General features: G+C 43.0%; 1 pseudogene across 1 annotated transcript; it reads right to left on the bottom strand.

Moving 5' to 3' along the window:
• Positions 1–52,513: 52,513 nt before the first annotated feature.
• Positions 52,514–228,912, bottom strand: LOC148508281 (putative cation-transporting ATPase 13A4; annotated as a pseudogene). Its single transcript, XR_015869602.1, has 30 exons — positions 228,837–228,912; positions 211,467–211,640; positions 204,829–204,963; positions 202,705–202,775; positions 202,541–202,621; positions 198,885–198,954; positions 181,593–181,727; positions 181,428–181,500; positions 176,900–177,031; positions 170,764–170,934; positions 167,685–167,842; positions 161,437–161,625; positions 136,997–137,058; positions 131,365–131,515; positions 129,139–129,225; positions 118,061–118,217; positions 111,463–111,580; positions 109,158–109,282; positions 106,665–106,834; positions 105,197–105,322; positions 101,772–101,851; positions 101,485–101,527; positions 91,630–91,739; positions 82,284–82,380; positions 79,951–80,023; positions 79,632–79,806; positions 72,918–73,087; positions 67,980–68,068; positions 58,428–58,508; positions 52,514–54,091 (listed from the first exon to the last, which is right to left on the bottom strand). The product of XR_015869602.1 is annotated as a putative cation-transporting ATPase 13A4 (transcript).
• Positions 228,913–288,358: the final 59,446 nt, after the last annotated feature.

A 288,358-nucleotide genomic window follows, 5' to 3' on the forward strand; every position in this document is an offset into this window, starting at 1 on the left:
GGCCGGCTGGTTCATCTGTTGAAGGGTGGTGTAACCCCCAAAGAGCCTGAAAAAAGAAAAAATATATTTTTTTTCTGTGTTTGTGATTTATGCGTGCTGTAGCAGCACGTGCATCAACAAAGTAGTGCCAAGCGTGCACCTGTGTCATAAGTAAAGGCCCGGCTGGCTCGTCTGTTGAAGGGTAACCCCTAAAGGGCTCTCCAAAAAAAAAAAAATTTTCTGTGTTTGTGTGCACCTTAGCTGCACGTGCATCAATATCACATAAATGCAGGACAAAAATTTGTCCAATAAAAATAAAATGGGGAAAGGTCAAGAACCACTTCCTCCTAGTGCTGAAGCTGCTGCCACTAGTTATGACATAGACGATGAAATGCCATCAACGTTGTCTGCCAAGGCCGATGCCCAATGTCAAAGTAGAGGGCATCCCAAATGACAAAGTTCACTAAAATGACCTTAAAAAATAAATTAAAATTGCCTGTGGAAAAATGTAAACTTGCCAATATGCCATTTACGAGACGGAGTGGCAAGGAACGGCTAAGGTCCTCCCCTATGTTCATGACTGGTGTTTCAGCTTCACATGACGATGGAAGCCCTCCTCCCGCTACAAAAATCAAATGAGTTAAGCTGGCAAAAGCACAGTAAAGAACTGCTTTCTAATTCTAAGGAGATATCACAAAGCCCCATGGAGAGTCCAAGTGTGGCGACGGTTGCGATGCATGACCTTCCCAACACTGGGCGGGAAGAGGTGGCTCTTTCCACCATTTGCACGCCCTCTGCAAGTGGAAGGAACACCCACAGTCCACTTGCTGATATTCAAATTTAAGATGTCACTGTTGAAGTACAACAGGATGAGGATATTGGTGTAGCTGGCGCTGAGAAGGAAGTTGACGAGGAGGAATCTGATGGTGAGGTGGTTTGTTTAAATCAGGCACCAGGGGAGACAGTTGTTGTCCGTGGGATGAAAAAGCCCATCACGGTCATGCCTGGGCAGAAGACCAAACATTCCACCTCTTTGGTCTGGAAATATTTCTATCCAAATCCGGACAACAGCTGTCTTGCCATATGTACCATATGTAAAGGTGGAATAAGTAGGGGTAGGGACGTTAACCACCTAGGAACATCCTCCCTTATATGTCACCTGCAGCACGTTCATAAAAAGTTACTGTCAAGTTCAGAAACTGTGGATAAGACCGTAAGCAGTCCAGGGACACCTAAATCCCTTTGTCCTCTTGTATCCAAGGGCACTGTCAACTCCCTCCTCGTCAATTTCCTCCACAGTCAGAATCGGAAGTAGTCCTGCAGGCCATGTCACTGGCATGACTGACTCTCCTATCCGGGATTCCTCGGGAGGATCCATCATTGCTATTCCTACTGCTGCCCCTGCTGCTGTTGCTGCTGGGAGTCGTTCATCATCCCAGAAAGGAAGTAGGAAGACTTACTAAGCAATTGACCCTCCAACAGTCCTTAGCGAGGAGGATGAAGTACGACAGCAGTCATCCTGAAGCAAAGCGGATAACTGAGGCCTTGACAGCTATGTTGGTGTTAGACGTGCATCCGGTATCCACTATTAGTGCAATGGGATTTAGACAATTGATGGAGGTAGTGTGTTCCTGGTACCAAATCCCATCTAGATTCCACTTCACTAGGCAGACGATACCGAGAATGTACAGAGACGTCAGAAAAAGTGTCATCAGTGTCCTAAAAAATGCAGCTGTATCCAATGTCCACTTAACCACGGACAAGTGGAACAGGGCAGACTAAAGACTATATGACTGTGACAGCCCACTGGGTAGATGTATCACCTTATGCAGCAACAACAGCAAGGTTACCAGTAGCAACATCTCAGAAACGCCAGCTCGTTCCAAGGCCGGCTACGCTGTGTATCACCGGTTTTGGTAAGAGGCACACCGCCGACAACCTCTTAGAGAAACTGAGGGAAATCATCGCCCAATGGCTTACCCCACTTAGACTCTCCTGGGGATTTGTGATATCTGACAACGCCACCAATATTGTACGGACATTACATCTTTTTCAAATTCCAGCATGTCCCATGTTTTGCTCACACAATAAATTTGGTGGTGCAGAATTTTCTGAAAAATGACAGGGGCGTGCAGGAGACACTTTGGGTGGCCCAAAAAATTTCTTGCCACTTTTGCCAATCAGCGACTGCGTGCCGAAGACTGTAGCACCAGCAAACACTCTTGAACCTGCCCTGTCAGCAAGAGGTTGAAGCAAGAGGTTGTGACGTGGTGGAACTCATCCCTCTATATGCTTCAGAGGATGCAGGAGCAACAAAATGCCATTCAAGCCTATACATCCACCTATGATATAGGCAAAGGATGGGATATGCACCTGACTCAAGCACAGTGGAGAATGATTTCCGTGTTGTGTAAGGTTCTCCAGCCTTTCGAACTTGCCACACGTGAAATCAGTTCAGACACTGCCAGCTTGAGTCAGGTTTAAAGCCTACTGTATGTGGTGTCTCTCTTTCCGGCCGACACAAGCCAACAGCGCCTTCTTCATTTTCTCCTGCAACTGGGGTTGCCAGAAAACAACTTAGGTATCCTAAGCAACCTGCTGGCGGTGATCCAGGGCAGACAGAACCAAGTTTGGACATCTGGTCCGGACTGAAGGACCTGGCAATAATTTCTGACATGTCTACTGTCACAGCATATGATACTGTCACCATTGACAGAATGGTGGAGGATTACATCGGTGACAGCATCCAAGTAGGCATGTCAGACAGTCTGTACCTTTACTGGCAGGAAAAAGAGGCAATTTGGAGGCCCCCTGTACAAACTGACTCTATTTTACCTAAGTTGCCCCCCCTCCAGTGTGTACTCCAAAAGAGTGTTTAGTGAAGCCGGGAACCTTGTCAGCGAAAGGCATAGGAGGTTGCTTCCACAAACTGTGGAGAAGATGATGTTCATCAAAATGTTAATTATCAATTCTTCCAGGTAGACCAGCCTCCAGAAAGTACAGAGGGTACTGATGGGTACAGAAAGTACAGAGGGTGTGATGGTGGATTCCAGCGGGGACGAATTAATACTCTGTGAAGATGAGGATGTACACAACACTGAAGAGGGTGAGGAATCAGTGGATGAGGAGGATGAGGGCGACATCTTGCCTCCGTAGAGCGAGTTTGTGCAGGGACAGATTAATTGCCAGCTTGTTTTGTGGGGGCCCAAACGAACCAATCATTTCAGCCACAGTCATGTGGCAGACCCTGGCGCTGAAATGATTGGTTTGTTAAAGTGTACATGTCCTGTTTATACAACATAAGGGTGGATGGGAGGGCCCAAGGACAATTCCATCTAGCACCTCTTTTTTTTCTTTGCATTATGTACAGTTTGGGGCCTAGTTTTTCAAACTACCATCCTGTCTGCCACTGCAGTTTCACGCCTAGCTGGGTCACGTGTTTGTGCCGCCCACTCGTGTCGCTTAGCATAGTCATCCAGCTACCTTGGTGCAACCTTTTGGCCTAAAAACAATATTGTGAGGTGTGAGGTGTTCAGAATAAACTGGAAATTAGTGGAAATTAATGTTATTGAGGTTAATAGCATAGGAACAAAAAAAAAAATTTTTTTGATTTTAGCTGTTTTTATGCTTTTTTCCAAAATAATATAGATCAAAACACAAAACCCAGAACCAAAAACACAGAAGGGTTTTTTTGGCAAAACCAATCCAGATCCAAAACACAAAGAAAGATCCAGATTCAAAACCAAAACACAAAACACGAAAAGTGGCCATTACACACCCCTAATAATTATATATATATATCCTGATGATGGAGATACTATCACCAAAATGTTGATGCTGAGTAAACATAATTTTTGCACCTGTAGAGAAGTCTCTGAGTGCCGCCTATTTCTGAACATTATATATGGGGACAGAAGTGACCTAAGTAGGGCACTGTGAGCAAGTATGATCTGGTGTATTACATACATACATACAGACACTTCTGGAAATTTAAATAATAAGGCACTGTCAGGAGTAGTTTGACCAAGCAGCTGCTCAAAAGGAGATAGTAAGTCTCCTGGATAGGACAATATAAAACAACTAAAGCAGCGCTCCAATTAAAATTGACAATACATATATTAATAAAACAAAATACATTTAAAAAATCATTGTTAACTCGCAAACAATGTATATAGATGAATGAAAGCACAAATGATAGTCAATAACTGACATGTATGTCTGAATGTAAGCTCTTAAAATAGAAAAACACCCTTAAATGCACAGTCTGTTATAAACTAAGCAGAGTTAAATGTGCAATTAGAACTTCAGTGTGAGAATTTTAAGGTATTACCAGCTCGTCGTATTCTCCAGTGTAAAATTATAATGATGATGGTCTAATTACTGTCAAAGAGCCATACATCCGGAGTAGTTCTTCTGTGATGCTGGAGCCAATTAAAACAACAATCAAGTCCCACATGGACGTGCACGTCTCAAAGCGGTCACTGGTGGCGTTATTCTCAATATTTACTCCTAGATAATCCAATCATGGACTGGGTCCCTTATTTGAGATTCCACAGGTCCCAGGCTGATAAAATAAGCTCTTAATTTAAGAACCAATAAAGGTCTCCACACTCTGGTAGTTCCAACCGCAGTGGTCAATGTAGATACAGTACTGCAAAAAGTGAGGTGCTGATGCCTATAATAGGGTGTCACACCGAGACGCTTCCCTGCCAAATTGGCAGCTTTTTCAAGGTAACTGAGTTAAACCCAATATAGCTCTTAGGTAGTGCTAATCATTCAAATGAAAATGAATCCAACTGTGTTTAATTATCAATTAAATAAGCTACAACCCAATATAGATAAACATTTGTTATCAATCCTCAATGAATTCTAAAACAGTGTACACTAGGAGGCAAACCCACATTCCCTCAAAAAAAAAAAAATATAAGAAAACAGGTTACTTACTTAGCAATGATTAGTGCATCGCTTAATTAAGTCCAATAACATAAAGATTTCCGTCTCCTCACAAATTACATCTTTGTCACATGATACTGACAAGACGGAATTCAATTGTTGAACGGGGCTTCACAACCCCTGTCACTGTGCTCCAAGACTCAATTTCAATTCAGGAGCTAATCATGTGATGTGTCCATGCGACGCAAGCCCCGGAGAGAACTTCCATCTCCCTTCATCCAGTAACCAGGGAATCAAGTGATGTCCTGTGTTAAAGGGTGTCAGATGACCCCAGAGGTTGATTGCGTGGTGCATCCATGGAGTGCGGCGTCTGGTGACGCTGCGTACCATAGGGAGACATCCTGTCTCCCTTCATCTTAATCCCCATAAAACCCATAGCATCCTGAATTGGGACGCATCATAACACTCACTGATCCAGTGAAGTCAACCCAAAAGTCTGGTATAACCTTATTCATTGTAAGGCTCCCATATAGGCAACGGCCACTATAGGCAGGACAAAGGAAAGCAAAGCCCATAACAAATGTTGTCTAGGACAGCACCTTGGTTCAAAAAACATTCTTTAGGATAACAACATCGCAGAGTGAGGTATTAATAAGGATGACAAATATATACAGAGTAATAAACCAAAACAGATAAAAAAAGGCTTCTAATGATTATAACCATATTAGGGGTGTGCACCAGCCACTTTTCGTGTTTTGGTTTTGGATCTGCATCTTTATTCGTGTTTTGGATCTGGATTGGTTTTGCCAAAACCACCCTTCCGTGTTTTGGGTTCTGGATTTTGTGTTTTGGATCTGTATTTTTTTTTTAAAAAAGCATAAAAATTGCTAAAATCACAGAATTTGTGGGTTTTTCTGCTCCTATGCTATTATTAACCTCAATAACCTTAATTTCCACTCATTTCCAGTCTATTCTGAACACCTCACACCTCACAATAGTGTTTTTATGTCCAAAAGGTTGCACCGAGGTAGCTGGATGACTATGCTAAGCGACACGAGTGGGCGGCACAAACACGTGGCCAATCTAGGAGTGACACTGCAGTGGCAGATAGGATGGCAGTTTGAAAAACTAGGCCACAAACAGTACATAATGCAAAGAAAAAAAAGAGGTGCAAGATGGAAATGTTCTTGGGCTCTCCCACCCACCCTTATGTTGTATAAACAGGACATTCACACTTTAACAAACCAATCATTTCAGCGCCAGGGTCTGCCACACGACTGGCTGAAATGATTGGTTCGTTTGGGGCCCACAAAACAAGCTGGCAATTAATCTTTCCCTGCACAAACTGGCTCTACGGAGGCAAGATATCGTTCTAATCCTCCTCATCCACCGATTCCTCACCCTCTTCAGTGTTGTGTACATCCTCATCCTCACAGAGTATTAATTCGTCCCCGCTGGAATCCACCACCACAGGTCCCTCTGTACGTTCTGGAGGCTGGTCTCCCTGGGAGAGTTGATAATTCATTTTGATGAACATCATCTTCTCCACATTTTGTGGAAGCAACCTCCTAAGCCTTTCGCTGACAAGGTTCCCGGCTGCACTAAACACTCTTTCGGAGTACACACTGGAGGGGGGCAACTCAGGTAAAATAGAGCCAGTTTGTACAGGGGCCTCCAAATTGCCTTTTTCCTGCCAGTACAGGTACGGACTATCTGACATGCCTACTTGGATGCTGTCACCGATGTAATCTTCCACCATTCTGCAAATGGTGACAGTATCATATGCAGTGACAGTAGACTTGTCAGAAATTGTTGACACGTCCTTCAGTCCGGGCCAGATATCCAAACCGGCCCTTGACTTATGACACAGGTGCATGCTTGGCGCTGCTGCTGTGTTGATGCATGTGCGGCTACTGCGCAAACCTTTCGCACAGAAACACAGAAAAGAAAAGAATTGTTTATTTTTTGTGGAGTACACTTTGGGGGTTACACCACCCTTTAACAGACTTATGGGACACAGGCGTACGCTTGGCGCTACTCCTTTGTTGATGCACGTACCGTGCACACAATTCACAAACACAGAAGAAAATGTTTTATTTTTGTTGGAGTGCACTTTGGGGGTTACACCACCCTTTAACAGACAGACGCACGCTTGTCGCTGCTGCTTTGAGGATACAGGTGCGGCTACTGCACATACATTTCACACACAAACACAGAGAAAAAGATTATATTATTTTTGTTGGACCGCACTTTGGGGGTTACACCACCCTTTAACAGACAGACGCACGCTTGTCGCTGCTGCTTTGAGGATGCAGGTGTGGCTACTGTGCATACATTTCACACACAAACACAGAAAAAAGAAGATGATTTTTTTTTTGTGGAGCGCACTTTGGGGGTTACACCACCCTTTAACAGACAGACACACACTTGTTGCTGCTGCTTTGAGGATGCAGGTGCGGCTACTGCGCATACACAGAAAAAAAGAAGATTATTTTATTTTGGTTGGAGTACTCTTTGGGGTTACACCACTGCTGCTTTGAGGATGCAGGTGTGGCTACAGCCCACACAATTCACAAAGACAGAAAGAAAAGAAGAATTTTTTATTTTTTGTGGAGTGCACTTTGGGGATTACACCACCCTAAAACAGACAGACGCATGCTTGGCGCTGCTGCTTTGAGAATGCAGGTGCGGCTACAGCCCACACAATTCACAAAGACAGAAAAAAAAGAAGAATTTTTTTATTTTTTTGGAGTGCACTTTGGGGGTTACAGCACCCTTTAAAGGACAAGCCAGCCGGCCCTTTACTTATGACACAGGCATACGCTTGGCGCTGCTCCTTTGTTGATGCACGTGCAGCCACAGTGCACACAATTCACAAACACAGAAAATAATTCCTCCACCATTCTGTCAGTGGTGACAGTATCATATGCAGTGACAGTAGACATGTCAGAAATTGTTGGCATGTCCTTCAGTCCGAACCAGATTTCCAACCCGGCCCTTGACTTATAACACAGGCGCACGCTTGGCGCTGCTGCTGTGTTGATGCACGTGTGGCTACTGCGCATACATTTTGCACACAAACACAAAAAAAAATAACTGTTTATTTTTTGTGGAGTGCACTTTGGGGGTTACACCACCCTTTAACAGACTTATGGGACACAGGCGCACGCTTGGCACTGCTCCTTTGTTGATGCATGTGCAGCCACAGTGCACACAATTCACAAACACAGAAAATATTTTTTAATTTGTTTGGAGTGCACTTTGGGGGTTACACCACCGTTTAACGGACAAGCCAGCCGGCCCTTTACTTATGGAACACAGGCGCACGCTTGGTGCTGCTCCTTTGTTGATGCACGTGCAGCCACAGTGCACACAATTTACAAATGCAGAAAATTATTTTTTATTTTATTTGGAGTGCACTTTGGGGGTTACAGCACCCTTTAAAAGACGAGCCATCCGGCCCTTTACTTATGACACAGGTGCACGATTGGCGCTACTTTGTTGATGCACGTGCGGCCACAGTGCACACAATTTACAAACACAGAAAATTATTTTTTATTTTGTTTGGAGTTCACTTTGGGGGTTACAGCACCCCTTAACGGACAAGCCAGCCGGCCCTTTACTTATGGGACACAGGCGCATGCTTGGCGCTGCTCCTTTGTTGATGCACGTGCAGCCACTGTGCACACAATTCACAAACACAGAAAATAATTTTTTATTATATTTGGAGTGCACTTTGGGTGTTACACCACCCTTTAAAAGATGAGCCAGCCGGCCCTTTGCTTATGACACAGGCGCATGCTTGGCGCTACTTTGTTGATGCATGTGCTGCTACTGTGCACACAATTCACAAACACAGAAAAAAAATTTTTTTTTTTTGGAGTGCACTTTGGGGGAGCACCCCTGATGCACAGATCACCCCCTGGACAACACTACAGCACCCCTCTAGGACTACAGCCTTTATGGGACACTGCACAACACTGTCCAGCCAGCCCCTATAGACTTTGGAGTGGACACAGCCCCTATGGACAACTGACTGCACAACACAGCCCAGCCAGCCCCTATGACAGCAGCACAACACAGCCCAGCCAGCCCCTGTGGACAACAGCAGCACAACACATCCCAGTCAGCCCCTATGGACATAGTGGTCACAGCCCCTATGGACAACAGCAGCACAACACAGCCCAGCCTGCCCTAGCTCCCACCCTCCCTCTTCACTGTCCACAGCTGGAGTGAGAAATGGCGCCGACACGGGGACCTTTTATAGAATCCAAAACCCGCGAGATCCGGAAGGCGGGATGATGACGTTTTGCCTCGATTTCAGATCCGAGTCAGGCGGGAAAAGTCGAGCCTGACTCGGATACGACTCGGATCGGGGGGGGCTCGGGGGGGTTCGAATTTCAGAAATCCGAACCCGCTCATCCCTAAGCCATATATATATTACATGAAGAAATAAATATATGTGTATACTGTATATTAATCTATCCTTAATTGTATACATAACAGTTTGAAGATTAATGAGTCAGGCACTAACCATCATCACTTCTGCCTCAAGGAAAAACAAAAACAGGTCCATTGATTCTACTGATTCCTCAGAAGATGGAAATGACAGTTCCTCTGTGCGTTATACTTATCGAGAGTCACAGGGTCAATTGAATTTGGCATTTAATGAAGGGGGACAGTGGAGTTTATACAACTAAAATGAGAGCCAAAGTAAATGTTATCGTAGAAAGTGAAGAACCTGGTGCTCGGGTTAATCCTACATTTGAAGACGGTCATGTGAATCAAGCAAATAAGTACATTTTAAATATAAATACAAATTGTTAAGACTTCCCATTTATTTTTTCATTATGATTCTATATGCTTTAATATATGTTACTAAAGCCACTTAAAAGACATTGCTTTGTCCTTCAATACTCTGATTACACTGCACAACAATGAAAATGTTTCCAGTGTGAAAATAGTTACTTCTATTTGATTTCAGCATGCAAAGAATGAATATGACATTTGAAACTCTGTTAGCTCTGAGTTCCGAGATACAGCCCATTTATGACGATGTAGGGGTATTCCTAGTGAAGTGGGCAGAATGGAGAGAATCTTACCAGCAATCTGCGTTCCGCTCAGAGCGGGCAGGGCCTAATGACCCAATTAAATGAATCAGTTATTTGTCCCCTCCCCTATTCAAATATATGCGATTCACGGGATTACCCACACAAGATAACTGGTGCACTGAGTGACAAGCATAGTGAGCGATTCCACCAAGACATTTCAGCAATGGAACAAAGATATCTGAGTAAGTGAATCACTACTGTTGGACAGTGACAAGAGATGCCCCAGAAGAGGAGTACAAGCGACAAGCAAAGAGAAAGCACCCCCATGAATAGGCCACTATATTAGATAGTACTTTCGTATGCTGTATGTTTGTTTCGTATGCTGTATGTTTGTTTCGTTTTGTGTTCTCATTTGTGATTGATTGAATTAAAACAACTGTTATTTATTTTCTATCAAGAAAATATCAGATTATTTGAAAATAACTTTTCACTATGACTATATTACTAATGTACATACAGTATAGTGCAAGTAGTGTAGCTCAAACAATAGAGCTAGTAAAAACATTCTGAAATTATTTTAGTTTTTCTTGACCTCAAATTAGTAATGTATGACTATTTTTAGAAAGGAAACAAATTAAAAGTATTAATTTGTTGTACAGTGTTATTTTACAGGGTTTATTTGGACTCCTCTTGAATGTGCACATGTTACATGAATGTATTTTTGCACCTTTTTCAACTATATATTATAAACTGCTTTTGGAATTGTAATGTAATATTTGTAAAAAAAATGTAACATGGTGACTTCCTTTTTGGACTAGCACAAATAAAATTATACTTATCTATATAACTGTTTGGTATGAGTGCTGAATGAATCATTTTGTTTAAAGGTAACATTTGTCTGAACTAACATTGCCCAAAGGTGCTGCCTGTATATAAACTATACAGAGACTGCCTGTAATGAGGCTACATAAGGTGGGTGCAGTTAAAAAGTAGGCATGCAGAATGTTGACATTGAGAATCCCACAGTCGGCATGTCAACCATGCGGTTTCCCACAGAGATCTTACCTAACCTTAACATCAGCCTAAACCTAACCCGAACCTCTAAAATCAGCTAAAATCAGGTATTTTGAAAGTCGGCATGTTGAATGCTGACCTCCCGTCCATGTCGACATTCAGACTACATCAACATTCTGGTGTCGACATTCTGAATGTCAATATTCTAAATTTCTGCCTTCTGAATGTATACCCCTGAGGCAGCTGTCAGGGGCAGCTACAAGTCATACTACACATAATGCGGGAGATCCGCGTGACTCGGTAGCGCTGAGTGTCTTTTCGTGCAACTTTACCTCTACAGCCACTGACACTGTAACGTAGCATTTCGCATGCAGATACACCCGCAGTCGCTTACAGAACATAGACATGCTGCATATCATTTTATTCAGTAGAAGCTGCTTGTGGTACATATTCGCATCGCTGAGCGAATAACATGCATTTGAAGGTAAAAAGTTGCATGAATAGACGCTCTGCATTATAGAGTCATGCCACGGCATGGTGAGACTAGAAGGACTGTTTAACGTGCAAGGAGGCTACATGTATGAAGACACATCTGTAACTGTAGGGCAGCATAGGCAGAGTTGCAGGGTCAGAGTTTTAAATGTATGGTCAATTATGCAGCTTATTATTTGCTGAGGAAAGCAGCAGAAGTGATTGTCTGTTCTGGTGAAACAGCAGCTTCTATGGACAGTGGGCCTGATTCAGAGCCGAACGCTCTGACCAGAGCGCTCGCTCTGAATCAGGGCCCTCCTCCCTAAAAATGGAGCGGCCTCTTGGACGTTCGCATAGCTGTGGGTTAACACCCACAGCTTGTGCGAGCGTCCATGATGATGCTCGTGAGCGGGTCTGAATCTGGCCCAGAGAGCCTGATTCATCACGGATCGGCCAATGGTGCGTATTGTGCATGCATCGCAGTGCGCGGGTTAGCATTACAGTTGCACTGTAGCTACTTTATATTATGGTCCGGATGCAGAACTGGATGGAACTGAAGCATTTAATCAATTACCCCCAGTGTGTCCATTACTAATTATACTGTAGTTACATACAAATGGCTGAACAGCAAAGCAGATGAAACCCCTTTGAGTTCTTCTTTCTCCTAAATAGAGTAAGGTGCCCAAAACTACCATATATTACAGATGTGGTCTAACTAGTGTCTTACATAATGATAATACTATATTTGCATCAGAAGAATGTGAAATCAAACTTCCCACAGCCAACATGGGGGAACGCAGGAGACATAGGAAGCAGAACTTGGAACAGATGTTTGGGAGAAGACATGTAGAGAAGATAAGTGGGAGCAGCATGTGGAACAGATGTCGAAGAACAGACACATGGAGCAGGTGAGGGAGTGCAGATATGTGGAACAGATGAGGAAGCGCAGATGTGGAGCAGATGCGGTAGATCAGACATATGGAGCAGATGAGGGGGAGCAGACATGGAACAGATGAGGGGAGCAGACGGAGCAGATGAGGGGGAGCAGACATATGGAGCAGATGAGGGGGAGCAGACATATGGAGAAGATGAGGGGAGCAAACATATGGAGCAGATGAGGGGGAGCAGACATGGAGCAGATGAGGGGAGCAGACGGAGCAGATGAGGGGGAGCAGACATAGTGGATGAGGAGGAGCAGACATATGGAGCAGGTGAGGGGGAGCAGACATATGAAGCAGATGAGGGGGAGAAGACATATGGAGCAGATGAGGGGGAGCAAACATGGAGCAGATGAGGGGGAGCAGACATGAAGCAGATGAGGGGGAGCAGACATGGAGCAGATGAGGGAGCAGTTGAGGGAGAGCAGACATATGGAGCAGATGAGGCGGAGCAGATGTGGTAGCAGTTAAGGGAGAGCAGACATATGGAGCAGATGAGGGGGAACAGATGTGGAGCAGATGAGGGAGAGCAGACATATGGAGCAGATGAGGGGGAACAGACGTGGAGCAGATGAGGGAGAGCAGACATATGGAGCAGATGAGAGTGAGCAGATGTGGAGCAGATGAGGGAGGGCAGACATATGGAGCAGATGAGGGGGAGCAAATGTGGAGCAGATTAGGGAGAGCAGACATATGGAGCAGATGAGGGAGAGCAGATGAGGGAGAGCAGACATATGGAGCAGCTGAGGAGGAGCAGATGTGGAGCAGATGATGGAGAGCAGACATATAGAGCAGATGAGGGGAAGCAGACATGGAGCAGATGATGGAGAGCAGACATATGAAGCAGATGAGGGGGATCAGATGTGGAGCAGATGATGGAGAGCAGACATATAGAGCAAATGAGGGGGAGCAGACATGGAGCAGATGAGGAGGAGCATATATGTGGAGCAGATAAATTGGAGCTGACGTGGAGCTAATGAGGGAGAGAGATTAATACTGGCAGTCTTGACATCCCCTCACTCTCATAATAAGTTAAAAGGACATTATGAAGGTAATTGCTACAGTGTTAGGTTTTTGGACACTATTTATGTGAAACTAGCTGGGATACCTGGCGGTGCCTGGATAGAAGACTGGGCCATGAAGTACACCTGCACCCTTTATTTGTTTACATTGTCCTTGCATAGAAGCCCATCCTGAAAAGGACCCCACTGTATGCTAACATGCATGCAATCAGTGCCGTAACTACCATGGGTGCAAGGGGTGCGGTTGCTATGGTGCACAAGCTTACTCTATGGCCTGACGCTCCCTATGCACCCAGTCACACATACAAGTTGGGCCGGTCCAGTCAGGGCCGCCAAACAGCAGCCGGGTCTTAGCTGTGTTAATTTGGTGCCAGCTGGTGCACTGACAGGCAGACATGGAGAGACAATGCTGACAGTCGTGAGGCAACCAGAGCTCATGGAGCGGCAGCCAATCAACAGAGACAGCTCCTGACGAACTGCCGTTCTGCAAACTGTGACTGGATCGTGACCGTCACCAGATTCAAATTGAGCCGACGCTGTCTGTCCATGTCTGCCACTGTACTTAGCGCCAGCTGTACTTAGCTGGCAGCCCAGCCTCAAACCCACACCTGCTGGCTGTTGATGGCTCACAGGGGGAGGTGAAAGGCTGCTGATTGGACATGGGGAGGTGAGTTGCTGGGGGAGCCATAATGTGTATGGGGCATTACTGTGTGGCACAATGTTATAAGGGACAATACTGTGTGGTATAATGTGTAAGGAGCACCAGTATTGTGTGGAGTAATGTGTTATATAGGGCACTACTACTATGTGGCATAATCTGTAAAGGGCATTACTGTGAGGTATAATGTGTAAGGGGCATTACTGTGTAGCATAATGTATAAGGGGCACTACTACTGCATGGCATAATGTGTATAAGTGCTACTACTGTGTAGCTTAACCTGAATGGGCTCTGTGTGGCATAACATGAATGGGCTCTGTGTGGGGGCAAATGTATGTGTTTACCTCTGGTGGGGACCTTTTAAGATCTTGCTATGTGGCCCACAAATATTTAGTTACGCCCTTGCATGCAAACATAGAGGGCTGACTAATATATATGGTCACTGTAAAAAGGACTAACTCTGCATTTAAAATGAACTTGCATGAGACATAAAGATTGACACTTGCTCAGACTATAAAAGGATACACAGGTTTTTGGCAGACTGCCAATTTCCACTTTCCACTGCCAATTAGCCAGCCCTGTAACCTGTGTAATTTAAGCATGTCCCTATTTTTAGGGATTGTGTTACAGTGAGTGGCCATTACAGAGTTCAAACCAAGGCAAAAACCTAATCTTGGTCAAACTACACAACCCTGCCAAATTTGGTGGAGCTAGGCCCAAAACTCTGGCCGTGCATAAAGAACAAACAAACAGACAGACACGCTTTTCTCGCTTATTATATAGATGTACTCTTTTGAACAGTGTGCATCTTTAGCACCTCCCTACAAACTTAAGCACAGTTCTAGTTTGCAGAGATGTTTCCCAAATGTGTAGAGCTATTTCACAGTGCGCACTTAGGACCTCATTCTGAGTTGGATAAAACTTTGTCTGCTCTTCCATATGGCTCTGGCAGCCTTCCTACTATCTTATGCTAATTCAATTATCCTCCAGCCTAGGCGAAGTATCTGCTGGCTTCATGTAGATGACCGAAGGGCCCACATTTTTTTCTAGCCACAACAGTCATCACTGGTATCAGCACTTACACTCACGCCATGCTGGGATTTACTTTTAAAACATAATGCAACCTCCACCCAGTAAAGGAACATGTTCCATTAAAGTTATGGAGTGGTACTTTTCACAACAAATATTAGTATCCTAAATACAATTTAAGTATCAGGCATTTTCTTTATTGCTGTACACATGGCAAAAATGGTATAGAAGACCAATGGTATAGAATGGTATAGAATTTTCAAATTGAAAAGAGCTGTCAAAATAAGTTGATGTACATATCTGCACAGCTTCATTGTTGTTCATAGCGCAGCGAATCGCATTATGCGTGGTGATTGACACCCACCCACGATCGTGGTCGTGCAATAGCTTCTCCTTTCAATCCTATGGAGATGCACTCCCGCGATCGGGGATGCACCATAGTGTAGCACTCCCGTGATCGGCAACAATGAACCGTGATTATGCTGATTTGTTTTCTAAAAAACTTGCGGATGTCCTTCCTCCACATAGTCCCTATGACTGTGCCATCAACCTGATTCCAGGTGCTAACTTAGACAAAGAATGGTTGTATTCCCTTTCAGTACCGGAGGAAAAAGCTATGAGAGAGTACATCGAGGATGCCTTGGCAAAAGGGTTCATCCATCCTTCTAAGTCACCAATAGGAGCTGGCTTTTTCTTCGTGGGAAAGAAGGATGGATCCCTTCGTCCCTGTACTGACTATAGCGGACTTAATAACATCACGGTCAAAAATTCATATCCCTTACCTCTCATTCCGGTACTGTTCGATCAGCTGCGCCAGGCTAATGTCTTCTCCAAGATTGACCTTTGAGGGGCATACAACTTGATTCAAATTAGAAGTGGGGATGAGTGGAATAAGGCCTCCAGTACTCACTTGGGGCATTACGAATATCTGGTCATGCTATTCGGCTTATCCAACGCCCCAGCAGTTTTTCAGGACCTGATCAATGACATCCTTCGGGAGTTTTTGGTGGCATTCATTGTCATATACCTGGACGACATTCTAATTTTCTCTCAATTGCTGGATCAACACCATCAGCACATATGTCAGGTTCTTTAAAAACTACAGGAGAACCACCTGTACGCCAAGTTGGAGAAATGTGATTTCGATGTCTGGGATACAGAAAAAAATAAAAAAAGTATTGACTCTTTGTTGACGCACGTATGGAGAAGATTTGATGACAATGAAAATGGAACTTTTATTATGATAATATTAAGAAAAATTAAATATTTCACCTTCTTAGTGAAATATTCCATGAAAAAAAGACCTAAAAAAACCACAAATGTTAGTGAAACGTACGTCGACGTGTGCAGTTTAGGCGTGTGTTTCCTTGCCGCTGATTATGTCTATGTTGTGATAATGCTAGAATGAATTACCTCCATTACCCAGAACCATGAGATTAGGATCTTGCATAGTGGGAACAATGATATGAACCAACACAGCTCTCTCATCTGCACCATGATTGTGGCATTCTTTAATCTGAGCATTAAGTGCAATGTGCACAAAGTAGCTAAGCATTGCAAGTCAGCAAAAACTTTGCAGCCCTACAGGGGGAGCTATAAGAATATTACTAAACTGTACCAAATTCAATGTACTCCTATAGGGGGCGCTATGACAAATTGTTATTAACTAAACTGACTGTGCAATAAACCATATGTAATGTGTGATATACAATTTGATGGGAGTGATTAGTAGAATGCACAGTAATTAAAGCCCTGTATAGGGAAACTATTAATAAGAACCTATATACTTATAAGGGATGTGTTACAACCAACGCCCAGAGTTGTGATTTGCGGTGCAACCGTGCAGCGCTGTTTGCAGTTAATACACAATTTTGCAACCTATGATGCAACCATGCAAATTGTATACCCCATAAATATCCCATAAACTGGATAGCGTTTAGTGATAATTGTACATATTAGCCAGCTTGGCCGTAAAACTGTTTCCTTTTTCTAACACATTAACAATTCTATAACCCTATAGGGGGAGCTACAATATTATTACTAAACTGCATTTATGTTTGATGTACTCCTATAAGGGGCACTATAACAAACAAAAAAATCTTATCAAACTAAGCTGACTGTACAATAGACCATATATTATGTGTAATATAAGATTTGATGGGAGTGATTAGTGGAATGCACATTAATCACAACCTTATTCAGGGGAACTATTAATAAGAACCTATATACTCCTATAGAAGGTGTTACAACTAACACGCAAAATTGCGATTTATGGTGAAACCGTGCAGCGCTGATTGCAGCTCATGCACAATTCTGCGACCTATGATGCAACTGTGCAATTTATAGAACCCAGAAATATTCTACCAATTGGATAGCATTTAGTGATAACTATACTGGCATATGCGGCCTTACCATTGATTGTGTTTAGCCCTATATGGGGGAACTACAAATAAGAACGTATATACTATTGTAGGAAGTATTACAACCAATGCACAAATTTGTGCTTTACATTGCAACTGTACGGCGTTGGTTATAAATTAACGTGCAATTTTGTGATTTATGGCGCAATTGTGCAATTTATATATTCCATAAATATGCCATCATTTGGACAATACTTAGTGATAATTATATTTATTAGCCAGCTGGACCGCAACAATAGGCTACTCTCAACATATTAACAACCCTATAAGGGGCACTGAAATAATAGTACCTACAATATCTATATATCCCTATAGGGGGGTGCTGTAATAAAGTATAGTAAATCATATTTACAATATACACAGCCCTTGCTTCTTTATGTCTGAATACAATTTACTTCCAATAGGGGGCATACAAAATTGGATACATGTTCCCATGTGACAATTATTAAAGACAATTCACTCATATAGAGGGCGCTGTGAATATTGCATTATCAAACAGTTGGAATTGCTTTCAATACATGAGAATGATATAGTGTAATTGCATAGTATATCCAATAGATGGCAATATAACATCTTTAATCAAGAGTTCATTCCTAATCAAATACATATGGTGCATTTAAGATTATAATTGTACAGGGTAAATGTGAGGAATAAAGGAACACAACTTAACAAGGACATAAAGAGAAATGTAATACTAATAAATTAATACCAATAATAATTAACAATACACATTTGTTTCAACATCATTTTTAAATCTTTTTTCATGGAATATTTCACTAAGAAGGCAAAATATTTAATTTTTCTTAATATTTTCATAATAAAAGTTACATTTTAATTGTTAACAAATCTCCATATGTGCGCCAACAAAAAGACAATACTTTCTTTTTTTCTGCAAGCTTAGCTTTATTGTCCTTGGCAGCACCCCCATAGAATGACTTCATATGTGTTGTAGACTGTCTAATTGGGGCTAACATTTAACTATTTCATTTGACTTAAGCCTAGTGCAGAGGTGTCTCCCAGGATCCTTATCCCCAGTTCAATATTATTTTCTGGGATATACTGTCACGAATCCTGCGGATCGACCCTCCAGATACGCCAGTCTGAGAATTGCCACCTGTGACTTTTAGAGCTTACCTCAGCATGTGTGGTTAAATAAACCGGGTAACTGCCACCAGCAGAAGAAAACTATAATGCTAAAGCATAAGGCGGGCTTCTGCTCCCATCTGCACACACAACTGTTAGTATTGTCTGTTTGTGATTTCTGTTTTGTTTGCTTTTTCACCAGTAGGGGTCACCAGATCTTTCAGACATGTTCTGGTCCTGACCTGAGGTGCTGCTGTCTGGTGAATCTGTGATAATTACATCATGAGTCACACCGGTCTGCCAGCCTTATTGGCAGCCTGCAACCAGCTGCGAGTGCTGGTCATTGTTTGTCTGTTTGTGTGTTAGCCTTGTATTTCATTTGGTCTGTGGTCCAGTTCAGTCTGTCTTTTTCATTGGAATCTTCCTGCCTGCAATACCAGGGTATTACCCATACAAGCTCTGTGTCTTCAGCCTATGGAAGTTTATGGACTTTTTGCATATCTGAACCATTTATCTCTGTCACAATTTTGAAAACTGTGTTTACTTACCAGTCTGCAGTCATTTATTAATGCTAGCTCTATATTTCCAGCACGGTTCCTGTGTACCCTGCTTATTGACTTTTTTCAAGTTCATCTGCATTACCCTGCCATCATTTCCAACCCTCAATAAATATTTTTGTGTTTTAGATTTCATGTCCTTGTGATTTTGCATTACTCCAGAGGGGTTCCCATAACAACAACTATCAATACTTAGAAAAATAGGTAACATGAGCCATATGAGGCCTTGGGTCATAAACACACAGATCCAGAATGATTAATGTTTAATTCAAGAATACTTCAAAGCTTAGTTACAAATAGTTACAAGAATATAATAAGGTTTAAAAGGAATCACACATTTACAATTTCCGGAAATAAAATAAAAGAACAAATCAGTAGAACCAACTACTCAATTGGACTGAATGGTTTTGGGATGAGGCCGCCCCAATTATGATTTCTGGATCATCTGTATCTTTCGATAGCCTCATGCAAAATGAACAACAAACTAGGGGCCTGATTCAGACCCACTCGCTAAGCTGGGAATGCACGCTATGACCGATATTCGCACGAGTGCGCATGCGTATGCACCAAAATATGCATGCACAAGTCACTCACTGCATTCGGGAATCCTGCTCTTGTAGCACACAGACTGGATGCTAATTTGAGTGACAGTGCCATTTGTGTGTGTTAATAGGGGAAAGTGCTTGTGAACGGGGGAGTGGTGGTGCGAACACAGGCGTGTCTGGGTGTCTAAATGGCAGTTAATGGGTGTGCATAATTAGCACAGAAGCGTCATTGTACACGTCACTTGGTTATATTTCAACCTGCAGTGATCGCAGTGCTTGCGGTGGGGTAGGGGCTACCTCAAGCGCTGCATGTAGCTCCGATGGCTCTCGATGTATCCGATTAATCACACACTTCCTGGAGATGACGTGTGTTAATAGAGAAAGGTGGGTGTCTTTATACTGCCGTGTGTTTGCAATGCCATCGCTCTCTAAGGCATAAAGGGCGTCCTTACAGCAGATCGCCGCATTTGCATACCCGGTCCCTATTAGCTGCGTGAGAGCGCAGCTTAGCGAACGGTTCTGAATGAGCTCCTAGGGTCAAATCACATATTTATTCTTGCTTTCTCCAGGCATTCCCCCGACCCCATCCCTGCTGTGAGTTTAACCCTTGTCAGCTCAGAGAGGTTTGTCCAGCTGGCTAAAGGTTTTGGATTTCCTGACCACCTGAGCAGGGGTTCTTTCACTTTGGGAACATAGGCTTATGTCAACAAACATACCCACTGATTAGGTGAGGGAATACACACATCTGTAGACTGAATGTCTCTGGTATAAGCAACCATTCCTTGATCTCTGGGCCTGATTCAGAGCCGGACGATCTGAAAGAGCGCTAGCTCTGAATCAGGGCGTTTTTTGGGGGGTTTTTTGTGCGGCCTCCTGGCCACTCGCTTAGCTGTGGGTGACCACCCACAGCTATTGCGAGCGGCCAGGTGATGGTCGAGATGGTCTCGACCATCGCGACCATCGGGGCTTGCAACGAGTCACTTGTGGATGGGTCTCATTCCCGCAAGCCCCAGTGAGCTTTCGGCTCTATTAGAGCCAGAAGCTCACCCACTGACATCACTCGTGTTGTCAGTGGGGCCGCCCCCAAATGGCAGGTGTTCCTTCGGGAATGCCTCCGTTTGGCCAGCCACCCCCCCAGCCTGCCTCCAAAACGGGGCAAGCTGTCAATCAAAACTGACAGCTGCCCCGCTTTGGAGCGAGACCGGTAGCAACGGAGCGCCCGTCGCTAGCCGGGTCTCGCGTATGCGCACGTCGGACCCGGCTCTGGGTGCGCATGTGCAGTGGCCAAATATCAATCCACTCACGAGCGCATAGCGCTCGTGAGTGGGGCTGAATCAGGCCCTCTGTCCCTAAACTGAACACAGAGTTCTTAATGATGGCTTATCAAGGGCCTGGCCAGATGTCCTGGTTTTGGATCTGGATATTTTCTTTAAAAAAATCATAAAAACAGCCCAAATCACATAAAATAGGCCTTTTTTTGTTCCTGCAGTATTATTAACCTCAGTAACATTTATTTCCACTAGTTTCCAGTCAATTTTAACCAACTCACAGCTCACAATATTGATTTTTTTTGCATCCAGCTAGCTGGCTCAAAACTGAGTGATAAATAGAGTTGAGGACTGTGCAAAGATGATGGTTGGGGTACCCCTTGAGGATTGAAGAATTGATAGTTGATAGCTGGCGCAGCCCCTGGCTGAAGTAAGAAGAGTTGATACTTGATAATTGGTGCAGCCCCTTTCTGAAGAATTGATAATTGGTGCAGCCACTGGCTGAAGTAAGAAGAGTTGATACTTGATAAACTGGCGCAGCCCCTGGCTAAAGAAGTTATTGTTGGAGCAGCCACTTGCTGAAGTAAGAAGAGTTGATATTGATAAATGGTGCAGCCACTGGCTGAAGTAAGAAGAGTTGATATTGATTAATTGGTGCAGCCCCTGGCTGAAGAATTGATCATTGGTGCAGCCCCTGGCTGAAGAATAAATAATTGGTTCAGCCCCTGGCTGAAGAATTGATAATTGGTGTAGCCCCTGACTGAGGAATTGATAATTGGTGCAGTCCCTGGCTGAAGAATTGATAATTGGTGCAGCCACTGGCTGAAGTAAGAAGAGTTGATACTTGATTAATTGGCGCAGCCCCTGGCTGAAGAACTGATAGTTGGCGCAGCCACTGGCTGAAGTAAGAAGAGTTTATAATGATTAACTGGTGCAGCCCCTGGCTGAAGAATTGATAATTGGTGCAGCCCCTGGCTGAAGAATTGATAGTTGATAGTTATTTGTTGATGCAGCCTCCGGGCTGAGTAGTAGTGGAATTCAGAGATATGATTAGTCCTGCAACAGCCTTGAGGCGTGTCGACATTTGGCTTTTGGGCCGTGAAGCAGGATGCGGCCTTTGGGCCATGTAGCAGCCTTAAGGGCTGAAAACCCTTGGCTGAATGTCCTTGTTGTACGACTTGTGCCGTCGGGTTGACACAACAAGCAGCAATTGGTTCAGAATTCTCTTTAAAAAATATGGAGATGCTGTCTGTGGCCATTACAATTTCTGGACATTCATAAACCATAACATTAAAAATTTCAGGCAGCAATGCCCCAACCAGCACATAATGGAAAGGAAAAAGGTGCAAGATGGAATTTTCCATGGGCCCTCCAACCCACCCTTATGTTGTATATATGAAACAGGACATTCCCAGTTTAACAAACCAATCACTTCAGTGACAGGGACTGCCACTTTTGGCTGAAATGATTGGTTTGTTTGGACCCCCCCACAAAAAAAGCTGCCAATGCGCAGTGGACATTGGTGGCAATGATCCCATACACAAACTGGCTTTACAATACATTAGATTAGATGTCGTCAACATCATCATCATCCCCACCAGTGTGTGCATCCTCCTCTTTGTCACACAATATGAATTCATCCCCACTGGAATCCACCATTACAGAGTTAGACACTTCTGTATTTTTTGAACTTAAGTGCTGGTAAAGGTCTTCCTCGTGGAATTTGTAATTCACTTTGATGAACATCATCTTTTCCACATTTTGGGGAAGTAACCTCCTACGACGATCACTGACAAGGTTCCCAGCTGCACTGAAAACTCTTTCAGAGTACACACTGGAGTGTGGGCAACTTAAGTACAGCAAAGCCAGTTTGTGTTGGGGACTCTAAATTGCCTCTTTTTCCTGCCAGTAGTGACACGGACTGTCTGACATGCCTACTGTATTTGGTTGCTATCCCTAAAATAGTCATCCAACATTCTCTGAATGGTGACCATATCAGACAAAGTCATGGTAGACATGTCACTCATTGTAGGCAGTTGTTTCAGACCTAACCAGATGTCATTAGATTTGCTGACTGATCTGCATCACCACCAGCAGTGGGTCTCTTAGGAAAATGTAGTGTTTTCCTGGCAGCTGTAGAAACTGAAGGAGGAGATGCTACCATGTCACGTACCGCTTGAGCTGCCAATTTTTTCACCACCAGCTATTTGCATCTTTTCAGATTTATGTCCATCAGAAAGAAAGACACATGGTATGACAAACCTAGGATCAAGTATGGTCGCCAAAATATAGTGATCTGATTTCAAGAGATTGATGACTGTTGCGAATGAAGGGCTTGATCTACAAGTCCCACATATTTAGCGGAATCACTCTGTTTCAGCTCCTCCTTCAGTTTCTCCAGCTGCTTTTGAAAAAGTCTGATGAGGGGAATGACCTGACTCAAGCTGGCAGTGTGGCAAGTTCAAAGGGTTTGAGAACCTTGCACAACACAGAAATTAATCACCACTGCACTTCACTAACGTGCATTCCCACTCCTTTCCCTATGTAAAAGGCCATAGTGTAGCCTTGGATGGCCTTTTTCTACTCCTACACCCGCTGAAGCATATAGATGGTATAATTCCACCTACAGTAGTTACTACCTCTTGCTTCAGCTGATGGCAGGGCAAATTCAACAGTTCTTGCTGGTGCTGCAATCTCCGCAGTTGCTGAATGTCGAAAATGTCCAGAAATCTTGTCATGTCATTTTAAAAAAAATGTTGCACCACCAGATTAATTGTGTGAGCAAAACATGGGATGTGATCAAATTTGCCCACATGTATGGCTCGCACAATATTGCTGGCATTGTCAGAGATCACAAATCCCGAGGAGAGGCAAACTGGGGTAAGCCATTTTCCAATTATTTCCCTGAGATTTTCTAAGAGGTTCACAGTGGTAAGCCTCTTACTGAAACCGGTGATGCACAGAGTAGCCTGCCACTGAATGAGCTGGCATTTGTTAGATGCTGCTGCTGTTGCTGTTTGCACAGTTTGAGGCAATACAACTACCCAGTGGGTTGTCACAGTCATGTAATCTTTAGTTTGCCCTGTCCCACTTGTCCACATATCTGTGGTTAAGTGGACAGTGGGCACAATGGCAATTCGGAGGACATTAATAAGATTTTTTTTAATGCCCTTGTACAGATTGGGAATTGCTATTCTAGAGAAGTGGAATCTAGAAGGCACAATGTAGTGGGGACACAGGACCTTCATTAACTGGGTAAAACCCACTGCATTAATGGCGGACACTGGACACACATCTAATACCAGCATAGCTGTTACAGCAATGCCCATGACAGGTGTGGCTAACACGCACACAAAAAATATTGTTTCTTTTTTTGGTCAGCAGCCCCTTGACAGACAGCAGCACAGCACCCCTGCGCACCTACGCTGATGACAGGTGTGGCTAACACACACACACAAAATATTGTTTCTTTTTTTGGGCAGCAGCCCCTTGACAGAAAGCAGCACAGCTCCCCTGCGCACCTACGCCAATGACAGGTGTGGCTAACACACACACACATTTTTTTTTTTTTTTTTATTTGAACACTGGGTTGAACCCCTGAAAGAGACAGCAGCCCCTTGACAGACAGCAGCACAGCATCCCTGTGCACCTACGCTGATGACAAGTGTGACTAACACGCACACAGAAAAAAAAATGTTTTTTTTTCACACTGGGGGTGGATGAATAGCACTCCTGAAGGACAGAGCAGCCCCTGGACAACACAGCACTACAACCAGCCAGCCCCTATGGAGAGGGCAACAGCCAGCTCCTATGGACAGGACAACAGACAGCCAGCCCCTATGGGCAGGACAACAGCCAGCCGCTCTATAGACATCAGCCAGCCAGCTAGCCCTTATGGAAAGACAACAGCCAGCCCCTCTATAGACAACAGCCAGCCCTTATGGACAGGACAACAGCCAGCCCCTATATGGACAAGAGTAGCCAACCCCTAGTATGCACAGCGTCAGCATCAGCAACAGCACAGCTCCCAGCTCCCTCCATCTTCACTCTCCACAGCCGCAATTAAAAATGGCGGCAATCACAGGACCTTTATAGAATTCAGAACCCGCGAGAATCCAAAAGCAGGATGATGATGTTTTACCTCATATTCAGATCCAAATCAGGCGGGAAAACCCGAGCCGTATCAGATCTGACTCGTATTCCCTTAGCTCGGGCAGGTTTGGATCTCTGAGATCCAAACCCGCTCATCCTTAGTAATTTCCACAGACATTTTTCTTAAATGCCACATACAACTGAACATATTTATGGCTGAGGCAGAAAGACAGAATTTCCTACAATCTGTCTTGCTCATCTTCAAAAGGGAATTAGTCCAGAGGAGTTTTGTCACCTATGCACATACAAAGAATGCTACACACCAGTTTACAAGGGAATGTTACACATTTATACTAAGAGTGAGCACTGGCCGCTTTTCGTGTTTTGTGTTTTGGTTTTGGATCTGGATCTTTCTTCGTGTTTTGGATCTGGATTGGTTTTGCCAAAACTACGCTTCCTGGTTTTGTGTTTTGATTTTGGATCTGTATTTTTTTGGAAAAAAGCATAAAAACAGCTAAAATCACAGAATGTGTTTTTTTTTCCTACGCTATTATTAACCTCAATAACATTCATTTCCACTCATTTCCAGTCTATTCTTAACACCTCACACCTCACAATATTGTTTTTAGGCCAAAAGGTTGCACTGAGGTAGCTGGATGACTATGCTAAGCGACACAAGTGGGCGGCACACAGGGCACAGGACAGTGTACCACTACACAACACAGGGCAGCCCCTGTAAAAATTATTTTGATGAAGGGCACCGTACACCACACAGGACAGCCCCTGTAAAAATTATTTTGCTGAAGGGCAGTGTACAAACCCCAGGACAGCCCCTGTAAAAATTAGTTTGATGAATGGCAGCGTACACCACACAGGGCACCCCCTGTAAAAATTATTTGTATGAGCGTACACCTACAGCAGACAGGGCACCCCCTTTAAAAATTATTTGTATGAGCGTACACCTACAGCAGACAGAGCCCCCCTTTGAAAATTATTTGTATGAGCGTACCCCTACAGCAGACAGGGCACCCCCTGCAAAAATTATTCATATGAGCGTACCCCTACAGCAGACAGGGCACCTCCTGTTAAAATTATTTATATGAGCGTACCTCTATAGCAGACAGGGCAGCCCCTGTAAAAATTATTTGTATGAGCGTACCCCTACAGCAGACAGGGCCCCCCCCTGTAAAAATTATTCAAATGAGCGTACATCTACAGCAGACAGGGCAGCCCTTGTAAAAATTATCTATATGAGCGTACCCCTATGGCAGACAGGGCACCCCCTGTAAAAAATATTTGTATGAGTGTACCCCTACAGCAGACAGGGCACCCCCTGTAAAAATTATTTGTATGAGCGTACCCCTACAGCAGACAGGGCCCCCCCCTGTAAAAATTATTCAAATGAGCGTACATCTACAGCAGACAGGGCAGCCCTTGTAAAAATTATCTATATGAGCGTACCCCTATGGCAGACAGGGCACCCCCTGGACAACACAGCACTACAGCCAGCCAGCCAGCCAGCCCCTATAGACAGAACAACAGCCAGTCAATATATGGACAAGGACAACAGTAGTCAGCCAGCCCCTATGTATATGGACAACAGTAGCCAGCCAGCCCAGGTTTTCACACTGGGGGTGGGTGAAGAGAGCACCCCTGTAAAACAGAGCACCCCATGGACAACAGCACTACAGCCAGCCAGCCAGTCCCTATGGACAGGACAACAGCCAGCCACTATATGGACAAGGACAACAGTAGCCAGCCAACCCCTATGTATTGTATATGGACAACAGTAGCCAGCCAGCCAGCCTCTATGGTCAACATGAGCAACAGCTCCCAGTTCACTTTCTCCCGATTCACAGTAGCCAGCCAGCAGTACTTTATTTTTTTTTATTTTTATAACAAAGTACAACTAGTACAAACATACAACACTGAGCTCCCAGCTCCCTACTCTGCACACTCCACAACCGGAATGAAAAATGGCGGCGATCACGGAACCTTTATAGAATCCAAAACCAGTGAGAATCCGACAGCAGGATGATGACGTTTTGCCTCATTCTGGGACCCGAGTCTGGTGGGGAAACCCTAGCCGGACTCGGTTCCCGGCTCGGGTAGGGGAGCTCGGGGGGGTTTATATTATATTTCGGAAATCTGAACCCACTCATCCCTAATTTAGACCAACACAGGGTTATGTCACCTATCCATATACAAAGGATGCTACACACCAATTTTTAAGGGAAAGTTATATGTTTTTATTACTACAATACCATGATGTTCAGAAATCAGTTTTTCTGCGACACCTCCCCCTTTAACATCAGTGCGGGAGCAGTGGCACCTCATACCGCAGTCTCCCATGCTGTACTCTGACAGCTGTCATTACCCTGCCTGGTTGGGCTGAGCTATCAGGGGATAGGGCTTTCAGAAGTGCAGGCTGAGACTCTGAAACACCCTTCTTCTTTTCAGAGTCAGCTAAGACATAATCATCTAGCATTACCTTCATGCCCAGTTCTAGCAGCTCCAGGGGGCTGGACAAGTCTCCTCCCTCTGGAACTGTCTCAGCACAAGGCAAAATTTGCCAACCTGCTGTTTTTGATACTCCAGAAATCCTACATGCCCCATTAGACACATATGGGGAACATGGCTTTTTAACCATAGGGTTAGACATTATGTCTTAGGTACCAGACTCCTCCGTCCCTATTTTCAGATTAGCAATCTCCATACCATCCAGAGTAGATTCTAGCACATACCAGGCCTCACATGGTAACCAGTCTAATGAGCTCCGCCCTGGGAGGAAGGGACACTACCTGCCGTGTGTCAGTTGCCACAAATTTTGGTATACCCATGGCTGCTAACAAATCCCTGTTCATGCCTCTAGGGATGGCTGCAACACAGGTGAAAGAAGGTTCAGCATTATCACATACAGTGGGACATACGGAAACCTCCTTTTTACACCCAATCCTATCTTGTCCCAGTGCTGGGTTGGCACTAGAACTTCCCTGGCACAAATAATCTTCCTTCCAGTACATCTTGTCATAAACGGCTGCACTGAGAGGCTGATCAGTTTGTATGCTTAGGAAGTCCAGGGGGGTCATCCCCCTGTTCCATCTGAATAGCTAAGCTTTTCACAGAGGGCTCAGAAGGTGGGCAGAGATCTGCTTTTGTGTGTGTGAGTGAGTTGATGGCAAGAGGGGGGGGGTCAGGGGGGATCTGGAAAGACACACAGGTCTCCCTCACAAACCTTTGGAAACTGGTTTGCAGTTACCACTGACACCACATTTCAGCATCACATCACCTGGCTCGTACTCTGACTACCTGTCTCTGATACATTTTCCCCAGCACAAGCATTACCACTGATACCACAGACGGAGGTGCTCCTGAAGGAATGCCTGCCGTTTGTAGGTGGCCCTACTGATATCACCAGTGATGTCAGTAGGGAGCTTCTCTGCTCTGTTAAAGCAGGAAGCTAACTGGGGCTTGCGGCAAATGAGACACTACCACAAGGGTCTCATCGTAAGCCCTGATGGCCGCGATGGTCTTGACCATCGCGACCATCATCTGCCCGCTCGCTAAAGCTGTGGGTGGTAACCCACAGCTTAGCGAGTGTCCAGGAGGCCGGCTTCAAAAAACAAAGCAGCTGCCCTCATTCAGAGTAAGCGCTCGCTTTTTGTGAGCGGCTCTGAATGAGGTCCTTTATCCGGATCACTTGCCACCTGAGGAGGAAGGATGTTAGTGGGAGAAGCTGGCAACATTGAATTAGGCAGAGGGTTCCTCCCAAAGAGGCGGGAGGAAAAGAAGATTTTGAGCCACTATTTAAAGAAAATATAAGTAAATGTGATAAAATATAACTTTTATTAAAAATGCATTAAGAAGGGGTCAGTAGCTCACTACTAGACCCACGTGTGTCCTTTGGATAAAAAATATGTATAGTAATCTATGAGGTGAAAATATGTATTTAACAGTTTTGCTAAGTTGCTTGTGTCTTAGATAGACACACCCATATAATATTATGTCATGTAGGAAAGAACCTTCTAAACAGTATCCACAGCCTTTCAGGCAAAGCAATGATAAAGTTTTTCACAATTATAAACCTTTAAAGAAAAATGTGCTATTTCTTGAAAACATGGCATGCAAAATTGGTATCAACCAGAAAACATGGTCTGCAGCACAAGAAAACAAGGCATGTTAGTTCCACCATAATCATTATGGTTAATATGCCCTCTGGGCCTGGTAAAGTACATCCCAGTTGAACCTGGCCACACACTAGACCAACTTACATCCAACCATCCAACTAGTTGATTGGCTGGAATGAAAACCTGGTAAGGTATGAAAGCAAAATAACAATCAGCACTTTGCTCCCAAATGCTGGAAAATGGACAAAAACTGTTGTTTGAACAAATTATTTAGATCAAACATTTAAAAAACTTGTCTGACCGACCATTTTCATCTGTTTTCTGGCATTTAGGAGCAAATTGCTGATCATCATTTACGCCCATACATTACCAGATTTTCATTCCAACCAATCAACTAGTTGGATGGTTGGATGAAACTTGGTCTAGTGTGTGGCCAGCTTTAGAGTCCAGCTCTTTCACATACTTAAGAGTCAACTGTAGATATCGATCCAGCTTTGAGGCATATTCCATAGACATCACCTGTTTGATAACAGAGTCCACATCAGAGTCCAACATTACGCTATTACTTTCCGCAGCAATTGAAAATTCAGTACAGGGTACATCCCAGGCTACTGCAGTAGCCCCAGCCAATGCATTCTCTCCTTCAGCTTGGTGTTTTGCAGAACTCCTTTCTGCCATGGAACTCTCTCTCTCTGCCAGGTGCTCCACTCTGGCCAGCTCCACGGACGGATGGATGCAAATTTGAAGCAGCTTCCAAGGGCCTTACATTGACAACAGAGTTCACATCATAGTCCAAATTTACGCTATTACTTTCCGCAGTAAGTAAAAGTCCAGTACAGGGTACATCCCATCCACAATCTCTCTTGCTCATCTTCAACAGGGAATTAGTCCAGAGGAGTTTTGTCACCTATACACATACAAAGAATGCTACACACCAGTTTACAAGGGAATGTTGTACGTTTATACCAACACAGGCTTTTGTCACCTATCCATATACTGTACAAAGGATGCTACACACGGATTTATAAAGTTACAGGTTTCTATTAATGCAATATAATGTGCAGTTATGCCAATGCTGATGCAACATCAGTTTTTCCGTGACATATACCATCTGGTCTCTGGGATTTTTGATGGATCCTGGTAAAGTCAAGGCTATACTGAAGTGGATCCAACCAACTTCCCTTAAGGCTATCCAGCATTTCCTGAGCTTTTCAAATTACTATCGCCGTTTCATTAAATCTTTCTCCAGCATTGTGGCACCCATTGTGAATCTGACCAAGAAAGGAGCAGATACACAAAATTGGTCAGTTAAGGCAATCCAGTCTTTTGAAGCCCTGAAGGTGGCATTCACTCAGGCACTGGTACTCCGACATCCTGATCCTGAACTTCTATTTGTCCTAGAGCTGGATGCCTCTGAAGTAGGAGCTGGAGCCATTTTGTCACAGAAAGAACCTTCTGATGATAAGTTGCACCTGTCTGCATTCTTTTCTCACAAATGCTCTTCTGCTGTATACAACTATGATGTGGGAAATTGGGAGATGCTGGCACTTAAATGGGCTTTCAAGGACTGGAGACACTGGCTGGAAGAGGCCAAACACCGGATTATGGTTTTTACTGACAACAAGAACCTGTCTTACATTCAGTCTGCTAAAAGGGTGAACTCACGTTAAGCATGTTGGGCATTATTTTTGACCCAGTTCAACTTTCTAATCTCCTTCCATCCTGGTTCAAAGAACATCAAGGCTGATGCCCCATCCAGGAGATTTGAACCTATACAACAGGTCTCCAAAGCAGACAAAGCTCTCATTCCGGACTTCTTCTTCCATTGTGCCATCACCCGAAATCTGTCTGATCTTATTCGTGCCTGTTAATTGGAGTCACCTCCTGAGAAGCCTTCTGGTCATTTGTTTGTTGCAGAGAAGTTTGGAAGAGCAGTTCTGCTGGATTTTCATGTTTGTCAAGCTTCTGGTCACCCAGGCATCAGTAAGACCTTAGAGTTACTCTCCCGCTCTGTTTGGTGGCCTTTGTTGAACAAAGATGTGCATGAATTTGTCCTGGCATGTGAGTTCTGTGCCCAAAATAAGACACCTCAGACAGCACCTTCAGGTCTATTACTTCCACTTTCCATAACTACAGTAGGAGACCCTGGACCCACATCACCATGGATTTCATCATCGACCTCCCAATGTCTACTCGATGTTCCATGATCTGGACGGAGATGGACTGCTTTAGCAAAATGGCACACTTCATACTATTACCAAAGCTGCCTTCTGCCAAAGATCTCTCTGGCCTGTTTCTCCAACACATCATTTGGGTACAGTGCTTACTGAGGGATATCATGTCAGATCGAGGAACACAATTTGTGGCACAGTTCTGGAGAGCTTTCTGTACTTCCCTGGGCATTGACCTTAGCCTTTCTTCAGGGTACCATCCGTAGTCCAAACTGAGGGCCTGATTCAGAGCCGGACCCTATTTGCGGACGGTCGTTCCCAAAAAGGGTCCGGCTATTTAAATTGAGCGCGCGCTCTTTGCGGTTTGTTGACGCCTCTATGTCTGAGTGAGCGAACTAAAAATGCGCTCGCTATTTTGTAAAGACGCCCCTTTGCCGTTCGCATCACACGTCATCTGCGGTATTTATTAGATTAATTGGGTACATCGAAAGGCATCTGAACTGCTCGCAGTGCTTGTGGTAGGTTTTTCTAACCACTATCACTGCGAGCAGTTCAGGCTAAAAGACAACCAAGTGACGTGGTCGATGACGCTCCTTTACTAATTATGCACTCCCATTAAACGCCCTTTTGACCATTAGGCACGCCTGCGTTCGGATCTCCACTCTTCCGTTTTCAAACACCTTCCCCTGTTACCACCCACAAATGGTACATTCTGTCAATCAAATTAGCAGCCCCTCGCTGTTTTGCGAGCGCACGATTTCCGATCGTTTTGCGCATGTGCATTACGACCCATATGCATGTGCAGTTGTGCGAACATCGCTAAGAGCGAACGAGCTCTGAATCAGGCCCTGAGTGCGTTAACCAGTGTCTGGAACAATATCTACGCTGCTATGTTTCCAAGTGCCATAATGACTGGATATCCCATCTACTGCTTGCTGAGTTTGCTTTTAACAAATTCATGCCATTCTGCATATTCGGTATCCCCATTCTTCTGTGTTACAGGACAACATCCAAGGGTAAATGCTTTCGACTCCAGTTTATTAGCCAAATCTTCTGTCTCTCGGCTCCGTCATATTTGGAGTAAGGTTCATCAAAGCCTTCAAAAGGTATCTCTCCGCTCCAAATATTCTGCTGCTAAACATCAGAGGTCATGTGGATTTAAGAAGGGTGATTTGGTTTTGCTCTCCAACAAAAACTTCAAGCTCCGCCAACCTACGCAGATGTTGGGTCCCAGGTTTATTGGTCCATTTCGTATAATTTCACAGGTGAACCTGCTAGCCTTCAAACTTCAATTACCCAACTCTCTCTGTATCAATAATACCTTCCACTGTTCCTTGCTGAAGCTGGTCTTCTCTTCAGCCAAGTTCAAACCTAGGTTCTCATCCAGGCCTGTTTCAGTTGTGAACCATGGCCAACATGAGTTTGTAGTTGAGAAGAACTTGTACTCTAGAATTTCCAGGGGTAATCTGCAGTTCATAGTCCACTGGAAGGGCTATGGTCCAGAGGAACGTTCCAGGGTTCCTGAGACTGCTTTACATGCTCCCAGGCAGACAAAACAATTCTTTCAGGATTTTCCAGACAAAACAGGTTCTGGAGGTTCTTGAACCCCACGTCAAGCAGGGGGTACTGTTGCAAGTCGTGGTCACAACTTGTCTCCTTTGAGCAGTTTACACAGTCAGGATGGGGTTACTCCAGTTTCTCCTGTTAGTAGGTGATCAGCACTCCTCAGGAAGTGACATGTCATCCACAGTGCAGCGTGATTGGATATTCCTTCTATTTGTACACACTGGACTTTTGCTGCTTTGCCAACTATATGTATCTGTGGGTTCCATCAGCTTGGCTACATGGTTAGCTTTCTGTTCCTCCTCATGGAGCAGATTGTTGGCCTCCCCAAAGTGGCTTCTGTGCTACCTCTGGCTCTCCAGCTTTTCTACGACTTCCTAGCTGCAACTACACCACCATGCTGCCATATTCTCCCCAAGCCGCAGCACCGACTACTTACTCTCACATTCGGCTCTTGCCATACCAACAGCTTCCATGCTATTCCCGGGTTCTCCAACTTCTTCTATGGCTTCCAAGCTGCATCTATACCACCGTGTTGCCATTATCTCCCCAATTCACAGTACCGACTACTTACTCCTATCATCGGCTCTTGCTGCACCTTTGGTACTATTGCCGCACCAACAGCTTCCGTGCTGTTCCCGGCTTCCAAGCTGCACCTACACCTCCATGCACCATCGGCACACAAGCTACACCATCGGCACATTTTTTGCATCATCAGCACATTTGCCACACCATCGGATCTCAAAGCCACAACATTACCATTTACTGTCTGCCAACAGTTATTGCCGCACCATTGGCACACAAGTCGCACCATCAGCACATTTGCCACATCATCGGCACATTTGCCATATCATCGGCAGGCAAAGCCACAGCTTTTATCATTGACTGTCTACTAACGGCTATTTCCACATCATCGGCTCACAAGCTGCACCATCGGCACATTTGCCACATCATCGGCACATTTGCCGCACCATCGGCTCTCAAAGCCACAGCATATCCCTTGACTGTCTACTAATGACTATTACCACACCATCAGCACACAAGCCGCACCATTGGCACATTTGCTGCACCATTGGCTCCCAAAGCCACAGCTTTACCATTGACTGTCTATCTACAGCTATTGCCACACCATCGGCACGTTTGCCGCACTATCGGCAAGTAGCCACACCATAGGCACAGTACCCGCACCATTGGCACACTTCATACCATCGGTTCCCAAGCTGTATCTCTCCGTCTGAATTATCTGCTCTTCCTATACTAGATTCCTTCTTATCATCTCAGGGTTCAAGTTCCTGTAAGCTGTTACTACTCCGAGCAGTAAGTCCAGACGGCCGCTTAAGTACCGGTGAGTGATTTATCTCAACGAACGGTTGTTAGTGGCGGAAGACCTCATAGCCTGGGTTCTAGACTGCTTGCTTGGAGTGGTCACTGGTCAATCAAAGGAGAAATATTTGGGACATGTCTGACCCAGGGGACAAGACACTGGACACTTAGCGTGATCTAATGTTATATGCACACTATGCAGTATCTGCTCATTCTAAATTTAACACAAACGAGCACAAGATGGAAATTGTCCCTTATGACATCATCAAATAATAACCATCAAAGATGTAATATGCTAAATCCTGTAATTTATTTACCATGTGTATCTCATAAGTTACAAAGGGTGGAGAGTGACAAGGATTTAACAGTTACACTGATACACATGAATGCATGGAATATTTATATCAGATTGACTTTACATGTGACAACCCTTTAGAATGTTTAGACTTTAATATCATGTTTTTTTTTCCTCTTTTAAAGATGGGAGTTGTTATTATACACTATGAAGGTATGAACTGAGGGCCTGATTCAGAGCCGCTCGTAAGCGGCCACTCGCTCGTTCCAAGCGATGGTCGCACATCTGCGCATGCGTATGGCTCGTAATACGCATGCGCCAACCAGTCAGTGCGGTCGGAAATCGTGCACTCGCAAAATAGGGAGGGGCTTGTAATTTGAGTGACAGAATGAGGCGTTTGTGGGTGGTAACAGGAGAAGGTGTTTGAAAATGGGGAGTGGAGATCCGAATACAGACGTGCCAAACGGTCAAAACGGGCGTTTTAAGGGTGTGCATAATTAACAAAGCAGCGTCATCGACCACATCACTTGGTTGTCTTTTAGCCTGAACTGCTCGCATGATTGCAGTAGGAAAATGCTACCACTAGAATTGCGAGCAGTTCATACGCCTTTCGAAGTACTCGATTAATCTAATAAATAGCGGAGATGATGTATGATGTGAGCGGCCAAGGGGCATCTTTACAAAATAGCGAGCGCATGTTTCGGACGCTCGCTCAGACATAGAGGCGTCAACAGACCGCAAAGAGCGAGCGCTCAATTTAAATAGCCAGCCCCTTTTTCTGAATGAGCGAGCGTAAATAGCGTCCGGCTCTGAATGAGGTCCTGATAGCACTATTATAGATGATGTGGGTTGGCAGAAGACAATACTAATGGCAACTAAAAGATAAGCTTTGAGGTCATATATGAAGTTGGGGTCCTATGACAAATTAGAATCTTGTTTTATTTTTATGACAAACAACTAGAACACCACACAATGGACTACGGACGACCATACAACTGCCACTGGTAGTGACAGATATAAAATGTCTAAGTACTTGTATATACAGTACTGTATAGGGGTTACATTAATTAAGGCAAGGAGAGCTGATGAGGTTGCAAAGAGAGCGGCAGCCTCATCTAGCTCAGTTGCCAAGAATCCAGGCAACCAATTTAATGTTTATTTTTAGACTCTCAGCGTACAGATACTGATTAATATGCAAGATTTGTGTTATCACAGGAGGCTCATTCCGGCCCAGGTAAAACAAATCAACTTCATTGAAGTAGTATAATGTGTAAATTTGAAATGTGTGTTTATTTTTATGAACTTGTTTTAATTGGGTTATAGAAAATTAAGTTGAGTGAGGTGATGACTGAGACAGGGTAAGTATGGCAAGAAGCATTGCCACTAGTATTACAAAAGTATCAAAACCACCCCTAGGCCAACAGCTAACCTGCCACTATTGGATATATTTTATTTTTGTTGGACAGACAACCTTGAACTGTGATAATGAAATGACTGTCAGGTACACCATGGGTGTGAGAAAGCAAACAATATGATAATAGATGAGTTTAAAGCTTCTGGCTCTGATCATGTTGGGCACTAACTGTCATGTCAGTGTTCCTGGAAAAGAATGTAATGGTTAAGAAATTTATTGAGTTCTGGTTGCTGAACAGATCATTAAGAAGGACCATAACAGGTGTTGATGACCACTACTACTACATTGAGAATTGCTGAAAGAGACACCTGGAACCATTCCATTTATTAGTAAACAAAGTGTACAACAAGTTTGGTTTTGGGAGAGTGGGACATAGGTTACAACAGAGGATACCAGAGGAACAGGTATATTCTAAGTACTGATGCAGAAGGGAACATGCTGTCAGCAGATGAGGGTGCTAGCAACCAATAGGTATATTGTGTACAATTTTTGCATAATCAAGGTCTTATATTTGCCTGAAGTATATTATGAGTGGTTATGCCTTTCCCCAAACTCTGAAGGCGTGTGATTAAAGAGAAGGTATCACTGAATGCGATGACATACAGTATGTCTCATAAAAGGTACATTAATACTGATAATTAATTTAAAGCTAATTCAACACTGAATGGTACTGAATAACCTAACATCAGTGACTGGTGGATATTGTATTACCTTAGAGACAAAATTTGGGACAAAAAGTTGTACATACATCACAAATTAAATTTAATTTTAGGAGAGCTCATAATGCTTCATTGGCCCAGGTGGGAGAAGACATAGTAGGCTGGTTCTCTTGGTTGAATCCTGCAAAATGGTTTTCAGGAATTAGCATGTTGGTAAAAGGCGTAATGTCTACATTGGGAAGACTTCTGTTGTTAATATTGATTATATACTGTATATATATTTTTTCAAAACTATATCTCTCATTATAAGGTGTGTTAGAAATATGTTCAAGGGCAGAAACAACCAAACTAATCACCCTGGTAAGGAAATGGATATTAGGGTATTACAACACAGAACGGGACAATCTACAATATGATCCTACATTGGAATTATGAAAAGAGTGCTAGTTTATTGACTATCAAAAGGTGGACTGTCAAAGCTAATATATTGAGACTGAATGAAGTACAATAAAATACAACACTTTCTGTATGTTATTATAAATATTATATATATTATAAGTGTAATGACCTATTTTCTACTCAATTTGTTTAACTGTATATTGATGTTTAGTCTTATTTTAATCAGCAATTGATATGTATTGTTTCATAGATAAATATTGCATCTCTGCTGTAAATATATATGCAATATTATTGATGTAATGTTCTAAGATCCCTTTATTTGCAGTTAAGCATTGTAATGTGCTGCCCCTGAAACTCTATATTTCCCCTGATCCATGATACTGTAGAACTAAGGAAATCCAACATGGGATAGTCATTGACGGGGCCCTCAGACTTTATAAAGATCCGGCTGCACATATAAAGGAGAAAGTTCTGACCTATCTAACGTCAAGTATACACAGATCCCTGCCTATACCCAATGATTTTATTTCCCAAGGACTATTTGAATGTGAACATATAAATTGCACTGCAATGACCTTTGGAAGTCAGTGCATTCAGGATTGAAGCCTTGTGTTGGTGCCAACCGCGCATGCGCATTGTAAGGCGCGGTACTCTTTTTATTTCTATGGGCAAATAAATCTTTTGGACTTTGGAACTCCAAGTAAGCTGAGCGGACTTCACAATTATTTTACTTTGAGCGGAATTCACAATTATTTTACTTTAATACCCCCTATTTTCCAAAAACCAACACCAGGTTGATAATGCAGTGGGGTCCCCCTGCCATACTGTTAACCAGACACAAACTGGTTAGCACAGAGCTGCAATCAATAGAAAAGTCTGGACCCTCACCACCCATAACATGGGGTTCCCCTCCCAAGGAACCCCTGGTGGCGGGTGTGTGGTTACAGGTAACTTACAAGTCCCAGCAAGCCTGACCTGGCATGATGACATGGTGCCATCATGCCTAGATATTAAGAGCCTACTGGCATCTATAGTCCTCCTGTAAAGCTAATATTAAAATGAAGACAAGACACAGACACTGAGAATTGCCTCTCTGCCACATATCCCTCGATCTTCAATTTCATACTTATAAATTCCTGGGATGAGGTGCCATCATGTGGGGACAGGCTTGCTGAGACTTGTAGTCCCCTTTAAAAAAAAATGTTTTTAAAACTTTAATCACTATTACCCAAACTCATCTGCAACAATCAGATCTATTGTATAGCTTCTATTCCACAGTGATTTCAATAGACACTGTTACCAAATAGAATACGCCAAGGCGCATTTTCATTTAGGATCCACCAGGGATCAACGGCAGATTTAGTTTAGACATAAAAACTGCCACTTAATAAATACTCCCAAATGCACATGGAACCGCCATCAATCCACGGAGGTTTCCGGTGGTTTCTAAATGACACAGAATCTGCCACTTAGTAAATTTAGACCCATTTCTATGACATAATGGTTTAACATTCAGCAAGTTAGGTAGGTTGAAGAATAAATAAATATTATATTTGGAGACAAGTATATTGGATCGGTTTCAGCAAAGAGTAATGCAGATATTATTACAATGAATAAAAGTATAAAACTATGTTACAGACTAAAATAATCACAATCTCATAAATGTTGCAGCATAAATTCACTTTAAACCGAACAGGTTTTTTGTCAACTTTGCTTACACCTCTTGACCACTTAACTGACGATTTAATTCTCAAAAAAACGCTCAGAAATGGTCATTTCTTTTCAAATTATTTAATAAAGTTTAAAAATGATATTAAATAATATATTTAAATATTTTACTTAAAGAAATACTGTATATATCAAGGGGGTGTTTTGCAACCCCCCATCCCTCCGTGTCCATAGGTCCCCACCCTCTATAGGCAATTGACCCCCCAGGAGTCATAAATCCTAATAATAAAACCCAGGACTGGTGCTACCATTAGGGGCACCAGCCACTGGAGGGAGCTGCCGAGTCCACAAAAAAAAGGATGTCTCTTTCAGTACCACATAGCTTGGTTTAGTGTATGGTTTTAGTGAGTGCTGACAGGGTTAGTGTATGTGTGTGTGGGTTTAATAACTGCTGGCAGGGTGAGTGTATGTGGGTGGTAATGGGTACTAACATATATTGGAGCACAAATGTGTGGCATAAATATACTGGTGCATGGATGTTTGGCATAATGAATTGGGAGCACAGCTGTATGGCATATAAAGAATTTGGGACACGTGTGGCATATGTACTAGGGGCATTGTTTGACATAAATCATGGCTATGTAGCATACAATAACTTTGGTGCACAGCTGTGTGGCATGAGTATTGGAGGCACAAATGTGTGGCATATTATGTATTAAGGGCACAAATGTGGCATATTATGTATTAGGGGCACAAATGTGTGGCATATTATGTATTGGGGCATAAATATGTGGTATATTATGTATTGGAGGCATTGATGTAGCATAATTATGAATTGGGGATACAGTTGTATGGCATATAATGAATTGTGGAACATAACATATGAATTGGGTGCAGTGTTATGAGGAACAGTATGATTTTGGGTCTCTGCTTTTTGGCATACTATAAATTAGCGTCACTAATATGTGGCATAGTATGAATTGGAGGGAGCAGGGGTGGTGGGTTAAATGTTGCCTAGGATGCCCAGACACCTTGAAACTGCCCTGATAATAACCCCCACACCCCATTAATAGTAAAAAAATCCCTGTTTTCTAAAACAACCCCCACCCCTCCTCCTCCCCTATGACCAGTATAATTTATTTTTTATTATTCCCCCCCCCTCCAGAGTCGTATTACTCTGTATTATTCCTCCCCACACTGATGTCAGATCTCCCCCCCCCCCCCCGATTACCAGTGCCAGATTAAGGTTGACGTGGGCCTGGAGCTGAAATTTATTAAGGGCCTATTGTGTGCCGCTGCAGGGTGTGTGTCCATTACTTCAGGGTTGTGACTAGTGATGTGGGAGTTTGGCCTGTGTCATGGCGTTTGTCTAGCACCATGGAGGACACATCTACCACCTACCTACAATCATTTCAATATGCAGGGCTGCCATCAGACATTGTGGGACCCGGCTCTGTCAAAATAGCAGGACCCACCCCCCTGCCCATACATTACAAAAAACGTGAGGCAGAGCCCTTCTGCAGCCGACGGCAGGTACGGTTAGTACACCCTCCTTACACACTGTATATAGAAATGCAGCATGTTCCTGGTTTGCCGCTGCTAGATGCAGATGTTATGTCTCCAAACAGATAAATAAAAACACATTTTATTTTATATATATATATATATATATATATATATACACACACACACATATACAGTATACACACATATATGTACATATATATGAGCTCACACACATATCTATATATATATATATACAGTCAGGTCCATAATTATAGGGACATTGGGCCTGATTCAGACCCACTCGCGAGCGGCTGTCCGCTCGCAAGTGGGTCGATGTTATGGACTGAGCATGCGCACGACGGAGGGAGCTCCGTCGTGCGCATGCCCCAGACGCGACGAGCGAAGGAAAGTCCTTCGCTCGTTGTGTCCGATCAAAGGGGGCGTGCTGTCAATGTTGATTGACAGCACGCCCCCTTTGGTGGGCGTGCCGGGGGCGTGCCTCCCTGACGGGGCGTTCCTAAGGGAACGCCTCCCGTCAGAAGCCGGCCCACTGACATCACTAGTGATGTCAGTGGGAGTGATTTTGGCTCTGATAGAGCCAAAATCACTCCGGAGCTTGCGGTTGAAAACCTCAACCGCAGGCTCCGGCTCGCAAATTCGATGGTCGCGATGGTCTCGACCATCGCGACCATCACAATGCACGCTCGTATAGCCTGTGGGTGGTGACCCACAGCTATACGAGCGTCCAGGAGGACGCTCCATGAAAATGGAGCCCGGCCCTCATTCAGAGCGTGCGCTCTGCTCAGAACGTACGGCTCTGAATGAGGGCCATTGACAGAATTTTCAGATTTTGGCCTCTATTCACCACCACAATGGTTTTGAAGTGAAACAAACAAGATGTGCTTTAACTGCAGACTTTCAGATTTCATTTGAGGGTAATTACATCCAAATCGGGTGAACGGTGTAGGAATTGCAACAGTTTCAATATGTGCCTCCCACTTTTTAAAGGGCCAAAAGTAATGGGACTATCAACTCAAAATCTATTTCATGGACAGGTGTGGGGTATTCCCTCTTTATTTCATTATCAATTAAGCAGGTAAAAGGTCTGGAGTTGATTCTAGGTGTGACATTTGCATTTGGAAACAGTTGCTGTCGACTCTCAATATGAGATCCAAAGAGCTGTCACTATCAGTGAAGCAAGCCATCATTAGGCTGAAAAATCAAAACAAACCCATCAGAGAGATAGCAAAAACATTAGGTGTGGCCAAATCAACTCTTTGGAAAATTCTTAAAAAGAAAGAACGCACCGGAGAGCTCAGCAACACCAAAAGACCCGGAAGACCATGGAAAACAACTGTGGTGGATGACAAAAGAATTATTTCTCTGGTGAAGAAAAACCCCTTCACGACAGTTGGCCAAATCAAGAACACTCTCCAGGAGGTAGATATATATGTGTCAAAGTCAACAATGAAGAGAAGAGTTCACAAGAGTGAATATAGAGGGTTCACCACAAGATGCAAACCATTGGTGAGCCACAAAAACAGGAAGACCTGATTAGAGTTTGCCAAACAACATCTAAAAAAGCCATTACAGTTCTGGAACAACATCCTATGGACAGATGAGACAAAGATCAACTTGCACCAGAGTAATGATAAGAGAATAGTATGGAGAAGGAAAGGAACTGCTCATGATCCAAAACATACCACCTCATCAGTGAAGCATGGTGGTGGTAGTGTCATGGCGTGGGCATGTATGGCTGCCAATGGAACTGGTTCCCTTGTATTTATTGATGATGTGACTGCTGACAAAAGCAGCAGAATGAATTCTGAAGTGTTTTGGGCAATATTATATGCTCATATTCAGTCAAATGCTTCAGAACTCATTGGACGGTGCTTCACAGTGCAGATGGACAATGACCCAAAGCATACTGCAAAAGCAAACAAATAGTTTTTTAAGACTAAAAAGTGGAATGTTATGCAATGGCCAAGTCAATCCCCTGACCTGAATCCGATTGAGCATGCATTTCACTTGATGAAGACAAAACTGAAGGGAAAATGCCCCAAGAACAAGCAGGAACTGAAGACATGTGCAGTAGAGGCCTGGCAGAGCATCACCAGGGATGAAACCCAGCATCTGGTGATGTCTATGCGTTCCAGACTTCAGGCTGTAATTGCCTGCAAAGTATTTGCAACAAAGTATTAGAAAGTGAATGTTAGATTTAGGATTGTTTAGTTTGTCCCATTACTTTTGGCCCCTTGAAAAGTGGGAGGCACATATAGAAACCGTTGTAATTCCTACACCGTTCACCTGATTTGGATGAAATTACCCTCAAATTAAATCTAAAAGTCTGCAGTTAAATCACATCTTGTTTGTTTAATTTCAAAGCCATTGTGGTGGTGAATAGAGGGCAAAATCTGAAAATTCTGTCAATGTCCCAATATTTATGGACCTGACTGTATATATATATATATATATATATATGTATATATATATATATATATATATATATTTATATATATATATATATATTGTATACACATAAACACACTATATATATATATATATATATTTATATATATATATATATATATATAGATATACACATACACATTATATATACATACAGACACTATATATATATATATATATATATATATATATAATATACACACACACTATGTGACTATGTACAGTTTGTCTCTCTAGTCCTGAAATCTGCCGTTTCCAGCCCCCTTCTGCCTCACAGCACACTGGTCCAGCCAGCCCCCTTCTTCCCCAGCCAAGAAGCATATGAATGACCTTACCTTTTGTTCCAGGTTAGGTCCAGGCTTCTACTCTATGGTCGTCAAGGGCGTTGTGGCTCCTTTCTCTCCATTAGTGGCGCGGTGACGTCATGACGTCATACGCGCCAGATAATAAACTTTATTGCTCATGGAAACAGGGAACAGTCACCTCTTACATGCTGGGCGAGGCAGTAGTGGCAGGGGGGCCCCATTCATTTGCGGTGGGTGGGCGGGCAGGCATCAGACAGGAGGCCCCTTTGCCTTGCTCAAACAATAGCGGTGGGTGGTAGGAGCGGGCCGGGCCCCCCTTCTTTGGCGGAGTGCCCGAGCCCAGGACAGCAGTCCCGACAGTCCCAACTGATGGCGGCCCTGTCAATATGCTTACCATTTTCAGTCATATGATGCATGCACCAACTGTTATTTTATGTAAAACAGTGGGGCCGCCCCCAAACGGTAGGTGTTCCCATGGGAACGCCCCCGTTTGGGCTGCCACCCCCTGGTCCACCTTCCAAACGGGGCGAGCTGTCAAACATCGACAGCTCGCCCCCTTTTGATCGAGACCCGCTACGACCGGCGCTGTCGGTCGTAGCGGGTCTCACGCATGCGCACGACGGCCCCGACGTGCGCATGCTCTGTCTGGGCCATCGACCCGGTCCGAGCGCATCGGCACTAATGACCGGGTCTGAATGACCCCCTATATCCTGTTTTAGTAGCCATCTTGGTTGGGGCTACATAATGAAAATTGTGTTGAAAACAGGACGTTCCTGACTCCCTAATTGACATGACTAATTGTTTGTGGTATATTTAGGACTTCAGGAGAAGGTCAGTTTATCCTCCTCCTGGTAATAACAGATGGACGAAATGCATTGAGGCTGTAATTTACTCTGGATCTGGGACCTTTATGGTCAGTGTCTCACACACACAAGCACACACACACACACAAGCACACACACACACACACACACACAAACACACACTAACACTGCCAGCACTCATACATATACACACACTAACCCTGCCAGCACTCATACACACACACTAACACTGCCAGCACACATACATACACACACTAACCCTGCCAGCACTCATACACACACACTAACATTGCCAGCACTCATACACACACACTAACACTGCCAGCACTCATACATACACACACTGACACTGCCAGCACTCATACACACAAACTAACACTGCCAGGACTCATACACACACTAACACTGCCATCACACGTACATACACACACTAACCCTGCCAGCACTCATACACACACTGACACTGCCAGCAAACATACATACACACTAACACTGACAACACTCCTACATACACACACTGACACTGCCAGCACACATACATACACACATACACTAACACTGCCAGCACTCATATATACACACACACTAACACTGCCAGCACTCATACACACACAGTAACACTGCCAGCACTCATACACACACAGTAACACTGCCAGCACTCATACATACACACACTGACACTGCCAGCACTTATACATACACACACTGCCAGCACTTATACATACACACACACTAACACTGCCAGCACTTATATATACACAGTGCACTAACACTGCCAGCACTTATACATACATACACACACACACACACACACACTAACACTGCCAGCACTCATAAATACACACACTAACACTGCCAGCACTAATACATACGCACACTAAGACTGCCAGCACTCATACACTCACACTAACACTGCCAGCAGTCATACACACACTACCACTGCCAGCACACATACAGACACACACTAACACTGCCAGCACTTATACATACACACTAACACTGCCAGCACTTATACATACACACTAACACTGCCAGCACTTATACATGCATACATACACACACACACACACACTGCCAGCACTTACATACACACACTGACCTTGCCAGCACTCATACACACACACTAACACTGGGAGTCATACATGTGACTCCCAGCTGAGGGTGTACGGTACTGAGGGCCTGATTCAGATCCGGTCGCAAGCGCTGAGCACTCGCAACCGGGTCGATGGTGGCCCACAGCGCATGCTCACGATGGAGCCGACTCCGTCGTGCGTATGTGCGAGACCCGGCTAGCGACGGGCAATCCGTCGCTCCGGGTCTTGCACCAAAGGGGGTGAGCTGTCAATGTTGATTGACAGCTCGCCCTGTTTGGTGGGAGAGCCGGGGGGGGGGGGGTGGCTGCCCAAACGGAGGCGTTCCCGAGGGAACGCTTGCCATTTGGGGGCGGCCCCACTGACATCACGAGTGATGTCAGTGGAGAGCTTCCGGCTCTGTTAGAGCCGAAAGCTCTCTGGGGCTTGCGATGAATGAGACCCTACCACAAGGGTCTCGTCACAAGCCCGATGGTCGCGATGGTCTTGACCATCGCGACCAGCATCATGGCCGCTTGCTATAGTTGTGGGTGGTCACCCACAGCTATGCAAGCAGCCAGGAGGCCGGTCCTAAAAAAAAAAAAAAAACGCCCTGATTCAGAGCGAGTGGTCTTTCAGAGCGTCCGGCTCTGCATCAGGCCCTAAGAGTGATGTGTTCTACCCAAGTTTACCAATTTTCTTACTCTTTTGACTGCTTCAGTTCAAGTACAGTAAGAATCAGACACTTAAGTTACCGAGTAGTGTTTGAAGAACAGTGTGAATTTATTAACAATTTTTCAAAAAAAGAGTAATTTTACACATTAAGTAACACATCAACAAAATACATTACAGTACATTACATACATGAGAATACAATAAATACACTCTGGGCCTGATTCAGAGCCGGACGCTCTGACAAGAGCGCTCGCTCAGAATCAGGACCCTCCTACCTAAAATTGGAGCGACATGCTGGCCGCTCGCATAGCTGTGGGTGACCACCCACAGCTTATGCGAGCGGCCAAAAAGATGGTCGCGATGGTCAAGACCATCGCGACCATTGGGCTTGCGACAAGACCCTGCGGTAGGGTCTCGCTGCCGCAAGCCCAGGAGTGCTTTTGGCTCTATCAGAGCCAAAAGCGCTCCCACTGACATCACTAGTGACTCACCATCGACAGCACGCCCCCTTTGGTGCGAGACCCATAGCGACGGCTTGGCCGTCGCTATGTGGATCTCGCGCATGTGCACGACGGAGCTCCCTCCGTTGTGCGCATGCGCTCTAGGGCACCATCGACCCGCTTGCAAGCGCTCAGCGCTCACGAGCGGGTCTGAATCAGGCCCTCTGTTCCTACCGAGATTTTATTAATCTGGAACACTTCTGTCTTTAGGCTGAAAAGAAAGTTATTAGATCATACATGTAGAATATCAACTAACAATCTACAAAACATCGGTGGCCAATGAAACTTCTTATCTCAATCACTGACTCTGAACCCCGTCAGTGACCAAATAATACTGAAAGCAAATAACAGTCTTAGGCATTCTCAGTTCCCTTAAGGTCTGGACAATACCCCTTGCATTGGTGCACGTTAGTGTAGTAGCTACTTTGTCACTTTTTCTCCCTGATTCCTGAAGGTAAGTATGTAGATTACACTAGCTCAGGTGCTGTTACTGATGTTGATGCTTGTACGTGGCAAGCCCGGGCCTGTTAATTCCTTTGGATACTATAGGTGGTTGCGATCCCTGAGGCTGTCTGTCATTTACTATTAATAGACTCCTGCAGTTGACACCAAAGGTGGCTGACAGCCTAGCTTTGGTGTAAAATCCTGACCTGTCTCCCGGCTCTTGTCTTGTACGTTGAAGCCTGTCTAAACCTCAATTATTTATTTGCAACTTTAAATAATTCCATCCCTTCCAATAGCTGCATGAGGTGTTTAGTCTCACTAAGTTGGCTGGGTTTCCTCCCTGTACTGTCCTTAACTCCAAACTGTTCAGTTAATGTCTATCATCTGCTCTCTATTATTCCTGGTAACAATGGGCCTGATTCAGAGCCGCTCGCTCTGAATCAGGGCCGGGCTTTTTTTTTTTTTTGGAGCGGCCTCTTGGCCGCTGGCATAGCTGTGGGTGACCATAGCTAGGGATGGACATCGGAAGCCCACCATCATATGATGGCAGTGCTTCCACCATTGAAACTTTTGATGCGATGGTAACTCGTGATGTCAGTGGGGCCAGCCCCAAACGGAGGCGTTCACATGGGAACGCCTCCGTTTGGGCAGCCACTGCCCCCGGCCCTCCCACCAAAGGGGGCGTGCTGTCACTCAACATCGACAGCACGCCCACTTTGGTATGAGACCCGGAGCGACGGATTGCCCGTCGCTATCCGGGTCTCGCGCATGCACACAACGTAGCCGTCTCCGTCATGCGTATGCGCTCTGGGCCACCATCGACCCGTTGCGACCGGGTCTGAATCAGGCCCCAAGTCTTTATTGGATTACTTGGAATGCGTAGATCAAGCTGCTCTATATGAAGAACACATTTGTTTTGTGCTTCCTTATTTATATACTGCAGCTCCTAATATATGTTGTGCACAGATTCAAGCATGCAAGTTGTGTACCTTACTAGCGGTTCCAAAGCCTGCTTTAGAAGTTTTCTCAAGGCATGCTGGGTCCTGGTGGAGCTGGGCTGGATATGCAGATGAGCAGTATCAGGGGGACCAAGCAGGTGTCTCTTGAGCAGTCAGTAGTAGGAGGCGGAGTCTCACAACTGAGCTGGAAGGGCTTCCTAACTGTGGCTGAGCTGGATCCTCTAACTGACAGGCAGCAATGATTACGTAGTAGCAGGGATGCAATTGGGGGAAGAGTAATCTTATAAAGTAGAGAACTACTTAGGAAAACAAGAGGGACTGGGCTGCTTTTACCTGTCAGCATTCACTACAAAGACTGCAGGACAGACTGGGCTTTATTACTTTTATTAGCCAGTAACAGAAGGCTATACCTAGGGGAAAGACTTGTGGAGCAGTCACTTAACCAACAAGGGCTTTGGGGTTGGGCTGACCGATAGGTGGGCAGAAGGGCAATGCTTCCTCACCCAGCTGTTGTCACTGAGATACACAGGCACAGTCGCCAGCAGCACCACAGCCAGTCCACTCAGCGGGCACCTCAGAACTTCCTGGTGCTTCAGCTCTAACAGCCGACAAGTCACTGCCCGCACTGCCACCCTGACAGGCGGCACTCTGGCAGCACAGCTCCTGCTGCTCAGAAGGTCACCTCAGCTCTCATCTCAGGGTCAGTGAGAGCTGCTCTATATCACCTCTGGCTAGGTGCCAGGATGTTTTCCACCTACAGCACAAGCAGGTTCAAATTCTCTCTCAGCCCAACTGTCAATGGCTCCCTCAGCTAGGGATGGACATCGGAAGCCCACCATCATATGATGGCAGTGCTTCCACCATTTAATCTTTTGATGCGATGGTAACTAACCATTGCATCAAAAACATTTAATGGCGAAAACTATTCATTTGAATAGTAAAGGGGCGGAGTTAGGGATGGGGCTCGGACACAAAGTAAAAAAAAAAAACCCAGGCAAGGCACAGGCAGGCAGAGCTGATTTAGGATGAGGAGGAGAATGGGAAACACTGCCATGCTACTGCTGTGGGCACTTAAACAAGCAACAAGAAAGAGAGGTGTAAAAACATTAATAAATATACTTATAACACACAGAAAACTAACCTCTTACATCACCAGCAGAGATATCACTCCCCATCTCTGCTGTGAAAACGTTTTTAGCTGTCCCTCTGTGTGTGTCTGTGAGTGACAGCAGCTGCAGGGCCAGGGCTGCACACTGATTGGCTCTCACAGTCTCAGAGATAGCCTCCAACGATCCCAACAACATGAGCCAGGAAGGTTATCAGAGGCAGGAGACACAGCACACAGCAGTCAGAGGAGGCAGAGCTTTTAGGGCCTGATTCAGAGCCACTCGCTATTTGCGGTCGTTCGTTCTAAAACAAGGGGTGGCTATTCAAATGAACCGTTCGCTCTTTGCGGTCTGTTCACTCCTCTAGGTCTGAACGAGCGAACAAAACTTGCGGTCATTTTTTTTTAAAATACGCCCCCTGGCCGCTCACATCCTACGTCATGTCCGCTATTTATTAGATTAATCGAGTACATCGACCAGGGTATGAACTGCTCGCTATTCTTGGGGTTGGTTTTTGCTACCACAATTTTGCGAGCAGTTCTGGCTATAAAATAACCCAGTGACGTGGTCAATGACTCTGCTGTTTTAATTATGCACACCCATAAAACGCCCGTTTTGACCTTTAAGCACGCCTGCGTTCGGATCTCCACTCCCCGTTTTCGAGCACCTTCCCCTGTTACCACCCACATACGCCTACTCCTGTCACTCAAATTATCAGGCATTCGCTATTTTGCGAGCACATGAATTTCAACCGCACTGACTGGTTCGCGCATGCGTATAACGATCCGTACGCATGCGCAGTTGGGCAAACATCGCTCGGAATGAACGAGCGGCCGCTTACGAGCAGCTCTGAATCAGGCCCTTAGTTTTTAAAGAAAATAAGCCACCATCGCAACACCATTGAATGATTACCATTCGATGACAGCAAACATCGGAATGCTGCCATCGAATGGCAAAAACACTAACATCGGAAGAAAAACATTGAAGGTTGGCAATCATCGGAGCATGTGTCAGGGAGGACTGATGATCAGTCCTCCTTCCTGAAGCTGATCTATGTATGCCAAAAAGTGCTAAGAGGGGAACTGAGATCCCCACCTCGCACTGCGTTCCCTGGCACATGCACCCCAGAGTGCCGGCATTCTGGGGCACAATTCCGCAAGTGATGTCCACGGTCACTGACCATCGCATCACTTCCGGGGGTTCCGGGGAGTAGTCAGAGAATGGATCTCCTCTGCAAAATCCAAGGGAAGCAGCGTGGCCACATGTGATGTAACGATGCCAGCTGAAGTACTTCTGGCTGCAGTCACATCACATGTGATGCTGCCAGTTAAGTGGTTAAAAAAGGAAATAATTTTATATTACATCTAAATAAATACAATGCAGTAGTTTATGTTTCTCCTGGTATATTGCTAAAGGTTAATTTATTATTTTTTAAAGGAAGTCAATTGGGCATATTCAATTGTGTGAGAGAATAGCACAAAACCCGCACCTGCAAGGTTTTTCCTGCAGGTACAGGTTTTTTGCTATTCAATTAAGTGTTTTTTGGGTTTTTTGGCACGCCGGGAGGTTTTTATTCTCGCACCTCCAGAGCAAGCGTGATTTTTCCTAAAATCGTTACTTTTAGATAAAAATCATTGGGACTTGCTCTGGCACCCCGGCGGCACACCCCTCAGGACAAATTAGGCAATTGGAAGTTTCTAATTAGCTTAATTAGTCCTTAATTACACACCTTCCGAAGTGCTGTCTTCTGCATCCAGTGTCGGGAACCGGCTCTTCTGCAGCAGGGTGAGTATGTACTGTGTGTGGTGCTTAGAAGTGTGTATGAGTGACTGTGTGTGTGCATGAGTGTGTGACTGTGTGTGACCCCCGGTGTATGTGTGGCCCCACCGGAATGAGCGCTGGGAAAACTGCATCTCCCAGCAGACCCTGCTCCTCCCACCAGCTCCTGGAGCCTCCCAGGAGTCCCTGGGACTCCCAGCAGCCCTCTCTCCAGTAAGAAGGGAGAGGGGAAGCCACCGGGAGCTGCGGAGACCATCGGAGACCCACGGCCAGGTAGGTAAAGATTTTTTTATTTTATCAGCAGGGCGGGGTTTTCAGAGTTAAAAACCCAGCGACTACTAATTTTTTTATTGAATACCACGGGTATCAGGAACGCGTATACCTGCGGCATTCTTAAATTGGGCGCGAGGGGCGCAGGGTTTTTTGTATATGCCCCAATGCGGTGTTTGGAGAAGGCATTGGATTGGTCATATTATGTATATATATATATATATATATATATATATATATATATACAGTCAGGTGAATAAATATTGGTGCATCGAGGACTTTTCTTCTTTCCTGCTGTTGACCTGCATCTGTTTAACCTGGGTTCCATCATAAAGTGTGACACACTTTTTGATATATGATATATTCTTAACAATTGTCAGATAGGAAGTGATTTCTGGTTTTTGGCTCTGTTTTTATTGTGAAGCTTTTATGTTACCTGTAAGCAGTTTTTTGTAATAATGATCAGTTTGTTTTCCTGAGTGAATCTGAACACTAGACATGAGGGGAACTCTTTGGAAATTAGAGTTAGGATTTGACTATATGCTTTTTGATGCAGTTTTCCAGCCTACATAAGGATATAAGGTACTGGTGATCTGTATACTGTATGTGCTTGTGGAAGTTCTTTTGAGAGAAACCGCAATTCTCATAGGGGAATCTGGCTATTGCACTTTGGTGCTGGTTCACCCTTCAGAGATGTGTTACATATATACAGTCAGGTGCATAAATATTGGGACATTGATAGAATTTTTATATTTTGGCCTCTATTCACCACCACAATGGCTTTGAAATTAAACAAACAAGATGTGCTTTAACTGCAGACTTCCAGATTTAATTTGAGGGTAATTACATCCAAATCAGGTGAACGGTGTAGGAATTACAACGGTTTCTATATGTGCCTCCCACTTGTTAAGGGGCCAAAAGTAATGGGACAAACTAAACAATCCTAAATCTAACTTTCACTTTTTAATACTTTGTTGCAAATCCTTTGCAGGCAATTACAGCCTGAACGCATAGACATCACCAGACTCTGGGTTTCATCCCTGGTGATGCTCTCCCAGGCCTCTACTGCAAATGTCTTCAGTTCCTGCTTGTTCTTGGGGCATTTTCCCTTCAGTTTTGTCTTCATCAAGTGAAATGCATGCTCAATCAGATTCAGGTAAGGACATTGAATTGGCCATTGTATAACATTCCACTTTTTAGCCATAAAAAACTCTTTGGTTGCTGTTGCAGTATGCTTCGGGTCATTGTCCATCTGCACTGTGAAGTGCCGTCCAATGAGTTCTGAAGCATTTGACTGAATATGAGCATATAATATGCCCAAAACACTTCAGAATTCATTCTGCTGCTTTTGTCAGCAGTCACATCATCAATAAATACAAGGGAACCAGTTTCATTGACAGCCATACATGCCCACGCCATGACACTACCACCACCATGCTTCACTGATGAGGTGGTATGTTTTGGATCATGAGCAGTTCCTTACCTTCTCCATACTCTTCTCTTTTCATCACTCTGGTACAAGTTGATCTTTGTCTCATCTGTCCATAAGATGTTGTTCCAGAACTGTAATGGCTTTTTTAGATGTTGTTTGGCAAACTCTAAAAAGTGGGAGGCACATATAGAAACCGTTGTAATTCCTACAGCATTCACCTGATTTGGATGTAATTACCCTCAAATAAATTCTGAAAGGCTGCAGTTAAAGCACATCTTGTTTGTTTCATTTCAAAGCCATTGTGGTGGTGAATAGAGGCCAAAATATGAAAATTCTGTCAATGTCCCAATATTTATGCACCTGATTGTATTAGTATATAAGTCCAGGTCCCAGCAGCACACTTAGAAAATTTCAATAAAAATATGTGGGAGTGCCAGATATGTAAAGAATAACGTAATGCAAAAAACTAACCAGCACATCCAAAGACAAATGTAGAAAACCAATTTTATAACCGCAACATTATGCAGTTCAAATAGGAAATGCATGCACCATGTCTTTGACAGGAGGCATGACAGAACACATAGAGGAGATACTTAGCAAATGCCAGATTGGTCATAGAAGAAGCCAATCTGTCATCCTCGTGCACACATACAATCTGAGATCCCTCAGGCATATATAGCATAATATCAGGATATATATATCAGGATATGATATAGCACACATTGCAACTTACAATGTTTACAGGTTACAAACAATTGGAGAAAGATGTATTGGGATCATTTCCATTTCCCTATGTTGGACATTTAAAAGCATATATCTTTGTACCCTTAATATGTGTATGTTTAGTGGAAGGTGTAATGGCAGCATTGGTAATCTTTTATGGTAGCATCTTGGAGATATATAATTTATCTGTTTCATGTTCAAAGCCAAGTTTCTTCTTTGGTACTGTGGCAAGATGAAGATAGAAGGTGATAGAAAACCATGGTTTCTGTATGAAGCTGGAGGGATCTACCTACACAGGCAAGAAAAAGGAAGTGGGACTACACCTAAGGGCTGCCTTGTGTACAGAGTGCAGGTGGGCCAGAGGGGGCAGACAAGTCAAGCTGCCTGTGAATACAGTGGCACTGCAGCAACTATTGAACCCATTGTGCCTGGAGGCCAGTGGGAGCCAGGAGGCCAGTGTCCTGACCTGCAAGAGGCAGGGAGCACCACAAATCTCGGACTGTTTTTGTGGCAGCCTAGCAAGGCCAGTGGGCCTTGAAGCTGTAACGACAAGGAGGTCTATATCTGTGAGAAACAGGGTGATAAGAGACTGTGTTACATTTGCAGAGTAGCTGCCCTGTTAGGGTTCAAGAAGTGAGGTAGTGCCCTGAATAGGGGCTAGGTTTTTGTTATTTTTGTTCCTGAATACTGACTGTAAAGTTCAATTTTCTTTATTTAACCTTAAAGCTGTAGGTGGACCCTTATTGTGCACCTAGACACTGCACCACTGACCCCTCTACTAAGCTAATTACCCCAGGTCATCACAGTACCAAGAAAAAACATAATTTTTTCAGCTTCCTGCATGCTGTGACTAGTGACAGTTTCTGTGTCTGTGTCCCCCTGTGACTTTTCCAGGAGCCTACCATAAAATAATAGCTTACATTGAACAAGGTAGGATGTAGAATATATAAATATTATATTTGACTACAAGTATATTGAATGGGCTTCTGCAAAGAGTATTTCAGATATTATTACAATGAATAAATGTATGCAATTATGTAACTGAATAACAGAATTAATCACAAGCACCATAAAGTTTACAGGACAAATTCACATCAAATCCAACAAGTTTTTTTCTGTCAACTTTCCTGCGATCACATTATGGTTACACATGTCTGCTCTGATGGAGCTTCTTTTACATTATGGGGGGGTGTACAGTAAACTGGGTAAACACAACAGCGTCACAGTCCTTTACAGGAACAGGCAGCATTGCATAGTCTGTTCTGTTCTGTGGAGGCCACTCTGGCTCTTTCTGTAATCTCCTTTGCAATTTTCTGTACTGACTTTTTGACTTGTAGTTAAATGTTCTCTTTATCCAGAGCCACAGATTTCTGTTTTCAATGAACCCTTCCTGAATAAAAGATACAGGGATAAATACTGTAGTTAAGAAACATTGCAGAGTAGTATTTTGATTACTGATCATCTTTACCTTTTGGTAGTGGTTTACTTACTAAGCAGTGGATTGTAAATTCTGCTGCATTCCAGTGTGTTTAAGACCAAAATGTAAAAGCGCTTATATTGTACATTGTACATTTTCTGCACACTTAAAAATGACTAAAACAACTAGTCTATTTCTGCATCAACCCAAAAATCTTGTCTTATATAATGAAATCAGGAGGCATCTGTTATGGGTTTCTCTAAGGTATTTATAACAGATACTTTACGTTATTCCCACTTCAAATGTTTATTTTTTTGCAAAGGGCAAAATGACCTACACAACAAAAGGCTGACATTCAACTCATACTTAGCAATGTGCCAGATTTCCAGTTATTTAAATGGAATATGACTGAAATTTTAAAAGAGAATTTGGACAAAATAATTAGTCTTTACACTGCAGGTAAGTCTATATTTCCTAAACAAATGTACAGTAGTCACCTCCTCAACCCTGATACAGCATATAAAGGAGAAACTCAGAGCTCCCTTCTCCTCCTTTAGCCACAAATATCTCTGTCCATTTCCAATTGTTCTCTCCTTTTGGAATGTATGGATACATTCTTAATATAAGTTTGTATATGAGAGTAAAGGAAAAGAAAGACGTGTCTACACAAGCTAGCACTATTTGGGAAATTTAAATGGTATGATACATGAATTTGATATAGGATAGAGAGCTCAAATTATTAAGCACTGCAAGTTAAATCTATGAAATCATTGGCAATACCCCGTATATATGTTCACCAGTCTTCAATCTGTACAGGGTAGAGACATTTTATCAGAGGAGGGAGGTCCGTGCAGGCACCCTCGCACTGGCACATGAACTAAGAAGACTCTGAGTGTAGAGAAGAAAAGATAGAGTTCTTTAATTCGGTGCTCTCTTGATCACTCTTATGTTCCACAGAATATTATGATAATCTATATCTGTTATAATTATTAATCTTTATTTATATAATATTAAAATATGTTTAATAGGTACACCAATAAGGTAAAATATGAATTAAACCAATAGAAACATTCTTAGAAAAGAATTCAAACAAAATTGATGTGAATGATATCAAAATAAAGTGAATTAAAAAAGTTATCCAAGTACCGCTGTCTTTTTTTGTAAGTACATATTAATAGATATTTAATATAGCAGATTCTCTCAATTTTTATATATTTCTCCCAGAACTATATCTCTTTTTGTGATCAGTGACAGTGTTTATTATAGTTAATTATAGTTAATGTGGATCTTAGTCCTTTAACAAATATACTTCCTACTGTAAATATCACTTATTCCAATGAGTCTGTTACTCATAAGCAGCCAGTGTTTTTGATATCTAGGTGTAATCCTCATATATTGTAAAAAGCTACTAATGTAACATAAATTGTAGCAAGATGTATTAATATTTACTTACAAAATAAGACAGTGGTACTTGGAAAACTTTTTTAATTCACTTTATTTCATTTTTTATATCATTCACATCAATTTTGTTTGAATTCTTTTCTAATAATTTTTCTATTGGTTTTATTAATATTTTGCCGTATTGGTGTCCCTATTAATCATATTTTAATCTACTATATAAAAGCAAAAATTTGTCCTTCTGTACTTCTGTCTTTCTATACAAATCCCCACTTTACAAGCCACGATCGTGAAATTTTACATACGAGCGTATTAAAACATGGCGGAGGCAACTAAAAAAATATAAAATCTAAATTAATTACTGTTAATTTTTAATTAATGAAAAAACACAATTTTTGCATAGCATTCGCCCTCTACAGGTCAGGGATGGAATTAAAAGGATTTAGCTTATCTACTATTTTTTCTTTTCTATCTTCTCTACTAAATTGAAATTAATTACTGTTACTTTTTAATTAATTAAAAAACTAAATTTTTGCATAGCATTTGCCCTCTACAGGTCAGGTACAGAATTACAAAAGGATTTAGCTTATCTACTATTTTTTCTATTCTATCTTCTCTACTATATCAAAGCGAAAATTTGTCCTTCTGTCTTTCTATACAAATTTTTGCTGGATGCTCACTGTGGGGCCTCACGGCATATGGGTAGGGCCTCGGAGCAAGCATTTTGTGTTGTCATGTTTTGTCATGATCTTAATGTTTATTATCGAAGAGAGCTTTAGCAGGCTTTGCCAGCATTCTCAGCTCTCTGACTATACCAAATTACGCAACAACATTTACTTCTTTCTTCCAACTGTGTCAAAATGATGACTTTGCAAGTCTCCTGCTGTACTGTGAGCTGCCAAAATATTACACATGGAATGCTTCTCCCAAAGTTTTTCTGTGCAGAAAACAGGGAGTCGCTGTAGATGGTCATCCTGGTATTAGAGCAACAGAAGCTCTTGGCTGTGTTTACACTGTACATCCTACAAATTTTGAATGCTTCTATCTCCGAAGTTTGCTTTACACCATTACAGGTCCTACTTCCTTTGAAGACCTTAGGACTGTTGATGGGGAAGTTTGCCACACTATTCGTGAGGCCTGCCTAAGGAGAAGTTGGTTTGAGGATGATGTATAAACAAACATTCTTAAAATCCCGGGCAATGCCAGGTACTCCAGCTAGTATTATATAAATAAAGATTAATAATTTTAATAGATATAGATTATCATAATATTCTGTGGAACATAAGAGTGATCAAGAGTGCACCAAATTAAAGAACTCTATCCTTTCTTCTCTTTTCTCTGTTTGTAGTTCATGTAACATATAGTGTCATTGGTAGCACCACCCAAGTACGAAACCCTCGGAATTTATTGTTTGAATGTAAGCAATAAGTGGAATATATATATTAATATATATATATATGTTTTGATACTTGGAAGTAACAGATTAAATAATAAATTAAACATATGATAATTGAGCTCACACAATATTGCACAAAATAAATTCTCTGGTGCGGGATCAATTTTTGTTTCAATGTATAAGACTCTGAGTGTGCCAATGACTACTGCACATGCACATATCTCTAGGAAACTGGAACCAGTGCTATTTTCCCAAATGACTTTTGTAATGTCTGCCACATACCGTTTTATTAAGTAGTTCAGCAGGGAAGAGTGCAGACACTATTAAAATGATGCTAAGTGCATGTTTGAAATCTCAGCATGCCGATCTGTGTCACAGTTACCAAAGTCTAGATTGTAAGATCACTTGGGCAGGAAAATGTCTGTACAGTATTTACTGTATATACGATCAATGAAACAAATCAGTGGTACATATAAGTGGTACATATAAGCAAAATATAGCTCCCAGGCAAACACAACAGTTATTCTGGTGATATTATTTGGCTTAGTAATACACATGCTATGACATATATTAATGACTAAGGTGCCTAATCATCAACACTAAAATAACGATTTTAAGGACATTTTCCTTAATTACTATTGTTTTAGTATTCATTAACACACTTAATGCAGAAGATATCACTGATATCTCCTGGTTAGGTCTGTTTGCGTTAATTTCCGCACTCCCCATACATTAGAATTACCGCAGCTGTAATCAGTGCTGCGCATGTGCCGCTTTTGTGAACGTAACGGTGCATGTGCAGCACTGATTACAGCTGTGGTAAGGTAGGAATAGGCAAGGAAAAATATCTATTTTCAGAAAAGCTTTCACAGCAAAAATTACAGTTTTTCAGAATAGATACTTATGGAGAGGAGGAATGATGCAATGATCCATGCAAGTTCTAAACCTAATTACCTCCATCGATTATTTTAGTAATAATGACTAGGCCCCTAAAAGTGTCTCTGCTATCTTGTTAGATGCATTTTCATAATCTTGTCTTTAATTATATTTATTGTGAAACTTAGCAGGTAAAAACATTGGTGTATCTAAGGGTCCACATGCCCACGGCAAAGTAAGGGACTGGTTTAACCTACAGTGTGCTGTGTATTATTATGCCTTTTGAGATATTGTCACAGTATACAGGCATATACAATTAACAGCAGGGTTTAATCTGTGGCTAACTGTCTGTGCTGCCTGGTTCATTTAGCTGTGGGAACCCCACACGCTAAGCCCCAGGAGATGGAATTTTCCTTGTAGCCTCAGGAATCTCTGCATTTTAATGCACGGGGAAACCCTCAGATTCCAAAATCTTGCGCAGAATCTAAGGTTTAGCGAGCGTTAACCCAGGTTTTACCGCGCAGGGAAAATCCAGTTTAATTGAATAGTGGCTGCCTTGATACCCAGAGCTTTTCCCATGCAGCAAAACCCACACCTAATTTAATTCCCCCCTACTTGATGCTGTAAAAAAATATTTACCTCTGTAACGTAAGACACAATGAACAGGACAAGGACCATTATGAAGATATTCACTCTCCAGTAATATGGGGTACACACAAGCTACATGATTAAAACAAAAAAAGGTAAATAAGAATTTATTTCAGAAAATATGTTTAGAAATTAAATTTTTTTAAAATGTAGAATATAGAACATCTTTGGAACATTGCAATAAAACATTACAGAAATTACAGAAATAAGAATAAAACCTTTTAGATGCCAAGTTGCATAACTTCCTATGGAAGGGTAAAACAAGGTATTAATAATCTGAGCGCTTCACGTGTAAGAAGGAAATGCTTCAACAGGTTATAAAGATGTATACCCACAATACAACTAAGTTATAACAGAAAAATACACAGATAAACCTTGCACAGAACCTTCAATAGGGATAATTATTAAATGGTTTGTTATAATTAAACCACCATAGAAAATCACTTTAGAAAAATTTCCCAAAACAAATGTTCTTGTAGCAATATGTTCGATATTAAATATTTTTCATGCTTCTAAATCCTCTTCTTGAGAGTATATCGGTCTGCCCAAAAAGTCACAAATATCACTTGCTGATTTCTTCATATACACTGTGGTGTCTCTTTGTTCCTCAAATAAAAAAATGGGAGACAAAAGAGGACCACAATAGTGTAATACAATTTTTTTATTTGACAGTATGTTTAAAATATATTGAGGCTGCGTACCAGATTATAGGGTGTATAATAACACCATCAAGCGTGTGTAGATAACAACAACAGGATACCTCCTGGGTTCAAGAATCCACCCTCATCGCTTTCCAGTCTGGGATAGCTGGTCCTCAAGATAGTCACCAACGCGTTTCAGCTTACTGAAGAGCCTTTGTCAAGGTGTGTTTGGGCTAGACCACAGATCTTCCTTATATCCCTCCCCATGTGTTGTGATTGGTTAATACCCGTTTCTTACAGTCAATAGGGATATAACTTCATTAACAAGAAATACAACATAAAGGACATTTTATGTGTCCCCCCTTGACTATTTGGATGTCAATAACTACCGCACAATGTGTATAATTTGTTAAAATCCGTATGCGTTCCACCGCGATTTCCGCGTGGAACGCTTACACTTCTGGGGTCCCCTTCTGGGGCTTTGCCTGTTGTGCGTTCCACCGATGCTCATGGGTGGAACGCATCAACTTCCAGCTTCCGCCGGAGGGATTGCTGTAGTGTTCGTCTGCCGGAAGTAGGTGGTGTCCATAGCGTTCCATCTCTTTGCCGCGTGGAACGCAGACACTTCCGCTACCTCCCTGCTAAGTACAGCTATGTAGTCATAGCAATGCGGTATCCATTAGTTCAATTTCAGAACCATCACATACCATACAACTTCAATTAATTGATGGATTTAGTGTGGCCCATACCATCCAATAATCGGGGACACATAATTACAGTTATATAAAGTGCATAAGTGTATATAATTGTATATATAAAAATACATAAATATTTAAAAAAATTCATAAAAAATTCATGCCAATCTGAAGAAATTAAAAATGGGAACAATAAAAGGGATTAATATACATATAAAAGGAAACAATTAAAAATGCATCTTTAAAAATCACCTTTTAAAACAACTATAAAAACCACTTCAGCTCAAAATCCATATTTAATCCTTTAGGGTGTAGCGTTCCCATCTCATAGATCATTTTCATTTCTGTTTTTGCTAAACTGTTTTCTATTTTCTTTTTCCTCCAATGCTTTTCAACTATTTTTATACCCATTATCTTATTAATACCGGAAATAAAGCTATTGTGGTATTCTTTGAAATGGCTGGAAACTGAGTGTTTATCGAACCCTTTTTTAATGTTTCTCACAAGCTCAGACCATCTTTCTTTCAGGGAACGAGTTGTGCGGCCTATGTATTGGAGACCGCACTTGCACTCAATGAGGTATATGCAATTGGTACTGTTGCATGTGATAAATTGAGAAATATCATGTACGATCCCAGTATTTTTTGAACAGTATTGTTCTAATTTGTTCGCTTGTGTTAGATGGTGCTTACACATCTGGCACATACCACAACGGTAAAATCCTTTTGATTTAATCCTATTTGTTCTTTTTAGTGGGATCGCACTCTTTACCAATTTATTCTTTAAATTACCTGCTTTCCTATATATAAAAGTCGGTTTGTCTGGAATAAACGGTTTTAAAACTGGATCTTTTTGTAAAAGGTACCAGTATTTTCTAATCAATTTTTCAATAGTTTTATATTGTCCATTAAAGGTGGTGATGAATGGTATTTTCAACGTCTCTTGGTTTGTATTTTTAGGTTTTGGTACCAGTAAGGATTCTCTGTTGATTTGTTCCATTTCTCTGATCGGGTTCTCTAACTCTTTGTTAGAGTAACCTTTGGCATAAAATTTCTTTTGCATAACTCCTGCTTGTTCCAGGAAAACGTCTTTTTCCGTACAGTTTCGCCTTATTCTTCTAATTTGTCCTTTCGGTATGTTCTTGAGCCAAACTGGATGGTGGTTACTTTTTATGTTTATATATGAATTACTATCAGTGGGTTTCGTATGGTTCTTCATACGTATTTGATTATCCTTAATATAAATATTGAGGTCTAAAAATATAATATCTGTTTTACTATGATTGAATAAAAGACAAATATTAAAAACATTCAGATTCAATTTATCGCAAAAGGTTGTTAGTTCTTCTTCATTTCCTTTCCAGATAAATATAATGTCATCTATGAATCTATACCATAATATTAGATTTTCTATGAATGCATTATTAGTCCATATGTTTTCTTCTTCCCATAATCCAATAAAAAGATTGGCATAAGAGGGGGCAAAACGAGTTCCCATAGCGGTCCCCCTCTTCTGTTCATAAAAAGTCCCATTATGCCAAAATAAATTGTTTGTTAAAATAAAATAAATACTCTCTAGAATAAAATGAAAGTAAAATAAATACTCTCTAGAATAAAACCCAGTTTTAAAACCATTTATTCCAGACAAACCGACTTTTATATATAGGAAAGCAGGTAATTTAAAGAATAAATTGGTAAAGAGTGCGATCCCACTAAAAAGAACAAATAGGATTAAATCAAAAGGATTTTACCATTGTGGTATGTACCAGATGTGTAAGCACCATCTAACACAAGCGAACAAATTAGAACAATACTGTTCCAAAAATACTGGGATCATACATGATATTTCTCAATTTATCACATGCAACAGTACCAATTGCATATACCTCATTGAGTGCAAGTGCGTTCTCCAATACATAGGCCGCACAACTCGTTCCCTGAAAGAAAGATGGTCTGAGCATGTGAGAAACATTAAAAAAGGGTTCGATAAACACTCAGTTTCTAGCCATTTCAAAGAATACCACAATAGCTCTATTTCCGGTATTAATAAGATAATGGGTATAAAAATAGTTGAAAAGCATTGGAGGAAAAAGAAAATAGATAACAGTTTAGCAAAAACAGAAATGAAAATGATCTATGAGATGGGAACGCTACACCCTAAAGGATTAAATATGGATTTTGAGCTGAAGTGGTTTCTATAGTGGTTTTAAAAGGTGAATTTTAAAGATGCATTTTTAATTGTTTCCTTTTATACGTATATTAATCCCTTTTATTGTTCCCATTTTTTAATTTCTTCAGATTGGCATGAATTTTTTATGAATTTTTTTATATATTTATGTATTTTTATATATACATTTATATACACTTATGCACTTTATATAACTGTAATTATGTGTCCCCGATTATTGGATGGTATGGGCCACACTAAATCCATCAATTAATTGAAGTTGTATGGTATGTGATGGTTCTGAAATTGAACTAATGGATACCGCGTTGCTATGACTACATAGCTGTACTTAGCAGGGAGGTAGCGGAAGTGTCTGCGTTCCACGCGGCAAAGAGATGGAACGCTGTGGACACCACCTACTTCCGGCAGACGAACACTACAGCAATCCCTCCGGCGGAAGCCAGAAGTTGATGCGTTCCACCCATGAGCATCGGTGGAACGCACAACAGGCAAAGCCCCAGAAGGGGACCCCGGAAGTGTAAGCGTTCCACGCGGAAATCGCGGTGGAGCGCATACGGATTTTAATAAATTATACACATTGTGCGGTAGTTATTGACATCCAAATAGTCAAGGGGGGACACATAAAATGTCCTTTATGTTGTATTTCTTGTTAATGAAGTTATATCCCTATTGACTGTAAGAAACGGGTATTAACCAATCACAACACATGGGGAGGGATATAAGGAAGATCTGTGGTCTAGCCCAAACACACCTTGACAAAGGCTCTTCAGTAAGCTGAAACGCGTTGGTGACTATCTTGAGGACCAGCTATCCCAGACTGGAAAGCGATGAGGGTGGATTCTTGAACCAAGGAGGTACCCTGTTGTTGTTATCTACACACACGCTTGATGGTGTTATTATACCCCCTATAATCTGGTACGCAGCCTCAATATATTTTAAACATACTGTCAAATGAAAAAAATTGTATTACACTATTGTGGTCCTCTTTTGTCTCCCATTTTTTTATTTGAGGAACAAAGAGACACCACAGTGTATATGAAGAAATCAGCAAGTAATATTTGTGACTTTTTGGGCAGACCGATATACTCTTAAGAAGCATGAAAATTATTTAATATCGAACATATTGCTACAAGAACATTTGTTTTGGGAAATTTTTCTAAAGTGATTTTCTATGGTGGTTTAATTATAACAAACCATTTAATAATTACCCCTATTGAAGGTTCTGCGTAAGGTTTATCTGTGTATTTTCCTATGGAAGGGGGTAGCTGAACCAGATTGATTGAAATAAAGTTAAAATTGAGGTTAACTGTTGTTTATTTAAATTTTAAAGGAGCTGTCCAAAACAATAATGAACAGCGATCCCTATATGACCAATATAGGTGTTTTCTTTATATAACAAATGAATGAAAAGTACCCTTTTCTATTATTGTTATTATTATTATTATTATTATTACCAGTTATTTATATAGCGCACACATATTCCGCAGCGCTTTACAGAGAATATTTGTCCATTCACATCAGTCCCTGCCCCAGTGGAGCTTACAATCTATGTTCCCTATCACATGTACACACACATACACACTAGGGTTAATTTTTGTTGGGAGCCAATTAACCTACCAGTATGTTTTTATAGAGTTTTCTATAAAATAATAAGTAGTGACCCTTTATATAATTAAAAAATATATTGCGTGCCCTTTATATGAATAAAAATATACAATGAGTCCCCTTTATAAAATTAAATCATTAACTTTGACCTTAGATTTTTTTCATAAAGAAAAACGTCAAGTTTCATTCATCATTTAGATAAATGGGACACTACAGTTTATGGGGTCTATTTATCAAGCAGTGAAAAGTGTGGAGAAGTGAACCAGTGGAGAAGTTGCCCATAGCAACCAATCAGCTTTGCAGTAGCATTTATGAAGTACAGTCTATAAAATAATAGGTAGGAGCTGATTGGTTGCTATGGTCAACTTCTCCACTGGTCCACTTCTCCACGCTTTTCACTGCTTGATAAATAGACCCCATAGTCATTTAATAGGAGGCCCTACAAGTTATAGAATGTACTGTGATCCATGTTTATGAGCTGTCAGCGCATGCTGGCACTTGTACTGCCACATATGTTTGCACTATTTCATTTACAAGAAGGAACCAGTGGACTTCATCTCTAGTTGCAGTGGCCTCATCCTAAGGATTATCCATGATACTGAATAGTGCTGAGCTTGTCTAAAAGGTAATGTTATTTTATTTTTCCTCTTGTTCTCAGAGACAAAATAGTTCACACAGTATGTGATTTGAGCTATCTCACTTGTGTGACCCACGCAGGGGCGTAAGTTCATCCCAGATGCCCGGAGGCAAGTGATAACCCCCATTCCCCCCCCCATCACAGCCGCTGACACTGTAATGTAGACACACAGAATATACAGTCAGGTCCATAAATATTGGGACATTGACAGAATTTTCAGATTTTGGCCTCTATTCAACATTACAATGGTTTTGAAATGAAACAAACAAGATGTGCTTTAACTGCAGACTTTCAGATTTAATTTGAGGGTAATTACATCCAAATCGGGTGAACGGTGTAGGAATTACAACGGTTTCAATATGTGCCTTCCACTTTTTAAGGGGCCAAAAGTAATGGGACTATCAACTCAGAAGCTATTTCATGGACAGGTGTGGGCTATTCCCTCGTTATTTCATTATCAATTAAGCAGGTAAAATTTCTGGAGTTGATTCTAGGTGTGACATTTGCATTTGGAATCAGTTGATGTCGACTCTCAATATGAGATCCAAAGAGCTGTCACTATCAGTGAAGCAAGCCATCATTAGGCTAAAAAATCAAAACAAACCCATCAGAGAGATAGCAAAAACATTAGGTGTGGCCAAATCAACTGTTTGGAACATTCTTAAAAAGAAAGAACGCACCGGAGAGCTCAGCAACACCAAAAGACCCGGAAGACCACAGAAAACAACTGCGGTGGATGACAGAAGAATTATTTCCCTGGTGAAGAAAAACCCCTTCACAACAGTTGGCCAAATCAAGAACACTCTCCAGGAGGTAGATGTATATGTGTCAAAGTCAACAATCAAGAGAAGACTTCACAAGAGTGAATATAGAGGGTTCAAACCATTGGTGAGCCAAAAACAGGAAGACCAGATTAGAGTTTGCCAAACAACATCTAAAAAAGCCATTACAGTTCTGGAACAACATCCTATGGACAGATGAGACAAAGATCAACTTGTACCAGAGTGATGGGCAGAGAAGAGTACGGAGAAGGAAAGGAACTGCTCATGATCCAAAACATACCACCTCATCAGTGAAGCATGGTGGTGGTAGTGTCATGGCGTGGGCATGTATGGCTGCCAATGGAACTGGTTCCCTTGTATTTATTGATGATGTGACTGCTGACAAAAGCAGCAGAATGAATTCTGAAGTGTTTCGGGCAATATTATATGCTCATATTCAGTCAAATGCTTCAGAACTCATTGGACGGCGCTTCACAGTGCAGATGGACAATGACCCGAAGCATACTGCAAAAGCAACCAAAGAGTTTTTTAAGACTAAAAAGTGGAATGTTATGCAATGGCTCTGACCTGAATCCGATTGAGCATGCCTTTCACTTGATGAAGACAAAACTGAAGGGAAAATGCCCCAAGAACAAGCAGGAACTGAAGACATTTGCAGTAGAGGCCTGGCAAAGCATCACCAGGGATGAAACCCAGCGTCTGGTGATGTCTATGCGTTCCAGACTTCAGGCTGTAATTGCCTGCAAAGGATTTGCAACAAAGTATTAAAAAGTGACAGTTAGATTTAGGATTGTTTAGTTTGTCCCATTACTTTTGGCCCCTTAAAAAGTGGGAGGCACATATAGAAACCGTTGTAATTCCTATACCGTTCACCTGATTTGGATGTAATTACCCTCAAATTAAATCTGAAAGTCTGCAGTTAAATCACATCTTGTTTGTTTCATTTCAAAGCCATTGTGGTGGTGAATAGAGGCCAAAATATGAAAATTCTGTCAATGTCCCAATATTTATGGACCTGACTGTAGGTATGCAGCATATCATTGTAATCAGCAGTAGCTGCTTGTACATCTGATTTGCATTGCTGCACGAATAAGACACATTTGAAGGGAAACACTTGCACAAAAAGATGCTCAGCGCTACCAAGTCACTCTGCGCTCACACGTTATGTGTAATACGACTTGTAGCACATGGAGGATGGATGTATGTGGACACATCTGTATGCATTAGTCACAGATAAGATAGTGACCTGTATGGTACAATTAGCATAAGGCTCCTGGCGAAAGCTAGCTGATGTGGAGTGGGGAGCCCTCCTGATACCCCTGATGGAGGGAAAAACCACCTGATGTGGGGGCTTGGAGGACTGAGTTAAAGTCAAGATACTGTAAGACTGCCACTGTGGTGGGACTACAAATCACAAAATGCCCACTCTACTGCTGACTGCATCACATGCCAGGAAGTTGCTTCAGCAGACTCAGTCGTTGGTGCCCCAGGTCCCCGCCTCCCATGTCCTCTTATCCGCAGCTCTGTCCGATGCATCATTATTGACATCCAGCTCCTGGAAGAAGATCTGCAGCCGCACTTATGCTGGGACCAGCCACTCAGGACTCTGCTGCACAGCTTGTGGTTAGAGCTGCCGTCAGGGAGGAGTGGGATGGGGAGTTGTGGGTGAGGGGGGGCACTGGGACTGTTGCATGGGTCTGCGGCTAGGGCTGTTGCTAGGGAGTGTTGGTGGCTGGGACGGGGAGTTGTTGGTGAGGAGGACACCAGACATGTCACACTGACATAAGAAGCTGCAAAGAAGCAGCAACACCAATGAGTAGGGACAGGCTATAGATAGACGGAGGAGGCAGCTGATGGTCTGACACAGAGCTCTCCACTAGTGTATGGTGGCTATATAGAGGTGCTGTGTATTGGGCAGCCATGACGGTACAATCCGGGTACATAGTTACAGTCCTAAGTGGGGTGAATACATTGTGGGCAATGGAGGGGGTGCCCCTTCAGTGCTGGCACCCAGCGGCAGGCGCCTCCATTGTCTCCCATAGTTCTGCCCCTGGAACCACATTGTGATAGGTTTAATATTTTAATTTCTACATGTCTCAAGCAGCAAATGTACCATACATGTTTATTTTAGAGAATAATCAACTGTTAGGTCACTAGTTACAGTAGTGAGCTCATTTCTAACAGTTGTTAACAGAAATACCTTATATGGTGTAAGTAAACCACATGCCAGATAGTGTGCTCAGCAGAATAAGAGTATATGAAGAGTGGTGTCCTATGGGGGAGGTAGTGTAGGACGTGTTCTGACGAGGAGGAATGATGGGGCATGTGTGACGGACATGCACGTGTGCTGAGATGCCTGGAAGAGTGGCCAGACCATCCATTGTCGGTATATGAAGCAGACTTCCCATGAATGAATATATGAAGGACATGTGTCACCACTTATAAGTTGAGTATTGCTGCACGAATATACTGTATTTCTACCTCTGTTTTGTACTTGGATAATAAACTGCTGTTTGTTCATATAACCTTAAATCTGGTTATGCGTATCCTTACTCAATTACGTGATATTTCTTCACCGATAACCATGTGTTATAAACATCCCACTGGGAACACACATTTATATTCTTTAATAAACTGACAATTTGCCATGTGGTTTCACAAACCACCATTTCATATATGGGATGGTTTGTATACATCTTACTGTATATGTGAGAATCAGAAATACGTTTTCAGAACTGGCGGTTTGAAATAGTGCAGATCTATGTGTGGTTTTCCCTTTAGTAACAAATCGTACATAAAAACAGCAAAAACTTGCAGGTTTGCAAAACTGCTGCTTAGTATATCTCCTCTAGGATCTATTTTTTCCTTTTCTTTTTTAATTGTTCCACTATTGCAAAATAAACTTGCCTATAAAGTAACTATGAATGTGTGCAACTAAATGAATATTTTACCAACATTGCTTTAAATCGGTAAGTGTGTAAAGTAAAATACTATACCTCCATAATAGTGTACAGAGCTTCAATATCAGCAAAAAGGAGAAACACATAGACTGAGACTTGTGCAACTATCAAAAAGGAGAACAGATCTGAAAAAGAAAAATGTATAATTACTTGCGAAAATACATGATGAGTGATATGAATTTGTCTAGACTAGACTTAACTTTGATAGGTATCCTTTTTTTATCCACTTATCGTCAGATATAACGATAGCTCTCACTATGCTGTCACTTCTAGGAAATACCTTATCCATGCACACACCTGACATATATACTACACATAACACTTGTTCATACAGGAGCTGATGCAGAAGCCTTATAATGTGATTATCCGCCCATCTATGCCGAGTATTTGTTCGTCTTCATGCTGAAGCTGTGCTGCCCATGGGTTTTCCATCTGCAGCCGTGATCATTAGTATTGAGACTTACATCCACCCCATGTTGAGTGCAAGAGATCCATCAGAAACACGGCATCCCATTTCCGTTTGCACACAACCAATAAGCATAGAAGTCAGCCTATACACTCATAACACTCCACTAGATGGATCTGTTCCATGCAATCGCCTGGCCATCGCCCATTGGTCGGCTAGAAATGCCCATTACACTGACAGAGTCATCCATCAATGGATGGGTCTGATCGTCTGCCCTGTCAGTCTCTGCCATGCTTTGTATGCATGGTTCGGCGCATGTGCAGTTTGAAATTGCTTTCTATGGCACATTAGCAGTTTGCAGATATAAGCAGGATATGTCTGCATTTGTACTTGTGTCCAACTCAGAATCAGCCCCAAACTGTGTATAATTTAATTTCTTCAGTCTTAGATTTATCTCTTACTGACATTTAACACAGCACAATTTGTTTCATGCAATGTCCAGTGACTCTAAATAAAAACACTGCGGTTTGCAAAGAGTGTGTTACCAGCGGGCGCCCGGCTCCCTCTTTATCCCTGGCGGTAGCCGGAGGAACGGAGCTCACTCCTGAGCTCCGCTTCCGGGTCCCGCAATGCACTATGGGAGTGACATCATGACGTCAGTCCCATAGTTCTGAGGAGCGGGCGCCGGGGACGGAAGGCAGCAGCACTGGAGCGGGGTTTCAGGTAAGTATTGTTTTTTTTTATTTTGTATGTGTGCACTCACGTGGGGGGGGGGCTCACTACAGGGGGCATTACTGGGGGCTCACTACAGGGGGCATTACTGGGGGCTCAATAGAGAGGGTATTACTGGGGGCTTACTACAGGGGGCATTACTGGGAGCACTACAGGGGGCATTACGGGGCTTATTACAGGGGGCATTACAGTAGCTTACTACAGGGGGCATTACTGGGGGCATTACGGGGGCTTACTACAGGGGGCATTACTGGGGGCTTTCTACAGGGGGATTACTACAGGGGACATTACTGGGGGCTTACTACAGGGGGCATTACTGGGGGCTTTCTACAGGGGGCTTACTACAGGGGGCATTGCTGGGGACTTACTACAGGGGGCATTACTGGGGGCTTACTTCAGGGGGCATTACTGGGGGCTTTCTACAGGGGGCATTGCTGGGGGCTTACTTCAGGGGGCATTACTGGGGGCTTTCTACAGGGGGCATTGCTGGGGGCTTACTTCAGGGGGCATTACTGGGGGCTTTCTACAGGGGGCATTGCTGGGGGCTTACTACAGGGGGCATTACTGGGGGCACTACAGGGAGTTTACTACTGAGGGCTTACTACTGGGAGCACTACAGGGGGCTTACTACTGGGGGCACTACAGGGGCCCTTACTACTGGGGCACTGAAAGGGGGACCACTCTTGGAGGTACTGCATAGGGGGACCATTACTGGGGGGCACTACATAGGCAGCACTAAATAGGGGGACCTCTACAGAGGGCACTGCACAGGGGGACCACTACTGGGGGACCTGCATAGGGGCTGGCAGCTGAGGCTGGCATAGGTGCTGGGGGGTTGGTACATTTTAATTTGGAGGGGGGGCACCAACATTTATCTGGCCTCCGGGCACCTGGGATGAAGTTATGCCACTGGTACCATTGCTGCCCCAGAGGCACCTATATATGGCTTGCATGGGACCTTGAATGGCACCATGTAGCCTGAACAGCCATTTCCCAGCATGTTCTTTGGACACTCCTGATGCTCAGCTTTTCCCTGGTCCTGGCAGCCACACCCCTTCATTGTGATGTCATGATGTCACATGTGCGGGTTGGGACCAGCCCAGAGTGCATTATCACCTTGCTATGGCCCTATCCTTGCAATACATTTTACTGCCACCAGATACTTTGACAAATTTGTAGTACACCTAACAGATGAGTGAAAAATATGCAGCACATGTGTACTATGCTTTGTAACTCAATCCACTCTGCTTACAAATCAGACTAAATAAAATAATTGGCAGCATCTGTGTTCTTAGTAGAACTTCAAAACCAATTCTAACTCCCTTTGAAGTGAACTTCTTAGTTGCCTTCCCAGGCTTTGACCAAGTGCTAGAAAACTAAACAAAGACTAAAGCCTATTTAACAGACTAAATGGCCCCTTAAATAAAGCGGAAACAGCAGTTGGAGTTCAAATTCTCAGCAAACCATTATAGGCTGAAAGCAGGTGATATTGTTCATATTTTCTGCATTCAGCTACATAATACCCGCAGTCCTTATTCGCAAAGGAAACTTTTTGGAGCTTGATCCATTAATATCTAACACCACCTGGATATGGTACTAGCCATTTGTAGTCTATAGACTCCTCTAAACACAGTATTGAATCCTCACCTAATGCTGAAATCCATGCAGTACCATTAATCTGGCTTTCCAAAATCAATTATATTACAAAAACTTGAGGTTATTTATGAGGCTGTCCAGCCTTTGATGAGCAGACTAAAAGGACAAACACAGAGAAGGGGAAAGCGGACAAAGGAAATGAGGAGAAAAAATTAGGAACTATCGAATTTGCCAGTAATTATTTCCCCAATGGCTGTCCTGCTGTGTATAACCATAGTGCTACATTCCAGATTCTGAAAACAGTACAGTGATAATATAATGTAACATATTATTTCCATTCCACTACATACTCCCAACGGGAGGCAGAATTGATGAAGTCTGGTTGCCTTTTTACCATCACTGTAAATATTATCAGTCCTGTAACATGTGTGTCTTTTGGAGAAGGTGGGAGAAGAGCTAATGTGTGATACTCATCTTCAGATGGCGTCAGCTATCGGGACTAAGCTCCGGGAATGCAGTTGGAAATGGAGTGACCCGGCTGCGGTTCCTTCATGGTACATCCAGAGGATATTTAATATTTGCCGGTTACCCTCATAAACAGGTGCCCCCTGAAAATTGATATTTTGCAAATACTAATAAATATGACCCTTAAATAACAAGTATGCCTGTTGTTACTGACCCAGTTAATAATTCTGTCAGATGTCTTCCTATGTACAAGTTTACAAACATAAGTCTTAAAAGAACTGTTTTTATCTATAGCAAACCTGTTCCTAATATAAATTATTTGCATATTTATTATTTATTTATATAGTGCCAGCAAACATCAAACTGAAAGCTGAGCTGACTGAGGGATGGCATGCTGCTCAGAGGCGGGAGCATGCAGCGTGGGGGTGAGACCTAACTCAAGGGGATTCCAGAGATCCCACTCAGGAGGATCATTAGCTGGCATCCTACAGAGGAAGTAAGTTTTGGTTGTGTATGTGATGTAGCTACAGTCTCTCTCCTTCTCTCTCTCTCTCTCTCTCTCTCTCTCGGGGGGGTTTCTACATCTATCTATCTATCTATCTATCTATCTATCTATCTATCTATCTATCTATCTATCTACAGTCTTTCTCTCTCTGGGGGATTTCTACATCTATCTATAGTGTCACTCTCTACTGGGTATCTATCTATCTATCTATCTATCTATCTATCTATCTAAGTATCTCTCTCTCTCTCTCTGGGGATTTCTACATCTATCTATCTACAGTGTCTCACTCTCTGGGGGGTTTCCATATCTTCGCCATTTGAGCCTTAAGGTCCTTGCAAGGGCAGTAAGGCCCTTTGGACCTTGTTGGATGTTGCCCCATTGTTGCTGGTTGCAAAGGGGCCCCCATAACAGTTCAAGCTTCAGGGTCACAGAAATATAGATTTGCCACTGCCTCTGACCCATCCTTCTGCATTGGTGACACATCGCCGCATCCTTCCTCTCCTGGTTATTTGCAGCATCAGACGTTCCCCCGGAGTAACTCAACGCTGTAGAGAACCTAGTGCTACCCCATCCACTGTGCCACCACCGCTTACTATATCAAGCATCCCGCTGTCACCACTGCATATAGCCACATACCCAGAAACCCATACCTGGCACACCACAATCTCCAAAAACCATACAAACACTTTTTACTGCCTTATTACCTGTACAGGCTATTAACCCTGTGTTGTCCTGTTTCTACCTGGTTAATAAACCTTCACCTGGCTAAGTAATCTGTTGTGTGGTCTAACCTCCATTTGCACACCGCTGCCACCTACCACCGTAGTGTCTGCCAAGATAGCTAACCGGTCATTTAAAACAAGGCTGTGCACCGTTCTCTATAATACACAAATATTCATATTGAAACACAGCAAGTTGATCGCATCACATCAAATCCAAGTCCATTTTAAGGGTGCACTCACCAGTCTTCATAAAGAAAATTATTTATTTCATATCAACATTAATTCAAGACAGCATCTGATGAAGTCTTGAATTAACGAAGACTGAATTTATGAAGACTGGTGAGTGCACCCTTGAAAATTAATTTTATTCTTGTAAGGATTTTATCCTAATTGGGTAGCTACCCCAGCACATTGCAGATTGTGACGTGAGTGTGGACGATCTTGGACTATATATATCCTTACATTTTTGAGAATGGGACATAAAAGCAAGGTTTCTTTTAAATGATTCACAAGTTAATGATTTGCATTCTTATTTTAATGCTACTTACAGTTGGTATAAAGACGCTGTCTGAATGGTCTGCCTTTGGAGAACACAAATTCTACAATAATTAGGTGGAATCCTGTGACATAAAACATTGTAGTGGTAATGTAGTTCTCCGAAAATCCATGTTCTCTCATTGTAACATTTTCTGTGCTGAGGTTTAAGGGAAGACATGCACTGCGGATTAAGGAGAACAAGAGTTATATAACTGCTCTAGGAGTTCATGTAGTTTCAGAAACGTCTTATTCATCTGTTTTTATTACAGCATTAGCATTTAGGAATCTTTAGTGATGGTAACTTTTATGACAATAAAAAATAGCAAAGATCATTTGCTAGCTACAAAATATGCAGGCTTGCAGCACTTTTCATTTGCACCTACTTGTCTGTCTGTGGTCCTTAGTGTGTCGTGCAGAATGATTCTTAGATGACAAAAAAAGGTCCGGGTCCCGCATGATGTGCTCCAGCCAATAAGCAGGCCCTAGCAGAGGGGGAAAGGGCTAGGGGCAAAATTTCCCCGGACCTCCGACTGGCATGGGGCCTCAAAATTTTCCGACTTATTGTATTTGTGTTTGTGTGTTTGCTAATTTGCCAATTTCCAAGTAATAAAAGTACAAACCTAGCGCCTAAACATGTGAATTGGTTAAATTGGCATAATGTACAGCAGCGCAGTCACTTGTTGCGCTCTCTGTGCATGATGCATCTATCCACACAGACACGTGAGAAAGTAACTTGTCCTTGAGATTTGCCGGGTAAGTAACTTGCCACTTCTCAAGGGAATACTTTGTATATAATTAGGAAACTGGACTGTTTTGTGTTCAATGTTTACTCGAGGAATTGCAGAATTGGGGTGTTAGGCAAGGTAATTTTATAAAAAAAAATGTATCATTACAATGCTCATTCTTGTATAGATTCAACAGGTTTCGTTTTAATTAATAGATTTGTAAATGTCCATTTGACGGACACCCGCTGCAATGTTTTTAAAAGCAGTCCAACCGGCTTATTCACTGCAGTCTTCTTCTGGCTCCCGCAGTTCTGTTAGAACTTAAGCTGGCCACACATCTAAAGATTATCTGTCCAACCAGCAAACTAGTTGATTGGTTGGAATGAAAATCTGGTAGCATAAGGGAGTAACTGATGATCAGCAATTTGTTCCTAAATGCCAGAAAACAGATGAAAATGGTCATTAGACCTTTGTTAAATGTTTGATCCAAACAATTTGTTCAATCAACAGTTTTTGTCCATTTTCCGGCATTTGAGAGCAAATTGATGATTGTCATTTGCTTTCATACCTTACCAGGCTTTCATTCCAACCAATCAACTAGTTGGCTGGTTGAACAGATAATCTTTAGATGTGTGGCCAGCTTTAGATTGTAAGCTCCTAGGAGCAGGGTCCTCCTCCCTACTGTCTCATAGTCCTCTTCTCAAGCACTTCAATGACAGCCTTCACCTTCCCAGCTGTATTGTGTATAGAGAATTGTGTTGCTAATTGTTACTTGTGCTCTGTTTATAATTTGGTTACTGTATTGTAATGTAATGTTCTGTTTACCCTGTACTGTAGGTACGGCGCTGCAGACCACTTGTGGTGCCCTATAAATAAAATGTAATAATAATAATAACTTCAGGTGAGGAGAGGCAGGGAGAGTGACGTCTGAGCATGGGGGCGGGGCTACATGGACTGAGCAGCAGCTATCAGACTCACAGGAGGAGCTGCAGCCAGAAAAACTCACTGTTTTCTGAAGTAAGTGTGTGTGCGTGTGACTGCTGGGGTAGAATTAGTGTAGGTGTGTGGGAGAAGGGTGGGGGGCACTTGAGGTGCTGGGACAATGTTCAGTGTGCTGAAAAACGTAAAGAACTACCATCACTCATCTATGGGGCAGGAATGATTAAATTGACTGGTCATGCTCAATATTAACTGTGACATGGCATGAAAATTAAATTTTTCCAATTTGAATGCTGCATTTGCAGAAAATAAAGCTAGAAAATAACTTCTAATTTGAAATCTCAAATAATCCAGTACATACTGTCAAAACCGGATAATTGACGAAGACAGAATCTGTTTGCAATCAGACGCACAATGCAATTCAGTGCTGTTTTCCCCGCATACATACATTTAAAAGCAATGGTCCCGTAACGCAAAAAGGATAATTATTACTTGGTTTAAACGCGATGTCAGTATACTGTGTAAAGAGATGTTTTCTGTAACTATGGCTTAGTAAATGATAATTGAACTGTGTTTGGAACCGTTCTGATCTACCTTATTTCCACAGCATTCCGGTGACATCAATATGAAGATCAGAACATGCGGCTATGAAATATGAATGTTAGAGAGAATATCTATTTGAAATGTTGTTTTCCATAGCAGCTTAGATTTGCATGTTGGGGGATACAAAAGGAGATTGGAGACCTTTTGTATCCATTTGGAATTGTCCAATAAATGCCCTGTAACAGAATTCTAACCTTTACCAAAAGACAATAACATGGTGTCGGCCTATTTACATTTTTCTCCAAAGGACTGGTTATTCCAGTCTAATCAATAGAGCTAGCTAGCTGAGAGTAGAATCTAATTAACAGTAGTTTCAGATAACCAAAGGATACTCCCTTTCTGATGACCTCACAGGTAAAAGGGGGCGGGAACATAGCATGCACATCCTGAGAAAACACAGTTTAGCAGGGGCACTTGCAAATTTTAGAAGGAAGAGAGAGGTACACTCCCGGACCAGACAACGGAAGAATATGGATCTCAGCTACAACAACCCAGGGGAACTAAGTATAAATTGTGCAATATTTAGCCTATTTGGGTGTCTGTGGCTTTTTGGTGTTATTCTGTTATTAGCTTAGCATGGTGTGTGGTTTGTAGTTTTCTAAGGATATTCATGGGTCTGTGTTGGCATGCAGTGGATGATGTGTTGTCTGGTCTGTGCTTTTCATCTGCACTGTAGGGTACAGTGGTCTGTTGTCAGCATGCAGGAAAGGGATTGATTGTGGAATTGTTGTGATATTTGTGAATGATTGATGCTGGTTGATTGAGATCCTGCCATGTGTTCTGTGTTTGGGCCCTGCCATGTGTTCTGTGTTTGGGCCCTGCCATGTGTTCTGTGTTTGGGCCCTGCCATGTGTTCTGTGTTTGGGCCCTGCCATGTGTTCTGTGTTTGGACCCTGCCGTGTGCTTGAACGGTATCTCTGCTTGGGAGAGATGGGCTTTGTGTGTGCTGTATACTCATGAATGTGATCATAGGGTGGTGTCACGTGTTGTATCGTGGAGGTTGAATTGATGGCAGCTTTGAATGGTCGTGGGTGGTTGCCGTGTGGTGTTGTGTGAGTCAGATAGGTATATTGTCTTTGTTGTGGTTGTGGTCATTGATGGATGATTTGCGGAGTTGCAGCTTGGTGCAGGATGGAGTTTGCCTAGGGATCATGAGGCTTGCAAACAAAGGAAAAACATGTGCTTCAGCCCTTCCCCCTCCCCACGGTCTAGTGACTACTGGATGAGGTCTGTAGTAGGATGGTATTGTTGTATATTGGAATCAGCTTGTGTGGTACATGTTGGAATATTAAATGGTGCAGTGTTTGCCTGATGTGTTGGCATATGATATTCAGCTTGCATATTTAACTAACTATGGCATTATGGGAGATTTCAATGAGGTAGCTTCATAATGGAGTTTGTTTGTAGACCATGCGGTTTGGACAATAGGGCAGGAAGCATTCCCAACCCCCCCCTCTCACACACACTCCATCACCAGCCATCTTGAACATGTGCTCTCAGCAGACATTGATATATCTCTCATTGTATTTTAATATGTCTCTTTCTCTCTCTCTCTCTCTCTCTCTCTCTCTCTCTCTCTCTCTCTCTCTCATATTGCTCATTGTATTTTGATCTTTAATAACCGTTTCATGTATTTTAACTGTACCTTATGACCTAATGTTTGTACAATTTATTTGCGCTCATTATTAGATCATAGCATTGTAACATCTGTACTTTTACCTGAATAATAATCTTTAGCGCTTCGGACCGCTATTCAACTGTCTTGGTATTTTATTAATGGTATAATCAAAATAGCGACATCTTGTGGTTTTAGAAGGTACAGGCAGGTTTTGTCTTAGAGGTTCTAGGCAGGTGAATCTTAGAGGTTTATAGGAAGGAATATATTAAAAGGTTTATTTTTTAAAATTTTTAACATTTACAAATTTAACTATCAGTATACAGTATTTTATTTGTGAATTTTTATAAAGCATTAAAAAATCACTTTAAAATAAATTTTCAATGCATTATTTTGTTAAGAAAGAGAAGGTGCACGGTGGCATCAGAGAGGAGCCAGGAGCAGACACACAGTTGCAGCAGTGCAGACGTCTGTCATGGAGTAGAGCCAAGAGCAGGCAGCCGCAGACTCAGTAGGATGGGAAACAGAGGAATTCAAGAGGTAAGGAGTCCCAAGGTAAGTAAACTACAATGGTTAAAGAGAATGGGGAGGAAGGGGAGTGTTTGGTATGCAAAGAACCACTGGGCGTGTGTGCTTTGGATGCAAAGAAGTTCATTTACATTTATTTTTATATCTTAAAAATTTTGTGTCACGTATGTGTTTGTCACGTTTCACTGTGTCTTGGCAGAAAAACGTTTGAGAACAAATGACCTAGTGAATCATACATGGGTGTAAGACCCCCCCCTCCCACCTGCCCCACTGTGGAAACAAGGGCCATAGAGATCTGGGCCAGGCCTGGGTACTGTAGGGGACGTGTTCTAATTGGAAAGATGTGGCCACATCCCCTACAAAAAATCTATAAAAAATAGTAATAGTGGCACCGCATAGAGGGACGCTGTGTGCACCTCAGCCAGAGGCAGATCCAGGGTAGAAGAGGGTGATCAGTGAAATCAGTGGACCCCACTGCAAGCAGAGGAGACTGTGATGCTGCTCAGTGTGTATCCACGGAAGCCCAGCACACAGCAGCTGGGCTGGGGAGAAAAGCTGCTACTGCCGATAGGTAGGAAGAGGGCGGGTGGTAGACCCAGGCCTCCGCCGTTCCTCTTCAACAAGCTCAGGCCTGGGTAATTAGTACCTGCTCCCCCCTTTCTCTTGGTGTCCCTGGTGGAAAGGGATCCTACTGTATGCAAATTATATGTGTAATTATGTAAGTGATTGCACTTGTTAGACCACCTCTCTAATTAATGTGACCATTTTTGTCCCAACGTTCCGTTTGGTCAAGTATCATTCATGCCTTAAATCAGGGGTGGGGAATCTTTTTTTTTAATATATATATAACATTACTTGCGGGCCGGTGCAGGATACGCCCCCTTCGTGTGATGTCACATGAGGGCAGGGTCACAATCATCTGTGATTACAGTAATGCCCGGAGCATCCTGAGGATGCTCCCTGGAGCTGTAAGGGCAGCAGTGTGGCTGTCTGCATCCTCCTAAGGATGCTCGGAATTGGTATGAAATACCGTCAGCCGCATGGCCGGCGGTTCGATTCCCATCAGCGGCAGCCCGACAGAAGCAGAGTGCAACGCAGCGGAAGCCCGACAGCGCTGGAAATCCCGATCGTGGATAGGTAAGTATCCACTAACCTAACCCCCCTAACCCTAACCCTCCTTAGGGGTGCCTAACCCTAACTTCCCCCCCAAGTGCCTAACCCTAATCCCCCCTCTAAGTGCCTAACCCTAACCACCCCCTTCCCCGCTGCCTAAACCTAAGTCCCCCGGGGGGGTGCCTAACCCTAAGTCCCCCCCGGGGGTGCCTAACCCTAACCCTCCCTCTCCCTAGCCAAACCCTAACCCTCCCGGGGGGGTGCCTAACCCTAAGTCCCCCCCGGGAGCCCTAAACCTAACCCTCCCCCCCCGCGGCTGTCCGCTCGCGTGATGCGGGGCGCCGGTCTCCCAGCATCGGGGAAATGCGGGCGTCTATATCTAGACGTCCGGCATTTCACCCATGCCGGGATAAGACAGTCGGGAGGCCGGCTGCCGGTATTTAGGCAGTCGGCTTCCCGATTGCCTCCCGGATGCTCTAGGTAGTACTGTTGCATAGATTCTGGCTGCAGGGTGCCATTCTAGGCACCCTGCTAGCCAAATGAGGGTAACAGAAAAAAGCTCTGCGGGCCGAACCATATGATACCGAGGGCCTCATAAGGCCCCCGGGCAGGAGGTTCCCCATCCCTGCCTTAAGTCATTAGATAAACATGTCATTAAGACTGTACTCATATTTTGTGTTTCATTGGTAGCTTTTAAAAACCATTGAAAGTGGGGATGCCCAGTTGCAAACACCTCCAAGGTAGTGTGAATATGAACTTATTTTTGAAGTAGGCTCTGTGGCAACCCACAGCCTGAAATCACAATCCAAAATGTGCACTATCTACCCTCTGAATCTTGTAAAATATATATAGAAAATCTTATATTACGTTTAGGACAATTTTGTTTTTTGCTTATGGGTACTATACATGGCATTCCTGTGTCCTATTAAAAGGAGCCATTTGTTTAGTACCACCGTAACAGTAATACCGAAGAGCTAAACCAATTGAAGTAAAATAAGTGCAAAACCTCCCATAACTGCATCGGCACTGCAAGTCTCCATGTTTGCAGCTTCATAAAAGCCTTTTGTCAGCTATGTAGTGGTGCAGTATGCCAGGCAAATAAGCTTAACCTGCAGGCCTGAAACTACAGTAGGTAGGCAAGCTCCCACAATGCTCATTAGATGGAAAATAAGTCAGTTCTACAGTGGACATAGCTCATTTACCTGAAGACATCGGTTTCACTGAACCATGGCTGCTGCTGAAGCAGAATGAAAGCAATAATTTGTACGACCATGGTGAAGATAAAATGCACTAAAATTGAGAGTAACAAAGGAGGAGAGAGAAGATGTCCAGATGGTCGGTGGCGAGCAAGCTTCGGCGCTGGGCCATTCAGACTCACTAGGGAAAGAACAGAGCAGGGACATTACTACAGCTCACTCATGTGGTATCAGTCTGTTCTCTGCAGTTTAGACACAATCTATAGTTCTCTATATCTGGAGATTAAGAACAAGACACTAAAACAAAAGGAAAAACGAAACTTACAAGTTAAGGTGACTGTAACGATTATAGCCAAATCTTGCATGAGGTACTGATAGTTTCCAAGAAGAGTTTGTTTCTGAGAGAAGGAAATTACAAGTGAGATCATGTACTGTATACACGAATACATCTTAATTATCAAGCAAGTCAGACTAAGTTATATGCATTATAATAAATGACATGCATGATATTCTCTCTGATTAGTTAGGTTATGTTATGTCAGACTACATGCAATACCCAAACATATCAGGCAAAGGAGGGCTAGTAAGGTTTGCCCTGTGTAGCTGGCATAAACATGCAAACAATGATAAGCAGTGCCACACATAAAGTGCAATGCGTCGTTTAATAGTTAAAGGAGTTACCTTATGTAGTGCAAACCTACTATAATGGGGTGCAGCCAACTTTTACAAAGATTAATAGAGGGATAGTGCCCATGGGAAATAAGAACATTCACCCCAACCAAGGTCTTTGCCAGGCTTTCAAGTGTAAGTTGAGTGAGGCCAAGAGAGAAAAGCGCCGCTTTAGTATATGAGGGCAGTCAGCTTTCTATAATTGGTTGGAGGTTGAGGGATTTGCTGATTACAAGGTATTGGAAAGGGAAAAGTTTTTCACATGAAGAAGGCTAAATGCAAAGCCATAGCCAGTGGTTTGGATCATATAATAGACTTAGGTTGCTGTGCCTCATGGAAGTAAAAGCAAGAAGTGCGACTTTATCAGGCTGAGAAAGTGTACAGCAGCAGTTCCTTTGCCAAGAGTATATTTCAATATTTCAACCTCTAAGTTGACATTAGTTCTTAGATTCATTTATTACCAGTTATTTATATAGCGCACACATATTCTGCAGCGCTTTACAAAGTAAATTTGGCCAGTCACATCAGTCCCTGCCCCAGTGGAGCTTACAGTCTATATTCTCTACCACGGGATGCAGTCAGGAAGCCGACGGTCGCAATGCCAACTGCCGGCTTTCCGACTGTGCAATCTCGGCAGGGGACTAATGATATAATTATCTCTATGCCGGGAGCCCGATGCCTGGAATACCGAATGATAAGCCGAAAGGTAAGCCGGGCGGCGGATGTGGACAGCCGCAGGAGGGGAGGGTTAAGGTTCGGGGCTCCTGGGGGGGATTTAGGGTTAGGCACTCCCTCGGAAGGGTTAGGGTTAGGCTAGGGGAAGGGGGGTTAGGGTTAGGCACCCCCCTGGGGAGGGTTAGGGTTAGGCTGCGGGGAGGGGGGCTTAGGTTTAGGTACTTACGGGGGAGTTAGGGTTAGGCACTAGGGGGGAGGTTAGGGTTAAGCACCCCTAAAGGTGGGTTAGGGTTAGGGGGGGGGAAGGTTAGGGACAGTTAGTTACTTACCTTGTCGGGATCTTCACTGCTGCCGGTCTTCCGGCGTCGGCGTCGGGTCATTCATACCGAACCCCCACTACCACATGCTCACACATACATACTAGGGTTAATTTTTTGGTTTGGGCCAATTAACCTACCAGTATATTTTTGGATTGAGGGAGGAAACCAGAGTTCCCAGAGGAAACCCACGCAAGTACAGGGAGAATATACAAACTCCACACAGTAAGGGAAGTAGTGGGAATCGTAACCCACGACCTCAGTGCTGTGACACAGTAATGCTAACCAATACACCAACTGTGCTCTTCTGAAACCCTCATGCACCTTCACCTTAATGCATTTTCCTTTTACTATGACTTTCATAATGTGTCCATTTTAATTCCTGGTGGAAACCTGATTAATAATTGCTTAAGAAATAGGGCGCTGTGTAATATAGGTGCTAATACAATTATATGCTGCTGTTAATCATTTAATGCAGACAATCTATGGGGCTGTAAAATAAGTGAAGCACAGCGAAACAAATTCTAAACATAATGTAAGTATCAAAAATTATTCTAGAAATGATAAACTTTTAATCTTTGGGTACACATCAGAACGTGTATCCCAACTGAACCGCTGCCCGAAAGGATTAATCAGGCGGCTGTACACTCTGCACTATAAGGTGTACAACCACGCGATTTACCCAGCCATCCCGCATTCTTTTACATGCCATCGTCAGTATGGTTGGCCCATCTGACGTGCAGCACATCAGATGGGACGACCTCGCTGACAACGCATGTAAACACAAGATTGAGGGTACACACTGAATGATATGGACGATATATCATTCCAATCCACTTCCAAACGATATATTGTCCAATATATCATCTCATTTCTACAAGTGCCTAATGTGTACCCGGCATTAGTAAGTTTGTAAGAAATAAAATTGTTTTGTTGTGCCTAACAGACAGTAACATCATCTGGCAGTACTTATATGGAGGGTAGAGTGATAACATACCCAAAAAAGAAGCAAAATGGAAGTTATTCCAATCAGGGTGAACATTGTCAAGAATTTAAAGATGGAGAATGATGTGACAAGAGTATTCCGGCCTTCCCTGCCCAAGGAAACAACAATTTGGTTAATAATAGTAGTATATACATTGTATTAAGTTTCATATTATTAACTATAAAAGCTTATTTCAGAATGTCATTATTTGATTACTTTTATGTGGACATGCGGTAATCTATCTAAAATTAATCATTTTCCCAAATGGTGCTGGTCAGAAAGGAAGGATTTGGGGTACACTGTACCTTGTACTCTAACAGCACAACAGCTGTGTATTGTCCAAAATGCAAGATCATAGATTTGTAAATGCAGATATGAGAGAAAACATGTTCTTCAACTACAATGCATGCTTATGTGGCTCTATATATACCTATATGTATATACAGTACCAGCACTGCCCGATTTTAAATCTTCAAGTTATTAAGTTAGGCATCCCAGACCAATTGCCACCCCTCTGTGAAGTTTTCATCCAAATACATCCAGTGGAAGACCCAGAACAGACTCCCCAGGTCAAAGTTCTGCCCAGCGTACACCAACGGGACGTGGGACTTAATCTTCAAGTTTTTAAGTCAGGCATCCCAGACCAATTCCCAGGCATCCCAGACCATTTGCCACCCCTCTGTGAAGTTTTTATCCAAATCTATCCAGTGGAAGGCCCAGAACATGCTCCCGAGCCAAAGTTCTGCCCAGCCTGCCCAGGTCAAAGTTCTGTCCAGCGTACAGCAACAGGAGGTCCGACTGGGACCTCAACCTCCTTGCATATGTTCTGGGATCCAATGTTACCACTCTGTGAAGTTTTTGTCCAAATCCATCCAGTGGAAGGCTCAGAACAGGCTCCCTGGGTCAAAGTTTTGCCCGGCGTGCACCAACGGGCAGTCCAACCGGGACCCTAACCCCCCTAAAACCTGTCCAGGATCCAATTGGACCACCTCACGTTTGTTTCATCCCAATCAGTGCAGGGGTATCTGAATGCATACCCAGACATCACTTCTTACCTCTCCCTCACCCAACCCACCTGCTACTATCAGTGCAAAGATCTTGCTTCCTCTATCAAGCGCAAGAGTGATCACATCTGAAATATACGGTATGCTCTTCCTGTGGCCTGCTCAATTCCTTACCTGAAGCCTCTGGCACATTCTCTTCATTTGACCCCACAAATGAAGATGAAGTATCTACACTCTTATCATCCTCCTACTTCACCATCTCTCCTCTTGATCCTATACCTTCACAAATCAGTAAAGCTCTGTCTCCTGTGCTCATCCCAACCTTAACTAAAATCTGTAATCTCTCTCTCTGTCTCTCTCTCTCTCTACTGGTATCTTTCCATCACTGTTCAAGCATGCAGTGATTACTCCAATTCTGAAAAAAAAAAAATATCTGACCCTAACTCTCTTAAGCTACCTGAGAGACTTGCTTACACTTGCCTCACACACTTTCTTAACTCACACAACTTATTGGACCCACTTCACTCAGGCTTTCATTTCCAATACTCCACAGTAACAGCACTGATTAAGGTAATGTATGATCTGGCCTCTACCAAGTCCGAAGGCCATTACTCACTACTTATTCTTGTAGATCTCTCTGCTGCTTTCAACACTGCTGACCACTCTCTTCTGATATGAACACTACAATCTCTTTCCTGGTTCTCATCCTACTTATCTAATTGCTTTTTCACTGTTCGTTTTTCTGATTCTGCCTCCTCTTTGCTTCCTCTATCAGTTGAAGAACCGCAAGGCTCAGTCTTACGTCCTCTGCTTTTCTCAATCTATACCACCTCTCTTGGCAAACTAATCAGCTCTTTCGGATTTCAGTATCATCTGTAAGCAGATGATACTCAAATCTACCTAACCTCCCCAAATTTCCCACCATCTGTATTGGTTTGTGTCACTGAATGTCTTTCTGTCATTTTATCTTGGATGTCATCTCACCACCTCAAACTTAATATATCCAAAACAGAATTAATTATATTTCCACAAGCCAATAGTAGTTACTAACCTGATACAGTATACTGATACTGATACTATTACTGTTGATAACTTGACAATCAACCCCACCCCACAAGCCTGCTGCCTAGGTATCATCCTTGACTCTGACTTGTCCTTTGTTCCCCAAATTCAATCTGTTTTCAAATCCTGTTACATACAGCTAAAAAATATTTCCAAAATGCAACCATGTCTTACACAAGACACTGCAAAAACTCTAATCCATGCACTCATTATTTCTCTCATTGGCTATTGCAATAGACTTCTTACTGGTCTTCCCAAAAGCAGACTCTTGCCACTAAAATCCATTTTGAATGCAGCTGTGAGGATGATCTTCCCCGCCAAATGTTCATCATTTGCTGATTCGCTCTGGCAGTCTCTCCATTGGTTACTGGTTTTCTATCGTATTCAATATAAAATACTTTTAAGCTATTACCCGAAACACACCAAAACACATCTTTTCACTTATCTCAAAATATCTTCCAACCCAATCTCTCCGCTCTGCACAAGATCTGCATCTCTCATCCACACGTATTACTTGCTCCCATGCATGGTTACAGGACTTTTTTTGGGCTGCACCCTCTCTGTGGGATGTCCTTCCATGCACAAAAAGACTTTCCACTAGTCTCCAAACTTTCAAGCACTCCCTGATATCTCACCTCTTCAGACAAGCTTATCAGATTCCAGAACCGCCCACATAATCTTCATAACTTCCCTATCTAATTACATCCCTTCTTATAGCCCACACATAATCTCACATATTTTCTCTTTTCTTCACTTTCACATCCTGCTAACCCTAGTACAACATTCCTATGTGACTGGATCATACAGCCCACCAAGATAACCTGCAATCTGGATGGACCAATATGCAATATGTAGAACCTATCCTTGTGTATCAATGCCTATTTCCCTATAGATTGTAAACTTGCGAGCAGGGCCTCCTAACTGTATGTCTGTCTGTTAATACCCAGTTTTGTTCTATTACTGTTGTTTCCAATTTAAAAGCTCAACATAATATGCTGCGCTATATAACAAACTGTTAATAAATTAAATATATATATATATATATGCAGCGGGTAAAATATTTATTGAGCACATTAACATTTTTCTCAGTAAATATATTTGTAATGGGGCTATTGTAATGAAATTTTCACCAAGTGTCAGCAACAACCCATGCAATCCACACATGCAAAGAAATCAAACCATAGATGTCCATAAATTAAGTTATGTGTAATAATGTGCAATGACACAGGGAAATTTTCATCATGATGAAAATGCATAGCCATTGAAATGGTGACCACAGGAAGACTTGTGTTATGTGCCCTGAGTGCCGCATATACTCTGCTTCTTTATTATAGCATGTTGATATGCTAATGCTGGCAACGGGGTAAAGTTATTTCTATCATTAGGGAGTGTCGGACTATAGGATTGAGTATGTATGTATGTGTGTATATATATATATATATATATATTTATATATATATATATATATACATGTATATATAACTCCACCAAATGAACGGCACTAGGATACCATAATCTCTGAAAAAATGCTGTATTGACAGATCAACAGTTTCGGAGCTGTCGCTCCTTCGTCAGGACCATACAAACATACAATGAAAAAAAGACAGACATATATACATACCGTACACCCGGAAAACACCTCCCTCACAATGTTAAAAACTCCCAGGTGAAAACCGCTTCCGGCGGCAGAGACCCAGAATGCTGCTGCCATGCCACGCACCTCCTGTTTTCATTGAAACCGCTGCACTTGCGGGCCATCTAGGCAACATCCGGCAACGGCTGGCGGACGTGACCCAGGGGACTCCACCTACCAGCGTCGTCTCCAATGACAACTGATGCTGGAGACGATGCTGGTAGGTGGAGTCCACTGGGAGTTTTTAACATTGTGGGGGAGGTGTTTTCTGGGTGTACGGTATGTATATATGTCTGTCTTTTTTTCATTGTATGTTTGTATGGTCCTGAGGAAGGAGCGACAGCTCCGAAACTGTTGATCTGTCAATACAGCATTTTTTCAGAGATTATGGTGTCCTAGTGCCGTTCATTTGGTGGAGTTATATATATATGTATATATATATAAAGCATCAATTTATTTCAATGCATTACACTATTTATAGCCCCCTGTAAAACCACAGGTTGATAAACTATTTAGAATTAAGCTAAGACGCACTCCTCCTAAATCTAAATTTCTACTTCAGGGTCCATAGGGGGTCCACAGGGTTTACCTTGGAGTATAGCTGGATCTGGATCCACGGGCACCACGCAGTTAAAGCTTTGCTGCTCCCAGGATGCACTTGGGTCCGTCCTCCTCTATACCCCGCCCCCGAGCCACAGCACCTCAGTTTTAGTTGGTGCCCGGCCGGAGTCGGGTCACCCTGGGCAGTGGGGCTTTATTGTTTATTCTTTTTAAAGAACATTTTATTTATTTATTAATATTTACTATCTTCAGAGCGGCAGCATCAGACTGTCAATCGGGACGTCCACGCTGCCGCTCCAACAACCCCGCTGTTGCTGCGACGCCAGTACTGATCTGGGGATCTCAGCGGGACCCCGGAGTCAGTACTAGCGTGGCTACGGGACCTCCCACTGACTGCTGCTGGACGCACGGGGGACAGGTAAGCCGCGTGCAGTGCATTGCTCTGTGCGCAGGGAAACAAATGCAGTCTTCAGCCGCCGGCAGGCTCCCCCTTCAAGGCATACCCTGCTTGACCGCTGGACCACCAGGGAATAATTGCTGGAAGGGAACCAGCGTCCCTGGGGTTAATTGCTAGCCAGGGGAGGCAGCCTTCCCTGGTTTAGCGGCTCCTCCCTTCAGCCCAGCGCGCCTTCTCTTATGCGTGCTGGCATCGCTGAGCTGTTCCTCTTGCGGCCACTCCTCCTCAGAGCTCTCCGGTGGCCATCTTCTCAGTGGCAACGCAGATCTCCCAGGCGGTGCGTGGACTGGTCCCCCTTCGTACCTCTCCCCTGCAAAGGACAGTGTTCGCGGCGCTACAGCCCTCCCAGACACTGAATCTGGGAGGTTGATTGTAGCGAAAGGTGCAGTGAGTATAACTTCCTGCATGGTATGTGACTTTTGCTAGTGCTGCTGTCTGTGCTTATTTCTACTTACTGTTAGCCTATACCTATCCCTTTCCTTCTCCTACGGTCCGCAGGTGCTTTGGGGAGGTGTGTTCTTTCTGTGTACCTCACTTATATAGATCTACGTATTTGTGAGGTTCGTCACATACAGTGGTGTGCTACACAGTACCATATTGTGGGCTGTTTGTGTTGCATACTTGGAGTGCGCAGGTGTTATATGCCTCACCTCTTTTTGGTGCTAGACTTTTATTACAAAGTTATTGTGTCATGTCTGATGAGGAGAATGAGCGCTCCGTGGCTCCTGTGTTGTTTTCCTGCCGGCGCTGTTCGGCAGGGGTTGATGGGGTGGATTTGTCTCAGGACGGTCTGTGCGGGCGGTGCCAGCTGGTACCTGGTCCCTCTAAAGCCCCAGTGGCCAGGATCCTCCTTTGGGTGATGTTTACACAAGTGCTGGCGTCGATCGCGGACCGGCTTCACAGGCGGCGCAGTTCACGGACACGGACGTGTCTTCGGATGATGGAGAGGTGCATGAGGACTCTGACTCGGATGCCGGGGCCCAGGAGGTGGAGACTAAGCCCTCCATTATTGTGCCGGAATTGGGTAGGGCCGTGTGGGCCATCCTTCATATAGAGGAGGATGCGCCGGCTCCCAGGTCGTATTACCCTAATTTTAAAAAGGCCAAAGTAGCTTCGACTGTTTTTCCGCTGTCCGACCAGTTGATGGATCATATGGCGGGGGCCTGGCAGTTGCCCAGAAAGAGATTCCAACCACAGAAACGGTTGGCATCCAACTATCCTTTTTCTGAGGCTCATTGCAGGAAATGGGGAACTCCGCCTGCAGTGGATTCCCATGTCACCCGCTTAATTAAAAGCGCTACATTGCCTTTACCATCTATCTCCTCCCTGAAGGATCCCACGGACAGGAAAGTGGAGACTTGTGTAAAGTTTATCTACTCTCTCTCTGGGGCTGTGGCCCGTCTGTCCATGGCCATCTCTTGGGTGGCTAAGGCTATCGAAAGCTGGGCCAACGCTTTGGAGGATACCTTTCCGGATGATGCTCCGGATATCCAGAGAGCGTTGACAGGACAAATGAGAGATGCGGCTTCCTACATTGGGGAAGCATCGTTGGATGCAAGCCTGCTGACCTCTAGGGTGTTGGCTGCAGCTGTGTCGGTGCATCGGTCCTTGTGGCTGCGGTCCTGGAGAGCTGAAGCTGACTCCAAAAAGGGCCTGGAGGCTTTACCTTTTAATGGAGAGTTGCTTTTTGGACCAGACTTGGACAAAATAGTGGATACTCTGGCTAAGTCTAAATCAGCCTTCCTCCCTTCGGCTTCAGCACCTGCCAAAGTACGGAGCTCCACCTTTCAGTTCTTTAGGGTTCAGGGCAAGGCCAAAGGTCAGTCCTTCCCGAGGCAGTTGGCGACCAAGACCGCCTTTAAGCCCAAGAAGCAGGCCTGGAGTGCCAGGCGCCCTTCTGCCAAGGATTAAGATAAACCTTCTGCCTGATGGGACGGGCCTCCCTCTGGGGGACCCCAGAGTGGGAGGCTGACTTCTTCAATTTGCCCAGTGCTGGCACAATACCACCACGGATGCCTGGGTTCGAGAAGTGGTCTCCCAGGGTTATGCCCTGTCTTTTCGGCGCAGACCGCCCCACCAGTTTTTCTGCATGAGTCCTTCTCAGGACAACAACCAAGGCTTTACAGATTCAGGAGGCTATAGAGTCCTTGCTGAAAGCAGGGGTCATTGTTCCCGTTCCTCAATCACAACGAGGGACGGGGTACTATTCTACTCTGTTTCTGGCGCAGAAACCCAATGGTTCTCATCGCCCTATCCTCAATTTGAAGTCTCTGAACAAATTCCTCAGAGTTCCCAAATTCAGGATGGAAACATTATGTTCCATCATTCTGGCAATGGAACCTGGGGATTACATGGTGTCCCTGGATATCCAGGATGCCTACCTCCATGTTCCGATTGCACCTTCGCACCAACGGTATCTGAGGTTCGCTATCCTTCAGCATCATTATCAGTTCCGGGCGATACCCTTTGGCCTCTCCATGGCACCGAGGGTATTCACAAAGGTTATGGCAGTCATGGCCGCACATCTTCGGAACCAGAATGTACGGCTGCTGCTATATATGGATGACCTCCTGTTGCTGGTGAGCTCCCTGGATGTACTGCTTCAACATTGCCACCTGACGATCGCTTGCCTGCAAGCGCACGGGTGGTTGACAAATTGGAAAAAGTCCTCCCTGATTCCATCACAGCGGATGGTTCAGTTGGGAGCCCTGCTGGATTCTCATCAGCAAAGAATCTTCCTGACTCCTGAGAAGGTCTCCTCCCTACATCTGCGGCTACACAGTTGCCTGAGCAGTTGCCGTCTGTCAGTCCATTCGGCTATGAGAGTTCTGGGGTCCATGGTGTCGACATTCGACATGGTGGAATTTGCCCAGTTCCATTCATGGCCCCTGCAGGGGCTGATTCTATCGGAATGGAACGGGTTACCTCACTGGATCCGCTCTCAGATGCTGGTGTTGTCCCCGGCGGTTCGGCAGTCTTTGGCTTGGTGGCTTTAGACAGCTCAGCTTGAGGGGTGCCCCTTTTGGATCCCGGACTGGGTCCTGATCACGACGGATGCCCATCTCCAGGGTTGGGGGGCAGTGACCGGCTTGTTGTCACTTCAGGGTCGTTGGTCTGTGGAAGAAGCACTTCTCCCCATAAACATCCTGGAACTGCGGGCGGTATACAGGGCCCTGCAATCGTCCGGCCATGCTCTTCATGGAAGGGCGGTTCAGGTGCAGTCCGACAACGCCACCACGGTGGCATATATCAACCACCAAGGAGGAACTCGCAGTCGGGCTGCGATGTCGGAGGTGTCTCGCATCCTTGCTTGGGTGGAGTGCCACATTCCAGCGATCTCGGCGGTCTTCATCCCCGGAGTCCTCAATTGGGAGGCGGACTTCCTCAGCCATCACGACGTGCATCCCGGGGAATGGTCGCTTCACCCAGAGGTGTTTCAGCTACTCATGGATAGATGGGGGCTGCCGGAGCTGGACTTGATGGCCTCCCGTCAGAATCACAAGTTGCCCGTTTACGGGTCAAGGACAAGAGACGCAGGCGCATGTCTGGTGAAATGGATATTTCACCTAGCATATCTGTTTCCTCCAATATCCCTGCTTCCTCGGGTACTGCGGAAATTCACGCTCGTGCTGGCGGCTCCGGCGAGGCCCAGACGTCCTTGGTACTCCGATCTGAGGAGCCTCTCCATCGACTCTGTACCTTCTTCCTCAGCGTGTGTTCCAATCTTCCTTCTCTCCGTTTAGTCTCCTCCTCCGGCCTTGGCTGCTTACCAACTGAGGTACTGTGGCGCGGGGGCGGGGTATAGAGGAGGATGGACCCAAGTGCATCCTGGGAGCAGCGAAGATTTAACTGCGTGGTGCCCGTGGATCCAGATCCAGCTATACCCCAAGGTCAACCCTGTGGACCCTATGGACTTCGTAGAAACAGAGATAACAAAGGTAAGTTCTTACCATCTCTCTTGTTATGTCTTCACACTTTAAATTTGCACCCACTGTAGTTTTTTTTTTTCTTTAAGTGAGGCTTCCTTTGTCCAGACTTCAATAGAACAGTGTTTCTAGATGGCAATTTACACAATACTTTAAAAGGGGGAAATGTACTAAGCTCTGGAAAGTGATAATTTGGAGTGTTTGAAAAATTACAATCAGGAGCTGATTGGTTGGTAGTTTATCACTCTCCAATTTATCACTTTCCAGAGCTTAGTACATCTGCAGTCATACATGCTTAGCTGTATGATATATTATGAACAAAGTATCTTTTAGACATGGCAGTACCTTTTTCATAAAATCACAAACCGTTTTCCAACCTTTTGGGGGGAGACCAATAAACCCTGTGGCTAATTACCTGCGGCCGGCAATTCAATTATGGGGTTGACCTCATTTGTTATTTCCCCTAGGTGGACTTTTCCTCACAGCTTCAGGAGCTGCAAGGAAAGGCCCGTGAGAAAAAGGCACCATCAGGGGGTTTGCAGTGTGGAAAAACCCATTTATTCTGCAGTTTCCGCACAATCAGTGGGTTTACGTGCGTTAATTCCTGATTTACTGCACAGGGAAATGCTATTTCATTGAATAGCATTTCCTGCATGGTTGGAATCCCCTCTTTTGTGTGGTATACTTGTAGCAGAAGAAGGAAAGGACAACTTACTTGATAAGCATTGGAACACATTCAATATTAGGAATTTTTGAAGTGAACGGAGATGCAACAGATGCTTCTAACTCTGACAAAGAAATTCCAGCATGAGCCATTTTAAGCGCCTATAACAGACAAATTAATAAAGTATCATGAGTTTGCATAAGCAAAATGATTCATTCTACATCCATATCATTGCATACCCACAGTGGGCCTTATTCAGAGGCGGTCGTAGGATGCAAGCGGTCGCTCAGAAACAGGGCGGCCGCCTCCATGTTGGTCGTTAGGCTGTGGGTTAACACCCACAGCTCTAACGACCGCTAAGGGAGATGGTCGCGATGGTCAAGACCATTGCGACCATCGGGGCTTACGACGAGACCCTAGGGTAGGGTCTTGTCAACCTTAAGCCCCAGGGAGCTTCCTGCTCTGTTTGAGCAGGAAGCTCCCCACTGACATCACTGATGATGTCAGTGGGTACGCCCACAAAACGGCAAGCGTTCCGAAAGGAACGTCTCCGTTTGGCTGTGCACGCCCCCTGCCCGCCCAGGAAACGGAGCAAGCTGTCAATCAACATCGACAGCTCACTCTGTCTGCTTTGAGCCCACTAACGACGGGTGATCCGTCGTTAGCGGGGGCTCGCGCATGCGCACGACGGAGCCATCTCCGTCGTGCGAATGCCCTGTGGACCAACATCGAGTCGGTTGCGAGCGCTCAGCGCTCGTGACCGACTCTGAATAAGGTCCAGTATGTATGTATCTTGAAAATCCATTATAATACCAATTTATAATTAATTTCAACTGTTCTATTTTTTTCCCCAAATACTACTCAGATTAACCTCAATTATTTTGTAAATTAACCATGAGATTGAGTGAATAGAATTTGACAGAAGCAGTAGCCTTACACTCTAGTTACAGTATATGCATGTAACTAGCCATCACTTCAAAAGAATTAGATGCAAAAAACATGGTGTTGATTCACGTATTTGCGCAAAAAAACATGATTATGCATGAATTCAGTTGCATTTTAACACCAAATTGCCATTAATTCCACACCATTTGATGGCGACTGCCACCATAAAACTGCTGTCAGATGGTGAAAACACAACCATCAGATGAAAAACATTGATGGTGTTAAACCATCAAAATATGATGTCTATCCCTAGATCACTGCAGTGCTGCTGGTTACTTTATCTGCGTTAGAGCTGAGCACTGTCAGAGGGGTTTTCCTCCTCTCAAGGATGAAGGTTTCATACACATGAATGGGGGATTGGAAACCATTCAGAATAATAATCAATAATGCAGGGGAGGAGTGCTTAAGAACTGTGCATCCATTGGAGGGGTAGGGGTCAGAAGCTGTCACTATATGGCAATAGGAATAATGCTGGCAATTATACGGGTCCTAAGGGCAGAGCTCTGCAGAGAGATGCAGACAGAAACTGGCAGAGAAAAGAGGAGACAGTGAGAAGCTGGACAGAGAGAGGAGGAGATAGACAAAACCTGGCAGATAGTATAGAAATTCATAGAAAAAAACTCTCAGAAGAGTAAGAAATATAGCTAGGTACAGTATGAACTGTATAGAAGTGAAAGAGACATGAAGGATGTATTGAGAAGGGGGGGTGGTACATAGGAGCTGTGCAGAGAGGAAAGAGACTTGTAAGAGTTGCAATGAGTCTGGAGAGATGTGCAGGATACATACTAAAGGGGGGAGAGACAGTGGCTGTGCAGAGGGGAAAAGAGCCATGCATCAGATGTACTGATGAGATGAGACAGGTAGTAACTATGTGGAGCTGAAAGAGACATGTAGGAGAGATGAGACAAGTAGGAGCTCTGCAGAGAAGCTGGGATATGTAGGCAGGTAATGTACTGAGTGTAGGGAGTGACCAGTAGGAGTTGTGTACAGAGGCTGGGAGATGTACTGAGAGGGGGTATAAGCAGGATACATGGGCTGGAACTGTAGAGGTATAGGAGATAGACAGGATACCTACACATAGGGGTTGAGCAGAGAGAATTGGGTTCCCCTACATAATTCCACAGGTTAGAGGAGCATGTGCTGAACTCATCCAATCAGTCCTCAATCCAAGCTTCCCTGACCCCTGAAGGTCCTCCCCTGCTGACCTGTGAGAATAGATGTTGGACCACCTGCTGATCCCATTTAAAAGACACAGGAAACATCCTCAATTTGTTGAAAAATGTTAACTGGCAGGAAGGTGATTTATTAGTAATGGCGGACATCAGTTCACTTCATACAATCATTAGACATGAGGATGGCTGGTGGTAGTAGAAAGCTTTCTGGAAAAAAGCACTTTGAGTGAAGAAATGAAACAATTTATCCTGAAAGAGATACACTTTATCTTGGACAATAATTATTTAAATTTTAAGGATACATTTTACCTACAAAGATTTGGCACAGCAATGAGCACTAGGTTCACCCTGAGTTTTGCAAACATTTTTATGGGGTGTTGGGAGAACATGGTGTGGAATAACAACCCCAATGAGGCAAACTAGTGTCCAGGTCACATTTTCTAGATGATATTTGTTCATTTGGAGGGAAGTAGAGAAGAATTACTTTCACAGAGAGGAGGAGGATAAAAATAAATTGTAGCATTACACCTGTATTTTATACATTTCTAAGTAGTAGATGCACCAATGACCAATTGGAAAAAAAAATGAAAAAAATCACATGCATAGATAGAAAATTCCTACTTAAACGAAAGGAGGTAGAGTAGGGGATCACATTTTGAATGGGCTTTTCTCACAGGGTTCAATGTTGAACATAAAAAGTTGAGCAAATAACATAAAGACATCAGTCCATTTTGCACAAAGCTCCCATCCTGAGGTCATCCATCCCTGAAAAACCATGTATAGTCTATAGGAAAGCTCCAAGTGTATATATATATATATATATATATATATACAATTTAATGCATAGTGCATGTTAATCAGTTCCAACTAATAACAATTTTTAACTATGGGTTTTCAAAGAGAGATGTTCTTAAGCAATAATTGGAACGTAAGCTGGGAAATGTGGATAGTGCCCTATGATGACAACTTCCAGTATTAAGGTTGTATGAGCAAGAAAAAAAGGAGTGGCCAAGGTAATAATACAATGCTTGCAAAAGATTCTGGATAGTAGTTTCATCACTTCTGTGATGTATGTTTCTAATTATGTTTTTTCATAATTTTTTTTTTTCATTTATATAAGGATTTATGTGATACATAGATTAGGAGGGGTTGTGTATGTTTAGGGGTCCATGTTTGTTAATAACTGCACTACCTTGAATCATACTATCACCTTGATAAAGACACTATCGGTCAAAACATGAAAGATTGCCTTGATAAAGATCCTATTGGATGAAACGCGTTGGTGTGAAGTTCAAGATGGTATTTTGGAAGCCAAGTGCTGATTTGTTTGTTACTTCTGCCCGAGCATTGATGTTAATCAATGGGGGGATGTAAATATTTGCATAACACTAAAACTCACCTACTGGTTCAATTCGTGGTAAACATCACACATGGGGAGGACAAGGAATAACTAATATGGCTATTTCATATGTGATATCCAACTATTGATAATCATTAACTGAGCGAAAGAGCCATCCAAATGCTGTTATTCGCTGCTGATAAATGGAGGATTGAGGTGTTGTTAAAGAGAAGGAGGACTGTTTATTCTTATTATTTATTTATAGATACAAAAGTCTTTTTTTGTACATGGTATAGAAACCAAAGTACTTATACTGTAGGTAGATAGTGCCTTGGAAAGGATCATCCTATTTGTAAAGTCTTATGTCATATACAAGAGTGTTATGTTATACATAGGAAGCATCTAGCAAATTAGTGTACTATCTATTATAGTATGTTTTCTGGACACTGATACATTTTCCATACCAACTTTATCTGAAAGCTAATAACAATAAATTGAATGGATTGAAAACAACTTTCGCCACTCACTGATCACAAACCAAAGGTTTCTTGTGAATGGCTGAGCAGTGTGACCAGGAAACAAAAAAGTGTAATGAAACAGATGCACAGTAATAAAAATTCAGGCATTTATAATGCGCAGTAAGGAATTCCGAACCGCTGGAAAATCAGTACCATGACTCGGATTTATCCAGATCTCTTAAGTAGATTAGAACTATGCCTCGGATCTGTCCGGATTAACAAAATAAGATTTCTGGAGAACTGAATTGCACATCTCTACTATAGCCCCAGCGCTCACCTTATCTATGTCCTGGACCTGAGTTTCCCAACAGGACGTCAATTTCCAGGTGCCAAAAGGCAGCTTGGTATCCACCATCACTGGGGCTGGGAAAGACCACAGCGGGTACCAGGCAATACCACATGGGTGCTGCATCGGGCTGTGTGACAGGGGGAAGAGTGCAGGGAGGCCCCAGGCTGGGGGCTATGTGACAGGGTGTGGAGATGGAGAGAACATGGGCCGTGGCACCAGGCAGCGTGACAGGGGGGCAGAGTACAAGAAGGCGCTAGGTTGGGGGCTGTGTGGTAGGGTGTGGAGGTAGAGAGTACAGGGGTCAGGGCACCAGGCTGCGTGACAGAGTGGTGCCGTGAATGGGCGGAGCAATGACATTTTAAATTTGACCTCGGCCAATCAGGAATGATTGGCTGCTGATCCACAAGCTGCAATTGGCTCATGGCCAGCGCTAAATTCAAGATGCCACCGCTTTCTCTCTCAATGGCTGCAGTTCAACAACACCCTCCTCTGTGTGGCACTCTAAGCAGTCATGTACCCTTCATAATGGTAGGGCCAACCCTGCAGCACCAGGAGAGGAGGAGGACAGTTCCCCACATGCCGCTGGGAGATGTAGTTTGGTATAGGTTTAGGTGCTTATCTCTACGGTGCAATGAGCCTCACTCTAGTACTACAGAGACTATAATGCTGCTTCCCAAACATTATTAACCCAGACAAGTCAATGAAAGGCAGCCTAATAATAAATCCTTTGTGTCATATCCATCCCTGCAGCAGAGCCAATATAAGGCTCCATGGGGCCCTACGCGAGATTCTGGTTTGGGGCTCCATCAATACCACCAGTTGCAAATGGAGAAACAAGGATGAAAATGGGAATAAGATATTCGATATTCCAGGGAGAAATTCAGAGCTTCAATAGTCAGTCTCTGATGTGTGTTAACACATATATATTTCCCCACAAAAATGCTACAGTATGTCTTGCAATTTGCTTATATTATAGCCAGCTCCAAATACAGTCCCATAACAGGACTTTTCTGCGCCCTTTGCCGGCCATGCATTCACAAAAGTATGATGTCATGTGGAGGTGTTGGGGTCGGCAGTCCCGGTAATAACAGCTCTGAGCGGAGCATCCTCAGGATGCTCTGGGGCAGCTGTTAGAGCTGTAGGGTGTCTGCCTAGAGCGTCCAGAGGATGCTACAGTGGCACTGAAGCAGCAATTCTGACTGCAGGGTGCTGTTCCAGGCACACTACTAGCCAGATGTAGGGGCTGTGGTTGAGCAGCGGTGCCTCCCACAAGGCTCTGCACTCTGTGTGGTGGCACCGCTCGCACACCCCTAGTTACGGCACTGTGCAAATATAATCCAATAACCTAAAATGTATGATCTTCTTTGAATATTGAATTTAAACAACATGGATTTGTAAAAAAAAAAAACAATACAGAATGATCAGTATAGTAGATACTGTTGTCCTGAATACAGATGTGACAGTCATCATCCTCACCTTCCACTTAATTTGAAACTTGGTTTGAACATAATGGAGATGGATAAGACTTGGCAGCTCAGCCAATCATTAGTAGTCTGCATGTAATTAGTTAAGTGGGGAAGGCTTGTCTGACTCCATTAAGTTCAATGTCATTTAGCTATCAGATAATGTAATATGGAAAATGTTTCAGATGCAGAACAGAAAAATAATTACAGTAGTTAATACTTTATTAGATTGTATTGTAATGTTACACATATCATCACACTTAGGTAAATAAAATATTTCAAATACATCCATAGAACAGTAATTGGATCGTATATTTTTTTACATAAATCAATTTGCTATTTCCCATGTAAATGGCATAGGGGGAGATTGATGAAATGATGGAGAGAGAGAAAGCAGAGAAGCTAAAGTACCAACTAATCAGCTCCTATCTGTCATTTTTTTCAAACACAGGCTGTAAAATGGGAAGCACTCAGCGGTTCTAAATTAATACACTAAAGGGTGGTGTATTAAAAGTAAATTTCAATTTATTACATTATAACTAATACTCATTAAATTAAATCACACAGAAACAAAGTGCTGTGAATATCCGATCCTTCTGAAGAAACTGCCAGTTCAATAGGCAGAGAAACGCGTCAATGCACCGGTCCCATGACTACCACTGACAGAGGTACCCTGTCCTATATTCCTCAGTGGATACATTGGAAACAGAAAATCCCTCTCTGTGTCCGCAGAAAACAGTGTGTTTTCCCACAGTGCTGCCACAACTGCACTTGAAAACAGCCCAGTGTGTTATATTGAAGTGAACCCTATATTCAACCAGCCGCTACAAGGATCCCTCAGGCGATGCTGATTAGGTTTCGTATATCCACCAGTACATGTGCCGGACATACTTAGCCACACACCGACGTATGTCACTCCTTTCATCACCTAATAGGAGTGTGGACCCTCGCTGAGAAGTCTCACAAAAACCTCCCACCCCCACCCCCCATGCCACCCTGAGCCCAGAACTTCGCAGCGGAGGTAGGGAGAGCAACTCTCGTGGACTCTTCTTGGAGTTTACAACAGCGGTGAGACCTAATACATTTATTTTAATAAGGGTACAGTGCACTGAACCCAATATTTTAAACGTTTCAATGTTTGTACAGTACATTGGGGATTTTGTCCAGTGAGAAAATACAATAAGTCGGGAAACTTTACTGCATTCTGGCAGAAACAAAACTGCTCCTTAAGAAATCTGATACTAACTTACATAATGAATAAATCAATATTGATCTTAGATTTCAGCTGATACTAAATGTTCATTATTCTATATCTGCAACAAATGTTTCTTTTCTGTAATCTTCTATAAGGCTGTGTGTCAGATTGCATTTTCCATCTACTGCATGGTGCTTTGAATGCTGAACAAAATTCACTAATTGTAAGATATGTGCCCGCTTTGAGATTTGTGTTTTTTATTCACAGCACTTTGTCTCTGTTTTTATTTCATGAGTATTAGTTATCGTGTAATAAATTGTCATTTATTTTTAATACACCACCCTTCCGTGCTGTGGTCTCCAACCTTAATTGAGCTAATTGAGAAAAATGAGACGTCTTGAAGAGCCACATTTTATTTTTGAAAGCTAAAATCTGGCTAATAACCAAATTTGTCATAGAAAAACAACAATGCATTTACTGTATTAATACAGTGATAAAGCTACTAAGCTTTGGATGGAGATAAAGTGAATGGAGACAAAGTACCAGCTAATCAGCTCCTAACTGCGATTTTTCAAACACAGCCTGTGACATGGCAGTTGGGAGCTGAGTGGCTGGAGCTTTATGTCCATTCACTTTATGGTCCCACACCCCCTTTTCAAAGTGCCCAATCTGTACCTCTGATGCCTGTTGTAAGCTGTCAGAGGGGGGGGGGGGGCAGGGTGCTGCTGGATATATTATGCAGGCAGGACAGTGGATGGCCTGGTCCCACACACCCTTCTCAAAGTGCCCAATCTGTACCTCTGATAACTGATAACTGTTGAGAGCTGTCGGGGGGGGGGGGGGGGGGAGTGCTGCTGGATATACCATGCAGGTAGGACAGTGGATGGCATGGTCCCACACACTGTTTTCAAAGTGCCCAATCTGTACCTCTGATGCCTGTTGTAAGCTGACATGGGGGGGGCAGGGTGCTGCTAGATATATTATGCTGGTAGGACAGTGGATGGCCTGGTCCCACACACTCTTTTCAAAGTGTCCAATCTGTACCTCTGATACCTGTTGAGATCTGTCAGCGGGGAGCAGGGTTCTGCTGGATGTATTATGCTGGTGGAACAGTGGATGGCCTGGTCCCACACTCCTACCAAACAGTGCCCGGTCAGCGCTTCTCTTAACACACTGTAAGGTTAGAGCCATAAGGTGAGCTATCCTGCATGCTACCGCCGTCGCAGTAAGGCGAGCTACCCTTATTGCGGCCACGGGTTGATGATTGCGGCTTTAGTGTATTAATTTAGAACCACTGAACGCTTCCCTTTTTTCCTCTTTTTTTCTGTACATTTACATATAGAGAGCCCACATATCTCTTAAAATGACAGCTGCTGTGTGTTTCTCTAACTTATACAGCTGGATATTATTAGCGCCTAGCACTGTACATTTCTGTGCAAAGCTCTTCACAGCCTGTAAAATGACAGTTAGAAGCTGATTGGTTGGTACTTCATCTCTTTCCAAGTTATCTCTCTCCAACATTTGATAAATCTCACCTCTTACTGTTTGTTGCATACACACGGTACGATCTATACCACCAACGAATTGAAATATATCTTTCAGTGAAGTCATCCTGCCTCATCTCTGAACAGGCAAAGTTGACGATATCGTCCAAGTTGGCCTGCATGTATGTACGATGAAAGATATCTTTATCTTCCATGCGGGAATGAGCATCGTAGGACGTTGTTAGGTTGGTGACTGCAAAAAAGTGAACGATATGAATGACAACAATATGAACAATATCATTATCGTTCATATCGTTCATGAAAGTCGTACCGTGTGTACGCACCATAATTCATCAGAAAAGTGGTATTTGCATGACGATGTGCTACATCTATACATCTATAGTTGGCATAGTACCATGTGATCTTACCTTCTATTACCATTTTGTTCTATTACTTTGAATTATCTACCACCATGTAGTTTTTCAAATCTTATTGCTGCTTTTATTCTGAGTGCTGGGGGATTACTTTTTGTTGTTTCTTGTATAGACTAACCCCTCCCTTACATGCACCTGAGTGATATTACGGAAGTTATTGAGCAGCTACCAATATGTATTGCTGTATTGAGAGGCATAGATGGGACCAGCGTTTGGAGGGCATGCTGGTTCTTGTAGTGCCATGAGGAGGACTTAGGGGTGACTCCAAGGTAAGCTGGCTCTCAGTTCAGGTATATTTGTATGTGCCATTATCATGTGGCCTTATTTTGGCCAATTATATGACCAAAATTGGATATAGTTATCAGTTTTGGGGATGAGTTTGGGGTGCAGTGCCCTCTGGAGTTGGTATGGCTGGGCTGCTCTGGGGTGGCACACACTTTATTTAGCACTTTAACACCTTCAAATTATTTTTTCTTCTTTTATTGTATATATATTTATTTTTATTTTTTTTCTTAGCATTTTAATTACACCTTTCACCTATGTATCACCCATTAACACATAGTTTTTGCTTTATTCCTATTAACACATACTAACACTTTAGTCCCTCACTGGTGTGCTTCACTGGGGTTTCTGGCCTTCGCCAGCTTTATTGGGGTTCTGCACCCCAGACTCTGACCAAGTGATAGGGCCTTCCGATATCACAGACGCTGTGACATGGCCTGAAGGCTTAGCCATATTTTTGCAAATAGATGCAACTGAGATCTCTGAATCTTATTGCTGGTTTCATTCTGAGTGCTGGGGGATTACTTTTTGTTGTTCTATTACTTTGTTTTAACATGAGTCAACAGGGATGATATGTCATTAGAGAAACAGAGATCTATATAAATTAACTATGTACAGTAGGTAGTTTTGATTTCCAAAGATAGATACATTTTCAAATTTAGGCCATTATATTAATTTTAAAATGTATCTAGATTGTTACTGCACAAAAAACACAATTTCAACAATTAGTGTCATGAAAACATAACAAATTAATGTGTGTTATCTTATCTATAACATTTGCTTACCCCACAGTCATTGGCTCCATCTCCACACATCCCAACAAAGTATCTGAAGCAATGAATTGAACTTAATTAGAAGCTTGTGCAAATTGTATTTAGAGACATTTTACTTGTTTACTTACAGTAATCTAGTAGCTATTGCATAAAGGGTTATTTTTTTTATAGAAAATGTTAGTGAATAGCCTTTTATCTGTTGAATAATAGGAAAGTGAATCAATTACAATAGTCAGTAACGTGTAGATGTATAAAAAATAACTAGAATGCTTAGTTGCAACTTTTATATTAATACTTACTCTAACTTTTGAAGTTCTTCAATAAGATTAGATTTTTGCCTCGGAGTCATCCTGGCAAAAATGGTCCCATTTAACAGTAACTTCAAGACAGGAAAAGTGTCAAAAAGGATGAGAAAAACATCTTATGTTACAATACATTTCTTCTAACATACTGTATGCATTGCACATATCATTCAGTTTATTATGAAGCACGTTACGGAAGCAATACTTTTGATGTCTAACAAGAACTAGGTAACTCATTTCCTTGCAAATTATATTTTTAATGCAAATAACAGCAATGTACCAACCTGGGCTGATTTACAGTAATTCTGTTTACCGTATATACTGGAGTATAAGCCGAGTTTTTCAGCACAAAAAATGTGCTGAAAAAGTACCCCCTCGGCTTATACTCGAGTCAAGTGTAGCGCTGACCGGATGGAGTTCGGTCAGCGCTACACACTGCCAAACACACAGCCGCCGGAGCTGGCAGCTGCGTGTTTGGTGTAATCAGCAGCCGCTGAGAGTCTGTCAGACTCTCAGCGGCTGCTGCTGCTCCCACTGCGGGAGCCATCTTCCGGCTCCCGCAGTGGGTGATGGGAGACACGTCGTCATGACGACGTCTCTCCCATGCAAAGCGGCCGGAGGAGCGGACAGCGGCGGGACCAGGAGCGGGAATTCAGGTAAGTGATTTTCTTTTAAAATCTTTTCACGTCTCTCTCTACTGGGGGGGGGGGACTACAGGGGGCACTACCAGGGGGGATTACTACAGGGGGGATTACTACAGGGGGCACTAAAAGGGGGGATTACTACAGGGGGCACTAAAAGGGGGGATTACCACTGGGGGAACTACCAGGGGAGGATTACTACAGGGGGCACTACCAGTGGGGGATTACTACAGGGGGCACTAAAAGGGGGGATTACTACTGGGGGTACTACCAGGGGGGGATTACTACTGGAGGCACTGAAAGGGGGGATTACCACTGGGGGCACTACCAGGAGGGATTACTACTGGGGGCACAACCAGGCGGAATTACTACTGGGGGCACTACCAGCTGCTGCCATTTCCCACACTAGGCTTATACTCGAGTCAGTAAGTTTTCCCAGTTTTTTGGGGTAAAAGTAGGTACCTCGGCTTATATTCGGGTCGACTTATACTCGAGTATATACGGTATTTCAATTAGCTGATGAATACTGCATTCCATACAACTCCTTTCACAGTGGGCTGTCCTGAGGCACCAGGGAGAGATATGTCAAACCTAAAGAGTACTAGAGGGGAAGTTGAACAACCAATCAGCTTCTAGCTGTCATTTAACAAGTACATTCTATAAAATGATAGCTAGAATCTGAATGGTTGCTATGGGAAACTTCTCCAAATTTCCTTTTTAGAAGCTTTGGTACATTCCCCCAAGTCTCAGTTTGGGGGTAACTGTTTATATCAATGTCTTCAACAATATGGGTTGTGGTACACTGTGACCTATTTCTACAGGGTCATTATTGACATATTTATATTTATATTTAGCTGTCTGTATACTTCAATAACTCTCTATTCAGAGGCTGATTTTACCTGCAGCCCTCCAGTAAATTCCATCACCTTCAGTGAGCCAGTCGGAGTCTGTGCACTGGCTTCACTAACAGTGGCTTCCCTAAGGAAGCGCTATTTGCTAATCACATGCTGTTCTATAAATACATAAGTACCAAAGCTCTACTTTGACAAGTTTGTTGTCTTGTACAACTTGATTCTGTTTTCTGGTTCTCAATACTGCTAAAAGATGTCCTGAGCACCATTATCACTAATTTGTAACACTGTTTTAATACACAAAAGGTGCAATTTGCCTTGACCCATCAAGAATAAAGGACTCACAACTTATCTTCCTAGTAATGCAGCCAAAATAGGAGAAACCATAAAAGGTGATCCTAAAACAGGGAATAAGTTGTACCAGAGGAAATATCAAGAAAAAATAAACAGTAAGTGCATTTTATAGGGTACAATTGCAGTTACTACTATATATTACTGAAACCATGTGGGCCCACTACTGAGATACAGTATTTGCTAAGGGCTGACTCATCTATAAAAGAGACCCTGGATATACTATAATACTTTATATCCTGTGCCACTATAGAATGTATATAGATATATATAAACTCTATATACATATGTGTCCTCATACATCTAGCCTCAATACGCCACGCAGCGCAACTTGCCTGGCGTGAGTGAGCCTCCACGTGCTACTCTGAGAGCGTGGGCGTTTTCTTTTGCTGAAAATGCGCCTAAGTCAAAAATGAGATGTGACTAGGACGCACCTGAGCTCGTGTGCTCCTAAGTCTGTATATGAACCACAACGGAACTTGGACTCAAAAAAGCAGAGTCTCACAGGAACTGGTGCACCGAGAGGGGCTTTTTAGTGCAACTGTAGCAAAGATGTTTCAGGTCACATCTGTATGTATTATTATCATGTCCTACAATAAATAACCAATTTGTATTTCTCAAATACAGTATATACATATATATAATCTTTTGAATTATATGAAGCGTATAAGGTATTTGCCTCATTTTAACAGATTTTGGGCCTGATTCAGCACGGATCGCAATTGCAACTACGTACGCAGATCAAGTGATTGTTAGCCATTGTGATTATGCGATTATGCATTCAGACAGAAATCTATCGCAGAGTGAGTGACAGGCTGTGAGAGTTTGCGGGTGGTGACTGGGGAGTGGCTGCAGAAACGCAGGCGTGCCTGTCTGTTTGAACGCCGTTGAATGGGCGTGCATAAATTAGCCACTGAAATTGCATACGCAGTTTCAGAGCCTTCAGCGTGTGACGAGACTTGCAATTTCTGCGACGTGTCAGAGCTGCTGTAATTGTGTGTGACGGGCCGATGTGCTTCGATGTTACCAATGTATACGCACATCTGCCCTTGTCTGATGTAAATATTAAGGGAGGAATGTATAAAATATTCTTGTTATAGGCCTTTACCTTTCTGTGATGCTGCTAGTAAATCATCTTGCAGAGCTCACCATTTAGTACAGGTTGTTTTTCCATAATCCATGTATCTTCTCCAAGAGCTCTGCTGACAATCTAATTAAGGTGTGATAATCCTTACAATTACAATACAGCAGCCAATGGTAAGGCATGTGTATGACTTCAGTGGGGGCAGCATATGACATCATCTGGGGGTGTGGTCAGATCCAGGTAGGTCCAAGAGTATGAGAGAGGGCAGGCAAAGAGGTTGCAGGTGTCACACACTATGTTGCCTGAGGGGTTATATTTAAAGGTGTTTATGACTTTGATATATTTGCTCCATAAGATGCACAAGGTGGCATATTTAAAGCCACCTGTATAAAACAAAACATACCTTTTAATAAAAGATTGGGGTCTCAAATAAATTTGATTTAGCAATGTATCAACAGTGTATACCGTCAATCAAAGTTATAGTTCTATACTTACTTTAGGTAACACATTGTAAAAGTGTTGAGTTATAATCTGGTAGGACGTTCCAGTCAATACAAAGTGAAAGTTCCCCAAAATAGTGGAGTTATGTATCCATCCATCACCAACAGCAATATCTGAATCCTGAAAATAATATGTATTATTGTTATTAAGACAAATTAAGGCACTTGGGGGTATATTTACTAAAGTGAGAGTTTTTAGAAGTGGAGATGTTGCCTATAGCAACCAATCAGATTCTAGCTATTATCTTCTAGAAGGTACTAGTTACATTTTAATTAGAATCTGATTGGTTGCTATGGGCAATAGCTCCACTTCTAAAAACTCTCACTTTAGGAAATATACTCCTAGGTATCAACATCCAGAGGCGTCACTGGGTCTGGTGACACCTGGTGCGCACTCTGATTATCCCTGCTCGCTGTAGGCATGTCCAGGTACAAAAAAGGAGGGGGTGGCTCATGGGGGATACTGATGACTTCACTACGGGGGTAGCCCAGCATTGCTGGAGATGCTGGGCTGCCCCCAGAGTCTGGGCTGTCGGCTCCTCTTCTATGATAGGAGCGGGGTGCTGCAGGAGAATGTCATACTGCAACACCCAGCTGCTGTCACTGCAGAGGAGCCGGCATTTTGGTGTCACCCCCTCCGAGGGCGACACTTCAGTGCGGCCTGTACCCCCTCATGATGCCACTGTCAACATCAAGACAATTAGTAGCAATAATGGCACTAAATATAAAACATACACATTCATATATTCTGGGTTGAAAATCTACAGTGCTCTACAATGCATTTGACTAAGATGTTTTAGGGGGAGATATATAAAATCTCAGAGAGAGATAAAGTGAAGTTGCCCATAACAGCCAATCAGCTTCTACAGTACTGTAGCTATGATTTATCTAGCACAGTCTAAGAGATTTCAGACTTCTTTTACGAAGCAGTAGCTTTTGTAAGCTGACGCTTCCCGGCGGGTTGGAGATTAAAATTTAAAACAGCACTCGCAGTCAGTGTACAGTCACTCTGGGCTTTACACTGACTGTGAGTGCTGTTTTAATATTCAACTCCAACCAGCCTGGAAGTGACATCTTACATAAGCCACCGCCTCGTAAATAAAGACCGACAGTTAGAAGCTGATTGGTTGCTATGCACAACTTCCATTTATCTCTCTCTGAGGTTTGATACCTTTCTCCCATGTCTTATAAATCCCAGGAATCGTCCTACCAGACGCAGCTGTTTCATAATGATGATTTGTCCAGGATCGGTTCCTACAGGGTATTCCCCCTATTGCTCTCGCCGTGTTTACTACAGTATAGCATTAAATTCAAGGCAATGAAAATTTGCAGATAATTGGAATTTGGTAATAAAAATCGTATAACATCACAGTAGTAAAGCATAAATTTAATGAAGTCTTTCACTCCATTGAATTATACTGACTGCTGCTTTCATGTTATTTGAGAAAAAGTACAAAATATACTTTTGGCTTTGAAAGTTTTCCATTATTTTGGTTTTCCGTCATGCATTTCCAAGTAAGTGATGCAGGTAAATCATTCTCAGGTTCACAGGCCTCCAACATAATAATGTTACTGTTATCAGGAATCATCCCTGAATTTTTCCCAACTGTCACAGCTGTTTGAAGGTTGTCACCTATAACAAGAAGAGATACATTATGGTGTGTACAAGTAGTGACTCTATTCATTTGTATGAAGAGATTTTTACTTTTAGTAAAATGACATTGGAACTGGTAATAACAGCATGGAAAGGTATGTAACAGTGGGCACATTCGGTGAAATCTAAGGTTTGGTTTTGGAAAATTATTTCTAATGATTTTTAAATGTCATCCTCTGGTATTTTCACAGCAACTGTACCATACACGTATACAAATTAATTATTCCAAACTCACTATTCAATAGATATAGGAAAAATGGTCAAAGCTGCAACCATTTATCCATACTGTCCACTTGCCGATTGACTGCCAGTGATTTTTAGGATTAATCATTTAGCAGTGATCAGCGAAAATTTTCAGGTGAGACATTTTTAATGGGGATTTTTTTCAGGGATATTTATTATTTGTACTATGCGGGCCTGTTTTGTAGTATTTGTTGTTACTTTAAATAGTATAGACTGTGAAATCAGGGCAGATGCTGAAGTTCTTTTACTTTTATTTCCATTTCCGTATCTGCACTAATTTCACCATAAATCACAACTTTTGCCCTGAAATTTGTAATGAACAGAATTTTGGGGATTTCCTGTAACCTTACTATTCAGTGAGACTCTCTTATTCATAGCATTACACTTATAGGCTGACAGGAAAATACTGCAAATAACCAAAGTAATGTATTTACTGGATAAACAATTAGCATTATTTGTATTAATAGATACCTGTGTCCAAAATGTAACTGCCCATAAAATAGTGCAATGCTCTGGACCAAGTGATGACTACCATCCCCCATTGTAAGACAGTTATTTACTGCTCAATGAAACATATTGGGAAATATCAAAGGAAAAAGAGAAAACACTATGTAACAATTTACTCTTTTTATAATTAAATTGATATAACTTAAAATAAACAAATTGACAATGTCCTTAGCTTTGTATAATTGCTGAATGCATTGATTGTCCAAGTGATGTAATACTTTTTCTCATGAATCCTCATTAAAATAACTTGTACTGTTATACAATTGTTCAGATTCAGAACATGAATCTAATTCTAACTCCCACTAGTCCAAAACTACAGTTCATAGGGGCCAATTTATCATTAAATATTTGCGGCATATTCCACAAATGAAATTCAGGTTATCTACCACGCGATCTCTAAGGGGAACTGGAATGGGTTTGAGAGCAGCTATTGCTGGTGAGGTCACCACTCTCTTAGATTAACACAGGAATTAGATTTTGGGACAGCTAGCGCTCACCTTTGGATTTTCAATATATTTATATGTGTCCTAATGATCCATGGTCTTATGGTGAAATGGAAATAATTATAAAGAGGCTCTGTTGATAGTTAAAATTTTGGAATTATACTGTATTCATGGGCTCACATTAAAGACTGACAGACTTACAAAATACTTACAGGGAAAACATGAAGGAATGGGAGGGGATAACAGTGTGGGGGGGTTGTATAAAGGGAGATGTTTGTAAAAAAAAATATATAGAAAATATAAAAAATATAAAAACATTTTTCTTTATATGCAGAAACCTTTAAAGAAAGGTGAATAAAAAGAATAATATTAATGAACAAATTGTTTTTAGGTAGTTAGTATCAAAATAAAAAAAATATATATCCAGGTGAATAAATGAATGAAGTTAAGTACGGGACAGTGTCATAGTTCCTAATGGAAGCTGCTTTATGTAAGTTCCCTTTTGGGGATCCAGAGTACAGTTGCGGATGTTATCGTCCAAGCACATTGCAGGGCAGGGCCGGCTCCAGGAGGAGCCGAGTCCTGTGCAGAGCGGGACTGAGGCACCCGTTACCTACATGCGGCTTTGCCACGCTCGTCTGAAAACGGGTGTGTGGCCTAATTACCATAGGCCACCCCGCTAAATGACATTATTTAGGGGCTTGCACGTATGGCACGCCTCCCGTTTAACATTAGGCTGGGGACGAGCCCAGCACTTCGTCAGTAGCTGACCTGCCCCCAACCTTCATCCTGCACTAAATGGATGCCGTGCACCATTCTCTTCTCCAGGGTCCGGCACCGCTGAAATAGTGGGCAGTGCCCACTGTCCCGCTGAAATCAGGAATGATTGGGAGGGATGCGCCCTCTATGGGGTGACGCCCCTTTTTCGACTGCACTGGTTGAACGTGCCTAAAGCCGGCCCTGTTGCAGGGACAGACTCCTTTCGGAGACCCTATTCCTGCGGGTGCTTTTAAAGACATCGTGTCCAGATTGCATTTAGTATGCAATTATTGTTAAATTGGCCCCTTATTATCAATGACAAGAAATACATTAATAAATATATACAGTACCTGTCACCATCACAGTTCTAATGTTGGCTTCATTGAGCTCCTGCATTACTAACTTTGTCTCTGGCTTAAGTCGATTTTCCAGGATCAGTAAGCCTAGAAATGTTAGGTCAGACTCAACTGCTTCCCTTAGAAGTAAAGAAAAATAAAGTTTTACATATAAATAAATGCAAGCTACAAGTAACAATCATACATATAGGATATTTAAATGCTATACTTGATGCAAAGAATGTGGGGCATTATTTAGTTCAGTGTCACATAAACTTGTGTGTATATCCTTACAGTACACACTAGAGGATATGTCGTCCAATCCGGCGGATTGGGTGACATATTGTCCACATCGGGCAGTGTGTACCCGCAATGTCGCTGACGATGTGCACTCCCACACATCGTCAGCAACCATTGACCGTCGGACTTGCATGCAGGTCCGACAGGCGATATCGTCAGCAGGGGCCATGCTGCTGAATGCAGCATGACCCCCGATGTCGCGCCGTCGCTTTCGGCATCGGCAAGTGTGTACGCACTTCTGCCAGGACCCGCCACACAACAGGCGAGCTCAGGGTGGACAGAAACCTCCCGTGGAGCAGAAGGGCATCGTTAAGTGTGTGCCCAGCATTAGGTTACACAGCTGATAGTGCCCTGAGAATCCAGACTGATATACACATGTAATCAATAAAGGTTAAAAAATAGACGAACACCACTCTGGTTTATAAGGGATATAGGGCATGATTCAGACCCGCTCGCGAGCGCATAGCGCTCGCAGGCGGGTCGATGTTTGGCCCCTGCGCATGCGCCGCCTCCGGTGTACGCATACGCGAGCCCCAGCGAGCGACTGAAGTTCAGTTGCTCCGGAGCTCACTACAAGACGGGCTGGCTGTCGATGGTGAGTGACAGCTCACCCCGTTTTGTAGGCGGGGAGGGGGGGGTGGCTGCACAAATGGTGGCGTTCCCTTAGGAACGCCTGGCATTTGTGGGCGGCCCTACTGATATCACTCGTGTTGTCAGTAGTGGACTTCCTGCTCTATTAGAGCAGGAAGTCCACTTGGGCTTGCCAGTTGGAGTGGTTCCCCTATTTGAATTTTGGAAATTTATAATGCTAGTGTTAACATGATTTAAATAACATTGCTACTGTGTCGGCATTGTCCTGCCAGCATTGCGTGATAACATTTTCACTATCGATAGCATAAATGTTGAAAAAACATAAATCCTGTTTAAAAAACATTGTATTAAGGGCCTGATTCAGACCCACTCGCAAGCGGCTGTCCGCTCGCAAGTGGGTCGATGTTGTGCACTGCGCATGCGCACGACGGCGGGAGCTCCGTTGTGCGCATGCGCCAGACACGACGAGCGAAGGACTTTCCTTCGCTCGTTGTGTCTGATCAAAGGGGGCGTGCTGTCGATGTTGATTGACAGCACGCCCCCTTTGGTGGGCGTGCCGGGGGCGTGCCTCCCTGATGGGGGCGTTCCCAAGGGAACGCCTACCATCAGAAGCCGGCCCACTGACATCACTAGTGATGTCAGTGGGAGTGATTTTGGCTCTGACTCAACCGCAGGCTCCGGCTCGCAGTGGCGATGGTCGCGATGGTCAAGACCATCGCGGCCATCAAACTGCACGCTCGTATAGGCTGTGGGTGGTGACCCACAGCTATACGAGCGTCCAGGAGGACGCTCCATAATTATGGAGGATGGCCCTCATTCAGAGCGTGCGCTCTGCTCAGAGCGTACGGCTCTGAATGAGGGCCTAAATCCTTAATTGCCAACCCTTGTCCTAAGAAGTCAATCAGTTAAAAAATAGAGAGATGAAAAGAAAGCCTATATTATTTGGCTAATACAAAGAATAAAGAACAGAAAAAGCAAAAACATTAGGTTTCAACCAATTAGAAATTTAAGGAAAAACTTTTCTTGATGAAAATCCAATTGACCGAAAGGGTCGATTAGATACATTATAATTGATGGATAGTTTAGTGCCACATTTACTGCAGCAGGGCAAGTATTGTGACCCTTTGGACCAGATGGGTAATATTGAGGCCCCCTAACTCTTGTCTGGAGCTAGTGTAGGGCACTTGGATACTGCTAGATTAATGCCACCACACACAGTGGTTGAGCAGGACTCCTGGCATGTAAATTTGCAGTGTGCAGCTTATAGATCTGGAACAGAATATTTCAACACTCTCAGCCACAAAACAGGCAAGTTTTTACATAGAAACCTACTCCCCCCAGTAAACACCAGCAGCTATTGGCTGCTTGGAAAAACATTGCAATAATATGAGTTTCATTGTTCCCTTTTAAAAATGTATATAACTTTTACCTGTCTATGTCTAATGAAGTAGGAAGTCTATCATTTTGCAGTGATCGATATGCCAATCCAATAACTCGAAAACCTTGCATGGTGTAGAAATCAAGCTTCTTGGAGAAACCATGTGGAACTATTTAAGAAACAGGACAGGTTTATAATTTAAGTAAGTGCACAACTATAGAACAGCTAAGTTGGTTGCCAGTGTTGGAAAAGACAAGGGGGTTTATTTACGAAGCATTGAGTTGCAAATCCCGGCGCTTTTGTTCTTGTTTATGCCCAATATTTAAAAGGGCAATGCTTTTACTAGCCGTGTCTTGTTTGTAAAAGCACTGACTTTTTAAATATCACAACTGTACATTACCACCCATTGCTAGTGATCTTGTCCCCATACTGCCGGATTTATTATCCACTGTTTAGGAGAGTCAAGATTGAAATTGCCAGCAATGTACAGTGGGTTTGAATCTTCTAATTCACATACAGTTTAGTGACTTACAGTTCAACTGCATGCGGTTTAGGGGAAACGCTATCATTACTTATTAGTATTACTGCTATCATTCTTTAACATTGTCAACATATTGGCTAAAAATAAAATATGTGTACTTGGTATTTAAAAATGTTTAATATTTATAATGGTCCCCTTTATATATTCAATACTATGCTGTAGCCAGACCTGCTATGCCATGGCCATGCCCCCATCAGGTCATGGCCACAGAATGTAGTTCTATTGCCGGTGGACGGGATGCCGGTCATCAATATACCAACGCCTGTATCCCGAAGGAGAACAGGATACCGGCGTCGGCATTCCAAATCGCAGCAATCCTGATCGCACGGACGGTCCATTTCCCCAGGGATGGGGGTAGGGTTAGGTTTAGGCACCCCAGGGGGAAATTAGGGTTAGGCACCCCCCTGGAGGGTTAGGGATCAGCGGTAAGGAGGGGAGATTAGGGTTAGGCACCTCCCAGGATGGTTAGGTTTAAGATGCGGGAAGGGCCGGTATTTCATACCCATTCCCATACCTCTTGGAGCGTGTGCTGCTGCAACATATACTTTTAAGACATCTAAGAGACGAAGGGGCATAGCCACACCCCTCCTGTGGCCACCTCATTTAATGCAGGTAGGAGATTACAAGTGGTGTTGGGGACTATTTTTAATGCTTAGGTGGTTTGTTGGCTATTTATTAAACATGAATGCTAATTATTTAGTGTCTGAGCTTTATTGGGGTGATCAGGTGTATTTATTATATATGAATGCTAATAATTTAATGTCGGGGGCCTATTTTTTAATTGTGAAAGCTATTAATATACTGTTGGGGCTGGTTGCAGGTAGAGAATGCCTATTTATTAAACATGGGTCACTAACTATTAGTTTAAAATCAGGGTTGATGCATAGAAGGGAGGCTTAGGGCCTGATTCAGAGCTGCACACAATGCCAATATCCACATACATGAGAGATTGCTTGCAAGGTGACCAAATTCCTAAAAACTCGTATGGCACGTGTTACACAGAGTGACGCACAAAGAAGCTGTTGTGAATGAGATGCACATTATCAGCACCACTGTGAAAAAGTGATGGGCGTTCCCGGGTGGTGACTTGGAGGAGGCAAGAACTGTAGGCAACAATGGTCCATTTAATAGGTGTGTTATGGGAGTGTTTCAGGCGTGTCAGTGAAAGAGGTTGCCTAGAAATACGCATGGCCACACACACCAAGCGGTATCACCCCGTGTGCAAATGCTGAAAGAGACCATCTCAGACCTTACACATTTGGCTGCACTGATATTCACAAGGGAATACGTTTATAGCAGCATTTTCATAAAGTCGCAGATAGGTGTCTGCTAATTGATGCTGCTGCGTGCGCTTCTGCATCGTGCTCTATTACTAATGCAGCTCATGAGCCCATAATGCGCACACTTCAAATTGAACAGGAGATAGCACTGGGTCAGAGTCTTTGCTATCTACTGCGCCTGTATCATCTTTCAATAGACATCGGGGAAAGTGGTGCCCCCACCAGCCAACTATGGGGGATGCCAGACACGGAATTGGTATGAAATACCGTCAGCCGCATGGCCGGCGGTTCGATTCCCGTCAGCGGCAGCCCGACAGAAGCAGAGTGCGACGCAGCGGAAGCCCGACAGCGCTGGAAATCCCGATCGTGGATAGGTAAGTATCCACTAACCTAACCTAACCCCCCTAACCCTAACTCTCCTTAGGGGTGCCTAACCCTAACTTCCCCCCCAAGTGCCTAACCCTAATCCCCCCTCTAAGTGCCTAACCCTAACCACCCCCTTCCCCGCTGCCTAAACCTAAGTCCCCCGGGGGGGGTGCCTAACCCTAAGTCCCCCACGGGGGTGCCTAACCCTAACCCTCCCTCCCCCTAAACCTAACCCTCCCCCCCGCGGCTGTCCGCTCGCGGCGCCCGGCATCAGTACGATTGTGATGCCGGGCGCCGGTCTCCCAGAATCGGGGAAATGTGGGCGTCTATATCTAGACGCCCGGCATTTCACCCATGCCGGGATAAGACAGTCGGGAAGCCGGCTGCCGGTATTTAGGCAGTCGGCTTCCCGATTGCCTCCCCTAGACACGAGCCCCCTCTTTGGCTAAAATTCCTCTCAGGTTTACACATTGCTTGACTTTCGATATTTTGTGTACTTATGCCTTATTTCCAAAAAGGGCCCCAGCATTCCAGGATCCGCTTATTCAGGACTTCCTCACAGTGCAAGGACAGTTGGGAGATACAGTACAGTATGTTCCACTGCACATTGCCCTGCCCATGACAGAAGAGCTGCATGAACATAACAGTAGCAGGCGCAGCTTCTGCTGTGTAATTGAAGTAGATGTTCTTGCAATTGCACAAACGTGCCCCTACTCTTCTCTGCCTTAGTGGCAGAATCACATAAACCTGCATTGGGTGTATGTGCGTGTGCCCACTGTGCTGGGTATGTATGTGCAGAGCGTAATTACACAATTTAGACTCGGCAAACTGACATAATACTCATTTCTTTTCACCTCTATCAGGGGTATTCAATATGAAACGTAAACTTCACCATCTATGCGTGTCGAAGTTTTTGCCGCACATCGGAGCTTTTGCCGGCGAAAAAGTATTGTGCGCGCCCCTGATTATACCCGTATTCAATAAGAAATCGGCAAAAACGGCACCCGGCGAATGTGAAATCAGCAGAAACTTCGCTGATTTTTGGGGTAATCACCCTAACACCCCCAAAAAGATGCTCTGACATGGGGGATCAGTCTGTATACCCCCTATTAGCCCTACTGAAGGTTTTTGGGGTCTTTAAACGGGCTAAAAAGCTGCTATTTTGGGGATTTGGGAAGGTGGTGAAGAATAGTATTTTGAAGGGTTTTTTGCAGAAAATAAGTAGTCCCAGCAAATTTTGGGTACTTGAAAATAGGGGTGAGCATATTTAAAAGTTGCTAAAGTGAAGTTTTAAAAAACGTTAAAAATCCACCTGCCGCAAACACCTGCAATGAAAAAACACCTGGGGCACACTTGGGGACCCCCCTAGATTGTAGTTCGCTAGTTTTTAACTTTGTACCCCCTCATTTTTTTTTCGCCCCCGAAATGAAAGTGCTTTTTTTGGGGTCCTCTGAGGTATTTTTCAAAAAAATGTTGACACAGTTTACCTTTGGGGGACTGTCGAAGCTGGATTATTGGCTGAGACAAGATCAGTTTAAAATTGAATCGCAGCGACACCATCTTGCGACTGGCCGCAAGACGCCATTTTGCGAAATGGCCGCCTAAGCGCCATTTTAGATAAACTCACATTTTAGTACATGTGACGATAATACCATTATCATCATGCGAATGCATCTGTGACCATCACCAAAGGTTACGGCGATTCACCAAAAGCCTATTTCATTACTTTACGTATTATAAAGGATATATTCCAGAAATGGCTTTACAGTATTGCATTAGAGCAAGTGGCCAGGTGACAACTGGCTTGTGTAGATAAGGTTTCTGCATAGTGTTTGTCCACTACGGGTGGTCCGGCTAGAATACATTAGCAAGCTTCCTGCAATGACATGATTTCAAAGGCTAGAGTGTCACCTTGGGTCTGTCTCTTGTAGCTGGGATATTTTGCATTTTCACACAAGAGTCTGTAAGAACAAAAGAGGTATCTTTCCTTTGAACACAGGAAAGGTGGGGGGGCCTGCTGACAGGACATGTAGAACTATCTAGCCCAGCATGTCACGCTGCTAAGATGTTAGAGTCAAACGCACCCATCTTCATACACACATTAATACGTCTTTATATCAAACCCCGAATACTCACACATTACATATTCACACATAAGGTTTAATAAGCTTTAAAGTATATGATTTAAGTTGGTTCAGTTAGTTTAAATGCTGAGAAATAAAGATATTTGATAACTAAGGTATTATACATGATAAGCAAGTTGTGTTTGGTTTTGTTCTGATGCGTATATTTTTTTACAGCATTCCGGCGTTATCTGTGGAGAGATCGCATCATGCAAACTCAAGTTATGGATCACAGAACCTACAAGCAACAAAATGTTTTATTTCATTAACAACTGTTAGGATGTTACAGAGGGCATGATTAGAAAGATCCCCAACTATTAGAGGCAGGGAGAGTCTATTTGAACCAGCCTGTTAAATGTGCTGTAACATATGCTTCTCCTCTGGGAACCAATGATATCAGCAACAGACTTCCCTATTGTCTTTTTATTCTGGGGGGGTATAAATATGAGTGCACGAATGCTAGTCTTCAGTCTTGATGCTGAATGCTGTATGACTGGGGGTCTCTTGCTTATGCCTATCTCTGGGTCCGGAAGCGCCTGCATATGTATACTGTACTTGGGGTCTGTATAATTTCCTTTTGCGCCTAAATTGTGTCTCTCTATCTGTCTCTCTCTCTCTGTGTGTGCCTCTCGCTCTGTGTGTGTGTCTCTCTCTCTCTGTGTGTGCCTCTCTCTCTCTGTGTGTGCCTCTCTCTCTCTGTGTGTGTGCCTCTCTCTCTCTCTGTGTGCCTCTCTCTCTCTCTGTGCCTCTCTCTCTCTCTCTGTCTCTCTCTCTCTGTGTGTCTCTCTCTGTCTCTCTCTCTGTCTCTCTCTCTGTCTCTCTCATTGTATTTATTTGTTGCTTATTATACACAGATCATAGCATGTAACTGACTGTACTTTTACTTGAATAATACTTTGTGCTTCGGAACCACATGTTCTGATTCTGGAGTGTCTATTTATTGTATGACTGCATACACAAATTAGCGTCATCCTTAGAGGTTTATAGGAAGGATTTTAGAAGGTACAGGCAGGGGTATATAGAGGTTCATTTTAATATCAACAGGACTGTCTGAAGGTTGGAGGGTGGTTTCCAAAATGTTGCACCCCAAAACCCCAATTCTGCACTTTTTTCTTGCCACCCATTCCTTGGTGATACTTTTTTGCAGGGTCGAATGCAATATACTTTTCGCACCGGCGAAAAGTTTTCAAATTGAATACGGTGTAAAAGTAAAAGCGGCGAAACTGACGTCATCGGAGCGAAAACCTCGCAGATACAGCATTTTCGCTTCATATTGAATACCCCTGTATATGTTATGCCTTATTTCCAAAAAGGGCCCCAGCATTCCAGGATCCGCTTATTCTGGACTTCCTCAACAGTGCAAGGACAGTTGGGAGGTACAGTACAGTATGTTCCACTGCACATTGCCCTGCCCATGACGGAAGAGCTGCATGAACATAACAGTAGCAGGCACAGCTTCGGCTGTGTATGTTGAAGTGGATGTTCTTGCAATTGCACAAACGTGCCCCTACTCTTCTCTGCGTTAGTGGCAGAATCACATATACCTGCATTGGGTGTATATGCGTGTGCCCACTGTGCTGGGTATGTATGTGCAGAGCATAATTACACAATTTAGACTCGGCAAACTGACATAATGCTCATCTCTTTTCACCTCTATATGTTAAAGAGCATGCCCGTCATTGTATTTTTCTATGACATGAAAGGTTTGTGTATGTTTATGGTGTAGCTCATATAATAATAAAATAAAATAAAGCTTGCCCTAGAATGAGATTATTACAAATTGTTTGTTATCTAACATCTTAGGACAACAACATATATAATAAGGGACCTTCAGTTAATTTCCTTTTTTATCTGGTCTCTGTTACTGTAGTGGAGCTTTATCAAAAATTATGTTATTGCCATTTTATACATCCTCAAGAGGTCACCATGTGCCAGTTAGTTATTATAGTTATTATTATAATTTATTTATATGGCGACACAAGTGTTCCGCAGCACCTTACAAAGTACATAAGCAAGTTGTAGACAAGCAACTTACAGTACAATACAATACAGGACCAGGACATGGATAATATATATTGCTACATTAGCGACCATAACACCCAGATAAGCAGCAGAGCATAAGCAACCAAGTGTTAGGTGCCCAAGTGGTGAGTATGAAGTAGATGAAACTAAAGTCGGGAGAAGCACAAGAGGGTAGAGGGCCCTGCTCGTAAGAGCTTACATTCTAAAAGGTTAGTTAGAACTTGAAATATCATGTTTCATTTTTGTACTATATACTGTATGTACATTAGATTTTTTTTTACTTTTACATTCTCTTTTGCTTATGTTGTATTATTTACCTGTTTCAGGCTTACAGTAACGGATGACCATTTCTGGTGCTCCTTTCATGAACAATGTCAGGTTACTATCACCAATAACCTGAGTAATCACAGACATGCGCTGCAGACTGGAGGAGAAGGGGAACTGATGCAGAATGAGGATTCCTTCCACTGGCACCTAAGTGTGAATAAATATATTATTATGACTAATGTGCAACAGAAGAGTCCAGTTAACCACTTCGCTGCTGAGGGTTTACTCACCCTTGTGCTGAGGTAATTTTAACATTTACAGGCCTGTCTCAGTAGGGAACGCAATTGCGATTACGGATGCACATCATGCGTTGATGGTACCTATGTTTACGCAGACGAGCGTCATTGGACGGATATGAGAAAACAACAGTGGTCGTCTTTATGCAGACTGAGCTTTGACAAGCATTACCATATATTTGCAGCTGCGTTCCGTGCGAATTCTGAGTTGTGATCGCAGTAGAGATCGCTGCTGAATCAGGCCTTACATTCTAATATCAATGTCGATGACATTTCTATGCAGTACCCACACAATTTATACTTTGTTTTTTCAGAAGACTTTGTATTTTCATCAAAAAGAATGTAACCCAAATGGCCAAAAAAGTGTTTTCTGTTGACATTTCAAGAATGGGAACCTACAGTAAAGCAAATGTGATTTTTTATTTTTTATTTTATAAATACAATCAAAAACAAATAGAACAGTCAGCGCTCATAGATGAGGAAATGTTGATAAACCACTAGCTGCTCTCTCTGGAAGTATCCCCACTTCCTAAACAGATATAAACAATAGGATAAAGCGCTCTGTGGTAATGGAACCTGATGTATAAGTACCAACAAGGTATTAAACCATAAATTGTCTATAATCCCATATATTAAATATGTAGGTATTGATGACAAACTGGCTAGCAAAAACTTGAGGCTGTGTATTCGGTACCGGAATACTTTTGATAAGGGATGTCGTAGTAATATAAATACCACAAAGACATCCTATGAAAATAGTGAATCTGTAAAAAATGTACTATTGTTCAGTCAGAGAGCAGTAGATTGGCTCACTATGGCAATTAGAATTTAGACATTGTGAGGCAATTTATGCCATCTTGCAACATCATATTCAGTTGATGTGAGCAGCACTAGCAGTTTGGTGCAGAGCCGCCATAGCCAAATTAGCGGCCTAGGCAAGATTGTGGGCAGTGCCCCCCTCCCCTGTGGGATCTTGAAAAGGGTTGAGGCCCCCCGGAATGTGCGTGGTCTCATTGTGCTGTGGCCCCCTCCCCATTGTGCTGTGCTCCCAGCACCCCTCTCCCAGCACAATTCACAGCACAGCAACCATCACAGAACCCCTCACCCAGTACAGCACCCATCTCCCAGCGCAGGTCACAGCATCCAGCATCCCTCTCCCAGCACAGCACAGATCACAGCACCCCTCACCCAGCACAGCACACAGCACCCATCACCCCTCTCTCAGCACAGCGCCCTTCACCCCGCACAGCACCCCTCATCCAACACAGTACCCCTCTCCCAGCACAGCACACAGCTCACAGGGCCGGCGCAACCCGCTCAGCAGATCCTGCACTCCAGGGAGGCGCCAGGCTGGAGAGGCGCTCTCCCTGCAGATTCTGCTGAGCTGATGTTGCTACTGCCGGCTGCCGCTGTGCCTGTCACACTGTGTGACAGGCGCAGCGGCAGCCTGCTACTAAGAAGCGCTGCAGAGCCTGAGTGGCTATTTACACAGTAACATCCCCTTGCCATTCCCCCTCCCGGCCGGGTCCCACCCTGCTGCACTGTGCCTGACCTGCTCAGAGGCGGGCTGGGCTGGCGGGCAGGGTGACATCTGCCCCCTTGGCTGCTACAGTTTTAAACTTAGGGGGCTGTAGCCGCACACTGCATCCAGGACCAAGTGACATCACTTACCCTCTGCCGGGTCGGCTGCCACACTCCGATCGGGCAACCTTTAGAGAAAGCTTCATGCGCAGAAGCTCATTGAAGCAAAAAGAATATGGCCGACAGAGGATCTCCCAGCCGCAGCAGCTCCTCCCATAAACCTTTGCGGAGCCTGTGAGTCACCACTCACAGCTCTGCCTCCAGCCCATCACTCATTCACGGCTCCGCCTCCATATACAAGTGACTGCCATTCTGGCAAGCCAGGCAGGATGCTAACAAAAGCAGCAAGCACACATTAGAATAAGAGCCAGGAGACTGCCAATTCTGACTGCTTGTTACAGTCAGTAAGTAAAGCACACACACACACATATATATATATATATATCTATATATATATAGATATATATATATAGATAGATAGATAGATAGATAGATAGATAGATAGATATAAAATCAGAAAACTCAGCACTCGCCATGTTTAAACACTCACAATAATGTATAAATAAATAATGGGGTTTTGGGTCATGGATTGATCAATGCATTTAAGCCCTTAGCCCACATCATGGGACCCCACTTCTCTGCAGGTCCTACACTATCTGTCACACTGATGGAAACCTGGTAGCTGCTATCACATAGTTTAAACTGAAAAAAATGTTACCTGGTTTAAAGCTCACCTGCCAGCTAATGGCTTTTAAAGGCAAGGCAGTCACCAAACATAGCTTCTATCATACTACCAAAATGGCAGCTGACACAGGTTATTATAAACGAGTTTGCACATGGGGTGAGTGAGAAAGCTATGATCACAAAAGGTTAATTAAAAATTAACCACATAAACAAAATCAAAAATCCACTGCACTCGCCACCCCCAGTGCCTCAACTATATATATATATATATATATATATGCACACAGACATTAAATATAATATATATTATTATAATATATGTATTATATAGAAAAGGTGGATTTATATTATATATATATATATATATATATATATATAGGCACAGAGGTGCCGCACTATGGACTTTACATATGACACAAAACAGTATATTTGGTCATTATGTGTATAAGGGGCACCGCGCTACTATGGGAGTTGTGTATAAGGGGCACCACTATGCGTTGTAACATGAATAAGGGACATTACTATGTGGTGTAATGTGAATTGGGTCACTATGTTCGGTGCAATGTGAATAAGATTGTGCTACTGTGTGGCGTAATTTGAATTGGGGGTACTATTGTGTGACCACGCCCCTTTCTTGTGAGACTACATCTGTTTTGTGGTGTCCCTTTATAGGAATCTGCGAGGGAGGGCACAAATTTATAATTTGCTTGGGGGTACTGAACACCCTAGCACGGGCCCTGACAGCACCCATCACCCCTCTCTCAGCACAGCGCCCTTCACCCCGCACAGCACCTTTCACCCCTCTCCCAGCACAGAGCACAGCACCCAGCACCCCTCTCCCTGCAAAGTATAGATCATAGCACTCATCACCCCTGAGGTGTGACTCACTACTCTGAGCTCTGTAAAGGGCCATGGGTAGGAGCTACTCCAGGTGCAGCAGCCCTCCCACGGCCATTTACTTATAGTTCTGTATGAGCCTCTGCCCATGCACAGAAGCTCATTCTGATCGCGGTAGTGGACGCCACAGGCCACCATCCCAGTACGTGCCACCCCAGATGCCTCAGTCCCGCAAAACGCCGCCAACTGTTCTGCTTCTGCCCATTCACTGTTTGCTGCTGTTGGGCCCGATTGGAACTGTCAGCTTAGCTCCGATAATGGACGTTGAGCGATGGCAGTAGCAGCTGCCAGAGTCTCTGCCCAGCCGGCAGCAGATTCCCCAACCATGCCGGCCCCAAACCTCCGCCCTGTCCTAGGCAGGCTTGGATGCCCCTAGGCATTTGCTTAGTTTGCCTATACTTAGGGCCGTCTCTGGTTTGGTGGTGGAGATTGGAAAAAGATGCAATCCAGAAGAAGAGGAAAGCCACAAGACACCACAGAAGGAAGAAGAGGCAGCAAGATCCAGAAAAAAAAATTCCAGAGACCAAGCTAGAAGCAGCCAGAGAGGCATGAGAGGCACCGGGCTGGGAACAGAGGGCAAAAGCAAAAGATTTTCCCTGTATTGTGCCCTTGGTCTGCCTTTCAAAGTCTGCAGAGCAGCTAATTCTTCTTTTTGTCATTGAGGTACACTAGACCACCAGGGTGGTATACCCAAGAGGCTCAGTCCCAGGTAACTATGAGCCCCTATGCCTGTGTCCCACTGCCATGTAGAGGCACTGCACAGGCCAAAGCCAGATTAAGTTTTATGGGGGCCCTGGGCAACTAACTTGTGGGTCCCCATACCAATAAACTTGTCAATATGATATTCTGGCATTACTAAAAAGCATAATGTGTAAACACTCTCGGCTCCACAAATGTGTTAAACACTCTGTAGTACCCACAGTTCACATTATGCCACAAACAAAAAATATGCCACAGTGCCCCTGCGCTAGTATTGTAACTATGTGCGGGCCCTGATGTGTGCGGGGGCCCCTGTTGTTAATCCACCACTGGCCAGACCCACTGTGACATCAACCATATGAACCTCTGTGCACCTGGTTACCATGTGCATGCAGTTAAGCGTTTTGCCAGCACACAGTAATCTGGCCTTGCAAAGATAGGTTACTCTTATTGATATGATCTGGGTACTTACTGTCCACTGTGTCCCCATTCACTGGAACACCTGCAAGGTGTTTAAATGAAAAGAAGGTTGGATAAAGGCCGTTTTTAGGCCCATTATATATTTTCCTGCTAAAACCTTGTTTCCCTAACAATACCTTGGCTATACCTAGGTACATATTGTTGTTCAAGGAGATACGTGTACAGTTTTACCCCTTTGAAGGCCCCATTAAATGTAGAGTTTTGGTATTTACCTGATTTGGATTGTACTGCTTGTTTCTATACACTGTTTGCATGACTGCAATTTGCAGTTGTACATTTTGTCCTGTATTTTGCTGAGCACTGCTGTAGAGAGTCAGGGTAGTGCATTAGCCAAAGTAAATTAGTTATAAGGCTTGGCTGTCCACATACTTCAAGTTGTAAGGGTCAACATGTCTTGTTAGGCTAGTGTGAGTGACATACAGTATTCACGTATTTAGCATAATAGTTTTGTGGAAGGGCATTGTGTTGTGCTTTCTGCAGGTGACATTGGGTGCAGCAGTAGACAGTAGTCAAAGGATGTGACACATTTATTTCAGTGAGTAGCCTACCTAGCAGTGGCGGCACCAGAGGTGGGGTGGCAGTGCAGTCCAAGATTCAAATAGGGGATCCACACCAACTGCCATTTCAAACACTGCCAAACATAGATGGCTGAGACTCACTGGCAGTTGGTGTGGCTCCCCTATTTGAATTTTGGACTGCGCCGCAGCCCCAGCCCTGGAGCCACCACTGCAACCTAGTGTTGCATTTGCTTCTTGTGGGGCCCTTGCACCTGTGTGACTAAGGTTACTGTGGGGGACTTGTCCTTGCAAAGGCCACTTGTAGTCCCTTGCTCCATGGCTAGAGAAACTGGAGTTATGATCTCAAATAGCACAAGTATATTCCACAGTAGAGAATTGATGACAGGTTTAGAATCCAGGAAGAAGTCTATAGGGTAATGCTGAGCAGAACTCTGGATGTACTTGTGTTATGATCTCAGTAAAGAATTGTTGACAGGTAACAGGTTTTCTGAATGCACAAGTAAATGCATTGTAGAGAAATACTGAACAGTACTGCTAAATAGTACATGTATTTGCCACAGTAGAGAATAGCTAACAGATAATTGATTTCCTGAACAGCACAAATAATTTGCACAGCAGCAAGATATTGAGTAGATCTTCAGAGTACTCCAAATTAATTGTAATGTAATAAAATGTCACTCAGTTCTTGTTAATAGGCACAAATAATTTGCACTGAAGCAAGATACTTAGCAGACATTTTAGAATACTCCAGGTTAGCTTTACCATAGAGAAATAACAGCAGGTAACAGCCTTTTCAAATGATACAGGCAGAAACAGACCCAGCAACATCAATGATCAGCACCAACACTGTGTCAGTAGGACGTTTATAAGTGAAACACAGGTGAATGCAATAATGAGATTAACCCCTCACAGATGAGATCCACAATAGTCCAGGGAGCAGAGTCCAGACAGCAGCCCCTACAGGTGAACCCCAGTACTGCACAATCAAAAAGTACAGAGTCCTAACATAATGCCCCATACAGAAGGCAGATTCCAGATGTCTTAGGGTCTATCTCATCTTCTTCTTTTTCCTTTTCACATCTGACAAGGAATGTACAGAAGCATAGTTTGTAAATGTGTAAAGCCTCTGCAGTTCCAGAATAGGAGACCTGAGGGGATGTGTCACAAGCAGATTATATAAATTGGTAAAACTGGTGCATCAATGCCTGAATTAGTTCCAGATCAAAATCTGAAGGAGAAGTAGCAGATAGACACCCAGATTTGGAAACCTCTGAAATGGTGGCAGAGAGCCCTTGAACACCGGAGTGGACATTAGGCACAGTGGACACTGAAGACTCGGCAGTCATCACAGCAGGCACTGAAGTCACAGCAGTTCTCACAGTGGGCACTGAAGGCAGGACTGGCCACTTCAGCTAGCAGGATCTCATGCCCGAATGCATCAGCAGACAGAACCTCATGCCTGGAGGTGTGTGCATACATAACCTCATGCCCAAAGGCAAGGGCATTAGACACCTCTCGAACCTCTGGCAAGGTGGGCACCTCTTGGACCTCTGGCCAGGCAGGCTCCTCTCTGACCTCTGGCAAAGCAAAGTGGCTACAATGGCACTCCCTGGACCTTGAAATTGGGCAGCACTTACTGGACCTTGAAGCTGTGCAGCAATCACTGGACTGGCAGACAGAAGTCCCTCACTGGGACTGGCAGACAGAAGCTCAACTGGGATCAGCAGACAGAAGTCCCCACCTGGGACCAGAAGACTCAGAGCACTCTCTTGGAGCTAGCAGACAGGAGTCCCTCAGTGGAACAGGCAGACATGAGTTCCCCAGCAGGACTGATAGACAGCAGTTCCCCTAGCTGTAGGACTAGTTGTGGAATGTTCAGCAGATGGGAAAGATTTTTACAGAGGACATTTCAGAAGATAGTGCTCAGAACTGACACAGTAGAAACACAGGAAAGATTTGTATAGGAAAGATTCCTGGACTGCACACCCTGAATATATGTAATGGGAGGTGCTACATGTTGAGACTTTATTGCAGGCACAAAAATGGACAAATCACAAGTGCACAACTCCAAGATACTGATTATATATAAATACATTTTGCAATTAAATTTTGCAATTAATAGAGGTCTTTAGCATAAGCATGGCCAAGGTTATGAGCCTACCCACCATATCCAGGTAACTTCTGTAGGGTAGAAACACAGGACCTCATTCAGACCCAGTCGCAAGCACTGCGCGCTCACAACAGGGTTGATGTTTTGGCCCTGCACACGCACAGTGGCCGCACTGTGCGTGCGCAAGCCCCGGAGCGAAAGAGAAACTCTCTCGCTCCGGAGCTCACTACAAAAGGGCCGGCTGTCGATGTTGATCGACAGCTCGGCCCATTTTGTAGGCTTGGCGGGGGGGTGGTTTCACAAACAGAGGTGTTCCTTAAGGAATGCCTGCTGTTTTGTGGGCGGCCTCACTGACATCAGCAGTGATGTCAGTGGGGAGCTTCCTGCTCGATCAGAGCAGGAAGCTCCCTGGGGCTTGCGGTTGCCAAGACCCAACCTTAGGGTCTCGTCGCAAGCCCCGATGGTCACGATGGTCTTGACCATCACCCTGGTCGGTCGCTAAGCTGTGGGCGGTAACCCACAGCCTAGCTAGCAACCAGGAGGCAGCACTAAAAAATAGAAGCGGCCGCCCTCATTCAGAACGAGCACTCTGAATGAGGGCCACAGTCTGAAGTTCCTTCTGCAATAGTGCTCCTCCACTGTGAAGCGAGGACGCAGCCTGCTGACCAGTTTAGACCTGTACTGTACATGCTTAAGTGCTCAGTCCTCTGAGCAAATTCAGTAGAGGACTAGAACACCCCACAAAAGTTCCTTCACTGGGTACCACTGGCCTTTTCCTCCTACTCGGCAACCTTTTCCTCCTACTTGTCTAGGAATAGACAAACTGGCTATGTCATATGCAGCAGACAAGGGGTTATTATCTGAGGTAGGAGCAGGCCTGCCGAGAGCCGCGGTGGACCCGGGTAAAGGGGGTATGGCCAAATCGCGAGAGACGTGGCCATGCCCCCTTCGAGAATAAAACAAAAACAAAACAAGTTTTGCAGCTGCGTGCTGGTGATGGGGGCCATCTGAGCCTTCTCAGACTGGCTCATAACCAGTGGGGGGTGCGCTCCCCCCCCCCTCTCGGCACCCCTGGGAAGGAGGTGTGAGGTGTTTTACCAGCACCGGTATTAGATTCAGCAATCCAGAAATTGTGATACAGGAGAGTGTAGTAGAACCATTTCCAGCTGCAGGACATGTAATGAAGTTGCCTTCAAATTTAAAGGAGCAGGTCAGAAAAGCCTACTATTTCATGGCTAACAAGAATTAGGAACAAAGTACTCCTCAATAGGCTCCATTTTAATATGGCTGGTCATTGTGTTATGATTTAATTACTGTATGCCAGACATTGTTTTACATACACCTGCATTTGCCATTCAACATATTAAGTGAGCAAACGTCTGTGATACCCACTGAAAGACCGAGCTTGCAATGTTAGTAGACTGTATTTCATAATGTATGCTGAGTTTCTAGGAGTGCAAGAGAGTGTGTGTAGTTGTGTTTATTGTTGTGCATAAGTGATATTAGAAGACAAGGGGGTTTGGACTGATTAGTTGAGAGCACTATTGGTAAAGTAATTACCATCTTACTAGTAGTCTGGTTCTATAGAGGTTACATGAAATCTGTTCCACATCTATAATAATTGTTCTTAATTAATTACGTAACAAACAAACAAAAAATAACACTGAATTAGCTGCAATGCATGCTAGTGGAAAGTTTTCTATTTCTACTTCATCATCATCATCACATCTCTTTATACAACACACATTAGCAGAACTCTTGTTTTATTTGCTCAGCATATATAATTCACAACAGAAATTATAGTGGGAATAACAAGATTCTGTAACATTGGTGTTGATAAACTCTATCAGTACTGTAAGCAACATGTATAGTGTATCAGTGCTTATGATGCAGAATCTCAGTGCTTATAATGCCTGATATAACAGGATACATTAAAGTTGGGTACACGCGTAAAGATTTCTGTCCAACCATCCAACTAGTTGATTGGTTGGAATGAAAATTTGTTAACGTATGGGAGTAACTGATGATCAGCAATTTGCTCCTAAATGTCAGAAAACAGATGAAAATGGTCGTCAGACAAGTTTGTTAAATGTTTGATCTAAACAATTTGTTCAAACAACAGTTTTTGTCCATTTTCCGGCGTTTGGGAGCAAATTGCTGATTGTCATTTGCTTTCATACCTTACCAGATTTTCATTCCAACCAATCAACAAGTTGGATGGTTGGACAGAAAATCTTTACGTGTGTACCCAGCTTAAGAGTTGCGGGGCCTCAAGACAAGCTCAGGTACATAGCCAGATACACATTATGCAGACCCAGTTTAGCGTTTCCAACTCATGTCTGTGCCCCATCCAGCCCATGCGTGCACACGTCAGCCAAACATTACAGACCTGTCCGAGCTTGTCAGCACATCAGGCAAATGGAGTGTGTAATTGCCTCTGTACCACTTGCCTAATAATATACCCTTGAAAACTTGTATCTTTTGACCAGCAAAGTTTAGTTTAGTCATTTATCACAACAATGAATATATTGTATTTATATGTTCATTTGGAGGTAGCTGCAAAAGTACATTTTGGAGATTATTTTCCATGGTCATTTCCATTGTACTTTTGTGTATATCACTAGATAATGTACAATATAATGAAAATATTAATTCAATATAGATATACTTTTCTTAAATCCTATGTGTACTATTTTAATGAATGTGTGCTGCAAGCATAAACATGGTTCTTCAGATTTCTTTGCTTTAAAAAGAAACTATGTCAAAGGTCAATTGTTGACATTGACATATGCAGCGGTAAACAATTTCATGCAACAGTATCTGTTCTACCCTCCAGAGAAAAAACATTTAGGGTGGTGGTGCTTCTCTATTACATTATTCTATAATAGGGTAAAGTCACCAGTCAGAGCTTATGTGAGTTGCTGGCTTGTTGCTAAGATTATAGAAATGTACTATATAGACTGCAGATTTATAGATGATACAAAGGGGAAAGCTAGTGGTAAGACATGAAGCATAACTAACATGCTTGCATATTAACGTTTCTGTACTACATCGTAATTACTAAGGTCTGTATACTAAACTTGGGACTAGATCATAGTTACCGACTTTGAATTTCTCCTCCCTGGGAGAAGCCTGGGGTGGGGAGAGAAGCAGGTGGGCGGAGTTGGAGGCAGGGCCGGATGAAATTCTGTCATTAAACCCCAACCCTCGTAGTAATTGACTGCGGCGGCGCATACATTAATTAGGGGGTGGTGCTAGATTACGCGATTATCATAGAATCGGATCATTATGCCCCGTCCCCAACGCACAGACCCGCCGATCGCCACTAATAGTCTCCCAATTCTGCCTCCTTCACTAGGAAATGGGCAGAATGCGGGAGAAATGTCTCCTTTCCGGGGGCGCGGGGTGTTACCCGAAAAATCGGGAGACTAATTCCGGGAGCGTAGGCATGTATGGTCTAGAGTTTCTCAATTCAATATTTTTTACAGTTGGTTCTTTCTCTAAAAAAGTTTTAAGTATTTAACCTAAAATAATAATATTTGTCTTCATTAAAACCAGTTAATGATTCAGCAAGTTTTCACAACTAAAGATTTTGATCACTAGAGCCTCCCTGAGTATTAAATGAAGGTCAGGCCATTACATATCACAGTACTCTATGGGTTAAATAAAAATTCATGTAGGTCTAATTATTTATTAATTTTAACTCACATGTGCTTGCCAGGCATTTAATAACAATGGCAAATAAAAAGATTATGTTATAAATCCAAATAAAAAATCTGCCGAAAAATGCATGCAGTGTGTGGAAAATAATTAAGCCAAAAAATATTATAAATAATAGGAAAATGAAAATACATTTGACTTGCCTTTTTAGCACTAGGTCCAGGTTTTACCAATGTGCAACTAATCATGTGACCATCCTCATTAATTGTAGCCTCATAATCTTCAAGTTCCTGTTACAAATTTCAAATTAAAAACAAAAGACAAATTGACATTTTTCGTTATAGTTCTTCAACAGGGTTTGTCTTTTGTATTAGCCATTGATGTGCCATTCATAAAGTCTTAAATTCTGATTTGAATGTTTATGTTCTAGATTTTCCAAATCAAATTGTCCAACTTCTTTCTTGTAGTTGTATTTCTAAAGTGCTGCTTAATACTTGTATGCTGCTACTTTTTAAATACATGACTCATCATTAGTTAAAGCATTTATCTGGTAATTGCATGTTTGTCTACTGTTCCAGAGTGTATGGGGGATTCCCAAATGTTGGGAACCTCTCCTAATCTTGCGTTGAAAGCTATGTCTTGCTAATACTCTGTCCGTTTTGTAAAACATATACTAGTAAAAGGTGATTTGGTTAACCTTTAGGACCTGATTCAGACCCACTCGCAAGCGGGCGCTCGCTCGTAATCGGCCGATATTTCCAATCTGCGCATGCATATGCATCCCAATGCGCGTGCGTGAACCACTGCCAGAGGTCAGGAAGGTCTCGCTCGCCCAGCATAAACAGCCTATATTAGTGAGTGACAGGAGAGGCAGTTTGTGGGTGGTAACGGGCAGGGCACTAAAACGGGGGAGTGTAGGTGCAAACGCAGGCGTGCCAGAGTGTTGCAACGCCGTTTCAGAGGCATGCATAAGTAAAAGGCAGCATCATAGTACACGTCACTTTGTGGAATTTCACACTGAAGTGCTCGCAGTGCTTGCGGAAGGGTATAGTCAACCTCAAGCGCTGCGATCGCATTCGATGGTGGTTGATGTACCAATGTTTTCAGGCACTTCCAGGCGATGACGTACACAAGTGGGCGTATTAAGAATGGATGGTGGGCGCCTACATACACGAAGTGCTTGCATGCCAAGACATAGTGGGCGTGCTTATGTCTTGCCTTGCGATTGCTTGCCTTGCTGGATGTGTGCCAGATTTGCATAACTGGGAAGTGAGCGATCGCATCTAGCGAGTGGGTCTGAATCAGGACCTTAGTTCACGTAGGGCAGATATGTCAAACTCAAAATCCCAACTGGTCCGAATATTCAAGGTCTAAGAGTGTGTGGGCCGCAAAAAAGAAGTCTCAATAATATACTCCAAACCCCATCCCCACATGACATAATAAATTAATAATATAATAATATGCTTCAGACTCCCCTTGTAATGATATGCTCCACAAACACCAGCCCCACTCCCCCAGTAATAATATGCTCCAGCCCCCTCCCTCCCAATAATATGCTCCAGACCCCATCCTCACAAAATTATATATATGCTCCAGCCCTCCCTGCTCACCTCCCCACACACATGTGCCCCCACCTTGTGTCTCACCATTTCCCAGCCCCTGTCTCGCAGCCTCACTATTTCCAAACCCATCCTTAAGCTTCCCCATTCCCCAGATTCCCTAGCCGTGTCTTCAGGTCCAAACCCCCCCCTTTACACTAGTCAGGCAGACAGATTTATTAAAGTATAAATTGACTTACTGGCTGTCACACTACTGTGACACAGTCAGAATTGGCGGGACGTCTGTCTATGTGTATTTTGCAGGTCTACAGGCTGCTGCTGTGTGTGCAGGGAAGGCGGCAGATGGGCTGAAGGTGGGAAGCAGATGGGCTGAAGGCGGAAGCATCAGTGGTGACTGACGGCTCTGCAAAAGCTTATGGGAAGAGCTGCTGTGGGTGGGCATGCATAGCAGCTCCCCCATCGGCCATATTTTTTTTAACTGGTAACACTGCTCGATGGCAGCCATCCGGCTGAGCAGAGCAGCAGCAGGGGTGAATGAAGGGCTCCGGTCTGGACCGCACAATATATGTATTTGGGCCCACACTGCCAGGCCATATAAAATGTTTATTTGTGCCGAATGTGGCCCATGTTTGACATGCCTGGTGTACGGCGTTAACATCGGGGGTTGAGCTGGGCAAACTTGTATAGAATTATGTGAAACTAACATTCCTTATTTTTAATTCTGAATTTAAAGCACCTTTATAGCATCAAAATAGTATTAAACAGAAGTGCAAAGAACCAATTTAGGGTTGGTTTGTAATACGTGGTAACACCATTTGAAGAGCCAAAGTAATATTATTTTATTGTCTGAGTTATGAAAAAATCACTTACCCAACCAGTTCCTTCAAACATCTTCAAGTCCAGTGGATCTCCCTGTAATTTTCCATCCAGCTTGATAAGTGAATGACAGGTAGACATTGCTTCAAATATGTGGCACCAGGACAGAGTATGGGAAGAACTGAAGAAAATAACATCCTGAAAACTGAAAAGATATGTGGTAAGTATTGTCAGGCAGTGCTAGTATGAGACTATTAAAGATCTTATCTGGATATATAACAACCTGATTTTGCATAAACCTGAATTGTGATATAAATGACTATGAATCAAAACAGACCCCCATTCTCTCAAAAAGAAAAGTTTCAATTATTCAAGCAAGTAAGGGCATCCACTTATTATTAGAATACTGAAGCAGCTTTCCTACCTTGTCCTGCTCACATAAAAAAAAATGGTATAACAAACTACACATTACTGTATTAACAAAATTTAAGTTAATGATTTTTTTCTATTCCTATTTAATGTCAAATATGGGGGCATAGGAAGAAGGGTCACAATGAAAAACATTAGTCCACTGGCTCCCTCTGCCACTCAGCATCAAGTTCAAACTCTTCTCACTCACAAGGCCCTCAATCACTCCTATCTTCCCTACAGCTCCAGCTTCATTGCTGTACACTCATCTTGCCCACTCCACTTGCAATGACTCCTGCCTCACTTTTTCCTTCATCACCTTCTTCCACATCCATCTCCAGGATCTATCCTGTGCTGCTCCAAATCCCTATCTTTCCCTGCTCTATGTGACACTCATCCAGCTTCCCAGCGATCAAATGTACCCTTCAAAAACTCACCTCCTCTAACAAACTTACCACCTGTCCTCCTATGTCTCCATACAGTATCTACACTCTCCATCTTTGCTCCCCTCTATGTCTTCAACCATAGCTCCTCTAGGATGTAATAGCTATGCAAGCTCCTTTTTGTGGTCTCTAAATATTTGTATAATCTGCATATTGTAATTATGACAATATATATATATATATATAGAACAAAAGGAAAAATTGAACACACTCATATAAAGAACATAGGTGCTGTAGTCACATAAGGGATAAATATAATGCACTCTTGTCCACGTCAGGACAGGAAAGAGACCAGCACACCAATAGCTTGATGAAAAAATGCAAATGTATTGTAAATTCAGACAAATCAATAGCCATGCTCAGCAATGAAGATTGTTAGAATGCTGTGTGTCACAAATCAGGAGCCAGTAGTACTGGAATACTCATCATTCACCTGGTGACCAAAAAATCACAGCCCTGGGCCCGACGGCCATTTTGGTGTGTGTCACCATCTTAATAATGAGCACAAGGAAAGAATACCAGCAGGCTACTAAATAGTGAGAGAGAGGCGCCAAATCAGCTCCTGGAATGAATCTCACCTGTACCTCCGTTCACATGCTGTCGCGCCAAGGCCATCTCTAACAATATTTGTCATACAGGTCCACCTGCAGAATATTTTCTTCTTTTAGTTGATGTGATTCTCCACAAAAACTATTTTCTGTTTTCATTTTACCTTCAACTACAGGGCATGGCTATGGGGTCGAACATGGCCCCTAGCTATGCTAATCTTTACATGTATAATTATGAGATAATGCACATTCTGAACAATAGATTTTTTTCCCCATTTATTAAGTTTTATTCTAAATTTATTGACGATATCTACCTTATTTTGACGGGGGGTACAGTTATTCTTGATAAGTTCATAACAAGCCTTAATGGTTTAAACAGTGCCATCAGGTTCACCTACTCGAGTAGTCCAAAAACATTAAAGTTTTTGGATGTAACCATTTCCATCATTAATCACCACTTTGAGACTAGTATTTACAAAAAACCGACAGACCTTAATACAGTCCTCCTTGCAGATAGTTTTCATCCAAAACCCCTCAAACAAGGCTTGCCATTCTCACAATTGGTGCGAGCAGCAAGGATTACGCTGGATAGAGAGAGCCTTCATCAGACACTTAAAGATATGGGGGATGACTTTAGACAACATGGCTACAATCAAGATGAGGTGGATGAAGCCATTGTTAAATGCCTTTCCCTTGACAGAGAATCTTTACTGAAGCCAAAGGATGAGCCTACTCAGCCGTCTCGGCTTATTTTTCCAACCACGTTCTCCATATCATCAGGCAGGATGAGGGAGTCAGTTGCAAAACATTGGCACATCCTCCAGTCTGAACGAATCCATAAAAACTCATGCCACAGTCTTCCCATGTTTGCTTACAAACGGAGCAGTAATCTCAAAGACCTGGTGACCAATGCAGATATTAGACTAGGGACTGTGAAGCATAATTGGTTGTCGCTAAAGAACGGAGCATTTCGTTGCATGGGGTGTATTAATTGTAGTTTCCTATTGACTGGAGACACCTTTATGCACCCCACAAGTGGAATACAGTTCCGTCTACAACAACGACTAAACTGCTAGAGTAAATTTGTGGTCTATATGATTATATGCCCATGTCACAAAATCTATATCGGCAAAACCACCCGTATGCTGAAAGAAAGATAGCCATGCATCGCTGCTCCATAAAGAAGGCACTCTCTAGTATTGACCAGAGTACACCACTGGTTGCAAAACATTTTGTGGAAACAGGACATAACATCAAAGATTTTCATTTCATGCCGTTGGCTCAGATTAAGCCACCTATGAGAGGGGGAGATCATGGCAAAAGATTGTTGCAGAAAGAATGTGAACTCATTTATAAATTTGGATCATTGAGTCCTGGAGGGCTGCGAAGTATTCAACAGTATTTATAAATAACGTTTTTTTGTGGGCATCTAATACGGGTTTTGTTCTTCTCAATCATATATGTCTATTTGTTTTTGTTTCTTGTAACTAGTTATTGAATTAGTTATTTTACCAGTATGGTATATCAATTATATTAATTATTTCTTTTTTAGGATTTGGTTTCTAGTATTTTTCTTTTTTTCACAAATCTCCTTTGGGTATATTCTTTATATCTTAGTTGTTCACCATCCTGGGTGTTATTATGTTGCTAGATTTATTATGTTTTTTTGTGTGATGTTTAGTTGGTATCGATGGTGTAGAGTATGGTGCCAGTCAGACATAATGGGATTGACTCACTTACTCCGGATATTATCCTGCGAAGTTGTTACTACATTATAGTAGGGCATGCTTCCCCGCTGACGTCCCTTTATTTACATTCCACGTGTGCAGGTATGCACCGGGCAAGGATTGGTCAGCTGTCCCACATCACACCCCGCCAGAGGGACCTGAGTGGACGCTGGATTGAGCGCTTCTCAGAGTCTCTGTTGCCATGGTGCCACGCAGGTGATGTGGAGCCGCATTAACTTTCGGTTATGAAGCAGGATGTTATGATTCTCACACGGATGCGACAGCATGTGAACGGAGGTACAGGTGAGATTCATTCCAGGAGCTGATTTGGCGCCTCTCTCTCACTATTTAGTAGCCTGCTGGTATTCTTTCCTTGTGCTCATGATTAAGGTGGTGACAGACCGAAACGGCCGTCGGGCCCAGGGCTGTGATTTTTTGGTCACTAGGCGAATGATGAGTATTCCAGTACTACTGGCTCCTGTTTTATGACATACAGCATTTTATCAATCTCCATTGCTGAGCATGGCTATTCTGAATTTACAATACATTTGCATTTTTTCATCAAGCTATTGGTGTGCTGGTCTCTTTCCTGTCCTGACGTGGACAAGAGTGCATTATATATATATATATATATATATATACATACTGTATATATATATATATATATACAGTCAAGTGCATACATATTGGGACATTGACAGAATTTTCATTTTTTGGCCTCTGTTCACCACCACAATGGCTTTGAAAAGAAACATACAAGATGTGCTTTAACTGCAGACTTTCATATTTAATTTGAGGGTACTTACATCCAAATCAGGTTAACGGTGTAGGAATTACAATGGTTTCTATATGTGCCTCCCACTTTTTAAGGGGCCAAAAGTAATGGGACTATCAACTCAAAAGCTATTTCATAGACAGGTGTGGGCTATTCCCTCATTATTTCATTATCAATTAAGCAGGTAAAAGGTCTGGAGTTGATTCTAGGTGTGACATTTGCATTTGGAATCAGCTGCTGTCGACTCGTAATATGAGATCCAAAGAGCTGTCACTATCAGTAAAGCAAGCCATCATTGAAAAATCAAAACAAACCCATCAGAGATATAGCAAAAACATTAGGTGTGGCCAAATCAACTGTTTTGGAACATTCTTAAAAAGAAAGAATGCACCGTAGAGCTCAGCAACACCAAAAGACCCGGAAGACCATGGAAAACAACTGTGGTGGATGACAGAAGAATTATTTCCCTGGTGAAGAAAAACCCCTTCACAACAGTTGGCCAAATCAAGAACACTCTCCAGGAGGCAGGTGTATATGTGTCAAAGTCAACAATCAAGAGAAGACTTCACAAGAATGAATATAGAGGGTTCACCACAAGATGTAAACCATTGGTGAGCCACAAAAACAGGAAGACCAGACTAGAGTTTGCCAAACAACATCTAAAAAAGCCATTACAGTTCTGGAACAACATCCTATGGACAGATGAGACAAAGATCAACTTGTACCAGAGTGATGGGAAGAGAAGAGTATGGAGAAGGAAAGGAACTGCTCATGATCCAAAACAAACCCTTCTGCTCCACGGGAGGTTTCTGTCCTCCCTGAGCTCGCCTCATCAGTGAAGCATGGTGGTGGTAGTGTCATGGCGTTGGCATGTATGGCTGCCAATGAAACAGATTCCCTTGTATTTATTGATGATGTGACTGCTGACAAAAGCAGCAGAATGAATTCTGAAGTGCTTCGGGCAATATTATATGCTCGTATTCAGTCAAATGCTTCAGAACTCATTGGACGGCGCTTCAGAGTGCAGATGGACAATGACCGGAAGTATACTGCAAAAGCAACCAAAGAGTTTTTTAAGACTAAAACATGGAGTGTTATGCAATGGCCAAGTCAATCCCCTGACCTGAATCCGATTGAGCATGCATTTCACTTGATGAAGACAAAACTGAAGGGAAAATGCCCCAAGAACAAGCAGGAACTGAAGACATTTGCAGTAGAGGTCTGGCAGAGCATCACCAGGGATGAAACCCAGCGTCTGGTGATGTCTATGAGTTCCAGACTTCAGGCTATAATTGCCTGCAAAGGATTTGCAACAAAGTATTAAAAAGTGAAAGTTAGATTTAGGATTGTTTAGTTTGTCCCATTACTTTTGGCCCCTTAAAAAGTGGGAGGCACATATAGAAACCGTTCACCTGATTTGGATGTAATTACCCTCAAATTAATTCTGAAAGTCTGCAGTTAAAGCACATCTTGTTTGTTTCATTTCAAAGTCATTGTGGTGGTGAATAGAGGCCAAAATATGAAAATTCTGTCAATGTCCCAATATTTATGCACCTAACTGTATATATATATATATATATATATATATATATATATAATAAACTTGTCTATTTCATGTCCTATATGATCTTTCATGTTTTGTAATGTCACTGTATGGCCTACCTATTAGCAGAGTCATTTGGTTGCCACATAAATAAAATATAATAATAGTATTAATAATTATGTGATCATCTGCTATCATCTGCTATGTAATTTTCCTATTGATTAAATTACATGAAAACTTACCGACTGTTATCGCAAGGAAGAATGCCATATACATTTAAGATGTCTTCTGTCAAAGTGCCTGTCTAGGTAAAATAAAGAGAGACATTTTATTTCACAAAAGTTGATGCTATATTGTATGTAAAGTGTTATAGTGTAGTATTTTAACATATGCCCACCATTACTTTGTCATTCTTTAGATCAGGCCTGGCCAGGGGCGTTTCTAGTGAGGAGGGGGCCCGTGTGCAGTCTCCGTCACGGGCACCCTCCCCTCCATTCGGCAGCCAGCAGGGCTCTGAGCTGTGCTCAGCATAGCACCGGACTTATAGACTCTGGGCACTTGAGTGTGCCCAGAGTCTATAGTGCATGCACAGGTAACCAGGAAAATGGCTGCAGCGGACATTTTCCCTGTACTGCGCATGCTCAAATGACAGGAAAATTGGCGTTGCGGCCATTTTTCAGACGTTTTTACAGCGCCGAACCCCGCACCGACGTGGGACTCCGGAAAGGTAAGTATATTATGGGTGCAGGGTGTGCGGTACGGGGCCCCCCTTGACCCAATGGCCCGTGTGTCTTGCACACCCTGCACTCATTATAGATACACCCCTGTGCCTGGCCAACCTGTAGCTCTCCTGCATACTCTCTAACCGTTCAGTTGGTAAAGCATGCTGGGACATGTAGTTTCACAACAGCTGAAGAGTCACAGGTTGGCTAGGCCTGGTTTACATTATTCACATAATAAGATATATTTGTAGTGCTCTGAATGATGGAATGGTTGTGATGCAGTCATTAGGGCGACAATAACATGTTGACATTCATAGTGTCGACAGCACAATGTTGCTAGTTATGATGTCGACATTGTTAAAATGTCGACATGTGAAATCCTAACATTCTCAGAATGGTGACAATAGGGTTAGGCTGTTGGACGAGAGATTTAGGGTTAGGCCCTAGGTGGAGGGTTAGGTTACGAGGCACTGGATGGATAAATAGGGCTAGGTATAAGACCAGCGTACTCACTGGATGCCGCTCCATCAGATGACTCTGCCAGAACTGACAGTCACATGACCACCAGGACTTGGAACATGCCGCTTGAGTCATTTCAACTGTCGGGAGCTAGTAAGTGACCGCTGGGCCAGTAGGGATAGCATGTCGACATTCTATCATGTCAACCTATCATAAGCATAAGCATGTCAACATGCTGCATGTCGACATTATTACAATGCCAACATTATGAATGCCGACATCCGGAAGGGTTTACTAATGTTGTCTGTTGGAAGATTAGTCTGTCTATTTATCATAGGAAGAAAATCCCTATTGCGCATTTATCAAGCTAATTCTGCCCTTAAAACAAGAGCGTATGTGCAGTTGTGCGACCGGGTCCAAACCGAGTAGTAAAGTGATCGCATAAACCCATGTCCTGGTGACTGAAGGACCATACATACCCCTGAGAAAATATTCCTTATTGGCGAGATATGCACATGTGCAGAGGGGACAAGGACTGATCGGAGAAGAAGTATTTTCTTCCTGCTATGGATATCGCTGGGGACCTTAGTAGGGAGGAGATTATCCCTAACTACAAAAGCTATACTATTATCACAAACTAATAGAGACCTAGATAAAGTAAACTGCTAATGTTATTTTGTGCAATCTTACAATCCACAGCGCAGAATGGCTACAATTGTCATTTCCGTTAAAGAGGATGAGTGTTTATAACTAGCTGAAGAAGCGACCACATGATTTGACATTAGTGTTACGTAACAGTGTCATGTCCATTCATGTGTTGCCTTCTTCAGTAGGGATTTCCCGCTGCTGCAGAAATAATGAATGCATTAATATATAGGGCCTGAATCTGAGTCACAGATATTCACACAAATAGTTGATGTTTTTCAAATGCGAATGCGTCTAAGTAGCTGATAAGTCACACTGCCCATGCGTCCCACTGTGTGCACAAATACAGCTGCAGTAGCGATGATACACACAGTCTCTGAATTGTTTTGGAAATGTATTGTGAACTCCTGGGCGGTGACAGGGAGGAGGCTATTCAGATGCACAGAGATGGATGGTCGTATGGGCATGTTACATAACTGGTTACGAATTCAGATGCTTAGTCACTCACACTGGAGGCCATACTCTGACGGAGATTGTGCAGCTAGCATGGGGCTGGTGCAAGAGACAATGGTGCGTTCGATGGTAGCATCTAAAGATGCACAAAACTGGATTGTTGCATCTAAAGAGGCACAAAGTTGGCATCTCAATCCTTGCACAATTAGACGCACACCTGTACACTCAGATGCACACCTGTACTCTCAGACGCACACTTGTACACTCAGACGCACACCTGCACACTCAGACGCACACCTGTACACTCAGACGCACACCTGTACACTAAGATGCACACCTGTACACTCAGATGCACACGGTACACTCAGACGCACACCTGTACACTCAGACGCACACCTGTACACTCAGATGCACACCGGTACACTCAGACACACACCTGTACACTCAGACGTACACCTGTACTCTCAGACGCACACCTGTACACTCAGATGCACACCTGTACACTCAGACGCACACCGGTACACTCAGACGCATACCTGTACACTCAGACGCACACCTGTACACTCAAACGCACACCTGTAGACAATGAGAAGGGCTGATACTAGCATTAGCATAAACTCACACCCTTTGGCAAAAGACGCTAAAGCAGCAGTAGTAGCATGCTACTCTGAATAAGCCCCTTACAGTGATTTTCCCTTCATGCATCCCTGCACCATTTACTACATGACAGAAACCACATATAAGGTGGCGCTGTGAGACAAAAATAGAGTCAGATAAACCTTTACTAGTTGTTTAAAATACACGTTTGTATTTTATAAAGCAATTACATAAACATGCATACAAGAACAAAATACACATAAAAATGAAAACATAAATATCACTATGAGTATATAAGGTACAGGAGTATCAGTCTCTGTGCTTAATGCTTGTCGGTAATATCAGTTCATATGGCCGTCAGAGATAATTGCAGTATAATGAGGGCCGGCGCAATCCACTCAGCAGATCCTGCACTGCAGGGAGGCGCCAGGCTGGAGAGGCGCTCTCCCTGTCAGTTCTTGCTGCTGAGTCAGGTCTTGCTTCTACCGGCTGCCGCTGCACCTGTCAAACTGCATGAAAGGCAGCGGCAGCCTATTGTAGAAGTGCAGCTGAGTCTGAACGGGTCTTTACACAGACCCATCCCCTTGCTGTTCGCGGGCTGGGCCAAGGGCAGGGTCCCCCCACAGGCCAGTACAATGTAGCTTCTGAATCTCCTGTCCCTTCACCTGGAGTTTCTGCCCCCTCCTATTCTCTACCCTGTCTGTCACCTCTGACTATTATATGCAATGTATTCACCTCCTGTCCTAGTCAAGTTCCTGTCCCTCACCCCGAGTCCGCACCCCCTCATCTAACCTATCTGACTTCTAATCTACTCCCTCCTGGCTAAGACCGCGTCCCTCGTCTCAGACCCCACCCTCTCACACACCCTGTTTAACTTCTAATCTACTCTCTCCTGTCCCTTGCCAAGACCCCACCCCCTTGCCCCGAGTCTCCGCCCCTTTCCTAGTCTATCCTGTCGAAGTATGAAAGGTAGCCCCTAACCTAACCCTCCCCTCCTGTGGCTGTCCGCACCCGCTGCCCGGCTTGCCTTCGATCGGTATGCTGGGCGTCGTGCTCCCGGCATAGGTAAAATGACAGGCGTCGGAATTTTGATGCCTGTCATTAGACCCCTGCCAGGATTAGACAGTCGGGAAGCCCGCGATCGGCATTTCGACCGTCGGCTTCCTGACTGCATCCCGCTCTATGCATTATTTGGTGGTCACTGTTACACTCTATGCATTATTTGGTGGTCATTGTTACGCTCTATGCATTATTTGGCAGTCACTGTTACACGCTATGCATTATTTGGTGGTCACTGTTACGCTCTATGCATTATTTGGGGGTCACTGATAAGCTCTATGAATTATTTGGCGGTCACTGATACACTCTATGCATTATTTGATGGTCACACATTACACTCTATGCATTATTTGGTAGTCACTGTTATGCTCTATGCATTATTTGGCAGTCACTGTTATACTCTATGCATTATTTGGCAGTCACTGTTACACTCTATGCATTATTTGGCGGTCAACGTTACACTCTATGCATTATTTGGTGGTCACTGTTACGCTCTATGCATTATTTGGTGGTCACTGATAAGCTCTATGAATTATTTGGCGGTCACTGATACACTCTATGCATTATTTGGCGGTCACTGTTACGCTCTATGCATTATTTGGTAGTCACTGTTATGCTCTATGCATTATCTGGAGGTCACTGCTACATTCTCTACTTTATCTGGCAGTCACTGCGATGTTCCCTGCATTATATGGTGGTCACTGGGATGTTCCCTGTATTATCTTAACGGTCACTTCATTAAAAATGCTACATTATTTGCTAAAAAATGCTAAATGGTTTCTGCCATGTTGGTAGATGGAATAATAATGCAGCTGTCATTATGTTATATTTTGTATGTGTTACTGATACAAATGTTCCTGGTAGTTTGTGTTACTGTAGGTAGCATCCGTCCCACCAGGCGCAGAGTCGATGGAGTTCATGTTTTTATAGAAGATCTGAATGGAAACTATCACCCCATTACCAATTTGTAACCTATTTTACTGATAATGGAAGAAGCTTCATAGGGGTGTAAGTGGAGGTCTATGAGCCCCAGTAAAACTCTACTAGACTGACCACCAAACACCTACTCCCATTTTTATTACCAATGTTACCTAATTGTCCTCCTGTATTGCTTTGACACATTTATTCTAAGTATTTTTATTTGATAATCTAGACACCATGGGCAACAAACATGTAAATGGTAGTAAAGGCTGCAATGCAATAATACAATTAAATCACATGACTGAAAGTGTGTGTCACATGATTTGCTTAAATTCTGCCCTAGGATGATGCTCCATTGACATCCGAGCCCTCTACAATTAATTTTATGCAGCTGGGGGTCTGGTTTCATATCACTACTGTGACGTATAAGGGGCTCTACTACTATGGCATTATGTGTATAAGAGGCACTACTGTGTAGCGTAACATGAATAAGGGGCACTACTGTGTATCATATCGGGAATAAGGGACACTACTATGTGGTGTAATGAGAATTGGGCAATACGTGCGTTGCATTGTGAATAATATTGAGCTACTGTGTGACGTAAGTTGAATTGGGGATCCTTATGTGTTGTCAAGCCGCTTACTTGTAAGACCACACCTCTTCGGGGCACGCTGTCCCTTTATAGGACATGGGTGGGAGGGCGTAAATTTATAGTTTGCAGAGGGGGCGAACACCCTAGCACTGGCCCTGAGTATAATAAAACGTATTTTCTCCCAAAAAGGGGGTTGGGTGTAAAGACTGGAGAGAGTCCACACCACCAACTGATATTAATCTTATGAACTCCAGATCTAATTCATAACAGGATACAGTACAATTTGTAGCTGCAATGTTATTGAAAGCCAATTGTAGATGTCAGTACCTTTAGGATGATATTATGGGTATAGGCATTCATGCAGCTAATGGGCTCTTATCTGTTCATTGAATGAAGGAATCTGCTGTACAGGATATTTACAGGATATTGTTTCACTCTTTGCACAGTAACTGCTGTTTATTCTGTATATACAGCGCTGTGCATCGGCTTCTAAAAGCTCCCGGCTGTACCTGAGTGCCATGTATACAGCTTCCTGTTGGTATGCATCCCACACACTGAAATTGAGCCTTGCAATAAGCTTGATGCCAGATAAATAAGTAGAATAAAAACTCTGGTCAAGGTGATGTGCAGCACAACTATGCAATAATATGTGAAGACTCCTGTACCAGCGTCTATCCTCAACAAATTGACTAGACTGGGCTGCTTTTTCAAGAGGCAGATGAGGTTTTTGTGGGTGATTAACATTACCCCTTTTTAGGTGGCTGCTGGGACTATATAGAGTTAATGATTATATATATTATATACATGGGATGGGTATGGGATGCCGAAGCTCGGGATGCAGGCGGTCAAAATCCCAAACCTAGCAGCCCAACAGGGTTATGATACCGACACCTGTCAGTAGGTGTTATAACCCTCCCTCTCTCCCTACACTAACCCCCCAACCCTCGAGGAACTCATGTGCAATGGTATGCATTTCGCTTGTGCAGGCGTGTCCAATCACTTTTGCCTACATTGTGTATATTTGGGTTTATTATTGATTGGCACCAAAAGATTTATTTTACCATTTACTACATGCATAATTTTATTTTTCTGGATTCCCACCTTGCTGTAGAGCAAGGCCTTTATCATCATCTGGGATACATTAATTTACTGTTGCCCTAGTTTATGAAATGACTATGCTAATTTCTGTACAGTAGACACAATTTAGAAGAGTTCTATATCCAAAAACCCAAATAAAAAGTAGAGATATTTTCCTTGGAAACTGAAAACATCCAAACTTAGGAGTTCCGAGTCAAACCGAGCCCAGACTCGAGTCTTTCTGCCAAGCTCGAATACCAAAATAACGCAAAACGTCATCTTCCCGACGTTGTATATTGTGTGTAATGGGCTGCAAATTAAAGTCCCTCGCTTGTGGTCAGGCACCATTTAACACAGGAGACCGTAGGGAGAGGGTGTGGGACTTGGCTGCTGCACAAAAAAAACTGAGGCAGCAGTGTGTCACTGTGTTAATGCAGCAGTGTGTCATTAAGAAAAATCCATGGAAGCATTGTGGACTGTGGACTGAAGCACTGTTCAGACACTGTATTAAAAACAATAAAATAAAAAAAACTGTGTTGCGTGTTGAGGCACGGGGTGTTAAAAAAGAACATATAAAACACTGTGTTGTATATTCAGAGACTGTGCTAAAAAAATTAAAATCAAACTTTTGTGTGTTCAAGCACTGTGTCATTAGGCTGCCATTACTAGGAGCGCTATGAGGCACTGTGTTGTATGTTCACAGGCACTGTTTTCAAAATTATAACATTTTAAAACTGGTGTGTTAAAAATATAACATCATTAGGGTGCCACAATTATCAGGGGTGTGGTGAGACACTGTGTTGTGTGGTTAGGCACTGTTATCAAAATAATAAAATTATACAACTTGTATGTTAAAAATATAACATGATTAGGGAGCCACCCTTATTCTAGGAGCGCTGTAAGTCAATATGCATCACTCGACAGAAGACCAAGAGCAGCAACCCAGTATTAGTGCTGCAGCTGCTGTCAGCAGTCATGATAGTACTAGAACATCTACTTAAGGAGGTACAGGCAAAATAAAGTTTAAGAAAGGGCACCTGAAATCTAAACAATGTTTTACAATGTTAAAGAAACATCACCTCTAATGATAAAGGGAAAATGTAATGCCACAAAATTTACAATTGCCAATATTCCATACAACACATGCAGTGTCAAGGAAAGGCTCAGGCCTTTGCCTTCCTTTATGAGTGGTGGTCCTGCTACTGATGTTTCATGCACTAGAATGCCTATTGTGGAAGCCGGGTCCAAACACAATCAGGCATCTTCTGAAGCCTCACATCAAACACCTTCTCACTAAGGGCCTGATTCAGAGCTGCTCGCTAGCGCTGTGCGCTCGCAAACGGCCCGATGGTTTGCAAATGCACATGCTTCATTCTGGACATGCGCAAACTACTCTGTGCGATCGCAGCCCACTCTCTCGCCCAGCACAGACAGCCCAGTGAAATGAGTGACAGGAGAGGCCATTTGTGGGTGGTAACAGGGGCAGGACACTAAAAACGGGGGTGTAGAGGTGCGAATGCAGGCATACCTTCATTGTTTCAACGCCATTTTTAAGGCATGTATAATTAACATGCAGCGTAATAGTACACGTCACATGCCTGTTTTTTACACTGAAGTACTCACAGTGCTTGTGGCAGGGTAAGGCAACCACAAGCGCTGCGATCGCTACCGATGGTGCTCGATGTACCAATGTTTTAATACACTTTCCGGAGATGACTTGCGCTAGTGGGCATCTCAACATACGTTAATGGGTGTCTGCATTATCGATTTCTGCCTGTCTATACCTTCTAAAATTGTCGCTATTTAGCATTATGAGTCGCACAAAAAATAAATACTTTCAGACTTTGAGTGTGGTTCCAAAGCACAAAAAGTTATTATTCAATATAAAAACAGATGGTTACATGCTGTGATCTAAATACAGTTAGTGCAAATAAATCATACAGACCCAAGGTACAGTTGTAACATACGCACGTGCTCTGGACCCAGATCCCGGCATCAATATAGAAACCTCTGTCAACAGCAAAGCAAGAAGACTGGCATCCAGGTTTAGAGAGCCCATATATATACTCTCACAGGGATAGGCTATACAATAGAACAGATTGGCATGATTCCATTGGTTCTTCTTCCTGGTTCTTCTGTTACAGTATAGTTCATAGGTCAGTTCGTATGGACACAATTCAGCCTCCAACAGCCCTTTGTGTCCTTTTTCCCGCTGCATAATAAATATAAGCTGGTTACATTACAGAGTACATTTTAATGTTTAACTCTCTATGGTCCATAGTTTGCAAACACATGTTGCGATCTTCTCACCGATGGTACCGGAAATCTGCAAAGACACAGTGGATCAGTACAACACCAAACACGGTCTGCTTGCCATGTACTAAACCTTAGATATCAAATTACATTTATTTCACAACATTAATAATACTGAATAAACCATGAATATTACACTTTAATGCTAGGGAACCTTTTATGTAAGTGTGCAGTGTGTAAGTATTGGGGTTTTGGGGAAAGACACTAGTTAACGTTGTGCGACTTCATGTTTGTGGAGTACACCATGGTACGTGTTTTGCAGGGTTGATCATTTTATATGTTTTAGTGACTGTCTGTATTTATATGATGAGGACTTTTAACTACTTTCTATTGCGTGGGAATCGCACGATGCTAATTAATAGCATCGCCGTATGTACTTATAATGGGCGAGATTCACTAAAATGGCGCTGGGCGGCCACTCGCAAAATGGCATCTCATTGCCATTCACAAAATGGAGTTGTGCAGATTTAATTTTAAACCGATCCTGTCTCAGCCAATTATCCCGCTTCGACAGTCCACCCTTTGATAGCAAACAACATGCTATCATACTCTGATTTTAAAATTAATTTAGGCTTACATTGTGACATATTATTTAATGCTATATTATGGGATGGCACAAGGTGGTTCTTAAACCATCGATAATGTGTCTCTAGGAGGGGACATAAAACTACCCTTATACGAACACCGCGGATCTTGGGAGATCATGGGAAAGATGTGGGGATGCACCAGTCCTATAAAGAAAGTCTTGAGGGGGAATAGGGACTTACATTATTTAAGATGTTTTAAAATAACATTTTAATAACACATTTTATGCATGTCTAAATCTTATACATCATATGATGGTACCTTCTAGTTCAGGGTTGTAATGCAGTCCAACATTTACCTCAGTATTCATATTGTTACTACTGACCACCACCATAATTTCATTCTTTCGGTTTACCTTATCTTTACATTTTCCACATTTCAACACAGTAGGAACACACCTGACACATAAGCCAATTACTATGATGACAACCAGTATGAGGATCAGAAGTTTACCTATGCTCGCAATAATTTCCTGGATCCACTCTCCTAGACCTGAGAACCATTTCACTGGGTTCAACCAAAGAACCCATTCCTCTACCTTGTCCTCTACTTCAGCCACAGAAGCATTATGGTTCCATTTCAGCTGCAGAATTTCATCAATCTTCTGGTCTATCACCTCCTTGGGATCGCTGGTATCATTTGGAATGTAAGTGCAACATTTTACACCAAATTGGGTGGCCAAAGTTACGCAATACCCTCCAGTGACAGCTGTTAAATAATTTAACACTAGTCTATGTTGCACGAGTTCTTTCTTGTAAGCTTGCAACTCCTTACCTGTATACCTAAATGTGTCATCATATATCTCGGTGATATTTTCTATTAATTTAGCAAGATATTGGATATATCTAAAATTTAGTGTACCTCGAGCGATCCTGGTGGTATCCAATGCTACCAAAACTTGAAAGCCAGTTGTCTCACTAATTAACTGTGTGGCTTTATGCACATCACCAGGTATCATATTTCTTTTGTCTCTGTGTTCATACAGTGTGTGAAGATATGGTGATGGTGTGTTTTTATGAATACCAAGCATTTCACCATGTGTAAGGGTCATAACTTCTGGAACTACTCTTCCCAAGTAACACAAACCTTCAGAACTCAGAGAGAGCCACTTATACACTTTACCTCCACATATAAAATATACATAATCGGGGAGAACATAAGGAATAGAATGCATCATGATCATCCAACACATTTCCCTCACAAATGATCCTATTTCAGGTTCTCCCATCTGGCTAATACATGTTTCTGGTTGTATAACCCTAGCACAGTACCCTTCTGGTATTCCGCCAACCATTTCTTTGGTGTTACTTAGTGTATATTTATACCGGAAGTGTCTTCCACCTGACCTAATAGTGCATAACAGTTCATAATTCATAGGCTAACGATCAGCTCTTAGTGAGAAGGTCATAAGGTCATTGTCTGGTTGTTCCCAGTCACCTCCCAACTTCCTGGTTCATTGGAGTTGGTGATGTTTACACATAAAAGTGTTTTATCTACCTGGCACTGGTGGAGTTTAAAATGGGGTGGTTTGGTGTTAAGAAATTTTCCATCGAGTGTCTTCCCTTTTTGTAATTCTAAAATATCAGAGACATTTAATGGGAATGGCACTAATCCTACATTATGCTGTCCTTGAGGCACATGAGAGCACACCCAACAGTCGGTTTGGTTTAAAATTTTGCCCACCATGGTGTGATAACCCTCTAAAGTATACCCACCCCAATACTGGTTATACTTAGGTTGACACCATTGGATGCATCTCTCATCAATTACGGACCCACAGAACTCACACATACAATAATCCTCAGATGATAGACCTTTACACTGTCTCCGAGTATCCAGAATATCAGATCTCTTAACAATTACTGTACTGGGTTTGGTCAGATACTGTCCTTGTGACTGTATTGCTCCTTTTCCTGACTCTACTCCATTGATATCACCATCAGTTCCCCTCTCCATCCTCTGTCCTCCGTCACAGAAACCAGAGATCCCGAAACAACCCAAGATAATGAGGACTCTGGGAGAAAACACAAAGATACCCACAGCAGGCAAATCCATTGCTGTAAACACTGATCTACAAATTTCTTTAGCTCAGGTATCTCACTGTAACCTTTAACCTTCCTGGAACAGACTCGCAATTGACAGGTATATGTTATCTGCCTCGAATCAGCTTTGTTTCTCCACCGGTTGGTTGACCTTCTTACAGTGAGTGGAATGGACCCAGGTATCTCTCTCTGCCACCTTCAATGAAGTTGTGCTCATCAGCAACACTTGATACAGACCTTCCCACTGATCAGTCAAACAACCTGAATGCAAGAAATTGCTGATCATAACAAGTACTCCAGGTTCAACATCATGACAGTTTGTTTAAGGCATATCATGTGACAACAATTTCAGTTTCTGCTGTTGCTGTTTTAACTGTTTACTCATTGTTATAAGATACCTTACAGTTACCTCATTGTTACCTTTCAAATCTTCTTGCGGACTTATAATCAAATAAGGTTGTCTACCAAACAGTATTTCAAAGGGGTACAGATTGAGAGGGGGTCTAGGAGTTGTCCTGATACTATGAAGGACAAGTGGTAGTGCTTCTGGCCAACCCAGTCCAGTTTCCGATATGATTTTACTTAATTTTTTTTTAATAGTCCCATTCATACTCTCCACCTTGGCACTGGTTTGCGGTCGGTAGGGAGTATGAAGTCGATAATTAATACCCATCATCTTACACATATTTTGGAAAATATCACCTGTGAAATGAGTACCCCTATCACTCTCAATAATTCTAGGGATACCGTATCTGCATACAAACTCCTGAACAATTTTCTTAACAGTAAACGCAGCAGTATTAGTGGCAGCTGGGTATGCCTCAACCCAATTAGAAAACAAATCAGTGCACACTAATACATACTTGAGATTCCTGCAGGGTGGTAATTGGATTAAATCAATTTGTATTACCTGAAAAAGTCAGTCGGTCGGAGGAATGTGGAATGGTTCGGTAGGGATCGTTTTCCCAATGTTTTTTCCTCAAGCAGGTCAGACAGGACATTGCTCTCTTGTCCGCTTGAGAAGAAAAACCCGGTGCACAACAGTATGCTCTCACCAATTTGCACATACCTTGCTTTCCCAAGTGAGTCAGACCGTTCACTACCTCAGCCAGGCTTGGGTAGTACACCTTGGGAGCCACTGGCTTACCTTGCCCTTCTCTCCAGAGTCCAGAGGACTCTTGCCCACATCCCTTGGACTTCCAGACTGCCTTTTCCTGAATGGAACACAAATTTTGCATCTCAATTAATTTCTGCATATCAATCGTTTGAAAAGTCATCATTTGTTCAGTTAGTACATTCATTTTTAACCCTGCTGCCCATTTTGCAGCTTCATCTGCCCTGTTGTTGCCCAGTGACACCGGATCATCCTCACATGTATGGGCTTTATACTTAATTACCGCCACTGTCTTAAGCAATTTAATTGCTGTCAATAGTTTTTTATATGTCTGGAATGTGCAATTGGTGTGCCTGCTGCTGTCATAAATTTTCTCAGACGCTATAGAGCGCCAAAATCATGGACTAACCCGAAGGCGTACCTAGAGTCAGTGTAGATATTAGCAGATTTACCTTCCGCTAATTCACACGCCCTCTTTAGTGCCACCAGTTCCGCCACTTGGGCCGAGTGTGGTGGGCCTAAAGGTTCGGCTTCTATAATGACCTCTTCATTTACCACAGCATAACCTGTACATAACTCTCCAGTGTCAGTTTGTCTATGACAACTCCCATCTGTATAAAATGTCACATCTACATTTTCTAAAGGTGTATCCCGTATGTCAGGTCTTGCAGTAAAGGTTTGATTCAGATATTCCATACAATCATGTGGATCAATATACCTGCAGAACTCACCTTTCGCCAGCGACTCACCTCTCCACCCTTTGTGCATCATGTTGCACATATGGTAAATACGTAGCTGGATTTAACGTGCTGCACCTTTTGATGGTGATGTTTGCAGGTGCTATTAAGGCTAGTTCCCATTTTGTGAATCTAGCTGAGGAGACATGTCTGGTTTGGGCAGAGTTTAGCAAAGCAGATACAGCATGGGGAGTATAGACAATCATATAAAGGCCTAATACCACATCCTCACTCTTACTGACCAATAGAGCATTTGCTGCTACACTTCTTAAACACATTGGGAGTGATCTTGCCACAGTGTCCAATTGTGCACTGTAGTATGCTACGGGCCTACTGGCATCACCATATTTTTGTGTGAGGACACCTGCTGCACAACCATCAGCTTCCGTACAATACAAATCAAAAGGTTTTTCATAATCAGGTATTCACAATACAGGTGCTCTTGTCAAACTATCCTTAAGATTAAGGAAAGCCTGCTCTGATTCCTCTGTGTGTATGACACGATCGAGCTTTGAGGAAGAGACTAAGTCCTGTAATGGCAAGGCCAAAATAGAAAAACCTGGCATCCACATTCTGCAGTATCCACACATTCCCAAGAAGGTACAAATTTGCTGTTGGTTCTGCGGCAGTGTCATGGTCTGTATGGCTTGGATTCTGTAATTTATCAGATGTCGTAACCCCTGGGTTAAGCAATGTCCCGGGTATTTAACCCTGGACTGGCATGGATGTAGTTTGTCCTTAGCAACCATGTGTCCTGTTTGCGAGAGATGAAGCAATAAAAGTTTAGTATCATATAAACATGACATAAATGAATTAGAACATAACAATAAATCATCCACATATTGTATTAGAACAGATCCATTGGCAGGTTGAAAAGATTGTAAACTGTCGTGTAAGGCCTGGAAGAAGATACTGGGGCTGTCTATGAAACCCTGGTGAAATCGTGTCCATGTGTATTGTACACCCTTGTATGTAAAAGCGAATAGGTACTGACAGTCAGGATGAAGACGTACAAAGAAGAAAGCAGAACAGAGGTCAATGACAGTGAAATGGGTTGCATTTGGTGGGATCTGCATAAGAATGACAGCTGGATTTGGCACTACGGGAAATTGTCTCTCTACTACCTTATTAACCCCTCTAAGGTCTTGTACCAGCCTATAACCCCTCCCGCCACTCTTCTTCACAGGAAAGATGGGACAGTTGACTACACTTGCTGTACGGACTAAAATTCCCTGCTGAAATAATCGCTCAATTATGGGATAATCCCCTACCTCTACCTCCTGTTTTAATGGGTACTGGGGAATTTTGGGAGCTTGCCTACCGCTTTTCATCCTTGGTCCAAAGTGAATCTGGAATTTGTGATAACATTTGATCTACCTGAGATGGATTTTTACCTGAACCAGTAGAGTGATACATTATCCTTGGGGAGTGTCCAACATATCCCTCACCTCGTTCGCAACTCTCTCTGGGATATCTAGAAATATACCATCAGGGGTACAATATATGACACATCCCATCTTACATAACAAATCCCTTCCCAGTAGTTTAGTAGGAGCCGCTGCTGCCAGGAGGAAAGAATGCCTGGTATGCAATGGCCCGATAGTGCCATCCGTGGATTTGGTTAAAGGATAATGTTGCACTTTACCCGTTACACTCATTGCTGGTACTGTCTCGCTGGTCACCTGTAAATTAGCTGGAGATTTTATCACTGATCTGGTCAACCCTGTGTCTACAAGAAAAGGATATTTAGTACCAGCTACATCAATCATCATTACCGGTTATTCCCTAGTACTTCCCGTTAACCTGACTATCTGTAGACTACAGGTATGACCTGACCCCTAGGGTTGACTCTCACTCTCCAATACAGTATTTAAGGTCACAATTGGAGCTGGTGACTGTTGGAAATTTCCTGTACTCTGTGTATATCCCTTATGAGGATATCCAGGTACTCTCTGGTTAGGGGATCCTACCGTCTTCACCTTACAGTTCCTACTTACATGTCACACTTGATTGCAGTTGAGGCACCTTCGTGAGTGGGGTGGGTGAAAGGGTTGCTGTGTGGGTTGAGCGGCAGGGAAAGATGGTTGGTGTGGATAAGGATTTTGAGGGTAATATGGTGGTTGTGGATAGTATGGGTATTGTGGCTGTGTGTGATAAGTAGGGTAGGGTTGTGTTTGTGGTGGTGCAGGATTGGTGAGGATGTGTAGCTGTGCAGGTGCATGTGTGTCTGGTGGCTGTGATGTTACAGTCATTCCTTCTAGAGCTTGAATACTAACAGCCATTAGCTTCTCGCTTTGGGTCTCTCTCTTTTTGAGGATGTTTTTATCATGTTCAATAGTGGATTCCATGAGTGTGTCTACAGTAACTCCTCTCCAGCCAGGAAGTGAGGTCTGAACTCGGGTCTTTAGATTGTCTTTTAGACCATCCATAAGTACCGTAATGATCATTCCCCTGTGATGAGTGCTATCTTTAATATCCTCTATCCCAGGGTACTGGGTGATAGCCTGCAGAGCTCGGGTACAATAATCCTCTGCAGATTCACTCTCTTTTTGTTTTATGGTGAAAATTTTACTCCAGTTAACTACTACAGGAAAATATACACCCAATTGAGTTATTATGCGGGTAATGTTGCCTTGGTTACTTTCGTCTGTTAAGGGACCATCTCCATCCAATGCGCAGTCCATGATAAACTTTTTCACATCAGTATTGTGTGGAAGACAAGCCCTTAACACCACTCGCCAATCTTTATTGGTTGGCTCGTGAGCACTACCCAAATTTTTCAAAAATCTTTGGCATTTGGCTAATTCCTTTTTAGGATCAGGGAAATCATTCATTATGGAATTTAGCTCTGCTCTTGTCCAAGGACAATGCATTGCTACCTCCCTTGTGGGCACTACACTGTTCGCATCCGCATTCCCATTCGGAACAGTTATTGTCCGGATGGGATGCAGACCGGCCGCACTGCTACTTTTGACCTTGCTACCTGGCTGGGGATTTAGTCTATTACTGCTACATATGTGGTTAATAACTTCATCTACGGGTGCAGTGGATGTTAACACTTCCAGTACTATCACTGATGAAGATGGGGCCACCACTTGTGCTTGTTGTGATGGAGCGTCTAACATGTGTACAGCATGGGAAATGGCAGACATAATGACAGGTTCATCATCCGCACCACAAACATTATTTTTGTGATTTCTCAAGAGAGGGTAAAAGTTACTTGCTACATTTTTATGGGTTTTTTCAACGACTGTACCTTCACCCCCATCTGCATAGGGCGGTGGTGGTGCGCGTGAACAACTGGCAATACCTTCCACAAAGCTACCTTGCTGCACATGCGCGCTATTTCACGATGCGCACGCACCGCAGTTTAGCGCTGCGCATGCACTCTCCTGTAACATGCTGGTGACACTAGTTTGCATCGTGTGCACACCTTTAAGCCACGCATCCCCCTCATACTGCCACAACTTTAAACACTCGTTATAGTTTACCTTTTTCATTCGAGAATGCACCCTACAGATGCTATCTCAGACATTGTTCAATACCTCCTTATCAAAGCTGCCAATTCTGGGGAAATGTCTAACACTCTTCATCATCATTTTAAACCATACATCACAGTAACTAGATGCATAACCACCGTGCCTAGTATGCATAATATGCCGTGTCGACCCAAGCGGTGCTTCCAACAGCAGCACATCATCTAACATCACTACCGTTTGCTTGGCTCCCATTCTGGGAGGACCCTAAGCTTTTCGATAGAGATTTAGACTGGTGAAAGAAAGTCAAGATACTTTCACTTTACCTGTGGACAATATTAACAGGATGTGCCCACACATCTATGGAAGAATAACCAGGCTGCTTCCACGCACCTAATCCCTTTTTGACTACCTTTCAACTGCTAGCATGTAGGCATTCCAATAACACCTACCCTTTTCAGTAATTTCATCCACCCTCTACTCAGTTCACAATCACAATTTAGCCACAACTGTGCGGTTCAATTACAATGCTCAAATAGCCCTAACTGATCATTGAATACTGTAATCACACTGAGAGCCGAAACTACAACAAAGACAACAACTACACCTGCTAATGTGTATAGACTGCGGTATCTACTACCAAGCCACTAGGCCAACACCAGGCGCCTTGCACTTAAGGGTCCTATGATCCCTTAACTAGGGAACATGTTACCCCTACCAACAAATATTCACTGTTACACACCCTTTTCCTACGCAGAAAAATGCACGTTTTCCCAGACTATGGCAACACTGATCAAGGTATTTACAACAATGCTATCTATCAATATCACCATGCACTCTCAATGGCTTTGTTTAAAACATGTGGCAGCAATACAGGAAATACGTATATGCTATTGTGCGACTAGTCGCATACACAATAATGCGACTACTACGCTATTGTGCGACTTCCCCTTTAACATAAAAATCTTTCAATGAAGGAAAACAAACTTTTTCCTCCCTTGTCCCTGGATTCTTAATCAGCGCTCCTTAAGCCACGATAATGGGTAGCAGTCTCTCAGCAACAAAGTGGTAGCACAATGCGTTCTCCTGCTATAATGCCTCAACACTTTTGCTGAGAGATCGCTGACCGAGTGTTACCAAGTGACTGGTAGCGTGATTAACACTGTGAGCCCCCAACTATCGATTCCTGCCTGTCTATACCTTCTAAAATTGTCGCTATTTAGCACTATGAGTCGCACAAGAAATAAATGCTTTCAGACTTTGAGTGTGGTTCCAAAGCACAAAACGTTATTATTCAATATAAAAACAGATAGTTACATGCTGTGATCTAAATACAATTAGCGCAAATAAATCATACAGACCCAAGGTACAGTTGTTACATATGCACGCACTCTGGACCCAGATCCCGGTATCATTATAGAAACCTCCGTCAACAGCAAAGCAAGAAGACTGGCATCCAGGTTTAGAGAGCCCACATATATACTCTCACAGGGATAGGTAATACAATAGAACAGATTGGCATGATTCCATTGGTTCTTCTTCCTGGTTCTTCTGTTACAGTATAGTTCATAGGTCAGTTCGTATGGACACAATTCAGCCTCCAACAGCCCTTTGTGTCCTTTTTCCCGCTGCATTATAAATATAAGCTGGTTATATTACAGAGTACATTTTAATGTTTAACTCTCTATGGTCCATAGTTTGCAGACACATGTTGCGATCTTCTCACGAATGGTACCAGAAACCTGCAAAGACACAGTGGATCAGGACAACACCAAACACGGTCTGCTTACCATGTACTAAACCTTAGATATCAAATTAAATTTATTTCACAACATTAATAATACTGAATAAACCTTTAATATTACACTTTAATGCTAGGGAACCTTTTATGTAAATATGCAGTGTGTAAGTATTGGGGTTTTGGGGAAAGACGCTAGTTAGCGCTGTGCGACTACATGTTTGTGGAGTACACCATGGTACGTGTTTTGCAGGGTTGATCATTTTATATGTTTTAGTGACTGTCAGTATTTATATGATGAGGACTTTTAACTACTTTCTATTGCGTGGGAATCGCACAATGCTAAATAATAGCATCGCTGTATGTACTTATAATGGGCGAGATTCACTAAAATGGTGCTGAGCATCCAGTCGCAAAATAGAGTCTCATTGCCATTCGCAAAATGGCATCTTGCAGATTTCATTTGAAACCGATCCTGTCTCAGCCAGTTATCTGGCTTCGACAGCATACACAGAGCGATTGCTCGCAAAGACAAAGTGGGTGTGCTTATGACATGGCGTGCGATCGCTTCCCATGGCATCACTTTGAAAAATTTGCATATGCTGGATCCGAGCGATCGCATCCAGTGAGCATCTCTGAATGAGGTCCTAAGTCTACATGTGTCCCCTTTAAAACAGGCAAATCAGTTCACCAAAACAAAGCTAAGGCTGAAGAACAAATTGTGTGTTCACAAACTTTACAAATCTTTTCGGAGAATCTAAGTGTGCCCATGAGTGCTATGTGTGAGTCTTCCATTTTTGACACTGTTCTTCTAGAAAAGCCTCCTTCCACCATTTCCACACATTATGCAAATGTCGGGATATGTAGTAAAAGTAAAGATGGGTGCTCATAAATTGAGGAATCTACTGTGGAAGTGCAACAAGATGAGGGGGATATTTGTGCATCTGACACTATTGAGGAAGTTGATGAGGATGTTGTTTGTGTAAAAGTAAGTCAGCCACCAGTGGCAGCTGTTCTTCCCTGTGATAAGAAGGCCATTGTCATACCTCGGCATAAGACCAAAAAAACCACCTCTTTCGTGTGTAATTATTTTTACCCAAACTATGACATTTGTCAAGCACTCTCTACCATTTGTAAAGCTAAACTAAGTAGAGGTAGGGACATCTAAGAACCTCCTCTCTGTTATGTCATTAGCAGCAAGCCCCTACAAATTTGGGAAAATCTAAAAAATCCTGTAAAAAATAACAAGCAGTCCAGCTCAGTTTCCAGCATGTGCAATCTCTACTGCCAACACCTTCATCATCAATATCATAATCAATGATCAGAGGTAGTCTTCCTGCATCCAATTTGCTAAAGCTATATGACTCCTTCCCTATCCAGGATCCCCAGAAGAATCCTTGCATGCTATGGCTGCTGCTGCTGCTGTGGGTGAATATTCATCCCAGAAGATTACCTAGAAGACTATATTCAAACAACATTTGACTGTGAAGCAATCCTTTGCAAGATGCAGCAAGTATGAAAGCTGTTATCCAGTTGCACAGTGTATCACTGAAGCCATAATGGCTATGCGAGCATTAGATCTGCATCCAATAACCGCCATCAATACAAGTGATTTTAGACAGTTAATTGAGGTTCGGTGTCCCTGATACCTAATTAAATTTTACCAGAACAGCAATTCCTCACCTGTAATGGGACACTAAAAAAAACTAGTTCTTTGCCTAGAAAATGCCATTGTACCCACTATCCACTTTACCACAGATATGTGGACAAATGGTACTGGTCAAAGTAAAGTTTACATGACTGTGACAGCCTACTGAGTGGGTGTATCACCTTTAGCAGCAGCTGTATCTAATACACAATACCACCACATGCAGGCTACTTTTTGTATTACCAGCTTCACTAAGAGCCATACCGGTGTCAACCTGTTAGAAAACTCGGGGATGTCATAGCAGAATGGCTTAACCTGCTAGAACTCTCCTCATAATATGTCCTTTTTGATAACACGAGTAACATTGTGAGTGCATTACAACTGGGTTAGTTTAAACATGCCCCATGTTTGGCCACCACAATAAACTTGGTGGTTCAGTATTTTTTTTTAAATGAAAGGGGCATGCAGGAGATGCTGTCTTTGGCCCAAAAAATGTCTGTACATTTTTGGATTTTAGCAACTGCATGTAGAAGATTGCAGTGGCTGCAAGAACAGTTAAATTTCCCATGCCACCAACTGAAGCAAGAGGTAGTGACCATGTAGAATTCCACCCTTTATATGCTTCAGTGACTGGTGAAACAACAACAAGCCATCCACACCTACACAATGTCATGACATAGAAACACACTAGAGAATACTCTGTTTTATGTAAGCTACTGAAACCATTTGAAGTAGTAACTAATGAAGTGAGTTCAGACACTGCCAGCTGGAGTCAGGTGATTCCTTTAATAAAACTACTGGAAGAGCAGCAAGATAAACTGAAGGAGGAAATAAAATAAAGTGATTCTGTTAAGTATGTTGGACTTGTAGATCAACTTCTTTATTTGCTCCGCCAGGAAAAAAGGGTTGTCAAGATCTTGCAATTAGATCACTACATTTTGGCAACCTTGCTTGACCCTTAGTGATGTCTATCTTTGCAACTGACAGAGATCTTAAGAGATGCAAAGAGTTGTCTTGTCAGCCAGGTGTCAGATCAAATTGCACATGAGATGACGGTGTCCCTTGCTTCTTCTGCAAATGCTGCTGCCAGGAAAAAAACTGACCTTTTCCAAGAGACCCTCTGGGGTGTGGTTGATAAGTCAACTCAGCACACCAAAGTGAAACACCATTTTGAAATCTGGTCAGGCTTAAAGAATTGCCCACAATTATTGACAACTCTACAATGATCCAATCTGATAAACTAAGCATCAATAGAATGGTTAAGAAATGTTAATATATAAATTAGCATGTCACACAATCCTTTTGATTACTGGGAGGAAAGAAAGGCAAATTGGAGCCTATTGTACAATCTAGCTTTTGTGTTCTTAAGCTGCCCTCCTGTGTGCAATTTGTTAGAAATTGGCATAGGAGGCTACTTCCTCAAAATGTGAAAAAACTCATGTTTATAAAAATGAACTACAAATACTATGAGGAAGACTTTTTCCACTAAATGCAGCAAAGTACAGAGACTTCTGTAACAGTGTATTCCAGTGGGGTTGAGCTAATATTGTGTGATGATGTTAACACTGATGAAGGTGAGGAGAATGGTAATGAAATCTTCCCAGTGTAGAGATAATTAACAATACTGTTAGCCACCTGAAGCTCATTTGTAGCTTATTTTGTGGGACCAAAAGAAACAAAGTACTTCAGCCACAAAAGTAGCAGTCCCTGTCACTGAAGTGTTTGGTTTGTTAAACTGTGCATGTATTTTTTAATATACAACATAAGGATGATTCCATTTTGTACCACTTTTGTTTTCATTATGGGCTGTAGTTTTCGGGGGCATTGGTGACGGTCTTTTTTTCATAGACAATTTTTTTTGTTTTTTATTGCTCTAATAAATTTATAATTTGTAACACATTTTTTACCAGAAATAATGTGGTGCCTCTTAAAAAATATTTATTTAAAGATTTATGGTGCATATTTAGTATTATTCAGTAATATGAAGTGAAAAAAATAAATTGTATTATACTATGGCCTTTTCTTAGTGCCTGCAAAACAAGACTACATCTCAAAATTAAATTTTCTTAATAAATCAATCAATTAATCAATTGATCAATCAAACCATCAGTTACCTCTCTTCTACTACATACATACTCCACCTTCATTTCCCTATACTGCCCTCGGGCCTCTGATCTAGTTTAATTAATGAAAACATTATTTTTATGGCAACATATAGTTTATTAAACAACCAACCTGTCTGCCACTGCTGTGCCACAATGTTTCACAGATGTGCTATATTCTTTTTATTATTATTAATATATTTTTTTATTGAAGCATGACATAAGATACAAATGTGAAGGACCAGTCATATCAGAATTAGGCATCGGTATAAAGTTGTTGCTACATGTTATATACATTTGCTATCATATAGAGAAAACACATATATATACGGCCATACAATACAGATAAAAATTATACATTAAAAAAAAGTGGTGATTAAAAAGAGCATGGGAGGTTAAATGAACAGAGTGAGCAAATTGTAATAAAATACCAAAATGCCTATTATGCCCCAACCATTTTTCTTACATTTTCTTATCCAAATGAATGTGGCCATTTCTGGAGTGGATACCAGAGAGGGCAAGACATAATATGGAGAAATAGTGAAGAGAAAATTAAAATCTAAGATTACCAATCCAAACTACGGGGAAGAGAGACAAAATTAAATATTACAGCGGAGTTACCTTAATCCAGATATAATATTGGAAATAATAATGTAGAAACACAATATAGGAGCAACTAAATAGAAGTAAAAATAGAGAAGGAATTAATCGGCCACATCACTGCAGACCACTTTTGAAAAATTAATATCATACCAAACAACCAAGGGTAAGAAACCGTTCTGTTATACTAGTCATGCAGAATTTGGAAAGTAGATGATTGCTCTTATCATAGCAAAATAAATATGTAGTATCTCCAGAATAAAGTAAATAGATACAGTATAATCCAGATTTTACTACACTACAAAAACATATAAAAAGTACACAAAAACAAGAGGCCTTAAGGAGAAACATATACTAAGAGAAAACTGACATGTTACATAACTATTTTTTACTAATTTTATTCATCCAAGCTACTGCAGCTCTGCACCAAGAAAGACCAAAAAGCAACATGTAAACAGGATAAATACAAAATTTAGGTTGAACAGTTGATAAAGATAAATAAAATGCATTGCAGAACCAGTAAGGAATTTAGGTATCAATTGCCATAGTCATAATAGTCAGTGTAGATCTAATTCAAACAGAACAATAGAGTAGTAGTAAATAACAATCTATTCAAGTAACAGCACCTAGGGGACCCTGGAATAACGGTGGTACACAATATATACAGTGTGGGTACATTCAGGAACAAGATTGGTATGGAAGGTCAGTACCAAAGAACTAATATTATCCAAAAAAATTGTTGGCTCAAGCCAAGGAATGTTTGCAACTCCTGACCCATCAGAGCTCATGCAAAATATGCTGTCAAATTGGCAACTTGTCTGATAGCTGCTATGTCTAGGGCACCAGATAAATATACTCCCACAGTCTAAGGAAAGGAAGGGATTGAGCACTGAACAATAGGCTGCACACAATTACAATATCCACCATTGAAGGTGAACGTAAGACGTCTGTTAAATAATAAAGCCAAAATTACAGGTTACGATTGATCATGGATGTGTAACCAATCAGGCCAGGAGACAACTACATTGCACCACAGCTAGGAACAAGAACAATAATTATTGTCATGAGATAGTTACTGTATAATGATGCCTAAGAAACCTGGTCCATATGGGTTAGTAGTATCATTCCACAAGCTGTGTGGTATGGAGGTGAGGGTAAAAGCCTCACAGGAGTACACTTAAAGTAATGTACAGGTGCTAAATAAAAAGGCAGTCTTGGGGAGAAATGGTCCCTGAAGAATTAGTACTATAAAAAATGATAAAACACTGGTTGTAAATAATGGGTGTCTTGAAAGAAAGCTAGGTCTATTGGAACGCCATAACCACTAAATAGATGTGCTTAATTCTGTTATGCAGCCGAGTGTTTGTGCTGCTGCTCTGTTGCTTAGTTTAGCCAGCCAGCCTTTCACCAATATGGATGGAAACAATATTGTGAGCTGTGAGGTTGTCAAAATTTACTGGACATGACTGGAAATTTATTTTATTGAGGTTAATAATATTGTAAGGACTAAAACAGGCCCAAATTACATAATTTTAGATGTTTTTATCAATTTAAAAAAATAATCCAGATCCAAAACCAAAACACGTGAGGGTGGTTTTAGCAAAACCAAAACATGATGGTCTGCGCACATCTCTAATAAAAACATATCTGCCCACTTATATAAAAGTCTTTCCAAATGGCAATAACAAGTATAAAAAAGTAAAGGAATACGCTTAGTGAAAGTCTCAGCAGGGCATGTACAAGCTGATGGAAATTATTTATGGAATGTGTTAATTCACAGAACAAGATTTCCTTTACTTACCTTATCAAAACACATGAGATTTAGTTGCCCGGCTAAATTAATCCTTTGAGGACTGATGCAGAAAATGCCCAATTTCTTCAGCCTTGTTTGAGCGTACAGAAGACCCAGCGTAATAGCGGCAGGAATAGCTGCATTAACCGCAATGGTTAGTATCAGAAATGACATCAATACTATGTCATGTATACTGGCCTAAGGATTAAAAAGATGGAAAACATTTTTGTTGGTCTATGACTAACTTTATTTTTAATAATTAAAAATTGCACATTTTCAGGCCATATTTTTTAAACCATAAGAGCAAGTAAAGAATAATATAGCTACTGAATACTTGCCAACTCTCCCTCATTGTCAGGGAGACTCCGTGAAATAGTAGCAATCTCCCTGTCTCCCTGAAGAGTCTAGCAATCTCCCTGATTGGACCTTACTCCCATTATGAAGCTGTTATAATAAAAAAAAAAACCAGAGATATATACATTCAAGTAGGATCATTAGTATAATTTCTCTGCATTGGTTATAAGGCACAATGATCTCTATGGCTACATGCATTTTATGGAAAGGATCAGTGTATTTTCATCAACAAATAGATCTTACTGACTGCTTTTGGGCTTGTTTACATTTGGATGTAAGTAAAGTTTATGACACGCCCAGTGGCGGACTGGGCCGGGGGGCAGGGTGCCATCTGTCCCCCGGGCCGGTACAATTGTGCAGCACTGGGGCCGCCACTGCGCTCTAGAGGCAGTGGCATAATACACAGCTGCCAGCGCTGGCGGCTGTGTGTTTGTTTTAATTAGCAGTCATTGAGAGTCAGACAGACTCTCATTGACTGCTGCGTCCACTGCCAGAGCTGGACTGGAGCTCACTCATGAGCTCCATCCTTCCGGCTCCTGCAGTGGGTAATGGGAGAGACGTCATGGCATCATGACGTCTCTCCCATTACGCAGAGTGGCCCGGTCCGATGTGAGGATTGAGGAACGGATGGCAGTGGCGGGAGCTGGAGCCGAAGCTGGGATTCAAGTATTTTTTTGTTTTTTTTTTACGTTTCTGTGTGTCTGCGGGGGGCACCACTAGTGGAGGGACAGGACTACTATTGGGGGCACTGCATCGGATTGTGGACTACTACTGGGGTCTACTACTGAGGGGAGGACTACTACTGGGGGCACTACATATGGGGGACTACTACTGGGGGCGCTAGATAAAGGGCATTACTGGAGGTACTGCATAGGGGGGATCACTACTGGGGGTCTGCATAAGAAGGGGCACTACTGGGGGCCTGCATAGGGGGACCACTACAGGGGACACTGTATAAGGGGAGTCACTACTGGGTGCCTGCATAAGAAGGGGCACTACTGGCGGCCTGCATAGTGGGGACCACTGCAGGAGGCACTGTATAAGGGGCACTGCTTATGGGGGATCACTACTGGGGGCCTGCATAAGGGGGATTACTACTGGGGGCACTGTATAAGGGGAACTAATGGGGGACCACTACTGGAGGTACTGTATAAGGGGCACTACTGGCGGCGGCATAAGGGGGACCACTACTGGGTGCACTGCATTGGGAGAACTGTACAAGGGGCACTGCATTAAGGTGTATATGGAAATAAATGTTCCCAGAGTGACATGTGTGTGTATATACTGTATATTATATATAAAAATAAAATATTTGTGTGTATCCACAGTCTCCATAAATGTTTTACCTGCTTTATTTCTTCCTTTCCTTCCTCTATGTGTTCCCCAGATCCTATTTTGCTATTTGGAGTTTTGGCCTTTGCTTGCCAATTAGGTGCAGCCAAACAGAGAAAGCAAGGTTGAAATAAATTTAGTGTAAGGATATACATGTGCACTGTGTGCCCTTAACTAAACTGAATCTGGAGATGGCATTACCCTATCGGGCCAAGCTCCTAAATGATGGTAGTAAAGCCGGGGCCACTTGCTTATGTTTGCCCCCTGGCTGAAAGTTGCCAGCCAGCCCCTGGACACGCCTCTCAGATATAGCAGTACATGTCCACTATACCGCCACACTCATAGGTGGTGCTTTCACAATCTCCCTGAAAAGCTTTTGCAAAACTAGGTAAGTATGAGCTAATGTTGAAAATGTTGGCACACAATATGGCATAAAAATAGTAAATAATTTTAATTGTATATCATTAGATGACCATGGGAGCCTCTATCTCAATTACTATTATTATTATTTATTGTTTTTGATGTTGTTTTTTATCAAATGATATATGTATACTACTGAGTGATTCACTACTGAGGGAAACTTAGTACCATTGCTATGTGTAAACTACTGGTGATTCATACAGTAGCACTGATATGAGAACCAAAATAATGTGATTTATATCTACATACTGCATAAGTCTGCATGGTAGGAACAGGTGGAATCAGTATGTTTTACCGCCGGCCGCATGGTTCAAATCCCGACCGCGGAAGCAGGGGTGAAGATCCCAAAGCTACAAAAGGTAAGTACTAACTAACCCTATTCTACCCCCTAATCCTAACCCTCCTTTAGGGGTGCCTAACCCTAACCTCCCCCCCAAGTGCACAACCCTAACTTTCATAAGTGCCTAAACCTAATCCCCCCTTCCCCGAAGTCTCCTGGGGGGGCTGCCTAACCCTAAGTCCCCCCCGGGAGCCCCTAACCTAACCCTTTCCCCTGGCAGCTATCCGCACCCGGCACCAGGGCCGGATTTACCATTTTCCAACATAGGCACCCGCCTAGGGCCCGTCTGGTGTCAAGGGGCCCGTTGCCGGGGCCCCCTACCCTTCGAAATCCGGCCCTGGAGCAAACCTTTGTTTGAAGTTGAACTGCTGCTGCTGGCACACAAAGCAGCATCAGCATCACGGTCCCAGGCCCTGCCCCTAGCCAGCCCCTTCTAACCAATCCCCAAGCAGTCTACACTGCTGTAGCAAGCCTCCTCCCCACCCCCCACCCGCGGAATAGCGAGCAGCCTTCCGCCCCCCACTCCGTAGTATAGGAAGCAGCCTTCCCCCTCCGCACTGCCGCCTCCCCCCCCACCCCGCAACATAGCGAGCAGCCATCCCCCCGACCCTCGCAGTATAGCAAGCAGCTTTCCGCCCCCCTCCACAGTTTAGGAAGCAGCTTTCCCCCCTCCGCACTGCAGCCTTCCACCGCCCCCCTCCCCCCGCAGTATAGCAAGCAGCCTTCTCCTCTGGAGTATGGAATGCAGCCTTCCGCCGCTCCTCCCTGCAGTGAAGCAGACAACCTCCGCCGACATCAATCACCTAGCTGGGTAAGTTTAACTGACATTTTTTGTATGGTGTAAAATAGCCCAGCTCTCTGTACATGTGTGTCAGTATGTGTGTGTGTGTGTGTGTGTGTGTGTGTGTGTGTGTGTGTGTGTGTGTGTGTGTGTGTATATATATTCACACTGCATGTGTATATGTATACTGTATATATTGTATGTGTGCATGTATATACATACATACATATATATATATACATATATATATATATATATATAGTCACTGAGTCTACCTCTGTTCTTTCCCCTTTTCCTTCTCCCTTTGTTTGTCCCCCTTATACTCCTGTCTGCCTGTTTGTCCCCCTTTCCTCCCGTCTACATTTGTTTGACTCCAATTTCTCCCGTCTACCTCTGTTTGACCCCATTTCTCCCGTCTACCTCTGATTGACCCCCATTTCTCCCGTCTACCTCTGTTTGACCCCCATTTCTCCGTCTACCTGTTTGACCCCATTTTTCCCGTCTACCTGTTTGACCGCCATTTCTCCCGTCTACCTCTGTTTGACCCCATTTCTCCTGTCTTCCTCTGTTTGACCCCCAATTCCTCCCATCTACCTCTGTTTGACCTCCATTTCTCCCGTCTACCTCTGTTTGACCCGCATTTCTCCCGTCTACCTCTGTTTGACCCCATTTCTACGGTCTACCTCTGTTTGACCCCCATTTCTCCCGTCTACCTCTGTTTGACCCCATTTCTCCCGTCTACCTCTGTTTGACCCCCATTCCTTCCGTCTACCTCTGTTTGTCCCCCAATTCCTCCCGTCTACCTCTGTTTGCCCCCCCATCTGTGTCATATTTGATATTTTCGCCTTGCTCTCATGTGTATTTGATTACAGAAATAATTGCATATATTACATACAGTAGTGTCACTGGAGCAAGTTAAACACATATATATATATGATATGTATATATAATTTGATGTGTGTATCTTCCTCCAGCGACACCTACTGTAATATATGCACAGAACTGTTTGAGGGTGGGGGGCCCCAAACCGTTAAATTGCCTAGGGCCCCATGAGGTCTAAATCTGGCTCTGCCCGGCACCCAGCTTATCTTCAATCATTATGCCGGGTGTCGGGCTCCCGGCATAGGTCTAATGACAGGCGTCGGGATTTTGACGCCTGTCATTAGTGCCTTGCCGGGATTTGACAGTCGGGAAGCCGGCGGTCGGCATTGTGACCTCATTCCGAACAGGTACTGTACAAATGTAGCAAGCTTGGAGCGGATTGGGCATTACCCTTTTATAAAGTCATATGACAGAAAAAGGCAACATCATGTGACATGTCGGAACAGGAACACAAAAATATGCAGACTAGTATGTTGCAGTGAGATATCTGGACAGATACGTTACAGTCTCAATATATGCTACATACAGCAGTTTGAGTATTTTTGTATGTCTGCATAAAGCATACTTGCCTACTTTTGAAAAAGCTTTTCAGGGAGATTGTGAAAGGAATACCTATGAGCGCAGCGGTAAAGTGGGCGTGTACTGCTACAGTACATCTGTGAGGCGTGTCATAAAATTGATATACATTCAAATAAAAACAATCCCCAAAGCAGTTAGTTAGATCTACTTGTTGATGAAAACACACTGATGCTTTTCAGAAAATGCATGTAGCCATAGGGATCATTGGGGGAGATGTACTATAGCGACACTTAACGTACCGCTATAACACTTCCTGCTTCACCTCTTTACTGAGGTAAAGCAGAAAGCACTAACGATTAGATGTATTAACTTCTCATCGGCCGGAGCCGGGGAGTGACAACTCCCCCCTCCGGCGATCCCCGATAGAGACCACAGCGCATCAGCCTAGTGCTGGCTCCACTGAGCATGCACGGGATCTCTGTCCCTACTGTGTCTATAGGGCATCGCCAGGCTGCAGATGTCGATAGTGACAGCTGCAGCAAGCGGAAAAGTCAGGCGAACTGACCGCTCATACATAGCCCAAGCTATCAGCGCTGCTATCTTGTAGATAGCAACTCCGATAATGACAGGGGCGCGTATCCAACTGCTTCGGTGGTTAATACAATCTCCCCCTTTGTGCCTTATAACAACTGCAGTGAAATGATACTAACGATCTAATTTGAATGTATATGTCTGTTTTTTTGTATATAACAGCTACATAATGGGGGTAAGGTGCAATCAGGGAGACTGCTAGAGTCTTCAGGGAGTCAGGAGATTGCTGTTATTTCAGGGAGTCTCCCTGACAATGAGGGAGAGTTGGCAAGTATTGCATAAAGTTGTTCGTCTTCTAGGCAGAGTGAATATCCCATATACTAACAGGGGGCTACAGAGAAACAGTGAGGCATCATCCCACCATGAGACATCAGCATTCAGCTGAGGCTCCTCACTTTGAATGACCTCATCATCAGATTAGTGTCACAGCATCTGCAGCTGGATAGTTCACACCAATAGTAACTGTAAATATTGCCTAGGCCTAGGGCATTATAGCAGGAAAAGTATTACAGAGAAGGAGTTATATTTTGTGTTAATAACTGTGCATTATAATCTTTTACTCAGGTTGAACTGTTAATGTCCAATGGGTAGATGTAGTAAATCTTGGAGAGAGATAAAGTACCAACCAGTCAGCTCCTGTCATTTTTCAAACGCAGACTGTAAAGTGACAGTTAGGAGCTGATTGGTTGGTACTTTATCTGTCTCCACTTTATCTCTCACCAATGCTTCGCAGATCTCCCCCCAACTCAGATAAGTCAATCTATTTTTTAAAATCTATATTTATTTTGTTCATAGTGTGCAAAAGCCAGTATTCCCAATATATTAACTAATGCAATATTCTGCTAAGCTTCCCAGACCTCTGTAATGTTACTATACAAATGTGGGTGTTGTTTCTAGTTTATATTTGCTGTTACAGTTATTTATGAATGTCATTTCATTAACAAAGTTTAGGGAACAGAGAGAATGATTAGCTTTTCCAGATATAAGTGTTGAATATACAACTATCACTGACTTGTTTGTATGTATAGGAACACTTACCCCATTCTTTGTGTAGACAATCGCTGTATAGATAACTCCAATAACGGCAACCCACACAAGTCCCATGAGGAACCTAAGGGCATCTCTGTGCAGCTTCACATTTACTGGCTTGTTATACAGAATGGCTCTCACCAGGTCTCCTTTTGCTGTATTAAACCCTAATTAAAAATATTTTTATGTTATTGCATTTTTACATTATTGACATCGGTTATCACACCTACGTTTACTAGATTTTGCAAAATAATCACTTCACAGTCATTCAAATGTTGATTTTCTAAAAAAAAAATCTAATGACTTAGTGGTCCATTCATTATGCTAATTATCGGGAGGCGGACGGCCCCTGATAATGAGGTATCCAACTCTCTGCAAGCAGCAGCAGTTGATACAAAGTCATCGGAGCAATTCAACATTGCTCCAGTGCTGAGACAGCTGTTCCGAAAGTCAGCCATATCTGTGTTGTCCTTCACTGCTGCTCCCCGCAGGAGTGAAAATTAGCACTGCTGTGTCAGACTGCGCATGCATGATCGTCGGTTTACACATGCGCAACCTCTGGCAGAAAGAGCCGGACGGGGACAGAGGAAACCTTCAATGCAGTCAAACTTCAAATTATATTATTTTCTGAGCTTGATAAATGTAGGTCTCCGTGCTAGTGTATGGGGACGGGGGCCACATAGGGACTGAAAGGTAAGCAGGAGATATATGTGATATTTCCTGCGTTACCTTTATAATGAATAGCCCAAAAGTAATTGACAATGTTGGACCCTTAAATAATTATATACAGTCAGAAATTCAAAATCAGCTGGTTTGAGATACAAACACTGGGCCTGATTCAGAGCTGCTCGTAAGCGGCCGCTCGCTCGCTATGAGCGATGTTCGCACAACTGCGCATGCGTATGGGTCCTAATGCGCATGTGCAAACCAGTCATTTCGGTCGAAACTCGTGCGCTCGCAAAATAGCGAGGGGCTGCTAATTTGATTGACAGAATGTACCGTTTGTGGGTGGTAACAGGGGAAGGTGCTTGAAAATGGGAGAGTGGAGATCCGAATGCAGGCGTGCCTAACGGTCAAAAGGGCGTTTAATGGGAGTGCATAATTAGTAAAGGAGCGTCATCGACCACGTCACTTGGTTGTCTTTTAGCCTGAACTGCTTGCAGTGATAGCGGTAGGAAAAACCTACCAAAGCACTGCGAGCAGTTCAGATGCCTTTCTTTGTACCCAATTAATCAAATAAATACCGGAGATGACGTGTGATGCGAACGGCAAAGGGGCGTCTTTACAAAATAGCGAGCGCATTTTTCGGTCGCTCGCTCAGACATAGAGGCGTCAACAAACCGCAATGAGCGAGCGTTCAATTTAAATAGCCGGCCCCCTTTTTGGAACGTCCGTCCGCAAATAGCGTCCGGCTCTGAATCAGGCCCACTGTGTGTATTAAATGTGTAGCTGTAACAGCAGCAATGACACACTAGTTATTAATTGGAAGTGCAATAATAAGTCCAGTTCACTATTTTGTAATTACAAAGATGAGTGTAATAATATAGTGATGTAAGATCAATGCGGCTAATGTTTTCAGTCTGTGCATGTCTCCAAACAGCACAAAGACGATGACTGATATTTAGTGTTCCCGCTGGGCTGATTCAGCGAGGCGCTGCGCCCTGCCCTGCCCTATTTTTGAAGGGCAGAAAGCCCGCAGGTCGCAGTGTCCGGCATCCATTCACAGTGACTGCAGCGCTTGAGGGCTGCCCGGCATGTCTGTAAGTGCCGGGCATGCCCCCAGTAGTGACAGAAAGGGGACGCATCATAAAGACTCGCCCCCTATATTGGCCATGCCCCCTTTTCGGCTCATGCGCAGAAGTGCCCTATCTTTAGGTCCGGCACCCCGCCTGCTGCCGGACCTAGAGTGAACACTAGATATTGCACACAGATCTAAGATATTTCGGTGGGTGTATCCGGCAGGTAATGGGGTGGCTAGCCAGACTCAGGTGTGCCGCAAGGGAATCGGTATGAAATACCGACGGCCGCATGGCAATGTCTGTGACATTCCTTACATCAGCTGCTCCCTATTATTAAATGATTGTGACTGTTAAGTACCAGTATTACATGATTATGTTCTTTCTACTGTATATCCCAAAAAATAGGATATTATATTCTGGAATTGGTATGAAATACCGCCAGCGGTTTGATTCCCGGCAGCGCCTGGCTGACAAAAGCAGAGTTCCCGGTATCGGAAGCCCGACAGCGCTGGAAATCCTGATCGTCGCTAAGGTAAGTATAAACTAACCTAACCTAACCCCCTAACCCTACCCCTCCTTAGGGGTGCCTAACCCTAACCTTCCCCCCAAGTGCCTAACCCTAATCCCCCCTCTAAGTGCCTAACCCTAACCCCCCCTTCCCCACTGCAGAAACCTAAGTCCCCCGGGGGGGTGCCTAACCCTAAGTCCCCCCCCAAGGGTGCCTAACATTGACCCTCCTTCCCCCTAGCCTAACCCTAACCCTCCCGGGGGGGTGCCTAACCCTATGTCCCCCCCGGGTGCCCTAAACCTAACCCTCCCCCCCTGTGGCTGTCCGCTCGCGACTCCCGGCATCCCTTCGATCGGGATGCCGGGCGCCGGTCTCCCGGCATTGGGGAAATGTCAGGCGTCTACATCTAGACGCCCGGCATTTCACCCTCGCCGGGATATGACAGTCGGGAAACCGGCTGTCGGTATTAAGGCAGCCGGTTTCCCGATTGTATACCGTCGCAGGCATGTTTCTGTCAGTAACTGCATTCAAAGACGCAGTTGCACTGAGGCTGGCGGCCATGTTCAGACAGGAAAATTGCACCTGGTATAAGATGGGGAAATCTCCGATGGTGCGTCTCATGGTATGACCAATGCATCCTATGGTGTGTCTTAATATGCACAACAGCGGTTTAGCGCCATTGGCAATAGCATTAGCATAAAGATTAAGTTGCGGCTGCATAAAAAGATGCAGCCACGGCAGCAATAGCACCCATCTCCGAATCATGCCCTATATGTGTAGTATTCCAGTATTTGTAAATAGGTCCCTTCATGTGACTAATTGTTCAAATAAGAACACCCACCAGTTTGTAGGACAACAGCTTTCACAAGATCTTGACCACTACCCTTGGTCTGTATGACCTCAGTTCCACAAAAGAGAATATGTCTCTTGTAATCATCACCACTGTGTGTCATCCATGGAATGCAATTGTTGATATTGGGTAGTGGAGTCTTTGTCACTGGAATGCTTTCTCCTTAAATTTGAAAAATGATATTAGTAAATAGAGATAACATTAGATACTCTATGGGCCTAATTCAGTTTCAATATGAGTAAATATGTATGTGTTTTAAGTTTTGAAGTTCAAAAGGGGGCGAGAATACATTTTAATGGCCAATGGCTCAATCAAAAACGCAAATATTAGAGCTTTCCTGTTAAAATCTTGAAGGCAACAGAAGTCACATTATTTGCCAAAGTAGTCACTGATGGTCTGGGTTACTCTAAATGCCAAAACACCATTTGTATATTTACTAGAAAATCCCATTATTGATAGGATATATCTATGGTTAAGCGGATATATATCAGCTAAATTGCCATGGTATAATGTAAGTTGTAAATTTCATGTGCCCTATTTTTAATGACCAAGTTATCCATTGGATGCTATTTTAGTGTAGAGGGCCATAAAAATGGAAGAACATTGTGTATTCCATGGATTATACTGATTGTGCACCTGGAGTTGTCCAAGCAATGACAGCCTGTGACAAAGTCAACTTGATCCGGAGGAACCAAAATGGAAGGAAACAGGTTTAGCTGGGTTGCTAGAAGTTTTGCAAAGATTTTTAAAAACACATTTCGTAGTGAATGCGCCAACACCTCTTACAGACTTCTAGGTTTAGGTATTAACACTACATTGGCCCTTGTCATAGCCAGGTCAAAGTCTGTTCCCTCAGAATGTTGTTGAACAATTCTGTCAGCTTTAGCGCAGGGGTGGGGAACCTTTTTTCTGCCAAGGGCCATTTGAATTTTTCTAAAATCATTCGCAGGCCATACAAAATATCAACTTAAAATTTAGCCTGCTGTATTTGGTCAAAAATGTTATTAACTCTTAATTTGATGGCTGGAACTGCAATACACTGAATACACAGGCAAGTGGGCCACCATTACACATAGGGGTCTATTTTCTAAACAGTGTTAGGAGACAAAGTGAAAAGTGATAAGGTACCAGCCAGTCAGCTCCCAACTGTGATTTTTCAAACAGCCTGTGAGATAGCAGTTAGGAGCTGATTGGCTGGTACCTTATCACTTTTCACTCTGTCTATTAACACTGTTTAGTAAATAGAACCCTTATTTCTTTGTGGGCCAAGAGGAGGGGTAGGCTGCCTGTATGTCACCAGGCAGAGTCCTGAGGGGCAGTCCCTATGATTGTGTGACAGGCACGTTGATAAGGCAGCCCTGGGGTCCTCTCAGTCCAGCGCTGATGTAACCTAACCAGGCCGATGTAACCTAACCAGCCCGATGACATCCCTGAATGTACATACACCCCTGCTGTGCTGCCTGCTGCCGCTGAGAGGGAGAGAGCCCTGCCGCTGCGCTGTCTGCTGCCGGCTGGGCTGATGAAATCGTCCTGCTGGCTGTATACACCCAGCGGACTGGAGGTTCCCTATCCCTGCTTTAGAGCGAGACCATTGGTACATTTCTTAAAGTATTGGAGTGAGGCACAAACAAGGGAAAACAATGGCCCTCATTCAGAGGCGCTCGCAAGAAGCGACTGCTCGTTCTGAATGAGGACGGCCGCTTTATTTTTGAAGTGCGGTTACCACCCACAGCTTAGCGACCGACCAGGTTGATGGTCACGATGGTGAACACCATCTCGACCATCGGGGCTTGCGACGAGACCCTAAGGTTGGATCTCGGCAGCCGCAAGCTCCAGGGAGCTTCCTGCTCTGAAAGAGCAGGAAACTCCCCACTGACATCACTGATGATGTCAGTGCGGCCGCCTACAAAACGGTAGGCGTTCCTTAAGGAACGCCTCCGTTTTGGAAACCACCCCCCCGGCCCGCCTACAAAACGGGGCGAGCTGTCGATCAACATCGACAGCCGCCCCTTTTGTAGAGAGCTCAGGAGCGAGAGAGTTTCTCTCTCACTCCGGGGTTTGTGCACGCGCAGTGCGGCCGCTGTGCGTGCGCAGGGCTAACTATCAACCAGGTTGCGAGCACATTGGTGCTTGCGACCGGGTCTGAATGAGACCCAATGTCCACAGTCCACACAGACACAATATAAATCTCTTTCTTCCACTAATTGAGTTATTCCTAATGTTTATAAATAAAATGTATGGGAAGGTGCACCCAGGAATAAATTTGACCAGTACCTAAGCAAAGAAAAATAATTCCTCTATGAGCACTCACAGACTGACGATATACTGTATTATTAATATTAAATAATTACAATCTCATTTTAGTGAAATCATAATAACAATAAAACATAACTTTTAATATTCTCATATAAGCAACAAAAATTTTGAAACAAGTGTATAAGTGACTAAGGGGCCTATGTATCAAAGCTTGATGACAGATAAACTTGTGAGAGAAAAAGTATTAACCAATCAGCTCCTAACTGCCATTTTTCAAACGCAGCCTATAAAATGTAAGTTAGAAGCTGATTGGTTGGTGATTTATATCTCAATATTTTATCTCTCATCAAGCTTTGATACATCAACCCCTAAAACTGCTGAATCCACTAAGTGTAAGATTATATCATTTTACCTAACGGTATATTGTGATAGATCACACCTCAAATACAAGCAATAATAGTATTGAAATGGATGCTGTGAATTATTGTACAAAATATAATGAATTCAATAATCCCAACAATGCGTACTTCTGGGTTCATATAGGCTTAATTATTTGGTGCTGTAAATAAGATGACAAATGCTAGGTGTCTTCTCGTAAGTCTCTCACTCAGCACCAATATTTCAGATACCACCCTGATCTATTGAGAATATTAGTAATATACACTTATTATATTTCTGTGTTATGCATAGAGTATCATCCCAGTAGTGTGCACCATATGCAAGTCACAGCTATAAACTAGTAATTGCCTATAATTCGGATAATATTGGCACAGTAGCTCAGAACTCTGATATCTGAGCAAAATACACATAAGATCTATTTGTCCCCATTCAGGGTAATTCTCCTTTTTATTTCTAGGTAATATATAGGACAGGATCTGATGTAAAGATATCCTAACCTCTGCTCTCCGTGTGATATAGCCATAAGTAAAAAAAATTCTCCTTGAAGTTAGACAAATTTATTAGTCATTCACACACTATAAGAGGTGGGATCAAATGACCTATGTTCTTAACAGTGTTTATGAGTGCTGTTTACATGATATTGCATGCACAGCGCAGTGTCACAGGGCACCAGCCTGAACCAGCAATGCTTCATTTCATTTACACATCCATAACATTATTCAAACATTTGCAACATATTGGTGTGATATCGTGGAAGCAGCTTTTAAAATACACCAGACATACTAGCCATCGTGTGCCGAGTACAAGTCTGAGGCACGTTTCACTGTAAGCTTAATCATAGGAGCATGTATTGGAGTGAAGCCATCAGGGCCCAGTGCTGAAGCAACAATCTCTTCACAATAACACAATCTCTACATTGAGAGTTGCTAGACATTCTGGAGAGGTTTTGTGTCGGAGATTCGGAGGGAGATATGCATACATAATGATATCCATGTCATTGTTGGTGTATAGGTGTGAGGTTCTGATTTTGTTGTGGACCCGGGGTGGTGATAGGAGCAGACACAGAAGCAGATTTAAATGAAAAAGTGGAGTTTTTAATAAGTGACTTAGAAGACATGGGAATGGCAAATGAAAAAGTCCAGGTATAGCACTAATGTGCACATGATAACTGTAGTGGAGTAAATGGGAGAATGTCCACATAGTGACAGACAGGAACAGTCCAGTATGCAGGTATGGTGAGCTGTAACAGAATGCAGGCAGAAGTAATGAAGTCCAGCTGGGTGTAAGTGGAGGCAAGGTGCAGGGAAACAGCAGGTTCAGGTACTCAGGCAGGGGAAAAGGTAAATGGAGGGTGCATTGTAAGTCCAGCAGGTTGGAGCAGGCAAGGTTCAGGCTAAGTAGCGCTTCCAAGGAGGCAGGTAAGGCACAGGTACTCTCTCTCAGCCGCAGCTGAGAAACACGTTGCACTGGCAAGGAAGGAAGGCTCTGGACCTTCCTAAATACCCAGTGCTGCACTGTGACTGGCTGGAAAGAACACATGACCCACCAGGATTGGACAGCTTGAATCACATGGCCGCAGGCAAAATGGCGGCGCCCATGCCAAACGGAATGGAAGCACCGCCAGACCTCACCAGGCCTAGTGACAATGTGCCTGCACAGAACTACGCGCAGCCAATGCCCCTCGCCAAACACCAGCAACGCTGTCAGACACCCCTCACCACAATGACCTCACAGGTAATACCCAGTGAGCACCATGCCGAGAATCCCTGGCCGTGACAATAGGCAGGGAGAGTATATAATGTGTTATACAAGCTCAGACACTCCTTGTCTATTTTATAGAATGTTTTTTATTTATCAACAGTATGATTGCAATGAATGCTGCTTATTTGCTTTCAACTCCTCCAGGCGCTTTGGCTCGGATCTTCCAGCCAAGTTTGGATCTCAGAATGCGGCAAAAAATCATCTTTCATGGACATGTGTACCAAGATATCTGTGAAAGATGGTATTTTGCCTCCAAACTTGGCGGGAAAATCCGAGCCAAAACCGAACCACTCATCTCTAGTAAAAAGTAAAAAATGATGGACTCCTTTCCACATGATTTAGGAATTTTGTAGAAATTAAGAACGTTTCACCATTCTAGCTGGATCAAAGATGTTGCAATGCAAAGAGGAAAAATCTGCCAGCTGAAAGGATGATTATTCAATGGAAGAAAAGAGTAGGAATTTTTTTTTTAAAGTTTCTTTAGTGTAAATGTCCTCTTATGTTGTTGAAGTGAGCAATGATACATACCATTAATCATTTCTAACCAATTACTACCAAAACAAAAATTCCTATTTACCCAAATATTTAAGAAAACTCAATGAAATTATTTTTTACAATAAACAAGGCGCTCACATTTAGTAACACCATTATGTTTCTAGACTAGGCTACCACACATTTAAGGAGAAACTCAACCCCACCCATTGACTGCAGCCTCATGGATAATTATGGAATTGCAGGAGTTTGATCCTTATCTGTCTATGTATAAGTAAGTGCCTGTTTCCTTAGTACATTCTGACAAGCACTACGAGACCTGGTCCCTGCGCCGGAAGTACTCCATCATTCTAACAGAGCAGCTCAGATTTTTGGATATTATTAGACTGGGTAACTGAACTTTCATTTATTTATTTCACTCTGCTACATACTGTAAGACTGTGGGCCCCATTTACAAACAAAGTGTAACCCCTTTAGCACTCGCTAAAGGGGTTATACCATCTTGCTGTATTTAGTAAACAGCGGTAATCTTAGCTGGACTTCGCGGGACCTCGCCGGCGGGGTAAGTATTACTAAATACCAGTGGAATTTTCGTTTGTATCACAGTGATACTAAACGAAAATTGCTGCTGGTATTTAACTTCGTTTGTAAATGGGGCCCTTTATGAGAAATTAGGCAGTTGGAGATATCTCTGGCAGTTTTGCACATCCAGCAACTTTGTGTTTTTATTGTTCCCTTATGTGTTCATAGTTTAATTCCTTTATGCATCAATTCCATTCATATATCTTTGTTTGTTTAAAAGAATCCTTCCTTCTATATATGAACCAACAAGCATTGTATTGTTTTTATCTTACTTTGAAGTCCTCTCACATATAGTCCTGTCTACATTTTTTTTTCTGTTTCTTGTTCCATATCTAACTGGGCAGCCAGTTTTCCAGGCTTGTAGCTTATGTGAATGACATAGATGTATACTGATATTTACCTAAGCCTCAGGAAGAGCGGTATTCTTTTGAACTACTGCATTACTGTTCAATTTTGTGAGGGACCTTGTATAAAGTTTGACTTTATTCATCATGGAAACAGCCCTTATAAATCTTTACAAGGAAAAACTGAATATCTTAAATAATACTTAAATAATGAATATATATTCAGAAAGAAGAAGGCAACAACATACTATCTATAATAAGATATTTGTTTATAAACTAAGGAATGAAATTACCTGTTAACATTGCTTCGTTCACAGTGCATCCTCCGCTTAGTAAAATAGCATCACATGGTAAAAAAAGCTTAGTTCCACCAACAACAATCACATCTCCGGGCACCAGGGACTGAGATTGTACTTCTTCAAGGTCTGTATAAATGGGAATTATACACACATTTACATCATGATTAATAAACAACTGAAACTACTTTCTGGAAATCTCTTGTCAAGGGCGTCTTTAGAGAGGATGGGGCCCATGCGCATTCCCAGTCACGGGCCCCCTCCTCTCACCTTGGCGGTCGGCAGCCAACTGACGCATCTGGCTGCCACCGCAGAATCAGTAGACTCTGGGCACTACAGTAGAGCGTGCTCAGAGTCAACTGCGCATGCACAGATTGCCAGGGAAAAGGCATGGCTGACATTTTCCCGGAGATTTCCTCACAGCGCATGCGCGAAACGCCGGAAATATGCCTGCAGCGCCCATTTTCTGGCGTTTTGAGCAGTGCTGAGAGTCCTGACGCGGGACCTCGGAGAGGTAAGTTTTAGATAATATGGGTGCACCGTGCACCCTGCACCTATTATAGATACACCCCTGTCTCTGGTAATGGAAACTAATATCTCCTAGGACTGTGTAAAAATTTTCAGCAGTGCTTCTTTGTGATGGTACTCAGGGGTTCGCAGTAGCAGCACTTTGTTGGTCGCATTTTTAATTCTTATAACTAGTTCCAGAAACAGGAATAAATCAGTGAAATGAATTGAAATAACTTGTAAGTATAGGTGAGTACTGGTACCTCTTTTCTGTATACTGGCACCTTTTATTCAAATACAAAAAAACACTTGCTGTGAGGAATTATTGTTTGAAAAGTCCCTCCGCAGTGACTGTGTGCTAAGTGTGTGATAAAATTCAAATAGAAGAGCCACACCAACTGCCAGTGAGTACTGGCCGCTGATGTTTGGCAGCATTTGGGGTGGCAGTTGGTGCGGCTTCCTTATTTGAATTTTGGACTGCAGCTGCCACTGTTTCTCATACACAGCACATAGGGCCTGATTCAGACCCACTCGCGAGCGGCTGTCCGCTCGCAAGTGGGTCGATGTTATGCACTGAGCATGCGCACGACGGAGGGAGCTCCGTCGTGCGCATGCGCCAGACGCGACGAGCGAAGGAAAGTCCTTCGCTCGTTGTGTCCGATCAAAGGGGGCGTGCTGTCAATGTTGATTGACAGCACGCCCCCTTTGGTGGGCGTGCCGGGGGCGTGCCTCCCTGACGGGGGCATTCCCACGGGAACGCCTCCCGTCAGTAGCCGGCCCACTGACATCACTAGTGATGCCAGTGGGAGTGATTTTGGCTCTGATAGAGCCAAAATCACTCCGGAGCTTGCGGTTGAAAACCTCAACCGCAGGCTCCGGCTCGCAATTTCGATGGTCGCGATGGTCTCGACCATCGCGGCCATCACAAAGCACGCTCGTATAGCCTGTGGGTGGTGACCCACAGCTATACGAGCGTCCAGGAGGACGCTCCATGAAAATGGAGCCCGGCCCTCATTCAGAGCGTGCGCTCTGCTCAGAGCGTACGGCTCTGAATGAGGGCCATAGTCACTGCAGTGGGACTTTCCGAACTCCCTGTATATAATTAAATATATATTATAGCCCAAGGCAAATATGTGTCTGTTTCCCCCCTTGTGAGGGAGGGCAGGGCCGTAACTAGGGTTGTGCGAGTGGTGCTGTCACCAGGCTGCAGAATCGTGGTGGCGGCACTGTTGCTGCTCCACATCTACTGCATCTGGCTAGCTGGGTGCCTGGAATGGCACTCTCCAGCCTGTATCGCTGCTGCAGTGCCACCTGCAGCATCTTTTGGATACTGCATGCACACACCCTGCACTGTACAGCCATACAGAGTCATAGCAGTGTTGTACTTCCTAGTGCTGGTGGTCCTGCCCCATTGGTGTACCGACATGATGTCATGTGTTCAAGAGGCGGGCCAGCATAGTGTGCCCTGCCACCCTGTAATGGCACTGAGAGACAGTAAGAAGAAATACTGCAGAGATAAAATAAAATATCTTCGACAGATGGTTGAACTGAGCTCAAAAGGATAAACAAAGGAGGTAATTATTAATGAAAAGTGCTTGGGCTGTGTATTGTGTAGATTTTCATGTGGTGAAGGTATTCCTATATGATGTTAGTGTTTTATGTATTCTGGTATTGGTGACAAAAGTAATACACATTAAAAAAATTTTTGCGGGAGCTGTTGTTTATCTTTTCTTCAAAGTCCTGAGTTCTGCCTCATTAGTGCTCTTTGTTACTTTCAGAGTAAGGGGAAGACAATAGGCAGAGATTGGTTATCAATATGAGAGTGCCATAGCCTATACTATATGTATTTAACTGTTGAAATAAATATTACATTATTTGGTCTGTATACACTAGTGAATAAATATTTTTAACTTTGTTTTTTTTAGAACAAAGAAGTGAATAAAAGAAAAGAAACAGCATATTTGGTTTGAATTAGCTAAGAAGGTCAAAATAAACTATTCCAATTAAAACGGTATTTGTAGCTGATTAACATAACTGGGCCACACACATGCAAGTGTTAGCTACCAGAGACGGGTCCAAAAAACTGTATGTTATATATGGATATTCATTATCAAATTATTCCATCCCATAATTATAAATATTATTGTTATAAAATCAGAACCTGAAAAAAATTAGGTCATCATGTTTGCATGACTATCTACTGTTTGCACTCCAACTCCTACTGCACGGTGCACATTAGGTAGCAATGGTACAAAAGAGGACTGGGTTAAGAATAATGGGATGAGAGGGGGAGGGGGCAGAGCGGCTGAGGAGACCCGGGCATTATCGCGTTCTTCTATTTACTAGTGTTGTATAATGTTGCAATGTATTTTGACACCATGAGATGGAGCTTGTATAGGTATATTTTTTATGTCACTTATGTTTAAGTACATTTTTTGGACTTATCTTTTTGGATGGTTTATGATCCACTTCCTTGAACCAATCCTATTTAAGCTAAATGTTTTTATTAATATAAAATTAGCAAAATTGCTTTCTCTATATATTTGTGTATGTATTATAGGTTGTTATTGTGATTTTATTTGATCGGTCAATTAATTATAATTTATTTTATTAGTTATTAAAACTGTTTATATAGCCAATTTGTGAAGTGTATGAATAATTTCATGCTGCTCCTCTCTCTATATATATTATCAAGCTCAGAGGTCTATTTCTAAATTAAGTACAAATGAGCCTTACATGGTAACAGTTTCAATCTGTGATAATTGACTAGAGACAAGGATACCACATACTTGGTACTAGTATTTGGGAGTAAGTAAATGTACTTTCAGGCTTTGTGATCTTAGAAAGCCATGTGGGAATAACAATAATATTCTTATGTCACATACATCTACCTATCTTCTCATTTATACTTACAGATTTAAAGACTTTATTATTTAAAAGTTACTTGGAGTTTTGGCCCTCATTCAGAGCCGTACGCTCTGAGCAGAGCGCACGCTCTGAATGAGGGCCGTCCTCCATAACTATGGAGCGTCCTCCTGGACGCTCGTATAGCTGTGGGTCACCACCCACAGCCTATATGAGCGTGCAGTTTGATGGCCGCGATGGTCTTGACCATCGCGACCATCGAAACTGCGAGCCGGAGCCTGCGGTTGAGGTTTTCAACCGCAAGGCCCGGAGTGATTTTGGCTCTATCAGAGCCAAAATCACTCCCACTGACATCACTAGTGATGTCAGTGGGCCGGCTTCTGACGGTAGGCGTTCCCTTAGGAACGCCCCCGTCAGGGAGGCACGCCCCCGGCACGCCCACCAAAGGGGGCGTGCTGTCAATTAACATCGACAGCACGCCCCCTTTGATCAGATACAACGAGCGAAGGAAAGTCCTTCGCTTGTCGCGTCTGGCGCATGCGCACGACAGAGCTCCCTCCGTCGTGCGCATGCTCAGTGCAGAACATCGACCCACTTGCGAGCGGACAGCCGCTCGCGAGTGGGTCTGAATCAGGCCCTTTGTCATTTATACTGGGAAAAGAGTAAACCCAGGGACTTAGACTGTGATATTGCAGACTTTAGGCTACAGTGGCAACAATGGCTAATGCCAGCTGAAGGTGATGTTAGCTACAGGTGCCAGCTGCATAGAGCTGCATCTTGCAGCTTGGTAATTGTTCAATGTTCACAGCCCCCATAGAAAGCTATGGAATCTTCTTTTGTGAGTGAAAATAGAGGGATATCTCTGACATCTGCAGTGGTATAGTAAATAAATACTTAAATAAAACGCCAATCCTCCAAAATCCTCTGACTGAACGGAAACGTTGTGTAATAAATAGGCCCCTTTGTGATAACATTACCGTGAGTGAGACAGACAGACAGACAGACAGACAGACAGACAGACAGACAGACAGAGGCAATAATACCTACAGAAAGTTAAAAAGCACATTACATATCTCTATCCCACTATAAAACAGTTTTGCTCACTAGTACTGTATATCAGTAAATGTATATGTCATGTATCTTTCTCTTTTACCTCCATTTGTGTGAAGCACAGTAACCATAATGCTGTTATAGGATGCTGACATTTTGTGTAGTTTCACAGATTGCTAGGGAAAAATAGAAAACAAAAACACCTTAATCATTTTCCGCTTTGTGCAGCAAGTGAATAAAACATGTGTCATCTTATATAGATACATACCACTCTCAGATTGTATACGGTGGCAGCAATAGACACGATGGTCATGAACAAAATAGCTAAGCTAAATTCAAGGTATGATGTAGCTATCCACACGCTTAAAGAGTAAGCTTGAAAAACATAAAATGGATTGAAAACCTGTAAAACAAATGAAACATGAGTAATAACATAAATGTTGTAATCACTTGCATAATACAACCTTAGTAAACAGTCTGGTGGGAAAATAAAGCCTGTGAGCACCAATTCACAGTATATGTCCAAGCTACACAGATACATAGAAACTTTATAGGCCAAATGTAATAGGGTGAGAATTTAGAATATGTGAGGGTTTAGCAGTAACCTCTCACATTGGTCGAGTTTTATCTTCAAAATGGGAAAACATCTTAATGAGAGTTTAAATCGTGAGAGTTTTTTCAGTCTAAAAAACATGCGAGTTTGCATATTCTTCTTGGATTCCATTACATTGGCCGAGTTTAATAAGTGTGAGCGTTTACTGCTAAACTCTCACATTTTCTAATCTCTCACCCTATTACATTTGGCTCTATGACTCTCTTTACAATCTAGGTACAGTTTTTTGACATAATTATATATAAATAGCAATAATGTGTTGCTTGAGTAAGAACTTGCATTGCACCCAGAGAACAATTAAATCTGGCTGATGGCTGGAAGAAAATGAAACAACGAGGTTCAGAATAAGTTCTAACAATGTGTTCTTGTGTAGAATTTTTTTTTCTTTTCAGCAGATTAATATCCATCATCTGTGCAAAGTGTAATAGGATCCAACAAATAATCTATTCTTTACTGTATTACCTTTTTTTAAGGACAAATAGAAGATTTTGGTCAATTTTATTTTGGTAACAATTTGAAACAGTTTAAGGTCTGATCATTTTGTCACTCTGGGGCGTATTTATTAAAAATGCTTAGAAAATAAACACATTTTTTTTGTAGGATACCCACAAAAAATTAAGTATCCCCAGAAGGTAAGAAGGGAAGATCACAGCAGATGTCAAAGGTATTTACTGTGGTCCTTCAGTTTTTATCTGCATAGTCCGGAAGTGATCAGAGTCTGTGTCTTTGCATGTGTCTTTTGATGCATTCCCGCTATATATAATTTCTTAGTGCTGTGATATGCTGCTAGAAGATATGATGATTAGTAGGGATAATATGCAGACTGTAATAAATATGCTCCTCATTATCATTCAAATGGGATACCTAACAAACATCATGTTACCCACAGCCAGACAAAATTAAATCAGTAGCCCTTGTAGTTGTAGTTAATGTTGCCAATATTTTTTAATTGAAATTTCTTTGACATTTCACAATGAAGAAATACCTTTGGGAACTAGACAGTAGTATGCTTATATGATTATTATCCTTTATCATAGTAGACTTCCGGGAGACTCACAATTTAAGGAAGCTCTCCAGGTCCCCCATGACTAAATCAGCCTTCAGAATCTGAATACTTACCCATGGAAGTGAGAGCACTGGGGTTTGATGATATGATTTCAATAATCTTTAACTAACCAGGGCCCAAGGTACCTGAAGCAGTTTCTGATTACTTATTGCCCCACTTGATTACTGCGATCTGTAGATGTAGGAGTATTCGCAGTACCTAGAATCTCCCTGAATTCATGTAGAGGTCGACTTTTTAGCTTTACACCTCCAACTCTATGGAACTCGCTTTCCCGCACGAATTGAGAGGCCTCCACTCTAGAGTCCTACAAACACAGACTCAAGACTCATCTGTTTACTCACACATTTCACATGTCCTTTCACTAATGTTTCTCTTTGCTGTTAAGCTTATTATGTGTTTTAAATGCAAATATAAAGCGCTTTAAATCCTACTGGGAGAATAACATTATTATCATTATCATCATCATCGTTATTATTATTATTTAACTGATACCCGAAGATTCATTTTAACCATAATATAATGAACCCCAACCTTGCTGATATTTTGGCAAGGTGCAGGTCATTGTGGCAGACACGGGGCACGGTGAATTTGATCATCACTGCCCCACCCCGATGCTCTTGCCGCAATATGCGATATTGGGCTGGGAGAGGAAGGGTTTTTTTCTTGTTGCGAACATTGCAGTCACACAGCGTTACAGGATAGTGCAATCACACAGAGTTACAGGATAGTGCAGTCACACAGAGTTACAGGATAGTGCAATCACACAGAGTTACAGGATAGTGCAGTCACACAGAGTTACAGGATAGTGCAATCACACAGAGTTACAGGATAGTGCAATCACACACAGTTACAGGATAGTGCAGTCACACAGAGTTACAGGATAGTGCAGTCACACAGAGTTACAGGATAGTTCAATTACACAGAGTTACAGGATAGTGCAGTCACACAGAGTTACAGGATAGGGCAATCACACACAGTTACAGGATAGTGCAGTCACACAGAGTTACAGGATAGTTCAATCACACAGAGTGCAGGATAGTGCAGTCACACAGAGTAACAGGATAGGGCAATCACACACAGTTACAGGATAGTGCAGTCACACAGAGTTACAGGATAGTTCAATTACACAGAGTTACAGGATAGTGCAGTCACACAGAGTTACAGGATAGGGCAATCACACACAGTTACAGGATAGTGCAGTCACACAGAGTTACAGGATAGTTCAATCACACAGAGTTCAGGATAGTGCAGTCACACAGAGTAACAGGATAGGGCAATCACACACAGTTACAGGATAGCGCAGTCACACAGAGTTACAGGATAGCGCAGTCACACAGAGTTACAGTATAGTGCAGTCACACAGAGTTACAGGATAGTGCAGTCACACAGAGTTACAGGATAGTGCAGTCACACAGAGTTATAGGATAGTGCAGTCACACAGAGTTACAGGATAGTGCAGTCACACAGAGTTACAGGATAGTGCAGTCACATAGAGTTACAGGATAGTGCAGTCACACATAGTTATTATTATTATTATTATTATTACATTTTATTTATAGGGTGCCACAAGTGGTCCGCAGTGCCATACATACAGTAAAGGGTACACAGAACATTACATTACAATACAGTAACCAACTTATAAACAGAACACAAGTAACAATTAGCAACACAATTCTCCATTCACAGTACAGCTCTGAAGGTGATGGCTGTCATAGAAGTGCTAGAGAAAAAGTCTGTGAGACAGTGGGGAGGTGGACCCTGCTCCTAGGAGCTTACAATCTAGGGGAGAGGGGAGACTGATGACATGAGGCATGAGTGTGTATAGGGGGACCTGAGTGCAGGAAGTAAGCGAGGTAGAGATGGCAGAGGCGGGAGGGACAGAGACCTGGTAACATGGTTATGTGGTGGAAGGGCATGCATTGATGAACAGGTGGTTTTCAGTGCACGTTTGAAGCTCTGCAAGGTCAGGGAGAGCCTGATTGAATGAGGGAGCTCATTCCAGTGGAGGGGGCTGCATGGGCAAAATCTTGGATACGAGCATGAGATGAAGTAACCAGGGTGGAGGAGAGGTAACAGTCACTGGCAGACCGGAGTGGGTGGGAGGGCATATGTAAGGAGATGAGGTTGGAGGTGTAGGAAGCAGTAGAGTTAGAGAGTGCCTTGTATGTGAAGGTGAGGAGTTTGAAGAGGATTCTGTAGGGGAATGGGAGCCAGTGCAGGTTTTGGCAGTGGGAAGCAGCAGAAGTAGAACAATGGAAGAGGAAGATAAGTCTAGCTGCAGCATTGAGAACAGACTGGAGGGGGGCAAGATGGTAATGTGGAAGGCCATTAAGAAGAAGGTTGCAGTAGTCAAGCCGAGAAATGATTAGTGAATGAATAATCAGTTTGGTAGCTTTCTGGGAGAGGAAAGGCCTAATGCGAGTGATGTTGTGTAGCTGGAACCGACATAATTGAGCCAGAGATTGAATGTGAGAGGTGAAGGAGAGGGTGGAGTCAAGGTTGGCACCCAAACAGTTAAGTTGGGGGACAGGGGAGATGATGGTGTTGTCAACAGTGATAGCAAGATTGGTTGGAGTGGAGACTCTATTAGGGGGAAAATAGGTAAAGTGTTGGAGGAATAAAAGTCAAATGAAGAGTAGGAAATAATACACTGGTAAGAAGTACATTTAGACACGGTAATCATGTGTATATAAAGCAAAATTACATTGTTTGGGATGTGCATTCAGAGGTTTCTCAAAAACTGGAATTTCAATGCAATAAGTTGCAGGTGAGGAGATAGGTTATGCAGTGTCCAAACCAGGGAGATCAGTGTAGAGTGTGCAGGTTATGCAGACTTCAGGAGTTAGTTTTGATGAAGTTACAGGATAGTGCAGTCACACAGAGTTACAGGATAGTGCAATCACACAGTTACAGGATAGTGCAATCACAGAGTTATAGGATAGTGCAGTCACACAGAGTTACAGGATAGTGCAGTCACACAGAGTTACAGAATAGTGCAGTCACACAGAGTTACAGGATAGTACAATCACACAGAGTTACAGGATAGTGCAGTCACACAGAGTTACAGGATAGTGCAGTCACACAGAGTTACAGAATAGTGCAGTAACACAGTTACAGGATAGTGCAGTCACATAGAGTTACAGGATTGTGCAGTCACACAGAGGGCCTGATTCAGAGCCGGATGCTCTGACAGAGCGCTCGCTCTGAATCAGGGCCGGCCTTCTAGTTTTTTAGAGCGGCCTCCTGGCCGCTCGCATAGCTATGGGTGACCACCCACAGCTATAGCGAGTGGCCAGGAAGATGGTCGCGATGGTCAAGACCATCGCGACCATCGGGCTTGTGATGAGACCCTTGTGGTAGGGTCTTGTTGCAGCAAGCTCACAGAGCCGAAATCTATCCCACTCGTGATGTCAGTGGGGCTACTCCCAAACGGACGTGTTCACATGGGAATGCCTCCATTTGGGCAGCCACTCCCCAGGCCTGCAAACCACAGGGGGCATGCTGTCACTCAACATCGACAGCACGCCCCCTTTGGTGCGAGACCTGGAGCGACGGTTTTCCTGTCGGTATCCGAGTCTCGCGCATGCGCATGACGGAGCCAGCTCTGTCGTGCGCATGCGCACTGGGCCACCGTTGACCCGCTTGCGAGCGCATAGTGCTCGCGAGCGTGTCTGAATCAGGCCCAGATTTACAGGATAGTGAAGTCACACAGAGTTACAGGATAGTGCAGACACACAGCTCCTCGTTCTGGTGTCACTCATCTTTCTGGCTGCCTCAGGTCCTTGTGCTTAGGATACGTTACTGTCATAGTGGCTAAGAATTACTGGAGAAATTATAACTACTTGGACAGTTATTATTGGCATAATGAAATAGGGTACAATAGCAGCCATTATAAAAACAACTAGTGGAAAGGTAAAAGTGGAATTACTCATAACAACCAGTTCTCTGATCAGCACTACAAAAATTGTGGAATCATATTGATTCCAAAGACAGCGCCAACTTTTCCCTTTGCTTTAATTAGGGATGAGCGGGTTCGGTTCCCTGAGAACCGAACCCACCCGAACTTCGGGGATCCGGGGCGATCCGAGCCCAAACTCGGATCTCCCTGTCTGCCCCGGATCCCTCTCCCGAGGAAAAACCTCGAGATCTGCTGTCGGATCTCGAGGTTTTGCCTCAAGCAGCCATTTAAAAAAATTGCCTTTTCCTTTAATGGGCAAAGTGCTGATTGGCTGACAGAGCCGTCTGTCACGGCTCTCAGCCAATCAGCATTATGGTGCTCATTTGCATGTAGCACGGACTCGTGAGATCCGTGCTACATGCATCTGTGTGATTGACAGTGACACAGAGCACAGATGGGTCAGTGAGACCCATCTGTGCTGCTGTGGTAAAAAAAAAAAAAAACCTGTGTAAAAAAAGAAAAAAATGGCGTGCACCCCCCCAAAAAAGAGCAACCAGCCCCGGGCATTAGTGATCCAGTGCTGGGTGTGCTTAAATACAGGGGACAAACGACGTAGGGGTCCCCTGTACTTAAGCACAACCAGCACCGGGCTAGTCAGAACCAGCGCTGGTTGCCAAAATACGTGGGACAAACGACGGAGGGGTCCCCCATATTCTGTGCAACCAGCTCTGGGCTCTGATCCGGTCCTGGTTCTGGAAATACAGGGAAAAAAAAAGAGTAGGGTTCCCCTGTATGTTCCAGAACCAGCACTGGACTTTTTCTAGCGGGGTCCCTTTCACCGGGCCCCTCAGCCGCAGCATCAGCCATGACCGCTAGTCAGCCCAGGCCGGGGATCCCTGGAGAGCTGGGGAGCCCCCCAATAAAGGGGTCACCCTCTCCAGGGCACCCCAGGCCCAGGCTGATAGCCCGGGGCTATCCCCGCCACCCCTTGTAGTTAATGGTGGGAACCGCAGGGTAAACTTTAATAACCTTGCGACTCCCACCATTGACTACAATGGAGGGAGCCGTTCATTGGCTGAGAGACGGGAGATGACCTCTCCCAGCCAATGAACTCTTAGAAGCGGGGTTTCCATAGTGATACCCCGCCGCTAAGCTCTCATTCGGGAAGTACCGTTCTATAGAACGGTACTAAGTTCGTGGATCGGGTTTTCGTTTTTTTTTTTTGCCAAGTCCGGGGATGCCTACTTTGGAACGAAGAGGACAGAACCTCGCATAGGAGATGGTGAGTATGTTTTTTTTCACTGGTCCCCTATGGATACTTTACCGGACAAGTGGACCGATGCTACAGGTTTACATAGGTGAGTATGTGTACATGTGTGTGTGTGTATGTATGTTTAATAAACTTATACTGTCACGGTGTGTGTGTCCTGTGTTTTTTTTAAACATTTTTTACAGGTGAACTACAGGTACTAGTGGGCCCTTAATGCCCTGCATGCTGGTACGTGTGGTTCTCCAAGTACCAGCAATTGGGGCAGGCTTGCTGGGACTTGCAGTTCTACTTGTAAAGACAATGGCCCTCATTCAGAGCCGCTCGCAATTAGCGCTCGCTCGTTCAGAAAAAGGGGGTGGCTATTCAAATGAACCGTTCGCTCCTTGCGGTCTGTTGACGCCTCCATGTCTGAACGAGCGAACAAAACATGCGGTCGTTTATTTGATAAAAACGCCCCCTGGCCGCTCGCATCATACGTCATGTCCGCTATTTATTAGATTAATCGAGTACATCGAACAGCGTATGAACTGCTCGCTAGTCTTGTGGTTGGTTTTTTCTACTGCAATCTTGCGAGCAGTTTTGGCTAAAAGACTCTCAACTGACGTGGTTGATGACGCTGCTGTTTTAATTATGCACACCCATAAAACGCCCGCTTTGACCTTTAAGCGCGCCTGCTTTCTGATCTCCACTCCCCGTTTTCAATCACCTTCCCCTGTTACCACCCACATACGCCTCATTCTGTCACTCAAAATAGCAGGCACTCGCTATCTAGCGAACAAACAATTTTCCACCACACAGACTGGTTCGCGCATGCGTATTACAATCCGTACGCATGCGCAGTTGTGCAAACATCGCTCGGAGCGAACGAGCAGCTGCTAACGAGCAGCTCTGAATCAGGCCCAATGTTTGATATTATTTATTTACACCACACCACACTATTAACCCGACACCCCCCTCCACCAGGGGTGGCGGGGATAGCCCTGGGCTATCAGCCTGGTCCTGGGGTGCCCTGGAGAGGGTGACCCCTTTATTGGCGGGGTCCCTAGCTCTCCAGGGATCCCCGGCCTGGGCTGACTAGCGGTCAGGGCTGATGCTGCGGCTGGGGGGCCCGGTGAAAGGGCTCCCCTGGCTGTGGCATCAGCCCCCCGCTAGAAAAAGTCCAGTGCTGGTTCTGGAACATACAGGGGAACCCTACTAATTTTTTTCCCTGTATTTCCAGAACCAGGACCGGATCAGAGCCCAGAGCTGGTTGCACAGAATACAGGGGACCCCTACGTCGTTTGTCCCCCTTATTTTGGCAACCAGTGCTGGTTCTGACAAGCCTGGTGCTGGTTGTGCTTAAGTACAGGGGACCCCTATGTCGTTTGTCCCCTGTATTTAACCACACCCAGCACTGGGTCACTAATGCCCGGTGCTGGTTGCTCTTTTTTTGGGGGGGGAGGCAAGCCATTTTTTTCTTTTTTTACACAGGTTTTTTTTTTTTTTTTACCACAGCAGCACAGACGGGTCTTACGGACCTGTCATTGTTCTGTGCCAATCACACAGATGCATGTACTGTAGCACGGATCTCCCGGGTCTGTGCTACATGCAAATGGGCACCATAACACTGATTGGCTTCCTGTCTGCCACTGCAGTGCCACTCCTAGATGGGCCACGTGTTTGTGCCGCCCACTTGTGTAGCTTAGCATAGTCATCCAGCTACCTCGGTGCAACCTTTTGGCCTAAAAACAATATTGTGAGGTGTGAGGTGAATAGAGTGGAAATGAGTGGAAATTAATGTTATTGGGGATATTAATAGCGTAGGAACAAAAAAAGGCCCATTTTATGTGATTTTAGTGTTTTTTTTTTTTTTTAAGAAAAAATCCAGATCCAAAACACAAAACACAGAACCCAAAACACGGAAGGGTGGTTTTGGCAAAACCAATCCAGATCCAAATCACGAAGAAAGATCCAGATCCAAAACCAAAACACAAAACACGAGAAGTGGCTGGTGCACACCCCTAGTTTTAATAAATTACCAAAATTACAGAAATTGTCTTGTCAGTAACTATAGCGGACAATACCAGATTAAGGGGCATATTCAATTAGGTGCGAAAAGTCCCGTACTTTCCGTATGCCGGACCTTTCGCCAACATCGCTGGTTTTCCATGCGAAAAAGTATTGCGCTCGTCCCCGCTTATCCCCGTATTCAATTAGAAATCGGCGAAAACGAGACCCGGAAAATTCTGACCTGGCGAAAAGTGCTGTCAGATTTGGGGAAATCAGCCTGACACCCCCCAAAAGATGCACTGACATTGGGGATCACTATAGATACCCCCGAATAGGCCTTCTGAAGGTATTTGGGGTACTTAAATGCTCTCAATAGCTGCTAAATACGGGGAAAAGTTTTTGCATGGCGAAATTACGTCACTGGCGATACTACTTTTCCTCAGAAACTGACTTTTCGCACTTACTGTAATTGAATATGGCCCTAAATGTCACTTTGGTACTCTTCTATGTGCAAAATATTAAAATAAGTTGGTGAGTAGCGGTAAATTTAAGACATTCCCTATTTTGCATTGCAGCATAAGGATTTTGAACAATCAAGTGGTTGTTGTTTAAAGTGCACATGTGCAGGATAAGAAGTCCATCTATCTGACTTTCACCATTTTGACTACAAGGCACAATGGGCACACAAAAGCATCTCCGTAAACACATTTTATTTACATGTTGGGATTTGAACCTGGATTAAACAACACAAAACAAGGTGCACTCATTTGTGATGTACTGCCAGATGACAAATGACCTGTAACAACTGTCAGACACTATTCTTACCAAAACAAATCTCTGATAGTCTCCTATATATCAGAAAACATATACACTGTACTGTTTAACTTTGATCCATATAATCTCCTGTGACCAAGGGACTTCATTTATTTTTCTTTTTTAAAAACTTTATTTTTGAATAGCTGGAATAAAGAAATACAGTTGACATGAGAATAGCAGGTACAAGCATAGGTCATTGCAAAGACAAGTGACACTAACCTGAATTCACATGTATAACATGAGGGAATAAACAGTATGACCATATAAATTGAGCCAAACATTTTTTTAAGTTAGACAGAAAAGTGATGCAGAGAAAAGGGTGAAAAAGAAATAATAGAAGTGGTGTGACCGCAAAGTAAAAAAGAGAAAGGGATGGGGAGGAACCACCAAGTGAAAAGGAAACACCAGGTGTGCTGCCCACTTCCCGATTACACAACTACTGTTATGTTCAACTGTAGATACAGTCTGTAGGATGGAGGGTTAGTCTTGGTAAGACCTGGCGTAAACAGCCTTGAGGGCTGTTTTGCATAGACTGGTTGTAGCCAACAGGCTAAAGGTAAAAGAGACAGCCTTTGGATTGTTGGAGCAGCCTTGAGGGCCGACTTAGATGTTAGTAGTAGCCACCGGTGGATCAAAGGTGTGTTGCAGCCAAGGGGCTGTTAATGCAGCCTTGGGGGCTGGTAGTGGCCTAAAGGCCTGGAGCAAGATGCAGCCTTTGGGCTGGTGAAGCAGCCTTGAGGGCTGGTTGCCTTGGCAAGTTGTGATGCAGTCTTTGGGCTGATAAGCCTTAGATGGTACAGTTCAAAGATGTAGCGCTGCTACCAGTGCCGCCGGGTTGACACTGGCGACGGTGCGCTGGTGTGCACACTGGAGATGCTAAGTTGCTACCAGTGTCGCCGGGATGACACTGGCAACAGTGCGCTGGTTTGCATACTGGAGACACAGAGTAGCTACCAGTGCTGCCGGGATGACACTGGCGACGGTGCGCTTGTTTTGCTCACTGGAGATGCTAAGTTGCTACCAGTGTCGCCGGGATGACACTGGCAACAGTGCGCTGGTTTGCACAATGGAGACACAGAATAGCTACCAGTGCCTCCAAGATGACACTGGTGACGGTGCGCTGGTTTGCGCACTGGAGATGCTGAGTAGCTACCAGTGCCACCGGGATGACACTGGTGATGATACGCTGGTTTGCGCACTGGAGACGCTAAATTGCTACCAGTGCCGCAGGGATGACACTAATGACGACACTCAGGATAGCGCACTTAGACCACTGAGTTGCGGCCTATGTCGCCGGGTTGACACAAGCCACCGGGCTAGACTGGCGCTTCTGAAGGAGGAAGCACACCATGCCGCCTAGATGACACAAGCAAAACAAACAGGTGGAAAGCAAACTGAGCTGCCTGGATGGTACAAATGGCAGCAGACAAACACAGTAAACTGGCACAGGAACTCGACTGAGAATCAGGAGACTGGAACAACCGGAAGTACGAGAAACTCTATCACAAGCATGGAGTGAAGGGCTGGCTGGAATTCAACAGAACAGGGCCCAACCAGAGCAAGCCTCCCTTAATGACAGACTAGTGCACCTGGGCTGTGCACAGACAGGATAATCAATTAGTGTGCACCTGATACTGCACACAGACAGGCAGTAATTAGTGCAGTGCCTCAGTAGCAAAGGCTGGAAACTGAAAACAAAATGATCTGCTTAACTGCAGATCCTAACAACTACATGAAGAATGGTGAGCAAGCATTGAAATATAAGATCCAAGGTTGCCCGGGAGGATGCTGGACGGAGGAGCAGATGACGGAGCGGGGATTAAGGTAAGTGTCTGGCCAGGGGGGGGTGGATGGACTACTACTAGGAGCACTGTTGGGGATACTTCTAGAGGCACTGCTGGGGGTACTACTGGGAGGACTACTACTCTACTACTGGGGGCACTGCACACTGGTGGGACCACTACTGGGGGACACAGCATAGTAGGGGATTACTACTAGGGGTACTCCTGGGGGGGTCTACTGTTGAGGGGGGACTGCTACTGGGGGCACTGCTGGAGCAGACTGCTACTGGGAGCACTGCTGGGGCAGACTGCTACTGGGGGCACGGCTGGGCTTGGCTCTGTGTAGCTTGAAGGGGGCCCCCGCAACTTAGTTGCCCTGGGGCTTCCACAAGCCTTAATCTGGCCCTGGCATTGAGCAATTGTGGATACCCAAACCGCCACCCTGTGATGAATGCTGGAGTGCATGGTGTTGGATACAATTATTTTGCCAGGTATAAAGTGACATCTAGTGCTGCAAATATTTAAACACATGTAAAAGAGATAAGATATTTACCTTAACAGCTGTGATCCAACCCAACCATGAGATGTAAAGGGGCTTCAATTTTTTCTAAATATTAATTTTATATAGGAGTTGGGTGTTGTTAGTTTGGAAAAGTTGGTAACAGTTTTTGGTTATTTAGATCCCTAAGTATTGTATTTTATTTCTGTGCCATTGAAAAGGGAAACTATGATTTAATTCTAGCTTCATGACATTGGTGAGATAAAAATTAAGAATTTTTGTTTTTTGGGGGTTGATTTTATAGCCAGAGCTGCAGCAATATTATCAGACTCTTGAAGCAGGGGAGGGATGGATGCGGTTGGATCAGAGATTGTCAAAAGGACATAATTCGCAAATATGGCTATTTTTCGGGCCAGCCTACATTAATACAAAAAGTGTGAGGGTGGATTCAAATCTTGGCTGCGAAGGGTTTAATTAACAATGCAATTTTAGTTGAGAAAGGGGCAACCTTGATGTCCAATTTGAAATTTTGAAGTCCGATGAGGTAACTCCATTGACCAACACCTTTACATTAGGGGAGTGATGTAAGGCCAACATCCCTGCTAGGAACATCCCATCAAAACCCATATTCCTCATCACTGTGCTTAGGTCAGGGGATATAATCAAAATTTTTATCTTCATAAAACATCATGGCCATCAGGTATCCAGGGTCTGGGCCAGGGAAGAATCCTACTTAGGATGAATCTAATGGGAAAGTAATGTAGAAAAGGCAAAGTAGTGAGTCAAATGTTTAGCAGACATAGGGGTCTATTCATCATCACTTAATTTTCACAAAAGCAGGTGAAACTGCATATTTTACATGCAATTGTAAAAATTAAGTTATTGGGCCATTCATCAAGAAGTTAGAGATATCACAGAAATCTCCTACTAACCTTCCTTTTGCAGAATGGCCTACTGTCCCCATACACTAGTATGGGGACAGAATTCATCAAGCTCCGAAAATATAATATTTTCGGAGCTTGACTGCGGGAGAATTCGCCATCTTCAGATGTCGAATGCTCCTCCTCCGGGCTCGCAACCCACTCCTTCCGTATGGGAAGAAGGTCCAGGTTGCAAAGAGGGATCCTTTAGGATCCCCCCACTTATGTCTGGCTCCATCCGCTGGACGTCGCGGATCTTGTGCGCATGCGTGACCTGTAGGTCGCTCATGCAGAGTCCCATCACTGCTCCGATAGGAAAGATTCACTGCTCCGAAAAGGAGCAGTGAAGCGGCTCACTGGGACAGTTGATTTTGTATCAGCTGTCACCTTGCCAGATCAATGATGATTTGCTCCGGCAGCCGCGGCGACTCAGAATGTTAATTATCGGGGTCCCATAATTAACATTATGAATAGGCCCAACAAAAAATAATAAAAGACAATAGGGAATTCCATGGGATAACATGATATGTTGTTAATCAGTTGAGATGAGAAATGCCCGGTGACATTTCAGCTGTCTTTAACAAGACCGCATGGGCATCAGAAGGGAGAGAGAAACGATAAAAATTAGATTATGGCTAATTTGAATAATCAATTATTAATTATATACACTCATCTAGAGAATGATTTATAATCCTCTCTTGATTGTAATATGTTTACAGATAAATTAATATGTAGTTTTTATGTTATATTAAATAAAAATATATAGAGCAGTATTTACTAAAAAGTGAAAATACTTGGACTTGCTATTAGTACATTTCAAGATCACTTATCTGGAATTGGCAGATAAAATTGTTCTGATGCACTAGAAAGAATGTACTCAATGTAAGATGAAGCTTCCTCTTTCAGTACTGTTTTCAATGAATTTTGCAGTACTGTAGTTGTCCTGATTTCTCTGTCTTCCTGAGCAATCAGTGTGAAATGCGTTGAAAACATAATTGGGATACTTTTATTATGTGAGTCCCCTGGGCTCAAGATATTATATGATCAAAGAAAAAACATCCTTTTACACATATTTGTTTTTTCTTTTTTATGGCGATCCAGTAGCACTTGAATTTTTTTTCAAATCTCTAAAAGCTAATTTAGAAGATTCTCCCTTATCCTGATATGCTTCTGAAAGCTCATTTAGAAGACTCTTCGTAATCCTGCTAGCAAATACAGGGAGTTCGTAAGATCTCGCTTTTCACCTTACACTATTATTTGTTATTATACTGTATTATCAGGAGACACATGAACTCTACTCATCTTTTGGCTTTGGCTTAACTCTCTACTAAACCTGCACTAGCCAGGGTTGCACATGTGACTCTGCGCTAGCAAGATGCACTAGCCTGTAACAAGAATTGAGTATCCTCGTGAAATCACCATAAGTAAATTTGAATTGCTCTTTCATATGTTTTGCAATTTTTACTTTAGTAATTTACTAAAAGTCTAAACTGTATATGCTAACCCTTTCAGGCATGAATTATGATAACCTAATGCAATATTTTTTTTAAATGTTTTTTATTAGTCTTCAGGACTTAAAAACACAAAAAAGTTTTATTTTTAAACTGTAAAACTAAATAAGGTACATGTCTGCATAAGTGGACAATATGAATCTACAACAAAAAAAACTGCCTTATTAATGTGAAACAGTATTTTACCATGAAAGTACTTTTTGTTCAAATAAAAAATTAAATGTCTGGTATAGTTCCAATTTGTTTTTTATAATGTTGCTTATTTTTCTCCGGAAACAAAAAATCCTCTAAGTTGAAAACAATAATTTTTTTATCCTTTTTATGTATATATTCATATAGAAATAAAAATGCCCTCATTGTTTATAACACAAATATATAAATTTATTTCTTAGTTTGTGTCATACCTAACAAGCTATCCTTTTTCACTTTTATGAACTGAATTTAACTGATTTTATTGCATGACATCCACTGAATTGGACATATGAATTAAAAGTACTACATGGATCTTTGTATTGCATGCCATCCACTGAAGAGACATATAATTTTACATTAACCGTGAAAATAAATAAATTGAGTATTTTATCAAAACATCTACCATATTATGCTATTTTACTTTCCATGAATTACTTTTTGTTACCTGTACTGCTTTGTTTAGGTAAAAATGTTTTACAAATATCCCAAAAATGCTCAGAGTTGGTGAACTTTTCTGTCATTCTAATTTGACCTAATTTGTTTTGTAGGAATTAAAAGCTATCACTATGTGGCATACTTTCTACTTTTGGTAGAGGTCCAAAAAAGAAGACACCATGCACTAGTGATGTCAAAAGTAGGTTCCATAGGAAGTAATTACTTAAAAATAGCTGTCCACTGTAGTGGTCACTATGCATTAAAGCAGGGGTAGGGAACCTTTTTTCTGTTGAGGGACATTTTGATATATATAATATTATTTGTGGGCCCGATGCAGGCCCCGCCCCCTTCGTGTGATGTCACATTGGGCGGGGCCACAATCGCCGATGATTACAGCAATAACCGGTGCATCCTGAGGATGCTCCGGGGAGCTGTAAGGGCAGGGATGTGACCGTCTGAAGCACCTAAGGATGCTCCAGGTGGCACTGCTGCATATATTCTGGCTGCAGGGTGCCATTCTAGGCACCCTACTAGCCAGATGAGGCTATCAGAAAAATGCTCCGAGGGCCAGACCAAATGATTTCAGGGGCCTTATACGGCCCCCGGGCCTGAGGTTCCCCATCCCTGCATTAAAGGATTAAACTTTGATAGAGATATTTTTGATGGTTAAAGAATTTAAGACTTATTTATTAAGCTCTATAAACACAATAAAATGTTTATAAATCAAGCAATTATTATTATAGGAGATTGGGATTTATCTGCAATTTCACTGCTGCTCTATTTGGTTATCGCTGGTGTTACCATAAGTTTTACAGCAAAATAAATCTAATCTTTTTTTCAGCTCTGATACACTATACAACACCTGGCGGCGTGCCACCCATATGCAAATCCCCTCTGATGGCACACGTGCCTACTTTTGATGTACAGTAGGAAGTTTTAAACTGCCACCCAAAACTACTACCTTGTCTCTGATACAACACGGTCTACTTGCACATTCTGAAACTCTCCAGCTATAAGATGACTGTTACACATGTCCAGGTGAACCAACATCATCCAATCACAGAGAGCACTTGAATTTCTATGTGTGGTGCAGATATATATTTTTAATGTGTAGGTCTTTGAACTCTTTGAAAAACTGTTTGCTGCTGAGCAGCTTACAGGACTGAGCAGCATAACTATTGCCTCTCCTAGGAGAGGAGGCACTAGGCTGCTATATCCAGGACAGAGACACAGCAGAAAGGAGATGAGGTTTTCGGACTACTCATCAGCCAGTTGTTTACTTTGCATACTTACCTCATACATGCCTACCCTCCCGGTTTTCGCGGGAGGCTCCCGATTTTTCGGGTAACCCCCCGCACCCCCGGAAGGGTAGGCATTTCTCCCGCTTTCTGCCCACTTCCTAGTGAAGTGGGCAGAATGAGGAGAATACCCGCGGCGATCGCGGGTCTCCGTGAAGGGGGCGGGGCTTAAGATGTGATTCTGCATGAATCACAGCATTTGGCCCCACCCCCTATGTAAATTGTACCCAATCGCGGCAGTTTTGCCGCAAGGGGGCGTGGCTTAATGACGCAAATCATTAGGCCCCACCCCCATCGGCCCCCTGCTGCTTCTCTTACCCGGGCTTCTTCCTGGGAAGAGATGATAAAAGGTAGGTAAGTATGACTTACCTCTTGGATCTGGTAAAGCAGCCACCTGGCAAAAGTCATCTATCTATTTATTCATCTAGAGACATTTTACTGTTATATGATTTTTTTATTTAATAATATATTTATTCATCCAGAGATGTTTTGCTACTATTAAATATTTAAGTTATGGATTGCTACCTATTTTTAAATTGTTTATTTTCCTGTCCTTTGACTGATTTAATAAATTGTGCATATTTTACCGTGACAGCATAAATTGGTTTTATAGATTAAAAAAGTTATACAGTATCGTCATAGACAGCAGACACCTATAGGATTTGCATAAGGGTAGCGCTTGAGATCAAATCCTACTGTTGAATTAATTCTTGCATTTAGGTGTGGGTACACCTTTTTTTGGCCTACAATTTTGACAGCGCTTCTAGGTTCCCTCCGTGTATATATTTTACCTATATGAGGCTATTTGCTACATAAAGTTTGTGTACCAGTTATATGACGACACAATTTTTGTAATGATGATACCTTCTAACCCACATTGCGTGCCAGTGGGAGATTTCCCAGGATTTTTGCTTGACCTCCAGGGAGGTCTCCCATTAATCTGTTGAAAACTATTGCAGTATTTTGATGGGTAACTGTGAATGAATGTGATTTAATTAATTCCAAGGCTACTCCCTTAAACTTTTCCCACCACTTACCCTAGTTGTTTATCTTGACTTTGCAATTGACCGACCAGCATCGAGGATTAATCTGTATACCAGTTCTATTATGTAAATATTTTGTGTCCATGTTTATTTTCTGTTATCATCAGAAGTGACAGGTATGATTTTAGGAATATTGAAAATGCAATATGTTGATACATCGCTGCTAAAATGAATTGGTTGTGCGCACATGGAGGTAATTCTATTGCATAAGAACATGTTGTGAGCCTACCTCTTTGAACAGTAGTTTCAAGATTGGAGTAATCTTTACTATAATTGTGTTGAGCCCGCAGATTTGTCGTCTGCACAAACATAATATGAAATATAACTGTAGTACTAAAGATGTGGAAAAACATATATAACAGCAAACCTTATAAAAAAAAGTATGGCCATTATCATTATCCTTTAACTATATTTTTCCAGCCAAATATGTTGATATTACAACCAGAAAGAAATTTAGATACTTAGATACATTGGAGTTTGATATAAAATGTCTTTACCATAGGGAGTAGGACCCAAGAACCTGGAGAAACACACAAGAACATTGGAAGAACATACATTCTCCATGCACATAAAGTATCTCCCTTATAGCAGTGGAACCCCAAGCCCCAGCACTGGCAGACAATGCTAACACAATGAGAGAGATTTACTGAAGTTTCTAAAAATGAAAAGTGGTGGTGTTGTCCATAGGAACCAAACAGATCCTGTATATTTTCTAAAGTGGATTGTTACCTGTACATAGGTGCTACTCAGATACAACCAATAGCGAATTGAAGCTCACATATTCCGTGATGATTAGACATAAAACATAAGCATTTATTAAATATGATTTTATTTTAAATAAAATAAAACGTAGATAAAAAATATATCATTGACAAAAAGCAACAGTACATATATCATGCACTGAGATTTTCAGTTCAGTGATCAATTGATCTCAGAAAAAGGGGGTGGGGGGCGGTTCCTTCTGCATGTGATTCGGGTTTATCAATATGTATATGATGAAGTGCATACAATATAAAAACATGCAAAAAAAACCATATTATGGTCTGTCAGATAATTATTTATGACAATATTCAGGAGATCCTAACCGAAGAGTGATGTGGAGCCGGCAGGTGTTAGGCTGCAGGGTACCCGGTTTGCCCTGCAGTGGCTCCAGTCGCTTAACCCAATAGGGGAGGGACTCCTGTAGAAAAGCTTTTGAAGTCCAGGAGATGACACAGGTGCCGGTGGCTGTTGCGTTTCGAGATGCAAGGTCTCTTCCTCAAGGCTGCTGCTTACTTGTGTTCCTTGTGTCTTTTTATAGCAGTCTGTGAAGTGAAGTGGGCTTGTCAGAAGTTCCTCCTGCCCCACTTCCAGTTTTTGGACTGGCAGTGGGCGGAAGTGACATCACAGGACTTCCGGTTTGTGTCCCAGTTGATTCTGCCGTCTGTACGTATCTTAGACGGTCACATCATGGGATCCTCAAGCTTGTCATATGCGCCTGGCTTCCCAGATGGTACAGACAGACCTTTTGCACTGCCCAAACAGTTTGTATTTTGCCGTGACCGGAAGTACTCCGGCAGCTATCTTGGTGTGGGAATTTTTTTTTTTTTTCAAAAACAGGAAGTGCTTTGGTCGCCATTTTGGGGGGGATTTTTATTCTCTTTCTTAGTCATTTTGACTGTCTGTTAACATAGTAGGTTAGGCAGCCATATTGGTGTAGTCCTGGTTTTAAAAAATTTTGTTTCTCATGTTTTGCAGCATGTATCTATTGCTTTTTTTCATGATGGTTAGTTAAAAGGTTTTTGACCAAAAATGATATTATTAAAAGAGTTTGATTGGCAGATTACCAATGTTTGTAAAATATTGATCTGCCCGGAAGATGGTTTCTGGATTATCTTCCGATGGTGTCTCTGGATTATCTTCCGATGGTGTCTCTCAAAGTGGTCCTGGGTAATGTTTTTAATTTGAAGAAGAGAGGTGTTGTATGATGGAGTCCTGTTGCTATTTTTGGGGTGCCATACCGGATCCTTTGGAAGTTTTATTTTTCTTTATGTGTTGGTACCTCGTGGAGAAAGGGGATAATTAGATTGTTTCACAATTTTCATAAAGGAAAGGAGGGTATGAAAGAAGTAGAAAAAGGTAGTGGATATCTACAGGGACCATTTAATTTCAAAGTCCGCATTGAGACTCTTAGGTACAAGTGTTTGTAAATTAAAAATGGTTTTCATCTCTGTGCGGGCCAGGGTTTTTTCAATATTTCTATTGTGCCAGGTGGATTTGACTTCCAAAGGATCCGGTATGGCACCCCAAAAATAGCAACAGGACTCCATCATACAACACCTCTCTTCTTCAAATTAAAAACATTACCCAGGACCACTTTGAGAGACACCATCGGAAGATAATCCAGAGACACCATCGGAAGATAACCCAGAACCAATCTTCAGGGCAGATCAATATTTTACAAACATTGGTAATCTGCCAATCAATCTCTTTTAAGAATATAATTTTTGGTCAAAACCCTTTTAACTAACCATCATGAAAAAAATATATAGATACATGCTGCAAAACATGAGAAACAACATTTTTTAAAACCGGGACTACACCAATATGGCTGCCTAACCTACTATGTTAACAGACAGTCAAAATGACTAAGAAAGAGAATAAAAATCCCCCCCAATATGGTGACCAAAGCACTTCCTGTTTTTGAAAAAAAAATAATTCCCACACCAAGATGGCCACCGGAGTACTTCCGGTCACGGCAAAATACAAACTGTTTGGGCAGTGCACAAGGTCTGTCTGTACCATCTGGGAAGCCAGGCGCATAGGACAAGCTTGAGGATCCCATGATGTGACCATCTAAGATATGTACAGATGGCAAAATCAACTGGGACACAAACCGGAAGTCCTGTGATGTCACTTTCACCCACTGCCAGTCTGAAAACCGGAAGTGGAGCAGGAGGAACTTCTGACAAGCCCACTTCACTTCACAGACTGCTATAAAAAGACACAAGGAACACAGGTAAGCAGCAGCCTTGATGAAGAGACCTTGCATCTCGAAACGCGTCAGCCACCTGCACCTGTGTCATCTCCTAGACTTCAAAAGCTTTTATACAGGAGTCCCTCCCTGTTTGGGTTAAGTGACTGGAGCCACTGCAGGGCAATCCGGGTACCCTGCAGCCTAACACCCACTGGCTCCACCCCACTCTTCGGGTAGGATCTCCTGAATATTGTCATAAATAATTATCTGACAGACCATAATATGGTTTATTATGCATGTTTTCATATTGCATGCACTTGATCATATACATATTGATAAACTCGAATCATGTGCAGAAGGAACCGCCCCCCACCCCCTTTTTCTAAGATCAATTGATAACTGAACTGAAAATCTTTGACTCAGTGCACGATATATGTACTGTTTCTTTGTTTCTTTTTGTCAATGATTTATTTTTTATCTACGTTATATTTTATTTTAAAACATTTCTTATTTAATAAATGCTTATGTTTTATGTCTAATCATCACGGAATACGTGAGCTTCAATTCGCTATTGGTTATATCTGAGTAGCGCCTATGTACAGGAAACAATCCATTTTAGAAAATATTGCTATTGGTTTCCACTGGGGAAAACTTTTTACCCTACACGGCCTGCTTATACTCAGGAGCGCCCAGTTTCACATATACACCACATTTTTAGATCCTGTATATTATTTTCTAGGATGCAATAAAGAAATGATAGCTAGAATCTAATTGGTTGCTATAGGCAACACCACCACTTTTCATTTTTACAAACTTTGGTAAATCTACCTGATGCGTTTGTGCTCCTCATTATTAATATTCAGAAAATATGGTAAAGTGACTGGATAACAATGCAAAACTATGAAAGCAGTATGTAGAATGTTTCATACCTGATTTCTTGTTCTTCTTTGGTGAGACCAAAACCATATTTTGAATGTATGTCGGAGCAAGACAGGCCATCATCTAGAACCCTGGGGCAAAATACCACATCATAATCCTTATATTGCTTGGATGCATGAAACTCTACATCACTTTTAAAATCCTTTTAACTCACCCAGTTTTCGTAAACTTGCTGTCAGACGGGACCCAAACATAGCGTATTTTTTGTACTTGTATATAGCGCACCTAAAATGTATTAATTTGTTCTCATTAATCGGTTTATTGTAAGAATGAGGCATCTATTGAACGGTATCATTAAAAATAACAATACAAATTGCATATTCAATTGCAAGCAATTTTTTATTTTTCCCACAGTTGCCAATGTTTTCTATACAATAGGGTTTGAGAAAATTAGCCACAGTAATTTCAATAAGAATGAGTGTGGTTTATTTTTACATTTCTAAAAAAAAATAAAAGTGGCCTCATATTGCCCCAAAATTACATTTTCTTCTGGGTTTTTTTAACCTTTTTTATTTAAATTAAGTTTGTTTTATATAATTTTTTTACTTTTAAAAAGAACTGCAGAAATCAGCCATTTTTGATTTTTTTTTAAAGCTTCAAATATTTTACTTCGGGACTGTAATACACTTGTATTATGTTACCCATTTCTTTCTATTTTTGTCTATTTTTCAATTTTTTGGGGGTAGAGGATGATTTTCCCCATTGTTTTTTGAAGTAAAAAATCCACAACCTTTTTTTTTCAAATGGATCGCAGGAATCATGAGCACGCATACCCTAGTTAATGAAAAATATTCGCAATGGCCGCAATAATGTTTACCGAAAAAATGCACACCTAATTGGATATGTACCTAAAGTCTTTCTACCCCTATGTCAGTTTTGTCAAATGTGTTATTTAAATGATTATCATATTGTCAATGACAGCTGTTATATTGCTGAACCTTTTATATGGTATAAAGAAAGGGAATTCCATTTCTAGTTCCCCCTGGGAATCACTGTATGCCAAAACAATATACATACTGCCATTCATACTTAAAATTCTAAACAAGACATTTTCTGTGTATACAATAACTACAGTATCACCATATATTTTATAATCATTTTAAGGGTAAATACTCTAGTAGATCACATATACCAGAGTTTCCCAACCTCCACCATTACAGTTCAGGTTTAAAGGATATCCATGCTTGAGTCCAGATGGTTAAATCAAATTGACTGAGGTACAGTACTAATTAAGTCTGCTGTGCCCAAGCATGGATAGCCTTAAAACATAGACTGTAATGTCGGAGTTTGGAAACCTCTGACATATACATTTCCATTAATACTGGTTTGGTAAGAAAGATCTAATTCAGCCTACAACTCATGTTTTATCTGCATATTTAGAATGTTGCACAGACTCAATAGATTATAGGGATATTCTATAAGAGAATAGTAAAAATGGGGTAAAATCAAACTAATTTTATTTTACTCTTCTGAAAGGCACTTCTATAAATTAATGCTTTCAAAAGTATACCAACTTTTGTTTATAATACTTAACATTTAGAATAGTTTTTACTGATGGGAACAAGCCCATAAAAAAAATTCTAACCATAACAGAAATGCAGTTCTCAAACTTATGTTAGCAGATGAAAAGAGCTTTACAGTTTATAAGTGTTACAGATTCACAGTTAAGGTAACCTGTGAAATATTAAAAACTACATTCATTAGATCAGACACAATTTCCATGAAAAGATTACTATGTTTGTGTAGTATTGTTAGCATATGACGAACCTGATTTCTGATTCAAACATAATCCCAATGTATATGAGCGATTAATTGCAAACGCGCATGGCAACATTTTTTTAAACACCTACGAGTGTTGCGATCTGGACAGACGGTATCAGAAAGGTTGTGGAAAAATTATGGGTGTTCCCGGGCAGTGACTGGGAGTTGGTTAGTAGAGCACCCAAAAATGGGCAGTTAAATGGGCGCAGTATGGGAGTGTCACGGCGGACATGTCAATGCAAGCGACTGCATTTACACACACACATAAGCTTAGGAGGACATGGTCAGACTTAGAAACTACACCTGTCATAAGGCTGGTGTAAGTTTCAACAATGCAACTGATGGTGGCATATAAGGATGCACCAATCTGTATTACAGAGTGTACAGGCGCTAAAAGTGGGTGTCTCAGACCTTGCACATTTAGCTGCACAGATGTACTGTACACAAGAAAAGCCGCTCTTTTGTAAATATAGCCCCTTGAGTAGTGTAATCCTTCAACCTGTGCTAAAATATTTACCTTGCCATCTGTCTTCATAATGGATTTGCTTATAATTGAATTTTCATCATGGACAATTGGATGACCCGGTTTTGCACTGGCTACATTAATATGGATCTCAATCACCAGTTTTTTTATGTACTCCTTACTTTCACCCTGTGCACAGAATGAAGCGTTGTGTTATCATGCATGTCCAATATATTATGTTCAGAAAACAATATGATTTTATTTTACTTTGAACATCCCACATATGTCCTAATAGCATTCTCTTTAAAACGGGTTAAATACATTTTTAGCAAATAAAATAAAAACCTTGCTTTCAAAATATATTTCCTTATACCAAAAAGGCTACAGCATTTTGCTAATTACTAAAAAATAATCTCACACTGGAGGTAATTTACACAGGCAAAATGACTGCTCCGTAGTGAAAATACATCTTTGGGTAGGCTGCATGCCTCAATTTGGGCACATTCTCAGAGGCTTACACAGGGCCACGTAGTTTGCAGAACATAGTGGCAATATTTGAGGACACTCAGGGTGGTTGCACAGGCTGCAGGATGTCTGCCTGAGCACCCCGAGTGACAGCACATGTCATATATTTCTAGTTACGGCCCTGGTGCAGTATACATAATACTACAGACCAGAGGCGTCTTAAGAGAGGAGGGGGCCCGTGTGCACTCCCTGTGCGGGGCCCACTCATCTCTCCGCCGGTGGCCGGCAGCTGACTGACATGGCTAGCCAGTCACCGGAGCCTTAGAAGACTCCGGGCACTAGAGTGTGCCCGGAGTCTACTGCACATGTGCAGAACACCAGAAAAATGGCAGCGGCAGCCATTTTCCGATGTTCTGAGCAGTGCAGACACCCTACGTGGGACCACGGACAGGCAAGTCTTAAATAATATGGGTGCAGTGTGTGCGGTGCGGGGCCACCCATTATAGATACGCCACTGCTACAGACATACACAGGGCCAGTGATCACAGTAAGTTGTAGTTGTGTTCAGGCTTAGACACAGTGTTGGACTGGGACATGAAGGGACCACCAAGGAATGCAGTGATAGGGGCCCAAACATAAGAAGACATGCAAAGAATAAGACCCCTTTATAAAGGGTTGTTTCAGGACCACCCACTTTGATTGGCAGAAGAGTGAACCTTGGTGCAATTTCCACAGATTCAAATGCATGGTCTAGAACCTGACCCCTAGATGAGTATATAGGGTCTTCAGGCAGTGGAGCCCACCAGGGATTTCCCCTGTACCCCTGTGGGCCAGTCCAACCCTGCTTAGACATGTTTTGATGTACAATAAGGTATACAATCGGGAAGCCGGCTACTTAATACCGGCAGCCGGCTTCCCGACTGTCATATCCTGGCGAGGGATGAAATGCTGGGCATCTAGATGCGGCCGGCGGTATTTCATACCGATTCCAGAATATAATATCCTAATTTTTTTTATATACAGTAGGAAGAACATAATCATGTAATACTGGTACTTAATAGTCACAATCATTTAATAATAGGGAGCAGCTGATGTAAGGAATGTCACAGACATGTTTTATGACTAACTCTTTACATCCCCTTCAGACTCTGCACCTCTCTACAATCATTCAAACAAGCTCTTAAGACCCACTACTTCATTAAAGCCTTCTAGCTCTCATCCTAACTTGCTGCTACATCTTCCTTTCTCCCCGCCTACCCCATCTGTGTCACTCCTGTTTGTCTGCCCCTCCCTTAAAAAATGTAAGCTCTTTCGAGCAGGGCCCTCCACATTCTTGTGCTTCTCCCTACTGTAATTTAATTAATTTCTTATCCCCCACTAGGGCAACTAACACCTGGCTGCTTATGTGGGAGTAATGGTTGTTTATATAGCAATGTTTATTATACATGCCCGTGTCCTGCTTTGTATTGTATTGTAAGTAATTGGTTACTTATTTGTTTATGTACTTTGTAAGGCGCTGCGGAACACTTGTGGCGCCATATAAATAAATTCTAATAATAATAATAATAATAATAATTAAAACCCTTAGTTTATGTTTATCTGAGGATAAGTTCTCTCTTTTCTGTGTTAGAGATGTGCCTCTGAGATCAACCCACCTTAACCCTTAGATCAGACCTTATTGTATCTTATACATTTGTCCACTAGTCCATGCATTGCCAGATGCTGACTAATTAAGTTTCTCTGGGGGATGTGACCTGTGTGAGGTCTATGGTGAAGCCCGGGACTCATTACTGGGGAACTGGGTGTAGACTGTTGGCCAATTAGACTCTTCTTCCTGGGTAAGCTAGCATCAACTGTAAGCAGCACAGTGGGTCTACAATCACAATCACCAACATCTTCCACAGTGACAACACATTTTGACCCAATGTCCACTGAACTCTGTAATCCACCAGAAAACATTTACTGTCACTATTATATGTTTTTAGGGTTCACCTCCCCATTGTCTTAACCACTTAACTGACGAATTCTTTTTCCAAAAACCTCTCCAAAATTGTTGGTTTCTTTTATGATTGAATTAGGTCAAGAACATAATTTTAAACTTATCCATCACTATTTTATTTGAAAAAAATATATTTTTTAAAACCAGTATACCATAAAAATAGCAATTTTTATGTTATACTGTAGTGATGGCTGTTGACAGCTGTACCATCGATGGTTCAACCATCGTTAGAAGCCATCAATTGTTTAGCGATTGGGCAAGATCTGTGTAGGCCACATCGAGGGCTACCATCGATGTGGCAAAAACCACTTGTTTTCAGTCAGACCATCGATGTTTGGAAACCATCGATGGTCGGTTGCCATCCCTAATCAGAGGCTCTGCGATACCTATCGATATATATATATATATACACACACATACGTGTGTATATGTGTATATGTATATATATATATATATTCACACATATGTGTGTGTAAGCAGAAGCAGTATATATATATATATATATAATATATATGTTCGATATATATATTAAACATATATATATATATATATACAACAAATGCTTGGCACTCTTCCTCTCATGTATAGGTGGGTGCCCTCTGCAGAAAATCACAAAACAGGCAGCAGTGGCAGCGGCACTCCTCAGTAAAGAATATGACACTGGTTACAAAGAACCTAATTTACTTCTTCAACGTTTCAATCACAATAATGATTTTCATCAGGAAGACAATACTAAACAATAAAACACTTACCTAAATAACATCTAAGGAAACACCACGAGTGCGGCTGGCTCCATCCGTCTACAGGGGGCGTCTGACGTCATCGCATATCACTACGCAGCTAGCGTGGCGTCAGCGAGCCCGTTACTAAGGAAACCAGAAAACAATTGTGACATAATGATACCGGCACCAATAACTAAAAATAACATAAGATCATAGCGGCGATGTAACTTAAGGGGATCAGAAAGCAATAACAGTGACGTAACTAATAATGGCTTGGTATGATTCCAAGTATAGAAGAAAAACAATAAGAAGCTGTCAAATAAAGACTAAATGTGCAGCGTGCCACAATATAAGGGAATAAATGAATATGAGTATCTATATGAGTAAAGGAGAACATAATTAATTAAAGCAAGATAAGGATAAGGTCTCATTCAAACCATTCGGCTGTATGGTATTGAGACGATGTATCCAAAATGCTTCTCTTTGCAGAAGCTTACGGGCCCTATCACCTCCTCTATGATTGTCAGGAACCTGATCAATCATTTTATATCTTAGGGTAGATAGATTGTGTCTGTGCAGACGAAAATGGCGAGCCACCGGCTGATCATTGTCCTTACCACTGAGGGCTAGTCTAATGGCAGACCTATGAAGGGCCATTCTCTCACGGAACTGTCTAGTTGTTTTTGGGCTTCATATAGATACTCATATTCATTTATTCCCTTATATTGTGGCACACTGCACATTTAGTCTTTATTTGACAGCTTCTTATTGTTTTTCTTCTATACTTGGAATCATACCAAGCCATTATTAGTTACGTCACTGTTATTGCTTTCTGATCCCCTTAAGTTACATCGCCGCTATGATCTTAAGTAATTTTTAGTTATTGGTGCCGGTATCATTATGTCACAATTGTTTTCTGGTTTCCTTAGTAACGGGCTCGCTGACGCCGCGCTAGCTGCGTAGTGCTATGCGATGATGTCAGACGCCCCCTGTATTGTCTTCCTGATGAAAATCATTATTGTGATTGAAACGTTGAAGAAGTAAATTAGGTTCTTTGTAACCAGTGTCATATTCTTTACTGAGGAGTGCCGCTGCCACTGCTGCCTATATATATATATATATATATGTTCAATATATATATATATATATATATATGTTCGATATATATATATATATATATGCTCAATATATATATGCTCAATATATATATATATGTTCGATATATATGTATATATGTATATATCGAATATATATATATACTGCTCCTGCTTACACACACATATGTGTGTATATGTGTATATATATACATATACACATGTATGTGTGTGTATATATATATATATATATGCATACATACATATATATACACATACTGTATGTATATATATATATATATATGCATACATACATATATACACATACTGTACATATATATATATATATATATATATACATACGCATACATACATATATATATATGCACATACTGTATATATATATATATATATGCATATATATATATATATATATACAAAACAGAAAAACTTTTGCTATCGGCGCTAACAATAATATACTACAAATCTATATATGTGTGCAGCAAATAAAACAAAGGGGATTTTGTCATGGTTTGATCAAAGCATTTAAGCCTGAAGCCCAGCATCAAGGGACCCCATTTTTCTGCAAGTCCCTAACACTAGCATATATGCCTAGCACATCATTACATTGCAGTTAAATGTACTCACCTCCTAGATTGCTGCACACATATATAGATTTGTAGTATATTATTGTTAGCGCCGATAGCAAAAGTTTTTCTGTTTTGTATACATTTATGGCACTAATATTGCCATGCTGCTGGTACCATGTATGATATGGGTAAAACCGAGCGCAGGCATATTTCTTTTCTGATATATATATATATATATATATATATATATACATATTTTATTGCTATTTTTATATTTTGCCCGATCACTGTGGCCAGCAGTGATTGGGACACTTGGGGAGGTGGAGCTGAGGTCGGAAAGGAGTGGGAGGTGCTGCCGGGGTACATAGCAGCAGCGGCGGCTACCAGAGCCACCACTGCTGCTGACTACACAGTGATCACACTGATCACTGTTATCCGGAGCCGCAGCGGGAGGGTGTCCCGCTAGCGGCCCGGCTACATAGCAGCAGCGCCGGCTACCAGACCCGCCGCTGCTGCTTCTCTCACACAGTGATCACACTGATCACTGTGATCTGGAGCCGCAGCGGGAGGGTGTCCCGCTAGCGGCCTGGCTACATAGCAGCAGCGGCGGCTACCAGAGCCGCCGCTACTGCCTATTACTGAAATGGCTGCCCGATCACTGCTGGCCACGGTGATCGGGTCACAGCAGCAGCGGCTACATGAGCCGTGGCTGCTGCTTCTAGGGGGGTGCCGCCGGGGCCCGATCACTGTGGCCAGCAGTGATCGGGACACAAAGGAGGAGGAGGCGCAGGTGTAGAGGGACCGGCAGGTCCCTCTGAGATGGGCGGCTGCTGGAAGTTAACTTCCAGCATGCCGCCCACTGTGTTTCTCTGACTGGTCATATCAGATACGACCATGTCAGGGAAAGCCCAGTCTGGTATGGTCATATCTGATACGACTGTGCCAGGCAAGTGGTTAAAGTATATTTGTAGAACTAGTCAACATGTAAGTACCAGTTCTCTTACAGGAGCTATTTAATTATTGAGTACTCTATCACTGAAATAAGCCTGTTTTTTTTTTCCTGTTTGCCAGCTCACACATGCACAGTAGAACATATATCCACTTCTGGGCTTCAGTACAACTAATGAAAAAATAAAAAGCCTAAATATAAATTAAAAATAAAATAAAATTCTTTACAAAACCTGTGTTGAATCTGCATGCTCATCTCTAGATAGGATTAGTATGAAATAAAACTGTCAGCTTGTAGGTAGAACAGCTTCAATATAGTCACATTGCTATTTAGCAAAATGTTACAACTTGCTGAAATCTTACATATTCTCTTTCCTGGTCCGAAATATTATTATTATTATTATTATTATTATTATTATTATTATTATTATTATTATCATCATCATCTAGCATAGTCCATTGATCTCTCCAATTGAGAACAAAACTGTAATAAAACAGTAATAAAACAAGACTGGGTAATAATAGACAGACAAAAAAGTAAAAGGGCCCTGCTCGCAAGCTTACAAATTACATTTTGTATGATGTCTAGTACTAAATTCTATTAATCAACTAAATGTTTCATAAATATCAAAGCAGAGCACTAACAGAAGCAAATATACTGAATGTTAAATAAAGCATGTTTTGTAAGAAATAATAAGTAAAAAAAAATAACATTATAAAATGGGCTGTTTAAAAAAAAAAACCTACATTTTTGTTTACTTATCTTATCTGATTTAAAATGTGTTTTATTAATAAAGAAAACATGCTCACATATTGTATGAATAAACAGAACACACTCTGCTTTGTTTGATAAGTGAACAATAAACATACTCACTGTGGTTCTGAGCAAGATAACATTAGCTTCTGCCAAACTGCACGGGACACAGTGACACCAAACATCCATCTCTGGCTTCCAATAGAAAAGGAGTCTTAGAAACCCCAGAGAGAAAATGTAACCAAGAATACACAGAACATTGCGCCACCTCTCTATCCTAAATCCAAATAGCTCCTGCAAAAGAGGTACAGAAATATAGTTGAACAAAAGTGACCAGATTTATAGGCCATCACTTTTACATAGACAAGTTAGTACTGCAATACTATTTGCTTTCTGACAGTTGAAAATTGTCAATGACACACAAGGTTATCATAATTACTATATGCAGCCCAATTGTACTATCAAACTAACTGTGCTGTATTAAGTTTATCCACTTCACACCCCGCTCTATCAGAATCAACCACTCTGCTGGGTATACAATCGGGAAACCGGCTGCCTTAATACCGGCAGCCTGCTTCCCGGCTGTCATATCCAGGTGGGGGTGAAATGCCGGGCGTCTAGATGTAGACGCCTGACATTTCCCCGATGCCGGGAGACCGGCGCTTGGCATCCCGATTGAAGGGATGCCGGACGCCGCGAGCGGACAGCCGCGGGGGGGGGGAGGGTTAGGTTTAGGGCACCCGGGGGGGACTTAGGGTTAGGCACCCTCTCGGGAGGGTTAGGGTTAGGCTAGGGGGAGGGAGGGATAAGGCTTAGGCACCCCCGGTGGGGACGTAGGGTTAGGCACCCCCTGGGGGACTTAGGTTTAGGCAGTAGGGAAGGGGGGGGATAGGGTTAGGCACTTAGAGGGGGAGGTTAGGGTTAGGCACCCCTAAGGAGGGTTAGGGTTAGGGGGTTAGGTTAGGTCAATTATTACTTACCTTAGCGATGATCGGGATTTCCAGCGCTGTCGGGCTTCTGCTGCTGGGCTCTGCTCATCTGTCGACCAGGCGCTGCCGGGAATCGAACCGCTGGCCATGCGGCCGGCGGTATTTCATACCGATTCCCTCTACTGTTATCTACAGTATTCACAACATGGAGAATTTCACAAACACAATAGAATTAGGTTATCATCTTTTAATCCCTACAATAGAACAAATATATGTAGTTGTAATCCAAACCGTATAATAATAATATAGAATGCAGCTATCAAAACGTAATCCTATAGATTAGCATTATTAAATGTTGATGTTAACCTTGTACCATTTAGCTACGGGGTTGCAGCAGGTTTTTTAACATGCTCAGTTCTGTACTCAGTTATGGATTCCTGAATTCTAATTTTACAACAGTGGGGCTGTAAAATTGCAGAAATATCATCACTTTCTAAATCTGGACCTATTACATTTGGCTCCTGATATTAATGAAATGATAATGAATGTGTATTTGCTCCTGTACTATTTTACTGTATTTGGAGTGCAAATCAAATACAATGGGAGCTTCTACTGGCTGATCAGCCCTCATGGTAAACTTATGTTTCAATCTTTGATTTAGCAATTTATGAAAATCCTGGTGCCTACTGTATTCCTTTTCTTTAGAATATATTTCAAAATGATTATATATTTAAAAAGACATATTACTCAGTGCTTTGTATTGAGTGAATCATGAAACGCAAATTAAAAACAATGTCATGAAACAAAAGATAAAGTTTGCCCTTCTCAAATGAAATTATAATGAGAGATTTGGGGAATAATTGATACATAAGATAAATAAAAAACAATTGTATATGTTGGTAAGGAAAATGCACATGGTTACTGTAAGAAAGGTGTGTTATCAATATATATATATATATATATATATATATATATATATATATACACATACATAAACACAGTGGCTGATCTTACCTAGGGGCTGCGAGGCTGCAGCCCCTCCCAGTAAAATCCACCACTTCAGTGAGCCAGTGCAGTCCGTGACTGCATTGGCTTCACTGTGACTGGAGGTGGCTTCCCATTGGAAGTCTGGTTTGTGATCAGCAGAGAGCAGCTGCCAGTGGAAGCCATTGCTCTGCCTTTTCAGCAGCCCTACAAGGCTTCTCAGGGCTGCAACCAATGCAGCCCTGAGAAGCTGGTGTTAAGCGTGTGCATGCGCCGGTCCCGACGCCTTCCATATTCATTAAGCAGGCACCGGGACCCAAGCCAGCAGCAGCGGCAGTCCCCGCAGGGAAGAGGGCAGGAGCCGCTGCTGTATGTATGTATATATATATATATATATATATCGATATATATAGATATAGATAGATATTGTAAATCAGGGTATTGTAATGAGGGAATCGGTATGAAATACCTGGTGCCTACGATTCCCGGCAGCTCCTTGCCGACAAAAGCAGAGTTCCCGGCAGCGGAAGCCTGACAGCGCTGGAAATTCCGATCGTCGCTAAGGTAAGTATAAACTAACCTAAGCTAACCCCCTAACTCTAACCCTCCTTAGGGATGCCTTTCCCTAACCACCCCCCCAAGTGCCTAACCTTAACCCCCCCTTCCCCACTGCCTAAACTTAAGTCCCCCGGGGGGGTGCCTAACCGTAAGTCCCCCCGGGTGCCCTAAATCTAACCCTCCCCCCCGCGGCTGTCCGCTTGCGGTGCCCGGCATCCCTTTGATCAGGATGCCGGGCACCGGTCTCCCGGCATCGGGAAAATGACAGGTGTCTAGATATAGACGGCGGTCATTTATCCCATGCCGGGATAAAGCATTCGGGAAGCCGGCTGTCGGGATTCCGGCAGCCGGCTTCCCGATTGTATACTGTAATGAGGACTCCAGTCTGTCAGGTACTTGGTAAAGCAGTGTCTTTTTAATGGTATCAGACACTGCACCTTAGCATATGTGAGGTTAGGCCTGGACACACCACACAGTCACAGAACGGAAAATAAGCAAACAACACAAAAGTAAATGTCTCAGCACTTCTTGTGCTAATGTCTGTGGACACTCCAGGTCCTGGCACCCTAATGCTAATCCCCCCCACCCCCACTTCCCCGAGCCTATCGCTTGGCCAGTTTTTCCGACATCAGGAGTCATGAGCAACAGGTGTGTGAGAGTTTTAAACCCTTCCTGTGCTGCTGACTTCCTTCTGGCTCTGGGTGACCTGGAAAACCCAGAATTCTATATTTCCAGTATGAGCTGTGCAGCCTAGAAATTCCAAACTTTTGCTGTATCTGCAGAATGTGCTGGTCTTGTTTTCCTCTTGAAGGGAGTTGATCCCACCAGAATGTGGGGCAATTCAGATGAGAGACCATCCCTCTCACCACCCCTCCCCCCCTTTCGCTTTTCCATGATTGGGGAAGTGCACTTTTCCTATTGCAATAGCTGAGACCATTCTCTCTTCTGAACCACCTTTCCAGGCGTGTCTTCTTCATACCCCCTTGGCCATTCAGCAACACAGTTTCCCACATTAACAGGGGTCTGGGATCCAGGGGTACCATCATGCAGAAAGTGGGGTATGTAGCACCCATACTAGCAACCCCACACTCCATAGGTTCTGTTTTCTTTTGGAACAGTCCTGCCTTATATGACCTGGCTCGCTGCACTCATAGCAAACTACCCTGGCATCTCCAGTGGTGTTTCCTTGAGGAGGGGTGACAGTCAGGGTCAAGGGCCAATGGGGTGCCATATTAATGGATCGCTCATTCCCTGGTGTCTTTTTTGGCATTTTTGGCATATTTCTTGCGGTCTCATACCTGTCCAACACTGTACTTAATTACTCTAGATTTTGTGGATCAGCGTGTATGACCCAGTTCTGCATATTCCACCCTAGGGTTCTTATACACTGGTTAATAACCACAGTCAATACAAACTGAGTAGCAGTGCGGTCTTCTGACTGGAGCTAACTCCGCCCCTGTCTGGTGAGTTCTGCAACCTGCTTCTGATTAGGGACCACTGGTAATAGGGCCCATTCATGGAAGCGCTGCACTTTTTCAGAAGGAGTTTGATCTGAGCTAGCCAGAATAACATTTTTTACTAGGTCATATTTCTCTGCATAAGAAGAGGACAAATCAGCATAGGATTTCTGAGCCTCACCAGTGAGATAGGGAGCAAGTCTATCAGCCCAAGTATCTGCTGGACATTTTAAATGCTGTGCCACCCTCTCAAATATCAGCAAATATGCCTCTGGGTCATCTGAGGCACACATTTTCTTCAGATGCCCCTCACCTGTTGTGCCCATTGACTGGGTCACTAACTGTAACATACATTCCTCTGTCTTTTGGTGAGAGGCCAACAAATTTACTATAGTGCAAGAAACTTGCTCCATTTTTATAGTGGGAGGGCTATGTACAAGTGTAGGTGCTTTTAGATAAAAAGCCAGTTTACACAAATAAATATATCTTTCTTTCAGCAAAGCAACTGTAATTCACGTTTAACATTGAAAAAGAAAACACTGCTTTTTCTTCTCTAGCAATGCAGGGGTTGAACAGAACATAGGAAAAAAACCTGGCTTTTTATCTTCCAGCACTGCAGTGCTTAATTAGACCTCACTAATATATGTGTCTTGCTCATGTTCAGTCAACAGGTGAACTTAATTAGACAGCATATTAACTGGTGAAGCTACTAATCAGCATTTGCTAGATCTCAAGCACCTTAGTAAAAACAAGCAAGATAACTTTTTTTCTCAGTACACATAATCAGCTTTTACACAATGCATAGCAAGTTACAGTGTCCTTAATATAATTGTGTTTTTTCTGGTTCGCCAACCATACTCATGTCTACTGAACATTTTGCCTTGTCAGCTCCTTTGCAATGCCGTAGGCGTCTAGCAAGTGCACTGCAACACAGCAGTGCAGGGTCCTCGTACGGGCCACTACATGTAACATCGGGTACTGAAATGAGGACTCCAGACAGGCAGGTCCTTGGTAAAGCAGTGTCTTTTTAATGGTAGCAGACACTGCACCTTAGGCCTGGACACACACAGGCACATAACAAAAAATAAGTAAACAACATAAAAGTAAATGTCTCAGCAATCCTTGTGCTAATGTTTGTGGACCCTCCAGGTTCTGGCACGCCAATGCTAACCTCCACCCCCAGCCTATCGCCTGGCCAGTTTGTCCACCATCAGGAGCAATGAGCAACAGATGTGTGAGAGTTTTAAACCCTTCCTGTGCTGCTGACTTCCTACTAGCTCTGGGCGACCTTGAAAACCTGGAATTCTATAATTCAAGTTTGAGCTGTGCAGACCAGAGGTGTAGGTGCAGAATGTGCCAAGGTGTAGGTGCTGAATGTGCCAATCTTATTTTCCTCTCCCTTGGAGGGAGCTGGTCCCACCATAATGTGGGCAATTCAGGTGAGAGACTACCTCTCTCACCACACACTATATATATGTATATATATATATCCGATTAAGTTGACATTTAACATCGATGCTCTTTCTGTAAATTATTTAGATGTCCATCTTAGGTTGGAGGGTGACAAATTAGTCACAGAATTATTTCACAAACCCACTGATAGAAACACACTCCTACATTATGGGAGTTGTCATCCCAGACCGTTGAAGTATGGTCTACCTTTCTCGCAATTTATTCGTGCACGTAGAATCTGTAGTAATGAAAATACTGCGTTGAAACAGATTGATAGCATGTATGCTAAATTTCGTGAGAGAGGTTATGCGGAAGATATTATGTCTAAGGCCAAGAATAAAGCTTTGGCCATACCCAGATCACGATTATTGGAATCTAGTAAACCTAAAGAAACTAGGGGTCATAGGTTACCATGGGTTAACCATTTTCATACTAATAGTGATCGTATTAGAAACACTGTCCGGTCTCTCTGGCCCATTGTAGGCAAAGAATCTGATTTAAACCTTCAGGATACCCGCATTATGCCCTGTTATACCTGTGGACGTAATCTCCGTAATTGTTTGGTTAAGAGACAGACATGAATAGAATTGATGAGTCACAATCTCAAGGTTTTTTACGTCCAAAATTAGGATGTCACAGATGTTTGAATTGTCTTACTTGTCAGTCTTTAACAGTGGGCAATACTTTCAATCATCCGTATAGTGGTCGTAAGTTTTTTATTCGCCATCATGTTACATGTACCACTAATTTTATCATATACATGATTACTTGCCCTTGTGCGTTAATATACGTGGGTAAAACAGATAGAACCCTTCGCGAAAGGATGGCGCTACACCGATCGGCCATTCATGCTGCCCTTATATCGGGTGGCAGTGACCAACCGGTGGCGCGTCACTTTGTGAATTGTGGACACAATCTTACAATGTTACGATATATGATTATCGACCACGTACCTAAACCTGTACGTGGTGGGGATAGGTCTCGGATGTTGCTCCAGTGTGAATCACGCTGGATCTTCAGACTTGACGCTCTAGCACCGAGAGGTCTCAACGAGCATCTCGGTCTTCATTGTTTTCTTTTAATTAATTTAGTGGTCTTCTTTTTCTCAGTTATGATTATTTTTGCTATATGAATATATTTGGCCTTCTGTATGATCCATATTATGTGTGCATCTGTAGCGGTTGTTTATTATGATCTTTAACTTATTGACCTTAGTATGGTTGGCTGTTTGGCTGGCATTAGGCTATATTGATAATTTCATTATATATGCCTGCTCCTGTGAGATTGCATCTCTGTGGTTGTATTTGTGATAGTGTCACATATATTTATTAAATTATGCTGATAGGGCTGACACCTTACTCTTGGTGATTCTGTGATTTTAGTAATATTCTCTTTATAATAGTAGTGGCATGGTTATTACCTATGTTTGCTATGAAATATGTATTTACATACTATGTGCTTGATGTAATGATTGTATTTTTGTATATTTTTAGTTTCGCTACTTCACGGGTTTCCGGGGCAATGGGGACGCCAGATATGAGCGGCTCCCATCCTTCCGGCACTGATGCATCTGGCTGAGATGCTCACGTGATGGTTGGGCGGTGTGACGTCATCATATGGCAACCCGGACCAGGAACCTCTGAGGGCGCGAAGCTCACGAGTTGCTATGTGACGATAAATTTGTTGTTTGTTTATATGTTTGTTTGACCTTGAAAATGGGGCAATAAAGGGCCTCGAAACGTCGGTGGTGATTTGATCACATTCCTGTATGTTTCTTTATTTGCGTGGAGTGCCGCCTATTGGGATTCTATATTGGGAGACAATCACGATTGTCTTTCTGTGGAGGGCACCTGCAACATTACCTCTTTTATTGGGAGTGCCACCCGCGGACTTTCTATATATATATATATATATATATATATATATATACGGTCAGGTGCATAAATATTGGGACATTGACAGAATTTTCATATTTTGGCCTCTATTCATCACCACAATGGCTTTGAAATGAAACAAACAAGATGTGCTTTAACTGCAGACTATCAGATTTAATTTGAGGGTAATTACATCCAAATCAGGTGAACGGTGTAGGAATTACAATGGTTTCTATATGTGCCTCCCACTTTTTAAGGGGCCAAAAGTAATGGGACAAACTAAACAAACCTAAATCTAACTTTCACTTTTTAATACTTTGTTGCAAATCCTTTGCAGGCAATTACAGCCTGAAGTCTGGAATGCATAGACATCACCAGACGCTGGGTTTCATCCCTGGTGATGCTCTGCCAGGCCTCTACTGCAAATGTCTTCAGTTCCTGCTTGTTCTTGGGGCATTTTCCCTTCAGTTTTGTCTTCATCAAGTGAAATGCATGCTCAATCAGATTCAGGTCAGGGGATTGACTTGGCCATTGCATAACATTCCACTTTTTAGCCTTAAAAAACTCTTTGGTCGCTTTTGCAGTATGCTTCGGGTCATTGTCCATCTGCACTGTGAAGCGCCGTCCACTGAGTTCTGAAGCATTTGACTGAATATGAGCATATAATATTGCCCGAAACACTTCAGAATTCATTCTGCTGCTTTTGTCAGCAGTCACATCATCAATAAATACAAGGGAACCAGTTCCATTGGCAGCCATACATGCCCACACCATGACACTACCACCACCATACTTCACTGATGAGGTGGTATGTTTTGATCATGAGCAGTTCCTTTCCTTCTCCATACTCTTCTCTTCCCATCACTCTGGTACAAGTTGATCTTTGTCTCATCTGTCCATAGGATGTTGTTCCAGAACTGTAATGGCATTTTTAGATGTTGTTTGGCAAACTCTAATCTGGTCTTCCTGTTTTTGTGGCTCACCAATGGTTTACATCTTGTGGTGAACCCTCTATATTCAGTCTTGTGAAGTCCTCTCTTGATTGTTGACTTTGACACATATACACCTACCTCCTGGAGAGTGTTCTTGATTTTGCCAACTGTTGTGAAGGGGTTTTTCATCACCAGGGAAATAATTCTTCTGTCATCCACCACAGTTGTTTTCCGGGGTCTTCCGGGTCTTTTGGTGTTGCTGAGCTCTCCGGTGCGTTCTTTCTTTTTAAGAATGTTCCAAACAGTTGATTTGGCCACACCTAATGTTTTTGCTATCTCTCTAATGGGTTTGTTTTGATTTTTCAGCCTAATGATGGCTTGCTTCACTGATAGTGACAGCTCTTTGGATCTCATATTGAGAGTCGACAGCAACTGATTCCAAATGCAAATGTCACACCAAGAATCAACTCCAGACCTTTTACCTGCTTAATTGATAACGAAATAATGAGGGAATCGCCCACACCCATCCATGAAATAGCTTTTGAGTTGATAGTCCCATTACTTTTGGCCCCTTAAAACGTGGGAGGCACATATAGAAACCGTTGTAATTCCTACACTGTTCACCTGATTTGGATGTAATTACCCTCAAATTAAATCTGAAAGTCTGCAGTTAAAGCACATCATGCTTGTTTCATTTCAAAGCCATTGTGGTGGTGAATAGAGGCCAAAATATGAAAATTCTGTCAATGTCCCAATATTTATGCACCTGACTGTATATATATATATACATATATATATATACATATATATATATATCTTGTGATATAGTCGGGGTAGGGGGTCTTTCTCCTGGGGTAGATGGACACCTCCTTACACACAGCAGCCAGGAAACAGCACACCAGCCCAGGGTTTTCATGCAAGCTGGTCGAAACCAGTTTACTGTGCAACATAAACAACAAAATAAACAAAACATAAAATAAGTCCTAGCCCATCTGGGCACTAACTAGACAGGTTATTCCCTCTTTACAAGTGGCAGGGCCTACTGCCTTACCACAAACACAAACACAGCACTTTCAAATATCACAGTGTCTATGAACAATCTTCAGTATCTGTTCTCCCCTGGGTATGTGAGCCATTGAACAAAAACCTTAACACAGCTATATGAACCACTTGCAGGTGCAACTACTAATCAGCCTGCTCCCAGACTGAAAGGCAAAACACCTGAAATGGCCTGTGGATAGAGCCCTCCCTTCTCTTCTCACATCCAGATCCCTAGGACCCATTATCCGGCTTTAACCAAAAGCTGACACTTCTGGCCTGTTAGGCATAACAGACTTTTCCTGGGGTTTTTAAAACACATATGATAGGAATCTGGGACACACATATATGCCATCCCATCTGTGGGCGTTGTTTAATTTACATTTTTTTTTTCTCTGGCCGCTCGCAAAGCTGTGGTAGACCACCCACAGCTTGTGTGAGCGGCCAGGAGATCATCGCGATAATCGCAACCATCGGCCTTGCGACGAGACCCTGTGGTAGGTTCTAGGCTGCCACAAGGCCAAGTGGACTCCCTGCTCTAATAGAGCAGGAAGCCCACTACTGACATCAGTAGTGATGTCAGTTAGACCTCCCAACAAACATCAGGCATTCCATAGGGAACACCTGCGTTTGTCCAGCCACCCCCCTACCCGCCCACAAAATGGGGCGAGCTGTCACTCACCATTGACAGCCACCCCATCTTGTTGCGAGCCCCATAGCGACTGAACATCAGTCGCTCAGATGGGCTCGCGCACGCCGGATGCGACACATGTGCAGTGCAGCAACATCGGGCCGCTTCCAAGTGCACAGAGCTTGCGAGCGGCTCTGGACAAGCTCCACAGTGTTGTAGTGCCAGGGTCCAAGGGCTATGCTGGGAGAGCATGACCAATTTCTGGCTGCAAGCCACTGCTGACTGATTAGCACAAGGAGTGCTGAGACTTTTATGTTTGTTTGTTTATTTTATGTTAAGTGCCTATATGTGTGCAGGCCTAACCCTCACGTATGCTAAAGTACAGTGTCTGCTACCATTAAAAAGACACTGCTTTACCAAGTACCTGCCTGTCTGGAGTCCTTATTTCTATACCCTGTATTACATATGGTGGCCCGTATGGGGACCTCTGCACTGCTTTGTTGCAGCACATACTGTACACCAGCTGCTTGTAGCATGGCAAAGGAACTAATAAGGCATAACGTTTGGTATACGTGAGTAAAGCTGGGCATCCACTATACAATTTTCTGTCAGATATCTGTACAATCTGGCTGGTTGGAATGAAAACCTGGTAATGTGTGGGAGCAAATAACAATCGTCCATTTGCTCACAAACACTGGAAAATAGCCAAAAATGGTTGTTCAGACAAATTGGTTAAAACACACAAATGTAACCAATTTGAAATTTTTTTTTTTTTCTATTTTCAGTGTTTAAAACCATATAATCGACTGTCATTTGATCCTATACATTACCAGGTTTTCATTCCAACCAGCCAGATTACAGATATCTGACAGGAAATTGTATAGTGGATGTCCAGCTTTAGGTTGGTGAACCAGAAAAACCGCAGTTGTATTAAGGACGTTGGCCCTCATTCAGAGGCGGTCGCAAGAAGAAACCGCTCACTCTGAATGAGGGCGGCCGCTTGTAATTTTAAGTGCAGCCTCCTGGTCGCTAGCTAAGCTGTGGGTTACCACCCACAGCTTTAGCGCCCGACCAGGTTGATGGTCGCGATGGTCGAGACCATCGCGACCATCGGGGAGTTGGGTCTCGGCAACTGCAAGCCCCAGGGAGCTTCCTGCTCTGATCGAGCAGGAAGCTCCCCACTGACATCACTGCTGATGTCAGTGGGGCCGCCCACAAAACGGTAGGCGTTCCTTAAGGAACGCCTCCATTTGTGAAACCACCCCCCCGCCACGCCTACAAAACGGGGCGAGCTGTTTATCAACATCGACAGCCACCCCTTTTGTAGTGAATTTCTCTCGCTCCGGGGCTTGCGCACGCGCAGTACGGCCGCTGCGCGTGCGCAGGACATAAACATCGACCCGGTTGCGAGCGCTCAGTGCTTGTGACCGGGTCTGAATGAGGACCATTGTGTAACCTACTTTATACTGTAATTTGCTCTGCAAAACTTTGATTTATGAGTACTGAGAAATAAAGTTACTTTGCTTTGTTTTTACTAAGGTGCTTGAGATATAACAAATGCTGATTAGTATCTTCACCAGCTAGTAAACTGTGTAATTTAGTTCATCTGTTGACTGAACAAGAGCAGAACTCACATACATGTTTTCTTAAGCACTGCATTGCTGCAAGAGAAAAAGCCATTTTTTTTTCTGTGTTCTGTTTAAAGCTGCATACACACACAACGATTTTGTTACCAACAATTTTATGAACGATTTTCTGAACGAATTTTTTTGTCAGATTATCTGTCAGATTAATGGAGCGTACACACGGTCAGATTTGTCAGACTTGTCAGATTTGTCAGATGAACGACTGAACGATTAAACGATTTGAACGATTGAACGATTTTTGACTGCATTAAAATGAATGGAATCGTCCAAGTCTGACTGCAAACCCATCAGATGTCAGATATCGTTATCTGACAAACGGGAACGCGCATCGTTGATCGTCCGTCGTTCAGGCATGTCAGATATGAACGATTTTCCTTCAGATATGAACGACTGAACGATTTTTAAATCGTTATCGTTCATATCTGAAGGAAAAATCTGATCGTGTGTATGCACCATTACTGTGAGATTTTTTAAAGTGTAATGAACGATTTTTTTGAACTACAAACGATTTTTGCATATTCCCTTAATGAAAATCGTTCAGTTGGTCAGTCTGACTGAACTACAAACTACAAACGTGAACGCGCATGAACGATAATCGTTCATCGTTTTAACTCAGAAAGTGAACGATTTTTTCAACGATTGAACGATAAATGATATCGTTATCGATAATCGTTCAAAAAATCGTTGTGTGTGTATGCACCTTAAGCCCAACATTGCTGGAAATAAAAAGAGATATATATATTTTTTTTGTGTTAACCGAGAATTACAATTGCTTTGCTGAAGAAAGAGATATATTATTTGTGTAAACTGGCTTGTTAACTAAAAGCACCTACACTTGTACCTACCCCTCTCAATATAAAAATGGAGGAAGTTTTTTGCACTATAGTAAATTTGTTGGCCTCTCACCAACAGACAGAGGAACCCCAGCAGCTTCCCTGCTGCCACCGGCTCACCTATCTTTCCTACGGCTCCCTGGCCACTCCAGCAGCTTCTGTGCTGCCACCAGCTCAAAATCGCAGAATTCTAACTTGTACACGAGATTGTACACAAACTTGCACACTAAATTGCATACCGGCTCTCAATGCCGTAATACACAGAACTGTACATGAGATTGTACACTAAATTGCGTACCGACTCTCAAAGCCTCATCTATTATTTTCTTCTGCTATCGGCTTCAAGCCACACCATCGGCTACCAAAGCCGCATCAATTGAGTACTGTCCTTTACAATCGGCTCCTAGTCACCACGGTTCATCAGTCACCTCATCGGCTCTCAAAGCCACACAACCTGCACACCATATTGCATCCTTGACTCTCAAGTCTTCTAGATACTGGTTTTTGTTCCTGTCATCCCTCTCTCACATCTGGCGGTAATCGGTCTGCGCATGTGTGGCACTTTGTCACTGTGTATTTGTTCTGAAAAATACAGTGATATGGTCATGGAGGGGATTCGCAAGCAATTTTTTATAAATCCCTTTGATATTAGTAAGATCACACTACAATCTGCATTTTAATGTGGATTGTAGTAAATAGAGCCCTTAATAACTTAATTTAATTTATATTTGAGGTTCACATTGCAATGAAACAGTACGACATCTCATATAATGGCTATTCAAAGATCTCATACAATTGTCTTATTCCCTCCCTAGACAATCATGTTCAAGACTCCATTACAGGAAGCTGTCCCAGCATTCTGTTTCATACACCCATGTCAATAAACAGTTTATTATACTTTAATAGTGTTCATCCGAGATGACTATTAAGAAGCACACCCGGGGAACAGTCACCTTGGTTAAAACAGTATTGTTCCTTTATACTTTATAAATATAAACTTTATAAACACAACATCTGATTTATGTGGTGAATGTAAATAATGCCATAATAGCAACATTGTTATCACGAAAGGGGAAGATATAACAAACATTCTAAAGAGGACAAGTGGAGAAGTTGCCCATAGCAACCAATCAGCTACTAGCTATCATTTATCAGGTGCATTTTATAAAATGATAGGTAGAAGCTATGGGCAACTTCTCCAACTGTCCTCTATAGAAAGTATGATACATCTTACCCTCAAGAAACTCTACTGTGCCAAGAATAAAAGAGCAGCATTTACGACCAATTAGATAACCAATGGCGTAACATTTATACTGTATTAAATAGACATTGGTATATACTTCTCAGTCATTTTAAGTGATCTTAGAGTAGTCACCTGTCACATAAAATATGCTGTCAAATTTAGGGGATTGCTCAGGCACATCCACTTTACAGAAAGGGCACTAATAATTTGGCCCTAACGTGACAGATTCACGCCAATGTGAGGAGTGAAATTCATGTCAACTTACAGTAAGAACATATTTACGGCCAAGGTATTGAAAAAAAATTATATCAGAACATTAAATTGAAGTGTCCCCCTGTGTCATATACGGATTAGGTTAGGACTGTGGCAAACAATATGTAAGATGTCACGAGCAGGACCCTCTTCCCTCATGTGCTTTTCCTTCCCTCACTTATACCTTCATCTCTAACCCAACACCACCAAACCTTTGGATTCTGCCGCCCTGCTGCTCATTTGGGTATTATGACCGCTGATGCAGCTATGTTTATAAACCTCGTCCATGTCCTGCAATGTTCTGTACTGTAAGTCCCTTTTTCCTTGTTTTGTTCACACTGTTTCTGTTATGTACTTTGTAAGCCGCTGCGGACCCCTTGTGGCATCACATAAAGGATAATAATAATAATATACTGTAGCTATGAACTCCAGATAGCTAAAAGAACCTTGGCACATATTAATATACTGTAATTACAAATGCTGCTAGAGACCTATCTAAAAGAAAACAATTAACAGGTTTCATAGGCAATTTTTCTCAATTTAAAAAGGGCTACACTTTAAAATGATATCAGGACATATTGAGATGGGTCAATACAAATTAGAGTAGTTCTGGATCTTCTCTTTTGAAGAGAGATCAAGTGAATTAAGTGGACCAATTGTGTTATTCTTCACATAAGCTGCTAGTGAATAACCAGATAGACTGCCATGGGTGTGGTATATTTTGTTGACATTCAACAGCATAATGTTGCCATATAACCAGAGCCGTAACTAGACTTTTTGGTGCCAGAAAGAGCATTGGCGCCCCCCTCATTTTTTAAAGGAACATAATGCACCCAAAAAAGGGCCATGGCTTCATGGGGAAGGGCCAAGAAAGAGATAGGAGAGGCCAGGAGATGCTGGGGATGAAATAAGAGGAAGCTACAAGCAAGAATGATAACAAACAGAAATTTGACAGGCCCAAACAGCGCCCCCTGACCTGTGGTGCCCTGTGCGATAGCACCGGCCGCACTACCCTAGCTACGGCCCTGCGTATAACATTTAGACTTTCGTGATGTTGACACTATTGTAGTCATTTAGAATGTTTACAAAAGGATTACAGTGTAAACCTAACCCTAAGCCTAACCCTAATCGCAGGCTGACTCTAACTCTAATCTAACCTTAACCACAAAATCTGGTGTCGACGTTTTGGCTGTTAGCATTCACAATGTCGACAGTATATTCAGTGTCAACATTGTGAATGTCAACATGTATGTTGACTTTCTGAACAGGTCAACATTCTGAATGTCAGTATTCAGACCATATTAACATGATGCTGTCAACATTCTGAATGTCGACAATGTGACTGCGTAACACTCCCATGCTTAATGTCAACATGGGCACTGCTGACAGGCGGCAAGCTTTCATTTTCGCCCATGTCAACATTCTCGTGTTGACCAGATGCATGTCAACAAGTGTATCGCCCTGGGGGTTGGTATATTAGCTCAACATGTCATGTCAATCTACAATACAAATTACAAACTAATAAAGATATTGTAAGGTTATGAAGAGATAAACTTATATTAAAGTTTATATTAAAGTTTGTAGCACTGAAACATTGAAAAGGAAAATAATTATTCACAATGATTTTATAATTGGAAGAGTTTCAAATACATATTGCACCATAATGTCTAAAAATGAAATACAACTAATTTGTCCTAAGTAAGCACCCTGTACCATATGAAACCTCACTAAATGGAAAATGACAGAATTATACCATACCAGTTACAGTACAATCAAATGAAGGGCAGCAGAGTCTTTTAAGAGTAATGCCAGGGTATATGTACTGTATATAATAGTATAATAGTATAACTATTACCATGTACAGTAAGTACCTACTTCACCAAGAACTGTACCAAACAGAACATAGTGCTGCTGTCTGGGCTCGTACTTCCATCTTAGGCCCGTATTCAATTTGGAGAGAAAAGTCGGAATCAGAGAAAAAGTTTCGCCAATGACGTCATTTTCGCTGATTTCATTTTTCCCCCGTATTCAATTACATTGACTTTTCGCAGGTGCGAAAAGTCAATGCAATGAACCCGGCGAAAAGTTTCACCTATGAATAGGAGGCAAAAAAAAGTGCAGAATTGGGGTTTTGGGGTGCAGAGTTGCGGAAACCACTCTGCATCCTTTGTACACCCCTCCTGACTCTAACTGCATCAAAAAATGCAAAAAAAAACCCCACAAACAACACCCCAAAAAAGCACTTTAAAAAAGGGGGTGAAAAAAAATTTGGGTACAATCTTCAAAACTAGCGAAATTGACTCTAGGGGGTCCCCCAAGTATGCCCCAGCTGTTTTTTTGGTTTTACCTGAATGCTGAAGATGCGTTTTTAGCACTATTTAGCACTTCACTTTAGACAATTAGAAACATGCTTGCACCCATTTTCATGTACCCCAAATTTGCTGGGAACAGTTATTTTCACCAAAAATACCTCCAAAGTGCTATTCTTCACCACTACTGCAAAAACGCAAAATAACTCCAATTGAGACCATTTAAAACTCCAAATACCTTCAGCAGGGCTATTAGGGGGTATACAGAGTGATCCCCCATGTCAGTGTATCTTTTGGGAGGTGTCAGGCTGATTACCCCATTTTGGAGAAGACTTTCCGTCTGTTCAAGTTTCGCCGGGTGCCGTTTTCGCGTACTTTCAAATTGTGTACAGGGAATCGCGGGGACGCGTGCAAAAAGTTTTCGCACCCAAAACACTCGATATAGGCGAAAAGTCCGGCAGGCGAAAAAGTATCGCGTTTGCGAATCTAAATGTATACGGGCTTTAGCATACTACAAGTACTTCTGTAGTAATAATAATACTGTTACTATATAAATCAATTTGTGTATGGCAAAAACATCTACAGTATCCTTGACATATATAAGGGCTTAGTTGCAGTTGCATGTGTGAGGGCAAGTGGCCTAATTTCACATTTTGTAAACAATGAACTGTTCTGTACTGTACATGTGGACAACTTGCCCTGGTACTTTGTGCTGCCCATACTGTACCTAACAACTGCTGCCCCTTATGCTTGTAGAAGTGAATCAGAGTTGGTTGCGTGCAAATGGAATATGATAAGTGTGAGCAGCTGCAAGTTAAGAATACCCCTTTGATATGCACCTTAGTTTGTATTATATGTGTCTTTAAAATATGTGCTTGCATAAGACAGTGAAGTCTTTGTTATGATGATGCTGGTTGTCATATATGTGCTTCAGACATTTCTATACGTTAGAGCCGGTAAGGCATTTTGAATTCTATGCATTATATGTTTTAAGTTCCATGTATTTTAAAAATGCTTGAACTCAAAACACAGCAGATAAATGTAAGTGACTAGACACACATTGGTGTATTTGCAAATGGGCATATTTTATATTTAACTCTAAATAATCCTATATGGTTTATTTTTTGCATTAGAAAGTGCCTAAATCTTTACATCTTGTTTAGAAATTCAAGTTACGAAAATGAAAAAAGAGTTAGACAAGATCAGATCATGTGAGCAATAAGTTAGTTACTAAAGTTTCACAATCAGCTTATCTACTGTATGTGATATAAGTTAATCACAATAACCGGCAGCTTTTGTATGTATATAATATATTTAAAAACACCAGTAAAATAGAATAAGAGTAAACTCACCAATTCATTGTCTTCCCCCTGGTTAATAATGGCACGGCTTTCTGCCATTTCTGCATGTACCAGTATCACAGAGTACAGCTGAGCATAGGAATGTGGCAGTACCTAATCCCTCCTGATCTGCAGTGTTTCTCACTGTGATACTTTTATTCACAGAAAGTACACCCTCCTCATTTACCTAAGGACTCGGATTGGAATATGTGCAACACAGATGCTTCCCAATAAATACAGTATGGGATCCAGTCACATTGTCAACAGTTACATCGACACCACAGTGACATGGGTCAACATGTTGACAAGTAACATGTCGACACCCTTAGAAATACTGACCTGTTCACAATGATGGCGTTATTCAGATCCAGACTTAAGCTTCACCCCACAAAGAACATTTATTGGTAGCCAACTGAACTCTGAGCATCGCCGAGTGAACCATACAGGGTACCCTTAACATTTTTACTGCACACTTCTACGGATTTCCTCACACATCAGTATAGTCTTAGGAGCTGAATCCATCCTGGGCGAGGGATGCAGTCAGGAAGCCGACGGTCGCAATGCCGGCCGCCATCTTCCCGACTGTCTAATCCTGGCAAGGTGCAAATGACGCCTGTCATTAGATCTACATCGGGAGCCTGACACCCGGTTTACCGATCGAAGGTAAGCCGGGCGCCGGGTGTGAATAGCCACGGGGGGGTTAGGTTAGGGGCTCTCGGGGGGGACTTAGGGATAGGCACCCCCCAGGAGGTTAGGGTTAGGCTGCGGGGAAGGGGGCATTAGGGTAAGGCACTGGGGGGGGAGGTTAGGGTTAGGCACCCCTAAAGGAGGGTTAGGGTTAGGGGGTAGAATAGGTTAAGTTAATACTTACCTTTTTACGTTCAGGATCTTCACCCCTGTCGGGCTTCAGCTGTCGGGATTTGAATTAAACTGATTCCCTGGGCGATGCCCACAATGTCACAAACTGGAGCAACACATTATGGATTTCAGCTTCGCAAGTTTTCCATGTACCCATAGCGTTAAAGGTACTGTTGTATATGGTGGATATGCGAGCAGCCTAGAATCACAGCGATGGTCTATGGTACATCCCTCAGAATGTTAGATTTGTCTATTTGGATATTTAAAGAAGAGCCTGCTAAAAGTTGTATCAATATTTTTTTTTACTTTTTGTTTGCAATGGTTAGCAGTGCAGTATATACAGTAAAAGCGGTACACTGAATTTGTTGCATAGTAACTTAATATAGGAATAAGTTGCTTATTTTCAGAAAAATAATTAGCTGACTGGCATTCTTACATTGTCTATATTGCATCTACCTTTTTTATTACCATGAGTGAAGAGTGTTCTTATTAAGGGACATATTTATCATTCATTCATTTATTTACTAAAATAATCTAAAACTGTTGTTTTCACACCACTTTCACAGTTTTCTAGTATCACTGAAATGTATGATTTTTTCTTAGTAAGCATATCACATTTCCCATACTTGTAATGGGAAATTTAATCTGTTCAAATTTCCTAATGTCAAAATGTAAAATAAATAGAGATGGTTTTGGTTCTAAATCATCATGATGTTTTGGTTTTTGAAAACCACCCTCAAGTGTTTTGGTTTGGATTCAGTTTTGGTTTTGGATTTTTTTTTAAAATGTATAAAAACAGTTAAAATCGGTACTTGTGCACTTTACGGACTCATTGCAGAGAGAACCCAATTAATTTTTTAAATGGTACTTGTGTACTTTACGTACACAAGTACCGAAAGTTGTCCCCACTTAAAGAAGAAAGTTGTCCCCTCGCGGGCTCACTGCGCTCGCTATGCTTCGGGCTCGGTAGCTCGCTACACTCGCCATAAAGTTATATTACCCCTCTGTGCCCACTTGGATGGTAAGGAATGACGCTGGACACTGGCTGATGACATCAGGGTCCTCTCCGTGAAGGGGATTTAGACATTACCATGATTGATAATAATAATAATGAGTGTATGACACTGGTTCTCTCTGCAATGAGTCCGTAAAGTACACAAGTAACCTAAAATCTTTTAATTTGGACCTGTTTTTGTTCCTTTAGTATTATTAACATGAATACCATTAATTTCCAGTCATTTCCATTCAATTTTGAGCACCTCACAGTACCTGAAATCACGAGGGAGGAACTTAATTGCAATCTGTTTTTTAAATCTGGGATCCGAATTTGGGTGTGTTTGGTTTCCAGGGCAACCGAACCACTCACCTCTAAAAATAATACAGATTGGAGCCTTGTGAAAATAACGCCATCTTTATCTCTGATCAGTGGATGGGAGAGGGGTCTTTGCAAATACTGCAACGTCCCCGTTCTTTCCAGCCATGAGTGCACTTCCAGTGCAGTGTCCTCTGTCTGTCAGAGCTGCAGAAGTCTGTGATGCATCAATCCCTGGCACAGCTCTTATGTGTCTTTATTATTATTTAGAATAGAAATAAAAAAAACTTACATAAGAGCTGTCCTGGGGGATTGATGTAATATGGACCTCTGCAGCAACACTAATCATAGGGCAGTGGGGCAGTGTAGAAATTAGGGGTGTGCACCGGCCACTTTTCGTGTTTTGTATTTTGGTTTTGGATCTGGATCTTTCTTCGTGTTTTGGATCTGGATTTGTTTTGCCAAAACCACCCTTCCGTGTTTTGGGTTCTGGGTTTTGTGTTTTGGATCTGTATTTTAACAGCTAAAATCACAGAATTTTTGGGTTTTTCTGCTCCTATGCTATTATTAACCTCAATAACCTTAATTTTCACTCATTTCCAGTCTATTCTGAACACCTCACATCTCACAATAGTGTTTTTATGTCCAAAAGGTTGCACCGAGGTAGCTGGATGACTATGCTAAGCGACACGAGTGGGCAGCACAAACACGTGACCCATCTAGGAGTGATACTGCAGTGGCAGACAGGATGGCAGTTTGAAAAACTAGGCCCCAAACTGTACATAATGCAAAGAAAAAAAAGAGGTGCAAGATGGAATTGTCCTTGGGCCCTCCCACCCACCCTCCCACCCACCCTTATGTTGTATAAACAGGACATGCACACTTTAACAAACCAGTCATTTCAGCGCCAGGGTCTGCCAAACAACTGTGGCTGAAATGATTGGTTCGTTTAGGGCCCCCACAAAACAAGCTGGCAAATAATCTGTCCCTGCACAAACTGGCTCTACGGAGACAAGATCCTGACTAAGGAGGAAATTGACGAGGAGGGAGTTGACGGTGTGGTTTGCAGGCGCTTGGATACAACAGGACAACGGGATTTAGGTGTCCCTGGACTGCTTACGATCTTAGCCAAAGTTTCTGAACTTGACAGTAACTTTTTATGAACGCGCTGCAGGTGCCGTATAAGGGAGGATGTTCCTAGGTGGTTAACGTCCCTACCCCTACTTATTTCACCTTTACATATGGTACATATGGCAAGACAGTTGTCCTGATTTGGATAGAAATATTGCCAGACCAAAGAGGTGGAATGTTAGGTCTTCTGCCCAGGCATGACCGTGATGGGCTTTTTCATCCCACGGACAACAACTGTCTCCCCCAGAGCCTGATTTAAACAAACCTCATCACCATCAGAATCCTCCTCACCAACTTCCTCCTCAGCGCCAGCTACACCAGTATCCTCATCCTGTTGTACTTCAACAGTGACATCTTCATTTTGCATATCAGCAAGTGGACTGTGGGTGCTCCTTTCAGCACTTGCAGGGGGCGTGCAAATGGTGGAAAGAGCCACCTCTTCCCGTCCAGTGCTGGGAAGGTCAGGCATCGCAACCGCACCACACTTGGACTCTCCTTGGAGATTTGTGATATCTTCTTAGAACGCACAGTTCTTCGCTGTGCTTTTGCCAGCTTAACTCGTTTGATTTTTTTAGCGGGAGGAGGGCTTCCATCGTCATGTGAAGCTGAACCACTAGTCATGAACATAGGGAAAGACCTTAGCCATTCCTTGCCACTCCGTGTCGTAAATGGCATATTGGCAAGTTTACGTTTCTCTTCAGATGATTTAAATGTTTTTTTAAGGTCATTTTCCTGAACTTTGTCATTTGGGATTGTATGTGCCCTCTACTATGACATTGGGCATCAGCCTTGGCAGACGACGTTGATGGCATGTTATCGTGTATGTCATGACTAGTGGCAGCAGCTTTAGCACTAGGAGGAAGTGGTTCTTGATCTTTCCCTGTTTTATTTTTATCGGAGAAAGTTTGGTCCTCCATTTATGTTATATTGATATATACGTGCGGCTAAGGCGCACACAAACACAGAAAATAATTTTTTATTTTTGTTGGAGACTAGTGCACTTTGTTGGTTACACCACCCTTTAAGAAATGAGCCAGCCGGCTCTTTACTTATGGGACACAGGCGCACGCTTGGTGCTGCTCCTTTGTTGATGCACGTGCAGCTACAGCCCACACAATTCACAAAGACAGAAAAAAAGAATTTTTTATTCTTTGTGGAGCGCACTTTGGGGGTTACTCCACCATTTAGCAGACAGACGCATGCTTGGCGCTACTGCTTTGAGGATGCACGTACAGTGCAGACAATTCACAAACAGAAGAAAATGTTTTATTTTTGTTGGAGTGCACTTTGGGGGTTACACCACCCTTTAAAAGACAGACGCAAGCTTGGCGCTGCTCCTTTGTTGATACACGTGCAGCCACAGTGCACACAATTCACAAACACAGAAAATATTTTTTTATTTTGTTTGGAGTGTCCTTTGGAGGTTAAAGCACCCTTTAACGGACAGACGCATGCTTGACGCTGCTCCTTTGTTGATACACGTGCAGCCACAGTGCACACAATTCACAAACACAGAAAATATTTTTTTATTTTGTTTGGAGTGCCCTTTGGGGATTACAGCACCCTTTAACAGACAAGCCAGCTGGCCCTTTACTTATGGGACACAGGCGCACGCTTGGCACTGCTCCTTTGTTGATGCACGTGCAGCCACAGTGCACACAATTCACAAACACAGAAAATATTTTTTTATTTTGTTTGGAGTGCCCTTTGGGGATTACAGCACCCTTTAACAGACAAGCCAGCCGGACCTTTACTTATGGGACACAGGCGCACGCTTGGCACTGCTCCTTTGTTGATGCACGTGCAGCCACAGTGCACACAATTCACAAACACAGAAAATATTTTTTTGTTTGTTTGGAGTGCACTTTGGGGGTTACAGCACCCTTTAACGGTCAAGCCAGCTGGCCCTTTACTTATGACACAGGCGCACGCTTGGCACTACTTTGTTGATGCACGTGCGGCTACTGCGCACACAATTCACAAACACAAAAAAATATATTTTTTTATTTTTTTTGGAGTGCACTTTGGGGGTTACAGCACCCTTTAACAGTCAAGCCAGCTGGCCCTTTACCTATGACACAGGCTTGTTGATGCATGTGCGGCTACTGCGCACACAGGACCTGATTCAGAGCCGGACGCTATCAGCCGTTCGCCCGCAGGAGGTACATCCGTCCAAATGTCAAACCAAGCGTTCGCACGTGTGATAGCTCGTAGCGAGTCTTCCGCCAATTATTTCCACAACCCCTCCTCTAGCTAACGAGCGTCCGAAATAGCGAGCACACTACTCGTTTTTGGATGAGGTGTTCGCTCGCACAAGTACTACCGGAAGTAGGCCTGTCATTTGTCGATTGCCTTGTTTCTCCTTCGTCAAACATCCGTGAATCGATTGGTGCCAATCATTACCTTAATTTACTTAATTGTTGGTCGAAAGTTTTCAATCTTGTTTTTTTATTGAATGTCAATAAACTTTATTGTTTGTTTTTTGTTCATTTTGGTCCGTAGAATCCATCCGCTTTTAATGGCAAACTTGTTTTTTTTCAATCCAAAGGCTGTCTGTTTGATTTTTTACTAGCTTTTATTTTGATTTATAATTTCAAAAGTGTTTTATTTCTGGCTTTTTAGGGCTTGTTCACATGACTCACACATTAACCAATAGAATTCTTCATGTTATTTAGGAAAGTACATTAGCCATTCAAAATTTAGGGGTCCCTGTAATAAAACTGATTTGTGTAAAAAAGAAAACCATTGCCATCATGAGAGCCAGTGCTTTTACACAGCGTGCGCTGCTGGTGCTCACTGAAGTAATTGATATAAGAATTACAGACATGCTGCCCCCTGTCACCAACCAATGCAAGCGCCGGGAGTACGCGGAGTCGCGGCGCAGGCTGCGGGCCTTGGGATATCGGAGGACCATCGGGCAATTAGAGCGCCGGTGGTCGGATTTACGCCGCCGGCCCCCACACCTGCTTGCGCATCTTCGGATGAGGTTCCGTCGGCATAAGTGGATATTTGAATGTTTATATATCTATGACAATCTCTTGTTACTTTTTGTCTTTGGTAATGTAAATTTGCATTAATGCGTGTGCATGTGTGCAGTATGCGTTTTTTTAGGGATAAATGAGACCTTGTTAATGTTTTTTTGTAATTAATATTTTCTTTTGGGTTAATGTTTCTCGAATTTTTTTTTTGTGTATACATATTTGCTAATATTACAAACTATACATCATTTAGGTCAGGAGCGGATCCAAAGATGGAGACGGAGGCCTGCCCGACCCCTCTCCCCAACTCCCACCATCTCCTCCCCTGCCCACTCCTCCCAAATTTCTCCACCCTCCCCTGACCTGGACATCCCTATTTCCCCTCCCCCTCCTGCTCCCCAAAACCAAATAACCCCTCCCTCCCCTGTCCTACCCATACACATTCCCACACCCTCCCCTGATGCACCATCTCCTGATTCCAACCCCTCCCCTTTATCCCCCCCGGACATTTCCCCACCTTCTTCACCTATCCACTGGCCCACTTCTTCGGAGGAAGAGGATATGGGCCAACCTGGCCCTGAACCTGCAGGTATTTTGTCTTTCATGTTTGCAATTATTGTGTTAAAATGTGCCCTATATTCATACACTGTGGTATCCCTGCTTACAATCTAAGGGCAGTCCATTGTTTTTTTTTGTTTTTCTTTTGGTTGCTATTTTTTAAAACATTTTTATCCAAATTTTTTTTTTAAATCGTTTTTTTTTATTTTTTAAATTTTTTTGGAGTTTGTTTTCCTAAATTTTGGGCAAATTTATTCATGTTTCATTACAAAATAAACTTTACAATAACCACATATGCCAGAGCCAAATACAAGTTTAATTCTGCTTTTGTAAATTTCTACACTAAAATCAATATCCAAATTTTGTAAGGATTATTTTAGATCCCAAAGTTATTTTTGTAACCACTATTCTCATGTTTATGTTTTGTCAAGTTTTGTTTTGGTGCCAATTGGTAATTTAGCCAAATTCATGGTCCCACTATATTTTTGGCAAAAAATTAGCATGGTATGTAAACTTTTTTTAAGTGTAAATCATACTGTTTTACTTTTATGTTTTATTTAAAAATTCACATTTAATTAAAACTCATCTTTGTCTTTCAACAGACCCAAGGAGGTGGGATCAGGCTTTTTTGGGCCATATAATGGCAATGAGGGGCCATTTGGTTCAGCTGCTGGTGGAAATTGACCATTTAATTGTTTTGTTAAGAAATTAATTTTTTATGTTATTTTATTTTGTTAATAAAAGCTGGTTATTTAAACAAATCTCATTTATTGACTCAAACATTAGCTCACAAGGTCAATCAATGTTTTTTTTTGGTAAAAAACATTTGGGTTTATTGAATTTGCATATGATAATGCAAACAATGTAGAACACTAAATTTTTGGAGTAAGTATTCTTTATAAATTTTACTTTAAAAAACAAAGAGTGGTTTCCCAGACTTTAAAGACATATTTTGACATTCAACTAATTGGTACAATTGACATTAACTCCATAATGTTGGGCTAAAATACCCTTATGTAATTATTGAATTTCTTCAAAATTATCCATGCAACTCCCAAAATATGAAAATAAAGACGTAAAAAGGTAGGACAAACTATGCAAACATGTTGTTATTTATTTATTTTTTGAAATTAAAAAAAAAAAAAGAAATAAATAAACTTGGAAATTAAGTTAAAAGGTACTGTCCATTTGCTGGTTTTTCATGTAAATAAAAAAAGAATAAATATAAAATTTGTTTATTACACAATAACTCACAATAAAAAACAAATACACACACATATATGTCCAAAAAAATCAAGAACTGGTTGAAGATGGTGCATGCCAACATGTTGTCCAAAATCAGGTAAGAAACACATTTGTCCAGGTGTAAAGGCCATTTGTGAGTCATTAATGTCACAGGCGAACAATTTCAGGAAGTAAGAAGGTTGTTGTTTGGAAATTCGAAACATAGGATAGTAAACACACATCATTTTCAGTCTTCACAATGTCAACAAATGTTAAGCAAAGGAAATTCAAATACCTGAAAAATCGTGTGACTACCTCATCACGTATGGCCCCCCCTGACACTCTCCTCCGACCTACATCGGGGGGGCCATCCTCAGGCAAGGCATCCTCTGGCTGCATTGGGACACCACTCCTTATGGTGATGTTGTGAAATATCCCACACAGGACCACAATTTTGAAAACCATAGCGGGCAAATACATGAGGTCGCCACCAGAGCGGTGGAGGCATCGGAATCGGCCTTTTAAAAGGCCAATACAACGCTCTACCACCTGCCTGGTGGCAGTAAGTGCGGAATTATATTGACTTTGTGGCCCTGGTGTAGGAACCAAATAAAGAGTGGGCCTCCAGGGTGTGCAAGGGTAACCACTGTCTCCTGTGAAAATAAAATAACATTCAGTACCATTTCTAAGTCAACAGTGTTTGCTTTAAAAATTAGGGGTACCACTTACCCAGAAGCCAGGGATCACCAGCTTGTAGGTTGTTTAATTTGTGCCAAAGCCCTGATTGCCGGATGACAAAAGAATCATGTGCACTTCCTGGAAATTTGGCATTCAGGGACAGGATCTGGAGGGAGGTATCACATACCACCATTACATTCATTGAATGGAAATGTTTACGGTTCCTACATATTGCCTCCAGCGCTGCTGGAGGCTGAAGTGGTATGTGAGTGCCGTCCACAACCCCTATGATGTGTGGGAAGCCTGCAATTTTGAAAAATTTCTGCTTCACCACATTAAGGGAACCCATATCCAATGGCATATTAATAAAATGATGGAGGTGCTTAAACAGGTCATCCATTACCGCCCTCAGGATCCTTGAAAAGGAGGATTGGGATATGCCAGCAACTATCCCAACTGTGGTCTGGAAGGATCCTGAGGCACAAAAATGTAACACCGACATTAACTGCGTAAGTGGTGGTATTGCTGTTGAATTGTTAATTTGCCTTTCAAGATCACTCTCTATTAATGAAAGAGTGTCTAGGATGATTTGGGGTGGTAGGTGATAATGCCGTAAAACCACATCATCAGGCATTCCAAAAAGGGTGACACTTGTTCTAAATATCTGGGGCCTTGCACGCCTACAATGCCTATGCCTAGAAGGATGTTCAGGTTGGTCGGGGTCGTGGACCATCGCCACTATAATTCGCTCAACATCAATCTGAAATATTAGACAATGTAGTTATTTTTACAACATTTAACAATGTGAAAATATACTTATCTTTTTTACTCATTAAGAAGAATCTTACAGGGTTAGGCAGTGACATCTGGAAGTAAATCTACGAATTAGATTTAACATAAAAAGAATGTTAAAATTAATACAAAATAAAGACAGGCTAAGGCAAAAATACAAAGAAGGCATGCACTACACAGATGATGTTGTTATTGTACATTTTTCATCGCAAAATCCAATGTACACTAACGCCACAGACAGAAGATGTGTTAAATGTGCAAAATGGTATGCTAAAACCACAGACAGAAGATGTGTTAAATGTGCGAAATGGTATGCTAACACCACAGACAGAAGATGTGTTAAATGTGCGAAATGGTATGGTAACGCCACAGACAGCAGATGTGTTAAATGTGCAAAATGGTATGCTAAAACCACAGTCAGAAGATGTGTTAAATGTGCGAAATGGTATGCTACGCCACAGACAGAAGATGTGTTAAATGTGCGAAATGGTATGGTAATGCCACAGACAGCAGATGTGTTAAATGTGCGAAATGGTATGCTAACGCCACAGACAGAAGATGTGTTAAATGTGCGAAATGGTATGCTAATGCCACAGACAGAAGATGTGTTAAATGTGCGAAATGGTATGCTAATGCCACAGACAGAAGATGTGTTAAATGTGCGAAATGGTATGCTAACGCCACAGACAGAAGATGTGTTAAATGTGCGAAATGGTATGCTAACGCCACAGACAGAAGATGTGTTAAATGTGCGAAATGGTATGGTAATGCCACAGACAGAAGATGTGTTAAATGTGCGAAATGGTATGGTAATGCCACAGACAGAAGATGTGTTAAATGTGCGAAATGGTATGCTAATGCCACAGACAGAAGATGTGTTAAATGTGCGAAATGGTATGCTAACGCCACAGACAGAAGATGTGTTAAATGTGCGAAATGGTATGGTAACGCCACAGACAGAAGATGTGTTAAATGTGCAAAATGGTATGCTAACGCCACAGACAGAAGATGTGTTAAATGTGCGAAATGGTATGCTAACGCCACAGACAGCAGATGTGTTAAATGTGCGAAATGGTATGGTAACACCACAGACAGCAGATGTGTTAAATGTGCGAAATGGTATGCTAATGCCACAGACAGAAGATGTGTTAAATGTGCGAAATGGTATGGTAACGCCACAGACAGCAGATGTGTTAAATGTGCGAAATGGTATGCTAAAACCACAGACAGAAGATGTGTTAAATGTGTGAAATGGTATGCTAAAACCACAGACAGAAGATGTGTTAAATGTGCGCAATGGTATGCTAATGCCACAGACAGAAGATGTGTTAAATGTGCGAAATGGTATGCTAATGCCACAGACAGAAGATGTGTTAAATGTGCGAAATGGTATGCTAATGCCACAGACAGAAGATGTGTTAAATGTGTGAAATGGTATGCTAATGCCACAGACAGAAGATGTGTTAAATGTGCGAAATGGTATGCTAACGCAACTGACAGCAGATTTGTTAAATGTGCAAAATGGTATGGTAACGCCACAGACAGCAGATGTGTTAAATGTGCGAAATGGTATGCTAACACCACAGACAGAAGATGTGTTAAATATACGCTATACATTTTGGATTTTTGATGCCCAAATAATCATTTGGGCCAAAAAAATAAAAAAAAAGTGTGACCCCTTACAAATACATGATCAATTTTTTAAAAAAACAGGGTCTAATGTATGTCAAGAAACACTTACCGCACAAAGACGATCCCCAAAATATACAGGCAGTCCACAAGACGAAAGGAGATAAAAAAAAAAAAAAAAACTAAAATAAAGAAAAAAAAAAAAAAACCATTAATAAATTCTATAAAAAAAAACATTTGTGCAGAACAACAACTGAACTGCTCCATGGCGCAATGCAATGTGGAGCTGGAATGCTGGGGAAGCTGAAGCTCAGCACACAGGAAAGGCTGGCAGCAGCGCAGCACTGCCCATTGTAATGTACTGTATATGTAGTGGTACACCCTCTAGAGAAGGAGCCAGGCACACTGCTACTATTATACATTGCAGAGGCCCTTGGCAGCAGGCACATACAGATTGTGATGGAGGCCAGTTCTGACCACAGAGCAACTCCATTCTGTGCAGCTGCACTGACCGCACCACCCTAGTTACGAGTTTGCAGTGGAGGACACATATTGCACACTAAAGCAGAGCCGGAACTGCAGATTTTGTCCCTCATACTAAGACAGGGAATCCACCAACTGTATGAACCCGATATATGGGAGTAAACTGCGTTGGTATAACGGCTGATCCTGCATGTGTAACCTATACCCCAATTAATAGATGCTACACGGTGCGCCTTATAATGCACATGCAGGTGTAGAACACACTGGGTAGGGACAGCAACAATTGTCTCCAAGCATAATAAATAATTGCAACAATTCAGAGACATTGTTATTGCTGCCCCTTATATCATACAATAAGGAATTTCTGGGTTTATAGGATTAACTACTTGTTCTCATTAAGACATTCAGTTTTAGAATTATTATATTCAAATATACATCCAACCGTCATGCATGGATAATACTTTTGACCGATCAATCACAAGGAATAAGAGACATGAATACTCAATAATTCAAACTTATTTAATAACATAAATAGCAGCATCCAGTGAGTCAAGTGTCTTAGCATTTTAATTTCACTTTCTACCTTTGTTCACTCTTTCTTTAATCTATATTATTTTAACTATATTTCACAGGATAAGGTTTTAATACATACCAATACAGGTTATAAATTACTGTATACCAATTGTATCTGTGCACCCACAGAGGACATTCTCTTTTTTCCAATTCTTTTGGAATATTGGTTAAGTAGAAAATGTAGTCTGACTAGATGTATGGACGCAGATTGGGCTGAAGACCCTACTGACAGAAAATCCACAAGTGGTTACCTATTTCTACCTGATGAAAGTTTAATCAGATGGACAAGTAGAAAACAATCATCTGTAACACTTTTTTCAACAGAAGCAGAATATGTTGAGGCAGCGCATGCAAGTAAAGAGGTAATATGGCTGAGACAATTATTAGCTGATTTGGGACAGCAACTAGTAGAACCTACAGAAAACTGTGAGGATAACCAGGGATGGCTTTTGTTGGCACAAACAGAACCAAACACATCAATGTGAAGTGCCACTTCTTGAGAGCTTTACAGGTAAAAGGTCTTCTCAACTTGCAATACTGCCCAACAGAGGACATGATCGCGGATATTCTTACCAAACCATTGGCTGTAGAGAGACTGCAGATTATCTAAAAAGATGGGTCTAGTGGATTAAGCCTCATTTGTTGAGAAGGGGTATTGGGATATTGTAACAGAATGAGACTTAACCCACTGCTTTAAGACTCCCCCCTTTTTTGCGAGGGGGTGGAGCTTAGCAGCCGTGATGGGGGGCAGGGTCAAGCACTGACAGTTTTGGCACATTTTGGGGACACTATTGGTGAATGAGCCACTACTTTTTTTGTTGCTGTTGTTGCTCGGCAAAGACAGTCTGGCCTGCTATTAGCACACCCTCATTGCAATGACAAAGACCTTATCAGTAGAAATGCATTGGCAGCAGAGGGGGATCACAGGACCTATCCAGAACCATTGCGGGGCAGATGAGGACTGATAACTGAGGCTGAAACCTGGTCAAATACATCTCTCCAGTTATTACATGCATCTGTTTTTCTGGATTCTGGTAGGAGGCCAACTTCACCTGTGATCATGATGTACTTGTTTTACATTTAAGGAAGGCTCATTATCTACAAAGAGCTTTTCTTTTGTATTGTATTGTATGTATTGTATGTGCCTATGTTGTTCTTAATTTTTGCTTGAAATAAATGTGCCCTATTTACTAAGTGCTCTTTATGAAAGCAGTTTGTGCACATGGTATGAGCAATTTACCTTTGGAACAAGGTCCATTATATTCGGCTGTAATTAAATAATTATCAGAGTACCTGCACTAGATTTTCTTCTTCTTTTTCTTTTACATGTTATGGTATACACTTGTTATACCTCATCACTTTTTGGAGACAAGAAATCTAAGACATCACTGATACGTATAAGCTAAGTATCCGTTGACTACTTGTTTTGAGCAGGCGCTACGGTGGGATACCTTACCGTTTTTTTAAGTTCTTATATTGGAGTTAGACACCTTCTCCTTAGGATATTTAACTTAAGCGGCCAGCTTGGCTCGAATATTTAACATTATTTTATTTGTTTGAGTCTGGCCTGCAGTCACTGTTCTAACACAGGCTGCCTGTTATTCCAAGTGCCGAGTGCAGCCTGCGGATCTCTGTGCAGTCGGATCACAAGTGTGACTGGCGCTGCCTGGATCTCCTGGTGTCATGAGTGATTCCTAGCAATACATGAGACATAGTGTAGCACTTGCTGGGAGGATCTGTCAGAGAAGCTGCCAGGAAGGGACAAAATGGAACCATGAGGAACCGAGCCAGAGTACTCTAAGGTAAGTAAACAAGGGGTTCATGGGGATGGGGGGAGGAGTGTTGGGATCACTACACTACAGAAATATGGAAAACAATTTTTTAGGTGATAATATAAATAATATACTGTAATAGTGCAATTGGTGTGCTGCAGGGGCTGAAGTTGTGCCACTGTTTCATGCAACTTTAGCAAGTTTAATGCAGTTGGCTAATTGTATATTTTTGGTGCTTCTGAACAGATTGAGGTGTTACAGAACACAATGTACATTTATATTTTATATACCATATTTTAAAAGTACTGTTTTTAAAAAAAAAACATGTGGCACAGATTATATTTTAAGTCAGTTGTCCCTGGCTTTGCCTGAGATTTTTTTTCCTTCACCTTCCTACTCCAGCTCTCTTTTTCCATGCTGGCTCTTTCCCATCACACTCTCCTTCCCCATTTTGTCTATTTATTTTCCCCACTTTCTTTTTCTCCAGCTGCACTGTCTGTATGGGGCCCATTTATCATTAATCACATTTACAAAGTGTTCTAGGTGCAATATCGGCGGGTTGTATCAAAGAGCACCCACAGGGATAGGGGCTCAGAAAAGAGCCGGTCACTGCGATGTGCTCCAAGTGCAGGCAGATTTATTATGCATGCATGGTCCTGCTGACTGCACATGCACAGCGCCCATTTCTAGTGAGGGTTCCGGGGGAACCCTCTGCCGGCTGAATCCGCGATGTGTAGCCCATAGACTACAATGGGCTACTGCCATCTTCAGTTGGCAGTAGCTGCATCGTCCAAACTCCGGAATGCATTGCATTCTGGAAATTGGTAAATATGGCAGCATCACATCCCCCATAGAAACTTATGGGGGATACAGCTGCCATCAGGAATGGACGGATCTGAGATATATATTGCGGTCCCTCTGTTATACATCTGGGGGAAACTTCATATTTGCGGTTAACCCCTGAAAATAGGTGTTTTCAGTGATAAAGCCGCAGCACAGACTGTGTAATGGTTAGCATTACTGCCTCACAGCACTGAGGTCATGGGTTTGATTCCCACTACAGCCCTAACTGTATGGAGTTTTTATATTCTCCCTCTGCTTGCGTGGGATGCTCCGGTTTCCTCCCACACTCCAAAAATATACTGGTAGGTTAATTGGCTCCTAACAAAATTAACCATAGTGTTTATGTGTGATTATGTGTGCATGTGGTAGGGAAATTAGACTGTAAGCTCCACTGGGGCAGGCACTGATGCGAATGGACCAATATTCTATGTAAAGCGCTGCGGAAAATGTGTGCGCTATATAGATAACTGGTAATAAATAAATAAATAAAATATACCATGATAAATGGGCCCCTAGATACCCCCTTTCTCTCTTCTCTTTCTCTGTCATACAGCTCCCATCACTCTCTCCTGTCCCATATGTCCCTCAGTCTTCTTCCCCTTCATCTCTTATTGTTTCAGTACCTCCTCCTCCATGGGACTGTCTTATGCCGGGTACACACTAGACGTTATATCGTCCGATCCATCCAGATCGGTCGACCTATCAGGCACATCGTCTAGTGTGTACCTGTTATGTCATGACATCACCCGTCCAACCTGCATGCAAGTCCGCTGCGTGACATTGTTAGTGACATCGTCGCCGCCAGCATCGGCAAGGGTGTATGCACTTGCCAATGCCAGCACCCTACCGGGTCCCATCGCTAACGAGGTTGGTACACACTATTATTATTATTATTATTAAATTTTATTTATAGGGTGCCACAAGAGGTCCGCAGCGCCGTACATACAGTAAAGAGTACACGGAACATTACTTTACAATACAGTAACCAACTTATAAACAGAGCACAAGTAACAATTAGCAACACAATTCTCCATACACAATACAGCTGGGAAGGTGAAGGCTGTCATAGAAGTGCTAGAGAAGAAGGCTGTGAGACAGTGGGGAGGAGCTTACAATCTAGGGGAGAGGGGAGACGGACAGATGACATGAGGCAAGAGCGTGTAGAAGGGGACATGAGTGCAGGGAGTAAGCGAGGTAGAGATGGCAGAGGCGGGAGGGACAGAGACCTGGTAACATGGTTATGTGGTGGAAGGGCATGCTTTGATGAACAGGTGGGTTTTCAGTGCACGTTTGAAGCTCTGCAAGGTCGGGGAGAGCCTAATCGAGCGAGGGAGCTCATTCCAGTGAAGGGGGGCTGCACAAGCAAAATCTTGGATACGTGCATGAGATGAAGTTACCAGTACCAGGGTGGAGGAGAGATAACAGTCATTGGCAGACCGAAGTGAGTGGGAGGGAGTATGTAAGGAGATGAGGTTTGAGAGGTAGGGAGCAGTAGAGTTAGAGAGGGCCTTGTATGTGAAGGTGAGGAGTTTGAAGAGGATTCTGTAGGGGAATGGGAGCCAGTGCAAGTTTTGGCAGAGGGGAGCAGCAGAAGTGGAATGGTGTGAGAGGAAGATAAGTCTAGCTGCCACATTGAGAACAGATTGGAGGGGAGCAGGATGGCAATGTGGGAGGCCAGTGAGGAGAAGGTTGCAATAGTCGAGCCAAGAAATGATTAGTGAATGAATAATCAGTTTGGTAGCATTCTGGGAGAGGAAAGGCCTAATGCGAGCAATGTTGTGTAGCTGGAACCGACAGGATTGAGCCAAGATTGAATGTGGGGTGTGAAGGAGAGGGTGGAGTCAAGGGTGAACCCAAGCAGCAAAGTTGGGGGACAGGGGAGATGATTGTGTTGTCAACAGTGATAGCGAGATTGGTTGGAGTGGAGGCTCTATAAGGGGGAAAGATGAGGAGTTCTGTTTTATCCATGTTGAGCTTCAGAGAGGGCTCGGACATCCAGGAAGAGATGGCGGAGAGGCAACTGGTTACCTAAGACATTACAGAAGGAGAGAGTTCAGGAGAGGAGAGGTATAGTTGTGTGTCATCGGCATAGAGGTGGTATTGGAGGCCAAAGGAGCTGATGAGTTCTCCTAGTTTAGAAGTGTACAGGGAGAAGAGTAGTGGGCCCAGGACAGAACCCTGTGGGACACCAACGGGAAGGGTGGAAGGGGGGGAGGTGGAGCTGGAGGAAGACACAGAGAAGGAGCGGTTGGTGAGGTAAGAAGTGAACTAGACATCATCTTGTGTGTACCGGCCTTTAATCAGTTGCTGTGGTGGTCACACTCATACTGTCATCGGGCAGGTGCATATTTGCATCTAAAATGCTCAGCGTGCACCCTAGTATTCAGTAACCAATACATGTGTGGATTTGTCTCAGTAGCTCCAATTGCTGCAAGGGATAATGCATGGGTATGGATGGGGTAGTATGTCCTAGCGGTGTTTGGGCAGAGTGAGGGGTCTATTTACTAAGCCTTGGATGGAGATAAAGTGAATGGAGTAAAAGTACCAGCCAATCAGCTCCTACTGCCATGTCACGGTCTATGTTTGAAAAAATGACAGTTAGGAGCTGGTTGGTTGGTACTTTATATTCATCCACTTTACCTCCATCCTAGTAAATAGACCAAAGATATTTTTTTTCAAAGCTTAGTGCCACAAAGATAGAGATAGATAGATAGATAGATAGATAGATAGATAGATAGATAGATAGATAGATATGAGATAAATAAATAGATAATAGATCAATATTGATTAAAGGGGACTTATATTTAATACTACACTGATGGGGATGCATGGTATATATTTATTATATTACACCAGTGTTGTTCTCAAACTCAGTCCTAAGTTCCCCAAACATTTCACGTTTTCCATGTCACCCAGCAGGTGCACAGGTGTACTAATCACTCACTGATACACTTTAAAAAACTCCATATGTGGAGTTAATTATTTCACTTGTGATTCTGGGAGGAGATTTGGAAAACATGCGCTGTTTGGGGTTCTGAGGGCAGAGTTTGAGAATCTGTGTATAACACTGATAGGGACGCACATTATATTTACAAACTAAAGAGCTCACATGATTACTGTTCTAATAAGGGGACACATACAATTACTATTCTACTAAAGAGGGTACATATAATTAGTAGACTAAAAGGGGTACAGATTATTATAAGGCTATGCTGTGTCCTTTGTGGAATGGCTACGGCCCTCTAGTTGATGACTCCACCTACCCTATGGCTGGTCATGCCCCTGTGAGCCCTGCCATTGCATTCCCCTAGTGGGCCCTTCATGCCCCAGTCCGACACTGTGTTTGAGTGATTACACTGGAGGGACAGCAGGTGGCACTGTTGCTAAATGTGTAGATGTGTTATCACTCTGTGTTATTGTTATGCACTCTGTTGTTATAGGAATGTTCTAGAATAGGGATAGCAGAGCGATTCTGCATACTGATTTGAGCCACATGGCTCAACTCACTGTAGTGTCTCGAGACAGTGTCTTGGGACACGGCTCTTTAGAGCTGTAGAAAGCAGGGTTGCCGGTGACTCTGAGTGAGTCGCTGACAGCTCCGCCCCCACAGCCCTGCACTGCAGATCATGCTTCTGCACTGACTATCTTGAGTCAGTGCACACCCCCGAACCCTGGCTGTAGAGCGTGACTCCGAGTGAGTCACTGACAGCTCTGCCCCCTACACTGCTGATCTGACTTGATCACACTTCTGCACTGACTCAGTGCAGAAGTATAATCAGGTCGGATCAGCAGTGTAGGGGGTGGAGCTGCCACTGACTCAGGCTCCCACTGACAGAGAGGCTAGGTAGGTGGGTGTCTCGACACACCAAGCAATGAGTGACTCAAATTATTCGAACATCTGAATGATTTGAGTCATTGTGTTGAGACACTCACTCAGTAGTCATCTCTATTCTTGAAAAAGAAGATAGAAGATTCTGAAGTAATGCAGTTATTCATGTACAGTATATACCTGTCATGTTTGTATGCTGTTAGACCAAACCAGTTTATTATTATAAAGTTTTACCATAAAGAGTTTCCCAGTGTGTGCCTTCTGACAGCCTATGAAAAAGAAGGATTTGATCTGGTACCTAAAACCTCTGCTAACAGTTTTCAGTAGGTATATACAGTATATTGAATTAAGTTAGACTTTTAATATGTCTTCCAAAATGTGCAACCAAAATATTAAGGTACAGAGAATGAATGCATTAGGAATACAAAACATATCCCTAAGATATTTCTCTGAGGAAACTTGATCCATTTTATCATGGTGAAGGCAGCTAAGAGTTAAGGGTCATTGCAGAACTTTTTAGAAAATGGCTAACCTACCTGCTTATAACCTTTATTCAATAACATATTTTGACCCTAGTTTTCACTTTATAGTCCAAAGTTTATCCCAACAGCAAACTATAGGCAATCATATTCACTTACATTAGTATTAGAGGTGTTCACATAGACATTATAAAGAAAATAAGTAGACATGTTGACCATGGCAACCAATCAGCTTCTAACTATCATTCCATAGAATGTACTATGAATATGATAGCTACAGTATGATAGCTAGTAGATGTTTGGTTGATATGGGCAACTTGTCCTCTTGGCATACTTGCAGAACATTTGATAGACTCCCACATTTTTGGAAAGTCCATTGGACTGTCCAAAAATTTGGGAGTCTTTCAGATGTTCTAGATGAGTTGGCAAATATGCCATGTGATCTAACCAGTAAGTTCCACAGAAGAGTACTTACCACATTGTTTTTTTTGCCTATCAAGATCTATTTATAAACATTCTTTCTTCCTGTGCAGCTTCTATGTGCTGACAGATAAACTGGTCCACTCAAATTTGACATGCATATATAAAGCATTCATGCTACTATAGTCACTTATATAATGACCTGTGTCTATCATATCAAAAAGTAAATGCTGCTGTTCTTGTTTTAGCTCATCCAGTTACTTATCATTATCATTATCATCAACAAAGCTGAAGTTAGACTTTCACATGGTCTCGATAGCTGTTAAACTATAAATATCTTACTACACTACATGTAGAGAGAACATAACACTTATCATGTGCTGTTGCTCAATGTGTCATTGTTTTTCTACTTTATAACTGCATGATTTATTGTTCTGGTCATGAATGCACTTTTGATGAACTCCTTTAGCAAAAAAGCAGAAACAAGAGCTAAATTGTCAATCTAATATTATGAACTACATAATGCTTGTTGGCTAAAAGGCCTGAAGAAAAACTATTAAATAGATAAATAACTAAAAGAAACCATAGGGAAAAAAAAAACACTATACACAAAAAACATGAAATGCCTCTACCATTGGTGTGAGGAGTAGATTAGGGTAACAGATATTTCTAAGCAAATGCCTTGTCTTCTTCTTGTGTTGTTTTAATTTGAAGGCATTTTTCTAAGATGCAGGACTTTCCATAGATGTATATTTTCAGACCATAGACAAATGCCGGACCCAGTATCCCCTAGACCAAAAATATTGTGTAACCAGTGCTCGAAGTGTGCCGCTATGAAACAATATGTCATACCGGCACTTCACTTCGGCACCCGGCGCTGAGACTGTCACTGTCCCAGCGCCAGTTAACAAGCGGCTGTGCTGCCTGTTTACACTTGGCTCCGGCCACGAGCCAATCGTGGCTCGCGGACCGGTGGCCAATCAGCAGCGACCTGCAGCATATTGAATTTGGCCCCGGCCGCAAGCCAATCGGGGGCGGCTACGTGGCCGCCCATAATTGGCTGCCGGTCCGCGGCTGGAGCTAAATTCAATATGCTGCGCCAACGAGAAGTGAGGAGAAAAGGCGGGAGTAGCGCCGGTCAGAACTTGAAGATTGCAGAGCAGAACTGATCAGTAGAGTGCAGCGCCGGTAAGCAGAGTGCAGAGCGGCACTGGTCAGCAGGGTGCAGCGCCGGTAAGCAGAGTGCAGAGCGGCACTGGTCAGCAGGGTGCAGCGCCGGTAAACAGAGTGCAGCGTGGCACTGGTCAGCAGGGTGCAGCGTCGGTAAGCAGAGTGCAGCGCTGAGTAGTGTGTGCTGGAAGATGACCTAGGAGGGACTTGAAGGTGAGCTGGTAGCTGTGGTGTGAGGGCAGGTGAGCGGGTAGCTGCAATGAAAGGTATGAGGGTAGGTGAGATGTGAAGGCAGGTGAGCTGGAGCTGTGCTGTGAGGTGGGAGGGCAGGTGAGTTGGGGCTGTGCTGTGAGGTGGGAGGGCTGGTGAGCTGGGGCTGTGAGTTAGGTGGGAGGGCAGGTGAGCTGGGAGCTGTGATGTGAGCTGGGAGGGCAGGTGAGCTGGGAGCTGTGCTGTGAGGTGGGAGGGCAGGTGAGCTGGGACTGTGCTGTGAGGTGTGAGGAAGGTGAGCTGGGAGCTGTGCTGGGAGGTGCAAGGGCGGGTGAGCAGGGAGCTGTGCAGTGAGGTGTGTGGGCAGGTGAGCTGTGCAGTGAGGTGTGGGGGCAGGTGAGCTGGGAGGGGAGGAAGTGGGGGTATGGAAATATAAGGGGGGCTCAGGATTGGGCCTGCCTAAGTAAAGCCCCCCTGATATTTCCATACCCCCACTTCAAAATTTCCACTTCGACCACTGTGTGTAACCATAATGTTCTTGCACCGGTAAAGATTTGCTGGTCAGTGTGATTTGTAGACTTTTCAGGGAGGAATAAATAATATAATGTATGCTTTTTATGCAGTATTAAGAATTTGTAGAATTTACATATACATAAATAAAGATGGAGCCCACCATCCACCATATGCAAATCCTAAGCTTTCTGGAGATGAGTGGCTCGGTTTTGCTGAAAACCAAACACACCCGAACTTTGGGATTCCAAGTCTAACCAAGTCCCCGCTCAGATCACTTTACGGTTCAGAGTAGAACCAAATACTGACTCTGGTCTCCTCTCCAAATCCGGAACTTGGATCTAAAAACCAGATCTCACTTTTTTTTTTTTTTTTATTAGGTCTCATCTTCGTGATATCAGGTACTGTGAGGTGGTGAAAATTGACTGGAAATTACTGAAAATTATGTTAAAACAGGTCAAGGGCCTGATTCAGACCTGGTCGCAAGCGCTGAGCGCTCGCAACTGGGTCGATGGTGATCCACAGTGCATGCGCACGACGGAGCCGGCTCTGTCGTGCGCATGCCAGAGACCCGGCTAGCGATGGGCACTCCGTCGCTCCGGGTCTCGCAAAAAAGGGGACGAGCTGTCGATGTTGAGTGACAGCTCGCCCCCTTTGGTGGGCGGGCCGGGGGGGTGGCTGACCAAACGGAGGCGTTCCCAGGAGAAGGCCTGCCGTTTGGGGGCAGCCCCACTGACATCACGAGTGATGTCAGTGGAGAGATTCCGGCTCTGTTAGAGCCGAAATCTCTCTGGGGCTTGCGGCCACGAGACCCTACCACAAGGGTCTCGTCGCAAGCCCGATGGTCGCGATGGTCTTGATCATCGCGACCATCATCATGGCTGCTCGCTGTAGCTGTGGGTGGTCACCCAAAGCTATTTGAGCGGCCTGGAGGCCGTTCTAAAAAAAAAAAAAACCCGGCCCTGATTCAGAGCGAGCGCTCTGTCAGAGCGACCGGGTCTGAATCAGGCCTAAGTTACATGATTTTAGCTGTTTTTATCAATGTTTACAGGAAAAAAACGGAACCAAAATGCTTGAGAGTGGTTTTGCCTAAATCAAAACACGACTATGATTTAGAACCAAAATCCAAACATGGGGGTCTGCGTACATCTCTAATGCTTTCCCATGCAGAACTCATTGTGATATGTCTAATACAAATAAAATGCATGTATAGAGAATGTATTGTGTGTTTTTCCCCTCTATTAGTGACAGACAGTATTTTTGCGATTACTGGGGCTGATTCAGGTTGGAATGGAATTGCAAAGCTGCACACAATTGCTTTGCAATTCCGTTATTGTAAATATGCAAATGTAGCAGAAGGTGTAAGACACCCCTGCTGCATTTGCAATCCCAGCACTGCGACCGATGTGGTCGTTGGTCGCAATGGTGGACTGGCGCCAGGCTGCCGGCCAGCTGAGTAAGCCTCAGCTCACTCAGACTGGCTGACTTAGGAGGCCAGAAAACTGCGTCAGAGTCCTTGCCATTCCCGGAAAAAGGGGCCGATGCCCCCGTTTCTGGGAACAGCAGCCAACACCGTACTGCCCCGTAAATGTCTCTGCCTGTCAATCAGGCAGAAGCACAGAAGGGGCTGCAAGCGATTACGCAGGACCCATTCTGCAGACTCACAGAATGGGTCCTGCGCACGCGCCCGATAATCAGGATTGTGCATTCAGCATTGCACTTGTGTGCAATGTTGAGTCAGCCCTACTGTTCAAACAAGAGCAATCATCTGAATACTTATATTTAGCTCTTCTCATAGTGTTTCATATAGCACTGATCCTGTCTGTCATTAAGATATGCATATCATAGATTAATATGATAATATATAGGAAGGGAATGTGTTAATTGCACATACTTAATTACAAACATTTTTAAATAAGATTCATTGATTACTATTCATTTATAATATGCATGCTGTTCTCATTAGGGTACTGCAACTCAGTGGACCTCAATTACAAGTTGCCTAAACGGTGAAACCAGCACATTTCAAGGTGTATACTTACTCAACAGTTAGGGGTAAATCCAAATAGGTGCGAGTTGCGAGATACAAGTTGTTGTTGTTTTCTCTGCGAATTCGCATAGCAATTAGCAACTCGCATTTTTCATTCACATCTCATTATTCGAGGATGAGAGATGGAAAGGAAATCTTTATTATAAGGTTAAAATGTCAGGATACCGTGCTGAACTTCTTGGACACCCCCCTTAATGACTAATTATGCAATTGGAAGTTTCCAATTAGTTTAATTAGTCGAATAATTACATTTTACATTAATTTTTTGGTGTTAAAAAAAAAGCATGGCCTCAAATTACCCAAAATATACTTTTTCGTTAGTTCAGGCAACCCAAATTTAGGTAGAGTATTTTTATTTTAAGTTCACTCAAAATACCCCAAAATCACCTTTTTTCCTACTTTGTCTTTGCATTTTTTGTTTAATTAATTTGAGATTAAACAAAAAAGTTAGCTATTTACAGTTTTTTTGCATTTAAAAAAAGCACAAATCAGCCATTTGCCATTTAAAAAACGTCAATACTTTCCTTATGCTCACAAACAGCCTTCTATACAGTCCTGCTAATGAAATTATCAATTTTGGGGGATCCACGATGCACTTTCCTCAAATTGCATTTGGCAGTCAATTCGCAAACCATAGCAGCGAGTACCGCGAATAGGCAAATTTAATTGGATTGGTGAATTCTCAGGTGCGTGCATCATGTGAAATCTGCGAGTTTCATGAAACAAACTTGCAACTCCCAATGTTTTTTCTTATTATTAATATTATTATTATTGTATAGTAGTTGAGAATTGTGATGATCATTGCTAAGACTGCAGGGTCAAACACACATTACTATCACATGAGAAGCATACGACTGGTACCAGTATTTCTTGTACAAGTAAAACAGTAGATTGCATTTTTAGCAACTTTTCAAGTGGATTGAAAGAAACATGTGCTTTATAAGGTTTGTACATTAGGTTATGACCTTATACATCAACAACATTTCACCTCATTTGCAGAATTAAAAAACAATGAGAGCACACAAGCATTCTCTTTGAAAGTGCCATGGCCTCAATTTATACAAATGTCCCTAAATGTCCACCAAAAGAAGTAGGATTATAAAGCAGGGTATATCGTGCATGGTTTTAGCTGGATCCTTGCTACGCGGTACATTGCCTTTAGAGTCTGAAAAACAAATAATTTTTTGTGCTAGTTAGGTGGTGGAGATTAGATTTTGTCCTATATTCTACCTTCCTGTTCCATTTCAGTGAAGAATTACATTTCTATGGCACTTTGGGCCTGATGGAATAGAGTGAGAATTAGCACTTAATTGTATACCTGGAAAAACCATGTTGCAATGCAAGGGGTGTAAAGTAGGGGTGAGCGGGTTCGGATTTCTGAAATCCGAACCCCCCCGAGCCCCCCGATCCGAGTCCGATCCGAGTCAGGCTCGACTTTTCCCGCCTGACTCGGATCTGAAATCGAGGCAAAACGTCATCATCCCGCCTTCCGAGTCTCGCGGGTTTTAGATCCTATATAAGGTACCCGCGTTCACGCCATTTTCTCACTCGGCTGTGGACAGTGAAGAGGGAGGGTGGGAGTTAGGGCTGGCTGGGCTGTGTAGTGTAGTGTAGTGTAGTGTAGTGCTGCTGTTGTCCACTACTTCAAAGTCCATAGGGGCTGGCTGTGTTGTGCTGTGCTGCTGTTGTTAATAGGGGCTGTGTCCACTACTTCAAAGTCCATAGGGGCTGGCTGGACTGTGTTGTGCAGTCAGTTCTCCATAGTGTCCACTCCAAAGTCCTGTGCAGTGTCCCAGTCCTAAAGGGGTGCTGTAGTGTTGTCCAGGGGGTGCTCTGTCCATCAGGGGTGCTCCCCCCAAGTGCTAAAAAAAAAATTATTTTCTGTGTTTGTGAATTGTGTGCGCAGAAGCCGCACGTGCATCAACAAAGTAGTGCCAAGCGTGCGCCTGTGTCATAAGTAAAGGGCCGGCTGGCTTGACCGTTAAAGGGTGCTGTAACCCCCAAAGTACACTCCAGTCCAAACCAAAAAAAAATATTTTCTGTGTTTGTGAATTGTGTGCGCAGTAGCCGCACGTGCATCAACAAAGTAGTGCCAAGCGTGCGCCTGTGTCATAAGTAAAGGGCCGACTGGCTTGACCGTTAAAGGGTGCTGTAACCCCCAAAGTACACTCCAGTTCAAACCAAAAAAATAATATTTTTTGTGTGTTTGTGAATTGTGTGCGCAGTAGCCGCACGTGCATCAACAAAGTAGTGCCAAGCGTGCGCCTGTGTCATAAGTAAAGGGCCGGCTGGCTTGACCGTTAAAGGGTTCTGTAACCCCCAAAGTACACTCCAGTCCAAACCAAAAAAAAAAATATTTTCTGTGTTTGTGAATTGTGTGCGCAGTAGCCGCACGTGCATCAACAAAGTAGTGCCAAGCGTGCGCCTGTGTCATAAGTAAAGGGCCGGCTGGCTTGACCGTTAAAGGGTGCTGTAACCCCCAAAGTACACTCCAGTCCAAACTAAAAAAAAAATTATTTTCTGTGTTTGTGAATTGTGTGCGCAGTAGCCGCACGTGCATCAACAAAGTAGCGCCAAGCGTGCGCCTGTGTCATAAGTAAAGGGCCGGCTGGCTTGACCGTTAAAGGGTGCTGTAACCCCCAAAGTACACTCCAGTCCAAACCAAAAAAAAAAATATTTTCTGTGTTTGTGAATTGTGTGCGCAGTAGCCGCACGTGCATCAACAAAGTAGTGCCAAGTGTGCGCCTGTGTCATAAGTAAAGGGCCGGCTGGCTTGACCGTTAAAGGGTGCTATAACCCCCAAAGTACACTCCAGTTCAAACCAAAAAAATTATGTTTTTTGTGTTTGTGAATTGTGTGCGCAGTAGCCGCACGTGCATCAACAAAGTAGTGCCAAGCGTGCGCCTGTGTCATAAGTAAAGGGCCGGCTGGCTTGACCGTTAAAGGGTGCTGTAACCCCCAAAGTACACTCCAGTTCAAACCAAAAAAATCATATTTTTGGTGTGTTTGTGAATTGTGTGCGCAGTAGCCGCACGTGCATCAACAAAGTAGTGCCAAGCGTGCGCCTGTGTCATAAGTAAAGGGCCGGCTGGCTTGACCGTTAAAGGGTGCCGTAACCCCCAAAGTACACTCCAGTTCAAACCAAAAAAATAATATTTTTAGTGTGTTTGTGAATTGTGTGCGCAGTAGCCGCACGTGCATCAACAAAGTAGTGCCAAGCGTGCGCCTGTGTCATAAGTAAAGGGCCGGCTGGCTTGACCGTTAAAGGGTGCTGTAACCCCCAAAGTACACTCCAGTCCAAACCAAAAAAAAATTATTTTCTGTGTTTGTGAATTGTGTGCGCAGTAGCCGCACGTGCATCAACAAAGTAGTGCCAAGCGTGCGCCTGTGTCATAAGTAAAGGGCCAGCTGGCTTGACCGTTAAAGGGTGCTGTAACTCCCAAAGTACACTCCAGTCCAAACCAAAAAAATATATATTTTCTGTGTTTGTGAATTGTGTGCGCAGTAGCCGCACGTGCATCAACAAAGTAGTGCCAAGCGTGCGCCTGTGTCATAAGTAAATGGCCGGCTGGCTTGACCGTTAAAGGGTGCTGTAACCCCCAAAGTAGACTCCAGTCCAAACCAAAAAAATATATATTTTCTGTGTTTGTGAATTGTGTGCGCAGTAGCCGCACGTGCATCAACAAAATAGTGCCAAGCGTGCGCCTGTGTCATAAGTAAAGGGCCGGCTGGCTTGACCGTTAAAGGGTGCTATAACCCCCAAAGTACACTCCAGTTCAAACCAAAAAAAAATTATTTTTTGTGTGTTTGTGAATTGTGTGCGCAGTAGCCGCACGTGCATCAACAAAGGAGCAGCGCCAAGCGTGCGCCTGTGTCCCATAAGTAAAGAGCCGGCTGGCTCATTTCTTAAAGGCTGGTGTAACCCACAAAGTGCACTATTCTCCAGCAAAAATAAAGAAATATTTTCTGTGTTTAGCCGCACGTATATATCAAATCGATATAACATAAATGGAGGACCAAACTTTCTCCGATAAAAAGAAAATAGAGAAAGATCAAGAACCACTTCCTCCTAGTGCTGAAGCTGCTGCCACTAGTCATGACATAGACGATAACATGCCATCAACGTCGTCTGCCAAGGCCGATGCCCAATGTCATAATAGAGGGCACATACAATCCCAAATGACAAAGTTCAGGAAAATGACCTTGAAAAAAACATTTAAATCAGCTGAAGAGAAACGTAAACATGCCAATATGCCATTTACGACACAGAGTGGCAAGGAACGGCTAAGGTCGATCCCTAGTATGTTCATGACTAGTGGTTCAACTTCACATGACGATGGAAGCCCTCCTCCCACTAAAAAAATCAAAAGAGTTAAGCTTGCAAAAGCACAGCGAAGAACTGTGCTTTCTAAGAAGATATCACAAATCCCCAAGGATAGTCCAAGTGTGGTGGTGGTTGCGATGCCTGACCTTCCCAGCACTGGACGGGAAGAGGTGGCTCTTTCCACCATTTGCACGCCCCCTGCAAGTGCTGAAAGGAGCACCCACAGTCCACTTGCTGATATGCCAATTGAAGATGTCACTGTTGAAGTACAACAGGATGAGGATACTGGTGTAGCTGGCGCTGAGGGGGAAGTTGGCGAGGAGGATTCTGATGGTGATGTGGTTTGTTTAAATCAGGCTCCGGGGGAGACAGTTGTTGTCCGTGGGATGAAAAAGCCCATCACGGTCATGCCTGGGTAGAAGACCAAACATTCCACCTCTTTGGTCTGGCAATATTTCTATCCAAATCCGGACAACAACTGTCTTGCCATATGTACCATATGTAAGGTGAAATAAGTAGGGGTAGGGACGTCAACCACCTTGGAACATCCTCCCTTATACGGCACCTGCAGCGCGTTCATAAAAAGTTACTGTCAAGTTCAGAAACTTTGGCTAAGACCGTAAGCAGTCCAGGGACACCTAAATCCCGTTGTCCTGTTGTATCCAAGCGCCTGCAAACCACACCGTCAACTCCCTCCTCATCAATTTCCTCCTTAGTCAGGATCGGAAGTAGTCCTGCAGGCCATGTCACTGGCATGACTGACTCTCCTATCCGGGATTCCTCCGGAGGATCCTGCATTGCTACGCCTTCTGCTGCCGCTGCTGCTGTTGCTGCTGCTGGGAGTCGTTCATCATCCCAGAGAGGAAGTAGGAACACCACTACTTTTACTAAACAATTGACCCTCCAACAGTCCTTAGCGAGGAGGATGAAGTACGACAGCAGTCATCCTGAAGCAAAACGTATAACTGAGGCCTTGTCTGCTATGTTGGTGTTAGATGTGCGTCCAGTATCCGCCATTAGTGCAGTGGGATTTAGACAATTGATGGAGGTAGTGTGTCCCCGGTTCCAAATCCCGTCTAGATTCCACTTCACTAGGCAGGCGATACCGAGACTGTACAGAAACGTCAGAAAAAGTGTCCTCAGTGTCCTGAAAAATGCCATTGTACACAATGTCCACTTAACCACGGACATGTGGACAAGTGGAACAGGGCAGACTAAGGACTATATGACTGTGACAGCCCACTGGGTAGATGTATCACCTTACGCAGCAACAGCAGCAGCGTCACCAGTAGCAGCATCTCAGAAATGCCAGCTCATTCCAAGCAGGCTACGCTGTGTATCACCGGTTTCAGTAAGAGGCACACCGCCGACAACCTCTTAGAGAAACTGAGGGAAATCATCGCCCAGTGGCTTACCCCACTTAGACTCTCCTGGGGATTTGTGATATCTGACAACGCCACCAATATTGTGCGGGCATTACATCTGGGCAAATTCCAGCAGGTCCCATGTTTTGCTCACACAATAAACTTGGTGGTGCAGAATTTTCTGAAAAGCGACAGGGGCGTGCAGGAGACGCTTTGGGTGGCCCAAAAAATTTCTGGCCACTTTCGCCATTCAGCGACTGCGTGCTGAAGACTGGAGCACCAGCAAACACTCTTAAACCTGCCCCGCCATCACCTGAAGCAAGAGGTTGTGACGCGGTGGAACTCAACCCTCTATATGCTTCAGAGGATGGAGGAGCAGCAAAAGGCCATACAAGCCTATACATCCACCTATGCCATAGGCAAAGGAGGGGGTATGCACCTGACTCAAGCGCAGTTGAGAATGATTTCCGTGTTGTGCAAGGTTCTCCAGCCCTTCGAACTTGCCACACGTGAAGTCAGTTCAGACACTGCCAGCTTGAGTCAGGTCATTCCCCTCATCAGGCTTTTGCAGAAGCAGCTGGAGAAAGTGAAGGAGGAGCTAAGATGGAGCGATTCTGCTCGGCATGTGGGACTTGTGGATGAAGCCCTTCATTCGCTTTGCCAGGATTCCAGGGTGGTCAATCTGTTGAAATCAGACCACTACATTTTGGCCACAGTGCTCGATCCTAGGTTTAAAGCCTATGTGGTGTCTCTCTTTCCGGCCGACACAAGCCTGCAGAGGTGCAAAGACCTGCTGGTGAACACACTGTCAGCTGAAGCGGAACGTGACACATCAACAGCTCCTTCTTCATTTTCTCCCGCAACTGGGGCTGCCAGGAAAAAACTTAGGTATCCTAAGCAACCCACTGGCGGTGATGCAGGGCAGGCAGGACCAAGTTTGGACATCTGGTCCGGACTGAAGGACCTGGCAACAATTTCTGACATGTCTACTGTCACTGCATATGATACTGTCACCATTGACAGAATGGTGGAGGATTATATCGGTGACAGCATCCAAGTAGGCATGTCAGACAGTCCATACCTGTACTGGCAGGAAAACGAGGCAATTTGGAGGCCCCTGTACAAACTGGCTCTATTTTACCTGAGTTGCCCCCCCTCCAGTGTGTACTCCGAAAGAGTGTTTAGTGCAGCCGGGAACCTTGTCAGCGAAAGGCGTAGGAGGTTGCTTCCACAGAATGTGGAGAAGATGATGTTCATCAAAATGAATTATCAGCTCTTCCAGGGAGACCAGCCTCCAGAAGGTACAGAGGGACCTGTGGTGGTGGATTCAAGTGGGGACGAGTTAATACTTTGTGAGGATGAGGATGTACACACTGAAGAGGGTGAGGAATCGGTGGATGAGGAGGATGAGGATGACATCTTGCCTCCGTAGAGCCAGTTTGTGCAGGGACAGATTAATTGCCAGCTTGTTTTGTGGGGGCCCAAACGAACCAATCATTTCAGCCACAGTTGTGTGGCAGACCCTGGCGCTGAAATGATTGGTTTGTTAAAGTGTGCATGTCCTGTTTATACAACATAAGGGTGGGTGGGAGGGCCCAAGGACAATTCCATCTTGCACCTCTTTTTTTTCTTTGCATTATGTATAGTTTGGGGCCTAGTTTTTCAAACTGCCATCCTGTCTGCCACTGCAGTATCACGCCTAGATGGGTCACGTGTTTGTGCCGCCCACTCGTGTCGCTTAGCATAGTCATCCAGCTACCTCGGTGCAACCTTTTGGACATAAAAACACTATTGTGAGGTGTGAGGTGTTCAGAATAGACTGGAAATAAGTGGAAATTAAGGTTATTGAGGTTAATAATAGCATAGGAGCAGAAAAACCTACAAATTCTGTGATTTTAGCTGTTTTTATGCTTTTTTTCAAAAAAATACAGATCCAAAACACAAAACCCAGAACCCAAAACACGGAAGGGTGGTTTTGGCAAAACCAATCCAGATCCAAAACACGAAGAAAGATCCAGATCCAAAACCAAAACACAAAACACGAAAAGTGGCCAGTGCACACCCCTAGTGTAAATGCATACTTATTTTGCATGTAGTGTAAATACTGGCTGCTTTTGTATGTAGCCCACAAATACTGCACAGCTTTATTAATACTCTACAATTTAGATGTCAGTTTGGACACCTCCCTACCAAATCTAAATCGCTCTGCACATTTTAAATCTGCCCCACCAGCAGTGCTGCATGGCTTCACCAAGATGATCAGCTAAGTGCTAAATCTCACTCTATTTCCAAAGCTGAATTAGGCCCTTTGTCCTTTGTATAAAATAAAAAGCTTTAACCACACATGTAATAAAGTGTTGTACCCTCTCTCTTACAAACACATTTTATTGGTAGTTCCAAGTTGTTAGGAGGCAGGATGTTACGTACCTAATATAAACGATATGATTTAGAATTTGAAGCATTTTGCAACTAGAATGCTAGAATGTAAGCATAACATTTTTTTTGCAAAAATTGTGGGTTAATGTCTGTAATTTGAGCCACATGTATATCATATGTTCAATTCAAAACACAGAAGTGTATGTGCTTACATCTAGCATACGTAGCCGTAGAAATATGTATACTTATTAGAGATGAGCGGGTCTGGTTCCCTGAGAACTGGATCCACATGAATTTCGGGGATCTGGGGCGATCCGGATCTTCCTGCCTGCCCTGGATCCCTGACCCGAGGCAAAACCTTGCGACCCCTCTGTCGAGTCGCGAGGTTTTGTTTTCAGTGGGCTTAACACTGATTGGCTGAGAGAGCCGTCTGTCACGGCTCTCAGCCAATCAGCGTTAAGCCCATCGAAAACACTACAAGGGAGGGAAAAAAGATGGCGCCCGCCATCCCCCACCACCTGACACCACCAGCACCCCCCGCTGCCGACACCACCGGCACCCCCACTGGCAGCATCCCCCGCTGCCGACACCACCGCTGCTGACACTCCTGCACTGCTGCCCAACGTACTGAGGACACCGTCAGCGACCCCCACACTGCTAACACTGCCGACACTCCCACAGTGAGGACACCACCAGCACCCCTGCACTGCCGACACAGTCAGCAAACCTGACCTGCACTGAGGACATCGCTGGCACCCCCACTCTGCCGCCAGTGTTTATTTAACACATGTTTAAGTTGTCTTGCTTGTCTGTTGTATTGTGTAATGAAGAGGACTTAATTTTGTTTGTTATTTTCAGTCTTGGGTTTGTACTCTAACAGAGGTTCTCTGTTCTGTTCCCTTACCTCTTCATATGATCTTTGGACTTAGCTTTCATCATATTCCTTTTCCAGAAATTGCGATTTCAGTGTCTCACTTTGCTTCTCATAATCTGTCATATTGGTGTAGCACAGATGGTGTAATGGTTAGCATTACTGCCTCACAGCACTGAGGTTGTGGGTTCAATTCCCACCACGGCCCTAACTGTGTGGAGTTTGTATATTATCCCTGTGATTGCGTGAGTTTCCTCCGGGTGCTCCGGTTTCCTCCCACACTACAAAAATATACTGGTAGGTTAACTGGCTCCCAACAAAATTAACCCTCATGTGTATGTGTCTGTGTGAGCATGTGATAGGGAATTTAGAGGTCTATGTGATAAGTGACAGAGTGAAAAGTGATAAGTGCCAGCCAATCAGCTTCCAACTGTCATCTCACAGGCTGTGTTTGAAATATGACAGTTGGGAGCTGATTGGCTGGCACTTATCACTTTTCACTCTGTCACTTATCACTGCTTAGTACATAGACCCCATAGATTGTAAGCTCCACTGGGGCAGGGACTGATATGGTATACGTTCGGGAAGCCGGCGGACGCAATGCCGACTGCTTAATCCCGGCGACGGTTAAATGACAGGCGTCTAAATCTAGACTCCTGTCATTTTACGGATGCTGGGAGACCGGCGCCCGGCATCTCGATCGAAGGGATGCCGGGTGCAGACAGCCGCGGGGGGGAGAGGGTTAGGTTTAGGGCTCCTGGGGGGGACTCAGGGTTAGGACCCCCCAGGAGGTTGGGGTCAGGCTAGGGGAAGGGGGGGTTAGGGTTAGGCACCCTCGGGGGAGGTTAGGGTTAGACACCCCCCGGTCAACTGTAGATGCCTGACATTTTCCCGATGCCAGGAGACTGCCGCCCGGCATCCCGATCGAAGGGATGCCGAGCGCCGCGAGCGGACAGCCGCGGGGGGAGGGTTAGGTTTAGGTCACCAGGGGGGACTTAGGAATATGGATCCCCCGGGAGGGTTAGGGTTAGGCTAGGGGGAGGGAGGGCTAAGGTTAGGCACCCCTGGGGGGGGACTTAGGGTTAGGCACCACCCCGGGGGACTTAGGTTTAGGCGGCGGGGAAGGGGGGGGTAGGTTTAGCCACTTAGAGGGGTGATTAGGGGTAGGCACAGGGGGGGAGGTTAGGGTTAGGCACCCTAATGGAGGGTTAGGGGGTAGAATTAGGTTAGTTTATACTTACCGTTAGGACAATCGGGATTTCCTTCTCTGTCGGCCTGCCGCTGCTGGGATTTGAACCCTGCGGCCGGCGGCAAATCATACCGAACCCACTGATGTCAATAGCCAAATATTCTTTGTAAAGCGCTGCGGAATATGTGTGCGCTGTATAAATAACTGGTAATAATATTGGTGCAGTTTCGTCTTAGTCTCTTAAACTGTACCACTGGGTTGTTGCTTAACCAGTTGGGATGGTGTCACTAGAGGCTAAGATCATGCTGTTTACGTCAACCATCTTGTGGAAAGTACTCGTCTGAATTTTGTTGTTATTGATGAATATGTTTAAGTCTAGGAATTCCACTGCGGATTTGCTATAATTTGTTGTGAACACAAGGTTGTTCTGATTGTCGTTAATGTATGTGATGAATTGGGATCACCAAGGAGCTCACCAGATCATCTGAACAGAAGTAAGTGTGAGCTTAGTGGAGCAGGGGGGTGGTGGTTTACCGGTGGTAGCGTATGCACAGTCACTCTCCCAGGGTATTTAATGAGAAAAACACCCTGATAACTGCGGAGCGGGATTCGCAGGGACAGAGATTTCTCGCATTTGTATTCAAATATCGCATTGCGAATTTGGGTAATATCATCACTTCCCATCCGCATCTGAGATGCAGATTGTTATAAATATGCCCCTAAATGTAAAGATGCTCTAAAGGGAGAAATGTCATGATCAGTAAGCAAAAAAGGAATTGTCTGTTGTACAGTACTCACCAAAACACTCATGCTGATAATAACTAGAGATGTGCGGTTCGGTCCTCCAGAAATCCGAATCCACCCAAATTTTTTGCGAATCTGGGTAAATCCGAGACGAGGTTCTAATCTTCTTAGGAGAACCGGGTATATCCGGGTCGCGGTTCTGATGTTTTTGCGGTTCGGAATTCTGACTTTAAATACGAATTTCGGGTTTGGATTGCACAAATTACATGATTTTAGCTATTTTGAAAACTTTTTATCTATTTTTTATTGAAAAAATCCAGATCCAAAACCAAAACACTTGAGGGTAGTTTTGCAAAACCAAATCCAAAACCTTGAAGGAGATACAGATCCAAAACCAAAACACAGGGGTCGGCGCACATCCCTAATAATAATAGAATGTTTATGCTTACATGGAGAATGCAATGTACTATTACTGTGGTAGAAAAATTAGATTAGAAACTGTTCTGGGGCAGAAACTGATGTGCTTTAAATTAGGGGTGAGTGGGTTCGGTTTTCCTCGGATTAACTCGGTTCTTATCGCCACTTTACTGCAAATTCGGATTTATTATATTGGCTATCCAAAACACATGATAGGCGATAGCCAATAAAATGCCGTTTAAAGATCCGAGTAAATCCGAGTAAAACCGAACCCGCTCACCCCTACTTTAAATGTACTGTATATTATTATGAAGTGCTTTAGAATATACAAATAAAGGATGAATAATATTAATAGTAATTGAAGTCAACATAACAGAACAAGGTACTGTACAATAAACTTCATATTTAACATTACATTTGGCACTGCAGTAATAGTACTTAAAGAAACAGCATAAAACTGAAATAATAAACATAAAATAATTTTTTTTAAATTAAAGTTTAAGATAATATGTACAAACACTGTATTTACATATACAGTTACAGAGGTTTCACAAGTAAATGACCTGCATTGTGCAACAGGTATAATATATATCGCAATGGCAGACAACTCTCATATGTCTTATTAAGCTGATTATATTTTAGTTACAAGGGTACAAACTGTGCTTGATTCGCAGATGTTTGTATGTTTGGCACACTACTGTATGTGGGAATCGTTCTCCAGCAATTTGTGCAATATTGCTATTTGATATTTATTTTACTATCGGATTAAAAAGAAAACAGTACTCATTTACTTCTACTAGGTTAATAAAAGCTTTATCTTCTGCCATTTACATGGTATAATGTGATTATTGCCTACAGACACAACTCCTTCACCTGCTAATTGTTTTGAATTCATTCTGTTTCACCTGTTGTTTATTTGTGCAATAATGACCTCAGAGTTACGGTGCATACACACGGTCAGATTTTTCTTCAGATCTGAACGATAACGATTTTAAAAATTGTTCAATCGTTCATATCTGAAGGAAAATCTGACATATCTGACATGCCTGAACGATGGACGATGAACCATGCGCTTTCCCAATGGTCAGATAACGATATCTGACATCTGATGTGTTTGCAGTCAGACTTGGACGATTCCATTCATTTTAATGCAGTCAAAAATCGTTCAATCATTCAAATCGTTCAAATCTTTGGTAAAATCGTTCAAATCGTTCAAATCGTTCCTCTGACAGATCTGACGGATCTGACAAATCTGACAAATCTGACCGTGTGTATGCTTCATTAGATATTGATCTTTCAGATGCATGCATGGGTGGTGTTAAGGTGCGTACACACGGGACGATTCGCTCCATGAGCCACATCATCCCGTGTGTCCACGGCAGGGGTGTGCTCAGTGTTGTTAGTGACAAAGAGCACAAACACTGAACGATATAAGAACGACATCGTTCAGTGCCACCCACCCACCCTCATTCCCGAACATGTTCAACCTGACTATATCATCAGGTTGGACGGGAGGTTCGGGTGATGAATGATAATGACCAACTACAAATGGGAGCGCCCATTTGGTCATTATCGTTCATCGTTTTGGTGCAAAAAGTGAACGATATTTTGGACGACTGAAAGATAACGATATCGTCATCGTTCCGTCGTCAAAAAAATTGCTGCGTGTGTACGCAGCATTAGTGTTGAGGACTTTCAATGTATTGGTGAGTAATTTAATAGGATTCTGGAGGACACCTGTAGTTATTGCAGGATTTGTAAAGTAGTGCAGGAGATGTGGAGCAGCAAAGTGGAAGATCAGGCTTACGGCAATGTTTAATTTGAATGGAATGGATATGTGGATATATAGATAAGGGGAATGCCAGGTAGGAGTAGGTTGCAGTGATCAAGAAAGGAAAATTATGAGAGTGAACAAGAATTCCGTGTTATGAGCTTCTGTTATGTAACTGCTGATACTGCAAGTCATTTTGAATGCCGTATACAAAAGCTGGCATTTTGTGGACTACAAAATTAAACTTTGCTCAGAATTGATGACACTTATTTTTAAATCATGATGTGTTAAGTGTTGGAGGTGCCTTCAAATGTTTTTGCTGTTGGCCCCACACATGTCTATAGAGCAGTGGTCAGGGAACATTGGTAAATTACCCCACATGTTGTAAAAATGAAATTCCTGGTGGTAATGGACGGACAGCCGGGCATGCATATGAATCATTCTATAATATAGAATGATTCATATGCATGCCCAGCTGTGCCGCAGAGAGGCTCTAAGCCGGACGCCCGCTGAGATGTTATTACCAATGGGCGCCCGGCTCCTTCCCTGCAGCACCGCGTTAGCCGGAGGCTGGAGTTCTCTTCTGAACTCCTGCTTCCGCCTCTCTCCATGCGCACTATGGGAGAGACATCATGACGTCTCTCCCATAGTTCCAAGGAGCAGCCGGGTGGACAGGACGGCGGCGGATGCAGGAGCGGGGATTAAGGTAAGTGGTTTTTTTTGTACAAGCGGCACTACAGGGGCACTATATGGGGGCACTACTACAGGGGCACTATATGGGGGCACTACTACAGGGGCACTATATGGGGGCACTACTACAGGGGAACTATAAGGGAGAACTACTACAGGGGCATTATATGGGGCCACTACTACAGGGGCATTATATAGGGGCACTACTACAGGGGCACTATATGGGGGCACTACTACAGGGGCATAACTTCAGGGGGCACTACTACAGGGGCACTACGATATGATTTCCTTCCTTTCAAATCAAGGCGCTGTAACCAGTGGTTAAATAGTTAATTTCTACATAGGCATACAAGTTGTAAGTTGTAACACACATGTACTCTTGCTAGCCCCATTGAGGTCTGCAAAGAGATTGTATTCATATAGTTGCAGTCTATGGACAGAATTGTTAGATATAACCTTTTGAGGTCAAATAAGCCATAATTTGAGGGGCCCTAGCCTGTACCTGTCACTATTACTAGAAGTTTAATGAGCCATTCATGCCTTATATGTCTTATCAGTAGCAGCTACATTCCATTGGAATAACCATCATAAGCTGTGTAGAGATGCTAAGCATTATGGGTAACTGTTAGTGATGTCCATACTCTACACACAAAGGAGCTTTGAAAGAGTTCATCTCCAGAGATACTAGGATACGTCATTACTGTATCTCTTTGAGTATATCTTAGTTCTTATGGAGCATGTGCAAGAGAGATAAGTTTGGTCAATGCTACGTTGGACCAATCAGTGCTTGGTACAGTACCTAGTTTGTAGCTAATATGAGCTTAATATCCGGAAAGCCAACACCCCAGACTAGGGTATATAATCAGGAGGTACACAAAGGACTCTTTAGCTCGTGCAAGGACCTGAGTGACTCTGCAGTATATGGTGCCTGCAATGTATATTGATTATCTGGGCGTGTGAAATGATGGGTTCCCCAGAGAGAAGAAGATGAAGTACATCTTATGTTGCTGATGATGATTTACCGGTGTCATCTGAATACATAGACAAAAGTTGAGTATACTGTATACTTTGTATGTTGTTTGTTAATTGTTTGTTTGTTACTTGTAAATAAAGTGTGTTCATTTGTACATCACTCATATTGGTCACATGTGGGTACTATTTCATTACGATCAGAACAAAACCCACCGTTATGCAGGCGGTAACGGCGTATCTAAATATGTTTTGGGGTAAAAGGTAAAAAAGTTCCCTGGCCCCTGCTATAGAGGAAGTAAGTATGAATATAAATCTACTGATGGTACAAAAATAAGGTTTTTTAACCTGATTTTTACTGTTCCTGATGCTCTTCCTTTGAAACATGAGAGACTTTGGCGTACAGTACAGTACAGTACATCACAGTCTCTCATGTCAGGGAGCCCAGTCAGTTTGTTATGGCGCTGCCCAGGTCCAATTTAAGTGTATGCTAGTTCATGAGCAAGGCCTTTGCTACCCAATGTTTTCATCAACAGCTGTGGAGCACTGTGCCCGTTTCCATATTTACATTAATATTAATAATACAGGTTAATAATTTTTTTTATATAATTGTATACTATTATAAATCAAATAAACTAAAAAAATAACTTCACTGTGCACTAAATAAATGAAATATTTGTACCACATTAAAGATACATACAGGCACACAGACAGGGTTTCCATAAAGTCATTAATGCAGGATTTCCCACAGTAATCAAAAGTAGTTTTCTATGGGTCTAATTTAGACTTGTACTCAAACCTGATGGTTTATGTACAAATCTGATGGTGGGTGGAATGCGCATGTGCTGTGATGCCACTGTGACCCTGGTCGCATTGCCCGGGGCACTGCAGCCTGATGGACAGGCTGTGGTCATTTTACGGTGGACAATGAGTGGCAATGGAGACCCTTCCCCAAAATGGAGGTGTGTCACCTGTCACTGGGAGAATAAACATAACTCTTGCTCTGCTCTGACCCAAGAATCCCCACCCTCACCTCTAATTGGACCACTGCCCTGTGACTAATAGAACAGGTATGACCATCGGTGGGACGAAACCATCATGATTCCCCATCAATGGTTTCATAACATCAAGGTTAGCCACCAATGGTACCATCGATGGTTAACCCACCAACGGCCATCACTACCTCCCGGGAGATACTAGAGGAGGAGGCCAAGATGGGAAGTGCATTATGTGATGTCTATTGTGGCCCCACTCCCACTGTACAATACCATGAGCTGAAGTACCATGCAGCCGTGGGGTGAGGTACAGGGCCCGTGGGGTGAGGTACAGGGCCAACATGACGTAATTCATCCAGGAGGCTGCCTTCCTCCCTCGGAAATCCAGGAGACATTCTGGGAGAGTGGCCAAATGTGGCTTAAACTACATGATGTTGGCACCCAGGGAGTAAGACTAAGCATAGGCACAAATTAGGTGAGTCCTCACCGATTCCTCTCCCATTTTACATCTCTGACCTTATCTCCCTTCACACTCCCATCTGGCCAGTTTACTTCACAAATGCATGCCGCATCTCCTGCCAACTGATTATTTCCTCCCACACCTGCCTTCAAGATTTTTCCCATGCTGCTCCCTACCTCTGGAATTATCTCCCTATTAAATTCTTCGCCTCACCTCTCTACAAAACTTCAAACAGGCTCTCAAAACCCACTTCTTCATCAAAGCCATGCAGCTCTCATCCTAACCCACTGCTCCATGCTCCTTCCTCACTGTCTACCTCATTTGTGTCACCCCTGTCAATCTGCCCCTCCCTTGTAGAATGTAAACTCTCACGAGGGGTGACCTATTCCCTCATGTGCTTCTCCTTTCCCTTACTTATATTATAATCTACTCCATACTCCCTACAATGACACCTAACTCTTGGCTACTGCCACCCTGCTGATTCTTTGCCTTATGATCACGGATGCATCAATATTTATAAACCATGTCCTTGTCCTGCATTGTTTTGTACTGTAAGTCACTGTTTTCTTGTTTTGCTAATTTCTAAGGCACTGTGAAACCTTTGTGGCACCATAAAAAGAAAGCATAATAATACAAAACTGCCCCGACCTGGCCAGTTACCATTACAGACTTCTGGTCCTACACTGCGGTGAACAGCAACTAGTCTCTCATTTCAGAAACCCAGCAGTTCCAGTTTGAGTAGCTAGGATAGCTCCCTATTGTTGACCACTGCACCCGCCACTGTTGTGGTATAGTCAGCTGAGCCATTAAGCTGGACCGGCATCACATTCCAGGTAACCAGCCAGTTCTAGTGTGGTGGTCAGACGGCTCCATTTAGTGACCGCTGACCCTTGCTTCAGCTAGCGGCAGGTGTACTGCCGCAGCTATTGTATGGTCTGCTTGGTCCCGGGAAGTGACTAGTGACCCCTGTCCCCCAGCCACATGCTAACAGCGCAGCTAGATCCTGGACAGCCTGTTATCGCTAGCTGTGGGTACTATACCATGTAAACGGGGACAAGCTTCCAACAGCAACTCAACTGCAAAGTATAGGTACATTTACATACGGCCTGAATCATAGTTGTACACAAATCATCATGTTTGCATACAGCTATGATGGTGGGAGGACTGATCATGCACAGGAACCATACAGCACATGTGCAGAATGGGTCCTGCATCATCGCACGTATTGCTCCCTAAGCTGCAGCCTGATTGACAGGCTACAGCCATTCGGTATGTGCGGAAGCATGCTGAGGTCAGGTGGCTGGCCCGGTGGCCTTTCTGAATAAGCTTAGGCTTACTTAGATGACCGATGCTGTGTCTTCGGATGCAGCCCTTGAATCTGCGATGCCAGCAGGAGGCATCTTTTATCTTCAGATGCCACCTGCTGCATTAGCATATTTTCGCATTGTCAGCAGCTATGTGATCTGTATACAACTCTGAATCACTGCCATAGATACATAAGCAAGCAAAGGGGTAACAATGTTCCCCAGAATATAAATTGAACTAATCACACTTAATGTTTACACAAGAATCCATGAAATGATCCACCGCAGACTAAAAATGTAATCCAAACTCATAAGTGGCTGCAGAACACAGGACTTACATAAGTGAAAAAACAGAAAATATTTCACACTAAAAAAAAAATCTAAAAAGAGGAACAGTGTAAAGTAAACAGAAAGTGAAATCCCTGACCCAGGGAACATAACACACAAGCAAAGTTCCCCTTCCTAGTTTTCTTTAGTTTAGTTTTTATCATTTTTTAATTACAGTGAGTGTCTCCTGCATGCTATGTATACAGTATGTGTGTGTATATATGATATATATAGATATATATATATATATATATATATATATATATATCAGAGTTTTTGGATATGGAAGACTCGACCTATATATATATATATATATATATATATAGTAGGGGTGAGTGGGTTCGCATTTGTGAAATCCGAACCCCCCCGAGCCCCCCGATCCGAGTCCGATCCGAGTCAGGCTCGACTTTTCCCGCCTGACTCGGATCTGAAATCGAGGCAAAACGTCATCATCCCGCCTTCCGAGTCTCGCGGGTTTTGGATCCTATATAAGGTACCCGCGTCGGCGCCATTTTCTCACTCGGCTGTGGACAGTGAAGAGGGAGGGTGGGAGTTAGGGCTGGCTGGGCTGTATAGTGTAGTGTAGTGTAGTGCTGCTGTTGTCCACTACTTCAAAGTCCATAGGGGCTGGCTGTGTTGTGCTGTGCTGCTGTTGTTAATAGGGGCTGTGTCCACTACTTCAAAGTCCATAGGGGCTGGCTGGACTGTGTTGTGCAGTCAGTTCTCCATAGGGGCTGTGTCCACTCCAAAGTCCTGTGCAGTGTCCCAGTCCTAAAGGGGTGCTGTAGTGTTGTCTAGGGGGTGCTCTGTCCATCAGGGGTGCTCCCCCCAAGAGCTAAAAAAATAATATATTTTCTGTGTTTGTGAATTGTGTGCGCAGTAGCCGCACGTGCATCAACAAAGTAGTGCCAAGCGTGCGCCTGTGTCATAAGTAAAGGGCCGGCTGGCTTGACCGTTAAAGGGTGCTGTAACCCCCAAAGTACACTCCAGTCCAAACCAAAAAAAAAAATATTTTCTGTGTTTGTGAATTGTGTGCGCAGTAGCCGCACGTGCATCAACAAAGTAGTGCCGAGCGTGCGCCTGTGTCATAAGTAAAGGGACGGCTGGCTTGACCGTTAAAGGGTGCTGTATCCCCCAAAGTACACTCCTGTCCAAACCAAAAAAATATATACTTTCTGTGTTTGTGAATTGTGTGCGCAGTAGCCGCACGTGCATCAACAAAGTAGTGCCAAGCGTGCGCCTGTGTCATAAGTAAAGGGCCGGCTGGCTTGACCGTTAAAGGGTGCTGTAACCCCCAAAGTACACTCCAGTCCAAACCAAAAAAAAAAATATTTTCTGTGTTTGTGAATTGTGTGCGCAGTAGCCGCACGTGCATCAACAAAGTAGTGCCAAGTGTGCGCCTGTGTCATAAGTAAAGGTCCGGCTGGCTTGACTGTTAAAGGGTGCTGTAACCCCCAAAGTACACTCCAGTCCAAACCAAAAAAAAATATATTTTCTGTGTTTGTGAATTGTGTGCGCAGTAGCCGCACGTGCATCAACAAAGTAGTGCCAAGCATGCGCCTGTGTCATAAGTAAAGGGACAGCTGGCTTGACCGTTAAAGGGTGCTGTAACGCCCAAAGTACACTCCAGTCCAAACCAAAAACATATATATTTTCTGTGTTTGTGAATTGTGTGCGCAGTAGCCGCACGTGCATCAACCAAGTAGTGCCAAGCGTACGCCTGTGTCATAAGTAAAGGGCCGGCTGGCTTGACGGTTAAAGGGTGCTGTAACCCCCAAAGTACACTCCAGTCCAAACCAAAAAAAAAAATATTTTCTGTGTTTGTGAATTGTGTGCGCAGTAGCCGCACATGCATCAACAAAGTAGTGCCAAGCGTGCGCCTGTGTCATAAGTAAAGGTCCAGCTGGCTTGACCGTTAAAGGGTGCTGTAACCCCCAAAGTACACTCCAGTCCAAACCAAAAAAAAAATTATTTTCTGTGTTTGTGAATTGTGTGCGCAGTAGCCGCACGTGCATCAACAAAGTGGTGCCAAGCATGCGCCTGTGTCAGAAGTAAAGGTCCGGCTGGCTTGACCGTTAAAGGGTGCTGTAACCCCCAAAGTACACTCCAGTCCAAACCAAAAAAAATATTATTTTCTGTGTTTGTGAATTGTGTGCGCAGTAGCCGCACGTGCATCAACAAAGGAGCAGCGCCAAGCGTGCGCCTGTGTCCCATAAGTAAAGAGCCGGCTGGCTCATTTCTTAAAGGGTGGTGTAACCCACAAAGTGCACTACTCTCCAGCAAAAATAAAAAAATAATTTCTGTGTTTAGTCGCACGTATATATCAAATCGATATAACATAAATGGAGGACCAAACTTTCTCCGATAAAAAGAAAATAGAGAAAGATCAAGAACCACTTCCTCCTAGTGCTGAAGCTGCTGCCACTAGTCATGACATAGACGATAACATGCCATCAACGTCGTCTGCCAAGGCCGATACCCAATGTCATAATAGAGGGCACATACAATCCCAAATGACAAAGTTCAGGAAAATGACCTTGAAAAAACATTTAAATCATCTGAAGAGAAACGTAAACTTGCCAATATGCCATTGACGACACGGAGTGGCAAGGAACGGCTAAGGTCGATCCCTAGTATGTTCATGACTAGTGGTTCAGCTTCACATGACGATGGAAGCCCTCCTCCCACTAAAAAAATCAAAAGAGTTAAGCTGGCAAAAGCACAGTGAAGAACTGTGCTTTCTAAGAAGATATCACAAATCCCCAAGGAGAGTCCAAGTGTGGTGGTGGTTGTGATGCCTGACCTTCCCAGCACTGGACGGGAAGAGGTGGCTCTTTCCACCATTTGCACGCCCCCTGCAAGTGCTGAAAGGAGCACCCACAGTCCACTTGCTGAAATGCAAATTGAAGATGTCACTGTTGAAGTACAACAGGATGAGGATACTGGTGTAGCTGGCGCTGAGGAGGAAGTTGGTGAGGAGGATTCTGATGGTGATGTGGTTTGTTTAAATCAGGCTCCGGGGGAGACAGTTGTCCGTGGGATGAAAAAGCCCATCACGGTCATGCCTGGGCAGAAGACCAAACATTCCACCTCTTTGGTCTGGCAATATTTCTATCCAAATCCGGACAACAACTGTCTTGCCATATGTACCATATGTAAAGGTGGAATAAGTAGGGGTAGAGACGTTAACCACCTAGGAACATCCTCCCTTATACGGCACCTGCAGCGCGTTCATAATAAGTTACTGTCAAGTTCAGAAACTTTGGCTAAGACCGTAAGCAGTCCAGGGACACCTAAATCCCGTTGTCCTGTTGTATCCAAGTGCCTGCAAACCACACCATCAACTCCCTCCTTGTCAATTTCCTCCTTAGTCAGGATCGGAAGTAGTCCTGCAGGCCATGTCACTGGCATGGCAGACTCTCCTATCCGGGATTCCTCCGGAGGATCCAGCATTGCTACGCCTCCTGCTGCTGCTGTTGCTGCTGCTGGGAGTCGTTCATCATCCCAGAGAGGAAGTAGGAACACCACTACTTTTACTAAACAATTGACCCTCCAACAGTCCTTAGCGAGGAGGATGAAGTACGACAGCAGTCATCCTGAAGCAAAACGTATAACTGAGGCCTTGACTGCTATGTTGGTGTTAGACGTGCGTCCGGTATCCGCCATTAGTGCAGTGGGATTTAGACAATTGCTGGAGGTAGTGTGTCCCCGGTTCCAAATCCCGTCTAGATTCCAATTCACTAGGCAGGCGATACCCAGACTGTACAGAAACGTCAGAAAAAGTGTCCTCAGTGTCCTGAAAAATGCCATTGTACACAATGTCCACTTAACCACGGACATGTGGACAAGTGGAACAGGGCAGACTAAGGACTATATGACTGTGACAGCCCACTGGGTAGATGTATCACCTTACGCAGCAACAGCAGCAGCATCACCAGTCGCAGCATCTCAGAAACGCCAGCTCGTTCCAAGGCAGGCTATGCTGTGTATCACCGGTTTCAGTAAGAGGCACACCACCGACAACCTCTTAGAGAAACTGAGGGAAAACATCGCCCAGTGGCTTACCCCACTTAGACTCTCCTGGGGATTTGTGATATCTGACAACACCACCAATATTGTGCGGGCATTACATCTTGGCAAATTCCAGCACATCCCATGTTTTGCTCACACAATAAACTTGGTGGTACAGAATTTTCTGAAAAGTGACAGGGGCGTGCAGGAGACGCTTTGGGTGGCCCAAAAAATTTCAGGCCACTTTCGCCATTCAGCGACTGCGTGCTGAAGACTGGAGCACCAGCAAACACTTTTGAACCTGCCCCGCCATCACCTGAGGCAAGAGGTTGTGACGTGGTGGAACTCAACCCTCTATATGCTTCAGAGGATGGAGGAGCAGCAAAAGGCCATTCAAGCCTATACATCCACCTATGACATAGGCAAAGGAGGGGGTATGCACCTGACTCAAGCGCAGTGGAGAATGATTTCCGTGTTGTGCAAGGTTCTCCAGCCCTTCGAACTTGCCACACGTGAAGTCAGTTCAGACACTGCCAGCTTGAGTCAGGTCATTCCCCTCATCAGGCTTTTGCAGAAGCAGCTTGAGAAAGTGAAGGAGAAGCTAAGACGGAGCGATTCCGCTCGGCATGTGGGACTTGTGGATGAAGCCCTTCATTTGCTTTGCCAGGATTCCAGGGTGGTCAATCTGTTGAAATCAGCCCACTACATTTTGGCCACCGTGCTCGATCCTAGGTTTAAAGCCTATGTGGTGTCTCTCTTTCCGGCCGACACAAGCCTGCAGAGGTGCAAAGACCTGCTGGTGAACACACTGTCAGCTGAAGCGGAACGTGACACGTCAACAGCTCCTTCTTCATTTTGTCCAGCAACTGGGGCTGCCAGGAAAAAACTTAGGTATCCTAAGCAACCCGCTGGCGGTGATGCAGGGCAGGCAGGACCAAGTTTGGACATCTGGTCCGGACTGAAGGACCTGGCAACAATTTCTGACATGTCTACTGTCACTGCATATGATACTGTCACCATTGACAGAATGGTGGAGGATTACATCGGTGACAGCATCCAAGTAGGCATGTCAGACAGTCCATACCTGTACTGGCAGGAAAAAGAGGCAATTTGGAGGCCCCTGTACAAACTGGCTCTATTTTACCTGAGTTGCCCCCCCTCCAGTGTGTACTTCGAAAGAGTGTTTAGTGCAGCCGGGAACCTTGTCAGTGAAAGGCGTAGGAGGTCGCTTCCACAGAATGTGGAGAAGATGATGTTCATCAAAATGAATTATCAGCTCTTCCAGGGAGACCAGCCTCCAGAACGTACAGAGGGACTTGTGGTGGTGGATTCAAGTGGGGACGAGTTAATACTTTGTGAGGATGAGGATGTACACACTGAAGAGGGTGAGGAATCGGTGGATGAGGAGGATGAGGATGACATCTTGCCTCCGTAGAGCCAGTTTGTGCAGGGACACATTAATTGCCAGCTTGTTTTGTGGGGGCCCAAACGAACCAATCATTTCAGCCACAGTTGTGTGGCAGACCCTGACGCTGATATGATTGGTTTGTTAAAGTGTGCATGTCCTGTTTATACAACATAAGGGTGGGTGGGAGGGCCCAAGGACAATTCTATCTTGCACCTCTCTTTTTTCTTTGCTTTATGTACAGTTTGGGGCCTAGTTTTTCAAACTGCCATCCTGTCTGCCACTGCAGTATCACGCCTAGATGGGTCACGTGTTTGTGCCGCCCACTCGTGTCGCTTAGCATAGTCATCCAACTACCTCGGTACAACCTTTTGGACATAAAAACACTATTGTGAGGTGTGAGGTGTTCAGAATAGACTGGAAATGAGTGGAAATTAAGGTTATTGAGGTTAATAATAGCATAGGAGCAGAAAAACCTACAAATTCTGTGATTTTAGCTGTTTTTATGCTTTTTTTCAAAAAAATACAGATCCAAAACACAAAACCCAGAACCCAAAACACGGAAGGGTGGTTTTGGCAAAACCAATCCAGATCCAAAACACGAAGAAAGATCCAGATCCAAAACCAAAACACAAAACACGAAAAGTGGCCGGTGCACACCCCTAATATATAGATATATGACCTGCACAATAAACATACTTGGTTCAGTACAACTCTTTCAGACTGTCATCTTCATTTTTGTATATTCTAAATAATCCAATGATTCTGGCACCTGGACTTAATTGATTACTTTTGGTGAGTGTCTGTTTTTTTGTATATTTTCCTATATAATGTTCAGTTCAGTTCAGTGTTAATAGCAGCTCTCAATTTCTTATATGCTGTAAAACAAAAATAATGACGAAAGAGAATTCAAGGTAAATCATAGTTCATGGACCTAATACAGTCAGTAGAATTAGATCTACAGTAGTAAAGGAGTAAGGTTCCCCCTATGTGTGTGTGGTCATTTAATTACATATCGTAAATATATAGATTTTTTTGGGTATTTGGAGTATTTTCAGCAAATAAAAAACCTTGCGATAAATCGCAATTTTACTGTATAAAAACTATTTCCTATGTGAATATAGAGTGTTAAAGGATTGATATGTGTTGTAATTCCATGAAGCATACAGCGGCTCTAGCTTAGGTGCCCCATGGTCAGATTAAAATAATAACTATAAAATAGCTCCCCTTTGGCCAGTCTTATGGAGTCATGTCTGACCTATGCTGGTGTGGATCTATGTGAGGCATATTATATCATATGCTACGTAATCAACGGCTAAATGCGAGAAGTAATATCCTGCTAGGTCTGTACACCAGTCTTCTATATGGTCCTGAATAGGTTCAGAACATTTTGTTATTGCATACGCAGCTTGAGTACTTACTGCGAGCTACGAGGTTAGTAATTTCTAAGTTAGGTCAGGACTGCTGTAATACTGCGTGAGGGGCTGATGGTACTCGATGTTACCGATGTTAATGGAGGTTTGCAAGGTATTACGAATGTGAGATAACGGTAGTGGGAGGCAGTCGGCGTCTTTATGATGGCAGTGCAACCACATTGGCAATAACATTGATTAGCATATTTTCGCACGAGACCTGCATGCGATTGTGGAGCTGCGATCGCAATAGCGATCCTTACTGAATCAGATGCCAAGTCCATAATTGCTAGTGACCAGATGGCAGCAGTTCTCGATATTACTGAAGTTCTTCAACTTTGAGATCCGATTTCTCAAAATCGATTCTCATGGACTTGGGCCCTCATTCAGAGCCGCTCGTAAGCGGTCGTACGCTCGTAGTCATCCGATGTCGTAAAACCACGCATGCGTCGGTGTAACAGTGCGCATATGCGTACGGCTGATTGCGATCATTTTTCCAGTCGTTCGTCGAATAGCGAACAGGAAGTGACATGTCAAATGGGGCAGTGACGGGGGTGGAGATGGTAAAACGCAGGCGTGTCGAGGCGTTGTTTGGGCGTACATAAATTATCTGATGCGAACGGCCAATGTGAACGGAACAAGTGATACGTCACTGTCTGATCCACTTTCCATTAAAACTGCTCGCTCAGCTTGTGGTCTGGTATACTCTACCGCAAAGACGATGGTCTCTTCGTCCTTCCCGAGGCACATCGATGGTCTTCCGATTTATCAATTGAGGCCACAAAAACAATCAGTGTTGAATTGCAAAAATGCTTGTAAGGTGTTTAGCAAATAGCCTTTATTTTGTAGCAAAAAAACGTACGCAAGTGAACTACTCAGCTGGGTTATACAATCAATTAGCTTACAAAATTATTTTAAATTTGCGTGTTTTTGCCAAATTAGTTTTTTCCTTTTTTTAGGGCAACAATATTGTACGCATGTTTGTTATTTTTCTTCATTTTTTAGGGGCCAAGAAAACAATCGTCCTTTTGTTTTTTGCTAAGTGTTAATTAAAACTCATAAATTGTTTTTAACCCTTGGTTTTTTTATTCCAAAATAATGTTTAGATTTCCGTTGTATTGTTTGTAATTTTGTTTGCGGGATTACCTTTTAACCAGTTTTTGAATAAATTAACAATAGAATTGTGCAGATTTTCAACAGTATTTTATTTTTTTTCACATTTTTGTTTTTTTTGTGTTTTTTCAAAAATAAAATACAAATAACAAATGATTTTAGAAACACACAAACAAAAAAAGTGGCATTTGAAAACCACAAACAAACAAAATGTAAAAACAATTCACAAGAAAGGAGAGGGAGGTTTTGGGCATTAAGGAATATGGGGCAAACACAGAGAAGGATTGTGGGAAAATTAGCCAGTGCTGTCATCGCCTTTTGGCACGTTTGGCCGGGGTAGGGAGGGAGCCTGAATGGGTCCAGGATGTCCTTCGGCTGGCCTGGCCGGAGGCAGATGTTGTGGCCTCTGGACTAGGCATAGGGCTAGGCACATTTGGAGGGATGGCTGTTGTTGTGCCAGAGGTGGAGGGTCCTGATGTTCCGGCAGGAAGGGAGGCCGGCTCCAACATTTGCTGGCGAACTAGCTGCTCCAGGGCATTTGCTATTCGGATGTTGGCCCCAGTATTTTCTGCCAGGGCCTTAGCAATGGTCACGTTTGCCGCAGCACTTTGCTCCATGGCGTCCGCCACCCGTAGAAGACTGGCGTCCAGCCTCAGCAGAATCTCGGTGTGCTGATCCATTTTAATATTGAGATCAGTGAGGAGGGCCACTGCCTGCGAGGGGGAATGCCCTGGACTGTCTGCCACAGGGTCCCCAGCCGGATCTACTGCTTCCTCCCCTGCAGAGCCAGCAGAAATTCTGTGGCCAAAGCTCCCCTCTGGAGCAGACTCATCCGCCTGTGTCTCTGTGAGAAAAAAGAGAAACATTATAATCTAGATATTGTCCCAAACACATTTCTGAGTTGTTAACATTACTATATTTACCTGAGGCAACATGAGGAGCTGCAAAGTCTGGCATGACGGTATCCATTTCGACACGCCAAACACCTCCTCATCCTGTACACACCCCTGTGCCATCTCCTCCAAATCTGTGAGCTCCAGTGACACAGGGGTGGGACCCCCACATGTCCACCCTGCATGCCTAGCCCTATCAGCCAGTTTTTGCTTAAGCCGATATTTGAAGTCGCTCCATCTGTGGGTTAAAAGTTGGCATTATTCCTGCTGTATTTGGACCTGTAAACACTTTTTAATAAAACGTAGTTTTTATGTACCGGCGTTTGACCTCCCGGGTTGAACGTTTAAACTCACCCACCCTATTGACAGCACTGGCTATGTCATCCCACATTTTCCATTTCTGGCTTGCCCCCATATTCCTTGCTGCCTGTGGCAGGTTGTCATTGCACATTTGTACCAAAACCTCCATCTCCTTTCTTGTGAATTGTGGCTGCCTTTTTTTTTTTTTGTTTAGTTGGCCTACTAGGCCCAGCAGCCTCTTCCATGGCATCCTCAACACCTTTTTTTATAATGGAAATAAAATTTATAATGTAAAATGTTCCCAAAATTATTGTTCAACATAATCCTTTAGCCCAAAAAAGACAAATACTTACCTGGCGCCTCTTGGCCAGTGCTTTGCTGCTCTGTAGTCATTTTGGACTTTCAGGTCTCACTACAGCAGACCGATTTGGGTTTTCAGTGACGTTTTTATACATGCGTCAGCATTATTCAGCCGCATCATTGATTGTGGGCTCCTATTCTCCGTCCTTAATTTGAGTGGGAAAATAAAGACTATTTATGGCTTGGTGTGACTCGAGTCGAGGTGGCATGTTATGATTGTTGGAGGTTTTGCGTTGGAGTGGATTTTTGGCTGATTTTGGAGTAGAAGAAGCAATTTTTTAGTGGGATCTTTTTGTTTTTTTTCTTACTTCTTTCTTTTCCGTTCGCTTTTTTATTATTGTTTGGCTATTTTTCTTTGAACTTTTGAGTAAGTATTTTAAAAAACCACCGTAAAAAATAATAGTAAATAGTTTACAAATGTTTGTAATATTTTTTTTTTTTTACAGTTATTTTGGCATTGCCCCAGTGACGTTTTTGAACTTTGGGATATTTGTCTGTTTTTGGTTTCATGAATTTACAAATTCGATGTGTTGCTCTTAGCATATGTTTTGCTAAGTAATGTTGTTTATTTTCTGGGAACAATCAAGTCTTACCACTAAATGTAGCGTACTATTTTGCGAACTAATGTTTGAGTGGTTTTACATGTAAAATTAATGTAATATTTTGCAAACTAATGTGTCCTTTTTGAACTGTAAAAGTAGCGTACTATTTTGCGAACTAATATGTCTTGATTTAACTGTAAAAGTAGCGTACTATTTTGCCAACTAATGTGTCCTTATTTAACTGTAAAAGTAGCGTACTATTTTGCCAACTAATGTGTCCTTATTTAACGGTAAAAGTAGCGTACTCTTTAGCCAACTGTGTCCTTATTTAACGGTAAAAGTAGCGTACTCTTTAGCCAACTAATGTGTCCTTATTTAACGGTAAAAGTAGTGTACTCTTTAGCCAACTAATATGTCCTTATTTAACGGTAAAAGTAGAGTACTCTTTAGCCAACTAATGTGTCCTTATTTAACGGTAAAAGTAGTGTACTCTTTAGCCAACTAATGTGTTTTGAATTTTTCAGTGTAAAATCATGTCTTACCACTAAATGTTGAGTAATATTTTCAGAACTAATGTGTCCTCCCTTCTCTATTTTTCCACCAAGAAATTTGTTTACAATCATAGTTTATTAAATGAATCTTAAATATATTTTCTACTTTTGAAATGTAGGTTGTTCAGCACATGACACGTCCCAGGCCTGTAAGCATCTTTGGATTTCTTAGAAAAGATAAGTATATTTTTCTTTACACATTTGTCTAAAACAATAACTACCTGGCTTACCATTTCAGGTTGATGTTGGTCGTATTATATTGGCCATGGTTCCAGAACCCGACCAACCTCAACTTCGTCCCAGGCGTAGGCCTCGTAGCCATGCAAGGCCCCAGATATATAGAACACGTGTCACCCTTTTTGGAATGCCAGATGATGAGGTGTTAAGGCGCTACCATCTTCCGCCACAAATCATCATAGACACTCTCTCATTAATAGAGAGTGATCTTGAACGGCAAATTGACAATCCTACAGCAATACCACCAATTACGCAATTAATGTTGGTGTTACATTTTTGTGCCTCAGGATCCTTTCAAACCACCATGGGAATAGTGGCAGGAATTTCCCAATCCTCCTTTTCAAGGATCCTGAGGGCAGTGATGGATGCACTTTTTAAACACCTTCATCATTTTATTAAAATGCCATTGGATATGGGTTCCCTTAGTGTGGTGAAGGCTAATTTTTACCAAATTACTGCCTTCCCACACATCATAGGGGTTGTGAATGGTACTCACATACCACTTCAGCCTCCAGCAAGTCTGGAGGCAATATGTCGGAACTGAAAGCACTTTCATTCACTGAATGTAATGGTGGTATGTGATGCCTCCCTCCAGATCCTGTCCCTGAATGCCAAATTCCCAGGCAGTGCACATGATTCCTTCGTCATCCGGCAATCAGGGCATTGGCACAAATTAAGCAACCTACAAGCTGGTGATGCGTGGCTTCTGGGTAAGTTGACACCTTCTGTTGAAAACAATGCAAAGCTTGGTACCCAATGGTCCTGATGTAATATTTTATATTTTCACAGGAGACAGTGGTTACCCTTGCACGCCCTGGCTGCTCACTCCTTATTTGGTTCCCACACCAGGGCCACAAAGTCAGTATAATTCCGCACTTACAGCCACCAGGCAGGTGGTGGAGTGCTGTATTAGCCTTTTAAAAGGCCAATTCAGATGCCTCCACCGCTCTAGTGGCGACCTCATGTATTTGCCAGATATGGTTTCGAAAATTGTGGTCCTGTGTGGGATATTTCACAACATCGCCATAAGGAGTGGTGTCCCAATGCAGCCAGAGGATGCCTTGCCTGATGATGGCCCCCCGAGGTTGGTCGGAGGTCAGTATGTGGGGGGGCCATACGCGATGACATTGTTTCCAGATTTTTTAGGTAATTATTTCCTCAAATTAATTTAATTGACACAATGTAGACATGTAATATTTTAATGTACAATTTTAATTTTTATTTGTTTTGTTTTTTCTTTTATTCCATAAAATGACCTTAAAAAACGATGCATACTACCTGATCCCAAAAAATGACTTCTTGTGGACACATTGGATATAACTTCTGGAACAATGATTTCTTCACCTCATTTGTGGATTCATGTTGGCATGCTACTTCTTCAAACAGTTCTTGATTGTTGTTGTTATTTTGGGCTTTTTGGTGTTGGTTGAATTTTTGTGTGTGTTTCATTGTGTGAATTGATTGTGACAATTCACTTTGTGTTTATTATCTGTGTGCATTAAATTTATTTTTAATGGTAAACAAACATTTCCTTGGTAAATTACAAGCAAGTGTAACCTGGTCCAAAAAAGGCACACTTGCTTAATGGATAATCCTGTAATGTGTTAAATTGTAAAGTATTTTACCCTGCTTTGTGGATAAAAACAAACACCAAAGGTATTATGGTGAATCAGTATGTTTTCAAATCTAGGCCTAAGCAGGTTTGTTTTCATTTTTACATTACCCACAAAAAAGACAAAACTATTTTTGCAGTTAATTCTACAAACCTATTGGTATTGTTAGGTGTTTAATGTGCCAGCTTACATACTTACTTGAGCTTTCTACAATCTAATTTACTTTACTTAAAAACTCATGCTAAAATAGTCGACTTATGCAAGGTTCAACAATCTAAGATTTACAGACAAGGAATGAGACTTAAATAAATAAAAATATCTTTTATTTTTGGAAAAAATTTTTGGGAGAAAAAACAAAAATTACTGGTGCAGGAGCGCCAACAGATGATCCAAGACCACTATCATGCCTACTACATGGCCCCTCAAGCTCTGCAAGCCTGCATACATTTGTTCGTTCCGCCTCTGGTCCTCTGTGGGTTTAAAAATGTGGGGATTACTAAAATGACACCTTAATTTATATGTTACCAAACAACTTAAAAATCAGACTATCCCAAAAAACAAGAAAAAAAACGTACAAAACAAAAGTAATGCCAAACGCAAATATTGTAGAAAAAAACAGAAAAAACTATTTGAAATCACAATTCAACAAAAAATAGGGACAACTACGCAAAAATACTACATTTGTTGGTACCGTAAACAAGAAAGAGTATGAGTGTTTGGACATGTGTCATATGTGTAAGGTGAAAACATCCTAGACATTGTTTCACAAAGATATATATCCCAAACCTTAAAAATACTTTACAATTTTGAACTGCACAGGCAAAAGGACAACATCAACAAAAAATTAAAAAATGCAAAAGCAACCATAGTTTATAAGGGAAACATACCGGGCATAATGCTGACTGGGCCTGGAGCCCCGAAATCGTCCTCCTCAGAGGTGGGCCAGTGCTGCACAGATGGAAGAGGGGTGATTTGGGAGGAAGTAGAGGGTGAGGAAAAGAGAGGGGGGTGGAGGGGAGGGTGAGGAAAAGAGAGCGGGAGTGGAGGGGAGGGTGAAGTTGGAGGGATGGGAATGTGAGGAGAGGGAGGGGCCTCACGGTCTGCCAGATCTGGGGTGGAGGGGCAATTTGGGGAAGAGTGGGGAGAGGATGTTTGGGTGGGAGTGGGGGATAGGGGATGAGCACGCCGTCGGAGATGGTGTAGACGCTGTAGTCTGCACTCAGCCCCTAAATGATGTTGAAAAATTTATATTAGTACATATTTAATTGTTTGATTCCAAAATTTACACACCAAAAAAAAAAAAAACAGGGCTATACGTTAAACATGCACACGCAGGTATATCCAAAAGAAAGAAACAGGGCTATATGTTAAACATGCACACGCAGGTATGTCCAAAAGAAAGAAACAGGGCTATATGGTAAACATGCACACGCAGGTATGTACAAAAGAAAGAAACAGGGCTATATGGTAAACATGCACACGCAGGTATGTCCACAAGAAAGAAACAGGGCTATACGGTAAACATGAACGCAGGTATGTACAAAAGAAAGAAACAGGGCTATACATTAAACATGCACACGCAGGTATGCCTACATTTTAAATCAAATTAAAAAAAAAAACTTACTTTCCTGTATTTGCTGATGCAATTTGGCCAACAGGCGTGGGGATCTGCGCCTGAGATTGGACCACCTTCTTTCCAGTTGGCCGATATTTAGGCGGTAGCCGATCGTACGCAGGCGGCGCCGCACCTCCGCATTGGCAAGCCGCTTGCGGAGGTTAGTGATGGGGGCCGGATGCTCCGTTATTCTCCGGTCCATCACATCAGTGAGGACCAGGAGTTCACGGCGACAAAAAGCGGTGGCTCTCATGATGGCAATGATTTTTTTTACACAAAACAGTTTTAATAAAGGTGCTACAAAAAATTTGATTGGATAATGTACTTTGGAAATTAACAGAAACCATTCTATTGGTTAATGTATGAGTCATGTGACCTACACACTCACAAATATAATGTGAGTTATGATAGGCTTGATACAGTGACATGCGTTAGCTAATTTAAATATTAATAAAAAAGAAGAAAAATCGGCCATTAAAAAAAACGCAAAGCAATAGTAGCATTCAAACAAACTTTTAAATTTGAAAAACCATCCCCTTGGTCCAACCGTACGTATTCTGCGGAAGCAATGACACACACGAACAATAATAAAGTTTATTGACATTGAAAAAAAAAAAGGATTGCAAACATGTGAATAACAATTAAGCTAATTAAAATAGTGATTGCTATTAATCGATTCAAGTATGTTTGCTGAATGAAATAGCAGGCAATCGAAAACTGACAGGGCCACTTCCGGAATTGACTTGTGCGAGCGTTCCCTGCAACCAAAGAGGAGATGGACGGTCGCTATTTCGATCGTTCGCTAGCTAGAGGAGGGGTTGGGAGACTATGGGGCGGAAGATTAGCTGCGAGCGAGCATACGAGCGAGTGCTTTAATTTACATTTTTTCGCTCGTATGCCGAACGAGCGAATGGCCACTTGCATCCGGCTCTGAATCAGGCCCTTGGTTCACTTTCACTCTGAATCCACCATTTATCAACAAGTGATTTTTGAGTGGGATTTCAAGCACCAATTTATTTTAAGCTAATACTTGCCTTTAATAAAAATTGGTGTTTTAATTCTTGCTGCAAAACCACTGATTATTAAATAAGTGATAAGTCTTCATCTACTGCTCATAATAACTTTGGCTAATAGACTGTATGCCATTTTCAGAGAAAGAGGGGACAAAGTGGCCTAAAAAATTGCTCTGATTGGCTCTACCACTTTGTAAGCCTGCAAACTCATCTGTATTATTATAGTACTATTTCCTCACTCATATCATGGTTGCACATCTTGTAACAATCCCACTGATTCCTCTTGTAGAACATGATTAATGTAATAATTATTAATACTTTTTTATTATAATTGTTATTATTATTATTAATATAGAAAGTGTTACAGTTGCTATACAAATAGGGAGATTAAAAATAGTAGCAAACAAATCATACTATGTTACACATTTCATTCATCACACTTGTTTAATTTTCACAATATTTCCTTACATTTAAGTTAGCAAAATGTATTATTTTTTACATGTTCATAATAAGTTCTCTTTAAATTGCAATACTCTATATAGTGTTTATTTCTGTAACAATATTTAAAAAAAAAACTTTTTTTTTTTGCAGTTGTGTGAACGATACAAGGGTTGACCTAGAGCCACCATGCTCTGCTTCCCAAAGGCCAGCCATAGATAATCAGTGCAATGTACTTCTCTCAGACTCATTCCAACGTGTGCAGAAAACATGGAGTGCATATTACATGGAGAAGTGCAAAATTCTGCCGTAAGTACTGAAACTTCTGTATATAGTTACAGACAAGACAGAACACTAATTATCTCAAAGGGAACTCTGAACCAACCAAGCATGATTTGTCTTCATATATATCAATACTGAAGTACTTGAGATCACGCAGCCTGTTAGGTACAGTATACCATTTTAGGCCAATTTACATAAATAATGTAAAAACGTCAAACAATGATAAATCATATATTTAATGTATTGGTTTTGTTCACTTGCCTGTGTTACTATACTTAGTTAGCATCATTAAATGGAAATACAGCTCAGGATGCAATGCTTTAGCAATCAAATATAGTTTGTTTCCATAATGATGTTGAAGAACTCTGTACTGTTTATGTCTATGCATATTCACTGTTATTTTATAACATTTTAAGACTCTCTTTTGATTTCCAAAGCTGGAATTGAAGTTCCTTTTTGGGCAACTTCCTTAGCACTCCTATTTAGAGTAGTGGAAACTGGAACTGAAGGTGACAATCTAGATAGTTCATTGGCAATAATGCTGTGACACAGACTTGTCACCCTTCCTTGATTTACAGAGAGAACAGTCTTTTATAGACATATTCCAGGGTAGTCTCCTCCAGGTGCCACTAGAGGGACAGATCCTCTACTTGGAAGCTCGACTTTCTCCAGCCACAATGGCGCTACTCCGTCCTCCGTGACTGTCAGGTCAGGGTGTGCTAATCCTTCCCTGGCATTGGGTAGCGCAGCCTCACACTCCAGATGGGTTCCGGTGACCAGCACTCCAAACACACAGCCCCTAAGTTTTCACAGGTAAGTTGAACCAGGTAATTGTATTGTATTGTATTTATTTATTGTCATCAGCAAAACAAGTTTGACAGATGAAATTACGTTGCACAAAAACACGCTAAAAAACAGTGAATAGCAATCCATGGTAAAGGTTGTCACGGACAGTTACGTGAAATAATGATGTTAAATTAACTGTGAAATACATTCATAGCATTTAGCATGCGCACAGCAGATGGAAGAAAACTAACCCTCAAGCCACTCGTACGTGCCCGTAGTACTCTAATTGGTGAGGGGCAGTGCTGAGTACTTTTTTTGCTTTTGAGGGGCTTTCAGTGTCCTTGATTTGCCAGCAGTATAAATAGCCTCACGCTGATAGGACAGTAGAAGGACGGTCTTGCACAATGGTTACTTAGGGGCTTTTACTTATAAACCAATGGGGTTTTCCTGTGCTGCACTGAGTGCAGTAATTGTAATCGAGGGCAAACAAAAAGGGCTACCGCACCCCTTTATCCAGCAGATCCACAGGTGCAATGCAGGTCTCCACACACAACTCTCTCTGCAAACTCCACAGATTCCAGGGCACTCCACAGAAACTCATTACAGACGGGACCTCATTCAGAGCCGGTCGCACAGAGCGTGCGGTCGGTCTGAATGAGGGGAGGACCTCTTGAATTTCCAAGACGTCCTCCTTTGCGGTGGTAAGGCTGTGGGTTAACACCCACAGCCTTACGACCGCCTAAGGTGATGGTCGCGATGGTCAAGACCATCGCGACCATCGGGGCTTACGACAAGACCCTAGGGTAGGGTCTCCCTTGTCGTAAGCCCCGGAGAACTTTCGGCTCTGTCTGAGCCGGAAGCTCTCCACTGACATCACCATGGGAACGCCCCCGTTTGGGCTACCACCCCCCCGGCCCGCCTTCCAAACGAGGCGAGCTGTCAATCAACATCGACAGCTCGCCCCCTTTGGATCGAGACCCGCAACAACCGGCACTGTCGGTCGCCGTCACCGCTGGTTTTGCCTGCGGAAAAGTATCGCACAAGTCCCGACTTATCCCCGTATTCAATTCCAAAGGACGTGAAAACGCATCCTGGCAAAACTGTAACAGGCGTAAAGTGGTGGCAGAATTGGGGAATTCAGCCTGACTCCCCCCCAAAAGATGCACTAACATTGGGGATCAATATAGATGTCCCTGATTAGCCCTACTGAAGCTATTTGGGTACTTAAGTGCTGTCAGTTGGCTTTAATTAGCGTCTTTGCACAAGTTGTGAAGAATTGCATTTAGCAGTTTTTTTCTGGTGAAAATAAGTAGTCCTGTCAAATTTGAGGTACTTGAAAATGGGTGCAAGCATAGTTCAAAATCACTAAAGTCAAGCATTAAAGTGCACCAAAAAAGTGCACCTTCAGGAAACACCTGCAATCAAAAAAACACCTTCCCCATACTTGCAGACACCCCAAAAATCTATTTCACTATTTTTTGCGTTTGTACTCCCACTTTGTACTTTTTTGCCCCTATTTTCAAATACTTTTTTTGGGGTGTTCCTCTTATTTTTGAAGTTTTTTTGACGCAGTTATCCTTTGGGGGATGTCCAAAGGGTGTAGAGTGGTTTCCGCACCTTTGTACCCCCAAACTGCAATTCTGCACTTTTTTCTGCTGGGTAT

Source organism: Taudactylus pleione, unplaced genomic scaffold (assembly GCF_031769625.1).
Source record: "Taudactylus pleione unplaced genomic scaffold, aTauple2 ptg000372l, whole genome shotgun sequence".
Lineage (NCBI taxonomy): Eukaryota > Metazoa > Chordata > Amphibia > Anura > Myobatrachidae > Taudactylus > Taudactylus pleione.